Below are 210,595 nucleotides of genomic sequence, written 5' to 3'. Positions count from 1 at the left end.
GCTCTTCTTCCCTGTGTTACACATACAAGCAAACCAAAGGCTGTTGTTTGTGTATCTTTTTTTTTTCTTTTTAATAAAGTGTTCTTTAAAGGATATTTACAACAGTAGTTCTGAAGGCTCACCAATCCCTTGTTTGGACCAAGAAATACCGGTGGCAGTGTGTAATGCTTGGCTTCAATGAATGGTTTCTTTGGCAAGACGTCAGAGGCACACTGGGACTTTCCTTTGCTCCACCCTTCAGGGGCAGAAGATGAGCTCTGAGATAGGAGAATGCATAGTGGGAAATCCATTTCACCTCTCCTTTTTAAACCTCTGCCAGTTCCCACTCAAAAGGAAGAGAGCGAATGCTCCATCTCTCTGCACTGGCTATGAGGAGTGGAGTCACTGTCTGTTCTATAGCTAGCTGAGGTGTCTCCAGGTACTGGACTCATTGATGGTAGGAGAGACCCTCCCTGTTTTGGGGAGGAAGAGGCCAAGATGTGGTAGAGGCAGGTCTGAGGAAGTTCTTCCCCCTGTGGGAGCAGAGGAGAATTTGGAGGACATACTGTTTACCCGCAGGTAAGCGGCTGAAATGTGAACAAGCAAAGGGAAACAAGTCCCGTGGCTGTCAATGTAAGAGCTGTATAGGTGTGGGCCTGGGTGAAAAGTCATGGGAGGGTCGAGCTTGGAAGCTGCTGAACCGGTATGGCACAGTTTTGCCTGTTTTCTCTCATTCTTGAGTCTCCCCAGGGCTCCTGGTTTTAGAGGCAGTGAAGACAGCTGCTGGGAGGTATGTCTCTTGCCCTGGGTGTAACTGGAATGCAGATTTACGGCATGGTTGTTGCTTTAGGTAGGTTTGAGCTCAGGTTTTCTTCCTCAGGAGAATGTGCTGTTCTTGCCCAGTGCCAGTGCGCGCTCTCCATCGTCCTGGATTGCGTTCTTGCTTTATCTCCACGGTAAATACGGGGAACACCCCAGAAGTCTCTTTACTGTGGCCTTGGCCGAGATTGAGCAAGCACCCTTGTATTTGGCGGTCCCCAAAGGTATTTCAGCCTCGGGGCTTTGTATAAATCAAAAGCTGTTGCACGTGGGAGCTCATCAGGGAGGGTTCCTTTTGCTTCTAGGACACTTGGCAATAAATATTGGTGATATTTCATGCCAGACTATGCCATGCTACCTGACAGAGCTCCCTCCTCTATGGGAGATAGTGCTCCACCCCCCTTTTTTTGCCCAGACAGCTTGTTGGGCTAAGGGCCCAAGTATGGGATCTAAAATGTTTGGTTCCTCCAGGGGCTGTTTCACCAAAACTGAGGCACCATCTTCAGGTGAATGCAAGTGATGGGACTGCTCCGGGTGTTTGAGGAAGCCACACAAACTCCACTGGGAGATGATGGCTTTTGATCAGCTTTGAGCAAATAGTGGATCCACCCATCAGCAGCATGCTTTGGTGGTCTGACTGTCTCATTAAACAGCCTAATTTGCACCCCTTGCCCCGCTCCAGCCATGACTGGGTGTAGGGTCAGTGCTCTGAGCTTTCTGTGCTGCCCTAAACTGATCGGCTCCCTCATTTGGGTTCACAAAAGAGGTGCTGAGTGCTGCCAGCCTGCTATGTTTCATTGCTGCACCGTGAAGTGGCATCATTCCCACTGCGGCTTGTTTCCAGCGCCACTGGTGCTGCTTCCCTGGTGCTCCAGGAAGCTCTTGTGTAAGAGGAAGGTAGAGGGAATAACTGCAGGGCTTGCTTTGAAGCAGCCTGGCATTACATAGGCATGATTAACTCCTCTGTGTTTGCGGAGCTGGATTAGCCACCTGGCCTGCTGCAAGGAGCCCTGTACGGCATGCATGGATGCAGGTGTTTGGTGCTGGGCAGTGAGGGGGAGAGCCAGACCCCCAGGAGGAAGAAGTGCTTTCCAAATCCTGCTGAGCTCATGATTTGTACGATCACTTTAATCTGGCCTAAATCTGTGCTCCGGAAGGGCTCTGGCATCTCTCTCTTACCAGTTCTTGTGCAGGTGAGATGAGCTGGATCAGGCCAAGCTGGTGAGTGCAGCTGTGAGCACAGCTGGCTCCTGGCATGATGTGCCCCAGGTCTCCCTCCTGCACCCTCACTGCTGTGAGGGGCTGGTGCCAGCCCCGGTGGAGCCGCTGGAGCTCCTATCCCATCATCTGTGGATTTCATTGCTTGTCTCTGTCCTGCAGCTCTGGCGTCCCACCTACCCCAGCTTAGCTCCTCTGGCCCCTTATGTTAGCGCGCTCCTGTGCAGGGTAGGCAGGAGGCGAGCAGGGGCTGCTGCGCACATGCTGGTCCAAGCGCAGTTTCCTCAGTCAGTGGAACCCAACCCTCCTAATCAGAGGCCACGAGCTGGCTTGGCTGGCTTCCCTTCCCCACCCTCCCTCTGTTTGCTTTGGAGGGTTTTAACTGCAGAAGCTGTGATTTTGTGCTGGAGAAGCCGCAGAGCTGGGGGAGAGCAGAACCAGGCTCCCGTCCTCGCTGCAGTGCTCAGGCGGGCGTCCTCCAGTCCCAGCTCTGGAAGCCCCTGTCCAGGCGTGGCCGTGTAATTTTCCCTCTCCTTCCTTTCCCAGCCCTGGGAAGGGGGAGTGCCCACCACTGCCCTGCCTGTCTCCAGCTGGCCTCTGTGTCGTCCGTGCTGCCCCAGGGCACGAGGGGACATCGTGGTCTGGCCACTGCAGGGCACAGGGGAGACATCTGCGAAGCACCTCCCCGAGCCCCCCGTGGCCGAGTGCTCCCCTCTGCCGGCTGGGCCGTGGCCCAGGGGGCCAGGCCAGTCGCCCCGCGCGGGCATCCCCTGCCCAGAGCCAGCCCGGTGTCCCAGGGCTGCGGAAGGCGGAGCAGCCGGGGCTGCCCTCCGCCCCCGCTCCCCCGTGTCCTTCGTCGGGGGCTGCCAGGCCCGTGGGGCCGGGCCGGGGCGGGGAGCGGGCGGCCGAACCGGCCGGGCGAGTCGGGGCTGAGTCACGCCGAGCGGGTCCGCGCTGCCCGCCGCCGGCTCCATGGCGCTCAGCGTCGGCGTCCGGCGCCTCTCCCGGCTGCCGGGCCGCGGCGAGCGGCAGGTGCAGCTCAGCTTCCGAGGTGGGCCCCGACACGCTGGGCGGGATGGAGGGACGGGGTCTGCCTTCCCCGCGGCGGGCGGGCGGGCAGGGCCGTGCTGCCCCGCCGGCACCTCACGCCTCCCCTCTCTTTCCCAAGGCTTCACCCAGAAGACGAGGAAGATCCGCTGCGGCCCCGAGGCCGTCTTCGGGGAGGTGAGGGCAAGCCGGCGGGGCGTCCGTGGGACAGGGATGGGATGTGGCAGCGTCTCGGTTGATGCCTCGTGGGGCAGGAGGGAGTAATGGGGGGAGCAGGGGCAAGGGGTGGGCCGGGAAGCCTTCCTCCTAGCGCCCGTCTTCACCGTCACGTCCCTGAAGCCTGGCCGTACCGGGCCGGCGGGTGGTTCCCGTCGCTCGTCTCCCGTCCCGCCCGGATGCCTCTGTGCTACCTGGGGAAAGGAGAGAAGGATTGGGGGGCAGGAGGGACCTTTCCCTCTTGCCAGCCACAAGGCAGCCGGCCAGTTTGGGTGCCAGGTGAATTGCAGCCTCGGGCACAGCTTTGCGATGTGCCTGAGCCTGATGGCTCCCTGCACTGGGTGATCTCTTCTCCCCAAGTACCTCTGTACCTTCCCGTGCCCCGACTCACCCCACAACCTGCCAGCTCAGGGACCTCAGCAAGCACAAGCATCCTCCTCTTTCCAGGGCGATGATGCTCTGGCTTCTTTCGCAGCTGACCTGCGGCTCTGTGCTACTGGAGGGAGTCTCACTCCCTCCCCATCCTTCCTCCATTCTCAGCTGTAGGATCTGCCTCAGCCAGCAGGAAAGTAACTTCCCACCGCAGCAGCTTTTTGTCATGTTCATTGGTTCGGTCACCTTGCAGAAGAGATCAACCAGCCACCAAACATGGGAAAGTGTGGCTGGGAATGAATTATCATCTTTTCCTGCTCTGTTTATAGCTCTTTCGCTGGCCTCACTACGGGAAGCTCGTCATGGGAGAGATGCTGTTCATTAAGGTTTACAACTGTAGCAAGGTTTTCAGTAACAGGTAGGTCCTTTGGTTGTTGGGGTGGGGAGGTGGGGGAAGAGACATACTGGGCTTTAGATTTTCTACTGGGAGTAGAAAATGTTTATTGGAAATATGTTGGAAGGTAGATGAGTAGGATACAAGTTATAGAAGAGGAATGGAGCTGGTTGTTCTGGTGGGGGAGAAGTGCTGTATGTATTAAGTTAAATTAGGGGAATGATTTAGTTGTGCCAGCAGTAACAAAGACTACCTAAGGATCCAGATCAGACCTTCAGGAGGGACAAAGGTAAAATAGGGCCCTAAAAAATAGAGCTACAAGGGCAGGACTTGCAGCAGAGTGCGGACCTGCTCTCACCCTGTAGATCCACATGGTGACCGTGACCATGCTGCACCCACATTCAACATGCCTATCAGCTTGGGAAAAGCCCCGAGCCCATGGTAGTAACCTTTAAAAAAGGTTAAACCTTTAAAAAAGTTTTAAAAAGCCAGCAATTTAAATTTAAAGGATCAGCCAGAATTTAAAATGCTTCTAGGTGGCACAGACACAATATGTGAACTCAGCAGCTATTGCAGCAGTTGTAAAACACTTCAGGGAAACCCAAGAGTAGGGGTGACACATTGAGTAGTGGTGGTGGAGCAAACAACGAAGCAGAGGCACATCCTTCCAGGACATGTGAAAGATGAGGTTGCAGGGAAGGGTGCCAGCTCTAATAAGCAAAATGTAAGGAAAATCAAGAGGAACAACTTTCCAGAGGCAGCTAATAATACAAACCTTTTCAAAGCCATCACAAGCCTGCCAGGAGGGTGTGGAGGAAACAGATGAGTACAGCACAAGCGAGATACTTAAAGATAAAGCCAGGTAGAGCAGAAAATGTGGCTGAACTTTGTGCCACTCTTTACTGGCTGCTTTTCTTATGGGAGCTGCATCAGAGGAATTGTCTCCAACTGAATTGTCAATAGAAACACCTATAGGACAAATAGATAAAACAAACAGTAACAAATCACCAGGACCTGATGGCGCTGAGTCAAGAAGTCCAACGGGAAATGGCTGGACTGGCACTGGCAGCACCTATCCACACACCTCCGCTGCTGGGGAGCAGAGTAATGGCAAGTGACAGACATTACAGTTTAAAAGCAGTTGGTCAGTGCACTGGGATGATAAAAAATAAATAGAAAGAGAGTGTGGAAGGACAGAAGGGAAAAATTTTTTATACCACTGTATTGATCTGTGGTCTCTGGACTTCTGCATGTGCAGCCTTTCTGTGGCAGCAGCACTGAGCTGGAAAAGCTGGAGGGGGGGATGAGCAGAGATACTCCTTCCTCGGGGATAGGAGACTAGACAGGCTCTGTGTCTCAGAGAAGAGGGAGGTGAGAGGGGATATGAGAGATCAGCAGCTTGTAGCTGAAACGGAGGTGTCTGGGGAATGATACCTCCTGTCTCGGTCCCGGGCGGGCAGTGAAACACGCCAATGGTGGTTTCCAGCCAGCAGCAGGAAGATCTGCTTCACGCGGGGTTAGCTCGGCTGCCCGCAGAGCTGCCAGAGGGAGATGGAGGCCAATGTACAAACGGGCTCCAGACAGCAGTAACACAAGGTGGGGTTAGGAGTGGCTGAATGCGACCCCGCATGCATTACTGCCACTTGCAGGGAGCCAGATGACCCTTCCCCAGGGAGAAGCCCCTCTGGAGTAGGTAAATTTTGGCCAGACTTGCAGCAGACACCCTGTGGCCATGGCTGTATGTCCTATTTCTGTATTTCCTTGTGTGGAGCCTCTGCTTCCCAGTTTTGTCTGGGAAGAGTCACCCCAGCTCCGCCAGGTGCCCAAGCACAGGCTGGCTCCCCAGCTCTGCCGAAGGGGAGCGCTCCCTCACACTCGGTGGGACTGGATCTGTACAAGCCTTTAACCATCAATGGCAGCTCGGTTGCAAGCAGCTGCCTAGGCGTGACTGGGATGGAGGCACGACCTGCTGCAGTGTCAGTGGGTCTCGGGTATTTCGGCTGCCAGACTCCCTATGGAAAACGCTGCAGCCGTTTGCTGCATTCACCACAGCTCAGAGGGGCTGCGAGCAGGAGAGCGCAGATCCTGGTACTCTTTCCCCCAGGATGTAGGCACTGATGCTACGTGCAGTGTTGCTGTAGCCTCTGGTTTTGTTCCAGGCTTCTCGGTACCCTTGTCCTCAGCCTTCAGCACCTGATGACGTCCGGGAGGCTGATCCTCCGGGAGGCCCTTGTCGACAGGAACCACAGAGTGACCGGTGTAAGTCCTCCATGGGCGGCCTGGCCATCAGAATCAGGAAGGCTTTGTGGGAAACCTTGTGTGGCGCTTCCCAGGTGGATTTGGGGCTGAGTGGGAGTCCAAGGTGCTGCTTTGAGCCTGAGAGCTCAGTGGTGTTTGTGCCCTCTCTGTGCAGGGGTGCAGCCACTTCACACCCATCAAGTGGTTTTAGGAGCATCCAGAAGTGCATGGGGTCGGCTGGGGGCCCTGGAGACCTGACGAGGGCCTGGATGAGCCGCGAGAGGCTTAGTAAAAAGTCCCCAGGTCTGGGCGATGGATGTAGGAGGTGGTATTTCATCTGCTTCCAGCACCACGCATCATACGGGCGTGGGCTGCTGCAGGGTGCGAGGCAGAGAGGAGCTGACGGGGTGAGGCTGAAGGTGGCAGGGTGCCTCGGGATCCCCAGTGAGCTTTTGGGTTAAACACCAGTGCTAACTGGATGGCTTAACAATGGTCCTGGGCAGCATGAGCTGCTCTGATGCCTGCCTGCCCAACTACCCTGCGCCGTGGGTCCCACTCCCCTCCCAGGGCTCACTGGGCCCTTTGTGCTGGTGGAAAATGAATGTGACCCAAAAATGAACTGTTTCCTGCCAGCTGGGTGTGCAGGCATGGTTCAGCGAGTGCTGGACAACCAGGGCTCGGTGCCAGGGCTGTGGGCAGGGCCGGGAGGAGGAGAGGTGGAGGCAGACAGCCCTGCGATGTGCTGCGCCCCTGTTTGCCCTTCTCACGGGCAACCTGACTCACCCCCGTGGTGGCACTTGGGATGCAGCTCTGTGGCCACCAGACCACGAGCCTGAGTGGCACAGGCACAGCTTTCCCATGTTGCTGAGCTGGCCGGATCAGGGAGCAGGTCCAGGTGGAAACGGAGCATTTCCAGGATGATTTTTAGCCCGATGCAGCTCACTGTGTAAATGTTCATGCCAGCAAAGGGACAAGGACTAGACCAACCCTTTGGCAGCACTCCATGCTGGCAATAGTTTGAGGGGACTGAGCTAGGGCTCAGAGCTGCTCTGAAGCCCAACCCTTTGCCCCTGGCTGCCTCTTCCGTTGTGCTAATTCATGCTGATGAGCCACTCCAACCAAAAACCAACCGCATTCGGTTTTGCCAGGTCAGTTTTCGATTGTGTAGCCCTCCAAGAGCAGCCTGAGACCCTCTCCCTCAGCTCAGCTGGGAAGAGACACATCCCCAAGGGAAAGAGGCTGTTTCAACTGCTGCTCCTTTAGCAAAGTGGGAACAAAGCTCTTCCTGCTATTCCAAGTCCAGTTCTTCTCTGGGACCTGAGTTATTTGCACCCCTTTTTTCTTCTGCTGGTTTGAAAGGGTTTTTTTCAAAGCCTCAGCAATTCCCCCAGTTTATCTCAGGCTTCTGCATCCATGCAGCCTTGCTGCTGCCTTTCCCGGCCAGTGTACTACTTTCTTGGGCTGTATTTCTCCTCCCACAAATGCGTTTTCCAGGGACTGAGCTATGAACCGGGCTTGTACATCCCTTTCAGCCTACTGAGAAGTGACCTCCTCCATGCCTGCGATTTTGGCCTCCGCTGGGAAATTCTTGTGCATTTGTATTGGTTTGAGATCAGGCTGGTCACCTGCAGACCAAGTGTTTGCAGACCTGTGCTGGCTGTGTCGATACCCAACGTGCCCCATGCTTCTCTGGCTGTCCTTCGTCACTAACGCTAAGTTGATGTCCTTGTGATGCAGACTCTGGGTGTGCTTATGGCTTCTGTGGTGTTTTAAACCAAGCTGTCATGCCTGGGGATGCTCTGCCAGCTGTCTCGCGCCTCCCACAGGGACACCGCTCCAAACTCCCGAATGTTAGTTTGCTCTACTGCAGGGCTTTCCCCACTTTCCTTGTCAAAAGTGTCCTGAGACGGCCCTCAGGGGCCTCTCTGTGGTATATTTTAGATTTGGAAACTTGAGCCAACTTCTATTCAGTGAATCCTGGAGTTTGGGAAGCTGTAAGGGAGGGAGTTTGGTTAACTCTAGCTTGTTGATGGAGGCAGACAAGGAGTGTCTGGTATAAATAGGCTTCTTGCGGTGTTGTGACCCCCTTCCTTCCTCTTCTTTCCACCAGCATCTCACTTCCACGCTCCCCTTCCCCTTTTCCGTGACATTTCTGCAGTTGTTTTGTGGCTGCCAGGCTCTCAGGCAGTTTCGTTTTCTGTTTGTAGATCTACATTGAGTTGGATTTGCGCTACCAGCCTCCAGATGGTTCAGCTGGGACCTGGGCTGAAGAGGACTTTGTCTATCAGATGAAAGACAGGTACTGAAATCCTGGGAGGAGCAAATTTCCAGGCAGCTTGTACAGCAGCCTTTGCCAGGGGCGGCCTTTGGGATGCAATCCAGCCTCATTTACTCTCCACCTCTGGCCAGGCTGATGCATCTCTGCTCCACAGCAGCAATAAGTGAGCAGGGCTCTTGCAAAGAAAATAGCTTGTCTTCACAAAGAGCCCATGACTGCAACAACCCGCTGCACTCTGGGAGTCCTTTTGGACTCAAGAGCATTTCTGCAGCCTTCCCGGCTGACAGGAGCAAGACATGTCGTTGCAAAGTTGCAGAGACCGTGGCTTTGGACCATAGCAACCCCAGGCGCCCTGCACACAGGTGGTGCCCAAAGCCAGGGGAGATGCGGGTGTCTGGGCGGACAGGATGATAGGCAGCAGCAGGGTCACTTCTGGAGTGCCAGAGGCAAAGCAGCAGGCACGCAGGGTGGACAGTGGAAAAGCATCGCTTAGGAGGATGCTCATGTCCCTGCCAAGAGCCAAGCAGGAGCCTGGCTGTGGCACTGTTACTTAAATGCATCAGTGAACAGCCGCAACGCACTTGTTTTTCAGCAAAGCATCTGTTTTTCTTACAGTTCAGAGTTAATCATCCGCAATCCTGGATTTGAGGAGCTAGAGTAAGTAGCCCTACTTGAGCGTATCAGCTCACCCTCCTGGGTGGGGGGGAGTGCACAACCCACTCGTCAGGGCTGACGAATCGGTGTGTGATGTGGCGGGGGGTTGGCAGGGCAGCCGAGGGGCCAAGAGCGAGTGAACTGGACAGGAGGGCCGCTGCACTGGGCAGGAAGCTGGTGAAAGGCCTGGAGACTGATGAGGAAGAGGAAGAGGAGGAAGAAGATTTCTACGATGTGTCTGAGATGGAGGTCTCGGGCATTGTCTTCAGCCCTGTGAAGAGGTATCCGTGGTGTGCTCTTCTCTCTTGCTCTTGCTTGGGCCCTGGGAAAGTGTCCAGCTCATAGGGTGATTTATGGGGGAATCCTGCATCTCTTGGCATTCTGCTTCTGCAAAATGTCAGAAACCTTCAATCTCCAATGGCCCCAAACAGGGACTGTTGGGGATTTGCTTGTTCCCAGGGCAAGGAGCCATTATTTGCCAGGGTTTCCATTGCTTCCCTTGGTGGAGGCTTGCTCAGGTCTACGTAGATGAAGAGACTTGCTCACCTGGGTTGTTTTTCTTGCGCAGCCGCTCCAGACTTTACTCCGCACGGGACCTCTTTGCCACCCCAACTCCGCAGAGCTTCCAGGTACTGCAGCGTTGGGTGCACGTCCCTGCAGCTGCCTCTGGCCACGCAGCCGGTCCCTTGCTGCCTTGCTGCAGGCCTGGGCTTCTCCAGTTGCCACATACCCCGGCGAGGCCTCTAGCCTGAAGACGCCTTCTTGCTTTGTGTGGCTTCCCTGGGCAAGGTGTGAGATTCCCTGAACGAACGGCACCCATGAGTGCTGGCTCCAACATCAGCCAGCCCAGAGCAGAGTTTCTTTTTGGGCCATGTAGTTAGCAATGGATATACAGAAGGGAATCTGCCTGACAGCCACATGTGCCACTGCAAAACACTGCCTGAGCAGAGCTTCAGGGAGCACCCAGGCAGGGCTAGCGCCTGCCAGCTTCCCCAGGGCTTTGCCTGGGCCCCCAGGGACATCTGTGGGATATGGCTGGGAGTGGAGTGCTGCTGCAGGGGCTTTCTTGGAGATGCTGGGAGGCTGGTATGAAGCTGTGGCTCTGGCCGATGTTCTGACATCAGTTTATTTGAAACCACTGTGAAGTCTGGAAATGGAGTTCAGTCCCATCTTTCGCCCTGCAGATTTCAGGGCAGGTCTCCCAGCCTGGCTATGGATTTAAATCCTTTCCTGGTAAACATGGACTCATATTTGGGTTTCCTGCTTTTCAGGGCTGGGTCCTATCTGCCAAGCAGTAAGCTTTTGTAGGGGGTGGAATTTCCTACCATCCTTTTCTTGAAGCTATTATTCTTCACCTTAACAACTGCCTAGTGGCTTGTACTGAGAGCAAATGTGAGCACATTTCCATGTCTTAGATCTGTAACCAGTCGCAGCAAATGAGACACGTTCCAGTCTTTTCAATGGTGTCCATCTTGGTAGGATTCAAAGAGAAGTATTGACAGAAGATACAAAGAGCATCTTCTCCAAGATGCTCTGTAGACCCCACCATGTGGGAGCTGTGGGTTTGCATCCCCTTGGCATCAGGAAATGAGTGGGGACAGTGCTTCTGGGGGACAGTGCCGCTGGGGAGGCCGCTCTTATCAAAGATGCTGGGGATTTAACACTTCATTTCCTTGCTTGTCTGAAGGAAACAAATATCTCAAATACCATTTTGGTTTGTCCTGGCTATAGCAGATTTCAGCAGCCATGCTCTTGCCTGCCCCGAGTGTCCACCCCTGCAGTGAGAGGGCCCTGCACATTTGTGTACTGGTATTGCTGAAACAAGCTCAAGTTGGAGCTGGAAATGAGGAGAGTGCTGATGCGAGGGTTTTCTCCCACATTTTCTCAGGTTGGGATTAATATCATTGAAGCGCAGAAGCTGGTGGGGGTGAACATTAACCCTTTTGTGGTAGTCAAGGTTGGAGAGGAGAAGAGGCACACGGCGACGCAGAAGTCAACAAACTGCCCCTTCTACAATGAAGTATGTGATATGGACAGAGGCTCTGTCCTTGCCCTACTGGTGCCCAAGTGGCTGGGGCCATCCTTGCAGGGCATGCTCGGGATGCAGCTGCTCTCAGGCAAAGGTGCTTGTGGGGCCATGTTGGGAGCCCAGGGCTCAGCTGTCTTGCTCTTCTCTTTCAGTATTTTTTGTTCGAATTCCATGAGCCAAAGGACATTTTATTCCACAGACTCATAGAGATCTCAGTGAGTATGTCCTCCTCTTTATCCTTCCTCGGTAACTGGTACAGCCCAATGCTTCTGCATGAGGATGTGGGGAGTGATGGGCAAAGCAAGGGAAACGGTACCAGTACCAGGCAGGTTTTCCAGCCAGAGGCATCTGCCCCGCAGAGAGACCAAAGGACCTTCCTGCGGCCACAGTGGGGCAGAGACCCGGTCCTGCTCTGAGCCAGTGCTGGGCAGTGCTGTCTTCCCACCTCCTCCATGTCAGGTTTTCTCTGCACCCAGTGACTGAAGTGGGGCCTCTGGGGTAGTTTCTTGCCTATTGCCTTGCTGCCCCGCTGTTTTGGGGGCGATTCCGTTCTGCCTCTTACCCTGGAGCCTTATCCTACAGGTTGTGGAGGCGAATGACTGGTGTGAGGGGAGCTTAGCAGTGATTTGTGCTTGTAGAAAAGACCAGGCAGGCAGAGAGCAGTCTTCAAAAATCCCCTGGCCCAAAACGCAGGCGCTTCTCCAATACATGGGGCTTTTCTGAAGATAGCTAAACCCAGCCAGCACCTCCTTTGCCACATGATCTCCAGCACTTTCCCTGTGAAAGGCTGCACGTCTCTTCTGCTGGTGTGTGTTCAGCAAGCGCCCAGCAAGGCTCGGGTTTTGGGAGAGACACTAGCCTGGTGGGGGCATGGCTCTGCCCTGAGCCAGCAGGATATGGACATAGGACTCCCTGCGGGAAAGCAGGTCTGCCCTTGGCCCATTATAGGGGTTTGGCTTACCTGGGGCTGGAAGAAGAACCTGAATGGGTTGCTCATGAATTTGCCTTGGCCCAGGTTTGACTGAGGGCTATGGGCTGGTGGGCTTTGTGGGAACGGTTAGGCAGGAATGGGTTTGTCCCAGGGCTAACTCAGATAGGTCAATGTGCATGAGGAGCTTGCAACCGTTGCCTGAGCTGTGCGTTGGAACGGGCATCTCTTAGCAGTCCTGTCCTTCTCAGAGATGTCTGGATGTGTCACTTGGCTGTCCAAATGTCAGGGGGATTTGTGCTGTCTGCAGGTTTTTCACTCAAAGAAGATACCGTTCCTGGGAACGTGCATAGGAACGTTCAAGATGGATGTTGTGACGGTGTACAGCCAGCCAGGTATGACTGACTGCACTGCGTACCTGCTCCCTGACCCTAGGTTTGTCTGAAACTGATGTTTCCTTCGTGCTCTGCTGGGTCTCGTGAGGGCCCTGTCTTTAAAGCACTTAGTTCACATGAGGACTAGCACTTGCTTCTCCTCCCGGCTGTCTGAGGACTGGTGACACCTCCTGCACCTTCAGAGGCAGGGTCAGGGCAATCTTTGTGCAGATGTAGTTGGGTTGTGAAATGGTAACCTGGGCTCTCCCCAAGGAACTCCTTCCCTTCCCTTTCAGATCACAGGTTTTTCCAGAAGTGGGCTGTTATCAGTGACCCCACGGACACCCGGGCAGGCGTGAAAGGCTTTGTGAAGTGCAACATCTCTGTCACCGCGCGCGGGGATGTTGTGAGCTCCCTTCCCACCTCCTCCAGCAGCCGGGATGAGGACATTGAAAGGTAGGTGCAGTACAGTCTTGCATGGCCCTGGGGAAAACAGTCATGTCTCTCTTCACACTACCTTTTTTGCCCCATTTTTCCCTCTTCTGATGGGGAAAGACCCAGGGAAAGAGACTTGTGGTGGGGCAGGATCCAAACCTCTTGCCAGTCAGGGCATTTCCCAGCATCGTGTTTCCGGGGCTCCAGGAGAGAGCCAGAACATGAATTTGTTTTTCAGGAACCTGCTGCTGCCTAAGAGAGTCCCTGCAGAGAGACCCTGGGCCAGGGTCTGCATCAAGCTGTATCGTGCCGAGGGCCTGCCCAGCATGAACGCAGGCATCATGGGTGGTTTCTCCAAAATCATAGGGGAGAAAAAAGTCTTCATCGACCCATATGTGCAGGTCTCGTTCTGTGGGCAGCAGGTGAGTCTGCCACGGGGTCTGCATGGGGCCAGGCTGATCCTCCCTTGGCAGCATGCGCTGGGCTGATGCTGCAAGGAGCCTCCACAGGACACAGTAGTCCCGCTGGAGGCAGGCTGGGAGAGCCCAAGTCTTGCTGTCTTTGGCAGTGGCCTGAGTCGCGTGGTCGTGTGGTTGTGGATGCGCGGCGTCTGGATGAGAAGGCTTTTGTCTCTGCAGAGGGCTGCATGGGGGACAGGCAGAGATCTGCTGTGCAGGCAGAGATCTCATATCCCTAAACGTAGGGAGAGGGTCAAATAAACCCTGGAACAGAATCCTCTGTGGCAGGCTGGACTCAGCCTGACACCCTCGGGAGAGTTTACTGAGCTAATGGCCCTTTTCTTGCACCCAAGGCCAGGATTTCTGGTCCTGTGATATCCATTAAGATGAGAATCAGTCCCTGGGCAGCCTGGTGGGCCTGGGGGTGCTCCCAGGGGACCCTGCGACACCTCTGGGTCTGGTGGTGCTGCCCGCTTGCTTCCCGTGTTTCCCTTGGCTGTGCAGGGCACGGCCAGGGCCTTGGGACAGCCCTCCTTGATGAAGCACAGAGAGCAATTGCTGGGATGGGGGCAGGAGCAGGGACACTGCCACCTCCAGAGCCTGCCCAGCACTGTCTGCAGGCGGGACAGGAGAACATACCGTTCCCAGAGAGGTTCTGAGGCAACCCTTGCTCTGGCCGCCAGCTCCGGCTGCGTGGCTTTCACACTTTCTCCTTCCCAGGGGGAAACGTCGGTGGAGACCAACACCACCGAGCCTGAGTGGAACGAGCAGATCAGCTTCATCGAGATGTTCCCACCTCTGGCCAGGAAAATAAAAGTCCAGGTGCTGGATGATGCCAATGTTGGTGAGGTGGCCATCGCTACACACTACATTGACCTGCAGCAGATCTCAGACCCTGGCAGGAATGGTGAGGCCTGGCGTGGCTGCCCCTGGGGCAGGGCGTCCTGGGCAGCCCCATGCCATACACCCTCTGCTCGGCCATGGTGGTTTCCTGGAGGTGGGAAGCTGGAGTGGCTGAAGCATGCTCACATCCCTGTGTCCTGGGCTGTCTTCTGGGGGGAGGCCTCTCTGCAGCAGCACCCTGTGGTGTAATTAGACCCTGTCCCTGTTGCTGCAGGCTTTAACCCCACGTTTGGCCCAGCTTGGGTGAACCTGTATGGCTCCCCTCAGAACTCGGCTCTGCGGGACATCCACAAGGACCTCAACGAGGGCATGGGTGAAGGGATCTTCTACCGTGGGCGCATCCTCATGGCCATCACGGTGGAGATCTTCAGCAGCCCTAGTGTGGCAGAGAGGAAGCTTGGGGACAGGACGAAAGGTGCCCGAAGCAAACTGAAGCTGAAAAAGAAAAGTAAGAAATCCAAGGAGAAGGCCAAAGAACTGAGCCAGCTGCAGGGAGAGGAGGAGGCTGGGGGCTCTCAGGAGGCCGAGCAGCCCGAGGAGGTCACTGTGGACGTGGAAGAGCTTCATCCACTCCCCGAGGTGAGTCCTGCCATGCTGGCGTGGCTGACCCGCACCGGCCTGCGGCATGCACAGGCCTCATGGGGAAGAGGCAGTGGGATCCCTTGCTGGTGTAACAGTGTTGGAGCAAACCCAGCCTGCTCCTTTCTGGGCCATCCAGGGCTTTCTGAGCCTCTGCAAGGGCTGAGGCCACACCCACAGCCCCAAAACTGCCTCCCACAGTAAGACTGGAGCATCCCCACATGCGCTGCCTTCCTGGCACTGGGAGGACTCTCACATGGGTGTTATTCCCAGGGCACAGCTGCCTTTGAGCATGTACTTTTTCTCCCCTAGAGCCAGGGAGCTGTTGGCTGGCTCTGGGTCTCCACTTGGCCTGGGAAAGGCAGGCAAGATGCAGCTGTGTTTTTCAGTAGCCACCCCTTAGCCTACAAACCTGCTCAGTGGCTTCACACAAGCATCAGCCAAAGCCATGGCTCTGCACCACCCCCCCGGGATTTCCAAGAAAACTTGTCCCGCATCTGGCAGCCCAGCGATGATGACTTCAGCAGCATCCCACTGATGTCCCTTGGGAGGGCTGGCAGGCACCGGCTATGCCCTGGTGCTCTCCAAATTTCTGCTCAGACAGTGTTTTGGCACACGAGCCTCTTGGGCTGATTTCTTGTCTCCTTGCTCAGAACGCGTTGGGGAGGAAGGAGGAATTCCTCCTCTTTGCCGCCTTCTTTGAAGCCACCATGATGGACTCCTCTATCAGCTCCAAGCCTGTCAGCTTTGAAGTCTCTATAGGTGGGTATTCCCCAGGGCCCTGTGTCCAGAAACTATGGGAACAGTGCGAATCTCCCTCTGACAGCCCTTCGGTCCTAAGGTGCCAGCCCTGGCACAACTCGTGCCTCCGAAACAGGAACTTGATAAGGATGAGGCCAGGGAGTGCCCACAGTGCTTTAATTACCTTAAAAGTCTGGATGCTCTCCTGTGGGATTGGAGATTTGCAGTATTTGTCTGAACTGCCTGTTTGGGGGGAGTGGTTGAAGCTCTCCTCGGAAGTGGGGGTGAGAAGAGGTAGAAGGGTTTGGGAGCAAGAAAAGGAAGCAAAGGAAGGGAAGCTGGGATACTGGGGTTGGCCATGTGGTACTGAGGGACTGTTACAGCAGGTGATGGGGAAACAATGGTAGGAGAGCAGGTCCAAGCCCCCACCTGCTAAACTGGATGGGTGGAGATGCTTGATGCTGAGAAGTCTTCCTGAGTGACTGCTGCTGACCCCAGTGTAGGGGTGTAGATGGCAATTAGCAGGCACTTGGTGGAGCTGGTGGAACATGAAGGCATACACAAGGACTTCCTTGCAATTGCCCAGCTCCCTCTCAGACCTCCTGGTTGTCCATGTGCTGCTCTGATGGTTGGATGCTACTGAACTGCTAGTTCCAAAAGCAGTGCATGCCCATGTGCTTCTCATGGCAGGATGATTGCACTCTGATTTTGCAAGCTAGCAAACTTGTTTAGCAGTGATCCCGCTTATCTGTTTACTGTTTAATGCTTAACTTCAAGGAAATTATGGCAAAGCTGAAGAGGTTGTGACCAAAGTATGGAGAAAAGTGGAAAAGGGAGAAGTGAAAGAAGAAAAGCAGCCTTTGCTGGACCCTGGTTCAGATGGTGAGCTGGATGTTGAAGTCGTGGCCCCAGCTTCAGCAGCACTGAACAAGTCGGTGACAAAGAGCCAGAGACCAGAGCCCATGGAGTATGACAGGTGAGGCTTTGTCCTCCTTTCCCACCTGCCCTGGTCCTGCCCCAGCTTCCCAGGTTGGTTATTCCAGACATTATTAGAGGTCTGCTCAACAATGCGAGTGCTGTGCAGGTGTTTCTCCTCTTTGCAACCCTGCAGCTTGCCATGGCCTAGCTGGCTGCCATTGCCCATTAGCCCTACAGACCCTACGGTGTCTGCTTGATGTGTGCAAGTGGCCAAGGACAGGGTCCCAGGGAAACTGTGACCCATCAATAATAGCAGTCCCTTTTCTGGTTAACAAGCAGCATCCTAAGGTCTTGATTCCAGTGAGGAGGAAGGAGAGGAGTATTCTGGCAAAAGCTGTCCTGTGTTGGGCAGGCGAGATACATACATAAGCTCTTCTGATTATATGTTTGCTCTGGCGATGCTGCCTGGTTTGTCCCACAGGCCTGGCAATGTCTTGGTGTTTGCATTGTGAGCCCTGTGCCTGCTACTACTTAGTCCCATAGCAGCAAGAAATCTCGGCAGCATCCCACACTCCCATCAGCTTCGTTCATCTGGGCACGTGCTGCTCTCTGTGCTAGAAACCCTGTGCGCTAGTTTGGGATGGCAACGGGCAGAGCCAGCAGCTTGCGTCCATGTCTGTGGTGCAGGGCCCAAACCAGCCAGTTCTCTGCGAGGAGGACAGATGCTGCTCCCTGTGCTGGGTGCGCAAGCGCTGCGTTGTGACATGGCACATGCTTTCTGCAAACAGCAGCCGTAACCTCCTGTGCCTGCTGCCCTTAGGTCATACAGCTGCCTGCCCATGATGCGTGAGAAACCCTGCGTGTATGTGTGGAGCAACTGGGAGGATCACACCTGGAGACTCTGCATTTCCAACTGGATTGTCAAGCTGGCAGAGCGCCTGGTAGCGTGTTCAGGGTGTCTGTCTGCGGCACGGTCCTTCCTGGTGTGCTTTCCTTGTAGCACATGCAGTTGCTCTGTGAGACGTTTGCCTTAAACATCCTCAGCCCCCATGCGAGTCTGTGTCTGTCATAGGGCTCAGTCCCACCTGCCCTTTAGATGTGTGGGACAGGGCAGTGAGTGCAGAGCTGCTGCCCGTGCTGTGCCGCAGCTTGGCGGTGTCTCCTGGAGGTGCGAGTGATGCGACGTCTGTGACAAAAAGCTCCTCTGCTGCCAGTCCGGAGCTGCGTGTGCACTGGGGAGATGCTGCTGCAGGCAGACTCTCAGCCTCGGGCTGTCATCAGGGGGATGCAGTCTCTTCCCAGGGCCTTGTCTTTCCCTTTTGGGCTTAGAAATCCGAAAGCAGAGCTTGCCAGTGTGTTTCAGTGGCTGCTCAAGGACTGAGACACAAGGTGGTGTAACAACCAGTGTTAAGGTTATTCCCAGGCTCCAGAGAGTCCCTGGCAGCACAGGGACCTGCAGCACTCCCACGATCCCCATCTCTGCAGAAGGGCACAAGCCATTTGTGGCAAACGCATCTGTGCAATGTTTCACTCTGACCCCGCAGCCAGACGCAAGCTCCCTGAATGTTGTGCTTTCCCCACAGGAGCAGGGGCTGGATGACGTGGAGAAGCTCATGAGAAGGCCAAAGGCTAAAGCAGAAGAGCGGCTCAGAGAGGTGCTGGAGGAATTTGTAGCTGGATGCAGGTTAGCATGTCCCTGATTTCCTAAGGTTTCTTGTTTTCAGGTTAGGAGGTCGTATGATGTTCTGCCTGGGCTGTGGGCAGCCTGCTGTCTCGTCCTCTTGAGGCGGATGAGCGGAAGGAAACCAGGATGATCTGGGGAAAGGACCCTGTAGCTCTTCAAGCTTGGAGAGGAGACCCCAGTTCTGGGAAGCACAGGAGTCACAGACTGCAGCCTCGATGTTCCTGGACTCCTGGACTGTTTCATAAATGCTAGGACATTTCCTTCACTCTTTTCAATCACACAGAGAAGAGACTAGTGTTTCAATCACTGTGACTGCCCAGTGGGGTCCAATATGCACTTCAGTGCCCAGCCTTGTGATGGCGACAGTAGAGAGGGAGCCTCAGGTGCTGAGCAATCCCCAGTGTACCTTCTGCATCAAAAAGCTTGCAGAAGAGAGGGCATTGCAGAGAGGGGGGTTTCTGATGCATCTGGATTAGTACCAGGGATTAGGAGCTTGTGCCCCTGCTGTGTGAGCTGAGCTCTGCCTGCTGGGCGCAGGGGATGCAGAGCCTGTGCTGCTTTTCTCATTGCAGGCAATATTCACTCAGCACAGAGAGAAAAACAATGGCACATCCAAACAACCTTGACAGATGTCGGACGAAATACCTGATGCGCAACATCGTAAGCTGTGGGGCTTGGTGGTGGTGGTGGGAGCCCGTGAGATCCCTGCTGTGGGGGATGCTTCTGGAGGACCAGCTAGAATTGATGCTAAGAAGGAAACTTGGGGCTAAGACTCATGGTATCAGTCATAGGCTTTTACATCAGCATCTCCCACTTTTGCTCAGAGCAATGCAGCTTCCAGTGCAGGGAACAGAGGCAGGGACTGGCCATGGTTGCCTCCAGTTCTATGCAGGTGCTGTGCCCTGATGCTGTCCTTCCTCTCCTGTGGGGCATGTGTGGCTAAGCATATGCATGTTGCTGGAGGCCTTTTAGTGCAGGCTATTCCTGCAGGCAGTTTTGGGGAAGCTCACTGAGACCCACTGCCCCTGGAAACTCAGCTCATAGGGTGGGTACCTATCCAGCAGATCTACAATAGCCATCCATCTGCCTGTCCCCAGAGAGGACAACATGTAGGCAGTCATAATCCTGCAGACAAGGTCAGCTAGCTGAATGAGAGCACAGCTACATACCCTCCATCACAGCACAGCAGAGCATGGCTGTAGTCATAGTCCCCACCAGACTACAAAGCTTTGAAAGGCTGACCAAAATGCAATGACAGCAGCAGGAAATAAAATTTAGACATGTCTGTGTCCCAGCTCCCTTCCCTCTGCCTCCCCACACATTGTCACCTGAGCTATGGTAAAGGTACTCTGGTAAGTCTGAGACCCTCTGAAAGAGAGAACCAGCCCAAGAGATGAGTTTTCTGGCTTTGTCAGTCCACACTGGGTTTGCACCCTGAATTCCTTCTGGATTTCATTATTAGTTTCATTGCAAAGTCTCTCCTCAGATGTGTACACTATCAACTAATGGACATGAAAGCTCAGCCCTGTCTTCCAGTTTCCTACATCTTCATATTCCTATACTTCTGTGGCCCCAAGTTACTTCTCGTGCAAAGCCTCCCCCAGGCACTATCTGGGGCCCTATACCACCAGCTTCTGAAATGTTTGTTCCTTATACATCTTTCTGCCCCAAATGATGCTCATGGACTTCTGTTACTGGCTGGTATCAGCAGAGCTGATGAATTACTTGAGTCTCCAGTTGTTGGCAACCTTCCCTAAATGGCTCGCGACAAGTTCATGGAGGTTTGCTCTCAGCAGCTGGGGAATGAGCCGTGGTGAAGGTCAGGGCGCGATGGGGCAGGATGGATGCAATCAGCACACGGGTGCTTCCCTGCAGAGCCCTCGCAAGGGGTGCCAGCGTGGCACGCCTGGGTCACGGCCGGGCGTGTGACAGCCGTGCTTTCTGTTCAGATCCTGTATGCAAAGCAGGGGCTCCGCATGAGGCGGCGGCTGACTCGAGCCAATGTCAAGGAGAAGGTTAAGGAGGCAAGGAGGGTCCTGACAAAGCTACGCTTCATGGCTAAAGAGGTACAGCTGCTCCCAGGGCACCCCATTTCTGAGCAGGAGAGGGCGCTGGGCTGGCTGTTGGGGCTCTCGCTAGCCTGAGTTGGGGCTTTCCCTCTGATGTCTTTCCTTACTGTGTAAAATCCCAAGTTCCAGCTGCTGGTAGTTCCATATTTCGTGTAATGGCTCTTGTGAGGGATGAGGCTTGGCAGCTTTGCAGGGCTGTTGGTGACAGAGCAGAGGTCCAAGCAGCTCAGCGGAGGGTTGGAGGCAGAGCTGGGCCAGCTCCAGGTCACCCAGGCCTCCCAGCCCTCCCTGCCCAGCCAGCCCGCAGCGGGGCTCTGGGCAGTCTGCCTGGGAAAACAGCCTTGCCTGTGCTGCCCGCACTGCCACCAGGGCCTGACCCAGGACAGTTTCTGCAAATTAAAACTTGCATTGAAATAAGGTCTCTCATCCATAGCAGAGACTCCATTTTCAGAGTTTCACTGGCTCTGTTTTAAGTAACTCTGGAAAATCAGTGCATTCGTGTAGTGTAAACCAGAATGCAATGTTTGCTGGAGTTAGGTGGACAGGTGCTGCAGTTTGGAGAAGTGTTTCACTAAGTGAAGTCAAATCATTTTCACACCTTTAGCTATGTGAGGGTAGACTTTAGCATGACCACGATGTCACCTCTCACACCACCAGGAGGAGAAGCTGTCCTCAGGCTCCAGCCTGGCAGGCTGGCTGCAGCTGATCCCCCAGACAGAGACGAACCTCCTCCCATTTTGCTCCCTGCAATCAGGTGGGAATTTTGCTGTCTCTGTAGAGTTAGCCCTGCACATACACTTGCCACTTTTAAGTCCCTGCTGGCAGTCTTGGTTTGGATCAGTAATAAATTGCTTCAGCTGCTTGTCTACTGAAAAATTGCAAGTACAAGTACCAAGTACATGTGCAAACACTAACGGCAGGGAAACTGAGATAGGGAAAAGAACTTTAAGGTTAGAGTTTAAAAGAAGTCATTGCTTCCATCTGTGCATTTGCTTTATTGGAAGTCCTGCTCTCAACCCGAACTGCAGCTTTACACTGGGCACTCATGTTGCGGGGATGCCAGCTAATGTTGTTCCTTCCCATGGATCAGCACTCGGGCTCCTGTCAAAGGTGTGGGATAAAATGTCACTTCTCCAGTCTTGTGGGGGCTCCTTCTTCCCAACATGGCATGGGGTTGAGAGCACCCTGCTGGTGTTCGCGATGAAAAACAAGGCGGATCACAGATCCCTCCAAGAAACCTGCAGAGCCATATTGCAGGGCTGAGACTTTCAGAAGGATGTGCCCAACATCATTCCTAACCAACGTGAAGGTTAGGCCCTTCATTTGCTTCTGGATCTCGAAAGTGCCGTGCAGCCAGCAGTTCCTCCTGTGTGGAGACGAAGCTTTCACTGTGTCGGTGGAGGGAGGACAAGATATGTGCTGTTCCTCTGCTGTGACATTCCTCTCTTCCCTCCCTCCAGCCCCAGTGCACCCTCCCTGATGTCCTCGTCTGGATGCTCAGCAACAATAGGCGTGTGGCATATGCAAGAGTTCCTGCACAGAACATCCTCTACTCAGTAGTCGAAGAAGAGAAAGGCAAGGACTGTGCGAAGATCCAAACTGTCTTTATGAAGGTAGGGTTTATACCAAAACAGTGTGCTCTTGCTTGCTTCACACTGCTTCTCCCTCCTTGCTTCTAGCCCTCCTTCCTGAAATCCTAGAGTTCATAAGGAAACAAAGCTTTTGCTGCACCACTGCCTTTTGCTTCTGCCAATGTGGTGCTCTGTCTCCTGTGCTCTTCGGTCGGTCACTGGCTGATGGTGATCATCTTGGTCTGAAGAGGGCATGGCTGAGATGGGAAACCTGCTAAACCTCCTGTGCTTTCAGGTCCCTCGCTTACACACTAGTGAGATCTTTGCCAAACTGGAAATCTACATGTGGCTTGGAGTAACCAAATATGCGAAGAACTGTTTGGCGGAGCTGCCTGAGGAGTTCAAGTACCTCTCTGAGAGCGGACAGGAGATAGCCCAGCTTTCGGCGTACAGTCCTCCCAGCCGGCTCAGCAGGGATGGTGAGAGCAGATGCCACTTTTCCATGGCTTAACTGTGAGCAGGAGAGCAGAGAGGTGAGAGGTCCTGCCCCAGGGTCAGTGTCTGAAGAGTAGGACCTGATCTATTGTCTCCACGTCATCTCCAAGGCATGACTGGGACAGGCAGGTCCAGTTTGCTGTCATGAGGGTACATTTGCACGCTCACAATTGGAGCAGCAGGCAGGACAGGTGCTTCGTAGGCACTGAATGTGCTGCCAAACTGGCAATGGGCGTGAGGTCTGCCCCGCTGCTGAGGCTTGGTGGTGCTCCCCCACAGCAGATGCTCACAGCAGATCACTGCACATTTCACATGTCACGGGCTTCCCAGAGGTGTCTGGGGAGCCCACTGAGCTTGTCTTGCTTGGCCAAACCTTCTGAGATGTGCTGGCCTTCTGAGAACCACAGTGAGTGCCCCTAGAAGTGATATCCATTCCTTGCAGGATGTGCCCACTTCTACCTGGCTGGCTCTCTTCATGCACTTTTTGGCCTCATGCAGGGCTGGATTGGGGAACTGGGGCCTCTCTTCTCTTTTTCTTACCAGATTTCAGCTATTTCCAGCTCCGAGCCCATCTGTATCAGGCTCGAGGGATCCTCCCTGCAGATGATAATGGCCTTTCAGATCCATTTGCGAGAGTGGTGTTTTCAACTCATTGCCAGACCACCAGGGTGAGACCACTTAAACTCTTGCCTCTGCCTTCTTAGGGACTTGGGGAGAGAAAAATCATCACATCCTCACTGACATGTTGAAGGCCAGTGCTGTGGCAGCCCTCCTGGAAATTTTGTAACTCCAGGCACGAGGTATTTGTGTGCTCTGGGCAGTGTGACTATGTTCAGGGACCATTTGACAAAACATATATATCATTGAGCATGGTCTCAAAGGTTGATTGGCATGTGCTAGTTGGCCCCAAGTGCTGATTTCATGTTTTTACCATCTCCCCTTCTGCCAGGCACCAGCTGCGTGTGGCTGCATGGGAGAGGGGATCAGCCCACGCTTCCTCACTGTCTTTACAAAGTGCATGTGGTTTGTTTCCGCTGGCTGTGGTATGCTCAGGCCTCCTGTGTCTGTCTGCAGATGCTAGAAGAGACGCTGAGCCCCATGTGGAATGAGCTACTTCTGTTTGACCAGCTCATTATTGATGGGAAAAAAGAAGAGTTGAAAACAGAGACCCCCATCATTATAATCAACCTCTTCAGCCACAATAAATTTGTAAGTATGGGCATGCTGCCCTTCTGCTGTCGTTTTCAGGACAGGGAAGGCAGAGGAGCTCTGTGTGGGTGCTGTGAGCGGGCACTTAGGAGCCACATCTCTGTTAGGTTTCCATGACTCAGCTTGATCCTGGTCCACCAGTGGCGGTGAGTCCTGGGGGCTGTGGCTGAGGCTGAGACTTTCTGCAGACTTCTGCTGTGAGCCGGGGTGAAGCTGCTGGCTGCAGCGTGTAGGTGGCTCAGAGATGCCCTGAGCCAGGGCCTGATGAGTGGTCAGTGGTTCCGGGATCTCTCCTCTTTGGAGAAGCACTGCGCCTCTCCCAGCTGCCTGCCCCGCTTCCTCGGCAGGGTCACGTTGCAGAGGGCTCGTAGCCAGGGGCAGACAACGTAGCTCTAAGGGCTGTTTCTTCCCCTCTGTCCCCCAGGTGTCATCTTCCATCCCTCCTCAGTCCTCCCTTTTCTCTCTTCATTAGTGCTTTGAAGTCACACTTGTCTCCTGGGCCCTCTTTGTTATAGTAAGGGGAATGGCGTAACTCGCGCTGGATTCTCCTGTGTAGATCAGCAGCTTTCCTGGGTCCATTTCCTGGGTCCCAGTACAAGACAGACACTGACATACTGGAGTGCGTCCAGAGGAGGCCACCAAGATGGTTGGGGTTGGAGCGCAGGACAGAGTGAGGAGAGGTGGTGAAGAGCTGGGTATATTCAGCCTGAAGAAGATGAGGCAAAGGCAGTGTCTTATTGCTGCCTGCAGCTGCCTGGTGGGAGAGGGTAGAAAAGGTGCAGTCAGACTTCTCTTGGAGGTACCCAAGAGGATGGCAGGCAATGGACACAAGTTGGAACAAGAGAAAAATCCAACTTGATATAAGGAAGCAATTTTTCACCCAGAGGGAGTTCAAATGCTGGGCCTGGAGCTCAGAGAGCTTGTGGGAACTCCACCCTTGGAGACATTCAAACCCTGGCTGGAGGAGACTCTGAGCAACCTGGTCTAGCTTTGATGTCCTCAGGTGCATGATCCCAGACCGTTTGCCCAGTTCTGCATGGAGATGGACTGGGAGTTAAGAGGAGCTGCTGCAGGCGCATCTCATCTGCTCCTAGCTCTGGATGGAGCAGAGGAAATCAAAGCAGAGGATGGCAAGGGTGGAAGAGCAGTCTTGTGCTGTCCCAGATTGGCTGGAATTAGTGGTGGTCTTTGAGTGGTGAGATAACACAGGGATGTTTGACCCATTGCCCCCTTTCCCACAGGGCTCCCCTGAGTTCCTTGGCCAGGCCTTTGCTGTCCCGCAGGTGAAGCTGGTCGATGAGCCGTATACGAAACCTTCCCTGCAGTTCTTCGATTTCTACAAAGGCACCAAAGCAGCGGGAGAGCTCATTGCCACTTTTGAGCTGATTGAGCTGGATTACAGTGGCTATTTGGAGGTAACAGGCTTGTAGGAAGCTGCACATGGTTGCCAGCTCTCTGGGGAGAGCTGTGTGTGTGAGGAGCTGGTTGCATGGGGCCCACCAGAGGATTCCCTGTTGAAAGCCACATCTGGCTTTCAACTGAAGGGAGGCTGCAGGGACAGAGCCTGTGAGCACAGATCAAGAGGGGAGGGAGAGGGGACATGGCATGGAGTAGAAATGGCTTTCATCGCTTGGTGTGCCCTGGCTCCACCTGTTCAGCCATCAGTGCCTGAGGACGTGGAACCCAAGGAGCCCGACTACCTGGGAGACCTCTATGCTGGACGGTTCATCATCCCTGAGGGCATCCGCCCAGTGCTGAAGGAGTTTCGCATAGAGGTGCGCTACCTTCTACTGGGCTGGTTCCCACCGGGCTGCCCCAAGCAGACAGCACAACTGGTCTGTGCAGAGGGCAGGGCTTGGGGAGGGAGTTGGGTTTGGAGCTCAAATGTGCCTTTGAGGCCTCAGCAGATGCCAGAAATGGAGGTGCTTGACCTGAGGGAGAAACCATCTCAATAGTTTAATAGCCAGAGCTGTTGGGTGGCTGGGTTGGGAGAGTGGCCTCATGCCTCTCTTGGGGTCTGTGTCCTGCGGGGTGAGGCAGGTGGCAGCACCTGGTACGGTTTGCAGGCTGCGTAGCCACGCCATGCTTGGCATGTCTCAAGCAGCCCAGTGGCTTTGTGTTGTGCTTCAGATCCTGTTCTGGGGCCTGCGGGACCTGAAGCGGGTGAACTTGTTCGAGGTGAATCAGCCCCAGGTGATCATTGAATGTGCTGGCAAGAAGGTGGAGTCGGAGGTGATCGTGGCCTACAAAGAGAACCCCAACTTCACTGAGCTGGTCAAATACATGGACGTGGTGAGTGGGAAGGGAGGTCCTGCCATGCCAGGGTGCACTGTGGTGTCCTGCACCTGTGCACTGCCTGTCTGCATGGGGCAAGGTAACAGGAGGGGATCAGCCCCTGGGGTTTTGCTCTCCCATGGCCACATGGTTCAGCTGCAGATCAAAACCTTTGTGAAATTGCCCACCAAGAGCAGTCTCAGCCATTGCCTGTCACCGCAAGGCTTTGTTTTTTGGGCAGAGATGCAAAGCGCCATCAGACCTCCCTGCATGTGGTGGGGCTGCCACGGGTATCGCCCTTGCTCCTGCGAATCCTGTGCGCGGTTCTTTTGCAGGAGCTCCCAGAGCAGGTCTACCTGCACCCTCCCCTCAGCATCTTTGTGGTGGAAAAGCGGGCGTTTGGGCGCACTGTGCTGGTGGGTACCCATGTTGTGTCAGATGTGATGAAATTCTCCCCCAGAGAGCTGGAGGAGGAACCAGAAGACATGCCCAAAGGTGAGCTGCTTGGCAAGGTTCCTGTGGAGCAGCAGCCAGGTTCTGCCAGTAGTAGAGAGCCTTGGCTCTTCCACTCCCTCCTAGCTAGGCAGCAAAGTCCTCTTCCGAGACCCATAAGATGCCCAGCAAAAGCAGGGTAGGGCAGGTTAGGGTTGGGAGCAGGTTGTGATCCTGGCCTATAGCACTCAGCTCCAGACTGGTGTTTGGGAAGCAGCAGCAGCCAAGCGATGGAGTGCTGCGTAAGGGCTGGCATCCCTCTTTGGAAATGGCAAAGGACAGTTTACAGACTGTTTTCTCTAAGGTTAGCTTAACATTTGCCTCCCCACCACACTGGCAGAACTGTTTGTCTGTAGATGTGGCATCTCCTTGGGGTCTCTTTCCCAGGCGCTGTTTGCCTTACATGTATAGAAACTAGAGGAGGGAGAATGGCTCGTGAAGACGTCTTAGTCCAGCAGGACGTTTAGCTGGGGCTAGACACCAGACAGTAACTTATCCCTGTGGAAAGTTTGTGTCTAGAATCAGAGATGTTTAGCCTGGGAAGGACTATTGTATTCACCTATTTCAACCCTCTGCGCAGCGGGGCTGGAGAGCTGTCCCCAGTGAGACCTCCATCAAGCTTTAGGGACCTGGTCCACTAGGACCAAGGATTGAAAGGTTTACGCTTCTTTCACATTGTCTGTTCATTGGGTAATGGATTCACTAAATAGCTCTGTGATAGCAACAGCCAGAGCTCCTGATCTAGAAGTGTGTAAATAAATATGGGATGAAGTGGAAGAAGCAAAGGATTGATCAATCTGTGGTCATTTCCAAGTAGGGAAGGTGTATCTCATAAATCTGAATTCCTGGAAGTCAGCAACAAGCATGTTGATGATGGTGGCCAGTCTCAGCACTGCACTTGGATTTCCAATAATATTTTTGCAGGGTCTGCTATCAAAGCTTTAAAAGCAATTACACTATCGTGGGGTGACAGGGAGGGTTTTCCTGTGGAATAACGACTGGCCAAAAAGTAGAAAGCAGTGGGCAGAAATAAATGCATGGAAACATGAAGCTCTTTCTCTTCATCTCAGCTTGGAAAGTCTCATCCCAGCGTCTTCCCTCTCAGACTGTGGTAAACATTGGCCCAGCAGCTGGTGACCCAGGTCCCAGCACTCACCCCCTCAGTCTTGTGAAGGTGAGTGATGTGTTGGGCCCAGCAAATTTTGAAGTTTGGAAAGCCAAACTGAAGGTTACAAACAAAAAAGAAAGTTCGGAAGTTCAGAGTTAGGTTTCAACCACCATTTTTTGCTCTGGACCCAAACACTCCTCTCCCCTGCCTGTTCATCAGCACTGCTGGGCCCATGTGTCTGGGCTCTGGCACAGGGAGGAGAGCTGTGTTGCCTTGTGCCTTGAAAACTGCTGCTTTTGTAGCAAAGCATAAACCTGGGGCTACAAGTAGCTTTGCACCTCCTGTGCTCTGCCTGAAACCTAAGCTTCTGCCAGAGGCTCCCAGGGCACCTAGAGTAGGGTGCATGGTTGTCCTGGGTGGTCGTTTCCTCCCTCTGAACCCTTTTCTCTGTTCTTTTAAGGCTCCTTTGAAGAAAATTCCTATCAATAAGCTTGTAAAGAAGGAGGATGAATATGAAGAGGAAAAGCCAGAGCTGGAAGAACTGGATTGGTGGTCCAAGTACTACGAGTCCCTGAAGGAGCTGTATAACCAGGTAATCTTTTGTGACAGCTGCCAGCAGAGGGGAAAAGTGGCTGCACTGGCTTGAGTTTGAGGAAGATTGAGGCAGATGTTTTCAACAGCACTGAGTGTTGTAGGAGCCCTCCTGGCATGGGTCTGTGCGAAGATGTGGGCTTTTGTGTGTCAAGCATACTTAAGGTAGCCAGGTATCAAGCATCCACCAGGTGGGCTGATTTCAGCAGGCAATGGATGTTGAAACATCCCTGAGGCTAGGTCCCTAAATGGTTTTGAGAATGTGACGGGGCTTTTGTTGAGGCACTCCTGAAAATGTGACATTGCTGATTTTAACTGCAGTGGAGGGGCTTTCATGCTGCTTACTCTCTGTCCTAGCTGTCTTCCCAGGATATGCTATGGGAGCAGGTCTGCCCCAAATTTCCTTCCTTGCCCTGTGTCCCTTAAATCCCAATCAAAAAAGCCAGCAGGAAGATCTGGGGAGAAGAAAAGGTCATTAAGGCAGTCCTTGGATACCCTCCTGCAATGATGTTAATGCTAAACAGTCTCAGGCTAGGTATTACTGACTCTGCTGGCAGGAAAGCTTTGATAGTGTCCTATGCTTGGATGGAGAATCCTTTGCTGCCAGGGATGTGGGGTGACTGTTTGTGTGTGTTTCAGACACGCAGTGATGAGGAAGATGCTGAGAATGATGACCTGAATGAGGCAGGTGAGTCCTCTAGCAATACCCAGCTCTTCTGTGGGGAGCGCCAGGACTTACACCATCCCAGAGAGTGCTGGGCTTGTGGGAATATGGTCTGAGCAGGCAATGGCTTTGCAACATTCAGCAAAAACAACACAAAAGGGAGCAGAGAGACTGGAAACATTGGCAAGGCTAACAAAAGCTATTTCAAGTTGAAAGCACCAAAATTGCCTCAGAAAAGTTTGGAAAATTGTGTTGAAGTATGAGCCTTCCTGAGTGAGCAAAAACCTGCAGAAAAATCAGCTGCAAGGATCATGGGATTGTCAGGGTGAGAGCAGGAAGCAAAGGTGGGATGGAGAGAGAGGATGGTGGAGAGGCAAAACTGTCCAGGAGCTGGGCATCGCTCTGTGCACGTGGGATACTCACCTGGGGTACAGGATTCACTACGAGGTAACAGAAGGACAGTAATAATGAACAGATATCTGAGAACAGCTGTAGGCTCAGGTTTGTGGAGGTGTAAACAGTGACTCACCTAGCAATGACCTGGGGAGGTGAGACAATAAGTACAGAAATGATGTGAATCCTATTTAAGGAGAGGGCTGGAGGGTACCTGCATGCCATTAGTGCTCAAGGGATCTGGGGTCTTTGGGAAATGGGGCAAGGACACACCCTCTCTCTCCCTGGGTTGCTGTTGCCCCAAAGAAAGGTCTAGCTATGCTCTCTCCAGGCACAGCTGCCTGTGCCCAAGGTGGTAAGGATGATTTGGTTAGATATCCACCCAAAACGGCAGTCCATCAAATAAGCATCCATCCAAAAAAGAGGGTTAGCTCTCATTTGTGCCTTCTCTGACAGCATCTGCGGACTGGTCCAGCCACCTTCCTCCATTTGGTCTCTGCCCCCTTCCTTCCTAAACAGTAGCCATGCAGGCAGGCAAGTCTGTGCCAATTTTTGTCCTCCCACCCATCCAGCCATGCCTTGCTGGGAAAACTGAGATGCTGTAAGGACACGTTACAGCAATAGCTCCAGTTACCCTGACACAGGTCAAAGCCCTGGGTGAAAGTGAAAGCTGTTGCTGGGGTCATTTCATGAACAGACACTTGAGATGATGGGAGAGATCAGAGCATTTCCCAATCTCCTATTGCTATTTCTAGATGGAGGGAATTTAAATGCATCCTCCATTGACATGGAAACAGAAGATGAGGCAGTAATTGAAGCTGAACCTGCTCGACCCAAGAGGAAGCTCATCGCCACCCTTCAGGTGATTATTGGGGTGACAGGTCTGGCCTCTTTCAACCCTGGCCCTTTGTCCATGTCCTCCTCACCTCCCTGCAGTGGAGGTTAGACTGGGAGGAGAACCTGCAGGGTGCACTGGGCCCCCATCACTGCTGGGCTTTGAAACAGCTAGTGAGACATTGGAGCCAAGCTGGGATGTGTGTGCACATCTGAGGATGGACCTGGGGGGATAAGGGAGAACCATAACACCCTGCACTGACTAATACAGGGATAAGGTAGGACCAGGTTGAAGCAGGGAAAGGATGGTCTTTCTAACTCTTCTGTCCTTTAAGATGGCAGGAAAAGACCCAAAATTACTTTCTACTTATTTCAGATCTACAACTCTGAGCTGGAAAATGAGTTTGATAATTTTGAAGACTGGCTGTGTATTTTCCCCCTTCATCGTGGCAAAGCAAATGAGGATGAAGATGGAAATGAGGATGAACATTTTGTGGGCAAGTACAAGGTACTCTATCACTTGAATGACATTTTGCTGCATGTGGAAGAAAATCCTTAGGACAACCTGTATTTCAGAGCATGCCAACACCAGCAAAGCCTCGGAGAGTGCATGTGTGTGCAAGGTGATGTGAAGCCATGGTGCGGCATGGCCAGGGTACTGTTGGTGCCTGTTGAAGCAATTGTGTACTGTGGTCCTTTGTTAGTTGATAAATGCACCTGATTTAGATTTTTTAGCTCTTGCAAGGAGAAAGCATGAAGCATGAAGAACTCTTATTCTGGCTGGGGCCTCTGGGTATGTTCAGTATGCAAATAAGAATTAGTGAGCTTCACTGGTTTTAAAATTAGTAAAACTCGTTTAAAAGAGGCATCATCCTCCCACCCAGGAGCTCTTGAAGACTCTGAAATATCAACTACAGAACTTGATTTAAGAAAGTCCCGAAAAAACCTTTTGTGCCCCCTGCCTTTGGCAGTCCAAAGTGCCTGGAGATGTTCAGATTTTCTAGCATTGGCAGTGGTCTGACAGCCTGCAGCCTAACTTGCGAACAGGGACTGCCTGGGCCATGTGGATATGACAGTGCCTTTGGACACGGCTGTCCCCATGGGCACAGGGTGTCTGTGGTCTGCATGGGACAATGGCTCTGATTTTCTAGTTGGCAGGTGAAGCTGCTCTTGGTAGCTCCAATCCCATCTGATATTCTCTTTTGTATCTAGTTGTTACTTGCAATGTCTTTTCTGCAGGGCTCGTTCTATGTCTACCCCACTGAGGAAGCAGGCACGGAGCCCAAGGTCTCCCAGGGCGTTCCAAGGAACAGACCCATCAAGGTTCTTGTAAGAGTTTACATCGTTAAGGTAAGTGTCTGGTAGTGGTGGCAGTAATGCTTGGAGGTCTGTCCCTCACTATGGACCTCCTGCCATTCTCTGCTTAGTAAATATGAGCAGTGGCACTTGTGAAAAGCTCGATGCTGGCTTGAAGGCTCTTCCAGCCCAGTGGAAGTCAGCTACATCTTGTCCATGGGGAGCCTTCTATGCTTTGTAGCTTCAGGAGGTGCTAAAAATCCAGATGGGCATTTCTCGGCTCCTCTCATCTGCCTTGAGACAGTGAGCAAGTAGGTGGGTCAACTGCTGGGGACATCGGTGGCTTGTTGAGTGGGGATTTGCTTGGGAACAAGTGCCTGTTTCACTTCTGAGGGACCTGACCCAGTGAGCTTGGGTTGTTTCAGGCCTGTGCAGTGTTCCTTGTGCAGGTTGCTCTCTGCAGCTGATGTATGGCAGTACCTCTTGTGTATTCCAGGCTACGAACCTGTCTCCAGCAGACCCTAATGGCAAGGCAGACCCCTACGTGGTGGTGACTGTGGGGCAGGAGCAGAAGGACACAAAGGAGCGATACATCCCAAAGCAGCTCAATCCTGTGTTTGGAGAGTATGCAGGAAGTTTTCATCTAGCAGGTTTAATAGGAATAGTGCAAATCTGGGGCTCAGGCTGTGGCCCAGCATGTGTGGTCTTCTATTCCCTTCTGCTGGAGAATCTTGTGCTGTAACACAAAAGTCTCAGGCATGTCTCTTGCCTCCCACTGACACAGGAGCTATAAGTGTTTTGGGTTAGGGGAGCACTCCCAAGGGCTTGATTTAATGAAGTAGCAAGCCAAGCAGCAACAGAGCATTGGAGAGCTTTTTCCCTAGCTCCAGGACCTCTACCCAAGGGCATTCCTGGAAAAGTAACTCCTTTGTTTGAACATGCACAATAAAACTGCACACACTGAACTTACGGAGAACCAAACTCTACCAGAGGTCTTTGAGTTGTCAAGTACAGTTCTTAAATGTGTAGGATGATCAAAGCAGAGCATCCTCTTTGCTAATTGCACTCTCCCCGTCTGCTTCTGTCCAGAGTTGTGGAGCTGACAGTCTCCTTTCCCATGGAATCAGAACTCACCGTGGCAATATTTGACCATGATTTGGTTGGATCTGATGATCTGATTGGGGAGACCAAGATTGACTTGGAGAATCGATTCTACAGCAAGCACAGGGCCAACTGTGGAGTGGCTTCTCAGTATGACATGTAGGTACTGGTGTGACACCTTAGGGCCATGAGATGCGTTCTTCTCGCCTACCGTTTGGGTGGGTAACAGAGCACCTCCAGTTTTGCAGGTCGGAGCATGCATCCACAGTATCATTTGAGCAGGTGCCCCACAGATTCACTACAAGTTACACTGATAGCTCCATCTCCTTTAGACTCCTACCAGCTTCCTGTGATAGCTCTAATTCCTACTGCAGACTAATATATTTTGCATATAGTAGCAAAAAATTCTTTAATGCTTTTATATTGGTGTTCTGTGAGAAAAGTGCTCACTTGACATTGATGTGATTTTGACCTCTTTCAGAAAGTAGGGCGGTTTCTCTGGCAGTAGCTAATTCTGTGAGCAGCAAGACTCATGACATCTGTTTTCCTTTGGCCTCCTTCAGTATGGATTCTCTGGTGTCTTCGGCCAATTTTCTGTAAACTTCTCTTCTCCTACCCCGTTACTGGAGAATTAGCTGTAGGCGTGGAGTTGCGTCTCCAGCACTGCTAAAACCTCTCTCCCACTTAGGAGCTGCAGCTGGAATTGCTCCTGTTGCTGCTTGGAAGCTAATGGTTCTGTGGGGTGCAAGCCTGGTTTGTTCTGGGAGAGGAGAGCTTGTTAAGCTTTTAATTCATTAAGCATTTGTGTGCCTGTGGTTTTCCCAGGGAAAATCTAAGCAGGGATCTGGTGGCATAGCCTGTGCTGTAGGGAAGGCAGGGTGTTTCATAGCCTAGGAAAAAAACCTGTTGTGTCTAAGCCGAAGATGTTCTTGATGTTCTCCCTTCCATGCAGAAACAGCTACAACATGTGGCGAGATGCTTTCAAGCCCACACAGATCTTGGATAGTTTATGCAAGAAAAACTCACTCCCTGCAGCAGAGTACAGATGGGAGGAGGTCAAAGTGGACAATAAAATATTCAAGGTCCCTCCAGAGGCTTTTCCTGAAGGTACGGAGAGCTTGGACAATGACTGCTCCCTTAAACAGCTGCGTGTGCTCAGCAGTGCACGTGCTGGTGAGGGGTCTGGGAACCCACCAACCTCTCTTCCCTAAAGTGTCCAGGCTGGCTGCCCGCACTCTGTGCCCTGCATGGCCCAGCTTTCTGGGTCACCGTGGGGAGCATCCTCGGTGCTCAGTGGCCTCTTTTCAGTGGATGATGGTGTTGTACTGGGGGAAGATGTGATCCAGGCTATTAGGTCCCAAAGTGGCTTCCCAGGCAGTGGGAAGTAAACCTGCTTGCATGGCAATGATGGGTTTGATGGCTTGTGCAGCGAGAGAAGGCGTAGCTTATTCTGGTGGCTGACACTGGCACAAAGCTGTACCTCCATCTGCTTGTGACCACTATCAGCAAGATACTGGCATCCTTTTTTTTTGGTTTTTTTTTTTTTTTTTGGGGGGGGGAGCTTTTTCAGTCTCCTTTCCTGTTTTTAGCTGGCTTTGTCCTTCAGGGATGCTGTCTGTTTCTGGTGGCTTTGGATGCCTTGGGTGACTCCCCACTGCTCCTCACTACTGTTGATTTCCTCCTTGTGGGCACCTTCTGCTTCTCCTTTGCTGTTTTAGTTTCCTCCTCACTGGTGTTACAAACCCTGAGCCAGAGCCATGCAGGACCCGGCACTTGGCCTTGTTGAACCTCATACATTGGCCTCGGCCATCGATCCAACCTGTCCAGGTCCCTCTGCAGAGCCTTCCCACCCTCCAGCAGATCAACACTCCCGCCCAACTTGGTGTCGTCTGCAAACTGACTGAGGGAGCACTCGATCCCCTCGTCCAGATCATTGATGAAGATATTGAACAGGACCGGCCCCAGTACTGAGCCCTGGGGAACACCGCTGGTGACCGGCCGCCAACTGGATTTAACTCCGTTGACCACAACTCTCTGGGCTCGGCCGTCCAGCCAGTTTTTTACCCAGCGAAGAGTGGACCTGTCTAGGCCGTGAGCCGCCAGCTTCTCTAGGAGAATGCTGTGGGAGACAGTGTCAAAGGCTTTACTGAAGTCCAGGTAGACCACATCCACAGCCTTTCCCAGCCTGGAGGAAATCAGCCTGGAGGAATCCAGCCTGGAGGAAAGGGTGGAGCAGATGTGGTCTGCTTGTGGATGGCTGGGTCCTGCAAGGCAATGCTATGTAGCCTGTAGGAAGGATGATCCCTGTGCCTGACCTGCCCAGAGAGGGGAGGCGTATGTGTACGGCCAGCTTCACTTTCTGCTCATTTCAGTGCTGCTGTTCCTCAGCTTTCTGCTGGCCTTTATGGCTTATGTCACGAAGGGGAAAGAAATCCTGCTCAGGAGAGGGCAAGGAGACTCCAAAAGCTCTTTTCCCTTTTTCTCAGGTCGCTGGGTAACTGGGAAGGGAGAAACGAGCTGCTCTCCTGATGTTCCCCTGAGAGCAGCTCTGGTTCAAACGTGGCTGCAGTTGGTGCCCCATGAACCTCTGCTGTGCTCAGGGACTGCTTGGGTTGGTTTCGATCTCAGACTGATCTCCAAAAACCTAGGGGTGGGTGGGTCATTGTGTCCTCACCTGTTCGTTCCTGCTTTTCTCCCCACCAGCAGGATTTGAAATGCCATTTGGCTTCACTGTGCCAAATGAGTCAATTAATTGTGCAAACTGTTAATTAATGGAGAGCACAGCTGCGTGTCACGGCCAAGTGACAAGTGGTGCTTTCCTGGAGCACTTCTAGGGCAAAACCTCTCATGCATGGATCTGTTGGCACAACCACAGAGACATGGGGACTTAAACTGCCCCAGAGGGTCACATTCTCCGCGGTGTCCCCTGGATCCTTTTCCCAGGGCCATAGTAAATTATTTTTTGCCCTTTTCCTCTTATTTCTCTTAGCTTGTTTGTCTTCCTGCCTACAGTTTTCTTCATCACTGCAACATATTGAACTCATTCCCTTCATCCTCGCTCTCCTGCTTCTCCCCATTTTGTTTTTCTGGGGAGGTGCTTGCCCAGTCCATCATCTTCCCTTACTTGTGCCTGTGACTAATGTCCTGATGTGGCTTTTGCCACCCAGATGCCTTCATCTTCTACCTGGCTGTGTCCTGCTGCAGAGGTCTCTGTGAGGAACAAGAGAGGAGTGGCAGATGAGAACTGGTCTGTGGATGATGAACATAAGGCTTTGTACGTCCTGCAGCACTGGGAAGAGATGCCAGGATATGGGTACAAGCTGGTACCAGAGCATGTGGAGATCCGGTCCCTGTACAACCCGGAGAACCCTGGGCTTGTGCAGGTGAGATGTGTTTCCTTGCCCAGCCTAGACATTGCTCTGGGGAAGGACCTTCAGGGCAGCTGGTTCCCAGCCCCCTGGCTGGTCCCCCGTTGTCCTTTTGTCTCCTCATCATGGCCTGAATCCCATGTGTTGCCCCTTCCTGGGTGGGCGACTGGAGCTGTGTCTGCAGATGGCTGGCCCTGCTATGAAGTGAGGACTGTTGGCCTTGGGTGTCCTTTGCTCAGATCTATCATCTAACCTCTCATAGTGCTTCTGAACACCTTTCCTCAAAGGACCTCTGTCCATAGATGTTGTGGTCACAATGCTGGTAGTCCAGAGTCCTTCCTGTCTCCTCAGGCCATGTAGCACTGCTCTGATGAGGATGCTGTGTGGGTGGCAAGGGACCTGCTCTGCCTTCTGAGCCCTGCCACCATGCACCACATGGGTGGTAGTGTCTTTGCCTGTCCCTGCCTCTTCCTGTGCTTTGTCCCCTATCACTGCTGCTTTGCTCCCCTGCAAGAGCCCTGTTCTGCCCCCCTTGGCTTCTCCCTGGAGATATGACGTAACTGCTGGCTGGAGGAGAAACATTCCTCCTCAGTTTTATGCAGTGCAGTGATCTGAGCTCAGCCATTTCAATGTCTTGCACTGAACATCTCCTGTTCCCTTGGGTACTGGAGGTCTGTAACAAAGCAAGGCTCTGCAGTCACTCTGGCTTTGGTCAGCATTGGAAACGCATTTGGGAGGGGAGGGTCAGGCCCATCACTTTTTAGTTTTCTTGGTTATGCTGAAGCATTGCATCATTGTATGCTTCTTGTGAAGACAGAGGGACATGTTTGCCTCTGTTTGAAATTAATTCAGTTCAGCAGAAATGGTTTTTCTTGGGAGCAGGGTGGGGACAGAAATAAGCAATTTTCAGTAGTTTTAATTTTTCCCCTATCTAAAATCCAGTCACAAGTCACTCTGAAGTGCTGAGGATGGAGAGAGCCAAGCACTGGCTTTCTGGTGAGAGCTTTCCTTGCAGGACCAAGCCCTTACTCCCTGAAGAGCTGGAGGTCGTCTGTCTTTTGAAGTGTCTCTGCTGTCTTTTCTTGTCAGGGCTCCTTGCACATGTGGATTGACATGTTTCCAAATGACGTCCCCGCACCGCCACCTGTCAATATCAAGCCACGACTGCCTGTCAGGTATCACTCATGGGAATGGGGCTGCGGCTGGTGAGCCTGCATGGAGGGTCACTGTCCCTTGCCGTGCCTGGTGGGATGTGCCATGGAGTCCTGCACAGGCTGATGGTCTGTGCTAGCCTGGCATGCAGCCCTCCTCTCTGCTTCAGCTCTGGCCATGGCATGGTCTCTTGGGTGTATCAGCATGGGGCATAAGCGCTTCAGCTGCACAAGTGTTTGTGAAGGGTAGGGTTAATCTCTCTAAGGCTGGACATGAAGCTGATAGAAACCCAGGTCAGAGGTACTCATCTAGCTCTATTTTGGCTAGTGGACAGATGTCCTCTGGGTGCCTGGAGAAGTGAAGTTGAAGGAGGAGATCTGCTGTTTTCAATGATCTAATGGGGCTATTGAGATGGAGGGTCCAGATTCTTCTCAGAAGTGCACATAAAAGGACAAGAGATAATGGACACAAGTTGCAGCAAGGGAAACTCCCACTGGATATAGGGAAAACATTTTCCCAATGAGAGTGAAGTTATCCTGGGATAGGGATGGAGTGACCCAGAGAGGTGCTGGGATATCCATCCTTGGAGGTATTCAAAACTCATGCAGACAAGGCCCTGAGCAATCTGATCCACTATGAAGTTAGAGCAAGAGGTTGGAGCAGAAACGGCAGAGGTCCCTTTCTGCTTAAGCCTTTCTGTGCTCCTGTGGCTAAGTGGTGCTGGGTGGGTTTCCCACGCACCAGGGCTTTGCTTTGCAAAAGCTGCCTGTTTTGACTGTGGGTGTTTGTCTTGTGGGGTTGTAGTCCCCCAGGAAGGGCTTTGTGCATGGCAGCAAGACTGGTGGGCTGTGCTTGGCCAGAGGAGCCCTGGCAGGGGACCACAGTGCTAGGAGGGTTCCAGTCCTGCTGCTCTGCCGGTGTGGGCTTGACCTGCCCTCCCAGGTACTGGGGGCAAGAGCGTGTGTCTCACTCAGCCCTGTGTCCTTCCCACAGCTATGAGCTGCGTGTGATTATCTGGAACACGGACGACGTGATCCTTGATGATGTCAACCCAGTAACGGGAGAGCCTTCCAGTGACATCTATGTGAAAAGGTCTGATGGGAACCAGAGGGAGGCCAGAGCCTGGCTGTCCTGCTCCCTGTCCTGCCCCACACCCTCCCTGCCTCAGCACGAGCTGCCCCACTCCAGTCCCCTGCATGGACTTCTGTACCCCCAAAGATGTTGGTCAGGTGTTGCTCCGGTTTGGCTCTTTGACGCTTCCTTTCCTGCTACCCCGTGGGGTTCAGCCCCTCTGTCCTTCTGCTCTGCTTTTGGGCTGGCTGACGGGGTAGGAGATAATTGAGTTTTTCCTGCAGCTGGATAAAGGGTCTTGACCATGAAAAGCAGGAGACGGATGTTCACTTTAACTCCTTGACCGGGGAGGGCAATTTCAACTGGAGGTTTGTCTTCCGCTTCAACTATCTCCCGACCGAGAAGGAGATCACCTACAAGAAGAAGGACTCTGTCTTCTCCGTCGAGGAATCAGAGTTTCGGGAACCGGCTGTTCTGGTCCTCCAGGTCTGGGATTATGACAGGATTTCAGCTAATGACTTTCTAGGTATGGTGTGACCTGCTGGAAGTGGGGTGATCTGTCCCTCACCTTGCTGGAGTATTACAGCATTTCCCCTGGGCCCCAGCTCTCTGAGAAAGGACACCAGGAGCATCAGATCAAGTTCTTCAGCTCAGCAGTCACCTGGGCTGGTTTTTCCACATGTGAGCTATAGGCAGAACCTGGAGATACGCACCTCTCCTACACAGACACGTTGAGCTTGCATGCTTGTCTCAGGGCCTTGGTGTCCTTTTTCAGGGCCTGTCATGCCACAGGACTTCCAGGTTCTGCTTCATAGAATCACAGAATCACGGAATGGTTTGGGTTGGAAGGGACATTAAAGATCAACTAGTTCCAACGCCCCTGCCATGGGCAGAGACACCTTCCACTAGACCAGGTTGCTGAAAGCCCCATCCAACTTGGCCTTGAACACTTCCAGGGATGGGGCATCCACAACTTCTCTGGGCAACCTGTTCCAGTGCCTCACCACCCTCATAGTGAAGAAGAACCTCACAACCTTTCTGATAAACTTGCTCATTTTCCCTGCTCTCACTTCGATCTGCAGATCCCAAAGACTTGGCCAAAGCGCAGCTTTCCCAGGAGCTTACATCGTGGGCACAGGGACTGGCAACCTTTGTGAGACCATTTGCACTTGAGTTCCAGCATCCCATTGCTGGGGGCTTGGAGCTCCCCAGCTGCTCTTGTACTTCCCAGTAACCAGACCTGCTGAGCTGAGCATGTAGCAGGGCCTGGCGACAAAGCTGGACTGGTGATAATTCCACCCACACTATGCTAGCACAAACGCTGCTGCTTCTCTCCTGCTTCTGCTGCTATCCCCAAGTTTGTAGCACTCTGTTCAGTTGTCCCCCCCTTCTTCAAACTTTGGCCTCCCCATTAAAAAGCAGCCCCTTTGCCCTGCTGTGTCCTGGGCAGGATAAAACTCTCTTTATTCATCAACCTTCCATGGTGTATATAAAAGGCTTTACCTCCATGAGGCACTTCCGATGGCGATTGGTTCAGCTATGCTACACAGGCACTGAAGAAAGGGTTAGACAGCAATCCCAATGATTCTTGGCATGTACAATCTCAGGAACTTCTAGGCAGGAAGGGTCTGCAGTCTTTATTGCAACCTCCTGCTCCAAGCAGGGCTAGATGCAACGTAGGTCAGGTTGCTCAGGGCCTTGTCTGGGTGAGTTTTGAGTATCTCCAAGGATGGAGATCCCAGCACCCTTCTGGGCCTCTTTTCCTGGCTGCACCATTCTCATAATTCTCGAATTTTTTTACTTGCAGCAGCCTGTATCTGTAGCCTTACGTGCTTTCATCATCCACTTCTAAGAAGAGTCTAGCTCCATCTGCTCTATAGCTTCCTTTAGGCTATGAGAGATGCGGTAAAACTTCTCCCTTGACCTCTTTTCTCTGGGCTGAACATGCATGGGCCTCTCAACCCATCCTGCTATGGCACATACTCTAGCCTTGACCATCTCAGCCACTGGACTCTCTCTAGTTAGTTGACACCTTTCTTGTGTTGGGGGCCCAAAACTGGACACCATATCCAGATGCCGTCTCACCAGAGCTGAGCAGAGGAGAACACCCACATGCTGGCTATGCTTTTGCCAATACAGACCAGTATGTGGTAAGACTGATTTTTTGCAAGGGCTCAGTGCCAAAGTAGGACAGGAGCTCCTTCCAAGGAGGACAGGGGCACAAGGCCAATCAAGGAAATGAACTGAGGCTCTTTCAGATGTAAGACAGACTTGAAACCTTCAAAGAGTTTCCCAGATTTTATAATTTTTTATTGACGTTTGCAGGAATGAGAGGGGAAGAGGAGCTTGTGAGGAAAGCAGGGTGGGACATGGTAGAGGAATGAAAATAACCCACTGTACCACACACAAACCAAACTGGTCACATCAGAGATGAGACAAGATCTGTGGCTTCTGCTTCTTAGTCTCTAACTCTTCGGCTGGTCCTTTCTTATGCTGAGCTTTAACTTCTCCACCTGGAAGTGTGCAGGACTCTGCTAGATCATTTGCAGCAGCTGGGACCTACTTGTGGTGGTGGGAGTGTGGCTGAGACAGAAAGCCAAATGGTGTGTGGGGCTGACCTCAGGATTTCACCATGAGGTGTCCTCTTCTCTGTGCCTGCAGGCTCCATCGAGCTGAAGCTGCATGACATGGTGCGGGCAGCCAAGAGCTCAGAGCATTGCACCATCAAGATGGCCAAGGAGAATGCAACACCTCGCTTTTCCATCTTCCGAAACAAGCGCATGAGAGGCTGGTGGCCCTTCATCAAACTCAAAGATCAAGAAGATGAGGAGAGAGAGGAGAGGGAGGACAAGCAGAAGAAGAAGAAAAAGAAGTGGAGCAGCTCAGTCAAACCAGAGGACATGGAATTCACAGACCCCAGTGGGAACAAGTACCTCCTGACGGTAAGGCAGGGTGCTGGCCCAGGTGAGCAGAGAGCCAGTGTTTTGCCCTGTCCTGAGTGCACGTAACCTACAGAGGCAGCAGTGACCCAGCTGCCCAGGACTTTGTGCAGCGTCCTGGAGGCTTGTCCCATCTGCTGCAAATCCAGCACTTCATCTACTCAGAAGTGCTAGCTGCAGGAGGTGTCCAACTTCATGTCTTCCTCTGAGCTTCCCATAGAGCGGTGCTCATTGAGGGGAGCAAAGCAAGAGGCACATGGCTCCCCATCAAGCAGACAGGACAGCAGCAAAAGCTTGTCCTAGGGTCTCTGCCTACCCCAGACAGGCAGGTGCCAGCTGTCCTAGGGCAGACTTGCTGCTGATGGCCCTGCTAGTGGACCGTTGTTTGTCCCCATGGGTGAGTTTTGGTCAGTGCCAGTGTGGGAGGCTGCAGGCAAATCCAGATAGCTGGGGAGCGCATTACAATACAGTGCCTTGTCTGCAAAACAGTTAGTTGCTGGCCAGGACACAGTCTCCACTGGCTGTGAAGTGAGAGACTCTGTAGCTAATGCCTGGAGAGAAAAGTTAATTGCTCTGAGCATCTGTAAGTGGAACCAGCAGAAAAGTACCCAGTCCTGGCAGGGCGTGCTGTCAGCAGGCTGGTCTGCAAAGCAACATGTGTGGCTGTGGCTCAGACATGTTCCCCCTCCAGGGTAAGGTGGAAGCAGAGTTCCAGCTGCTGACTGTGGAGGAGGCTGAGAAAAGTCCCGTTGGTTTGGGCCGAAAAGAGCCTGAACCCCTCGAAAAGCCCAAGTGAGTATCATCTGTGTTATCACCTTTAATATGGATGGACAGTGCCATGTTTTCAGCAGCTGTTTGCGTGTGGACAGGGAGCATCTGCTTGTCAGGAAGCTGAGAGCAATCAATGAGGCCCTGGGCGGTGGGGTCTGCAGGACTGGCGCTGCCAGGGCTTCCCAGAGCTCCTGGGTCCAGCAGGACTTGTGGCTGCAGCATCTGGGCCAGGGCTGATCTCAGTGAGGTACTCAAAGCAGCTATGCCATAACATTGTTTGTACAAAAAGGGCAGCTCTGGTTTAACCATACTTAGCCACATGGGTGCAGAACAGCTCTGCGGACACTGTCCTGAGGCTCAGTCCTGTTGTCTCCTGTTGTCTACGGTGCTTTCACAGGCACCGTAGTTACTGCAGCCCCTAGGGTGATCCTGTCTGGAAGCAGCAGGAAGAGCTGGTGACCAACGAGGGTGGCAGGGCACCAAAGCAGAGGGACAAATGTGCTGCTCTGTGGATTGACTCTGTGCTTATCTATTCCTCCCTTCCTGTTCCAGCCGGCCAAAAACTTCTTTCAACTGGTTTGTGAATCCCATGAAGACCTTTGTGTTCTTTATCTGGAAGCGGTACAAGAAATACATCATTGTGCTGTTCATTGTCGCTGTTCTGACCATCTTCCTGGTTCTTTTGATCTACACCATGCCTGGATACATCAGCGAGAAGATCATCAATGGATAAATGCTCTCCAGCACAGGACTACTGAAAGACAGGGGTGATTATTGCAGGAATCGAGACTGGACCAGAAAGTTTAAGGAAATCCTGCAGGTGCAGAGGCAACCTTCAGAGTGAGAGACCTGCAGAAGTGGCCTCTCTTTGGGAAGTCACATTTCATGCTAAGTACCCATGAGATGCTAAGAAACCAAGTAACCAACCTACTAAATAAGGCAAACTCCTTGAAGGACAGTTACAGCTTTGGGAAAAAAATTGTTCTTTGTGGGACTGGGGTGGGAGGATGGGAAAACGGGGTCTACTGGGGCTGTCCCCACAGTCATGGCAGCTGACACCAGCTCTTGCCATTGAGAGCGATTCTGACAGAGATGGGGACATACAGAGCCATCCATGCTCTGGCTTGACAACACTTGGCACTTCCAGGCCTGTGTCTGAAGAATTCAAAACACATTGTACGTGGGGAAGGCAGGTGTGGTGTAGGGTCCTGGTGGAGGTAGGACCTGGAAGGCCTTTGAATGGGGCTCCCCAGGGAGAAGGACGACAGAGCCAAGGTAGCCATGAGCTTCCTGCCAAGAGCACAGGAACAGCTCCTGGAGTTGGAGTCGGCTCTGGATGTGGTAGCATTTCCCAGGACACAGACTTTCTGTTTGTTACTCCTTACAAGCTGCTTAACAGCTTTTCCTGCATGTGCTGGGTTGGATTCAGGCTTGCTTCAAACTTCATTTTGGCTCTTCATTTCCACAGGAATAAAAGCTCCTTGGCTGCTCTCTCTGATGCTGCTTGTGTTTTGTAGCTGCTTTCTGGAGCCGGGGGCCAGCCTGCTGCAGGCAGTCCTCACTGATGCCCCTTCGCCCTTCTTCCCCGATAGCACAGCGCTGGGACATCAGCATGGGGTCATCAGCAGGAATCTACATTGTGGTGTTGGGCTGATGTAAATTAAATGAGACTTGTTCTCAGCAGGGTCTCTGGTGCCCCGGGGTTCCTGTCTTCTGCACGGACAAGCCCTGACATGATCTAATCTCAAGTGGAGGTGCTTCACCCTGAGTTTTGACAGGACAGATTCCTTCTGAGGGGTGCAGCAGATGATGCTCAGAGGAACCGTTGCATTTCCAAAGAAATTAACTGACAGCGGGGTTTTATAGTGAAGATGGCTGCATGATTGGCTTTTGAATGGAGCCGGAATAGAGTAAGTTTTGTGGAGAAAACTAGCTGGGCAGAGCCAGGCAGGCAGGTAAGGAGCAGGTGAGGACTCTGGCTGGACTGGAAGCCAGGTGCGAGTGTGGGGCAGACATGGTGCTCCCCCAGGGGGGCTGGAGTTCAGCTGCTGGGTGGGGACCCCAGAATGGCAAAGGGGGAGCCCTCTCTCCCCCCAGGGGACCCTTAGGCTGCAGGCGGAGCGAAACAGGCTGCAAAGGGCTCAGGTCACGTAGCGCCTGCGTGGGGCTAGAGTGGAGCCTGGGGTGCGACAGTGCTGCTCCCAGTGCTGCGTCACCCCCAGCTTTCTGCAGGGCCTGACGTGTGGGACGTTGCCTTTGCAAACGGTGCCCAGTGCACCCCAGTGGTGACCAGTGCATGCCAGTACACTTGGTGCACCTCAGCGGTGACCGGTCCGTGCCAGCAAGCTCAGTGCACCCCAGCATGCCCAGTGCACATCCCCAGGCAGGTCCTTGGCTCTTGCAGCCATGCTCAGCTACATTTTCCACCACACCACCAGGCTGGGGCTCCCTGTGACTCAAAGTGTGCTGCCTCAGGCTTCCTCAAACTATTTCAGCTTATAATTGCAGGATTTGTAGCCACGCTGCTCTGTGCCTGGGTGTGCAGGTGTGTGTCAGTGTGTGCACACTGGGGGTGTGTGTGTCTGTTCAGAGTGTGAGTGTGCAAGGCGAGGGGCTCCCTCCTGCCCTTGCTGCTGGCAGCAGCATGACCCCAGCCCCTGCCCAGACCCAGCACGACCGCGGCTCCTGCCAGCAGTTCCCCTTCCTGGCGCCACCTCACCGTGGCACCATGGCGGCCCTTATTTCGGTGTGTGACTTCATGCGGCAGGTGCAGGAGGACCTCAGGTCGCCCACCACCTCTGCCTTTGCCAGCCACATGGGCCGCTGCAAGGCCACTGCCAACAGCCTGGAGGAGGTGAGTAGGGTTGGGGCGCCATAGAGGTGCACGCCGAGGGGTTGGGGGGGCCGTCCCCATCATGGTCCTGCGGAATTTGCACCCTGATTCAGGCATCACCATATCATTTGCCACCGTGAGTGGAGAGTGGTGCGAGCATCTCTGGGTGTTTGCAAAAGCAAAGCAAAGATTTGGTGAAGGCTTGTGATGAGTCGTGGAGGCCGGGTGACAGGCATCAGTCAGTGGGGACAAGAGCAAAGGGGGAGAAGTTTGTACTTAGTACCGGGCACACACTGCGCGGTAAAGAGAGTGCAGAACCATTCAACCAGACAAGTATCAAACTAAAAATTAAAGGAAGTTCTTGGGGACAGCAGGATGGTTTCCTCACTTGTCCAGAATTAAGTTGTGGGATATGGTGATGTGGTATGTTCAGAAGCCTAATGCAGGAGTGGTTCCAAAAATTCACAGAGCCAGGGGCGAGAGCTGGCTGCTGAGCACAGCATCCAATGCAAAACTTATTTGGGCCAAATGCATTTGTTTTCTGACCGATGGCAAAAGCCAGAAGACCCCAGTAGGGCATCATCAGGCACAGTGTGGGAGGGGAAGGGGTTGCTGTATGCTGCTGGCACATGAGGGAGCGAGCAGCAGAGCTTGATGCCCTGGGAAGACCATGAATGATGGCAAGATCGGCTCAGTGGAAGGTCCAGGCTTCCCATTGAGAGCATCCCACTGCCCACAAAGACTTGTCTTGGGACTTAGCTGAAAACTACGGCCAGTATAGTGTAACCATCATGCTGGCCTGTTCCTGGGCAAATCAAGGTCCTGACCCCCTGTGGGAAATATCTATGAGGTGTTGCCACTGTGGTGGGGCTCTCCATATTGTGGTCCAGAGGGCTCCGAGCCTTTTGGTGCCGTGCCTCTTCCTGGTAGGTCTGGTAGATGTGCTGGGAGCAACCAAACCGCACTACCGCCATGTCACCTCTCATTACTTTGTAGTTTCAGCAGATGAGGGTATGGTGCCCGAGACTTTATCAGGGCCTGTCTGTGGACTGTGACTGCTGCACTGCCCTGAAGTCCCCCAGCGTCTGCAGGATTGGAGCAGGTGGGGAACTGTGCTCCTGTAGATCATTTTGTCAATGGTCACTGAGGTTTTTTTCTTCTCAGTCCTCAGGCCTCGGGAGGCCAGGACTTGCTCAGGAGCCTCTGGGCATGGGGCAATTTCCTTGTGCTGCTTAATTTTCAACTGTTACTCTATCACTTGCACCCCAAGCAAAACTAAAACTTCAGTCCTTTAAAACAGAGCTGCTACATCAGGAAGCTGTGGTTAGAGAGAAACACTGCTGATTTGTTCATGTCTGCAGAGCTCCTGGCTTGGGACTCGCGTGTCAGAGTGGACATAAAACTCAGGACATGATCCCGCTGTTGTGCAGCAGCAACCCCCAGTGCCGTTTGCAGGGGATTTGCTGCAGTGAAAGCAGGGAGCGGTGGTGTGAGCCGCCCTGGCTGGGCAGCAGCGTTTGTGTAAGCCAGGAGACACGTGGAGATGATTTCATCTTTGGGTGCAGATCAGGGCTGGACTGAGTAGATGGCAAGGAGAAATTCCAACATCATGGAGTATCCCCAGTTCTCTTGCTTGGGTGTTGGTGTCAGCAGGAGCTGCCTGCCCTAGAGGAAGGTCCTCTCTGCCTGCATCAGCACTGGCCTCTGTCTTGCTTCCTCCCTGAGCCCAACACGCTCTCACCGTGCAGCTGGGTGAGGCTGACCGGGCTTTTGCCTGGGACTTAATTCCTTCTGACCTGTGCAGTAGCTCAGCTGCCACCTCTGTGCGCTTTCACTGGGAAGAAAACTCTGGTGCTGGAGAAGGGCAAGTGAGAGCCAGCAGCTGGGAGCTGAAGCTGAAACTGAAATGAAAAAAGAAATCAGTTGCAATATTTTAGCTGTGACTTAATGAACTACTGGTGTGCATGGCCAAAAGGTGAAGTGAATGCTTGGTCTCCATCCTCTTTAAACTCAGCTTGGATGTCTTTCTGGAGACCGCTGAGTCCCACACAGGGTATAGGCTTATGCAGGGTTGTCCTGTGAGTGTTAATGCCATGTCTACACAGATGATCAGACAATGATGTGAACTGCTGGTCATTCTCAATATGAGTTTTTCTGCACTCTTGAAAACTAGCGAGAAGGGAGAAGTGTGCTATGACCCCAGCACCCTGGAAATCACAGACAGGGATAAAAACAGATCTGGAAGAGCTGGAGGCACAGGGAGCTTCTGTTCCTTGGTCTCACCTCTGAAAGGCAGAAATACCGGTGCCAGTGACTTCTGCAGTGGTTCAACCAGCAGCTTTTATTGATGGTGTGGGGAACTTTGTACAGCAAAGGGTCTTAGTACATGCAAACAGCTGTCAGCAGGTGCATGCTTGTAACAGACAGCAGCACCAGTGTGGGATAAAACAGTAAACACAGCAAAAGTCTGTCCTTGAGCAAAGAGAGCCCTGACATGGTGTGTGCTGAGCCTAGCAGAAGCGTGGACAGCAGAGGGAAGGAGTGCTGAGCCGCAGGGGGAGCACATCAGCCGGTTTTCCGCCGCTGGAGGCAGGTCCTCAAAGGAGAAGTCACGCAGCTCGGCCGATTGCAGAACCAGATCCATGCCTGCAAGGCAAGTGAACGCAGGTAAAAGTACAGGCAGGGAAGGGAGCTTGGGGTTTCCTGCGCTAAGTGCCAGATATTTCCTGCCTTGTGGCCAAAGACTGTACTCGTACACACTTCGTGATCCTTGGAGGGAGTGCTGCCTCTTGCAGCTTGGCTCACTGGATGTGGGGAGCCTGGGGAGGTGGAGGTGCCTGTTGGTGATGGCCCCTGGGATGCCACGGAATAGTCTCACCCTGGTGCTGCTCTTCCAAAGCAGGGAAGCCTCCTGGCCTGAGAGCATCGGCCCAGCAGGCAGTGAACTGTCCCAAAAGTGGGGATGGGTCACTTGTGGACCGAGGTTACATCTTCAGGGAGGGGATTGTCAGGAGAAAGGAAGAGGAAGGCCACAGATGTAGAAGGTTTGAGCATCTGTGTGTGGAGAGCTGAATTTCTGGTAAAAGATGAAGTATAAACATGACTGGCATCACAAGGGACCTGGGCAGGCTTCAGGGACATTTCGGGAAGGAGGCAGCCATCCTGGTCAAGGTGGGTCCCAGCAGCAGAGGGGATTGAGGGGGAGAGAGGCTCTGGAGGCCACTAGGAGGTTGGAGATCAGGGTTTCAGTGGCAGCAGGCTCCACATTGCTCCCTCCCAGTGCCACGTACAAGGGCAGGTGGGGAAGGGAAGGTGTCGAGCCTGACTATGTGGCTAAAAATCTGTTGTAGGGTTGAGGAGATGAGAGACATCTGGAACTGGGAAAGCTGCTCTGGTGGAGCCTTTGCAAGGGAGATGGGCTTCACATAAGCCAAAAGGGCTTCACCTGAAGAAGGGTGAAGGGATGCTTAAGGTTAGTGAGATGAATCGCACATGAAATGGCTCTGAAAACTGCAGGGAGCTGTGGCCCAGGAGAGGACTGTGCCTGCCTCGTGGCAGCACTACAATAACCATGCGATTGTGAGGGGGATGTGTTAGTCCTTGAAGTCCTGGATTAGCCTAAAGTCATTTTCTGAACATGGGGATATGACTGTCTCCAACAGCTCTGCCAAAGGACAATGGTCAGATGCTTCAGGTGCCCTATCCCACCACTGCCTTTCTGACCTTGGCTCATGGGGATCTCTTTGAACCATAATACTAGATTCCCTGGATTTGCAATGCTTGGTGTGAGCATAGTCCTGCTGGTCCTAGAGGTCTTATGTTAATTGCCCTAGGAATCTCTATTTGAGGGCTTGGCTGGAAAACCTCAGTCCCAAACTGGGCTGGACAAGAAGGTACAGGTGCTAAGAGTCGTGGATGGCAGCTCTTCCCTGGGGAGCAGAGAAAACTCCTATTTTGGGGTATAAGTCCATAAGTCAAGTTCTCAACATCCCTGCTGCACTGAACTCTGGAAACATGCAGGCAGGTAAGTTTCCGGCACTATTGCTCCTTGGGTACCTAAAAGTTTATGGTGACGTCCCCGCATGCCACAGTCTTGACTGTGCTGACCCATACAGAGCCTAATTCACATCCTCCTCTACTACATGGGTTCAGCTGCGTGGCTTGGCTGATGCAGTGCACAACAGAGGACAAAGCCAGTGGTGGTACCACTCCTCTTGGTACCCACCCACCCAGCTGTTAAACAGCCTTAGCTGTAGCATGCAAGTCCACCCTAAGCTTTGTGTTCTTTGTGTTCCCAAATTGCTGTAAAACTGTTTGCTCCCACAAATCAGTGTTTATGGATCTTAAAAGCCTGTGCCCTGTCTTTGAGCTCTGGCACTGTCAGCACAATACTCAGAGCGAAGCCCTATCACTCCCTGCAGGGCTAGCCTGATGTGGGAGCTGTTGGGGTTCACATCAGTCTGGTGAATGGTCACACCTGAAACACTGTGCCCAGTCAGGAGCGATGTGGAGAAACCAGAGAGGGTCAGTGGATGGTAACAGAGAAGCAGATCTGGGCTGATTTAGCTGGGTGAAGAGGGGGTGTCTGACAGCAGCCCACAACTCATCTAAGGGCAGTTATAGGCAATGGTGTCAAGCTCTTTTGGGCAGCATCAGATGACATAACATGCAGCAATACCCACTTTGTGGCTCAGGAAGTTCAGGTTGGGCGTTAGGAAAAGTTTCTTCTGCAGAGGGTGGTGCAGCTCTGCAAGAGGTCGTAGAGAGGGGACCTCCATCCTTAGAGGGTTTCAAAGTCCCACTAAGAAAAGCACAGCCAACCTGATCTGGTATTGATAATAATCCTGCTCCCAACAAGAGATTGTGTGAGAGCCCTTCCAAGCAGTACTTGTATGAAATAACATCTGTAATCCAGTCTCTCATAGGCAGAGTTTAGATGCATCCAAACATTTCCCCTCAGCCACCTACGCCTCCTCCTCTCAGCCCAGGAATGACTCCGACAGTGATGGAAATATAATTTGTAACTAACAGTCTCTTGCCACTGATATCCATATTTTTCAATGCTGTATGTTCCTTTTACTAACATTCCAATTCTCTCTTAATGCTTGACCACTTCTTCCAGAAGAACATCAGGAAGGCTTGCAGATATTTCAGCTATACATGGTCTACTACCACTAGATCATCACCTATCTGCTCGGAGGACAGTCCAGCTTGGGGATGCTGAGGCTCATGCTAAGCCCTGTGGGTATGGAAATGCATGTATGGATGTAGTCAGTGACCGTCTCCTCTGCATTTCTAGGCCTTGGATGCTGACCGAGCTGTGCTGCAGAAGATGAGGAAAGCAGCCAAGGCGGGGCACAGCTGTGGACACGGTCAGGGCAGAACAGAGCTTCAGGAGGGGGGAGATGGCGACGGATGGATGAGGGGAGTCCTTGCTGCAGGTCGGGTTGACCGCAGCAGGGAATATGGGTCTCGGGAGTTCCTATAGCTGGGTGGTAGTTGTGGGGGCAGCAGGTGGTAACAGGAACCAGCTTGGGTGCGTGAGCAGAACCAGACATGGTGACTCCCAGGAGGGAGGCAGGGGTTGGGTGTCCATCCTTACCTTCCCCCTCTACTTGGCGGAGACCATCCATGTTCTCCCAGACCTCATCAGCCACCTTGAAGCCCACATCACTGCCCAGGAGAAGTTTTCAGCCACCTACCAGCTGGAGGGCGAGGAGCAGCTGGCCAGTGCCTTTAGCACCTTTGCTGCCTTCTCCGGGGAGCTGCTGATCGCTGTCAGGAGCCTGGTAGGCAGCTCTGTCCCCTGCATGTACATCAGAGTGGGGCCCCTGGCTTGCAAGGGGATGCTGGTGGGGGTCCCCAGGAAGAGCAGCAGGCTCTGGGCCACAGCCTGGAGGTCCAAGCTCATCCCCTTCCCCAGACGGAGGCAGGAGGCCATGGTGTGAGGTTGCAGAGCCAGTCGAGCGGCCTGCACAGCTGGGGCTGTCTGTGCAGACCTCTGAGGCTGCTCAGTAGAGGCCTCTGGATGTCTCCTGTCCACCATCCTGCTTGAAGCAGGGCTCTCACCAACACTGGGTCAGGCTGGCTGTGGCTTTTTCCAGCTTGGTAACTTCCAAGGATGGAGGCTTTCAGCTGACTGTTTTCCAAAGTGCTCTGCAGGCTCACACACAGCTCTGCTTTCTCTGCATGAGGAGCAGTGCAAGGGTGCGGTGCTAGCCCCATGACCTCTCTCTTTCTTTTCCAGTGGCAGAGTTTGTACCACAACATTAACTTTTCCCTCGAGTCATTAATAAAGGGTGACATGAAAGAGCTCAAAGGGGTAAGCAGGGGCTGAAAGAGCTGTGCCGAGATGGGGGCTGGTAAGCAAGTGACTGGAGACAGAGCAGGTACCAGCTGTGGGGTCTCATCCCTGGTTCATGTCTTGCCCTCCAGCAGGGATATGTGTTGGAAGGGCAGGTCTGCCTGCACCTCCTGTGTGCCAGATCCTGCTCCCTCCTGAGGCTGGCACCTCACACCACAGGTCAAGCTAGTGGTGCTCCTTAGCTGGGACCTCTGCCTGTTTGCAGGCACCTGGCTGAATCTAGAGGAGTCTGGTGGCATTCACTATGCAGGGAAAAATCAGGGTATTGTGCACCAAATATTGATATCTTCCCTGGCCATCAGTGCACAAACTCCCCCACAACCTCCCAGTGAGGTCCCCCCTCTGCCCCACATACACCCACCTGTGGCTCTTGCATTTATATGTGTGAGCACACATGCGTTGGTGTGAATCTGAGTGTGCATGTATGTATATCTACCAGCTTCAGGTACTTCTCAGGGACTGCAGAGTAGCAAGTACTGAAGTGACCATGCAATTTGATCTTCAGCACTGTAGAGATGTCAGAGAGCTTCGCAGCGCTCATCAGTTTAGATTTTAGGAAAAGCATCAAACTCGTATTTAATTTTTGCTTTTTTTAACTAATGGGAAGGTCATCATGATGCTTGGTAAGTCCGCACACATGTTCTTACCACTAAGTCCCTGTGGCTGTGCTCAGGCCATCAGCTCTGCATGATTGCTCCTGGGTTCCTCTGCCTGCGTGGGGGTGCCTGTGCCTGTGGGTGTTCGGGGTGAGGAGGCTGGACTGATCCCGATCGCGATGCTGGAGCAAGGTCACTGTCAAGGGATTGCTGATCATAGCCTGCATCTAACGTGGTGGAGCAGCTGCCAGTTGTGACCTGGCACCGTTCCTCTCTGGGTGGTTTTGGGCACAGAGACTCTGCGAGCAGGGTATGTACGACTTGAAACAGTAAAGCAATTATTTATCAGCTGATGCACACACAAGATAGATTGTTAGGATTTAATGAGCTTGGAGTTAATATGCTCAGCACCATGATGAGACACCTGAGGACTCATGCTGGCCAGGCAGACCAGCTCAGGAGAAGCAGGGACAGCACTGCTGCTCCCTGCAACAGATTCTTGCTATTGGTCATTGCTGTCTTCCACCAGACCTGCTGATACTCTGACAAACCCCCTGTGTTTTCTTCTTTTAGGATTTTGTGTTTTCCCATGATACTATTTTTCCTCTTGAATCCTTGAACTAGTAACGAACCTGTTTCAACAACCCGAACTCTGTAATTTTACCTTTTCAATCTTGTATGGTTCCACTCTATAGATTTTCTCCCAGCTTTTTCTCCCAACTCTGCAGTTTTCTCAGATGCTTGATGAAGGTTTTGCAGCTGGGCTGTATCGAGCTGGGCTGGGGATCCTTGAGCAAACAGCTGAACCTCTCGGAAAGTGGAGGGGAAGTTTTGGACAGGATTGCAGAAAGAGGGATGGGAACTGTGGCAGGGTTTGGGGACTTCCAAAGGACTAATTGCCAAATACTGAAACAAATTATGAGCATTTAGGCATCCATTTGGAAGCTTGTGCCATACAGGAGCATGAAAGTGGAAGGAGAGAGCAAATTCTGGAACTTCTAGTGTGAAGCAAATTGATAAAAGAATATAAAATACAACGGAAAAAATCCACTATTTGTATTGTTAAGGATGATGTCAGTAAGATTGGGAACCAAGCAAACAGGCAGAGAGGAAAAAAAACAGCTGCCCACAAGGAGTCATTGGTTAAGCTGAAGGGATCCAACAGGAATCAGAGGCTGACCTGAATCAGTTCGACATTTTCATTAGAATGAAGATAAATGCAAGATCTGTCTCGACAACGTTCTGCTTTGACATAAATAAAGAAATTTCACCTTGGGGGACAGAGAGGCATTGGGACAGGGACCCAGAGAGGCTGTGGGATTTCCATCCTTGGGGTTTTTCAACATCTGCCTGCACAAATCCTGGTCTGAATTCAGTGCTGTCCCTTCCTACAGACCTCCTGAAGTCTCCTCCAACCTGATTTACTCTGTCTTGCTTTGACACAGAGGTTTGCAGAGCAGCAAGTGTTGAGAACAGGGCAGAACATGGGTGATTTGAGTAAATGCATTTAATGGACAAATGCATTTAATGAACAAATGCAGATGAAGGCTCTGCAGAAGGACCTGGACAGGCTGGATCGATGGGCCGAGGCCAATGTATGAGGTTCAACAAGGCCAAGTGCCGGGTCCTGCACTTCGGTCACAACAACCCCAGGCAACGCCACAGGCTTGGGGAAGAGCGGCTGGAAAGCTGCCCGGAGGAAAAGGACCTGGGGGTGCTGACTGACAGCCGGCTGAACATGAGCCAGCAGTGTGCCCAGGTGGCCAAGAAGGCCAACGGCATCCTGGCCTGTATTAGGAATAGTGTGGCCAGCAGGAGCAGGGAGGTGATCGTGCCCCTGTACTTGGCATTGGTGAGGCTGCACCTCGAATACTGCATTCAGTTTTGGGCCCCTCACTACAAGAAGGACATGGAGGTGCTGGAGCGTGTCCAGAGGAGGGCAACGAAGCTGGTGAAGGGCCTGGAGCACAAGTCTGATGAGGAGCGGCTGAGGGAACTGGGGGTGTTTAGCCTGGAGAAGAGGAGGCTGAGGGGAGACCTCATTGCGCTCTACAACTACCTGAAAGGAGGTTGTAGTGAGGTGGGTGTTGGTCTCTTCTGCCAAGTAACAAGCGATAGGACAAGAGGAAATGGCCTCAAGTTGTGCCAAGGGAGGTTTAGATTGGACATTAGGAGAAATTTCTTTACTGAAAGAGTGGTCAGGCCTTGGAACAGGCTGCCCAGGGAAGTGGTGGAGTCACCATCCCTGGAAGTATTTAAAAGACGTGTAGATGAGGCCCTTAGGGACATGGTGTAGTGGGCATGGTGTGTTGGGTTGACGGTTGGACATGATGATCTTAGAGGTCTTTTCCAACCTGTATGATTCTATGATTTTATGATTCTATGATATCAAGATGGTAACCACTGGAGAGATGCTAAAGTCATGCAAAGTCAAATGAGAAGCAAATGATGGCTTTTTAGCAGCAAAACTAATTCACCTTAAATGAATACCCGGGGAAGAATCAGATTGTGCTGATGTTGCCAGGTTTGGGTGGGTTTCTGATGTCTCTCTGAGTGGTGTTTTGGTTAAACGCAACATTCTGGCTTCAGCAGGTGAGAACCTGGTTGGTACTTTCTGGCTTGTGCATGTCTGAGCAATTCCTTCTGCCCTTAAAATTGCGAGTCTGTGAAAGGTGTTATAGCTGGGTACCGCTATGTACATACCTTTGTGATGTACATATACCTGATGTATGTTTTGGAGCTTATGTGTATTTGCACGTGTGTGCAAGCATGTGCCTGTGAGTGAACCTGCACTGCTGAGCGCACTTGTCCGCTGTGCACTGAGGAGAGGCGAGGACCTTCCTGAGAAGGGACACTCCTGTGGACAGCCATGTCCTGGGTCTGCAAGGGCCTTTATGCTAGGGTGACCCAGTAGGAATGCGGTACGCTGAGGATGAGGAAGGCTCTGTCCCGGTCATGGTGCCTTTGGCTCTTCCTAGGAGTTCAAGAAGCCCTTTGAGAAGGCCTGCAAAGACTATGAGAGCAAACTGTAAGTCTTCAGGCTCCCTCACCCCTGGACTTGGAGGCTGGCTTTTGTCTGCCTTCACCGGCAAGCAGTCAGTCGGAGCCTTTCATGTATGTCTCCTCTTTCCTTGAGCGCCAAGATCGAGAAGGAGAAGCGCGAGCTGGCAAAGCAGCATGGCATGGTGTGGAGTGAGGTGAGTTGGGAGGAGATTGCCGAGGAGATGGAGGAGTGCAGGACCTTCCAGTTGAACGTGTGTGAGGTAAGGGACCAGCCTGTGCCGCGCAGAGCAGTGTTAGAGTTACTGAATCAGCATCCAAGGGATGAATTTCCCTTCCATTGGTGCACAGCAACTGTGCCACAGCCCTGCAGAGCCCAGTCTGGAGTGGGCAGACATCAGCAGTGACTCTCATGCTGGTGTTTCTCACTTGCCATCTGACCTGGGATTGTTTCAAAGCAACATTTTTGTCTGAATCCACACTGATTTTTCATTCAGGGCCATCTTCTGTCCCTGGTCAGTGAGTAATGCTTGTGTCCAGGGTCTTGCATGTCCCTTTCTGCCTTCCTGGGATGCTGAAGTCCCTGAGGCTCTGCCCTGGGCACCGGCAGCATCTGGCAGCATCCAGCAGCTCCCTCTGCTTGGCCCCTGGGGAGCAGCACCAAGGTGGGCTGCAGATCCCCAGGGACCGTTGCTCAGCAGGTCATGTCTGTTGTGCTGGTGAGACCCTGGGCATATTCCCTCAGTTGGAGAGCTGTCTGGGTTGTGGTAGGCTCAAGCCAACCTAGGCCAGGGGCTATTCAAGGAGTTTAGCCAAAGCTTGAGCCTGTATTAACCTGGCAGTAGAGATAACAACTTGGGAAAAATCCCATGAAGGCTTTGGATCCAAGCTTCTTCCCGACTGCCCATGGTGGGCACTGCTGGCACTGAGGTCCCTGCTCCCTCTCAGACAGTCCCACCATAGCCTTTCCTCTCCTTGTTGGGATAAACTCAGCCCAACTCCCCTGCAAACGGGATCTCCTGCTCCCACTGCCACACGTCACAAGCAATAGCACGAGTAAAATACTGGAAGATACAGATTTAATTCAAAATATCCAGCTCTTTGTAACCATGTTTTGGAAATAGTTATTGTTTCCGTACTGAAACTGTTCTACTTCAAATATCAGAAGCCCTTGTACTACGGAGCTGCATTGTCCTTAAACAGAGCCAGTAGGTCAGGTGGAGGTTTCGTGCTGTGCTGATATGAGTCCACACATGGCATTTGGGTTCCTGAGAGGGTGTCTTCTAGGAAACACTTCTTCTGATGGATTGAGGGTGTTTTGAATTATCCCCTCAGAATAAATACAGGGAAGTCTGAGGTTGGCCATGTTGAACATGTATTTTGGAAGGTGATTTGCTATGTTGGCCTGTGGGTCTTCTGGAAATGGCTGTTAGTAGGTTGCTGTTTTAACAGTAGTTGCAATGTCAAGAGAGCTGATGCTCGTATAGGAGTAGTCCAGAAACGGATGGAGAAATACTCAAGGTGTTTCACAGCACAACACACTGTTACACGTTGTCAGTCCACCGACTGAAAGGGACAGTGTTGGTTTTCACAGGTGAGGTTGTTATGGTGAAGGATGGGCTGGGTGAGGTGGCAGATAAGTTTGGGCTGGAAATCTGAACCTTCAGCTTACTTCTGAAGGTCCTCAAGGCAGGCTGAGATGTCAGCTGTGGGTAGGATATAGGCAGGCGGGCTCGCAGCACTGACGTCGGTAGGGTCAGGTAGAGGTGGTGCAGTTCATGGATCAAGTCTAGTGGGTGTTGAAGGAACTTCGCTCTTGAGTGATGAGGTTTGAAGGTCTATAGGAAGGCTGGCTGTTCTTCAGTGAAGGCACCATGAATGGTGAATCTTTAAGGGTGTATTAACTGAATGTTTGCCCTGCATAAGTAAAGCCCAGCAAGCCCAGAGTCCATGCCACCACAGTGGGTCCACCACTCTATTGGCCCAATCAAAGCACTGGGCCCTGCTTACCACCATCTTCTCGCCCCACAAAAGCCACATGAGCTGCTCCCATCAGGGCGTGACTGCCAGGATGGGCCACAACACACTGGGCGAGGGGGGCATCAAAATGTGCGTAAAAGGCATTTCTCTCTAAGCTACAAATTCATTCCTGTGTCCTTTTCCCTTCAGTATCTAATCAAAGTGAATGAGATTAAAACCAAGAAAGGGATTGACCTCCTGCAAAACCACATCAAGCACTGCAGCTCAGAGTTCAAGTAAGAGCGACCGGTAACCTGCCTACATGCCCTTTCTCTCCAGAAGTGCTGGTTGTAGAGAGGACCTGGGGGCAGCTTAACTTGCAGGACCTGGGTTCCTGCAGTCGGCTTGGCCTGTCCTGTAACTTGCCAAAAGTCCTCTTCTCCTGGAGGCGGTGGAGGCAAGGATCTCAACAGGGTGTGTTTCCTCTCTTTATTCTGACATTTTCATAAGCCAGTGTAAAGCAGAAATCAGAGATGCAAAGATGACAGATTGCTGAGCATTCTCCTGAATTTAACTGCCTCCAAATCTTTCTAAAATATATTTCCTAAGAAAGATTTTTTTCAACTATGAAGCAAAAGCTTTGCCTGCTGAAGGCATGATGGGTATTGAGGCAGGACCTCAGGGGAGCCTGGGGTCTGTAGGCTTCACAGCCAGTGCTAAGAGCAGGATTTCAGGACATGCCCTTATGTTAGCCTCTCCTCTCAGTTTTTTCCAGGAATGTTTAAACACAACAGCAAAACTTAAGCAGTTTACAGAGAAGCTCATCCCGGAGCTGCAGAGTGTGAGTATTCATCTGAAGCTGGGTGTGGTGAGCAGGAGCAGACTGGAGAGCAGGCATGTCTTCCCCAGTGTCGTGGTTTAACCTGGCAGGCAGCCAAATACCACGCAGCTGCTCGCTCACTCCCCCCCTCCCCCCGCCCTGCAGTGGGATGGGGAGAGAATTGGCAGGGTAAGAGCGAGAAAAACTCGTGGGTTGAGATAAAGACAGTTTAATAGAACAGAAAAGGGAAAATAATAATAATAATGATAGATTATACAAAATGAATGATGCACAATGCAATTGGTCACCACCTGTGCTAACCGATAACCAAGTAGCGATCGCTACTTCCTGGATCACACCTACCATTCATATACTGAGCATGATGTCACATGGTATGGAATACCCCGTTGGCCAGCTGTCTTGGCTGTGCTCCCTCCCAGCCTCTGCTTGGTAGCATGGAAGCTGTCCTTGACAGGGTACTTAGCAACAACTGAAAACATCAGTGTGTTATCAACATTCTTCTCATACTAAATCCAAAACACAGCACTAGGAAGAAATTTAACCCTATCCCAGCCGAAACCAGGACACCTGGGACCGCCTCTTCCTCTGCAGAAGCAGAACTGAGGACTTTTGGTGCTCTTCAGATTTATTAATCATTATTTTCTCATCCTCTGATGCGCAGTGGCCCATGGAGGGGTGAAATGCAGCCGTCACTGGGAGTGGGAAAATTACGGTGCCAGACCCCAGGACACAGAGTAGGAAGAATAAGCATAAGCATGGATACCAAGGAGGCACTAACATATTCATCTGCCAAAGCCCTAGCTGCTCTGCAGACTTCCAGATTTCTCATTTGTGCTCTTAGCTTTCCATGCCTGTTGCTGCCAACTCAAACTCTCAATGCATTTCCTCAGGGGCTTTGTTTTGCTGTAGAGGAGATCATGTAAGCCTTGTGAACTTTAGCTTTTGACTTTGGGCTCTGTCAGTCATACACAGCCTGGAGACAGAAAGGTGTTTTTCCTAGTGGCAAGGCTTTCAGAGACAGTCTGAGCACTCATATCCCAGGTGGTACGACGTCCTCCAAGTGCAGCAGAGGGTTTATGTCGGTTTCTCAGCATTTCTAGACCTCCATTCTGGTTTGCTTCGTCTTGCTCATCCTTCTCCATACCGCCTTGTAAGTCAAGATACTATGTCAGCATCACTTGTACTCATCTCCCCTGGTCCTGTAGTGCAGGTCTCCTCTGGACATCTGCTGCTTTGTTTGAATTAATCATCTGCTTTAGGGGTGTTACCCTGCTTGTTCCACAATTTGTAATCATTCCCATTAAAATTCATTATGTAAATAACAAAAAGAGAGGAGGTGCCACCCCAGAGCGGGGTAACCGAACACAGCAAGCAACATGTTATGGATCCCTCATGCAGACAAACCCGCAGGCTCCGTTTCAGGGCCACATTCCTGTGCCAAGGTCCATCAACTTTTTGATGGCTTGGAGACCTTTTAATTATTTTAATTACCGACACTACCAAGGAGAAAAACCAACCACCATGATGACCTTCAAACTGTTGGTTGTTTTTACACTGCGGAGAGCTGCAAGCAGCTGTTTTCTCAGTAAAATGCAGACTGCTTTCCTGTGGTCTTGCGTTGCAGGAGTCCCGGCACAGGGGACATGCCTGCACCCTCCCCTCAAGGAGGTTTTCACTGAAGTGCTTCTTGCGCATGCCACATACCATGGCACTGCAGGGGATGAGCAGCAACCTCCCACTGTAAGAACGGGGCTCGGTGTGTCCCACGGACGTGGGGAGGCGGTGAGGGCAGAGCGTGGCATGGGGGCACCTCCACGGGAGAAGGAGTGGGATGCTGCAGCCGAGGGGGGAGCCTCCTACTGCCATGCGAGTGGCTCACTGTGCGCCGGCGCCTTTCAGATGAAGATCAGGCAGGACAAGGAGAAGAAGCAGCTCTGCTCCCTTCAGGATCAGCTGAAAACAGCATTGCAGCTGAGGCAGAAAGAGGTAAAGTCTGATCCTTCCTGTTAGGGAACACGGGGTGGTGCCTATAGAGGGCATGGCATGGCAGCTGCTTATATAGTGCCTGCCAGCCGATGCAGAAAGCTGCGGGGTTTCTGGTGAGCTCTGGGGGAGCACAGGGTCTTGCTCTTGGTTGCCACTGGTAATGGCGGGGGTAGGGCCTTGCTGGTATTTCTCTCCTTCTGCCAGGACCCTGGGAACAAGCAGGCAGAGTACAACATGCACCAGCTGCAAGGGAACAAGCAGTATGGCATGGAGAAGTTGGGGACCCTCTTCAAGAAAAGCGACGGGTAAGCTGGGATCCACCATGCCCCTTTCAATTGTGCTTTAGTGACCTGGGGCCAGAGCAGGGCTCATCCAGACCAATCTCCTCTTCCTGGGGTGGCCACAAGGCAAAGGAACCGGACAAGCATGCATGAAGGTGTCCTAAACACTGTTCCAGCCTCCAACAACTTTCAACACAAAGCTCCAGGCAGCTTGTGTCCGTCTTTTAGCTCTGAGGTCATTCCTCTCCCATGAAGCTGCCCAATGTCCTCTCAAGCCCTGCAAGCACTGGGGGCGAGGACCCCTGCACCCACCATGGGAAACCAGAACCAGCTCCCTGTCTTTCTTTCCAGCAGAGATCCCACCGCCTTCAGTCAACACCCCACAGTCTTGTGCTGGGAGGAACACGGAAGGGTCGGTGCTTCTCCCCCTTTCCCAGGCACTCATTGCTTTCCAGAACCCCCCCTATTGCCTCTGCTCCAGGATGAGGAGCCCTGACCCCTCCACCTTTCCTGGGTGGGAGACGCTCAGGGGTGCACTGGGGATTTATATACGGTCCTGGTGATGTTTTCTGCTCTCTTCTCCCTTCCCTTCCTCCCCAGCCCTGACCCGTCCTTTGCCTTTCAGACCCCTCTGCCCTCTCAGTTCAGTACTGGGCTCAGCTCCCTGACTCTGAGAATTAGGGGAAGGAGCAGAAATGTGGGGTAAATTAGACACAGTGTGGGTCAGTGCTGCCTTGGAGATGGCATCATGGGCCAGAAGGGAGAGAGAGCCAGCAGCCATCCTGTGCCCTTTTCCCACGAGCCAGACCCTGAGCTCCTGGAAAGTACTCCACTGTCTTTGCAAAGAGGATCATCTCCCACCAGTCCGTGGGAGGATGTTTGCTGGGAATCACAGGGGTCCTGTGCTAGGAGACTTGCACACCTGGAAAGGACTGTGAAGTGTCCTAGAAAAACCTGAACCTGGACAGAAAATAATGAACTGGAGCTGAGGAGTCTCCTTCACTGCAGACTGAAGTTCAGTCTCTCTCCCCTTTCGGATGTATCTCTTCCACCTTTCCCCTGTGTTATGGTCTGCCCCAAATGGCAGGCACAAGAAAGCCAGCCTGAAAGCAGTTTGGAGGTGATGGTCTTGGATGTTTGCTGAGGGCTTCTGCAACGGGCTTTGTGCTCTGCTAGCAGGTCCTGCTGCCCCAATTGATGATCACCTCCACAGCAGCTGTGCTGCCTGTCGTATGCCATATGACGGGTCCTTCTCAGCCCAGAACAGACCAAGAGCGACAGACCCCGTCCGTGGCAGCCCAGCCGGCATGACTGATAAGAGCTGCAGCCCTGTGCTATGCCTTGCAAGGCTCTTGCGTTTGCCAGCGCTGCGCTGCATTGCACATCTGCTCCTCCACGTGCGTGTCGTCTCGGCTCACTCTCCGCTCATTTCCAGGTTGAGAAAAGTCTGGCAGAAGAGGAAATGCACCATCAGCAATGGCTACCTGACCATCTCTCACAGCATGGTAAAAACTGTTTCTTCCACTCCACTCTGCTTTGTTCCTGCCGGGGAGCTGCTGCCTGCCCCTGCAGGGTCCACACAGCCTGCCACTGCCTGGCATGCTGGTGGCTTCCTGGGGCTCGTCAGAGCCCTTGTGCCTGCTGCTTGCCCTGCTGCGCTGCCCTGGCATAGGAGGCTTTCTGTTGAGACTTAAGTCCCTGCAACCCAAGAGAGCTTTAGACAAACACAGGAGGTCCTCACATGCCTATGTGCATGAAGGGGCATGAGCCTGGGGACCTGGCTCCAAGCATGGGGTGGCTATTGGGAAAGAAAAGGTCCATGTTGCTATTTCTTGCATTGATCCTGAGAGCAGAGCCAAAGGCAAAGTGCTGGGCACAAGGCAGATCTGTGGCTCTGCCTCTAGAGCCAGGTGGTGCTGGTCACCACTGGACCACAGCCCTTTGATGCTTCCTCATTCTGCTTGTAGTTCAACCACCCACCAGTCAAGCTGAATTTACTGACCTGCCAGGTGAAGCCGAACATGGATGACAAGAAATGCTTCGATCTGGTTTCCCGCGAGTGCTGGTGCCTGCCCTGCAGTTCCTTCAGGAAGGGCCCGGAGAGGCGGCAGTGCCTTGGACTCAGAGAGCCAGCACAGGCAGGGATGAGGGGAAGCTCTGCAGCTTTGGGCCAGCTTGGGGGGGTTACCCTGGGGAAATTGTGCCAGGAGGCAGCTCTGCTCGGAAGCAGTGATGCAGATGTAGAGTGTGAGATAGACAGCACTGCCGTGGGACAGTGCAGGGTGCATGGGGACCATGCAAGTGTAGTTCCCTGGCTGCAGCTTAGCTAACACCAGCATCCCTTGTTCCTGGTAGAGGAGCAGGTGCCTTTGTCTGGGTGTACTGGGGAGGGGCTGAGTGAGATGGACATGACTGTCACCTCAGCAACCCGGGGCTGGAGATTGCTCCTGGCTCTGCTGAGCCCAGCTCAGGTATGTTGTGCCCTGCCATGAGCCTGGCAGGTGAGGTGGACGAGCGGGGTGCCTAGAGGAGACCAGCTCTGTGTGTTTCAGACAACCGCATGTACCGCTTCCTGGCAGAGGACAAGCAGGACCGTGTCGTGTAAGTACTGCCAGCGCCTTGCTGCGGACCAAAAAATGCTCCTCTGGCTGCTGATGAGAAGCCAGGTCTTTGGCTAATTGAGCAGCGTGCTGCAGCCTGTTGTTCGATGCTCTTCCCATCCTGACTCTGTCCCAGTCACTCCGGGGGGGCTGGCCAGCCACGAGCAGGACATGGAGCTTGAGGTCCCTGGCACCCAGTTTGCTGCTGGAGTCCCGTGCAGGACCTTTGTGTGTGGTGGCTGCTGTGCAGGCTGGGGCAGAGCAGGATCTCCCCCGCAGAAGTAGGATGAGCCCCGCTGCCCTCCTCACCCTGCAGCATAAATGCGGCCACATGGGAACCTGCTCCTAAGCTGCTTCCTGCCTGTGCAGCTGGGTGTCCGTCCTCAGCGACAGCAAGGAGGAGGCGCTGAACATGGCCTTCAGCAAGGCGCAGGGCGGAGGGGAGAGCAGCTGGGAGGAGCTGACCCGGGCCATCATCAAGGATGTCAGAGGCATGCCCGGGAACAGCGAGTGCTGCGACTGCTCAGCCCCAGGTGAGAGCCAAGCCCAGGCTGTGCTTCCTCCCCCTTGGACAGGCAGAGCTCTGCCCTGCCCTCTGTGGCATCCACCTCCTAGAGACTCACAGGCATCTGGGGTCTTGCCCTTCCCCTCTGTCCTGCTGTGGAGCTTGTGCTCTGGGGTGGTGGTGCGCTGGCGGGGAGGAGAGGCAGGAAACGCGCACAAGCCTGGTAGTCTTGTCTCTACAGATCCCACTTGGCTCTCCATTAACTTGGGCATCCTGATCTGCATTGAGTGCTCTGGGATTCATAAAGAGATGGGTGTGCATCTTTCCCGCATCCAGTCGCTGTCTCTGGACAAGCGGGCAACCTCTGAATTGCTGGTAGGACACTGCCAGTGTGCTCTGTCCCCAAGCCTCCCCCTGCTTCTGCTGTGGCCTTCCTGAAACTAAGTTAATTTAGTGGATTTTTCACCTGTTAAACTGACACATACCCACCTGTAATTCCCACAGTTTAGTGGTTATTGTGCCAGGAATTGTCATTTTCAAGGAGGAGAGAGGGAGTCATTTTGCTGTTGCTGGATGACCCCTCTCGCTCAGTCCCCTTTCCCCATCTGTGTCCCCTGGTGCAGGGGAGCTGTGGGGCAGGGCCAAGCTTGAACTGGGGTAGAGCAGAGTATGGGGCAGGCAGGAGGTTGGAGACCTTGCATGGGGCTGTTTTAGGACCACGATGCTCCAGGTACTCATGGGTTGGTGGGGCTGTGATGGGAGCTGCTGGCAGCTGGTGGGCATCAAGGCAGGGGATGGGACTGTTTGGCAGGGATCATTGCTTGCCTAGATCTGAGCCCAGGGGTTGGCTCTGGGGTTGGTTGCACTGCTGGAGTTGGGAGATCTCAGCAGTAGGAGTCAGGGCAGAGTCTCCAGCCATTGGGCACACACATCGTGGCACCCCCTGACATCCCCTCAATACCTGGTCAGGATCTCAGCTAGGAGCTCCCTCTCCTGCTGCCACGCATGTAGAGCTGCTGCATGTCCCATGTCACCTGTAGCTTGGCTGTTTTGCAGCTGGCAAGGAATATCAGCAACTCCGGCTTCAACGACATCATGGAAGCAAATCTCCCCAGCCTGTCCCTGAAGCCCACAGTGCACAGTGACATGTGAGTTGCTCTGCAAGAGCTGTTTTTTGTGGGAGGTAAGATGGTCTGTGGTCCTGTGTGCTCCCTGCAGTGATCAGGCATATGGCACTGCCCAATCTCCTCCCCAGACCATAACTTCTCTTTAGAAGCAATTTCATCAAGTCCAGCAGGAAAGGTTTGATAAAGGAAAGAAGAAGAGTGAGGAAGAGCCAGCAGGACAGCTCAAGGATTGGCCTTGAGGTCAGGACGGGGGTTGAGGAATTGGTGCTGGAAAGGGAAAGGCAAGAAAAGAAATAAGTGGAGCTGCCAAGCAGGACAGCCCTGACTGCACATCATAAGGGATGGGGGACAGGGACTTGCACGGTGCAGAGCAGTTCACTGTGTCCAGTGGCTGGGACCCAGGGTCGGTGGGATCAGTGTAGGCATCGAGCAAAGATCTGCTGAGGATGTGGGAACCCCCATCCTTCATCCTGGAGCGCCCCAGCCTCTAGGCTCTGCAAAGGACAGGGGAGAGCTGGGGTGGTGTGGCTGCTACCAGCAATAGCTGGGGGCTTCTCCAGGGCTTAGTGCTGTAAACCTGGGGTGCAGCAGAGCTCTTGGGGAAAACTTATAGTTGGGGAGCTTATTGTTAGAGGCCAAGGGGACTTTCAGGAGACTGGAGAGCAGGCAGACCAGGCACAATCAGGTTCGATTACAGGCGTGTGAGTCCTGACTAGGGCACTGTTTAGACAGTGTGGATCTACCCTGCAGCGAACAGGTGGATAAGGAACTGCACTTGGCAGGGAGAGAGTAGCAGAGAGCTGGGAGAGCACGAAAATACAACTGGAACAGCATGGCCAAGGTTGCCAGATCCATTTTTCCATTTGGATTTTGGGGAAACTGAAACCGTGAAATGAATAATTCACCTCTTCCTCAATGGCCTTTTCTGTTTGGATAACTCCTTCGCCCCTGGGGCACCTGCGACCACCTCAGATCCTCTGGCTGGTCACCACTTGTGGTTTAACCGCAGCTGACATCTAAGCCCCCCACAGCCACTCTCTCACTCCTCCCTGGTGGGATGAGTGAGAGAATCAGAAGGGTAAAAGTGAGAAAACTCGTGGGTTGAGATAAAGACAGTTTAATAGGTAAAGCAAAAGCCGCTCACGCAAGCAAAGCCAAACAAGGAATTCATTCACTACTTCCCATCGGCAGGCAGGTGTTCAGCCATCGCCAGGAAAGCAGGGCTCCATCACGCATAGTGGTTACTTGGGAAGACAAACACCATCACTTTGAATGTCCCCCCCTTCCTTCTTCTTTCCCCCCAGCCTTATATGCCGCACATGACATCATATGGTATGGAATATCCCTTTGGTCAGTTGGGGTCAGCTGTCCCAGCTGTGTCCCCTCCCAACTTTCTTGTGCACCCCCAGCCTACTCGCTGGTGGCGTGGGGTGAGGAGCAGAAAAGGCCTTGACTCTGTATAAGCACTGCTCAGCAATAACTAAAAGGTCCCTGTGTTATCAACACTGTTTTCAGCACAAATCCAAAACATAGCCGCATACTAGCTACTATGAAGAAAATTAACTCTATCCCTGCAAAAACCAGCACACCTCTTGACCTGTCCAGGGGGAGAGACCCAGCTTACTTGGCCCGTCCTTGTCTGGAAGCTGTTCCTGACCTGTGGATACTCTTGGCCAGTTCATGCCACGTGGTGTTTCCCAGTCCTTGAGATTTCTGCTCCTTCCCCTAATTCTCAGAGTCAGGGAGCTGAGCCCAGTACTGAACTGAGAGGGCAGAGGGGTCTGAAAGGCAAAGGACGGGTCAGGGCTGGGGAGGAAGGGAAGGGAGAAGAGAGCAGAAAACATCACCAGGACCGTATATAAATCCCCAGTGCACCCCTGAGCGTCTCCCACCCAGGAAAGGTGGAAGGGTCAGGGCTCCTCATCCTGGAGCAGAAGCAATAGAGGGGGTCTGGAAAGCAGACGGGGAGAAGCACCGACCCTTCCCTGTTCCTCCCAGTACAAGACCGTGGGGTGTTGGATGAAGGCGGTGGGATCCCTGTTGGAAGAAAGACGGGGAGCTGGTTCTGGCTTCCTGCGGTGGGTCCTCACCCCCAGCCATGGAAGTCCTCACACTTTAAATGCATGAAAGTCAAGTTCTTGTTTAATTATGTAACTGCAGGAGAGGAAGCTTTAAGAAAACCACAGTATTTTGTAAGAGTTATGAATGCTGCTGTAGAGGAGTTTGGGGAATGGGACAGAGAGCGGAAAGGTGCTAAACTGCCTGGCAGGTCTGAAGGAGAGAGAGGGAAGGTGGTTGGGGCAGCGGCAGAGGAGGGGGGTGGTCCCAGGATGCTCACTGGGTCGCTCTGTGGCCCCTAGCTCTCATTCAGCTGGTTTCTGCCAGGGCCTTCAGGAAAAATTTCATCATTTCCAAGTATGTTGAGAAGAAATATGCCAAGAGAAGCTCTGCTGCTCAGTGCTCTGGCCTCCCAGAAACTGTCAAGGACAAGGACATATTTTCTTCGCTTCAAGCATATGCAGAGAACATGGATTTGAGTGAGCCTGTGCTGGCACCTCTGCAGGTATGGCCACCCATCCCATGGGCCCATATGGCAAACAGCTTTGCCGTTGCCTCTCTAGCCTTTCCGTAAGGGTCCCTGTGCCCGGGAGGGGACAAAGTTTTCCAATGAAATTGGTGCTTTCTGTGAGCCGGCAGCAACAGGCAGACTCGAGCAGGATGAGGAACATCATGGCAGAGGGAGGTTTTCTGGCTGTGACCTCACAGCCCTCCTCGTGCTGTGTGTGTGTGGGAGCCAGAAGTCATAACCACAAGCCCAAGGCTTTCCAAAGGCCAATTTGTAACCGAGATTTACTTGTAAATTTCGGAGCGGATTTTCTCAGGACATCCAAGTCTCACTGCAAAACTGCAGCGTGGGTCCTTGCTGTAATTGCAAGAAGAGAGCACAGCCCTAACCCTCAGAGCTGCGGGCACGCTGCCGTGCCACCCCCTTTGCCGGCAAGGATGCTGGTGGGTGTCCTCCAGAGTAAAAGCAAAGGAGAAAAATGCTGCAGTGAGCAAGAAGCACCATCAGTAGGGGATGTCTTGGGACAAACCGGCAAGCAAGAAGCGGCTCCGCGGGGAGCAGCCGTTGCACACCCCAGGGCTCTGGTGAGATCATGGACTCGGCAAAGTTCAGCTGCTGGCCTGGGGAGAAAAGTCACCTTTGGTTGCCTGAGTTTCTAAATGTGAAAAGGGGCTGATTGATTCTTCTTCATGAAGCCATGAGCCATGGCTCTATGCATGTTAAATAGGTTCTCACCAGCCTTGGTGGCCATGACTCTGAAGAGACAGCCAAACCTGTTCATCTCTCAGGGATTTTAAATCTGTAAGGACAGTCCCTAAAGGACAATGCTCCTATCTGCGGTGGTTGTGCGGGCAGACACAGTCTTATCCTTGCTGTGTTTTTCTTGGTTACAGGAACTGGGGGAGACCATTCTGCACCTGGCAGTGCTGTCGTCTGATCGAACCTCTTTGCATATCGTCGATTTTCTTGTCCAGAACAGGTAAGCTCATGACACCCAGTCAGCTTGTCATGGCTAAGCCGTGCTAGTGAAAGGTGCAAGACTGATCTTCTCCAAAACGCTCCCAAAAAAGAGAAAAAGTCACCAGGACAAGCCTCCCAGCAAATGTACCTTGGGTAACTACCCCTAGATCAGAGGGGCCTTGGGTTCCCTCGTCTCCTCTGGCTTGAGGTGTGACACGTGGTGGTGACCACCACGTGTGCCAGCACCAGGCAGTGTTCGCTGTGGCTGGGGCCGGTGGCTCTTCCCGGGGGTGCTGACGTTATCCACTCTCTGCTGCAGTGGGAGCCTGGCAAAGCGGATGGCAGAGGGGAACACGCCACTTTACTGCTGCTATCACAACAAACCTGAGTCTGTCAAACTGCTGCTGAAGGCCAACGCCAACATCACCATCAGTGAGTGGCTGTGGGACCCCGCGCCCCGTGCACACACAGGGTGTCTTCTCACTTTTCTCTGGAAACACCTCCTTAGCCTTGCTAAAGTGCTCAGCAGTGCTTGTCTGTAGCTGGGGAGAAGCAGGTTGATGATGGCATTGGGTGGGGACCCTGCCCGCGGAGTGACAGCCTCAGCCCCAGGCTCTTCTCCATGTCCAGCGAGGTGCCCTGCTCTGACACTGCTCTTAGTTGGCTCTCCAGGCTCAGCGGTGTTCACAAGCTGGTTTGGGATACAAGTGGCCCTCCACGAGTGGGGTGACCACATCTCACAGGTTCCTGCTCTCGGCAGCCTGCGATAGAAGCAGTGGCTTTGCTCTCCAGCTCGGACCAGGGGATGCTCCCCTCTGCTCCCCAGGGAGGAACCAGCTTGCTCTGGGGTGCTCCTGACCCCCAGGAGCTCGTGCCTCTGCCCCACTTCACTTGTCTCCCTCCTCGGTGAGCAGCCACAGGCCTGCCTGTGACTGGCAGCTCCGTGGTGGGATGGCGCTGGGGTGGGCTCACCAAGCTGGCAGAGCCCAGCAACGCAAACACTGCCTCGGCTGCTCTTCTACACAAAGCACATGCACAGCAGGAGCCAAAACAGGCACTAAACTCATTTTCAAAGCTTACGCTGCAGTGCTGGAGAGCAGGTGGGAGGGCTGTCAAAGCGCTGGTTCAGATATGGTGTGTGCTGGTGCTCTGGAGCTCAGATCATAGGTCCAACCATTGATACTGCCTGTGAATCTCCTCTTCACAACACAGAAGTGAGCTTTAAAACTAGGATCCTGGGTGAAATGGAAGGGCACAAATGTTTCCACCATCAGGTATCAGACGAGCTGGTAGGTGCGTTGAGCCTTGCCTCCTGAGATGCTCCTGCTCCAGGCACTGTGGTGACAGCCCCTTGCAAGGCAGAGAGACTGTGGCGGGGTGGCAGGAGCTGGGCGCAGGTCCCCCAGTCGCACAGTGATTTGGCAGCCAAATTTCTCACTGCCTCGGCCATGCCGGGTGCAGCCATGTCTGATCCGTCTTTACTGACTACCACTGGTACCTCAAGCATCTTGAGTTCACAGTGCAGACCCTGCCACTGGTCTGGGGATGCTCTGTGGTCCCTCAGGATACAGACCTCTTGTTGTTCCCTTCGCTCACCCTCCCCCTTCCCCAGAGTCCCCCCAGCCCACCCCCTCCCCAGCCAGGCCTGAGCTGCAGCTCTGCAAGGAGAGGTTTTGCAGAAATAACAACATTGCAGAGTTGCAGCAACACCATCACAGATCCCACCCTCAGACCTCCCAGGAGTGGAAGGGGTTTTAGTTTAAAGTGAAACTGAAGCAAAACGGTTGTCACTTGTTCGCACTTTCACTCACACCCCTGCTTGCAAGCACTGGGACCTGGTGTCCGGGCAGTCTGCATGTCCACCAGGCATCAGGACATGCATACCGGCTCTGCCCAAAGCTCCCTGCGGTGACACAGAGGACAAGATGTGCCAACTATGGAGTCGTCCTCAGGTTTTGTAGCCTTTAGGCTCTGGCAGTGACCGAGCTCTTCTGTCCCTCTATCCTGTCCCATCTCTGTGAGTCATCAAGACTTACTTGTGCTCCTTTCTCTCCTCATCTGGATGTCTCAGCTGCTGCCCTCTTCATTTCTTACCACCATCCCTTAATGGCCTGAGCCTTTGTTTTGGTCTGGGTTTAGGCTGTTCCTTCTTTTAAGCTTATTTGCCCCTAGATGCCCCAAACGCAGCACTGCTCTTCAATTTGCTGAACACAGGGCAGGCTCGCGGTGTTCAAAGCCACCGTTTCCCCCCCACAGCTAACGAAACAGGAGAGACGGCCCTGGATGTTGCTAGGAGGATGAGATATCCCCTGTGTGAAGAGCTGGTAAGATACCATGTCTCATCACCCATCTGGTTTTGGGACACGTCCCAGTGGCAGAGAGCGGCGGGGGACCTGCACCCATGTGGATGTGTCCTGCTGGGCCACCCGCACCCCTCAGCATCTCCAGTGCCAGTGTGGGATGCAGAGGAGGATGCGAAGGGGTCCAGCGAGCGCGTGCTGACCCTGCTGGCGTGGGGTCCCTCAGGGCAGAAAGGACAGGCCAGGCAGGGGAAGCGTTGTGCCTGGGCAGGGGGACCTGGAGCTGTACTGAGGCTGCGTGGGGTGAGCGCATCTCCTCAGCGAGTCCAAGTCTTGCTTCTGCCATGTCCTGATTTATGTGTTTGGAGACCTTCGCAAACCCCCCTTGCTGCTGGGAAGCACCGCTCACTGCTTGCAGATGTTGCCCTGACAGGCGGGTGGTCAGAGATGGGGCCAGCAGCTGCTGTGGGGCAGGACAGGGCTGGCGGGTTCTCAGGGAGCTCTCTGTGTCCCAGCTGCTGCAGGCCCAGAGCAATCAGTTCAACCCCAATGTCCATGTGGAGTATGAGTGGTGGCTGGGCCAAGATGACATGTATGAGAGTGACGAAGACCTGGATGAGAAGGTGAGGTCCTGACAGGCTCTGACTTGGGGCCATGTGTGCTGCCCCTGCCCCCGCTCCCACTGCGCTGGAGCAGGCGCTCCTGTACCTGCCCAGCCATACCCGTTCCGTCTAACCTACAAATATCCCTTTCCCAGCTGGGTCCTGTGAAGAGGGGGTCTGCCCATCCCCAGAGCTCCTACCACCCCCCTGCCACTGCCCCCAGGCTGGAGGCAGCAGAGGCAGTGCCCTGGGGCAGATGGCCCCCGCCAGCCACCCACCTCTGCAGCCTGGACGTGCCGCCGGCTCCCTCCTACGCGCCTCCATTTCTGCCCCAGAGGGCAAAGCCAGGTGAGATCCTGTGGCAGGGTCCTGCAGTGGCTAGCAGGGTGAGCTGCTGCTGCAGCCTGGCTTCATCGGCAGAGGGTGGTCTGGGAGGGAGCTGGGCTTCCGATGAGGTGTGAGGGGTTGTCTGGTGCCCTAAGGCACCCTTCTGTCCTCTGCTCTTTGAGGGACCAAGGCTGGCTTGTGCTGGCTGGTCTGTCCTAGCACTGATACCTGCTTTGAAGAGCAGTGGATGCTTGCCCTTGAAGCCCCTACACTAGTGCTGTTAGGATGCACCATCCCCTCCCAAATGCTGCTGCTGTTGGGAGAGGCAGAGGAGCATATCTTTAGAGACAGGGCTGGGAAGACAAAGATGCTGGCAGAAACAGGAGCAGCATCGCAGTTCTTCTCCTTAGCAAAACTGGTTCCCACCGTCCTTGCCCAGCCTTCCCATGGCATGTCCCACCTCCAAGAGCCGCCCTACTTTCTGGGAGACACCAAGTCCTGCCTGACTTCCCCTCTGCCGGTCCCAGCTCTGCTTCCAACCTGATGTGTTTCTCAAGTCAGACCTGCAAGCAGAGAAAAGAAAATCCCTGGCCACACATTTGTGTCCATTCTCCACTGGAGCTTCGCCCCAGGAGCCCTGCTCAACGCCAGCTTGCTGCTGACCTCTGATCTGTTCCTGCTGTGTGTTCAGCTCCTCAGGGGGCATATCCACCCTTCCTTACCAGCTCCTCCATCTTTGCTGAGGACACAAGATGCAGGACGAGCCCGCCCCTGCCTCTGAGCATCAAGCACAAGCACACATCTTCAGAGCCAGTGCCTTGGGTACTGCTCAGCCCTGAGCAGACCAGCCTGGCTTCAGGTAACAAAAGGACAGGCTCAGGAGGGGCAAGGAGCCAGACCATGCTGGTGGGAAGGACATACTGGAGGTCTGCATTCCAGCACCCGCACTAGGTCAGGCTGGCTGTGGCTTTGTCTGGCCAAGCCTCATTTGTGGATCAGGCCTGCGGGGACTCTTGCTTGGACGTGGGGCTGGGAGAGCTGTAGGAGCTGCAGCACTGGACGGTGTGCCCACAGCCGAGCACGAGGTGGGCTCCCCGCACCCTGGCTGTTAGACATCGGTGCCTCCAGGGCAGGGTTATTCTGGGGTTTGCTGGGCTGTTGGAGACGCTGAATTCGGAGAAGGGAATGACCCCGTCCCCATCTTTCAGGCAGTGGATTTGTTTCCGCAAGTGCCCTGTGGCAGAAAGATGCCCCCCTCTCTGCACCCAGGCAGAATGGCAGGCTGGGGACTGAGGCAGTGGCTTGCACAACACAACCCTTTGAGAAAGGGGTGAGCGCTGCCAGGAGCAGCCCTGGGTGCTCCAGGATGGAGGTCTGGCCAGCTGGTGCCTCTAGGAAACAGCCTCATCCCAGCAGAGCTCAGCAGCATGGGGAGAGTGGGGGCACAGAGGGTGCCAAGCGCATGACCCATGGCAGCTGCATCCTTCCCCCAGTGCTGGCAGCTCTTGGGGCACCTTGGAGCTGCACAGCCCGTCTCCCACCTCACTTCTCACCCCAGCCTCCGCTCTATATCCTTCTGCTGCCTGGCCACGTCTGCTTCCCCTGCTGCCCCTCTCTACCCCATGCCCAGTCCCTCCCCTTTCCAGCTCCCAGACTGATGGGATGCGTGTTACCCATGCTGTACTGTGGAGGAGGACCATGCTGCACCGTGTTGCCTGATGGTGGTGGTTGCTGTTGTTCACCTGTGATGAAAGGTGGGAGGAGGTGACCAGCCTGATTGTGTCATAGGTGCCCTGAAAGCCATGGACGTCCTCTGCACGCCTGGCCCCAGCAAAGTGGAACAGCCTGGCCCACACCGATCCCTCCAGGAGCGATATCCATGTCCTGATCATGCCTGGGATGTCCCATCTCTTCTTCCTCAGAGGAGCAGTTTGGTAGGTGGTCAGCGGCCAGGATCAGCTCAGCTCCCACATCTGCCCGTATTTATCACTTTTGGTTTTGAACTGAGCTGGAGTAGGCCCCAGCAACTTCTCCTCCCAGCACTTCTGCTGTGAATTCGTGGCATTGACATCTCCCTGCTAGGTGCCGGGAACGCTACCAAAATCCCCATAAGGCTCCGCTGCCTTTTGAGGGAAGCCTTGTTTATGATTTCAGGTTGTTGGCAGGTCAGGGTGCAGTTTTGGACATGGACAAGGATGCAGTGTCCACACTGGCCCTGCCTCTCTGTGCTCCAGGGGACACCTTTCTCCCTGAGAACACTGTGCAGAGGCAGAGTCCTTTCATTAGGGGGACGCTGCTTTGGTTGCTTGGTCTTGGGGTTGTGCTGAGCAGCACCGCTGACTCCTCACACAGAGCTGCCCTGAGAGAACCAGACCCCAAACAGTGCAACTGCACATGCTGCAGTCCTGGGGCAGAGGAGCCGGTGCCTCTGGAAGGATGCTCCAGCAGAAGGAGGTGTCTTGTGGATCCCTGTCCCACCCAAACTCCCAGCAGGTGACCTGCCACCTCTGCCCTCCTTCTGCACAGGAAACCTCCCAGTCTCTCATACTTGCTCCTCACATCTTTGCCAGGAGCTTTGGGATCAAGACTAGAACTATTTTAGTTTGTGTCTGATGAAGCAGAGGAGGCCTGATGATGTTTTCTCCTGCTTGCAGAACAGACTGCTGCTCCACAGGGTCCGTGCTCTCTATGACTGCGATGCTGACCGGGAAGATGAGCAGACTTTCCGCACAGGCGAGATCATTGTAGTATCTGAAAAGGAGGACAGCAACTGGTGGGTGAGTGAACCTGTATGTACTGCCTGGAGCTGGGATGCGCATGATACCCTCTCCATCCCTCTCTTGCCTCTGTCCCATGACTGTCGCACCCATTGTCATCTCCTGCTCTGCATCTCTCTCTCCATCTTCCATCTTTTCCTTGGCAACAAAAGACAGCTGTTATGGGGCCAGTTCCTCATCCCCTTGAACATCCCTGGGCCATGCTCACTGCTCCTTTTCCTTCCTTTCTCCCTACAGAAAAGGCGGATTGAAGGACAGCCTCACAGGCAAGTTGTCTTCCCTGCTTCATTTGTTCATGTGCTTAATGAATAGAAGCTGCTTCAATTCAAGAAGGAAGATCTGATCAGCTGTTTAAAATGCAATTCCCCAAGCTACGATCTGCACTGAGGGCCCTAGGGAACGAGCCCCAGGTGCTGCCTCCCTCACCTCTGCTGCCCCAGCTCCCCTATCCCCCTGCAGCCCACTCCTCTCATGGGCTGCTCGCAGTGCCAGGCTGTTCCATAGGATCCCTTGGCCAGGCAAAGGGAGAGAACACAGCAATCTACCTGCTCCACTGCTGTGCTCATGCACCCACCTACAACCCCAGGCAGGAAATAGTGCTCATGTGCTCTGCAGCGCCATGCCTGGCTCCTGCCTTTCCCTGACCATGCTGCGTATCCTGTGGTGCTCCCTGCTCTGCTACTGCTAATGGAAACGATGGTAGAGCAGAGCAGCGCTGTGCCCTGCAGGGCCCCGGAGCTGCAAGTGGAGCTATGCTGGCATGCAAATCACTGGGAAAGGGGCTTCTGCTGAGGGCTGAGCATGCTGGGAGCTTGGAAATGCAAATAAGTGCTGTGGAGCCAGCACCAGTGCTGTCCCTGATTCTTCCCACCCAGGTTTCACTGTTTGTGCTCTATAAAATGTGCTCTGTGGCAGCTCAGGGCATTGCTTCTTTGGTGCCTGACCCACCAGCAATGACGAAGAGGCCCTTTGAGCCCACTGACAATAAATACTGGCTCTTCGGTGCTCTGTATTTCACAGGGTTGTTCTAGTTTGAGTTCCCAGATCCTTCTTCTTTGCCACTCTCCCTCAGGCACCAAACCTCCTCTCAGGCATCAGAGCAAAGAGAGCTGACCTCCCCTTGGATAAAATTACTCACAATTCATCTTGCATGGCTTTTCTCTTCTGGATGTGTTTTTCCAGTTGCTGAGGCACATTTCACAGCCGCCTTCTGTCCTCTCTGAGCCAAAATCCCATCCAGGTGAGCAAAAGAAACGAGCTGGTGAGGTGCTGGATGCATGAGGCTGTTGAGACCTCTGTGTTGCTGGTGTCAGTGTTGGCAAATGTTGAGCTGTCCCAACAGGACCCGTAGGGACAGGAGGGCAGTTCCACTCCAGGCAGATTCTTCCACCCTCAGAGGAACATTTTAATGATGATTTTCCTGATTTGGCCCTGGGAACGTGGCCAGGGCATCCAGCTCCAGTGGGACTGGTGGCCACCACAGTGCTGGGCTGCATGGGAGGGCCATGCCAGGATGCCAGGGTGATGGGCACTGCTGGAGGAGGGACGGCAGCCCTGACCTCACTGTGCCACTTGCTGTGAGGCTCTGTTCTCCCCCACGTCATGGTGCAACACTTCCTCTTCCTGTGGTGGTTGTTGCAGTTTGCAACGAGCACTGGTGAGGCCACCAAGCCCAGGAGCGTCACCTTCGCTTGGCCCTGCTCAGCGGCGCTTCCTCTGAGGAGGTGGGGGTCCGCAGGGACAGCTGGCTGGGGAGCAGGGGGTTGCAACACCATGAGGGCCTCTTTCCTGGCTGCGGGGCTGGGGAGCTCCTGGTGGTGTCCCTTGGGGCTGAGCGGGGACGGGGCCAGGTCTGTGGCGACTGGGTGCAGCCCGATGCAAGCGGCTGCATGGCTGTGGTGTGGTGGCTTGTGGCTGATGGCGCTGGGCTGGGGAACCCCAAGGTGTGGGGCACCTCTGGGCGCAGGGTCGGGGGGGTGTTTCACCTGCTGTGGGAGTGTGGGTGCAGGTGGAGAGGTCCTGTCCACAGAGCAGGGGCTGCACATGGGCACAGGCAGGGAGACAGGGCCACTCAACCCTTCCTGTCCAGAGCCCTGCCCTCCCCGGCGATGGGTGACTGCCAAAAGCTTAATGAAATATTCACTGCGCTGCCTGAGTCCCCTGGCTCTGGGCTTAATGGAAATGCTGGCACCTGCCATGCAGCCACCAGCCAGCTCCTCTCCCTCCATGGGCTGTGACTTAATAACCCTCGAGGCTCCACGAGCACTGGGGGACCACTGGCTCCTGGCCCAACTGGCACGTCAGATGGATGCTCTTTGCCTCCATCATGGCAAATGTTCATGGCTGCTGCAGGAGGGCAAAAGACTAAGTCAAAGGGATCTGTGACCACCGGCAGGGAGAGCATCAAGGGCCTTTGGGGACCCCCCATGCCTGCGGGGCAAAGAGCCGGCATTTTGTGGCCGCTTCCTGCTCGGGAGCACCCACATCTGCGTTTCCAGCACGCTGGTGGTGGCTTGTTTGTGCTTCCCTTCAAGAAGAAGTGGTGGTTCAGTTGCTTTTTGAAAGGGGAGCATGACCTGCTGCAGCCAGCTGGGATCATCCAACCCCCCCCCTCCCCAAATCTCTCATCTCTGTTCATTGCTTGGACCCCCAGGAGCAGCAGTTTTGCTGTCAGATGCATGTCCTGCGGGGCAGATTTGAGTGCAGCTGGTTGGATACCACGGCAAGCAGGGTATGTCCGTGCTGCAGGAGCCACAGAAAATGGTTAATGTGGAGAAAAGAAGCCGGTGCTGACCTGTGGCCCCACATCAGCATCCAGGGGACTGGGGGAAGCACAGGGTTCTCCTGTGAGGACAGGAGGGGTTTTCTCTCCTTCAGCTTTCCCAGTACAGAGGGGACCCTCCTCCTCCCCAACCTGCTGCAGTTGCTTCTGACCCTGGGATAGAGGCTGTCCCCACATCCCTGCTCATCCCTCACTCTTGCCTTGGCCCACGGGAGCCAGGTCCTGAGAGGCTGAGCCCCTCGTGAACTCCCAGAGGATGAGAAAACCCTTTTCCCTCTGACTTTAGTTTTATGTGAGCGCTTTTAGATGGAGAACAGAAATGTCACTTAAATATGGGTATTTAAGAAATGTTCATGCACACAGACGGCAGTTAGGACTTCCTGCTCCTTCCTCCTGGCGGTAATTCAGTGCCCTTGAAGCTGCAAAACCCCAGGGCCGCTGGGGCGGGAGCGCCTCGCCGGCTGCACGGCGCCTGCGTGCGCTCAGCGGCGGCCGAGAGGCCGAGCGGCTCTTCCGCCCAGTGCCTGCTCCACGGCGCCGGCGTGCGTGGGGAGGAGGCGGGAGGGCTCACTGCCGGCAGCGGAGCTGCTTCGCGGATGGGTGGCTGCCGCTCCAGAGGGGAGCTGGGGTGACGACGCTTTTCCACTTGTTCGCGGGTCAATTTGCAGACCCTAAAAGCGTTGCAGGCAGAGGGCAGCTCCTCGTACAGCACGTGCTGCCAGCCGGCCCTTCCCGGACCTAAAGTAACTGCAGCAGTGCCAGAAGCAGAGCACAGCAATAAAGCCATTGAACGGTTTGAAAAGGAAACGCATACCAGGCTATTTCAGATCCCTGCAGGGTTGGTGAGCAGCCAAGGGGTGTCCCAGGAGGCTGGGCAGGGAGGGTGGGTGGGAAGGGGTCCTGTGGTGCCACTGCCACTGGTCCCTGTGACATCTCGCTGCAGGTGGCATGAGGGATGCTGTGCCAGAGGCGCACGCAGGTGGTGCTGGCCCTGTGCCTGCTGCTGGTCCTGTGGCAATGTTTCCGAGCCCCAAAGGATGGCCTTGGCCCCTTCCCTTGGGCTCCCTCCCTCCTTGACGCCCCCGCTGCCCGCTGTACCGCCAGTGCCAACAGCTCCACATGGTTCAATGCCCGCTACAACATGGCCATGGGGCCTCTGTTGATGGGTGCAGCCCACAAGCTCTCATCTGACGTGATTCAGTGGTGGCTGGTGAGTGGGGGCATGGGCGGGAGCTTGGGGCTCTTCCTGGGCTCCCTGAATCTGTCTGCAGTGGGGCAGGGCCAAGGTCAAATTGGACAGATGTGATGGAGGATGAAGGGAGTGCAGGGGCTGCAGCTCACCACCCCCCCACACCTCTCTGGGCTGTCCTGCACCCTTTTCCTAATATCCCATTGGCTTTTACTGTGCCTTTCTCAGGGCTCTGCTGGGATGAGTGGGGCTCCATCCCCCTTTAGCGGTAATGGCGGGGCGGGGGGAGGCTGATGCTGCCTGTCTCTGCTCTTGCTCCCCCAGACCCTACAGGGTCCCCCGAGTGGCATCCAGCTCCAGGCCATAATTTGGCAGCTCTTCACTGTCCTCCCAGCCCCGACCGGCAGCACGTGGGACCCATCTCGCTGCAGGACTTGTGCGGTGGTGGGGAACTCAGGGCGGCTGAAGGGGTCCAGCCACGGGCTGCGGATCGACGCCCACGACTGGGTGCTGAGGTGAGTGTCCCAAAGGGGCTTGGCCTCTACCTGTCTCCCTGGGACCCTGGCATGCTCCAGTCCCCGGCCACCCTGTGAAATCTGCCTACATAAGCCCTGCGATGGCTGGGGGCCTGCTGGCCCTGCTCTCTGGAGTCCCCTACCCTGAGGCACACACCAGCCCTGTGTTGCCCATGTCCCCTCTTTGCTGCTGGCCAGGGTAACCTGGTGTCCCTGCCCGGTGGGACCAGCAGCCTGGGACCGGCACGGTGTGCACCTTCATTTCAGGACATGCCTTCCTGCTGTCTCCTAGGATGAACAGAGCAAAGATCACTGGCTTTGAGCTGGATGTTGGCATGAGAACAACCCATCACTTCATGTACCCAGAGAGCGCAGTGAACCTTGGGCCCGGCGTCCACCTCGTCCTTGTCCCCTTCAAGCCACTGGACCTGCAGTGGGTGGCCAGCGCCTTTTCCACTGGAGAGATCACGCAGTGCGTTGGCTTCGGGGGATGGCATCTCTTGTGCTGGAGGCCCTGGAGATGGCGCGGGGTGGTTCTGGGGACCCTGGGGCCTCACTGGGGCCCTGGCATCACAGGCCTGGTGGGACGAAGGGCCCGTGGGCAAGGGTCCTGGCATCCCTCTGCACCACAGTTTGGGGAAGTGGGCACTGACCCGTCCCTGCAGGGCTTGGGCATCCTGCAGCCCCATAACCCCCATGGGTGGGATGGTGGTTGTCCCCACTGTGGGGCCATGGGCTTGATGTGTCCCTCCCCAGAGCCAGGCCAGGGGATGCTGCTGGGCCAGCCCAAGGGACTGGGGGTGCATGGGGCTGGGTCCTGGTGGACACAGCCACCTATCTGCAAACCGGCTGCCTCCGAAGGAGAGGCCCTGGCAGCAGGAGTGCCCCATGCTCACTGCTGTCCTCTGGCTTTTGCAGCACATACGTGAAAGTGAAACAGTTCATCAAAGCTGACAGAAACAAGGTAAGGGCTCAGCGGGCTTCAGCTCCTCCTGGGCAGGCAGAGCTCCTCTGGGCAGAGACAGAGCTTGTTTTTCGGTGGGATGCAGGCAGAGCCGGTGAGCAGGAGGGCCGATGGCTGCGCTGGTGGCAGGGGCTGGCTGTCCCCTTTGCAGCACGGTGAGCAGCTGATGGCTCCTCTGCTACCCACTCAGGTGCTGATCCTGAGCCCAGCTTTCCTCAAGTACATCCATGACAACTGGACACAGCGCCACGGGCGCTACCCCTCCACCGGCTTCACAGCCCTGCTCTTCGCCTTGCACACCTGCCAGCAGGTGAGTGTGGCCAGCGGGACTGGGCACTGCTGCTGTACCATCACTGCACCGCTTGTCTGCACACTCTCAGGCTGACTGAGCGCCCGTGCAGTGGTGGGTCTTGCTGGTGTGTGCACAGGTGTCCGTGTTTGGATTCGGAGCAGACAGTGAAGGGAACTGGCACCACTACTGGGAGAAAAACCGCGGGTCCGGAGCCTTTCGCAGGACAAGGGTTCACGATGCTGATGTCGAATTCAGCCTCATTGAGAGACTGGCAGCCGAAGGCAGGATTTTATTCTACAAATGATGCATTTCCAAGAAACTGAAGCCAGGCTGTTAGTGCAGGAACTGGCAGCCCCCTGCACTACTGGCAGCTGCCTCAGCTTGCTTCTCCCTGCCAGCACTGCCACATGCCTGGGCTCACAGACCCTGCGATCCCTGGGGTCTCGGTGCTGCTTGTGCTGGTCCCACGAGCTGGGCACTGTGGGTGCCAGGAGGTGTAACGCTCCCATGGCACCAGGGACATTGCATTTGCCTGGACACAGGGTGGGCATGGCTCTGCCCATACTGGCTGGGAGAGAGGAAGGGGAGACAGTGGGGCTGGAGGTGGATGTGGAGCCCATGAGCTGCTGTGCATGTCCCGTGAAGCTGTTGGGTGACAGCGGTGGTGGTGGTGACAGCAACTGCTCAAATGTGGCTGTCCGCATGACGAAGCTGACATTTCCACCCACTGATGTCTTTTGGTAGAGGTTCATAGTTGTTCTTTGGGCAGGGGGAGAGGGGCATCTTCCTTTCCTGTCTTTTTATAACTAAGGAAATATTTTTAAAATTGTATCAAAAAAGAGTAAGAAAGGAAAAAATCAAGCACGCCAAGACAACGGAATCAAGTACAGTTGAAGTGATCTTACGTTGAATAAACTTTGAAAACATACATGAAATCTATTACTAACATTTGCTTTACTTTTTGAGCCCTTACTGCTTTGAAAAGACAGCACAATCTATCTCAACCCGACCCTGCAGAACAAGATTGCAGACCCTGGAGACTGAGCTCCCCAAAGGAGATCTTCTCCTCCACAGCCAGGTTAGCAGGATGTCTTTTCCTACTTTCAATCACAAACACGAACATCCTTGAATCGGAGTCAGCTTTTCCATGCCTATTAGTCACTTGGTCTTTCAGTGTATTAAAATCACCAGATCTCTCCTACTCATAAGCTCCCATTTTATAGCAGAAGCCTATATTACTTAACTATTAGCTTCGTTGATTTTCTACCTCTCCAGGTAGAATCTCCATTTCTGTATGTCTTCTGTTTCTCTTCCCCATTATATCCAGTTTCCCACATTGAGTACAAGTCTTACACTTACCTGTCCCTTCACCTTCCCTCTGTCTTCTCTAGGTGCTAAGCAGTGCTCTGTGCTATGCTCTCCAATGCTTTTCTAAGCTTTCTGTAACTGGCTTTCTTATCAAAGACAAGCAATTAGCTGGTAATTGTTTAACTGTGGGTTAAACTCTTGCTATATTATTTCCATTCATCTTTCCCCTCCTGATTATTCTTTCAAATTTAGTTACAGAGCTGTGTGCTCTGCTGAGCAATTGAAACTGTTCAAGTCACTTTTTGTTCCTGATAAAACATATAGATACTATGTCCCCTTCCTCGCATGGTAGTAGTACTCTATGATCCTGACCTGATGGATTTATTAAATATCCTTGTTTCAAATGTTTCATTGTTTTTTTTTTTTTCCAAGCCCATTTTTTTCAGTATTCTAGCTTGGAGATTAATTAGCCTCCTTACCTACACCTCAAATTGCTTCTCTCCATGATTGAAAAAACCACAAGTTTTTATACTCCCTGGTTTGTAAGTAAGTTCAACTAATTAAAAAAAAACCCGCACAAACAACACCTACTTTCAAATGAATTATAAAATAGCTTTCTTTCTGCATTATCTGATCCTGTGCCTGTCACACTCACTGTATACTGTTGGACCAATTGCTTGGACCAAGTTTAGAGTCAATACCAAAGCAAATCCAGAGCCGAGATTTAAAAGAGTAGTGAGTCTGTTTTAGCACAGTATTTTATTTTTCCTCATTATTTTCTCCCAATATAATTTCACATACCAAGCACTTCACTCACTTGTGTAGATCATTAAGATCATACACATCATGATGATATCTACATACTTTGCCACAATGCAGATGTGTTGTTTAATTATAATTTCAAATTCAGTACCAGGATTAGTTCAAATAATTTAATTATTCTTCCAAATGCTTTACCAAAACACACAGAGGATGGACTTCAATATATTTTATATTTCAAATTTTTTATTTCAAATATAAACAGAGGGGAAGTGAAAAACACAATCCAATTTAAAAATCAATTAAAACTCCAAACACTTTTTTTGCTGAAACATCAACTTGCATCTTTCGTACGAAGAGCAATCTGGAGCAACTGCAATGCCCCATGGGACAGTAAGTACATCCCAAGTGCTAGGTTGCACCATGTTGCCCAGGACAGCTGGAAGGAAAGCGCATGGGATTCAGCACATTTTCACAGAGGTCTGGCATACAGCATCATTACACTCAGAAACATTTTTAAGAAAAATTTTAAAATCTAGATGGTGTTGCTAGAAAGCTTATTTGATGGCAACTTCAATCCATTCCAGGTCTCATGACAATACAGTACATTATTCCTGGAGGCAAACAGAATGCAGTATCTCCAGCATCTCTTTCGGGGAAGGGGGCGGAACTGGATGAATGTGGACTGACACAAAAGGGTTTTTACAGTAGGGTCTGCACAGCCAGACAAGATGGCTAATCTTTATAGCAGCAAGGCTCAAGCAGATCCATCCACAAATTAATGCCAAACAAAGAATGATGGGACAGTAACATAAGAGCAGTCAGCGCCATCTGGTAATTCCAAACCTCTTCTCTTGTGCACTCAGAAGATCACTTGTGTTTTGAAAAACCTGTTTAGTTCTCCTTAGAGTTTTTTTTTGTGGGGTCAGGTTGTTGCTTATTTATGTTGTCTTCCCAAGTTCAATTTTCTTCTGGATGGCACGTGCTGAGTGATAGATCAAGGAGTCAATGAGTCCTGCAACTAAAAGGGAAAAACAGATGCATCAAGCCAGCCATGCCTCAAAGAGAGAACAACTCCCAAGGAAAGAAAACACAAGCCCTTGTCAGTGGAAAGGAATTCCAGTTCCTCAGAACAGACAGCTGCTGCTGCTCAGAAGAATAAGGTCCTCCTCCCATTAGGACAGACAAGATCCAGCCTGCAGGGCAGAGGTGATCATGCTTCTCCAGAAAAAGATCTCTCTTACAGAAGTAAAAATGAGACAGGCTGAGTCACATGTGTTTACTGATGAGCAAGAAGAGTTTGGAGAGGAAGCTGATGCTGAGAGCTTTATGCCATGTCATTGCCCTGACCCAGCTTGCCAAGGGCATGTTTGCCATTTCTTGCTCATTTCACAGTAACCTTAAAAGTAAGCTACTCTACCCGATGCTGCCCTTTATGGATGCCCTTTATTGGAGACTGCAATGTTTACCCTTTCGTGTCCTTGGTGGACACAAAGCAAAACAAACCAATGCCTTTAGTTCTTTCTGCAGTATTTTCCCCAAATCTCTCCAGCACTGAAGGAGCCTATTAATTCAGTGCTTTTCTGGGACCACAGAAAAGCTCAGAATAGGTCTACTGCACCACAAAACCCAGACAACCCTGCATCCAACGAGATGGCTTTTCACAGGACAGGAACCCTGAGCTCCTGTCAGGGAGGGAACACACGGTGCCAGTGAGTGAAGGTATTTTCAATGCTTCAATCTAAGGAATAAGTAAGTGATTACCTGGCCCTACACAAAGACAGACATTTCAATACTATATAAAGAGTAGCAGCTAAAACAGGAACTGAGTCTTCTGTTTATTACTGTAGAGTATGGAATTATTGGCCTTACTATCTGGTCTTTGACGCTTCAGATGACTTTTGTGGTTGGTTTTGCCCTGAAATTATCTCGACTTGTGCAATCAATTTGATGCTGTAACACAAAAACTATTGCACACAGCTGATTTGATCTGTCCTCTAGAATATAGAGTCTGAACATGGCATATGGCAGCAAACACTATGAACTTGCTGTCAAACCTGATCAGTGCTAGAGGACACTTGCATTTGTCATGAAAATAATTTTTGAAAGCCTTTCCTGAGTCAACCATAGAAATTAATATGATCAAACTTGTTACAGACAGAAATCCTGTTTAACAGTATCAGGTTATTTGAGCATTGTGACACTTCAGGTGATGGGAAAACCTTGCAGATAAAGGTATTATGTGATATAGGTATGTGATACAGGTGTTACGTGATACAGTAGCTGGCTTCTCAGGTCCACTAAGATCTGCTGACCAGATCTCCAGGCTGGCCCTTCACAGCCACGTGAGCATCTCCGACTATGTTTCAGAGCACCCTGGGGTATTAGCTGGAGTGCAAGGCTGGACCAAGGCTGGGCTCTGTCACATGCATGGAGCTGAGCAGATACTGATTAGCTATTCCAGAAGCCAGTGCTGAGAATGAAGTCCAGACATTTAAATGGCTCTGCAGGAACAGTCTGTCCTTACAGGGTCCTGTCTAGCTGTGAGGGCTACTTTTAGTCCCTGCAGAGCACTCACTGGAGTTCCTATGTCTGGGAACACAGTTTGAGACCTCTGAGATGGCTATGCCTGTGGCGACCTGGGTTCACAGATTTTAATGGCTTTGGTTCCACATGAAAGTAACTATCTGCTTACGGACCCAAGCTGGCCAAGAAAACAGAAAGACCACATTATTTGAAAACAAAATGTCCTGTAGAGCATCAAAATGAAATATTATAATAGGTCTACATCATCTACAGCATCTCGAAAGTCTACAGTGCTAATTACAGTCTGATGCCACTCCCATGGCTCTGCAGAACGTGCTATATCTCCTCCTGAAGGCTGAAATAATCTCTCCCCATCAAACAGGGATTTATTATCAGACATGCAGACTTTAGAAAGAGTAAGATGGCAAATGTTTACACTTTAGAAAGAAAAAAGATTGAAAGGTGCAATACCTGTAAATATGCCTCCAACAATGGCACAGACTCCCGTAAGAAAGTGTGTAAAGGACCTAGAATGAGGAAAAGAATTTGAACAACCAGCATGAGTTCAGATACCAATGTGTCAGATAAGTAACAATTAACTAATAAAAACTAATAATCAATAACTATCATAATGTTCATCATAGCACATAAGTATGCATTACATAAATATTAATAGCTGCCAATTAACAGATTTAACAATTAAATAACCCCTACTGGCTACAGAATGGAGTTTGTCACTGATACTTTCACTGAGAAGCATTGAGTAGCATTAGAGCAGTGCACTCTAATGAGCTCAGTGACAACCCTAGGAAGCAAGTGCTGAATTTATAAACCTAAAGGATGGACTTTTAATCCCCAAGGTTTTATCCATTCCTACCAAGACAGAATGCACAGCAGGCTGCTGTAATACAAAAACTAAATCCCTAAGCACATGTTAATACATTTTAAAGTATAGACATTGGCTGTCCCTCATCATGATCCTAAAAGATCGGACAGCTACAACCCCTTCCACTCCCCTGCAATTATATGCCTGTGATTAATGGAGTACCCGGAAGGAAGAAAGAGTTTCCATGCTGACTACAACATGCAGAAAAGCTATAACAAATGCAGAGTAAGTAACCAGATTGGATCACTGTGGGTGCTGCTGTAGGTGCTGGTAAGATGGGTATGCTATATAAATCTAGTCTTCCCATTAAAAAAGACTTTGAGGAAATTAGTCTGAACCGAGAACCATTATATCAGACTTCTGCTCGCTGCACCAATTTCCTTCTCCATCTTGATACTGGATTAAAACTCTTCAGGTAGTATCAGAAAAACCCCAATCCGTTTCAGGTGTTCACACAGAGAGGAAGGGCATCTGGGAGTGCCTCTTCCTCTCCACTGACTGGGAAGGGGCTTGGATGGCTTTCAGGCACGTGCACTGTCGTGTCTAAGTGAGGATGGAGTTTTAAGCTACGCAAAATGACAAAATCAATGAAGGGTGAAGGAAATAAATTGAAATGTCTCTTACCTGTGCTTCTCTGTCAGCTTCACCATCATGGGAGACAGTTCATATAGCACAAACACACCAGGCAGACCCTGGTCTCCTAATAGCCCGTTGGCTATTTTCTCATGTCGTGTAACTGAAAACTGGTTAGTCCTTACCACCTAGCAGGAAACAAACACAGCAAATATTGTTTTGTTAACGAGGAATAGGAAAGGCTGCTAAAACATAAGTTCAGTGAATCATATCAATGTAGGCCCGCCCACTCACTTGTGGAGGGCCTGACAGTGGTTACAAAGGGTCATAAAGAGCACCATCAGGATAAAGTCTATTTTTGCTACAGGCTATAAGTTAAAGCCCCAGCTAGCCCAAAGAATGAGTGAGGCATCAGTCCCCAGGCTGGACTGTTTTGGTCTCTGCTGGCAAGTAATGGCATAAGCCGTCCCTCTTGACCTCAAGCCCAAGTCCCTGTCATCCTCTACCAAAATACAGTCCACCTAAGCATGCTTCAGGAGACAGTGTTGATGTGAGAAAGCCATATATATTCAAGAGTGAGAAACATACATCTGGCCGCACACTTGGATCCATAGTTACCGTAAGTATAAGCATCATGGTCTGCACAGATCCCTTTCCTGATGACTAATAAAAAGCAACTCTTTTGACAGGAGAAGTCCTTTGAAAACTGAACAACAGCTCTATAGTAATGTGACATTTCATCAAGAGAAACAGAAGCCATGGTATACTGGGAGGTGGCCATAAGAATAGAGCTCCGATTAACTATCCTTTGTACTTCAAGAATTTCAAACATCCACAGAAACTGCAGAGGCATCCTGAATCTAAGCAGAATAAGCTCCAAACATGGTCTGAAGGTTCTCCCAATATCACCTCATAGCAAGTAACTTCCACCCAACTTCCAGGAAAAAACAGATGGGTCCTTTTTAAGCAGGGGATTGAAGAAAGAGTGGTCCACATAAGGATTTATCACATCAGAATGCAGTCTTGCAAACAGTTTCAATCTTTAGGGAAGATGAAGAAATACAAACTACATCTACCTTTCGAATGGATTCTGTTAGATTGCTCTGCCTACACTGCTCTAGGATAGCTTCACTTGAATGTCTGCATTGTATCTACTTTGGCTGTGTGGCTCCTCAGATTTGTGGTTCCTATGCAGCCTTGACACAACTAATAATCTGCCGGTGATTTACATTTCAGAGTGCCTAAAGGAACATGAAGGTTGTGTGGATGTGCAGTAGTATGTTGTTCTGATTGCAAAGATATGTGGTAGATGCCCAAGAGTGGCATGAGTTTGGGTGAAGAGCCTGAGATGGTAGGGGTTCCAGTGTTGTGGGGTTTGCACAGTGTTATAAAACTGCCTAGGACAAGGGAGTCAAATTCTGGCGTAGTTTCATCCACATGTAGATCAGTCCTTGCACTGAATGAGCCCCAGAACCACACTCGGGTTTCATCTTAGAGAAAACTGGTTTGGTGTTAAAGCGAAGCTGGGCATGGACCACCCATGCAGTGTAGAAGATACAGAACCCATACCTGGGAGACAGCTAGGGAGCTAAGCCATCTTGTACAGGAATGTTCACAGGTGCATGTGGCACCTGTCTCTTCCTCACAGGGTTAGATAAGTACACTGGGTAGCACTGGTAGCGAAGCCTGCACAACAGTAGTAATGTAGAGCTGCTGCCTCTGCTGCTGTTTTCTTTGCAAAAGAAACATAACAGCTTACATCATTCTGCTGCCCTAAGACTGTGGGGGCCCAAATAATGATAACTGACAGGTTTGGTTTGGTTTGTTTTTAAAAAAGACATTCTCCGTAGCTCTTGAGAACCCCTCCAGAATGATGGCAACCAAAATAAATGCTTCCAAATGAATGAAAGAAACAGTTCTTTCTGCTCCCTCAGGCTGGCTTCAGAAGAGAGCATAGGTTTGTCTCTGTTCTCAGGATCTTCGTCTCACCCTGGTATCTACTTGGTAATCTGTTTATCCTACCTGTCCCAAAAGAAGGACATATTCTGAAAGCAGGGCTGGAAATCCAGCCATGCTCTTTTGGAGGCTAAAGGAGTTTTTAAATTGGAGACAAGCTGATCTTGGGTTATTCTCCAAAGAACACTTTTAGGATCTCCTTGCTGCTTTGACTTCTCCTGAGCATGCACTATGAGGGACTCATGAGGGAACCTGATGAAAATGGCATGGTCACTTCGATCTAGGTGGGATGGAGGAGGCTGAAATCTGCTTCATCACTGCTGCAACATTACAGATAACATTACACCGTAGATATTGTTATTCTTGCTGGGCTGGTTATTTGAAGAAAGTCGAACAGATCATGTTGCTTCCACCAGAGGTCAGATACGGTCAGCATCAGAATACGAGGAGAAACTCTGAAGGCTTTCACTTGCCAAAGCAATAGGGAAAAAAGGTACTTACTTCACCATCTACTTTCATATACACCGTGGGGACCACTTTGACAAAATACTGAAACATCATGGAAGCTATAAGCAAAGACAGAGAGACACAATTAATAACGGGCGAAGAGCTGGGAAACTTAACTGACAGGTTAGGTAGACACAAATTGGTTTTGTTCAGCTTGTCAGGGAACATTTTTCTGCACAACAGCTACTGGAGGTTTTCAAGGACAGTAAAGTTAATGTCTGACATGAGTTTTCCTTTTGCCAAAGTGAATCTTGTTCCTGTTCCAAACAAAACCAAAAATACCAGCATTCTGGCCTTGACTAAATGGAAAACTTTCTACAAACCACTTATCTTGCTGTAGTTTTACCAGTACAACTTCTTGAAAATTCTTATTCTAGCACATGAAAACCTTTATATTTAACAGCATAGCCCTAAGAAAACATACTCAATTCTAAATGAGTATCCTATATCAGCTTCAATTAACCCTACAGTTTATTCCTGTAGAAACATGGTTTCTATCATATCAGGAGATGAAGATCTGCATCAGTGAAGAAAAAAACAGGAGGAGAACTCCTGCTGCTGCCTCAGACCAGCCTGTTCCTTCAGTTCTTTTAAGGATAATGGAAGGCAGGAGTCGCTTTGAAAACCTGTTTTGTATGAAATTCTCTAGAGGAGAAGATTATTCATCCATTTCTACAGAAGTAGTAATTCTCATATACAATATTTTTAGCTGGTCTGCAATAAATATACATTTGACATGCAATCTACTTCTTCCACTTCTTTTCCAGAGCATATCTTCAATTCTAGTTCCTCAAGAATTTGCCAACTGGTTCTCCGAGGCCCAGGATGGAAATCTTCTGCCTACAGAGAGAATTTTACCAGCTAGCTTCAGGCCCCCTCTCAGAGTGTTTGCTACTCCACAGAAAAACTTTGGCATCACGATCGTATCGAGCTTTTCATTTTTCTATTTTATTTTAAGCACCATCCTTTGATTTAGGTACAAGAATTAAAATCCATAGTGGAAAATTTAAAAGAACGGATTCAGGTAGAATTAACAATCCTACTACCACCTCAAGGCAAACGACTTCCTTCTCCAAGCTTTATTATATAACAGCACCCCAAGTACCTGCAAAGACAAACTTTGCAGACTTCAGTGGATCTAAAAAAATAACTAATCTCTGCAGTGGCATATAAAGTGGTACGGTCAGGATCTTTTGTGGAAAATGAAAACAAGCAGGCTTGTGTGAATAAACCAAGATTATAGTTTGAGCCGCAGTAGCACGAGGAGAGAATTGCCTTTCCTTCTCAAGCCAGCAAACTTGGGAGTTGTCTAGAAAAGATCAGCAATATTTCAATTTCACCACAGCTGTTCATCCATTACTGTTGGGTAGATCAAGGTCAGGCATACACCACGGCTCTCCAGCAACTATCAATTAGGCCTTTTTTTCTCTATCCTGCATCTTCTATTATCTCCATCTAGCTACTGGTTATGCAGTAGCTAGACAGGGCTCTCCCTAAACTACACCTGATGTAGGCATTTAATAATGATGTGCTGTACCTGCTGTTGTGAATCCATGAACACTGAAAAGAGAGATCTTTCAGAAAGGTCACAGAATCAAAACACATTGGCAGATTTGTTGCAGATGAATGGAGGCAGCTGTTCCAGAAAGAGCACAAGGTGGAGTCGTCCACGTTTTATGCAATGCTGTCAGGGTTCTTGCTAAAGACTGGGAACTTCATTCCTGTTCTCTTCTATTAATACAGACACTTAAAAAGAGGTTTCTCTCAGCTGGCTTTTACCTTGCTGTGCAGTGACGTCCGTCCCATCCAGAGGGTTCACAATGCCTGGATAATCCCTTCCAAATGAGAGATGTTTGATATAGTGCGTCATATTGATCTGAAACGGAAATGCTAATAACTCAAACAACTGCACAGCATCTGAGGGGCAAGGTAAGAGGCCTAAAGTTAATTATTTGTGTATTTTTCCGAGTGTGGCTCTGGAACAGAGACAGGTCCTCTCCTCTGTGCATCCTAACAACAAACTCCAAAGCACTTGCTCTTCTTTTTTATTCACGGGAGATTCCAAGGTGTGGAATTCCTCCTTTTCCTGCTGGAAACCCCTGGATCCCGGTGCCCTTCCCTCCCATCTACAGAGCAGGCTCTCCCACCCACTCCTCTCCCTGCCATAGGGGCACTATGCTGTCAGCTGCTTTGGTGGCATAGGTATGGATATCACCTGCTTCCCTCCCAGCACAAGGTAAACTCCAACAGATCCAGGAGCAGTTGTGAAAATGTCAACCTTACAAAACTGGGAAGCACAGATTAAGGAGCAAGGCAGTCTCAGGAAGAGGGGAACAGGCTTGCCAAGCAACACACAGATGTCCCAGAATATACTTCAGAGCCCTGTGTGAAAGCAGGTCCCAGGTTCTGCTCAGACTCATAAAGCCAAATATGGCTGGGATCACTAACACTAGGATCTCGGTGTGGCAAAGGGAGGGAAATCCAGAAGGAAAATAGACCAAGAGAACTAGAATACTATCTTGGGAACACTTACATTATCAAGTCCAAAGCTCTGCAGATCGTGAACTGTAATAGAAAAATAGTTTAACGATATAGTTCAGACTGTGATAACAAGCATATCTATTTACCTTATTCTAGCTTATAAGGGAGCTCCTCTCATTTCCTTTGCAATCTAAAATGGCAAGAAAATCACCTGGGTTTCTCTCTTGCTTGCAGTAGGGCATGTGATAGATAAAACTGCTGCAATTCCCCTCCTGACATAGACCACCCACTGCTAGAGTGAAGGAAAGTAACTTTAATTTGGGGTTAATTCAGATCAGGTATTTCAGTCCTCACCTGAAAGTGTTCTTAATCTAGGGCAAAAACAAGATCCTAAGGGCAAGCAAGGAAAACTTCACTGTTATCTCAGTCACCACCTGATACACATAACTCCTCTAACTACCGTAAAACACAGAGGCACAACAGATCTAAACTAACTGAGCAGAGCACTTGCCTTAATATCACATATAAGTGCCCTAAAGAAATCATTATCATCTTAGCAACTCTCAGCGCTCTGCCTATCAGCCTTGTTACTGCTGCCCAGAGAACGGACAGGGAAAGGAAAAATCTTTGTGGGGATGGCCTGAGCAGGGTACTTGCAAACCACTGGTGGAGCCAAGGTGACTGTCACCAGTACTAGGATTCGGGGAATTTGGCCTGCCCTCTCTCTGCCCTTCCTGCATACAGCAATATGATGATGCCAGCAGCACCACGCACCCCCAGAAGGGATCTGGCAAAGATATGGGCAATGGGAGGCAATGGATATCTTTTGGTTGGCTACTTAAATGACTTTATGCAACGCCAGAAGCATCAGTCTCAGGATGAAAATATAACTCACAACTCGATTTCAGTATTGCTCCTAGCAGGTTTATCCAAAGTCACACATGTACCTTAAAGTAGCCAGAGGCTGTGGCGCATTTGAACAGGTAAATTCACGTGCTCAGGAAGCCAGACCTCACCTTTCACCTTAGCAAAGAAAAATACACTTCAAAATTCATGGGCTATTATTTTAGGAGCTGGTGGAGTCAGATCACCAAGTGCTGCTACATCATGAACAAAGATTAGAAATGCTGTTCCCTTGAAGGGTTTCTGATATACAGCCTAGCACAAGACAGGCTACAAAGCTAAAGAACTGATTGAAACTAGCCTCTCCTTTAAAATATTTATTTAACATCAGTGTGCTGTGAACTCATTTTTTTTCAATTAACATCTTTCAATAAAACACCAGAAGTTTTAATTGTATTTATATAAAACCCTTTCTAATCCCAAAGATATATACATGCAAAACAGAGAATGTACAGTTAGAAAAGGAAATGCTAAGCCTAAACATTCTGATCTAGGCAAAGACCCTTGCATTTCACAGTTAAAACGTTCAATGCTCAGAAACTAAGGCTGCAGTCATTGGAATTAAGGTAATGGTTCTGCATTACAAAGAGCTCAGAGCTGCACTGGCTTCAGATATTCCTGTTGCTGCCTCTGACAAGTGTGCAGACCTATCACTGCCACTAGCACAGGTTTGTGTGCCTGTGCTGGCAACTGGATCAAATAACTCATTTGGCTTTAAAAAAGAAATTCCTACTAAAAATTTGGAAATAGATGTGAAATGGTGGGCAGGGAAAGGAAAGAAGGGAGAAGTGGCCTTGGGATTATGCTACGTTGTTTTTCTTAATGGTTACCAGCAACACCCTGTTTCAAGCTGCAATATTACTTGCACTTAAGTCAAGAGTTAAGTGGCTTAGCTGCCTTTTGTACAGACACCAGCAGGCTAACCTTCAGTTAATAACAAAGTTCTACAGAGATCCTGGTTCTGGTGGATCTGCATTTAAACTGGACCTACTGCCAAAGGAATAAAACAGTCTTTGTCCCCCCCAGCATCTTTCTGTTGATGGCTCACTCCTGTCCCACCCTCCTTTTGGTCATGAGTCACATCAGAGAACCTAACAGGCTGAAATGTAAGTATTGCTTTATGTGAGGCTATTCTTCCAGCCAGAGCAGTTCCAAAGTAAGGTTAATCACACAGCTGCACAAACGCCTGTGCTGGCGCAGTGCAGTGATGCGCAGGGAGGGACAGGGATGTCTGTGCTCCTAGAACCCTACCCAGGATTATGGTGTTTATCAGCTTTAATGCTTGGGTAGTCACATTCATCAGCATGTGAAGTGGGAGCTGAGGATTGGTAGGGCTGACAAATCTTACAGTAATAGCGCAGTACCAGAGAAATTCAAGGGCAGCACTTGAGAAAGACCAGTCATTAACTAACCTGTTATACTAGATTTACATCGTGCGTGACCCATTTTAACAGTTATGGCTATCCAAAACAAAATTTACCCACAGTGCTCTGCTATGCCTTCCACAGAGAAAATGCTGATTAATTAGGTTTTATAAAACTCCTCTCCAATAAATGATTTACAACTCTGCAAAAAAGCATGATGTATACGTTTGGTTTCTAAAACAGTCTTCCACCAGACCACAGGTTTATTTATCTCTGATCACTGAGGATTATGCTAAGCACATGTGTATATACTCTAGGTTGCAGATAAATGTTTAGCTAGCCATAGTTTGCTTAACCTAAACCAGGCTACTTAGAGAAGAAACAGAACAAGGAAACAGAACAGAAGATCTTAAGAGACTGTCAGCTAGGACCAGAGACTATTATTTCTGAAGAAACATAAACACATTCCTTCCTTTCCGTAACTGCAGCTAAGTGCCTAGCTAGGTAAAAGAGAGACCTGTAAAACATCTTAGGTTTGTCAAGAAGCCTGTTTGTTTTTACATAAGCTAGTTTTCTTCACGGTTTTAGTAACAGTTTTAAGAACTGCTGTCTATCTGAAGAATTCTCCCCATCTTGCATTTCTGACTTGAACAACCACAAAGCCTCCTTAGACTCCGAAATTCAGTCCTTTACCTGTAAAACAGGGTTAACAGCACTTAAGGCCACTCAGGACTCTGTCAATAAATACATTAAGGCTGCAAGAAACCCAAGACACAACTACCTAAACATGTTGCTCCAAGGTGAGCTAGAACACCAATTTTCAAACTGGGGATTAATTTTCTGGAGGAAAATATCTTACAGGAGCATAGCAACAGGAAGATGGTGAGTGGCATGAGGATGCATCGTGAAGAGGGGATCGAGGCAGGGAGCAACACAGAAAATGTTGCAGCTAAGGGAGGGAGTGAGCAAAGCTGAGAGCCTGAGCCCTCTACCAGATGTTACTGAGTCGAAACATCACATCTCAACCTGTAATCACCACGATTATCCTTAAAAAATCCAATGGCTTATAAACCCTTGGAAAACCTCCTACTGAGTATTCTGAGATTAGCAGGCTTGGTGCATGAATTCCCAGGAGAAATTCTGTTGTACAAATGAGATTAAATGAGAGAATTATTCCATCTGACTTCAAAAGGCAGAAGTCTCTCCAACGTGTCACCACGTCCCCCTCAATTACGTTATCTGCACATAGCAACTAATAATCCGCCAACATGTTATCTCCAACACTGATATATTAAAATCGTTTCAGACAAAGATTCTCAACCTTTTCCATCTGGTGACCTCATTTATCACAGAAGAATGACCTGGGATGGCTCTCCTTTTAGCTTTCAGGAAATCTTCTCAAATCCCAGCCTAGATCAACAGCTCCTCCCAAAGGAGATTTACGGGCACAGCAAATAATAGAAATCGTGTTAGTTCTGTAGTAAACAGTTTTGGGGGGCCAAGGGGGAAGGATACAGCAACACTTACTCTCAACAGCGTGCACTGCAAAAATGAGCACAGTAGGAGAGAAAAGAGAAATATTCAGATCCTTACAATGAAAAGATACAGAGATTCAGATAGAGCAGCATTTAAAACTTGTACGAAAAAGGGGAAGAGTAACAGCTTTGCCGGTGTGCTTTCTAGGCCATACAAAATGACTCCCTAGCTAGCCAAAGGACTGATATAGGGACAAGCAACCGTTTAAAGAGTAATAGAGAAACAAAAATGCAAGAATTAATCTCTAAAAGGAGAAATACAGTGGAATGTCCATATACGTTAAGTGAGCTCTAAAGCAGCATGCCAGGTAACAATGTTGGTTATATTTAGATTCTTCTTCAGTCGTAAGGTAACAGAAAGGTCATTTTAGGAGCAACCAAAGCTATCCAGAAGTGCACTCAAGGTTTACATTCACAACATATTAACATACAAAGCTGGATAACAAGTTTTTGTTCTTAATCAGTCCTGTGCTTCTTTCATCACACCTGATGCACGGAGAAGGCAGCAAACCATGAGGTTGGTTTTGTTCATTCTGTTGCAAGATCCCAACAAAGGTGAACACCTGGAAGGATGGGAGGCAGGTGAAATGTAAGTTTGGACAGCATATCTCAAAGGAGGTTAAGTAACCTCCTTTTCTGTTTGTTTCGAAAGACTGTTCACGTATATTCAATACTGTGCATGACTAACCAATAACTGTCATAGGCTTATACCTCCTCAGAGACAGGCCTCCGAATCCTTCGCACAGGAATTTCGATACACTTTGCCAAATGCTAAATCCCTGGTGGTGCTTCTACAACAGCATGTTTCTTGGTATGGAGAAGGTGTGGAAGGTACAGAGAGCCTCCACAAGGCTGCTTGACAAACATTAGGCATTCCCAACAACTGGTGCAACTTGAGCTCTGACAGATTATAGTCCAGCGACAAATGGAAATGGCACATTTGTGATATCCAAAACAGTCTTGATGTAACTTGAAAACAGCTTGTCCATCTGCCCAGATATGGGTGAGACTTTGCGTCTTTCAGCACCAAGACAACCAAACTCTGAAAGGAGTTTATCAGCCTAAAAAGAAAAGTCCTTAGCAATGCTGAGGATGAAATAAGAATCTCAGCCTCCAGCATTCAGTTTGGAGATGAAAACTGTTAATTCCCTGGCAGACACTACTTTGGGACAGAAGTTAGAATGAGCTCACACAAACACCCTCTACGGAAGGAATACTGTACAGACGATCAACCAGAGAATTTGGATCTCCTCCACTGGTGTCCTTGACTGATAGAGATTGAGTCCCACATTATTTTTTTTCAAGAATGTTGATGGGCAGAAGAGCTCAGATGAGGAACTGGTATCTGTAGAAGGCCTGTGCAATAGTAACAGCCCCACAACTAGTAGGGCTCCAGGAAAGGAACAGAGAAAGAGGCTGCAGTCTCTGCAGAAAAAAGAATGAGTGTCGCTTCCTCTTGGTTGCCAATGACAAGATGCCAAGGGACCCAAAAAAATGACAACCAGTCTTCAGTCAAAGACTGTAATGTCCTTTTGCAATTCAGCATCCAAAACACTAAAAAGTATGTAAAAATAAGAGAGGATATTAGGGGTCATCCATAGTGTCCAAGGATGCCTTCAAATAGGTCCTGGCTGTCAAACAAATCTCTAGCAGAGAAAGGAATAAACCCTCCCTTAGGTGGAACATTAATGAAGATGTACAACTGACCAGTGAATTTGTGGTCTTAGAGAGCTAACAAAGCTTCGCACATTTCTACGCAAAGCTTGGTGACTCTGAGTAGGCAGCTCCTTTTCCAAAACCATCATCGTCTCAAAGAGCAACTTACTTGGGTTTTTTTCTTCCACAATCATCACCACAAATGAGGAGGAAAACAAATGGTAATCACAAAAATAGTGCCTTCAACGATAACTTTGTTCCTCCAGTTGACCATGTAGGGTGTAAGAAGACCACAAAATTCAGACCACATACAGAACTGCTTCACCCACACAAATCATCACAGTCATTGAGAGTGTATTTTTAGGACAGAGAATGTCCTGAATGTTGTCACCAGTGTCAGCTTCTTTTCTAGGGAATTGAAGAAATCTAATGATACATTTTAAGGAATCCTGGAAAGCTCTCTGGCTGTCAATAAAGCATGATGGGCAATGTCTTCCCTAAAAAATAGTGATGATGGCACTTTAGCCACAGAATGGCCCAAAGATAACCTAAAGGATGAATGAGAAGCCCCAACTTCCCCTCGACTAGAAGAAATATGGCAAGGAAGAGGGAAGTGATATGACGATCATCTCTCTCCTGAGAAACCTATCACTAAGGACTCTCCCGCATGCTGGAAACTCACTGCCAACCACTGCAGCTGAAGCAGGAGATGGCTGCTACTATACATGCATGGACAGAAATGGCAGCAGCGCCATTACAACCTCAGGAGATTAAAAAGCTAGACCATTCAATCATTCCTCTTTTCTCTGAGACAGGAAGGAAAGAGAGGTGGTATGAACTGCTGCAAAGAAAACAGCTATGATATCCAGAATCACAAACTGGCACAGCTGGTGCTGGAGGCTGTCCTTACAGAGGCACAAGTGAAAGAGAGAACTTCACCAAAACCTGCAGCACCCTGCATAAACTGAACATAAATTCTCAGTTTAGGATTCAAAGCCTGTGGAGCAAACACCAGTGAAGCAAGCCTAATCTCAGCTAGTACCAAATGAGTAAGCAGGGCTTATGCTGCGCTGCTTGGAACAGAAGACTGCAAATAGCAATAATGTTTGACTCAGGTTTTCCCTTGATGCAGGAGAGCCAGGACTACTAGTTTCAGTGCCAAAAAGTCTGCTTGGAAGTGCTTCAGTCCTCCTCACGACCTCCTTCAGTCCTCCTCTTAACGACGTGGGATTTCTCAGTGCAACTGGACCACAGATAAGTTGAGGAAGAAGACAAGACCATTTGCAGCCAGTATGACATTCAGGAGTTGGGAGTCTTCTCTGATACTGAAGATGGAGCATCACGGTGCAGGCTTGAAGTGACCAAATTTCAATGCTTCCAATAACTTGGGATGAAAATTAGCGTCACTGCTTGCTTCAAAAGCAAATTCCCCAAGTTTCAGCTCGGATTCTCCAGGAACACAGCATGCGAAGGACAGACAGAGCACTTGTCCAAGAAGCACAAGCAGTATATTTACACGCTAGCTAAAAGGTAATTAACCATTATAGATGGCATAAAGGCATAAGATCAGCTGTGTGAATTTTCCTAGAGGGAACAATTTCGATGACCTGAGATGAGGAATGAATAGCAACACACACTAACACATCTAGTAATGATGAAAACTAAGACAAAATATGAACAAAGTCTATGCTGCAGAACTACCTCTAGTAATAAAATGCTCAGCCTCCAATGGTCAGCTGAGAAGAACACAGCATCTCCTCACTCACAAACCAGCCAAGAAGGAAAGCACAGTAGGACTTTGTCTTTTATAGATATAATAGGGGTCAAACTTTATCAATTCTTGAGTCTTTCAGTTAGGTATACTGGAAATGTGAATATGGATGGATAAAAATTGCATTAACCCAGCAGAGCCGGACCTTTCTCTTCAGTTATCTAAAGACAGAAGAACACCCTCCCTCAATTTCCAAGTTACATTTCCTTCGGGGCCTGGGAATTATGAGAAACCAAAAGGAATGCAAAGTCATATTTAATGACTGTGCCAAACATCAAAAGAAGATAAGAACGAAGATTACACACGAGCATAGAAAAACATCCACGCAAACAACAAGGGAAGTGAAATCATCTCACCTGGATTTAACATTCATGCAGGCAGAAACAAAACAAAATAAAAAGAACAAAATAACTTTTTTCTTACAAGTGGACAAACTTTTTTTTTTTTAAAATTTACACACAGTTTTACTTTTCCAGCATTTCCAGTGTTTCTAGTTCCTTCAGACACATGAATACTGCATAAAGACAGGAAGGAGAACTTGTGTTAAAACAAGTGAAATGTCAAACACTTACTTTGCAAAAAAAAGATTATCAGGAGACCTTGAGGCATAAAGATTACCATGGTATAAGGATATTTAAGAAATAAGTCTGGCGTCACATAAGATTTGGGTAATGCATTTTTCTGAGAAAGTTCGAGATGTTAGGGGCTTGATTTTTTATGAACAACCCTCAGGACATTTAGAATGCCAAACACAAGTGAAATATGGTTTGAATCTATTTCAGCAGATGTTACCCTATGATGAGATAACACTCTTGCATGTCTTAAGAGCATGAGATTCGTAGGCTACCTACTTCAAAACTTCGGTTCTTGTTAGTCAACATACATGTCTGCATTAAAACACATATACATACCATATTGTCAAACTCAGAATTGCCAAATGTGATTGTAACTAATAAAACCTGATATTCAGTAAACTCTTAAGAAGGGCAGCTTTCATAAGGCTTACCCACTCAGACAATATTTAAAAATGAAAAAAATTGAAGAGCAATTGCTGATAATTTGATTTTGGTGGCTACTCATCAGCATTCTCCTGATCAGGAAAGTAACTGAATGTAGGCTGCTGTATTTAGCTCATGTTAGCAAACTTCAACGTAATTTCAATCTTTTTTCCTAGTCCAAACAAGGACCTCTGATCTTCTCTGTCGTAATGGAAGGACTTCTGCCAAGCCAAAGACAAAGAATCAAGGTTCATGGATGTAAGAAATGGGATGAACTCCTCTGGGCAAGGCTGCTCCCTGCCTTTTACCTATATTCCTCTCACATTCAGCTGGTGCTGACAAACCTCATCTTATGTTGAGTTTTAGAATCCATAAAATTATTACAGGCAAATGATTTCTGGGGACAAAATATGAGTATGCAAGAACAAAAACACAGGCAAGGAGAGAGAACTGCATATGGAAAAGAAAGCCCAAACAAGAAATTAATAATCCCTGAAAAGTAAGACTTCTTCTGAGTCATATCTATCCTAGGGCAGCTACTCAAACAAAATAAAAGGACATGAAGATTGAATTACACACAAGTAAAGCTAATGTAACTAAACAGAAATAAAATTGCACCTTATTCAGTACTGTTTCTGGTTTGCATGTGTGTTAGCCCTGTGTCTCCTCTTAGTTCTTATTCTACTTTCTGAAAAAAACAATTTCAGTTTGATTCTACCCAGGACAGAAGTTACAATTTTGAAGATGTTAACACCAAGCACACAACAGAAGTTCAAAAGCTCGGATCAGAATTACATTTATGGTCAGATTTAGAAAGTGCTTCTGAACAGGACCCTTCGCATTGTCACAAAGACGCCTGTGCAGATTCCCTAGCTGGAGACCCCTCAGGAGGAGGAGAGAGTAACAGCGCAAGAAACTGAAAAGCTGGTGTGCTAGCTTCAGTGTTTGAATAGCACCAAAAAATAAAAGTATGGACCTAGGTGTAACCATCATTTGTACAAATGTGGTATAGTTACTCTGACATGAGGCAAGGAGAGCGGTGCAACGGAACAAACTTTCCATAGTACTGACATTCTTGTTCACCCCCTTATTCTCTACTGATCCAAATCGGTAGGCAATAGAAGGCAGGAGCAAAAATACTGTCAGTCATCACAGTTTTGTATCAAATATGTCTAGTAAAATTATTATTTTGATTGGACTGTTAATATGTTTGTTGACAATAATAGTTTGGAATATTCAGACTTCTCTTAGACATTCTAAGGGCCCAACTTAAACAGCTCTATGCAAATGCATGTAGTATGGGGAATAAACAAGAGGAGTTACAGAGGTGCGCACGCCTGCAGGGCTACGATCTTATTGGCATCATGGAGACGTGGTGGGATGGCTCCTTTGATCGGAGTGTTGGAATGGAAGGATAGAGGCTCTTTAGGAAGTACACGCAGGGGAGACAAGGAGGGGTGTTGCCCTATATGTCAGTGACCAGCTGGAGTGCATGGAGCTCCACCTGGGGATGGATGAGGAGCCGACTGAGAACTTACGGGTCAGGATTAAAGGGAGGGCAGGGACAGGTGACATTACGGTGGAGGTCTGCTACAGGCCACCCGCCCAGGAAGACCGAGTGGAGTGAGGCCCTCTATAGACAGATAGGAGCAGCCTCACGTTCACAAGCCCTGGTCGTCATGGAGGACTTCAACCACCCCGATATCTGTTGGAGGGACAAGCAGATAAGCAATCCGAGAGGTTCCTGGAATGCATCAATGATAACTTCCTTCTCCAAGTGGTAGAGGAGCCAACGAGGAGAGGTGCTATGCTGGACCTTGTTCTCACCAACAAGGAGGGGCTGGTGGGGAATGTGAAGCTCAAGGGCAGCCTTGGCTGCAGTGACCATGAAATGGTGGAGCTCAAGATCCTTAGGACAGCGAGGAGGGCGCACAGCAAGCTTATTACCCTGGACTTCAGGAGAGCAGACTTTGGCCTCTTCAGGGATCTGCTTGGTAGAGTGCCGTGGGATAAAGCCTTGGAGGGAAGAGGGGCCCAAGAAAGCTGATTAATACTCAAGGATCACCTTCTCCATGCTCAGGAGCGATGCATTCCAACAAAGAAGAAGTCAGGCAAAAACACCACGAGGCCTGCATATGGATGAACAAGGAGCTCCTGGACAAACTCAAACACAAAAAGGAAGCCTACAGAGGGTGGAAGCAAGGACAGGTAGCCTGGGAGGAATACAGAGAAATTGTCCAAGCGGCCAGGGATCAGGTTAGGAAAGCTAAAGCCCTGATAGAATGAAATCTGGCCAGGGACATCAAGAAAAGCTTCTATAGGTAACGTCGGGGATAAAAGGAAGACTAGGGAAAATGTGGGCCCTCTCCGGGATGATATGGAGAAGGCTGAGGTACTCAATGACTTTTTTGCCTCAGTCTTCACGAGCAAGTGCTCAAGCCTCACCACCCAAGCTGCAGAAGGCAAAGGCAGGGACTGGGAGAATGAAGAGCCGCCCACTGTAGGAGAAGATCAGGTTCGAGACCATCTAAGGAACCTGAAGGTGTACAAGTCCATGGGATCTGATGAGATCCATCAGATCCTCAGGGTCCTGAGGGAACTGGCAGATGAAGTTGCTAAGCCACTATCCATCATATCTGAGAAGTCGTGGCAGTCCGGTGAAGTTCTGACTGACTGGAAAAGGGGAAACATAACCCCCATTTTTAAAAAGAGAAAAAAGGAAGACCCAGGGAACTACAGGCCAGGCAGTCTCATCTCTGTGCCTGGGAAGAGCATGGAACAGATCCTCCTGGAAGCTATGGTAAGGCACATGGAGGACAGGGAGGTGATTCGAGACAGCCAGCATGGCTTCACCAAGGGCAAGCCCTGCCTGACCAACCTAGTGGCCTTCTATGATGGAGTGACTACATCAATGGACATGGGAAGGGCTACAGGTATGACCTGTCTGGACCTCTGTAAGGCCTTTGACACAGTCCCCCACAATATCCTTCTCTCTAAACTGGAGAGAGATGGATTTGATGGGTGGACTGTCAGGTGGATAAGGAATTGGTTGGACGGACGCATCCAGAGGGTAATGGTCAACAGCTCAATGTCCAGATGGAGATCGGTGACGAGTGGTGTCCTGCAGGGGTCCATACTGGGACCGGTACTGTTTAATATCTTCATCAACGACATAGAGGGATCAAGTGCACCCTCAGCAAGTTTGCCGACAACACCAAGCTGAGTGGTGCGGCTGACACGCCTGAGGGACAGGATGCCATCCAGAGGGACCTGGACAAGCTTGAGAAGTGGGCCCGTGTGAACCTCATGAGGTTCAACAAGGCCAAGTGCAAGGTCCCGCACCTGGGTTGGGGCAATTCCCAGTATCAATACAGGCTGGGGGATGAAGGGATTGAGAGCAGCCCTGCCGAGAAGGAGCTGGGGGTACTGGTGGACGAAAAGCTGGACATGAGGCAGCAATGTGCGCTCGCAGCCCAGAAAGCCAACCGTATCCTGCGCTGCATCAAAAGAAGCGTGGCCAGCAGGTTGAGGGAGGTGATTCTGCCCCTCTGCTCTGGTGAGACCCACCTGGAGTACTGTGTCCAGCTCTGGAACCCCCAGCACAAGAAAGTTATAAGACCTATTGAAGCGGGTTCAGAGGAGGGCCACGAAAATGACCAGGGGGGTGGAACACCTCTCCCATGAACAAAGGCTGAGAGAGTTGGGGTTGTTCAGCCTGGAGAAGAGAAGGCTTCGGGGAGACCTTATTGCAGCCTATCTGTACTTAAAGGGGGCTTATAAGAAAGATGGCAGCAAACTTTTTAGCAGGGCCTGTTGCAACAGGAGAAGGGGTAATGATTTTAAACTAAAAGAGGGTAGATTTAGACTAGATATAAGGAAGAAATTTTTTACAATGAGGGTGGTGAAACACTGGAACACGTTGCCCAGAGAGGCGGTAGATGCCCCATCCCTGGAAACATTCAAGGTCAGGTTGGACGGGGCTCTGAGCAACCTGGTCTAGTTGAAGATGTCCCTGCCCATGGCAGGGAGGTTGGACTAGAGGACCTTTAAAGGCCCCTTCCAATCCAAACCATTCTATGATTCTATAAACTACCACTATTATTCTGGCCACTGTGTATTTATATACATACTTGGGAAGTCCTTTACAACTTAAATTTTATTCTAAAAGTTTTGAACTGCTTTAAAATTCTCCTAACGTATTCTCCAAAATATCCCTTCTAGAGGTACTGATACTCAGGTCCTGGACTGAACACCTTACTTGACGTTGTTTTACAGCAAAGCAGCAAAGTTTTGTGGAACAAGGAAGACTGAGAGACTGCCTAGAAACATTCTCCTCCAAGTTCTTCCACACCTGTGTAGCAGCACCTCCAGAAAACACTTTTCTATTTGTTCATAATGGTTCTAAATCTCTGTAACAAAACTTCAACAACATCCTCCCCACTGAAGCAGTGCTGTTGTTATTATGGATAGCAATACAAAGATAGTCAAAGAAAACTGTCAGATCCACTTGGAAGTTAAAGGTCACAATAAGCAGGAAAAGAAAATACTTTACCATGTACATGAGACTGTTGGAAACTTTTTCCTGGAGCAAAGTGGAAATTTCCAGCTACCTGCAGGAGATAGTAATCTTTCATTAGAAGGTCTGAATCTATATAAATAAAGCAGTCGTACTGGTGCTTGGATTTTTAAATTTTTGTTCAAATGAGATATACCAAGCAACTCATTTTCATATCAGCAGATAGTGTCCTAAAAGAGATATGAATTTCCCTTCTTCCTCACAGGCAGTCATGTGGAAAGCCATAATTACATACTGATGTTGATAATAACTGTTCTATGCAGATTATTTTAGTGGACATAAAAATGGGAAGAAGAAGGAATTAAGTCTATTGGGAGGGAACTGTCGGCTCGGTACCCATGATGATACTCAAATCACAATGTCTGGCTTTGTGAGTAAAAGGTTTATTTTCCAGAAATAAAGAATGTGGTCTCCAGGAAGAATACACAAAGATGTAAAAAAAACCAGAGTTTGAATTTAAAAAAAAAAAAAAATTAGCCTGGGACTGACTTTTAGAAAGTACTTGGCTGTGTCACCTGTATGTCCAAGTGCTCCGGGTTTGGAAACCCGCCAAATGACGGGGTAGTTACACAGTTATCTGGTATATCTCATACTACATTTTCATACAACAGTTGCAAAAGCCACCTCTCTGAGCATTTTCAGCTTTAACAACCAAGTCCATCTGTCTTGCTTCCACTGTTTTTCTAAAGCAGATAACATTTCATTCTCTCCAGCACCTCTGCTGGCAAGTTATTGGTTACTGTTATTTCCAGCATCCACTGGTGGTCTCTTTTTTAAGACTAGAAGGCCAGGTGGGACAATCTAACCTCAGAGAATCTGCCTCTCCTCCTCCAGAAACTTCGGCAAAATGACTCACTAGCTAGATGGTAGGAAAAGCTAAGCTTCTCCAGCCGGCATGTTTCCTACCAGCCCACACAATGAAACAGAGAATTAGCCCCTTCCCATTGCTTCTCCTGCTGAACCCCTTTATGGGCAAAAGTACCTTGCTGAGCCCAGGGGTTGTTATATTACAGTCCTGCGAACACCTACAGCTGGAAAAGGAGAGGAACGCCCCGACTCTGCCTTTTCACAGTCATCACCATCATGCAGCAGGTTCACAGCAAAACCCGTCTCTCACCTTGTTGACCTCTAGGAAACCATACACTTGGCAGCCCTCGTTCTTCTGCTCCTGCATTTTCTGGCTAAACCCTTCCCTCTTGCACTGCTCTATGGTATCTGGATTCTTGAAGGCCCAGCCTCGCCGCCTGTATGCTTCTCTGACATCGTCACAAGAATTACAACACCTGCAAAAGCACAAGCACCATCTTACCATCTTTATCGCTATAAAGACATGCTACAGCTCAGGACTTGAATCCTTGGTGGATTTTTCTTCAACAAAGCAATAAAGCAAACATCAGGCATTGGACCTTGAAAGTTGGCCTAATGCTTCTGAAGGAGCTCAAACTTCTTGATGTACTTTTTGAGATTTTGGCATGAGAATGCAAGCTGTTTTAATGCAATGCTTGAGTCTGAAGAGGGCTTTGCCTGTCCATTTAGACAGCCAAGTCACTCCTTGGCAAAGAAATTTGCTACAAAACCAACATCAGTATCCCACAGTTCTGAGCAGTTTGGAAATTCCCTGTGTGAACAAAGCATCTGCCTGTTTCTATTCCTCCTTTCCTCTGTTTTTAGGCCAAGACTGTCAACATTGGAGGGAGGGTTAATGGCAAACTTTCTTTATTACTTTTCTACCTCTGGCTAACATCTCGGTCACCGGAAAAAACAGTTTGCTTTCTTAGTTCCATGTTTTGCTGGACCAGAGATAAAGTTGAAGGCTGGAATCATGAATCCCTCAAGATGGAAACATCTCTGGGGAAGGATGCAACTTGACAGATGGGACAAACCAAGTTACTACAGAGACAATAATAGCAAAGCATAGTCCAGAACCTGTGGACTATCACGGATCCATTCTTACAGGAATTTGCAGGTAGGAGGAATAAGAAACATCAAGTGACACCCGTTGTTTGTGTGAGCGATAAATGTCTGGTCTTTGCTCCTGTAAGGATGCAAAGCCTGCAGCAGAAGTGAGAAGGCAAAGCCATAACCAGGTTTTATTCCAAGACAGCTCACGTAATGATGAAATAATTTACACACCTCCTCCCTGGACACCAAATAACCCCAGAAAAGATTCCGTTTGCTGAGATACAATCTTTGTGCTACTGCAAAGGTAGTGCAGTTTGCACTGCCCTTAAACAGGCGTGTAGACAAACTAGACAACTTAACTCTGCACATTCTTAACAATCATGAGTGCAGCTTCTAAAGGCATACCAAAACCACAACAGTTCTCATCATTCTCTGAACATGTGCCCAGGAGGATTTCATTGCACTGACCTTCATAGACATTTTGAAAAAAATCGTGCATGCAACATAACTGTATTAATTCAAGTGCTAAGAAAATAAGAAAAAGCATAAAGGTTACCGAATGTCCTCTGACTCTGCCCCGTAACAGCTCTCGCAGCGATTGGCATCCAACGAATTTGGATCAAACACTTTTTCTTCTTCTTTCCCCAGCTCTAAGACAAAAGAGGATTCAAAGTAATGAGGCATGTCCAGAAACGCTACCTTGTACTCTTGTTTTGTTCTACACACAAGTAACCGTTCTACACATGAACACAATGATTTTGTGTTGGAAGCTGCGCATCGTGCACTCAAAGCCCACCTGAAACGGTACGCATAGAGCGTACCTGTTGATGTGTGAAGCAAGACCAAGAAGCAGAGGAGCATTTGTCATCTCAAGAACACCCTCCCTAGAAAGAACTGGCTATCTGCAAGCCTTGCTGGAGCACTGATTAGATGTTACTTGCATAAAGGCTTTGTTAAAACATTGTCTAAAGTAGACACAATCAGTAAATTGCGACTGATACAGGATCTGTTACGCAAACAAAATTTTAAATAGCAGTCAACCACAGTTGACACAACCAGTGCATAACGCATAATCCTGTCCCAAAACATGCAGGGAACATGGTTATATATTGCTGTGAAACAAGATCAGAGTGGGAGTCTCCCGAGTGGAAGATTGACACCCAGTCCTCCAGGACGACAATGCTGACAAGGCACACACGTTAACCACTGCTCACTAAAAATCTCCAAGGAATTTCTACCTTCTTCGTGACTTAACAATTCTGCCAATGTCTGTGCCACGCACGTGTTGAACGCGCAGCTGCAGTACGGCTGGGGCACAAACTCATGGAGGTTTATGTTCTTATGTGCAGAAGGCTGAAGAGGGACTTGTAAGAGAGGAGATGAGAGCTGGTGACAGCTGAAACCTGCCAGAGGGCAGATGCCTACAGAAAACTCAAACAGGACTTTTGTTTTGTCAGGAACCAAAACAAGTAAATTTTGGGATTAGGAATAAGTGAGCCAAGGAATTTTGTGTCTAAAATTTTCAAAACCGTTGGCTCTTATAGTAAGAGGACCCCTTAAAATCAGGCTGTTTCAACTCGCAAATCCCGAAGGACAGGACCAAGTCTCCTGGGTTACAAAAGCCCTCAAGGGTTCACTATCTAGGCGCTGCTGCACTACCCTCTATCAGCCTTGAAAACGTGGCTCCTTGGATAACTAATGCTGGGGAAGGTGATAAGGTACATAGTCAGACACTGCTGAGGGGATAAAACGTTATCAGGGCCTTGTTCGGTGAGATTGGGAGGTATAACAGGCGGACAGAAGTGAGTATTAAAGACGTCTGTATTTTGTATTAGCCACAGAAAAAAGAGATTTTAATTAGAAAGTATGAAATATGCATGAAAATCAATCATTAACCTTATTTCTTTAATCAAATACTTTATGGTAGTTATGATCGAGCAAATAAAAACTTACCCATTATTAAACAACTGTGCGAGACTTTCCTTCTAAAGCTTACAACATTCAAAGTAGTTGAAAGTGCACTTAAGAATTCATTGTTTAAGAAGTGGCATGGCTTTTCATCTTGTAATTACACTGAAAGATAGTGTCAGGAAGAATATGGCTTAATAACTGCTACGCTTCGTGAAAGCCGTGATTCCCACCATTTGAACAAGAACACCTGTACCCTACATACAGCAACCAGTAACAGCTTTTTAAGTGTAATCAGTAGCTGCCTGTTGAGTTGCCTCGGAGACAGCATCCAGAGGTAATGCACACAGTTTTAGATACTATAAAGAAACTGCAGTACATAAAACTCTATATGCAGAGTTTCTTGCTGTTTACATGGTCCTCAACTTGCATGCAGATATGATACATGAAATTGGAAAACTCTGTCCACATTAAAAGGAAGAAAACGATTAAGAACCACCAATAAAGAACTCAATCATTTATTGTCATTCAATGGAAATGAGTAAGACAACACCCAAGCACAGAATGCAACCTATCTTAGAAATCATTAAGCTATTAACTATTTTAATATAACTATGATTAGGAAAAGCCTCCAGATACTACTCCGTAAAATTTGGGTATGCTTTACTAAATTTAAGGTCAATACTGCTATAGTTGCCTTTTAAATAACTGACTGAATGTCAGTGTTACTAATAGAAACTGATAATCATAGAGTTTAATGAAGATGGGTGGATACTTCTGATCCAACTTGCAACACAGGTGATGGAAACTGAACTAGCTGTGTGCTTTTTCCAGACAGCAGAAGAAATTGCTTGTTGTATGCAATGCATCTGATCTCTTTTAAAATGCCTCTTTGAGGTGAGACTGTTTGCTCCCTGTAAGTTTATCTTCCTCTCTATTGGTTATATAAGGAGTCAGAGCAACCGGTTCAGACAGAGTAATCCTGATGGAGATTGGCAATACAAGTAAGGCAGGAGGCCTACATCTGTTAACAGAGAATTAGATACAGAAAAGCTGTTTTTGTCCCCAGACATTAAATTTGTAATGCCACAGCTTCTGAATACAGAAAGGCTGCTAAGTGACACAATAGTGAGAACACTATCACGACATTCCTGTGACAGCGGGAGAAACTCTCGTACCTACTGATTGTTCAGCTCTTCACTTAGTTTAACCTTTCAACTTCAAGAACAGAGAAGTTAAATCTAAGCGATACAAATCAACAAATTTAGTTCATGCTGATACATAGAACTACACCATCTCCCAGAAAAGGTAATAAGGAGCTCATGTTTTGGAAAGGAAAAGTCAGGACAATATTACTGTTAGATTGCAAAGCTTTGCCAGAATCGTTTCTGGTTTGTATCGAAGTACAACGATGAGTCATAACATATAAAAAAAAAATGTATAGGTGAGGTTTATGTAGCCAAGGACCACTTACTACAACTTGTAACCAATAAATTGACTAAAATATATTTATCAGGTATGCATTAACACACACAAAGTAAACATAGTAAAGTGCAAGTTTAGGCTTAAGGGTCAAGTCACTGGAGCCTTCCCTGGAGAGAGGCTCTTTCCTCTAACTAGGTCGTCCCATTTGTCAGCCCGCTGTGATTTGATGATACAACCAAAGTCAAGTTTTACCAGAACAGCTGCTTGATTTCTAGTCGTAAGAGACCATTAACTCAGCAGCTTTACTCGTGAAATGCATCCATAGGTCCTTGTCGTAATATCAGAGGGACTAGGCAAAGATTTGCTTCGCAAAAGTGGCGAGTATAATAGGAGTTTGTCTGATCTGCCAGTTTAATAGATTTGTGTGCTATAAACTCTTCAAAAGTTTATGGTGTTTCAATGCTCTTCAGTTGTCACTTGTTCCCGTGAATCTCAAAACAGGCATACAGTGATGGGAAGACTACCACAGCATCTATCCAAGACAGGCAGAACAGCATCTTACCATGTCTCTCAGCCTCTGGAGTCACACGATTGCCAGCTTTATCCAAACGTTGTTTAAACAGATTGTGCTCTACATCCAACTGCTGCTCTCCTGCTACGTCCATGGCATCGATGCTCAAATCTGAAACCAGCGAGCATAACTATTATTAGGAAAAGCCTCCAGATACTACTCCATAAAAAAACCCAAATCCAAACACCTCAAAGCCCATAACCATTTTCAGGAGTTCAGGAGCTAAGTTTAAAATTGGTTGAAAGCTGCCTCCTGCCTCTACCCCCCTTCACCCTTCCCCCTTCAACATCAGCACATTTCCTTGTGATCCCTTTTCACAAAGAAGATTGAGAAGGTCTGTGGTCTCAGCCTGGTATCGAAGCACCACGACGCACTTGCTGGCTACATGCTCTCATATAAGACTGACAGCTTCTCTGCACAAAACAACAGAGGTTTCCAGCCTCTCTGGCCTTCCCACGCCCTTTTAAATCTCAGGAAGGCAAAACCAATAATATCTTGGGTGGTCAGAAGGAAGTCAGACTCACTACATGTAGAGCCCAATGCATTACTCAGAGGAATTACTACAGCAGAACAAGAGGCAGGGAAGATTAGTGGACAGTCGGATAACATGCACAGCAGTAATACCCAGTAAGAGTTGCAAAATTTTCCATCACTTCATCCTGCAACTTTGTTTTGAATTTAGTTAAAAGGTAATCAGATTATTAACGCTCATTGTGATTTTAAAAATTTTGGAGAAAAGTTATCATGTGGCATTACACTCAGAATTTAAGTACAAAAATAATGGAAAAGTTGTGCCTTGTCAAGTAACTTCCAAAGGAGACTCTAAAGCTTTTCAACAACAATAAAGTCAAATCTTGAGTGCCAAGTAAACTCTGTGCCAGCTTTTTCAATATTACTGAGCTCTCTGACAAAGTACACCACCACACAGAAATGTAAGTGGGTTTACACCTTAGCCTCATTTATAATCTAGAAAAATAAGACTGCCTGACTGGAAGCACTGGTTCAAGCGCCCAGCGGGCCTGGCTGGAATCACCGCGTAACCACAAGGGATCACCAGTTCCTCCCTGTCCGTGGCCCAAGCAGCGGTGCAGCGCTCAGAAGCACCAGGCACACTGAGCCTGTTGGGCCCTCGGCAAGTATGAAAATTATCCCCAATATTCAGAAGTCTGACTCACAAGCACAAGGCATATGTGGAAAAATAACATCTAGATTGATCTTCAGTTTGTCTCCCCTCGATTTGTCAACGTACAATTCCGGATGAACCTAGGAACAAAGGAAAAACAAAGAGTCCTGTTTCACTTGGAAGCCAGTCAAAAGGCCTCTTTCCCTCCCCCGCTCTGGCTCAGGAGCTGATTTTTAAGACGTGGGATTTGCGAGACCCCTGAGCTGCTGCCTCCCATCCCTTCCACAGTAGCCAAGCGCTCGCTATTTGTAACACTTTTAAAAAAGGTAACAATTTGGGAATCTCAGAATTCGGGGCGGGGAAAGCGCTCGCTTTCTTTCCTTTGTATTGCCTGCTTCTAGAAGGCGCAGATGGCGAGAGGAGATTTGGAGACGCTCTCCTGCGACAGCCTCACGGGAGGCCACAAGCCAACCCCTGCGCCAAGCGGCTTTCGGGGGAGGGCAGCCCGCTCCCGCCGCCAAGGCGACCGGCTGGGGGAGAGAAAAACCCCCAGGCAGACCTGCGGCGGGTGAAGCTGCTGCCTGGGCAGCCCGGAGGCGGCGGCGGCGCCTCGGCGGGGGGGCGGGGGCACGGCAGGCCGCCCCGGGCCGCAGGGCCGCCTCTCCGCCGGGGCACCGCGGGCAGGAGGCAGCACCGGGGAGCCAGGCCCGCCCCGCCGCTACTCACCTCCTTGGTGAGGTAGTACTGCAGCTCCGAGAAGAAAAGCAGCACCATGATGAGCCCGCTGACAACCGTCACTGCCGGGGAGACCAGAACCACCGTCAGCCCCGCCGGCCGCGGCCGCCCGCCTCGCCTCAGCCCCGCCTCAGCCCGCCCGCCACCGCCCCGAGACGCTGCCTCCCGCCGCCGAGCACCTGCCCGCAAGGCCCCCCCGGCCGGCCGCCGCCCCAAGGCGAGGCCCGGGCCCGGCCGCCGGCCGCCCTCACCCTGCCCGCTCACCCAGCGCGCCCCCGCACGTCTTGACCCGAAAGTCTTCCAGGGTCTTGGGGAAGGCATCGAACCGCTTCAGCCGCCACAGCGACTCCATGGCGCCGCGCGGCCCGGAACCAAAGCCGCCTTCCGGGGCGGGGCCGGCCCGAAGCCGGCCGAGGGGGCTGCCGGGCAGGGGCTGGGGCTCACGGTCTCCTGCGGGGCGGGACGGTCCTCGCTGCCGCCTCGCCCCCTTCGGACCCTCCCTGCCGACGGCCCCCGGGCCGCTGAAGGACACCCGAGAGACGCTGACTGTGCCCACATGGCTTGGCTGGAAGGGGCTCGGTACCACGGCGAAGCTGCGGGGGAGAGCACTTCTCGCTCGGTTTGGCATCGTCCCCGGCCCATCCATTGCCTCCGACTTTGAAAGGTCGGGAGTTTGTTACTAATGCCCTTGGAGAACACGAGCCGTCCCTCAGGCTGGCTGTCGCAGCAGCAAAGCTGAAAGCAAATCACCTCGGGAGAGTACCAGCGCTTTTTGTGCTGAAGGATGGAAGGGAGGAAACCCCGCTCTCCTGGCCACCTTCGATCCCTGCCGTGTACTCTTCACCCCTTCATTTGGATAACACCTCCATTTCCCTCCCTCGGTACAGGGAATGGCTATGAACTCAAGAGTTAAATCAGACAACAGCTCGTAACAGCTTACTTGTGCATGTAAAAAACGAGTATAATCTTTTCCTAAGCCACATATTTACCTACCACTTGCTTTTTCTGACTGAAAAAGCGCAGTCCTGCAAAATTTCTTTTATTAAAAAAATTTTAAAAATCACTGTCACTAGGAGATGCTTCCAAATGCAAACATAACAAATGCACCCCCGTTTCCCACAGCAAAACATAACACATTTTGGGAAGGGCACAGGACAGGAACCTTGTGATGCTGCAGCTGTTCCTCTACAGGTTCAGAGGCTGACCCAGCTTCCGAGTCTCTGCTTCCAGAATAGCCAGCTCTGGCAGGGGAATGCGCAGTGCTGAATTAGAAGCCCATAGTGCACACGGAAAGACGTCAAAGGGAGTTCACAGCAAACAATATGCATAGACTAGGGAACACCACGACTGAAGAGAGGGACAGATCTGACCTTCTCTCTGAATTAATATGGGCACCTTTGTGAAACTGGACTTGGAAGCCTGAAAAACCCTCCCATGCTTTGGTGGGTAACTGTCCTGCTTTCGGCTGGGATAGAGTTAATTTTCTTCCTAGTAGATGGTATAGTGCTGTGTTTTGGATTTAGCATGAGAATAATGTGATAACACACTGATGTTTTAGTTGTTGCTAAGCAATGTTTATACTGAGTCAAGGACTTTTCCGCTTCCCATACTCCGCCAGCGAGGAGATGCATGAGAAGCTGGGAGGGAGTATAGCCAGGAAAGCTGACCCAAACTGGCCAAAGGGATATTCCATACCATATGACATCATACTCAGTATTTAAGCTGGGGGGAATTGGCCGGGGGACAGCGATCGCTGGCTGGGTGTCAGTCGGTGGGTGGTGACTGGTTGCATCACTTGTTTTTTTCCTGAGTTTTGTTCCTCTCTCTCTCTCTTGTTTTACTTTTCATTACTATTATTATTATTATTATTATTGTTGTTATTGTTATTATTATTATTATTTACTATTATTATTTTATTTCAAATATTAAACTGTTCTTATCTCAACCCATGAATTCTTATATTTGCTCTTCTGATTCTCTCCCCCATCACACCGGGGTGAGGGGGAGGGTGGGCTGTGTGGTGCTTAGTTGCCAACTGGGGTTAAAGCACGACAGTAAACCAAAGGTATGAATGGGAGAAGTGGCCATCTGCTGCTAAGAGCATCTCCCAGGAAGTGGGAGATCAAGTTCCAGTTCTGCTGTTCCCCAGACGCAGAGGAGTGCCCTAACTAGCCAGCTGAGGACTATTCTTTGAGCAGAGCACCTTCATTCTCCTGCTGAACTGCTGAAGTAGGTCCACAGTGCAGGCAGACACAACAGTCACAAGGGGAAGGGGGTTCAATTAGTTATCTGTAGCAACACAACTTCAGCCACTGAGGCTTCCTGGTGAAAACATCCTTAAGATATAACTTGATGGCTTCAGCAGTATTCTCGGCTCACTTGCCAGAGCTAAGCATCATGTACTTCACTCACATAAATCTTACACGCATTTTGCCCTGAACACCTGTGAAGATTCGCATCCTCAGGGAGACCAGGGTATACCAGACCCACAGAAGTACATGGAAGAGAAGTCTGGCGACTGCTGCTACTGCCAATACCACTGTCCAAGGATGCAATAGGGTTCAGTAGCTGGCATGCACATCCTTACACTGATAAAACAAATGGCCATACAGTGCTAAGGTCTCTGACTCAGTCCGATATTGGGATCATGATAAGCACAGAATAGCAATATGATACTAATGATTGCCTGAAGGCTACAAGCTCTGGCACTGCCTCAGAACCCTGGAGGTGAGGCAAGAAGAGTAACAGTACCTCCACTGGCCAAAGCAATGGGTTTGCTAGATGTTTGACTATACCAAGGGGTGGAGTGTGACTGTTCACTCAAGTGAGTGTCATTAAGTCAAAGCGAGAGCACCAGGTAGGCAGCACAGGTGTGCAGAAAGAGCTACAGGGCCATGTTGCAGCCATTATCGCCTGCAGCTGGCTGTCTCCTGCAGCCATCATCTTTGGCAGTACTGTCAGAATCTGCTGACTTTTGGAAATGGTATAGACCAAACTTCCAAGCTGGAAGGTATAAAACATCAACTTACCCAAAAAGCCTTTGAAGTGGACCCAACAGCAGCTGGACCTCTGAGGCTTTTGTGCTTCCCAGAGTGATACAGGGGACGCCTGCACCGTGATGGAGGAGGAAGCATGACCACTCTCACCGTCGGCTGGGGAATTAATTCTTTTTTGTTTGCTCGTAAGTGCATGAATTAAGAGTTACAGGTTGTAAGTTATGAAACCTCATGACTGGAGTGGTAAGTAAATTCACGTAATAGACTAGGCTGGGCAAAGGGGACTGAGCCCTGTTTGTTGTGTGTGTTTGTTATATTTCTTCATGAGCCCATGAAATAAAGCTTAATTCACAAAGTACGTTGTCCTAGGTTTAAAGTTTTCTCACCCCCGGTGTCCCCATACCCGCGATCCGACACGGGTGTCAGGCACCGGTTCCTCCCGCCCCTCCTCTCCCAAACTCTACAGGGAGCGCTTTTTGCCCCCAGCGTTCTCCGGGGCCGTTCACCGTCTCTGAGCAGAACTCGTTGGAGCAAGCCGCTGCCGCGCGGCCTCTCCCCCGCGGCAAAACCGCAGCCCGGCGCGGCACCGTCAGCGAGGAGCGAGAAGGGAACGGCTGCCACAGAGCGGCCCCGAGCGAACCCGGCTCTCCCGCCCCGGAGCCCCGCGGGTGGCGGGCCCGGCTGGCGAGCGGGGGCATGGCGGCGCGGACCCAAGCGGTGCTGGTGCGGAAGCTGCAGGCGAAGGTGAGGAGCGGGGGCGCCGGCCCGGGGGGAGCTGCCCGGGGCCGCGCTGAGAGGGGCCAACGCGCGGCCCCAGCGGGGCCCTCCCCGGGGCCCTCCCCGGCGCTGCCGCGGGCGGGACGGCGCCGAGCCCGGCCCGGCCCGGCCCGCCCAGGCGCGCTGGGCGCCGGGCGCTGCCGCTGTGGCCCTGCCGCGCCTCTCGCTGGGTCGTTTCCGTACTTGGAGAAAGATGCCTGGCTTGCGAACCCTTTCTCCGGCCCCGCTAGCAGGGGGCTGTCCCGCGGCAGGGGTCGAGTCGGCGGGGCCGCTTTTGGGCGTCCCCGGGCAGAGGCGGGCAGCTCTGGCCGGGTTCGCGCGGGGCGCAGGAGCGGCGGCAACGAGGAGGGTGCTAGAGCCGGGCGGGGGGTCGGGGCAGGCCGCGCCCTGCCCGGCCCGGTGCCCGACGGTGGGCACGGCGCTGCTGTGAGGTCCTCCTGCTTTTCTGGCCTGTTGTCCTGGTTCCGGCTGGGACAGAGTTAACTTTCTTCCCAGTAGCTTGGGGGGTGTGCTGTGTTTTGGGTTTAGTGTGAAAGGAGCGTTGATGGCCCCTTGATGCTTTGGCTGTTGCTGGGCGGTGCTTGCACCGGGAGGAGCACAGCCGGGGTGGTGGACCCAGCTGGCCAATGGGGTGTTCTATACCATGTGACGTTATGCTCCGTATAAAAACCAGGTGGGGGGGCGGGGGGAGGGCTCGGCCCCCCCCCCCCCCCCCCCCCCCCCCCGTTCGTGACACGCGGTCGGCGAGCAGTTGCATTGTGCATTGCCTGCTTTGTTTATTCTGTTATTGTTGTTGTTGTTCTCATTGTTACTATTACTGTTCTACTTTGTTTTATTTCAATTATTAAACTGTTTTTATCTCAACCCGGGAGCTTTCCTACTTGTGCCCTCCCGATTGTCTCCCCCATCCCACCGGAGGGGGGGGGGGGGTGAGCGAGCAGCTGCATGGGGTTTATTTGCTGGCTGGGGTTAAACCACGACACCGGTGCTCGCCTTCTGCAGCTGAACAGAAATCTGTGTTCTGCAGCAGGACTGTGGTCAGAACTAGCTTTACTTGCTAAATAGAAAAGCTAATGCAGGAGAAGCCAAGTCTGTCATAAGCTGCATTCGCTCATCTTCATCCTAGGTATCCATCTAGGTACTGCAGTACCGAACTTGATGTCGAGAGTTGGAGCAGCAGCCGGAAGCAGGAGGGGTGAGTGTGCAGGTTGCTATCTAAAGACAGTGTACGTAGCATTCGTTAATGCAGACAAAAAGCTCCCCAAAGCAATGACAGAGGAAAACAAGATTTTGCTACCTGAGGATTTAAAGAAGCACTGTAAAGTTTGCCCGTCAGTGTTTCGTCCAGTTGCCATTCTTAGAGCAGCCAGTAGTCCCAGAAATGCCAGTCCAGAAAACCCTATCAAGAAGGATTTTAATTTTGTGAGAGAGTGCTTTATTGCTGGAGTAACATTTGTCCTAGGTCTCAGGAGAGGGCTGTACTGCCTGTTAAATTATATGGCTGTCTCTGAAAAAGAATTGGTTGAAACATAGCATTTTGGAAGGCAAGAATGCTGGCATTCAACATACAGACCTGGCTCTGTGCTTTTCTTTCTGCTTCATGGCTAAAGTAAATCTAGGAAACGAAGGGTAGGAGAATATTCCCAGGCTTCAAGTGGAAGTGAGCACTTGCGGTCATGAGCTGAGGCTACCCAGCTGGGAGAGTGCAACATTGGGAGACTGAGGAGAGCTACTCACATGGAGTAAGACTCTTCCCCTCCCTTCCTTCGTGTGGTCACGACACTGTTATGTCTGGAAGGAGCCACGAGCTCCTGAGATACCAAACAAATGGAGGGGAAAGCGATGGATGCTAACAGTAGTGAAGGGAACCAAGAATTTGACTAAACATTTCCTTTCTTCTTAAGGGATCCCTTCCAGGCAGATGGGAAGCCACAGAAGACCCCAGCCTGGAGAAAGCATTGCTTCAGTTGGAAGAGGAGCATCAAAGGAAGACGTGTTACCTCATCCTTAGTATCCTGGACGCTCATGGAAGTGAGGGAAAACCTGTTAGTGCTACCTGGTCTCCCCAAGGGAAGAAGTTGGGCAAGCTGTTTTGAAAGGAGAAAGGTCCACAATCTGTTCTGTGGTGCAGTAATAGTGGTGTGTGCTGAATGGCTCTGTTTTGAGCTGGGGGTTGTTCTGGGTGACCTCCAAAGGTCTCTTTACAGCCTAAATTATTCTATGATTCAGTAGGTGAGCTACTCAGCAGAGCCCCATTTTAGGTTGAGAATCAAGCCCTGACATCCTGAACATTTCACAGCGCAGGAGTTTTCCTGTTTGGTTTTATCTGAGTAGCATATCCTGTGCTTGTGTCGGAGTCTTCCAGTAGAGTACTTGGCACCACAGGCATCTTCTGCCATATTTCTTTCTCTGCTTTTCTTTTTTCCTCTGCCCAAGAGGTAATTGTGTGTGGTGTAGAAGGCATCTGTGTGCTGTGTTACTTATGTTGCAAGCTAAGGTGGGAGTAGCGCAACTCCTGTTTTCGTCCAGAAACTGAGTTTCAGGAGGGCAGAAGTTCTTGAAATTTTGTTCATTAAATGTTTCCTGGGTGAAATATTCGTCTGTGGCCCCAAAGTCATTAACCTGCAGTGCTTGACCTTTCAGTTTTCAGTTGAAAGTTTCGTATAAAGCTATTTCCCCTACGTATATGGTGCTGTCTTTGTGGTGTGCAGTTTACTGGATCAACAAGGTGGGGGTCTTTGCTACAGGTCTTACACAGTGTATAGGACAAAGACAGGGAGAAGCTTAACAAGAAGGTGAGGGCAGCAGTGGGTTCAACATTGCAAGGGAAAAGGACGTGGAAACTTAGAAGTGTGGAGGAAGAGGATATCAGGACAATGATAGAGAAAGGTGATGCATCCAGTGATCAGACAGCACGAAGGGGAGGCAAGACGTTAACTGTGGGCATCATCAAAGATGAAGAGGAAGGGACAACTGAAATTGTAGATGGAAATTGAAGGCTCAAAGCAAGGAGAAGCAAATGAATTTGCCATTACAGAGAGATCTTACTGAATCTTAGAAAGCACTTTTACTACCTCTCAGTTTGACAACAAAGTCAGTGTTGAAGAAGTTGGAAAATCACGGGGATGCTGCTTGTGGATAGCAATTGTTCACTGACCTCTTATTGCTGTTTCTCCTTTTCCAAGGTGTGAGAATCTGGCAGCAGTGAACGCTGTCCTGCGGGAGCACCTAGATAAAGCGAATGAGGTTAATTTAGCCCTGAGAGAAGGTGTTGAAAAACTGATGGTGGATTGGATGAGGGCCCAGGAGGAGCTGGAATTGAAGGAGGGTGAATGGCACAATGAACGTGAGGTAAGGATAGGCTACGGGAATGTCAGACGTGATGCCAGAGTGGAACGAGAATGCATTTTACTTCTGGCATAGAGGACTTGCTGTGTGAAAGTTGTGGCTACATTGAGGATGTATTGGTGTTGACTAGCAGAAGACAGGGGTGTGAGATGGAGGAGTGTCAGCAAATTGTGGTGATAGCAGATACCCACCTGCTGTGACCATACTGCTTGGTCTTAAAGGCCAATGCTTTCTGTTGCTGGGCACTGTAGGGCAGTCACATGAACGCTTGTCTTTTCAAGAGTTCCTAAATATCTCTCTACAGCAGTGGAGACCAGAGAGGTCTGTGTGTTTTCAGATTCGGAGTAGGCAACAGAAGATCAAGACAGGCCTCCCTTACCAACAGCCTGTTGTAAGCAAATCTGACCCTGGTCTTGGAGGGGCTTGTTTTTGTCTTCCTCCACCAAGACTGTTAGACACCTCTGCAAGGCGAGATGATGAATCGTGATCAGTTTGCTTTGCTGATATCACTCCTGCAGGAGAAGCGTGGATGTTCCCTTCTTTGAAGTCAGGTGGCAGGTCACTGAGGATGTTTCTGTGGTGCTTCTTCAGTCCTTGATGCCCCTGTTGGAATTGTTATTAAAGGAGACCTGGTGGTGATGGTTGTACTCTCTCCTATCTGAAAGACTTGTACAGTGACAGCAAAGACTGAATTGGCATTTCTTTTTGGTTTTGCATGTTTAGCTTTATGACAGCTATTTAAGGGATGAACATAACCATCTCCTCAGCCTATGGTGTCAGGTGGTAAACTTCCGCTGTCATTTCCTGCAAATGAAGACTGCCACTGACCGGTGAGTAGAGGTTAAGGCTAGATCTCTTGCAGAAAAAATGTAGCTTCCCTTCACACCTGCTTTTTGAGCCTTGATGTTACTTTAGTTGCGGCTAAGGATATGATTTTTCCTTTGGTAGTCTGAAGCAATGCCATTAAGCGTGCTTTAGGCTATTTTCAGAATCATTTTGTTTGATGCTGGTTTTCAGATAAAACTGAGGGGCTCGGACTATAAGCAATGCAGAGGCCCTGAACAGATGAACTTGACTGTGTTGATCTTTGGGCATATTAACACAGACACAGGCATATGTGGACACGTTGGAAGAGACTCACCAAAGCTATGCACGCGGCATGTAGAGCAGTCCCTTTTACAGAGTGATTAAAATCTGCCTTAAATCTCACTGGCTTTCTTTTCCCACTGCTCCTGATGGAAAGATCATTCATGAATATATGGGTGGTTTTTTTTCTTATTTCCAGCTTACATTTATTCTGGTCCATTTGCATCCACTTATTCCTGTACCAACATTGGTGAAAGAATAGCTTCTCTATGCTGTTACTGCATTTATCAAATTTATTTTGCTTAGTTTGATACCTCCTTTTTATGATTGTTTTCTTGTTCTTGGGCTCTCTGAGGTTCCTTTCTCACAGTTGCCTTCTATGCAAACAAAAATAGGTAGCCGTAATAGTACCTTCTTCTGGTGTGTTATGGTTTAACCCGGCAGGCAGCCGGACACCACACAGCCGCTTGCTCACTCCCCCACCTCCCACAGTGGGATCGGGGAGAGAATCAGAAAAGAAAAGTAAAATTCGTGGATTGAGATAAAGACAATTTAATAGAACAGAAAAGGAAGGGAATAATAATAGTAATAATAATTAATAATGATGATGGAATATACAAAATGAGTGATGCACAATGCAATTGCTCACCACCCAATGACCGATACCCAAAACATGATCGCTACTTCCTGGATCACACCCCCGATTTATATATTGAGCATGATGTCATATGGTATGGAATACCCCATTGGCCAGTTGGGTTAGCTGTCCTGGCTATGCTCCCTCCCAGCTTCTTGTGCACCTGGCAGAGCAGGGAAGCTGAAAAGTCCTTGACTAGTCGACTACTTAGCAACAACTAAAAACGTCAATGTGTCATAAACATTCTTCTCATGCTAAATCCAAAACACAGCACTAGGAAAAAAATTTAACTCTATCCCAGCCAAAACCAGGACATGGTATCAGCACGCAGTTTCAAACCCTGGGTTACTGTCAGCCATGTACCTTATTTGATTATAAGGTTTCCTTAATGTGTAGAGTATGCCTGACCTACTAGTTAATTCTTGAAGCCTTCTGGCTGTTCTATACATTTCTTCTTGTCTCTGAGGAGAAAATAGACTCATTCCTCAACCATCAAACAGACCTATTGCTCAACTATCAAGATGTGTCCTGATCCCAAAATGTCAGATGAATGATTTGTCCCCAACGAAGATGCCATCTTTCCTGCCAGGTTTTACTGTTGTGCAATTATGTGCTTCAAAGTGAGTCAGCTGGTAAAGATGGTGGTGTGAACATTATCTCTTTCTTTATTATTCTTCAGAGATTTGTAAGAGCTGAAGGCAGAGCAAATGAGGCTTTCTGGATCTATACTTGTAAACTGCTCCCCCCTAAACTCTGGGATACAGCTCTGGGAGTCCGTCACTCTGGGTAGACCTGTCCTAAAGGATCAGGCACAGCAGCAAGTGGAACAGGAAATAAGCTGGAAGACTTGGGAAGTGATGTGCTTACAGGTCAAGGGGGACCTGGAGAAAGAAGGAGCTTCAGGACAGGTAAATGTGTTTTAAACTTTGCTATTACCAACGATATCTTTTGTGGTTGTTTCTTGGATTCGTAGATTGGCTGTGTTCATGTTTAAAACACACCCATTCTGCACAGCCTTGTTTCTGTCCCTAGTCAAACTATTGCCTTCAACAGAACGGATAGAAAAAAACATCTGACTGACAGAAGCTCTTCTGAGTAGGACAAGACTGGAAAAGAGATTGCATATTTCAATGTTTTTGCTACTAACTGATTCTTGGTGAGAAATTGAGACCAGCGTAAAGAGAGCTCTGTCTCTTGTACAGCCCTTTTGCTACCCAGGGCTGTGCTAAAGGGAGTTGGGAGGAATTTGCACAGGACTGTCATATAGACCTCTGTACTGATGTTTCCTTGCAAGACTGAGTGCAGAAGGCCTTTGGGGCAAGAAGTGCTATTTTGCCACATCACTCTCATTAACCTGAATCATCCTGTGGTCCTATGATTATTGGATTGGAAATTCATACACATCTCCCCAAACAGATTGCAAGCTCTTTCATTAATTCACTGCTGAAAGGCAAAAGTAATTGTGGGAATAGTAATCTGGACTTTAAAAGTCTGTCTTACCTAAGGAAGAACTTTGGAAAGCCTTATATCCAACGTATGAAAGAGGAGAGAGAGAACTAGCAGGCAGGAAGTTGTTAGCTACCTGAAAGGAGGTTGTAGTGAGGTGGGTGTCGGTCTCTTCTCCCAAGTAACAAGCGATAGGACGAGAGCAAATGGCCTCAAGTTGCGCCAGGGGAGGTTTAGATTGGATATCGTGAAATATTTCTTCACCGCAAGGGTTCTCAAGCATTGGAACAGGCTGCCCAGGGAAGTGGTTGAGTCACCATCCCTGGAGGTATTTAAAAGAAGTGTAGATGTGGTGCTTAGGGACATGGTTTAGTGGTGGACTTGGCAGTGTTAGGGTAACGGTTGGACTCGATGCTCTTAAAGGTCTTTTCTAGCCTAAAGGATTCTATGATTCTATACTCTTGGTTTCGGAAATGAGACTGTTTTTACATTAAAAACTTGTTTGTCTTTCCCCTTCTCATAGACTGAAGGACTTAGCTGCACTTGAAGGAAAACGTTCATTGTTACAGAGTGAGTTGGTAGTCGCAAGAGAGACACTGGAGGAATCGCACCTTCAGAGGGATCTGCTGAAGCAAGAGAAACATGAGCTTACAAGGGCACTGGAAAAGGTATGGTCACCTTATTCCTAGGCAGCACTTAGGGGAGAGGGAGTTGTGATAGCAGGACCACCACAGACGCTGTTTCTGGCAGTAGAAGACAGGGAGACAGTTCTCCTTCCTGCAAAATGGTGATCAGATCACATAGGCTCTTTGGTGTAGTTAGGTCCCACGTGCTTATCGGGAACACTGAACTGGGAGTATGTCAGAGACACAGAAGGGGATCTGGAGTTGCTGCTTAAAGTCAGGGATTTTCCTGTCTTTGTTTTCATGTTGTTCTTTTGTCTCTTCAGGCAGAGCAGTCAGTAGCAGAGTTGGCAGGGGCTCCGAATAAGCGGAGTGCTGAAGTAGCTGATCTACATGTTGCAACAGTGAAGATGAGCAGTATTAACGAAGCCCTTGTGTTGGATAAAGTGCAACTGAAGAAACTTGTGTTGCAGGTGAGCAGAGTTGCCAAAGATCTTGCGAGGTGTTCGTCTCCAGCTGCTGCTTCTTTTCAGATCTCTTGCCTTCAGACAGTGTGACTGTCTGAATATGGAAATGTTCCTTTTTCTGTCCAAGCCAAACCTTCTACATAGTAAATCTTACTGTCTTTTATTTCCTCTGTGTTTCTGTGATTGTAGCTGGAGCAAGAGAATGATGTTCTGTCAGCTAAAGTGGACAAGATGGAGAGAGCAAAGATCTCTGACCAGGAGAAGCTGAACTTGTGTGAAAGAACAAATGAAGAGCTCTGCACAGAGAAAGGCCACCTGGAGCAGCTGCTGAAGAAAGCAGAGGAGCAACAGGAAGGGCTGCAGGTAGAGCTGAGGATACTGGTAGAGGAGAAGGCAGAAACCCAAGAGAAACTCGATGAGGTGAGACCAAAAACCTGGTGCTTTCTGGGTGGGCTTTTGGCTACTTAGCTCAGTGAAGCTGCATCTGTTGGATTCTGCAGTGTTTTTGTCAAGGAGACACTTGGTAGTCCTGGAGGTCAGAAGGCTTTGTTTACTTCTTTTTGGAAATGTGTTGATGGCTTGCAGAGATGTTCTGCAATTCTCTGAGTTGTTCTCTGCTTCTACAGATTGCTTTAATCCACCTGTCTGTGTTGGCCTCTTTTTTGGCTTTTGCTAAGCTGCAGAGAGATGATTTGTCTTGCCCATGGATCTGAATAAGGCTACTACTCTCACATGTGGCAAAAGAAGCAAAGAGCGTAGCTCTTCACCCTTTTTCTGAGGCAAAAAAAACCAGGGGTGCATGTTTCTATTTATACTTTTTGTTGTGAAGTCTGCAACTTTCAAAACTGCATTTGTTCGAGCCTAGAGAGCGGGACAAAGCTGCAAGTCAATGTCTTCTGTCTTGTACTGCTAAGAATGGGAATGACATCTTGAAATTGTTGAAATTGTATTTTAAGACATACATGCAGCTTTGAATTGCCTGACCTTCTTTAGGCTTTGAGGAAGAAGATGAGAAATAGGTGGTCACGCAAGACGGTTTACTCTGGACTAACTGATTTTGGTACAGTCGAAAAAGAGCTTGCAAGAATCATATCACTGGAGGAGACTAGGGAGTCTGCCATCATTTAAGCGTCAGTTTCATCATGTACAATCTTGGGTATTATGGGATAACTTTGAGAGGAACATTGTTTGTTTCTGATGGTCTGTTCTCTGTTAGACAGTCTTAGTTTTGGAGTAGGTGGTATGTTTGGCAAATACCCAGCAGAGGTGTTATACTGAAGAAAAAAGCTAAAAAATCATGGTTAATCTTCAAGCTTGAATACCAGCAAGGTATGTCAGGCAACTTCTTTGTATAAGACAAGTAAACAGTGTTGTTGACATGAAGTACTGTACAAATAGAGTCTAACATCTCTTTGGCCACATCAGCCAGACTTTCATATGACAGTGCTTACCACAAGGGCTGTTCCCTGCCAAGTGTCACCTCATTGCATCCAACTGCTTTACACACTGAAGTAGGTGACACTTCGATATTTTTTTTTTCTTCTAAAAGGAGAAACCACATGTATTTTCACTTTCTTCAGCGAGCAAAGTTGCTTTTGCTCAAACTTTCCTGAAAATTTCCAGCACTGGAATAGATTCTGATAGAATTCTAGTTTGCAAGGTGGCAGTTCTGGAAAATGCAGTACTTTTGCATGAAAACATGTAGTCTGGGGTACATACGTTTGTCCTGAAGGAGCTGTCTGGCCCCAGGCAACCCAGTAGAGCCTTACACATCACTTCCAAGTTAACAGTCCCAGTGCCTTTTGGCAGCCCAGGGTACTAGTGCAGTATACAGCAGGTGCCCTTAAACTTTCAGCCCACAGTACAGGATCTCTTTCTCCTCTAGCTGATTCAGAAGTGACATTGGCTGGCTCTGCACAGAAAGGACTCTAACTGTATTTTGTCCCACTTTCAGGTTTACCGCCAGCAAGAGTTCAGCTAGCAGTGGTCTAGAGCAGTTGCGCCAGGGGTCCTCTTGCCAAGGGCATACACTGGCCAAGGTGTCCAAAGAGAAGGAATTCCTGGTGCATGAGAAGGCTGCCCTAGAGGTGCGACTGGCAGCCATGGAGCGGGACAGACAAGGTCTTTCAGAACAGCTGGCAGAGGCGAGGTAAAGGCAGGGAGGAGACCCTAGGCAGGACATTATTTAACATCTGCAATTATAAAGGTGGTAATCATTACACGAGGATTTATTGCATCCTGTGTGCTTTTCAGATGCTTTCGTTGTCCATGGACAGAAAATGGACGAATCTCGAGCAAAAAAAACCCAACAGTATACCATGATTTGAATGTTATTTTTCTGACAGCTAAAGCTAGCAAAGCTCTCGTGAGCCTTGGGCTCATGTTTATGCCCCCTTGCACATTCCTGTGAAGTCCAAAGCAAGCCAATATAATTCCTCAGTATTGGTACCTTGGCTGTGCATTGAGTAATAATTAAACCATGCAGATGTTTAGTGAAGCCTGAAGTTTCTCTCTGGTTTTGGTTCCTTGTTCTGTGCATTTGAACATAGATCTTTCCTTACCAAGTAGTTTGGATCTTCGGAATTTAAGGCTATTACATGCAGATATTGTGAGTAGGACACTGCCATTTAGGGTGAAGCTAGAGGCTCATGCTGAAAATCTTGAAAATCCTTCTGTTTCTAAGCTAACTCTTGTTCCCTATGGTGAGGACCTAGAGTTGCTTACACCAGCAGCAGGGAAAACTCTTCTGAATTCTCGCCAGTCTTCAGGAATTCTTGCCCATCATTGATGTCTGGGTTCTGTACTCCTTACCGCATGCTGTTTAGAGACACATGTCATGGAGAAGTTATACAGGGAAGGAGCAAGACTCTGTCCTGCTGTATCGGGTTTCTAAGATCAAATGCGACAAGTTCTGCTTTTCCAAAAAAATCCCAAAAAACAACCCAAGGTATAGAGATGTTTGACCTCCTCTTAGGTGTTTCTTAGAAGACTCCTGAACTTGCAGAGCTGTACAAATGATGTTTTATAGATTGTTTGTCATACTGCTTGACTTTTACGCTTTACCACTCCAGAATGTGTTGTTAGCAAGGTTGCTAACACCATTTTCACTCAGTCTGTTTCTTGAGAGCTGCTGCTTCTTCTGAGCTCCAGCTTCTCTTATTTGATCCAGCTGAATTATGTTTTGTCAATTATTGGGCTGTAGCAACTATTCTTGCCAGATGTTGTACTGCTGAGTGCAGTGGGGAAGAGGGGAGAGGTGAGCAACGGGCCAATGGCCTCTCTCAGCCTGGGAGCCTCCTTTTCCTGGAGGAGCCCGTGCAGCCCGAGTGATTAAAGAGGGCGGTAGCTGGGAGCCTTGTGGAGGGTGTCCTGAGGAGGTGTGCGGCTCCAGGGCCGCAGAGCCACCGGGGAGCTCCCCCAGGCAGAGAATAAAGAGTTTGTTCCCGAGGCCTTGCTTGTGCCTACACTTATTCACGCCAGGCCGTACTGTGCCTGGGCATTTTCCCTGCAATGTTTTCCCTCGTCTTCCTCCCTCCTACAGCCTGGGTCAGGCTAAGACCCAGTTTTACAGGGAGTCTTAAGTAGGGAAGAGAAAAGTAGCCAACGTTTTTGCCCTGTTTAGAAGGCTTGGCGGCCGGGCTGTTGGAGGGGCTGGTCCAGCTCTGTAAAGCTATACTCACGCCTTATGCGAGTCCCATATGTAGGTGCTGTTGAAGGCTGCGCCTTGTTCTGTGCATTTATTCTCTCGTCCCCTCAAGACCTCATGATGGTCTGAACAGCAGCTAAAGGAGGGTCATGACCGGGAGTTCGGTGCAGCTTTCTCCTGAGAGTGGTGGATCCATGCGTCTTTAGCTGCAACTTTAAGAGCAGAATAAGTACATAACAGCACTTGCACAGGACCCTCGCGCTTGGCTTGTGATGCATCCTTAGTCTTACAGACCTTTATCGTCACATAATCTCCCGGGTCGATACGGATGCAAGAGTTTCCTAAAGGGAAAGCTTGTGTAATTACCGCTTCAGACCGTTTCTTTTTAAAACTATCTTGTAGATATCAGACATATTGGGTAACTGCTTCATCCTCTGCCAAAAGGCTTGTGTGTGCTGGAGCAAAGGATCCTGGAATTCAGTCTGGTCTTCCGAATAAGATCTCAAAAGGAGTTCATTTATGGCGTGGGTTTGGGCATTGCCTTAATTCCCACAGTGCTAATGGTAAAGCTTCTGTCCATTTTAATTGAGTTTCTCTACAAATTTTTGCCAGTGTAATATTTAAGTGCAGTTCATTCTCTCTCCCTGAGCTGAGGATTGGGGGTGGTAAGGTGCATGCAGTCTTGGTCGAATGCTGAAAGCTTTATACAGGTTTTCTAATATTTCAGCTGTCAAACGTGATCCTTTATCCGCGTCTATTTCTTCAGCCACTCCGAAACACGGTATGAGATCTTTCCGTAAAGCTTTAACAACCACTTGAGCAGTTGCTTTTCGAGTAGGGAATGCCTCTACCCAACGGGGTAATTGATCCATTATAGGTGTTTTAGTCAGTCTTTTGGAGGCATATCTGCAAAGTCAATTTGTAGTTTCTGGGACGGCATCCAGGCCCAAGGGTGGGGCCTTTTGATTTTTTCCTCTGTCTTGGACTTTGCATTATATTCTGCACATATCAAACATCCTTCTGTGACCTGTAATATTGCCAGGGTCAATCCAGGTGCCACCCGTGGTGGAGAGACTAGATTTCCTAGATAAAGTGCTCCTCCACGTGTCCGATGGTGAAGTTCTCTGACCGACGGTATCAACATAGTCCTGGGGAGAAAAGGTTTTCCTTCTAATGTCCGGGTTCCATTTACTCGTTTTGCTCGTCAATGTGTCCATTTTTCAGTTTGTTCTGTGAGGAAAGGTTCATGTTCCTTTTTTAAGTCTACTTCAGATACGGTCATTAGCATTTCTTCCTGTATTTTTGGTTGGACCGTAAGGGTTGTAAGGCTGCAGCCTTAGCCGCACCGTCGGCAAGATTGTTTCCTTCAGTCAGAGCAGAAGTATCTCGCTGGAGGGCTTCATGGTATAACAGTGCTACCTGTTTTGTTTTTTCTAGAGCGTGTAGAAGATCCAAAATTTGTTCTCGTTGTGCTATTTTATGTCTCGCTGACGTTAGAAACCCTCTTTCTTTCCAGATCCGTCCGGTTGCAAACGCTACACCCAGAGCAGATTTGGAGTCTATGTAGATGTTAGCGGTTTGATTTAACTCGCCACACTGTTCTAAGGTCATATTTGTTTCGGTTAGTAGTATCAATTCATAACGATGCACACGTTGAGGGGTAAATAAGGAATGACCCCTCTGAGTTAACACAGCTTTCGCTGCATGGTGCACCTTTACCGTTAGGGGGTGCATCCTGTGAATCCTGGTTTTCCCAATGTGCAGAGCACAATGGCAGTCTTCGTGTTGAGGTCCTTTTTTCAGGGCTCTTTCTCCTTAGACCAAGAAGCTCGGCACGAGTACTTGTTCTCGCTGCTCCTGGGATAGACAGTGGCGTCTCCACCTGGAGACCGCTCTGCCACATGTCGTTTGGGTCTGGTCTGTCTGGAGCAGGGAGACGGCCATACTGTGGAGGCCCAGAATCGTGCACGTGAGCAGGTCCAAGCAGCCTGTTCCAGGGCTCAGCAAAAGGGGAGCCGTGGGAGCAATCCGCTCTCTAACGGGAACTCGCTACCCTGCTGTGGCGCAAAGCTGGGAAAAAGAGGTACAAGGAGGAGGAAGGGGCAGCAGGTCAGCACCGAGTCGAGGCCCCTTGCTCAAAGTGGGGTCAGCGAGAGCGGGTGGCCCACGTGCATGTCCAGACGGGCCTCCAGGCGGGCCCCGGGGCGGCCTAGCAGCAGCCGGGCAGTGGCGTGGCAACACGGAGATGCAGCAGTGCAGTGGCGCAGCAACGTGACGATGCAACAATGTGGTGGCGCAGCAACGTGACGATGCAACAATGTGGTGGCGCAGCAACGCGATGACGCAACAATGTGCGATTGCTCTATGAAGCCGCTCGCTGGGAGACCGGCTGTGGTGGCCGCTGCTGGGCGCCTCTGGAGCGAGAGGTGCCAGCGCAGGGTCGCAGCTCCAGGACAGCTCTTGGAAGGAGCCATGGAGCCCCGTCTCACTGCTGGCGTCCGAAATGCGGAGGCGCTGCTGAGCGCAGTGGGGAAGAGGGGAGAGGTGAGCAACGGGCCGATGGAGAGGGCTCAGCCCGGGAGCCTGGGACTGCAGGGCTGCTCTGGGGCCTCGGGATGTGCCCGGGGAGCTGGGAGGGACCCAAAGGTGGTTGGGCCGGGGAGAGTTTGCAGGGAGTCCTGCCCCTCCGCCCAGCCTGGCTCACGGCTAAGCAGGTGGGAGGGGTTGCTGCGAAAGGACGCGGACGTGGGTTGAGGCAGGGATGGGAGTTGTGGGGACGGGGGTGAGGAAGAGAGAGCAACTTTTGACTGCGCCACTCTTGGCGCTCCTCTTGGTTGGAGTCTTCCGAGGGACTTTCTAGCAAGTGCCCCGTGCAGGAGGCTTATGCAGATAGTGCCTGAGTGCTCATGAGTGTCTCCCTCTTTCTAGCTGGGGAACAGGAGACAGCCACTGGCAGAAGGAGGTACTGGGCTGCTGGACCTCCCACTTGGGGTGAAGATCCCTCTGCTGCCGGGCTCCAAGCCTGTCTTCTGCAGGACAAAGCTGGGGGAAAAGGTAAAGGAAGTGGAAAGGGGTAGAAAAGCTCTCCTCTCTTACGGGGTCCCCGTCATTCAAAGAAGTCCTTGTGGCCACCTGCTCTACAGTGGGGGCTGCAGCCCTTCAATCTGGCAGCGCTGGGGAGTAGAGGGAACCTCCTGGCTCCCTGGCACGGAGACAAAAAGGAGGACTTGTCCGGTTTCTCTTGAGGGAGAGTCCAGCCTTCTCCTGCTTGCCTTGTTGGCGTATTTGGAAAAGCTCGGGCTTCTCTGCTTGGGGAATGCACGCAGTGTCCTCCTTCTACTCCAGCTTGCCGTGCGTTTTTGCCAAGGCAGAGACCTCCTGGAGGCAGAGTTAGATGACACACCCCTTAGGCCTGCCTAACCCTGAGGAGACTGTTTTCAGTGCATTATCCATTTGCTGCGTTTGAACTGTCGGGCTTGAACTTTTCACTCTGAAGGTTCATTTCTGTTGTTTTCTGCAAGGTCTGCAGTTCTTCCCCGTGGCCTAAGATGCCTACTTTGCTGGTGGGGTTTGTCTTCTCTCCCCCAGCCCAGCCCATCACAGCCTAGCCCAGTCCAGCCTGGCCCTGCAGTCCGGCTGTGGTGTTCTCTGTGCCTTCAGAAGGATGGAGAAGAGTGTTGCTCTTCAAACTACCTTTACCTTTTCCCAAGTACCGCTTGGCACCTCTTTGCTGCTCTCTCCTGCCTCCTTCATACTCTGGAAAATCTCTCTTACAGCTTCACCAGCCCTCTGGTTATTTCAATCTGGGAGATCCGTACTGCCGCCTACTGAGCACAGAATACAACAGCCTGCACGACCCGCATCTGCAGGCCTACCACAAACGCAAGGACAACCTGCAGAGGCTGAAGAGGGAGGGTTACATCACCAGTGACGGCAAAGTAGGTTTGGACGTCGGGCTGATAAAACCAGCCCTCATCACGCGGGGTTCCCAGAGCGCTTGCTGTAAGCCGCCTGTTGCTGGCGGAGGGCACAGGGCTGTGGGGCTGGTTTCCCTGGGAGCAGAAGCAGCGCCAGCGTCCCTCTGGCACTTCCCACTCCAGCTCCTCTCGGGCTGCCCGGCGCTGCCCGAGTGTTGAGGAGGCAGCCGGTGCGAGGCCTGGCGCCGGGGCGAGGAGCACCGCTCAGCACTGTCTGGGGGGGAGTCAGGGGCCCGCTGGGTTTGGGCTGTTTTGTGGAAGGCAGTCTATGTAGCTGGCTTGACAGTTCTTGGGGGATTTCTCCCCTCGTCTCTCCATAGGTGGTTTGCACCCTGAAGGAGCTGAATGAGTACAGGCAGTATCTGACCACGCTCAAGGTGGAGGCAGAGAAAATGTTCATGCGAGAGGAGGTGGGCAAAGCGGAGCGTTCGTGGACACCTGTCAGCGGCAGGGTGCCGAGGGCTGGGGCTTTACTTGCGGCATCTTGGGGAGGGGAGGCGGTCAGTGCAGAAGAGGCGAGGGCTGTGCTGCTGGGCCAGGCGTTGTGGCAGGGAAAGGACTATTGGGCTGCGAGCTGAGCTAGCGCAGGGTGCATGGGTGGGCACGGGCAGGAAAGTCTGCGTGCTTGCAGGTGAGTCCCAAGGGAAGCATTTCTCTGCTGCTCCAGTCGCGTGGCTGAAGCAGGGCGCTGTCCTGGGCCCGCGGGACGCCTCAGCACGCAGGGGCGTGAGCGCTTGTCCAGGCAGCAGCAAGCCACAACCTGGTGTCACCTTTCAGAAAAAGCTTTGGCGTGACCTGGCCAAATTAGAGGATGCCTCCGAACTGCCGGGAGGGAGTGACATTTCTCGCCTGCGAGAGTGGCTGCTGCAGGAGCAAACAAAGAGTTTGCCAGTGGGAGAGAGGAAGAGGCGGCAGAGGTAAGAAAAGGCCAAGTAACGCTTGCTCTTGAAGGGGACCCGTGGTGCCCAAGAGAAGTCCTGGAGCCTCATGTTCCAGTAAACAAACAAAGCCTAGCCGTGGAAGGAGCCGGAGCTGTCTGCGAACACGTTGGCACGGTCTGTGTTTGGAGCCTTGGACAGGCAGCTGGAAGCTGCTGTGGGGACGACTGGAGCAAAGCAGCCCGGAGCAGGATGATGGGAGTGGCTGAGCGGAAAATGGCCTGGGCAAGATGGACAGAGCAGCTCCCTCTCAGCTGCCTTCGTTTCTCTTGACAGGCATCTCACTGTGATCAAGAAGCGGATTAAAAGACTGGAGGCTCTTGACAAAGAGCAACGCCTCCTCCAGCAGGCCGAGTGCCAACAGCAGCAGCAGCTGGAAAAGAGGAGACAGCCAGGCACCCAGAGCAGCTCCAAAAAGTCCGCTCTCGAAGGGGGGCCGGTGAGTAGGAGCCGGGTGGATGCTGGGGGCCGCCTCTGCTGTGCGGTAGTGTGTTGGTACTCAGGCCTCGGGAGAGGGTGCTGCCACAGACAACAGCTGCTCGGGGCTTGCGAGCGGTGCTTGGTTGCTGAGGAGGTGGTGCCTGGCTGGTGTGCGACGTGTCCTCGTTTGAGGGTGTCTGTCAGAGACCAAGAAACGAGCGCTTTCCTTCCTGCGTCTCTCGGACACGAGGCACTAGCCCTTTCTGACGCAGAAGTGTGCCTGGGCACTCTCAGCGGCCACTTCCACGCACAGACTCGCACATTTAGCACGAAAGTGTGAGCTGCTCTAAATGGCCGCACGGTCCATGGTGCTGGTTTTGCGTCTGGTTGAAAAACTCTGGTTTTCATCCAACGACTTCTGCATCCAAAGATGCAGCGTCCCTGAACCTGACAGTGCCGGTGCTTGGCCATTCGTGGGTTGGTTTTCTCTTCAAGGAGGTCTTCAATTAGGTTAGCGGAGAGCCGGCTGTTGCCTGACTCTCATTAGCGGGGGGGCCCGTTAAACGTTGCCCGGCTCCATCCCCTGCAACAGCCTCTCGGGAAGCGTTTCCGGATAGTGTGGGGTGGCACCTATGCCAGGGCGAAGGGTTGAGCTCCTTCTGCCGTGGCAGTCAGGCTGTCAAGCTGCAAAAGAGCAAATGACGGGAGAGGACAATTTCAGGCTGCTGCCTGGCTCTGTTCTTGACTTGCAACTTCTCCCCCGCTTTGCACGAGACTGGCAGCCCACGGTGGACTTTCAGACTGCCTCCTGTCCCAAGGACATTTCCTTGGGCTGGCAGACGACAGCCAGGTGCCGCAAGAAAAAGGATCGTTTCCTCTTCTGCTCTCAAAACAACCATTCTTGGTATTTTGCCTCGAAGAGGGGCAAACGGGCCACCCTGATACAGGGCAGCAGTGCCCCGAGAGCGGCTGGGACCCGTGGCAGAGGAGACTGGAGCGAAGAGCCCGCTCCAGTACCTTCCACGGCTTTCCCTCCGCTATTCAACTCTGCCCAGTGCCTCCCGCGGCGGGAGCCAACGAGCCCGTTGGAGGTACCAGCCTCTGCGGGGGCCCGCTGTGCCCTGGGGCCTGTCCTCCGGCCACGATCAGTGCTACCCAGGCAGCCGCTAGCTTCCAGTTCGGGGCCCGTGGCACCTGGTTCACCGTGCTGAGGTCCAGGGGGGCTACAGTGCCCTTTGCTCTAAGCAAAACAGCACCTGCTTGGTTCTGAGAAGTGCCCACAACCCTTGGCTCCGGGCCACGGGAGACCAGAAACCTCTGCCTGCCAGGTGGCCTACAGAGGAACCAGAGTTTTTCAAGCTTGACTTGCTAGGGACTCGTCTGGGCAGGGGTCTTGTGAGGAGGAAGAGGAAAGCAAACCGAGGTGAAGGAACACATTCACTCATCAGCTGCTCCTCCTTTTAGTCTCCAACGTGTGCCAGAGAAGAAGCGCCTAACAGCATACAACCTACGCTGCTGCGGGCTACGCTGGCAGAAGACGAGGAGCTTAAAGAGATGGCTGAGACCGTGGTCCAGGAAGTGCTGGAGCGGGTGAAGGCGCTGGATCCGTCCGTCCGTGTCTTAAGGAGGGCTCCCCGTGAGGTCAGCGGAAGGTTGTTTGCCAGTGCCAGAGGGGCAGAGCCTTTGGACCCTTCTCCTGCGAATCGCCGGGACAAAATTAGACTGGTGGCTCGAGAGATTGTGGCGACCGTGTTGGAGAGCTTTGGGGAGCATTTGGTATCCGGCACGTCCGATGCAGCTGAGCCGGGGCTGGCGGCCAGGCAGAAGCTGTCAGAGCTCGTTGCCGGAAGAGCCACCCGAGCGGGCAAATCCGGAGAAGAGAGGTGGAGGGAGGCGGAACTAGCAACTTCTGACAGAGCATCTTCACAGTCTTCTATTGACAAAACGACCAAAGAGGCTGTTGAAAGCGTTTGCTCCACCTTGTCATCCTTTGTAGCTTCTCAGTTTGAGCAGGACTTTTGCTGTCAGTTTTCTGAGATCCTGAAGCTTCAGGGCGTGACAGAAGGACAAGGACCACCCAGAGCATTGGAATGGCAGATCCCAGAAGCAAGCAGGAGAGCAAAGTTGCCCGTGTTGCAACCATTGCAAAACGCTGCTTACGTCTCACGAGTGAGTCGCCAGATTGCCAAGGAGAGCATCCAAGAAGCCGTCTCCAGAATTCAGCAGCTGGAGGCAGAATTGATCGGCTATGCCAAGACCATTGTCCTTGAAGTTCTGGAAACCGTGAGGAAGAAGTTGGAGGAAGACGGGAAGTCCAAGCAAAAATCAGAGAAGCTTCAACCACCTCTCAGCCTCCCTGCAATAGTCACGCCTTCAGAGGAAGCAGGAGAATTCAAAGAGGAGCGCTCACGTACTCTCCTCCCATCTGTCCTCCGAGGTGCCGAGCAACATGCTCGCCGGCCAACAGAAGGCCTTCAGAAGTCCCGGGACGACACCTCCGGAGGCACAGCAAGGTCTTCTGTGCCTGCATGGGAAACTCTGCGTATACTCAGGCCAGGGAGCACCGCAGGCACCCTCCCCTCCACGGGCCCGCGGTTTCCAAGGCAGCCCATGCCTCCAGTGGGTCCGAAGCCTCCCAGCCAGGCAGGAGCTCGGCACAGACCAGAGCGTTTAAAGCTTTTCCTGGAGGAGCCCGTGCAGCCCGAGTGATTAAAGAGGGCGGTAGCTGGGAGCCTTGTGGAGGGTGTCCTGAGGAGGTGTGCGGCTCCAGGGCCGCAGAGCCACCGGGGAGCTCCCCCAGGCAGAGAATAAAGAGTTTGTTCCCGAGGCCTTGCTTGTGCCTACGCTTATTCACGCCAGGCCGTACTGTGCCTGGGCATTTTCCCTGCAATGTTTTCCCTCGTCTTCCTCCCTCCTACAGCCTGGGTCAGGCTAAGACCCAGTTTTACAGGGAGTCTTAAGTAGGGAAGAGAAAAGTAGCCAACGTTTTTGCCCTGTTTAGAAGGCTTGGCGGCCGGGCTGTTGGAGGGGCTGGTCCAGCTCTGTAAAGCTATACTCACGCCTTATGCGAGTCCCATATGTAGGTGCTGTTGAAGGCTGCGCCTTGTTCTGTGCATTTATTCTCTCGTCCCCTCAAGACCTCGTGATGGGCCTTTGGGTTCCCACCCGCGGTGGGCCTTTCGCTGTCCCGCCAAGGGGCCGTCCTTCAGCTTTTCATCTTTCCCAGAGGACTCCTCCTCCTGGCTCCTCAAGGCATCTCTCTTTGCCTTTCCATGTCCCCTAGGGACCGTTTCAGGGCCTTTCGGGGCAACCGAGGGACCACCTTCTGGTGCCTCCCAAGGCCCTCCATTTCTCTTTTTGAGCTTCCTAGGGCCCTCGGTTAGCCCTTTGGTGCAGCCCGCAGCTTTAGATGTGCCGTTTGGTGCGGCCCAGAGCCCTCCGTGTGCCTTTCGGTGCCCAGCCCGAGCCCTTTGCGTGCCGCTGGGTACCCACCACGGCCCTCTGTGTGCCACTGGGTGCTACCCAGAGCCCTCCCTCTGCCTTTCTCGATGCCCCGGGAACCCCTTTTATCCCCTTTTCCCCTCAAGACTGGCTGGAGTGGCCTCCCACCCTGTCCCCTACAAGTGAAAGCTGGGGGAGGAACGGGGCACAAATGGCGGTTTGGGCGTGGGGTGGCCAAGTCAGTGCAGTTTCTCGAGTTGAGGCTGCTTTGCCCGTGACAGGGCAATGGTCTAAAAATGGTCTACCAAAGCCAGTGCAGCAGCAGCAGCAGCAGCCTGCGGGCAGCCCAGCTCCAGCCCTGCCCTCTGAGGGCCAAAGCTGGGAAAAAGGGGTACAAGGAGGAAGAAGGGGCAGCAGGTCAGCACCGAGTCGAGGCCCCTTGCTCAAAGCAGGGTCAGCGAGAGCGGGTGGCCCACGTGCGTCTCCAGGCGGGCCTCCAGGCGGGCCCGTCTTAAGTAACGTTCCCTCCTTTTGCTTTGCGCATACCTGCACACTTTAAATTGGAGCAGAATAGCATTTGTATCCACAAATTTGAGCAAATCGGGTTGGGCACGCTTGAGCAAAACAGAAGACTGTGATCTCTACAATAAGTAAAGCTCCTAATAATCGTTAATACCAAACTGATAAATGGTTTCAGTATTGGGGTGATAGAAGGAAATAGATTTGACAACCAGTTCCACGATTCTATTCCTTTTGAGTCCTGTCTTACGTTTTGTACTAAAGCTTTTAAGTTTTTCAGTTGGGCTTCTATTGGTTTATTGTTATCTGTGAGACTGAAACAACAAAGTCCTTCCAAATCTTCACACCCATGGTTGGCCCTAAGTAACAAGTAATCTATAGCTGCTCTATTTTGTAGGATTGCTTCCCTGTTCAAATGTTGTTCCTCTTGTAGTAATGCAATCAAAGTGGAGGTGGCATTCAGAGTTTTTGCTAGCGTACAGGCCACCTCTGTCAGTTGGAGGTCGGCACCTAGTGCTAGTGCAGGGACTCCCACTAACGACAGGCTCAATGCTACTGCGTCCGCTTTGCTCAACAGATTTACATTTGAGTCACAATCTGGTGGTAGAGCCGGAGATAGGCTCCTTCTCCTTCTTTTTGTGTTATATTTGGCTGAGGCATTTCTTTTTAGCGGGGAGACTGTGAGTCTTCCAAGTGTGCACGGGCCCCTGGCTGCATTTTTGGGTATGTAATTATAGGTAGGCCTGCAGGGTGAATCATTTAAGGCAGTCTTTGGTAATAACAGCCACCAGCTGAAACTCGGAGTTAGGTGTTGGAGTGGAATGCCTCCGATCATGCTGAACAGCAGCTAAAGGAGGGTCATGACCGGGAGTTCGGTGCAGCTTTCTCCTGAGAGTGGTGGATCCATGCGTCTTTAGCTGCGTTCTCTGGGGCCATTCACCGTCTCTGAGCAGAACTCGCTGGAGCAAGCCTCTGCCGCGCGGCCTCTCCCCCGGATCCTGGAATTCAGTCTGGTCTTCCGAATAAGATCTCAAAAGGAGTTCATTTATGGCGTGGGTTTGGGCATTGCCTTAATTCCCACAGTGCTAATGGTAAAGCTTCTGTCCCTTTTAATTGAGTTTCTCTACAAATTTTTGCCAGTGTAATATTTAAGTGCAGTTCATTCTCTCTCCCTGAGCTGAGGATTGGGGGTGGTAAGGTGCATGCAGTCTTGGTCGAATGCTGAAAGCTTTATACAGGTTTTCTAATATTTCAGCTGTCAAACGTGATCCTTTATCCGCGTCTATTTCTTCAGCCACTCCGAAACACGGTATGAGATCTTTCCGTAAAGCTTTAACAACCACTTGAGCAGTTGCTTTTCGAGTAGGGAATGCCTCTACCCAACGGGGTAATTGATCCATTATAGGTGTTTTAGTCAGTCTTTTGGAGGCATATCTGCAAAGTCAATTTGTAGTTTCTGGGACGGCATCCAGGCCCAAGGGTGGGGCCTTTTGATTTTTTCCTCTGTCTTGGACTTTGCATTATATTCTGCACATATCAAACATCCTTCTGTGACCTGTAATATTGCCAGGGTCAATCCAGGTGCCACCCGTGATGGAGAGACTAGATTTCCTAGATAAGGTGCTCCTCCACGCGTCCGATGGTGAAGTTCTCTGACCGACGGTATCAACATAGTCCTGGGGAGAAAAGGTTTTCCTTCTAATGTCCGGGTTCCATTTACTCGTTTTGCTCGTCAATGTGTCCATTTTTCAGTTTCTTCTGTGAGGAAAGGTTCATGTTCCTTTTTTAAGTCTACTTCAGATACGGTCATTAGCATTTCTTCCTGTATTTTTGGTTGGACCGTAAGGGTTGTAAGGCTGCAGCCTTAGCCGCACCGTCGGCAAGATTGTTTCCTTCAGTCAGAGCAGAAGTATCTCGCTGGAGGGCTTCATGGTATAACAGTGCTACCTGTTTTGTTTTTTCTAGAGCGTGTAGAAGATCCAAAATTTGTTCTCGTTGTGCTATTTTATGTCTCGCTGACGTTAGAAACCCTCTTTCTTTCCAGATCCGTCCGGTTGCAAACGCTACACCCAGAGCAGATTTGGAGTCTATGTAGATGTTAGCGGTTTGATTTAACTCGCCACACTGTTCTAAGGTCATATTTGTTTCGGTTAGTAGTATCAATTCATAACGATGCACACGTTGAGGGGTAAATAAGGAATGACCCCTCTGAGTTAACACAGCTTTCGCTGCATGGTGCACCTTTACCGTTAGGGGGTGCATCCTGTGAATCCTGGTTTTCCCAATGTGCAGAGCACAATGGCAGTCTTCGTGTTGAGGTCCTTTTTTCAGGGCTCTTTCTCCTTAGACCAAGAAGCTCGGCACGAGTACTTGTTCTCGCTGCTCCTGGGATAGACAGTGGCGTCTCCACCTGGAGACCGCTCTGCCACATGTCGTTTGGGTCTGGTCTGTCTGGAGCAGGGAGACGGCCATACTGTGGAGGCCCAGAATCGTGCACGTGAGCAGGTCCAAGCAGCCTGTTCCAGGGCTCAGCAAAAGGGGAGCCGTGGGAGCAATCCGCTCTCTAACGGGAACTCGCTACCCTGCTGTGGCGCAAAGCTGGGAAAAAGAGGTACAAGGAGGAGGAAGGGGCAGCAGGTCAGCACCGAGTCGAGGCCCCTTGCTCAAAGTGGGGTCAGCGAGAGCGGGTGGCCCACGTGCATGTCCAGACGGGCCTCCAGGCGGGCCCCGGGGCGGCCTAGCAGCAGCCGGGCAGTGGCGTGGCAACACGGAGATGCAGCAGTGCAGTGGCGCAGCAACGTGACGATGCAACAATGTGGTGGCGCAGCAACGTGACGATGCAACAATGTGGTGGCGCAGCAACGCGATGACGCAACAATGTGCGATTGCTCTATAAAGCCGCTCGCTGGGAGACTGGCTGTGGTGGCCGCTGCTGGGCGCCTCTGGAGCGAGAGGTGCCAGCGCAGGGTCGCAGCTCCAGGAGAGCTCTTGGAAGGAGCCATGGAGCACCGTCTCACTGCTGGCGTCCGAAATGCGGAGGCGCTGCTGAGCGCAGTGGGGAAGAGGGGAGAGGTGAGCAACGGGCCGATGGAGAGGGCTCAGCCCGGGAGCCTGGGACTGCAGGGCTGCTCTGGGGCCTCGGGATGTGCCCGGGGAGCTGGGAGGGACCCAAAGGTGGTTGGGCCGGGGAGAGTTTGCAGGGAGTCCTGCCGCTCCGCCCAGCCTGGCTCACGGCTAAGCAGGTGGGAGGGGTTGCTGCGAAAGGACGCGGACGTGGGTTGAGGCAGGGATGGGAGTTGTGGGGACGGGGGTGAGGAAGAGAGAGCAACTTTTGACTGCGCCACTCTTGGCGCTCCTCTTGGTTGGAGTCTTCCGAGGGACTTTCTAGCAAGTGCCCCGTGCAGGAGGCTTATGCAGATAGTGCCTGAGTGCCCATGAGTGTCTCCCTCTTTCTAGCTGGGGAACAGGAGACAGCCACTGGCAGAAGGAGGTACTGGGCTGCTGGACCTCCCACTTGGGGTGAAGATCCCTCTGCTGCCGGGCTCCAAGCCTGTCTTCTGCAGGACAAAGCTGGGGGAAAAGGTAAAGGAAGTGGAAAGGGGTAGAAAAGCTCTCCTCTCTTACGGGGTCCCCGTCATTCAAAGAAGTCCTTGTGGCCACCTGCTCTACAGTGGGGGCTGCAGCTCTTCAATCTGGCAGCGCTGGGGAGTAGAGGGAACCTCCTGGCTCCCTGGCACGGAGACAAAAAGGAGGACTTGTCCGGTTTCTCTTGAGGGAGAGTCCAACCTTCTCCTGCTTGCCTTGTTGGCGTATTTGGAAAAGCTCGGGCTTCTCTGCTTGGGGAATGCACGCAGTGTCCTCCTTCTACTCCAGCTTGCCGTGCGTTTTTGCCAAGGCAGAGACCTCCTGGAGGCAGAGTTAGATGACACACCCCTTAGGCCTGCCTAACCCTGAGGAGACTGTTTTCAGTGCATTATCCATTTGCTGCGTTTGAACTGTCGGGCTTGAACTTTTCACTCTGAAGGTTCATTTCTGTTGTTTTCTGCAAGGTCTGCAGTTCTTCCCCGTGGCCTAAGATGCCTACTTTGCTGGTGGGGTTTGTCTTCTCTCCCCCAGCCCAGCCCATCACAGCCTAGCCCAGTCCAGCCTGGCCCTGCAGTCCGGCTGTGGTGTTCTCTGTGCCTTCAGAAGGATGGAGAAGAGTGTTGCTCTTCAAACTACCTTTACCTTTTCCCAAGTACCGCTTGGCACCTCTTTGCTGCTCTCTCCTGCCTCCTTCATACTCTGGAAAATCTCTCTTACAGCTTCACCAGCCCTCTGGTTATTTCAATCTGGGAGATCCGTACTGCCGCCTACTGAGCACAGAATACAACAGCCTGCACGACCCGCATCTGCAGGCCTACCACAAACGCAAGGACAACCTGCAGAGGCTGAAGAGGGAGGGTTACATCACCAGTGACGGCAAAGTAGGTTTGGACGTCGGGCTGATAAAACCAGCCCTCATCACGCGGGGTTCCCAGAGCGCTTGCTGTAAGCCGCCTGTTGCTGGCGGAGGGCACAGGGCTGTGGGGCTGGTTTCCCTGGGAGCAGAAGCAGCGCCAGCGTCCCTCTGGCACTTCCCACTCCAGCTCCTCTCGGGCTGCCCCGCGCTGCCCGAGTGTTGAGGAGGCAGCCGGTGCGAGGCCTGGCGCCGGGGCGAGGAGCACCGCTCAGCACTGTCTGGGGGGAGTCAGGGGCCCGCTGGGTTTGGGCTGTTTTGTGGAAGGCAGTCTATGTAGCTGGCTTGACAGTTCTTGGGGGATTTCTCCCCTCGTCTCTCCATAGGTGGTTTGCACCCTGAAGGAGCTGAATGAGTACAGGCAGTATCTGACCACGCTCAAGGTGGAGGCAGAGAAAATGTTCATGCGAGAGGAGGTGGGCAAAGCGGAGCGTTCGTGGACACCTGTCAGCGGCAGGGTGCCGAGGGCTGGGGCTTTACTTGCGGCATCTTGGGGAGGGGAGGCAGTCAGTGCAGAAGAGGCGAGGGCTGTGCTGCTGGGCCAGGCGTTGTGGCAGGGAAAGGACTATTGGGCTGCGAGCTGAGCTAGCGCAGGGTGCATGGGTGGGCACGGGCAGGAAAGTCACCTGCAAGCACGCAGAGTCCCAAGGGAAGCATTTCTCTGCTGCTCCAGTCGCGTGGCTGAAGCAGGGCGCTGTCCTGGGCCCGCGGGACGCCTCAGCATGCAGGGGCGTGAGCGCTTGTCCAGGCAGCAGCAAGCCACAACCTGGTGTCACCTTTCAGAAAAAGCTTTGGCGTGACCTGGCCAAATTAGAGGATGCCTCCGAACTGCCGGGAGGGAGTGACATTTCTCGCCTGCGAGAGTGGCTGCTGCAGGAGCAAACAAAGAGTTTGCCAGTGGGAGAGAGGAAGAGGCGGCAGAGGTAAGAAAAGGCCAAGTAACGCTTGCTCTTGAAGGGGACCCGTGGTGCCCAAGAGAAGTCCTGGAGCCTCATGTTCCAGTAAACAAACAAAGCCTAGCCGTGGAAGGAGCCGGAGCTGTCTGCGAACACGTTGGCACGGTCTGTGTTTGGAGCCTTGGACAGGCAGCTGGAAGCTGCTGTGGGGACGACTGGAGCAAAGCAGCCCGGAGCAGGATGATGGGAGTGGCTGAGCGGAAAATGGCCTGGGCAAGATGGACAGAGCAGCTCCCTCTCAGCTGCCTTCGTTTCTCTTGACAGGCATCTCACTGTGATCAAGAAGCGGATTAAAAGACTGGAGGCTCTTGACAAAGAGCAACGCCTCCTCCAGCAGGCCGAGTGCCAACAGCAGCAGCAGCTGGAAAAGAGGAGACAGCCAGGCACCCAGAGCAGCTCCAAAAAGTCCGCTCTCGAAGGGGGGCCGGTGAGTAGGAGCCGGGTGGATGCTGGGGGCCGCCTCTGCTGTGCGGTAGTGTGTTGGTACTCAGGCCTCGGGAGAGGGTGCTGCCACAGACAACAGCTGCTCGGGGCTTGCGAGCGGTGCTTGGTTGCTGAGGAGGTGGTGCCTGGCTGGTGTGCGACGTGTCCTCGTTTGAGGGTGTCTGTCAGAGACCAAGAAACGAGCGCTTTCCTTCCTGCGTCTCTCGGACACGAGGCACTAGCCCTTTCTGACGCAGAAGTGTGCCTGGGCACTCTCAGCGGCCACTTCCACGCACAGACTCACACATTTAGCACGAAAGTGTGAGCTGCTCTAAATGGCCGCACGGTCCATGGTGCTGGTTTTGCGTCTGGTTGAAAAACTCTGGTTTTCATCCAACGACTTCTGCATTCAAAGATGCAGCGTCCCTGAACCTGACAGTGCCGGTGCTTGGCCATTCGTGGGTTGGTTTTCTCTTCAAGGAGGTCTTCAATTAGGTTAGCGGAGAGCCGGCTGTTGCCTGACTCTCATTAGCGGGGGGGCCCGTTAAACGTTGCCCGGCTCCATCCCCTGCAACAGCCTCTTTGGAAGCGTTTCCGGATAGCGTGGGGTGGCACCTATGCCAGGGCGAAGGCTTGAGCTCCTTCTGCCGTGGCAGTCAGGCTGTCAAGCTGCAAAAGAGCAAATGACGGGAGAGGACAATTTCAGGCTGCTGCCTGGCTCTGTTCTTGACTCGCAACTTCTCCCCCGCTTTGCACGAGACTGGCAGCCCACGGTGGACTTTCAGACTGCCTCCTGTCCCAAGGACATTTCCTTGGGCTGGCAGACGACAGCCAGGTGCCGCAAGAAAAAGGATCGTTTCCTCTTCTGCTCTCAAAACAACCATTCTTGGTATTTTGCCTCGAAGAGGGGCAAACGGGCCACCCTGATACAGGGCAGCAGTGCCCCGAGAGCGGCTGGGACCCGTGGCAGAGGAGACTGGAGCGAAGAGCCCGCTCCAGTACCTTCCACGGCTTTCCCTCCGCTATTCAACTCTGCCCAGCGCCTCCCGCGGCGGGAGCCAACGAGCCCGTTGGAGGTACCAGCCTCTGCGGGGGCCCGCTGTGCCCTGGGGCCTGTCCTCCGGCCACGATCAGTGCTACCCAGGCAGCCGCTAGCTTCCAGTTCGGGGCCCGTGGCACCTGGTTCACCGTGCTGAGGTCCAGGGGGGCTACAGTGCCCTTTGCTCTAAGCAAAACAGCACCTGCTTGGTTCTGAGAAGTGCCCACAACCCTTGGCTCCGGGCCACGGGAGACCAGAAACCTCTGCCTGCCAGGTGGCCTACAGAGGAACCAGAGTTTTTCAAGCTTGACTTGCTAGGGACTCGTCTGGGCAGGGGTCTTGTGAGGAGGAAGAGGAAAGCAAACCGAGGTGAAGGAACACATTCACTCATCAGCTGCTCCTCCTTTTAGTCTCCAACGTGTGCCAGAGAAGAAGCGCCTAACAGCATACAACCTACGCTGCTGCGGGCTACGCTGGCAGAAGACGAGGAGCTTAAAGAGATGGCTGAGACCGTGGTCCAGGAAGTGCTGGAGCGGGTGAAGGCGCTGGATCTGTCCGTCCGTGTCTTAAGGAGGGCTCCCCGTGAGGTCAGCGGAAGGTTGTTTGCCAGTGCCAGAGGGGCAGAGCCTTTGGACCCTTCTCCTGCGAATCGCCGGGACAAAATTAGACTGGTGGCTCGAGAGATTGTGGCGACCGTGTTGGAGAGCTTTGGGGAGCATTTGGTATCCGGCACGTCTGATGCAGCTGAGCCGGGGCTGGCGGCCAGGCAGAAGCTGTCAGAGCTCGTTGCCGGAAGAGCCACCCGAGCGGGCAAATCCGGAGAAGAGAGGTGGAGGGAGGCGGAACTAGCAACTTCTGACAGAGCATCTTCACAGTCTTCTATTGACAAAACGACCAAAGAGGCTGTTGAAAGCGTTTGCTCCACCTTGTCATCCTTTGTAGCTTCTCAGTTTGAGCAGGACTTTTGCTGTCAGTTTTCTGAGATCCTGAAGCTTCAGGGCGTGACAGAAGGACAAGGACCACCCAGAGCATTGGAATGGCAGATCCCAGAAGCAAGCAGGAGAGCAAAGTTGCCCGTGTTGCAACCATTGCAAAACGCTGCTTACGTCTCACGAGTGAGTCGCCAGATTGCCAAGGAGAGCATCCAAGAAGCCGTCTCCAGAATTCAGCAGCTGGAGGCAGAATTGATTGGCTATGCCAAGACCATTGTCCTTGAAGTTCTGGAAACCGTGAGGAAGAAGTTGGAGGAAGACGGGAAGTCCAAGCAAAAATCAGAGAAGCTTCAACCACCTCTCAGCCTCCCTGCAATAGTCACGCCTTCAGAGGAAGCAGGAGAATTCAAAGAGGAGCGCTCACGTACTCTCCTCCCATCTGTCCTCCGAGGTGCCGAGCAACATGCTCGCCGGCCAACAGAAGGCCTTCAGAAGTCCCGGGACGACACCTCCGGAGGCACAGCAAGGTCTTCTGTGCCTGCATGGGAAACTCTGCGTATACTCAGGCCAGGGAGCACCGCAGGCACCCTCCCCTCCACGGGCCCGCGGTTTCCAAGGCAGCCCATGCCTCCAGTGGGTCCGAAGCCTCCCAGCCAGGCAGGAGCTCGGCACAGACCAGAGCGTTTAAAGCTTTTCCTGGAGGAGCCCGTGCAGCCCAAGTGATTAAAGAGGGCGGTAGCTGGGAGCCTTGTGGAGGGTGTCCTGAGGAGGTGTGCGGCTCCAGGGCCGCAGAGCCACCGGGGAGCTCCCCCAGGCAGAGAATAAAGAGTTTGTTCCCGAGGCCTTGCTTGTGCCTACACTTATTCACGCCAGGCCGTACTGTGCCTGGGCATTTTCCCTGCAATGTTTTCCCTCGTCTTCCTCCCTCCTACAGCCTGGGTCAGGCTAAGACCCAGTTTTACAGGGAGTCTTAAGTAGGGAAGAGAAAAGTAGCCAACGTTTTTGCCCTGTTTAGAAGGCTTGGCGGCCGGGCTGTTGGAGGGGCTGGTCCAGCTCTGTAAAGCTATACTCACGCCTTATGCGAGTCCCATATGTAGGTGCTGTTGAAGGCTGCGCCTTGTTCTGTGCATTTATTCTCTCGTCCCCTCAAGACCTCGTGATGGGCCTTTGGGTTCCCACCCGCGGTGGGCCTTTCGCTGTCCCGCCAAGGGGCCGTCCTTCAGCTTTTCATCTTTCCCAGAGGACTCCTCCTCCTGGCTCCTCAAGGCATCTCTCTTTGCCTTTCCATGTCCCCTAGGGACCGTTTCAGGGCCTTTCGGGGCAACCGAGGGACCACCTTCTGGTGCCTCCCAAGGCCCTCCATTTCTCTTTTTGAGCTTCCTAGGGCCCTCGGTTAGCCCTTTGGTGTAGCCCGCAGCTTTAGATGTGCCGTTTGGTGCGGCCCAGAGCCCTCCGTGTGCCTTTCGGTGCCCAGCCCGAGCCCTTTGCGTGCCGCTTGGTACCCACCACGGCCCTCTGTGTGCCACTGGGTGCTACCCAGAGCCCTCCCTCTGCCTTTCTCGATGCCCCGGGAACCCCTTTTATCCCCTTTTCCCCTCAAGACTGGCTGGAGTGGCCTCCCACCCTGTCCCCTACAAGTGAAAGCTGGGGGAGGAACGGGGCACAAATGGCGGTTTGGGCGTGGGGTGGCCAAGTCAGTGCAGTTTCTCGAGTTGAGGCTGCTTTGCCCGTGACAGGGCAATGGTCTAAAAATGGTCTACCAAAGCCAGTACAGCAGCAGCAGCAGCAGCCTGCGGGCAGCCCAGCTCCAGCCCTGCCCTCTGAGGGCCAAAGCTGGGAAAAAGGGGTACAAGGAGGAAGAAGGGGCAGCAGGTCAGCACCGAGTCGAGGCCCCTTGCTCAAAGCAGGGTCAGCGAGAGCGGGTGGCCCACGTGCGTCTCCAGGCGGGCCTCCAGGCGGGCCCGTCTTAAGTAACGTTCCCTCCTTTTGCTTTGCGCATACCTGCACACTTTAAATTGGAGCAGAATAGCATTTGTATCCACAAATTTGAGCAAATCGGGTTGGGCACGCTTGAGCAAAACAGAAGACTGTGATCTCTACAATAAGTAAAGCTCCTAATAATCGTTAATACCAAACTGATAAATGGTTTCAGTATTGGGGTGATAGAAGGAAATAGATTTGACAACCAGTTCCACGATTCTATTCCTTTTGAGTCCTGTCTTACGTTTTGTACTAAAGCTTTTAAGTTTTTCAGTTGGGCTTCTATTGGTTTATTGTTATCTGTGAGACTGAAACAACAAAGTCCTTCCAAATCTTCACACCCATGGTTGGCCCTAAGTAACAAGTAATCTATAGCTGCTCTATTTTGTAGGATTGCTTCCCTGTTCAAATGTTGTTCCTCTTGTAGTAATGCAATCAAAGTGGAGGTGGCATTCAGAGTTTTTGCTAGCGTACAGGCCACCTCTGTCAGTTGGAGGTCGGCACCTAGTGCTAGTGCAGGGACTCCCACTAACGACAGGCTCAATGCTACTGCGTCCGCTTTGCTCAACAGATTTACATTTGAGTCACAATCTGGTGGTAGAGCCGGAGATAGGCTCCTTCTCCTTCTTTTTGTGTTATATTTGGCTGAGGCATTTCTTTTTAGCGGGGAGACTGTGAGTCTTCCAAGTGTGCACGGGCCCCTGGCTGCATTTTTGGGTATGTAATTATAGGTAGGCCTGCAGGGTGAATCATTTAAGGCAGTCTTTGGTAATAACAGCCACCAGCTGAAACTCGGAGTTAGGTGTTGGAGTGGAATGCCTCCGATCATGCTGAACAGCAGCTAAAGGAGGGTCATGACCGGGAGTTCGGTGCAGCTTTCTCCTGAGAGTGGTGGATCCATGCGTCTTTAGCTGCGTTCTCTGGGGCCATTCACCGTCTCTGAGCAGAACTCGCTGGAGCAAGCCTCTGCCGCGCGGCCTCTCCCCCGGATCCTGGAATTCAGTCTGGTCTTCCGAATAAGATCTCAAAGGGAGTTCATTTATGGCGTGGGTTTGGGCATTGCCTTAATTCCCACAGTGCTAATGGTAAAGCTTCTGTCCATTTTAATTGAGTTTCTCTACAAATTTTTGCCAGTGTAATATTTAAGTGCAGTTCATTCTCTCTCCCTGAGCTGAGGATTGGGGGTGGTAAGGTGCATGCAGTCTTGGTCGAATGCTGAAAGCTTTATACAGGTTTTCTAATATTTCAGCTGTCAAACGTGATCCTTTATCCGCGTCTATTTCTTCAGCCACTCCGAAACACGGTATGAGATCTTTCCGTAAAGCTTTAACAACCACTTGAGCAGTTGCTTTTCGAGTAGGGAATGCCTCTACCCAACGGGGTAATTGATCCATTATAGGTGTTTTAGTCAGTCTTTTGGAGGCATATCTGCAAAGTCAATTTGTAGTTTCTGGGACGGCATCCAGGCCCAAGGGTGGGGCCTTTTGATTTTTTCCTCTGTCTTGGACTTTGCATTATATTCTGCACATATCAAACATCCTTCTGTGACCTGTAATATTGGTCAATCCAGGTGCCACCCGTGATGGAGAGACTTGATTTCCTAGATAAGGTGCTCCTCCACGCGTCCGATGGTGAAGTTCTCTGACCGACGGTATCAACATAGTCCTGGGGAGAAAAGGTTTTCCTTCTAATGTCCGGGTTCCATTTACTCGTTTTGCTCGTCAATGTGTCCATTTTTCAGTTTCTTCTGTGAGGAAAGGTTCATGTTCCTTTTTTAAGTCTACTTCAGATACGGTCATTAGCATTTCTTCCTGTATTTTTGGTTGGACCGTAAGGGTTGTAAGGCTGCAGCCTTAGCCGCACCGTCGGCAAGATTGTTTCCTTCAGTCAGAGCAGAAGTATCTCGCTGGAGGGCTTCATGGTATAACAGTGCTACCTGTTTTGTTTTTTCTAGAGCGTGTAGAAGATCCAAAATTTGTTCTCGTTGTGCTATTTTATGTCTCGCTGACGTTAGAAACCCTCTTTCTTTCCAGATCCGTCCGGTTGCAAACGCTACACCCAGAGCAGATTTGGAGTCTATGTAGATGTTAGCGGTTTGATTTAACTCGCCACACTGTTCTAAGGTCATATTTGTTTCGGTTAGTAGTATCAATTCATAACGATGCACACGTTGAGGGGTAAATAAGGAATGACCCCTCTGAGTTAACACAGCTTTCGCTGCATGGTGCACCTTTACCGTTAGGGGGTGCATCCTGTGAATCCTGGTTTTCCCAATGTGCAGAGCACAATGGCAGTCTTCGTGTTGAGGTCCTTTTTTCAGGGCTCTTTCTCCTTAGACCAAGAAGCTCGGCATGAGTACTTGTTCTCGCTGCTCCTGGGATAGACAGTGGCGTCTCCACCTGGAGACCGCTCTGCCACATGTCATTTGGGTCTGGTCTGTCTGGAGCAGGGAGACGGCCATACTGTGGAGGCCCAGAATCGTGCACGTGAGCAGGTCCAAGCAGCCTGTTCCAGGGCTCAGCAAAAGGGGAGCCGTGGGAGCAATCCGCTCTCTAACGGGAACTCGCTACCCTGCTGTGGCGCAAAGCTGGGAAAAAGAGGTACAAGGAGGAGGAAGGGGCAGCAGGTCAGCACCGAGTCGAGGCCCCTTGCTCAAAGTGGGGTCAGCGAGAGCGGGTGGCCCACGTGCATGTCCAGACGGGCCTCCAGGCGGGCCCCGGGGCGGCCTAGCAGCAGCCGGGCAGTGGCGTGGCAACACGGAGATGCAGCAGTGCAGTGGCGCAGCAACGTGACGATGCAACAATGTGGTGGCGCAGCAACGTGACGATGCAACAATGTGGTGGCGCAGCAACACGATGACGCAACAATGTGCGATTGCTCTATAAAGCCGCTCGCTGGGAGACCGGCTGTGGTGGCCGCTGCTGGGCGCCTCTGGAGCGAGAGGTGCCAGCGCAGGGTCGCAGCTCCAGGAGAGCTCTTGGAAGGAGCCATGGAGCACCGTCTCACTGCTGGCGTCCGAAATGCGGAGGCGCTGCTGAGCGCAGTGGGGAAGAGGGGAGAGGTGAGCAACGGGCCGATGGAGAGGGCTCAGCCCGGGAGCCTGGGACTGCAGGGCTGCTCTGGGGCCTCGGGATGTGCCCGGGGAGCTGGGAGGGACCCAAAGGTGGTTGGGCCGGGGAGAGTTTGCAGGGAGTCCTGCCTCTCCGCCCAGCCTGGCTCACGGCTAAGCAGGTGGGAGGGGTTGCTGCGAAAGGACGCGGACGTGGGTTGAGGAAGGGATGGGAGTTGTGGGGACGGGGGTGAGGAAGAGAGAGCAACTTTTGACTGCGCCACTCTTGGCGCTCCTCTTGGTTGGAGTCTTCCGAGGGACTTTCTAGCAAGTGCCCCGTGCAGGAGGCTTATGCAGATAGTGCCTGAGTGCCCATGAGTGTCTCCCTCTTTCTAGCTGGGGAACAGGAGACAGCCACTGGCAGAAGGAGGTACTGGGCTGCTGGACCTCCCACTTGGGGTGAAGATCCCTCTGCTGCCGGGCTCCAAGCCTGTCTTCTGCAGGACAAAGCTGGGGGGAAAAGGTAAAGGAAGTGGAAAGGGGTAGAAAAGCTCTCCTCTCTTACGGGGTCCCCGTCATTCAAAGAAGTCCTTGTGGCCACCTGCTCTACAGTGGGGGCTGCAGCCCTTCAATCTGGCAGCGCTGGGGAGTAGAGGGAACCTCCTGGCTCCCTGGCACGGAGACAAAAAGGAGGACTTGTCCGGTTTCTCTTGAGGGAGAGTCCAGCCTTCTCCTGCTTGCCTTGTTGGCGTATTTGGAAAAGCTCGGGCTTCTCTGCTTGGGGAATGCACGCAGTGTCCTCCTTCTACTCCAGCTTGCCGTGCGTTTTTGCCAAGGCAGAGACCTCCTGGAGGCAGAGTTAGATGACACACCCCTTAGGCCTGCCTAACCCTGAGGAGACTGTTTTCAGTGCATTATCCATTTGCTGCGTTTGAACTGTTGGGCTTGAACTTTTCACTCTGAAGGTTCATTTCTGTTGTTTTCTGCAAGGTCTGCAGTTCTTCCCCGTGGCCTAAGATGCCTACTTTGCTGGTGGGGTTTGTCTTCTCTCCCCCAGCCCAGCCCATCACAGCCTAGCCCAGTCTAGCCTGGCCCTGCAGTCCGGCTGTGGTGTTCTCTGTGCCTTCAGAAGGATGGAGAAGAGTGTTGCTCTTCAAACTACCTTTACCTTTTCCCAAGTACCGCTTGGCACCTCTTTGCTGCTCTCTCCTGCCTCCTTCATACTCTGGAAAATCTCTCTTACAGCTTCACCAGCCCTCTGGTTATTTCAATCTGGGAGATCCGTACTGCCGCCTACTGAGCACAGAATACAACAGCCTGCACGACCCGCATCTGCAGGCCTACCACAAACGCAAGGACAACCTGCAGAGGCTGAAGAGGGAGGGTTACATCACCAGTGACGGCAAAGTAGGTTTGGACGTCGGGCTGATAAAACCAGCCCTCATCACGCGGGGTTCCCAGAGCGCTTGCTGTAAGCCGCCTGTTGCTGGCGGAGGGCACAGGGCTGTGGGGCTGGTTTCCCTGGGAGCAGAAGCAGCGCCAGCGTCCCTCTGGCACTTCCCACTCCAGCTCCTCTCGGGCTGCCCCGCGCTGCCCGAGTGTTGAGGAGGCAGCCGGTGCGAGGCCTGGCGCCGGGGCGAGGAGCACCGCTCAGCACTGTCTGGGGGGGAGTCAGGGGCCCGCTGGGTTTGGGCTGTTTTGTGGAAGGCAGTCTATGTAGCTGGCTTGACAGTTCTTGGGGGATTTCTCCCCTCGTCTCTCCATAGGTGGTTTGCACCCTGAAGGAGCTGAATGAGTACAGGCAGTATCTGACCACGCTCAAGGTGGAGGCAGAGAAAATGTTCATGCGAGAGGAGGTGGGCAAAGCGGAGCGTTCGTGGACACCTGTCAGCGGCAGGGTGCCGAGGGCTGGGGCTTTACTTGCGGCATCTTGGGGAGGGGAGGCGGTCAGTGCAGAAGAGGCGAGGGCTGTGCTGCTGGGCCAGGCGTTGTGGCAGGGAAAGGACTATTGGGCTGCGAGCTGAGCTAGCGCAGGGTGCATGGGTGGGCACGGGCAGGAAAGTCACCTGCAAGCACGCAGAGTCCCAAGGGAAGCATTTCTCTGCTGCTCCAGTCGCGTGGCTGAAGCAGGGCGCTGTCCTGGGCCCGCGGGACGCCTCAGCATGCAGGGGCGTGAGCGCTTGTCCAGGCAGCAGCAAGCCACAACCTGGTGTCACCTTTCAGAAAAAGCTTTGGCGTGACCTGGCCAAATTAGAGGATGCCTCCGAACTGCCGGGAGGGAGTGACATTTCTCGCCTGCGAGAGTGGCTGCTGCAGGAGCAAACAAAGAGTTTGCCAGTGGGAGAGAGGAAGAGGCGGCAGAGGTAAGAAAAGGCCAAGTAACGCTTGCTCTTGAAGGGGACCCGTGGTGCCCAAGAGAAGTCCTGGAGCCTCATGTTCCAGTAAACAAACAAAGCCTAGCCGTGGAAGGAGCCGGAGCTGTCTGCGAACACGTTGGCACGGTCTGTGTTTGGAGCCTTGGACAGGCAGCTGGAAGCTGCTGTGGGGACGACTGGAGCAAAGCAGCCCGGAGCAGGATGATGGGAGTGGCTGAGCGGAAAATGGCCTGGGCAAGATGGACAGAGCAGCTCCCTCTCAGCTGCCTTCGTTTCTCTTGACAGGCATCTCACTGTGATCAAGAAGCGGATTAAAAGACTGGAGGCTCTTGACAAAGAGCAACGCCTCCTCCAGCAGGCCGAGTGCCAACAGCAGCAGCAGCTGGAAAAGAGGAGACAGCCAGGCACCCAGAGCAGCTCCAAAAAGTCCGCTCTCGAAGGGGGGCCGGTGAGTAGGAGCCGGGTGGATGCTGGGGGCCGCCTCTGCTGTGCGGTAGTGTGTTGGTACTCAGGCCTCGGGAGAGGGTGCTGCCACAGACAACAGCTGCTCGGGGCTTGCGAGCGGTGCTTGGTTGCTGAGGAGGTGGTGCCTGGCTGGTGTGCGACGTGTCCTCGTTTGAGGGTGTCTGTCAGAGACCAAGAAACGAGCGCTTTCCTTCCTGCGTCTCTCGGACACGAGGCACTAGCCCTTTCTGACGCAGAAGTGTGCCTGGGCACTCTCAGCGGCCACTTCCACGCACAGACTCACACATTTAGCACGAAAGTGTGAGCTGCTCTAAATGGCCGCACGGTCCATGGTGCTGGTTTTGCGTCTGGTTGAAAAACTCTGGTTTTCATCCAACGACTTCTGCATTCAAAGATGCAGCGTCCCTGAACCTGACAGTGCCGGTGCTTGGCCATTCGTGGGTTGGTTTTCTCTTCAAGGAGGTCTTCAATTAGGTTAGCGGAGAGCCGGCTGTTGCCTGACTCTCATTAGCGGGGGGGCCCGTTAAACGTTGCCCGGCTCCATCCCCTGCAACAGCCTCTTTGGAAGCGTTTCCGGATAGCGTGGGGTGGCACCTATGCCAGGGCGAAGGCTTGAGCTCCTTCTGCCGTGGCAGTCAGGCTGTCAAGCTGCAAAAGAGCAAATGACGGGAGAGGACAATTTCAGGCTGCTGCCTGGCTCTGTTCTTGACTCGCAACTTCTCCCCCGCTTTGCACGAGACTGGCAGCCCACGGTGGACTTTCAGACTGCCTCCTGTCCCAAGGACATTTCCTTGGGCTGGCAGACGACAGCCAGGTGCCGCAAGAAAAAGGATCGTTTCCTCTTCTGCTCTCAAAACAACCATTCTTGGTATTTTGCCTCGAAGAGGGGCAAACGGGCCACCCTGATACAGGGCAGCAGTGCCCCGAGAGCGGCTGGGACCCGTGGCAGAGGAGACTGGAGCGAAGAGCCCGCTCCAGTACCTTCCACGGCTTTCCCTCCGCTATTCAACTCTGCCCAGCGCCTCCCGCGGCGGGAGCCAACGAGCCCGTTGGAGGTACCAGCCTCTGCGGGGGCCCGCTGTGCCCTGGGGCCTGTCCTCCGGCCACGATCAGTGCTACCCAGGCAGCCGCTAGCTTCCAGTTCGGGGCCCGTGGCACCTGGTTCACCGTGCTGAGGTCCAGGGGGGCTACAGTGCCCTTTGCTCTAAGCACCTGCTTGGTTCTGAGAAGTGCCCACAACCCTTGGCTCCGGGCCACGGGAGACCAGAAACCTCTGCCTGCCAGGTGGCCTACAGAGGAACCAGAGTTTTTCAAGCTTGACTTGCTAGGGACTCGTCTGGGCAGGGGTCTTGTGAGGAGGAAGAGGAAAGCAAACCGAGGTGAAGGAACACATTCACTCATCAGCTGCTCCTCCTTTTAGTCTCCAACGTGTGCCAGAGAAGAAGCGCCTAACAGCATACAACCTACGCTGCTGCGGGCTACGCTGGCAGAAGACGAGGAGCTTAAAGAGATGGCTGAGACCGTGGTCCAGGAAGTGCTGGAGCGGGTGAAGGCGCTGGATCTGTCCGTCCGTGTCTTAAGGAGGGCTCCCCGTGAGGTCAGCGGAAGGTTGTTTGCCAGTGCCAGAGGGGCAGAGCCTTTGGACCCTTCTCCTGCGAATCGCCGGGACAAAATTAGACTGGTGGCTCGAGAGATTGTGGCGACCGTGTTGGAGAGCTTTGGGGAGCATTTGGTATCCGGCACGTCTGATGCAGCTGAGCCGGGGCTGGCGGCCAGGCAGAAGCTGTCAGAGCTCGTTGCCGGAAGAGCCACCCGAGCGGGCAAATCCGGAGAAGAGAGGTGGAGGGAGGCGGAACTAGCAACTTCTGACAGAGCATCTTCACAGTCTTCTATTGACAAAACGACCAAAGAGGCTGTTGAAAGCGTTTGCTCCACCTTGTCATCCTTTGTAGCTTCTCAGTTTGAGCAGGACTTTTGCTGTCAGTTTTCTGAGATCCTGAAGCTTCAGGGCGTGACAGAAGGACAAGGACCACCCAGAGCATTGGAATGGCAGATCCCAGAAGCAAGCAGGAGAGCAAAGTTGCCCGTGTTGCAACCATTGCAAAACGCTGCTTACGTCTCACGAGTGAGTCGCCAGATTGCCAAGGAGAGCATCCAAGAAGCCGTCTCCAGAATTCAGCAGCTGGAGGCAGAATTGATTGGCTATGCCAAGACCATTGTCCTTGAAGTTCTGGAAACCGTGAGGAAGAAGTTGGAGGAAGACGGGAAGTCCAAGCAAAAATCAGAGAAGCTTCAACCACCTCTCAGCCTCCCTGCAATAGTCACGCCTTCAGAGGAAGCAGGAGAATTCAAAGAGGAGCGCTCACGTACTCTCCTCCCATCTGTCCTCCGAGGTGCCGAGCAACATGCTCGCCGGCCAACAGAAGGCCTTCAGAAGTCCCGGGACGACACCTCCGGAGGCACAGCAAGGTCTTCTGTGCCTGCATGGGAAACTCTGCGTATACTCAGGCCAGGGAGCACCGCAGGCACCCTCCCCTCCACGGGCCCGCGGTTTCCAAGGCAGCCCATGCCTCCAGTGGGTCCGAAGCCTCCCAGCCAGGCAGGAGCTCGGCACAGACCAGAGCGTTTAAAGCTTTTCCTGGAGGAGCCCGTGCAGCCCGAGTGATTAAAGAGGGCGGTAGCTGGGAGCCTTGTGGAGGGTGTCCTGAGGAGGTGTGCGGCTCCAGGGCCGCAGAGCCACCGGGGAGCTCCCCCAGGCAGAGAATAAAGAGTTTGTTCCCGAGGCCTTGCTTGTGCCTACACTTATTCACGCCAGGCCGTACTGTGCCTGGGCATTTTCCCTGCAATGTTTTCCCTCGTCTTCCTCCCTCCTACAGCCTGGGTCAGGCTAAGACCCAGTTTTACAGGGAGTCTTAAGTAGGGAAGAGAAAAGTAGCCAACGTTTTTGCCCTGTTTAGAAGGCTTGGCGGCCGGGCTGTTGGAGGGGCTGGTCCAGCTCTGTAAAGCTATACTCACGCCTTATGCGAGTCCCATATGTAGGTGCTGTTGAAGGCTGCGCCTTGTTCTGTGCATTTATTCTCTCGTCCCCTCAAGACCTCGTGATGGGCCTTTGGGTTCCCACCCGCGGTGGGCCTTTCGCTGTCCTGCCAAGGGGCCGTCCTTCAGCTTTTCATCTTTCCCAGAGGACTCCTCCTCCTGGCTCCTCAAGGCATCTCTCTTTGCCTTTCCATGTCCCCTAGGGACCGTTTCAGGGCCTTTCGGGGCAACCGAGGGACCACCTTCTGGTGCCTCCCAAGGCCCTCCATTTCTCTTTTTGAGCTTCCTAGGGCCCTCGGTTAGCCCTTTGGTGTAGCCCGCAGCTTTAGATGTGCCGTTTGGTGCGGCCCAGAGCCCTCCGTGTGCCTTTCGGTGCCCAGCCCGAGCCCTTTGCGTGCCGCTTGGTACCCACCACGGCCCTCTGTGTGCCACTGGGTGCTACCCAGAGCCCTCCCTCTGCCTTTCTCGATGCCCCGGGAACCCCTTTTATCCCCTTTTCCCCTCAAGACTGGCTGGAGTGGCCTCCCACCCTGTCCCCTACAAGTGAAAGCTGGGGGAGGAACGGGGCACAAATGGCGGTTTGGGCGTGGGGTGGCCAAGTCAGTGCAGTTTCTCGAGTTGAGGCTGCTTTGCCCGTGACAGGGCAATGGTCTAAAAATGGTCTACCAAAGCCAGTACAGCAGCAGCAGCAGCAGCCTGCGGGCAGCCCAGCTCCAGCCCTGCCCTCTGAGGGCCAAAGCTGGGAAAAAGGGGTACAAGGAGGAAGAAGGGGCAGCAGGTCAGCACCGAGTCGAGGCCCCTTGCTCAAAGCAGGGTCAGCGAGAGCGGGTGGCCCACGTGCGTCTCCAGGCGGGCCTCCAGGCGGGCCCGTCTTAAGTAACGTTCCCTCCTTTTGCTTTGCGCATACCTGCACACTTTAAATTGGAGCAGAATAGCATTTGTATCCACAAATTTGAGCAAATCGGGTTGGGCACGCTTGAGCAAAACAGAAGACTGTGATCTCTACAATAAGTAAAGCTCCTAATAATCGTTAATACCAAACTGATAAATGGTTTCAGTATTGGGGTGATAGAAGGAAATAGATTTGACAACCAGTTCCACGATTCTATTCCTTTTGAGTCCTGTCTTACGTTTTGTACTAAAGCTTTTAAGTTTTTCAGTTGGGCTTCTATTGGTTTATTGTTATCTGTGAGACTGAAACAACAAAGTCCTTCCAAATCTTCACACCCATGGTTGGCCCTAAGTAACAAGTAATCTATAGCTGCTCTATTTTGTAGGATTGCTTCCCTGTTCAAATGTTGTTCCTCTTGTAGTAATGCAATCAAAGTGGAGGTGGCATTCAGAGTTTTTGCTAGCGTACAGGCCACCTCTGTCAGTTGGAGGTCGGCACCTAGTGCTAGTGCAGGGACTCCCACTAACGACAGGCTCAATGCTACTGCGTCCGCTTTGCTCAACAGATTTACATTTGAGTCACAATCTGGTGGTAGAGCCGGAGATAGGCTCCTTCTCCTTCTTTTTGTGTTATATTTGGCTGAGGCATTTCTTTTTAGCGGGGAGACTGTGAGTCTTCCAAGTGTGCACGGGCCCCTGGCTGCATTTTTGGGTATGTAATTATAGGTAGGCCTGCAGGGTGAATCATTTAAGGCAGTCTTTGGTAATAACAGCCACCAGCTGAAACTCGGAGTTAGGTGTTGGAGTGGAATGCCTCCGATCATGCTGAACAGCAGCTAAAGGAGGGTCATGACCGGGAGTTCGGTGCAGCTTTCTCCTGAGAGTGGTGGATCCATGCGTCTTTAGCTGCGTTCTCTGGGGCCATTCACCGTCTCTGAGCAGAACTCGCTGGAGCAAGCCTCTGCCGCGCGGCCTCTCCCCCGGATCCTGGAATTCAGTCTGGTCTTCCGAATAAGATCTCAAAGGGAGTTCATTTATGGCGTGGGTTTGGGCATTGCCTTAATTCCCACAGTGCTAATGGTAAAGCTTCTGTCCATTTTAATTGAGTTTCTCTACAAATTTTTGCCAGTGTAATATTTAAGTGCAGTTCATTCTCTCTCCCTGAGCTGAGGATTGGGGGTGGTAAGGTGCATGCAGTCTTGGTCGAATGCTGAAAGCTTTATACAGGTTTTCTAATATTTCAGCTGTCAAACGTGATCCTTTATCCGCGTCTATTTCTTCAGCCACTCCGAAACACGGTATGAGATCTTTCCGTAAAGCTTTAACAACCACTTGAGCAGTTGCTTTTCGAGTAGGGAATGCCTCTACCCAACGGGGTAATTGATCCATTATAGGTGTTTTAGTCAGTCTTTTGGAGGCATATCTGCAAAGTCAATTTGTAGTTTCTGGGACGGCATCCAGGCCCAAGGGTGGGGCCTTTTGATTTTTTCCTCTGTCTTGGACTTTGCATTATATTCTGCACATATCAAACATCCTTCTGTGACCTGTAATATTGGTCAATCCAGGTGCCACCCGTGATGGAGAGACTTGATTTCCTAGATAAGGTGCTCCTCCACGCGTCCGATGGTGAAGTTCTCTGACCGACGGTATCAACATAGTCCTGGGGAGAAAAGGTTTTCCTTCTAATGTCCGGGTTCCATTTACTCGTTTTGCTCGTCAATGTGTCCATTTTTCAGTTTCTTCTGTGAGGAAAGGTTCATGTTCCTTTTTTAAGTCTACTTCAGATACGGTCATTAGCATTTCTTCCTGTATTTTTGGTTGGACCGTAAGGGTTGTAAGGCTGCAGCCTTAGCCGCACCGTCGGCAAGATTGTTTCCTTCAGTCAGAGCAGAAGTATCTCGCTGGAGGGCTTCATGGTATAACAGTGCTACCTGTTTTGTTTTTTCTAGAGCGTGTAGAAGATCCAAAATTTGTTCTCGTTGTGCTATTTTATGTCTCGCTGACGTTAGAAACCCTCTTTCTTTCCAGATCCGTCCGGTTGCAAACGCTACACCCAGAGCAGATTTGGAGTCTATGTAGATGTTAGCGGTTTGATTTAACTCGCCACACTGTTCTAAGGTCATATTTGTTTCGGTTAGTAGTATCAATTCATAACGATGCACACGTTGAGGGGTAAATAAGGAATGACCCCTCTGAGTTAACACAGCTTTCGCTGCATGGTGCACCTTTACCGTTAGGGGGTGCATCCTGTGAATCCTGGTTTTCCCAATGTGCAGAGCACAATGGCAGTCTTCGTGTTGAGGTCCTTTTTTCAGGGCTCTTTCTCCTTAGACCAAGAAGCTCGGCATGAGTACTTGTTCTCGCTGCTCCTGGGATAGACAGTGGCGTCTCCACCTGGAGACCGCTCTGCCACATGTCATTTGGGTCTGGTCTGTCTGGAGCAGGGAGACGGCCATACTGTGGAGGCCCAGAATCGTGCACGTGAGCAGGTCCAAGCAGCCTGTTCCAGGGCTCAGCAAAAGGGGAGCCGTGGGAGCAATCCGCTCTCTAACGGGAACTCGCTACCCTGCTGTGGCGCAAAGCTGGGAAAAAGAGGTACAAGGAGGAGGAAGGGGCAGCAGGTCAGCACCGAGTCGAGGCCCCTTGCTCAAAGTGGGGTCAGCGAGAGCGGGTGGCCCACGTGCATGTCCAGACGGGCCTCCAGGCGGGCCCCGGGGCGGCCTAGCAGCAGCCGGGCAGTGGCGTGGCAACACGGAGATGCAGCAGTGCAGTGGCGCAGCAACGTGACGATGCAACAATGTGGTGGCGCAGCAACGTGACGATGCAACAATGTGGTGGCGCAGCAACACGATGACGCAACAATGTGCGATTGCTCTATAAAGCCGCTCGCTGGGAGACCGGCTGTGGTGGCCGCTGCTGGGCGCCTCTGGAGCGAGAGGTGCCAGCGCAGGGTCGCAGCTCCAGGAGAGCTCTTGGAAGGAGCCATGGAGCACCGTCTCACTGCTGGCGTCCGAAATGCGGAGGCGCTGCTGAGCGCAGTGGGGAAGAGGGGAGAGGTGAGCAACGGGCCGATGGAGAGGGCTCAGCCCGGGAGCCTGGGACTGCAGGGCTGCTCTGGGGCCTCGGGATGTGCCCGGGGAGCTGGGAGGGACCCAAAGGTGGTTGGGCCGGGGAGAGTTTGCAGGGAGTCCTGCCTCTCCGCCCAGCCTGGCTCACGGCTAAGCAGGTGGGAGGGGTTGCTGCGAAAGGACGCGGACGTGGGTTGAGGAAGGGATGGGAGTTGTGGGGACGGGGGTGAGGAAGAGAGAGCAACTTTTGACTGCGCCACTCTTGGCGCTCCTCTTGGTTGGAGTCTTCCGAGGGACTTTCTAGCAAGTGCCCCGTGCAGGAGGCTTATGCAGATAGTGCCTGAGTGCCCATGAGTGTCTCCCTCTTTCTAGCTGGGGAACAGGAGACAGCCACTGGCAGAAGGAGGTACTGGGCTGCTGGACCTCCCACTTGGGGTGAAGATCCCTCTGCTGCCGGGCTCCAAGCCTGTCTTCTGCAGGACAAAGCTGGGGGGAAAAGGTAAAGGAAGTGGAAAGGGGTAGAAAAGCTCTCCTCTCTTACGGGGTCCCCGTCATTCAAAGAAGTCCTTGTGGCCACCTGCTCTACAGTGGGGGCTGCAGCCCTTCAATCTGGCAGCGCTGGGGAGTAGAGGGAACCTCCTGGCTCCCTGGCACGGAGACAAAAAGGAGGACTTGTCCGGTTTCTCTTGAGGGAGAGTCCAGCCTTCTCCTGCTTGCCTTGTTGGCGTATTTGGAAAAGCTCGGGCTTCTCTGCTTGGGGAATGCACGCAGTGTCCTCCTTCTACTCCAGCTTGCCGTGCGTTTTTGCCAAGGCAGAGACCTCCTGGAGGCAGAGTTAGATGACACACCCCTTAGGCCTGCCTAACCCTGAGGAGACTGTTTTCAGTGCATTATCCATTTGCTGCGTTTGAACTGTTGGGCTTGAACTTTTCACTCTGAAGGTTCATTTCTGTTGTTTTCTGCAAGGTCTGCAGTTCTTCCCCGTGGCCTAAGATGCCTACTTTGCTGGTGGGGTTTGTCTTCTCTCCCCCAGCCCAGCCCATCACAGCCTAGCCCAGTCTAGCCTGGCCCTGCAGTCCGGCTGTGGTGTTCTCTGTGCCTTCAGAAGGATGGAGAAGAGTGTTGCTCTTCAAACTACCTTTACCTTTTCCCAAGTACCGCTTGGCACCTCTTTGCTGCTCTCTCCTGCCTCCTTCATACTCTGGAAAATCTCTCTTACAGCTTCACCAGCCCTCTGGTTATTTCAATCTGGGAGATCCGTACTGCCGCCTACTGAGCACAGAATACAACAGCCTGCACGACCCGCATCTGCAGGCCTACCACAAACGCAAGGACAACCTGCAGAGGCTGAAGAGGGAGGGTTACATCACCAGTGACGGCAAAGTAGGTTTGGACGTCGGGCTGATAAAACCAGCCCTCATCACGCGGGGTTCCCAGAGCGCTTGCTGTAAGCCGCCTGTTGCTGGCGGAGGGCACAGGGCTGTGGGGCTGGTTTCCCTGGGAGCAGAAGCAGCGCCAGCGTCCCTCTGGCACTTCCCACTCCAGCTCCTCTCGGGCTGCCCCGCGCTGCCCGAGTGTTGAGGAGGCAGCCGGTGCGAGGCCTGGCGCCGGGGCGAGGAGCACCGCTCAGCACTGTCTGGGGGGGAGTCAGGGGCCCGCTGGGTTTGGGCTGTTTTGTGGAAGGCAGTCTATGTAGCTGGCTTGACAGTTCTTGGGGGATTTCTCCCCTCGTCTCTCCATAGGTGGTTTGCACCCTGAAGGAGCTGAATGAGTACAGGCAGTATCTGACCACGCTCAAGGTGGAGGCAGAGAAAATGTTCATGCGAGAGGAGGTGGGCAAAGCGGAGCGTTCGTGGACACCTGTCAGCGGCAGGGTGCCGAGGGCTGGGGCTTTACTTGCGGCATCTTGGGGAGGGGAGGCGGTCAGTGCAGAAGAGGCGAGGGCTGTGCTGCTGGGCCAGGCGTTGTGGCAGGGAAAGGACTATTGGGCTGCGAGCTGAGCTAGCGCAGGGTGCATGGGTGGGCACGGGCAGGAAAGTCACCTGCAAGCACGCAGAGTCCCAAGGGAAGCATTTCTCTGCTGCTCCAGTCGCGTGGCTGAAGCAGGGCGCTGTCCTGGGCCCGCGGGACGCCTCAGCATGCAGGGGCGTGAGCGCTTGTCCAGGCAGCAGCAAGCCACAACCTGGTGTCACCTTTCAGAAAAAGCTTTGGCGTGACCTGGCCAAATTAGAGGATGCCTCCGAACTGCCGGGAGGGAGTGACATTTCTCGCCTGCGAGAGTGGCTGCTGCAGGAGCAAACAAAGAGTTTGCCAGTGGGAGAGAGGAAGAGGCGGCAGAGGTAAGAAAAGGCCAAGTAACGCTTGCTCTTGAAGGGGACCCGTGGTGCCCAAGAGAAGTCCTGGAGCCTCATGTTCCAGTAAACAAACAAAGCCTAGCCGTGGAAGGAGCCGGAGCTGTCTGCGAACACGTTGGCACGGTCTGTGTTTGGAGCCTTGGACAGGCAGCTGGAAGCTGCTGTGGGGACGACTGGAGCAAAGCAGCCCGGAGCAGGATGATGGGAGTGGCTGAGCGGAAAATGGCCTGGGCAAGATGGACAGAGCAGCTCCCTCTCAGCTGCCTTCGTTTCTCTTGACAGGCATCTCACTGTGATCAAGAAGCGGATTAAAAGACTGGAGGCTCTTGACAAAGAGCAACGCCTCCTCCAGCAGGCCGAGTGCCAACAGCAGCAGCAGCTGGAAAAGAGGAGACAGCCAGGCACCCAGAGCAGCTCCAAAAAGTCCGCTCTCGAAGGGGGGCCGGTGAGTAGGAGCCGGGTGGATGCTGGGGGCCGCCTCTGCTGTGCGGTAGTGTGTTGGTACTCAGGCCTCGGGAGAGGGTGCTGCCACAGACAACAGCTGCTCGGGGCTTGCGAGCGGTGCTTGGTTGCTGAGGAGGTGGTGCCTGGCTGGTGTGCGACGTGTCCTCGTTTGAGGGTGTCTGTCAGAGACCAAGAAACGAGCGCTTTCCTTCCTGCGTCTCTCGGACACGAGGCACTAGCCCTTTCTGACGCAGAAGTGTGCCTGGGCACTCTCAGCGGCCACTTCCACGCACAGACTCACACATTTAGCACGAAAGTGTGAGCTGCTCTAAATGGCCGCACGGTCCATGGTGCTGGTTTTGCGTCTGGTTGAAAAACTCTGGTTTTCATCCAACGACTTCTGCATTCAAAGATGCAGCGTCCCTGAACCTGACAGTGCCGGTGCTTGGCCATTCGTGGGTTGGTTTTCTCTTCAAGGAGGTCTTCAATTAGGTTAGCGGAGAGCCGGCTGTTGCCTGACTCTCATTAGCGGGGGGGCCCGTTAAACGTTGCCCGGCTCCATCCCCTGCAACAGCCTCTTTGGAAGCGTTTCCGGATAGCGTGGGGTGGCACCTATGCCAGGGCGAAGGCTTGAGCTCCTTCTGCCGTGGCAGTCAGGCTGTCAAGCTGCAAAAGAGCAAATGACGGGAGAGGACAATTTCAGGCTGCTGCCTGGCTCTGTTCTTGACTCGCAACTTCTCCCCCGCTTTGCACGAGACTGGCAGCCCACGGTGGACTTTCAGACTGCCTCCTGTCCCAAGGACATTTCCTTGGGCTGGCAGACGACAGCCAGGTGCCGCAAGAAAAAGGATCGTTTCCTCTTCTGCTCTCAAAACAACCATTCTTGGTATTTTGCCTCGAAGAGGGGCAAACGGGCCACCCTGATACAGGGCAGCAGTGCCCCGAGAGCGGCTGGGACCCGTGGCAGAGGAGACTGGAGCGAAGAGCCCGCTCCAGTACCTTCCACGGCTTTCCCTCCGCTATTCAACTCTGCCCAGCGCCTCCCGCGGCGGGAGCCAACGAGCCCGTTGGAGGTACCAGCCTCTGCGGGGGCCCGCTGTGCCCTGGGGCCTGTCCTCCGGCCACGATCAGTGCTACCCAGGCAGCCGCTAGCTTCCAGTTCGGGGCCCGTGGCACCTGGTTCACCGTGCTGAGGTCCAGGGGGGCTACAGTGCCCTTTGCTCTAAGCAAAACAGCACCTGCTTGGTTCTGAGAAGTGCCCACAACCCTTGGCTCCGGGCCACGGGAGACCAGAAACCTCTGCCTGCCAGGTGGCCTACAGAGGAACCAGAGTTTTTCAAGCTTGACTTGCTAGGGACTCGTCTGGGCAGGGGTCTTGTGAGGAGGAAGAGGAAAGCAAACCGAGGTGAAGGAACACATTCACTCATCAGCTGCTCCTCCTTTTAGTCTCCAACGTGTGCCAGAGAAGAAGCGCCTAACAGCATACAACCTACGCTGCTGCGGGCTACGCTGGCAGAAGACGAGGAGCTTAAAGAGATGGCTGAGACCGTGGTCCAGGAAGTGCTGGAGCGGGTGAAGGCGCTGGATCCGTCCGTCCGTGTCTTAAGGAGGGCTCCCCGTGAGGTCAGCGGAAGGTTGTTTGCCAGTGCCAGAGGGGCAGAGCCTTTGGACCCTTCTCCTGCGAATCGCCGGGACAAAATTAGACTGGTGGCTCGAGAGATTGTGGCGACCGTGTTGGAGAGCTTTGGGGAGCATTTGGTATCCGGCACGTCCGATGCAGCTGAGCCGGGGCTGGCGGCCAGGCAGAAGCTGTCAGAGCTCGTTGCTGGAAGAGCCACCCGAGCGGGCAAATCCGGAGAAGAGAGGTGGAGGGAGGCGGAACTAGCAACTTCTGACAGAGCATCTTCACAGTCTTCTATTGACAAAACGACCAAAGAGGCTGTTGAAAGCATTTGCTCCACCTTGTCATCCTTTGTAGCTTCTCAGTTTGAGCAGGACTTTTGCTGTCAGTTTTCTGAGATCCTGAAGCTTCAGGGCGTGACAGAAGGACAAGGACCACCCAGAGCATTGGAATGGCAGATCCCAGAAGCAAGCAGGAGAGCAAAGTTGCCCGTGTTGCAACCATTGCAAAACGCTGCTTACGTCTCACGAGTGAGTCGCCAGATTGCCAAGGAGAGCATCCAAGAAGCCGTCTCCAGAATTCAGCAGCTGGAGGCAGAATTGATCGGCTATGCCAAGACCATTGTCCTTGAAGTTCTGGAAACCGTGAGGAAGAAGTTGGAGGAAGACAGGAAGTCCAAGCAAAAATCAGAGAAGCTTCAACCACCTCTCAGCCTCCCTGCAATAGTCACGCCTTCAGAGGAAGCAGGAGAATTCAAAGAGGAGCGCTCACGTACTCTCCTCCCATCTGTCCTCCGAGGTGCCGAGCAACATGCTCGCCGGCCAACAGAAGGCCTTCAGAAGTCCCGGGACGACACCTCCGGAGGCACAGCAAGGTCTTCTGTGCCTGCATGGGAAACTCTGCGTATACTCAGGCCAGGGAGCACCGCAGGCACCCTCCCCTCCACGGGCCCGCGGTTTCCAAGGCAGCCCATGCCTCCAGTGGGTCCGAAGCCTCCCAGCCAGGCAGGAGCTCGGCACAGACCAGAGCGTTTAAAGCTTTTCCTGGAGGAGCCCGTGCAGCCCGAGTGATTAAAGAGGGCGGTAGCTGGGAGCCTTGTGGAGGGTGTCCTGAGGAGGTGTGCGGCTCCAGGGCCGCAGAGCCACCGGGGAGCTCCCCCAGGCAGAGAATAAAGAGTTTGTTCCCGAGGCCTTGCTTGTGCCTACACTTATTCACGCCAGGCCGTACTGTGCCTGGGCATTTTCCCTGCAATGTTTTCCCTCGTCTTCCTCCCTCCTACAGCCTGGGTCAGGCTAAGACCCAGTTTTACAGGGAGTCTTAAGTAGGGAAGAGAAAAGTAGCCAACGTTTTTGCCCTGTTTAGAAGGCTTGGCGGCCGGGCTGTTGGAGGGGCTGGTCCAGCTCTGTAAAGCTATACTCACGCCTTATGCGAGTCCCATATGTAGGTGCTGTTGAAGGCTGCGCCTTGTTCTGTGCATTTATTCTCTCGTCCCCTCAAGACCTCGTGATGGGCCTTTGGGTTCCCACCCGCGGTGGGCCTTTCGCTGTCCCGCCAAGGGGCCGTCCTTCAGCTTTTCATCTTTCCCAGAGGACTCCTCCTCCTGGCTCCTCAAGGCATCTCTCTTTGCCTTTCCATGTCCCCTAGGGACCGTTTCAGGGCCTTTCGGGGCAACCGAGGGACCACCTTCTGGTGCCTCCCAAGGCCCTCCATTTCTCTTTTTGAGCTTCCTAGGGCCCTCGGTTAGCCCTTTGGTGTAGCCCGCAGCTTTAGATGTGCCGTTTGGTGTGGCCCAGAGCCCTCCGTGTGCCTTTCGGTGCCCAGCCCGAGCCCTTTGCGTGCCGCTGGGTACCCACCACGGCCCTCTGTGTGCCACTGGGTGCTACCCAGAGCCCTCCCTCTGCCTTTCTCGATGCCCCGGGAACCCCTTTTATCCCCTTTTCCCCTCAAGACTGGCTGGAGTGGCCTCCCACCCTGTCCCCTACAAGTGAAAGCTGGGGGAGGAACGGGGCACAAATGGCGGTTTGGGCGTGGGGTGGCCAAGTCAGTGCAGTTTCTCGAGTTGAGGCTGCTTTGCCCGTGACAGGGCAATGGTCTAAAAATGGTCTACCAAAGCCAGTGCAGCAGCAGCAGCAGCAGCCTGCGGGCAGCCCAGCTCCAGCCCTGCCCTCTGAGGGCCAAAGCTGGGAAAAAGGGGTACAAGGAGGAAGAAGGGGCAGCAGGTCAGCACCGAGTCGAGGCCCCTTGCTCAAAGCAGGGTCAGCGAGAGCGGGTGGCCCACGTGCGTCTCCAGGCGGGCCTCCAGGCGGGCCCGTCTTAAGTAACGTTCCCTCCTTTTGCTTTGCGCATACCTGCACACTTTAAATTGGAGCAGAATAGCATTTGTATCCACAAATTTGAGCAAATCGGGTTGGGCACGCTTGAGCAAAACAGAAGACTGTGATCTCTACAATAAGTAAAGCTCCTAATAATCGTTAATACCAAACTGATAAATGGTTTCAGTATTGGGGTGATAGAAGGAAATAGATTTGACAACCAGTTCCACGATTCTATTCCTTTTGAGTCCTGTCTTACGTTTTGTACTAAAGCTTTTAAGTTTTTCAGTTGGGCTTCTATTGGTTTATTGTTATCTGTGAGACTGAAACAACAAAGTCCTTCCAAATCTTCACACCCATAGTTGGCCCTAAGTAACAAGTAATCTATAGCTGCTCTATTTTGTAGGATTGCTTCCCTGTTCAAATGTTGTTCCTCTTGTAGTAATGCAATCAAAGTGGAGGTGGCATTCAGAGTTTTTGCTAGCGTACAGGCCACCTCTGTCAGTTGGAGGTCGGCACCTAGTGCTAGTGCAGGGACTCCCACTAACGACAGGCTCAATGCTACTGCGTCCGCTTTGCTCAACAGATTTACATTTGAGTCACAATCTGGTGGTAGAGCCGGAGATAGGCTCCTTCTCCTTCTTTTTGTGTTATATTTGGCTGAGGCATTTCTTTTTAGCGGGGAGACTGTGAGTCTTCCAAGTGTGCACGGGCCCCTGGCTGCATTTTTGGGTATGTAATTATAGGTAGGCCTGCAGGGTGAATCATTTAAGGCAGTCTTTGGTAATAACAGCCACCAGCTGAAACTCGGAGTTAGGTGTTGGAGTGGAATGCCTCCGATCATGCTGAACAGCAGCTAAAGGAGGGTCATGACCGGGAGTTCGGTGCAGCTTTCTCCTGAGAGTGGTGGATCCATGCGTCTTTAGCTGCGTTCTCTGGGGCCGTTCACCGTCTCTGAGCAGAACTCGCTGGAGCAAGCCGCTGCCGCGCGGCCTCTCCCCCGCGGCAAAACCGCAGCCCGGCGCGGCACCGTCAGCGAGGAGCGAGAAGGGAACGGCTGCCACAGAGCGGCCCCGAGCGAACCCGGCTCTCCCGCCCCGGAGCCCCGCGGGTGGCGGGCCCGGCTGGCGAGCGGGGGCATGGCGGCGCGGACCCAAGCGGTGCTGGTGCGGAAGCTGCAGGCGAAGGTGAGGAGCGGGGGCGCCGGCCCGGGGGGAGCTGCCCGGGGCCGCGCTGAGAGGGGCCAACGCGCGGCCCCAGCGGGGCCCTCCCCGGGGCCCTCCCCGGCGCTGCCGCGGGCGGGACGGCGCCGAGCCCGGCCCGGCCCGGCCCGCCCAGGCGCGCTGGGCGCCGGGCGCTGCCGCTGTGGCCCTGCCGCGCCTCTCGCTGGGTCGTTTCCGTACTTGGAGAAAGATGCCTGGCTTGCGAACCCTTTCTCCGGCCCCGCTAGCAGGGGGCTGTCCCGCGGCAGGGGTCGAGTCGGCGGGGCCGCTTTTGGGCGTCCCCGGGCAGAGGCGGGCAGCTCTGGCCGGGTTCGCGCGGGGCGCAGGAGCGGCGGCAACGAGGAGGGTGCCAGAGCCGGGCGGGGGGTCGGGGCAGGCCGCGCCCTGCCCGGCCCGGTGCCCGACGGTGGGCACGGCGCTGCTGTGAGGTCCTCCTGCTTTTCTGGCCTGTTGTCCTGGTTCCGGCTGGGACAGAGTTAACTTTCTTCCCAGTAGCTTGGGGGGTGTGCTGTGTTTTGGGTTTAGTGTGAAAGGAGCGTTGATGGCCCCTTGATGCTTTGGCTGTTGCTGGGCGGTGCTTGCACCGGGAGGAGCACAGCCGGGGTGGTGGACCCAGCTGGCCAATGGGGTGTTCTATACCATGTGACGTTATGCTCCGTATAAAAACCAGGTGGGGGGGCGGGGGGAGGGCTCGGCCCCCGCCCCCCCCCCCCCCCCGTTCGTGACACGCGGTCGGCGAGCAGTTGCATTGTGCATTGCCTGCTTTGTTTATTCTGTTATTGTTGTTGTTGTTCTCATTGTTACTCTTACTGTTCTACTTTGTTTTATTTCAATTATTAAACTGTTTTTATCTCAACCCGGGAGCTTTCCTACTTGTGCCCTCCCGATTATCTCCCCCATCCCACCGGAGGGGGGGGGGGGGTGAGCGAGCAGCTGCATGGGGTTTATTTGCTGGCTGGGGTTAAACCACGACACCGGTGCTCGCCTTCTGCAGCTGAACAGAAATCTGTGTTCTGCAGCAGGACTGTGGTCAGAACTAGCTTTACTTGCTAAATAGAAAAGCTAATGCAGGAGAAGCCAAGTCTGTCATAAGCTGCATTCGCTCATCTTCATCCTAGGTATCCATCTAGGTACTGCAGTACCGAACTTGATGTCGAGAGTTGGAGCAGCAGCCGGAAGCAGGAGGGGTGAGTGTGCAGGTTGCTATCTAAAGACAGTGTACGTAGCATTCGTTAATGCAGACAAAAAGCTCCCCAAAGCAATGACAGAGGAAAACAAGATTTTGCTACCTGAGGATTTAAAGAAGCACTGTAAAGTTTGCCCGTCAGTGTTTCGTCCAGTTGCCATTCTTAGAGCAGCCAGTAGTCCCAGAAATGCCAGTCCAGAAAACCCTATCAAGAAGGATTTTAATTTTGTGAAAGAGTGCTTTATTGCTGGAGTAACATTTGTCCTAGGTCTCAGGAGAGGGCTGTACTGCCTGTTAAATTATATGGCTGTCTCTGAAAAAGAATTGGTTGAAACATAGCATTTTGGAAGGCAAGAATGCTGGCATTCAACATACAGACCTGGCTCTGTGCTTTTCTTTCTGCTTCATGGCTAAAGTAAATCTAGGAAACGAAGGGTAGGAGAATATTCCCAGGCTTCAAGTGGAAGTGAGCACTTGCGGTCATGAGCTGAGGCTACCCAGCTGGGAGAGTGCAACATTGGGAGACTGAGGAGAGCTACTCACATGGAGTAAGACTCTTCCCCTCCCTTCCTTCGTGTGGTCACGACACTGTTATGTCTGGAAGGAGCCACGAGCTCCTGAGATACCAAACAAATGGAGGGGAAAGCGATGGATGCTAACAGTAGTGAAGGGAACCAAGAATTTGACTAAACATTTCCTTTCTTCTTAAGGGATCCCTTCCAGGCAGATGGGAAGCCACAGAAGACCCCAGCCTGGAGAAAGCATTGCTTCAGTTGGAAGAGGAGCATCAAAGGAAGACGTGTTACCTCATCCTTAGTATCCTGGACGCTCATGGAAGTGAGGGAAAACCTGTTAGTGCTACCTGGTCTCCCCAAGGGAAGAAGTTGGGCAAGCTGTTTTGAAAGGAGAAAGGTCCACAATCTGTTCTGTGGTGCAGTAATAGTGGTGTGTGCTGAATGGCTCTGTTTTGAGCTGGGGGTTGTTCTGGGTGACCTCCAAAGGTCTCTTTACAGCCTAAATTATTCTATGATTCAGTAGGTGAGCTACTCAGCAGAGCCCCATTTTAGGTTGAGAATCAAGCCCTGACATCCTGAACATTTCACAGCGCAGGAGTTTTCCTGTTTGGTTTTATCTGAGTAGCATATCCTGTGCTTGTGTCGGAGTCTTCCAGTAGAGTACTTGGCACCACAGGCATCTTCTGCCATATTTCTTTCTCTGCTTTTCTTTTTTCCTCTGCCCAAGAGGTAATTGTGTGTGGTGTAGAAGGCATCTGTGTGCTGTGTTACTTATGTTGCAAGCTAAGGTGGGAGTAGCGCAACTCCTGTTTTCGTCCAGAAACTGAGTTTCAGGAGGGCAGAAGTTCTTGAAATTTTGTTCATTAAATGTTTCCTGGGTGAAATATTCGTCTGTGGCCCCAAAGTCATTAACCTGCAGTGCTTGACCTTTCAGTTTTCAGTTGAAAGTTTCGTATAAAGCTATTTCCCCTACGTATATGGTGCTGTCTTTGTGGTGTGCAGTTTACTGGATCGACAAGGTGGGGGTCTTTGCTACAGGTCTTACACAGTGTATAGGACAAAGACAGGGAGAAGCTTAACAAGAAGGTGAGGGCAGCAGTGGGTTCAACATTGCAAGGGAAAAGGACGTGGAAACTTAGAAGTGTGGAGGAAGAGGATATCAGGACAATGATAGAGAAAGGTGATGCATCCAGTGATCAGACAGCACGAAGGGGAGGCAAGACGTTAACTGTGGGCATCATCAAAGATGAAGAGGAAGGGACAACTGAAATTGTAGATGGAAATTGAAGGCTCAAAGCAAGGAGAAGCAAATGAATTTGCCATTACAGAGAGATCTTACTGAATCTTAGAAAGCACTTTTACTACCTCTCAGTTTGACAACAAAGTCAGTGTTGAAGAAGTTGGAAAATCACGGGGATGCTGCTTGTGGATAGCAATTGTTCACTGACCTCTTATTGCTGTTTCTCCTTTTCCAAGGTGTGAGAATCTGGCAGCAGTGAACGCTGTCCTGCGGGAGCACCTAGATAAAGCGAATGAGGTTAATTTAGCCCTGAGAGAAGGTGTTGAAAAACTGATGGTGGATTGGATGAGGGCCCAGGAGGAGCTGGAATTGAAGGAGGGTGAATGGCACAATGAACGTGAGGTAAGGATAGGCTACGGGAATGTCAGACGTGATGCCAGAGTGGAACGAGAATGCATTTTATTTCTGGCATAGAGGACTTGCTGTGTGAAAGTTGTGGCTACATTGAGGATGTATTGGTGTTGACTAGCAGAAGACAGGGGTGTGAGATGGAGGAGTGTCAGCAAATTGTGGTGATAGCAGATACCCACCTGCTGTGACCATACTGCTTGGTCTTAAAGGCCAATGCTTTCTGTTGCTGGGCACTGTAGGGCAGTCACATGAACGCTTGTCTTTTCAAGAGTTCCTAAATATCTCTCTACAGCAGTGGAGACCAGAGAGGTCTGTGTGTTTTCAGATTCGGAGTAGGCAACAGAAGATCAAGACAGGCCTCCCTTACCAACAGCCTGTTGTAAGCAAATCTGACCCTGGTCTTGGAGGGGCTTGTTTTTGTCTTCCTCCACCAAGACTGTTAGACACCTCTGCAAGGCGAGATGATGAATCGTGATCAGTTTGCTTTGCTGATATCACTCCTGCAGGAGAAGCGTGGATGTTCCCTTCTTTGAAGTCAGGTGGCAGGTCACTGAGGATGTTTCTGTGGTGCTTCTTCAGTCCTTGATGCCCCTGTTGGAATTGTTATTAAAGGAGACCTGGTGGTGATGGTTGTACTCTCTCCTATCTGAAAGACTTGTACAGTGACAGCAAAGACTGAATTGGCATTTCTTTTTGGTTTTGCATGTTTAGCTTTATGACAGCTATTTAAGGGATGAACATAACCATCTCCTCAGCCTATGGTGTCAGGTAGTAAACTTCCGCTGTCATTTCCTGCAAATGAAGACTGCCACTGACCGGTGAGTAGAGGTTAAGGCTAGATCTCTTGCAGAAAAAATGTAGCTTCCCTTCACACCTGCTTTTTGAGCCTTGATGTTACTTTAGTTGCGGCTAAGGATATGATTTTTCCTTTGGTAGTCTGAAGCAATGCCATTAAGCGTGCTTTAGGCTATTTTCAGAATCATTTTGTTTGATGCTGGTTTTCAGATAAAACTGAGGGGCTCGGACTATAAGCAATGCAGAGGCCCTGAACAGATGAACTTGACTGTGTTGATCTTTGGGCATATTAACACAGACACAGGCATATGTGGACACGTTGGAAGAGACTCACCAAAGCTATGCACGCGGCATGTAGAGCAGTCCCTTTTACAGAGTGATTAAAATCTGCCTTAAATCTCACTGGCTTTCTTTTCCCACTGCTCCTGATGGAAAGATCATTCATGAATATATGGGTGGTTTTTTTTCTTATTTCCAGCTTACATTTATTCTGGTCCATTTGCATCCACTTATTCCTGTACCAACATTGGTGAAAGAATAGCTTCTCTATGCTGTTACTGCATTTATCAAATTTATTTTGCTTAGTTTGATACCTCCTTTTTATGATTGTTTTCTTGTTCTTGGGCTCTCTGAGGTTCCTTTCTCACAGTTGCCTTCTATGCAAACAAAAATAGGTAGCCGTAATAGTACCTTCTTCTGGTGTGTTATGGTTTAACCCGGCAGGCAGCCGGACACCACACAGCCGCTTGCTCACTCCCCCACCTCCCACAGTGGGATCGGGGAGAGAATCAGAAAAGAAAAGTAAAATTCGTGGATTGAGATAAAGACAATTTAATAGAACAGAAAAGGAAGGGAATAATAATAGTAATAATAATTAATAATGATGATGGAATATACAAAATGAGTGATGCACAATGCAATTGCTCACCACCCAATGACCGATACCCAAAACATGATCGCTACTTCCTGGATCACACCCCCGATTTATATATTGAGCATGATGTCATATGGTATGGAATACCCCATTGGCCAGTTGGGTTAGCTGTCCTGGCTATGCTCCCTCCCAGCTTCTTGTGCACCTGGCAGAGCAGGGAAGCTGAAAAGTCCTTGACTAGTCGACTACTTAGCAACAACTAAAAACGTCAATGTGTCATAAACATTCTTCTCATGCTAAATCCAAAACACAGCACTAGGAAAAAAATTTAACTCTATCCCAGCCAAAACCAGGACATGGTATCAGCACGCAGTTTCAAACCCTGGGTTACTGTCAGCCATGTACCTTATTTGATTATAAGGTTTCCTTAATGTGTAGAGTATGCCTGACCTACTAGTTAATTCTTGAAGCCTTCTGGCTGTTCTATACATTTCTTCTTGTCTCTGAGGAGAAAATAGACTCATTCCTCAACCATCAAATAGACCTATTGCTCAACTATCAAGATGTGTCCTGATCCCAAAATGTCAGATGAATGATTTGTCCCCAACGAAGATGCCATCTTTCCTGCCAGGTTTTACTGTTGTGCAATTATGTGCTTCAAAGTGAGTCAGCTGGTAAAGATGGTGGTGTGAACATTATCTCTTTCTTTATTATTCTTCAGAGATTTGTAAGAGCTGAAGGCAGAGCAAATGAGGCTTTCTGGATCTATACTTGTAAACTGCTCCCCCCTAAACTCTGGGATACAGCTCTGGGAGTCCGTCACTCTGGGTAGACCTGTCCTAAAGGATCAGGCACAGCAGCAAGTGGAACAGGAAATAAGCTGGAAGACTTGGGAAGTGATGTGCTTACAGGTCAAGGGGGACCTGGAGAAAGAAGGAGCTTCAGGACAGGTAAATGTGTTTTAAACTTTGCTATTACCAACGATATCTTTTGTGGTTGTTTCTTGGATTCGTAGATTGGCTGTGTTCATGTTTAAAACACACCCATTCTGCACAGCCTTGTTTCTGTCCCTAGTCAAACTATTGCCTTCAACAGAACGGATAGAAAAAAACATCTGACTGACAGAAGCTCTTCTGAGTAGGACAAGACTGGAAAAGAGATTGCATATTTCAATGTTTTTGCTACTAACTGATTCTTGGTGAGAAATTGAGACCAGCGTAAAGAGAGCTCTGTCTCTTGTACAGCCCTTTTGCTACCCAGGGCTGTGCTAAAGGGAGTTGGGAGGAATTTGCACAGGACTGTCATATAGACCTCTGTACTGATGTTTCCTTGCAAGACTGAGTGCAGAAGGCCTTTGGGGCAAGAAGTGCTATTTTGCCACATCACTCTCATTAACCTGAATCATCCTGTGGTCCTATGATTATTGGATTGGAAATTCATACACATCTCCCCAAACAGATTGCAAGCTCTTTCATTAATTCACTGCTGAAAGGCAAAAGTAATTGTGGGAATAGTAATCTGGACTTTAAAAGTCTGTCTTACCTAAGGAAGAACTTTGGAAAGCCTTATATCCAACGTATGAAAGAGGAGAGAGAGAACTAGCAGGCAGGAAGTTGTTAGCTACCTGAAAGGAGGTTGTAGTGAGGTGGGTGTCGGTCTCTTCTCCCAAGTAACAAGCGATAGGACGAGAGCAAATGGCCTCAAGTTGCGCCAGGGGAGGTTTAGATTGGATATCGTGAAATATTTCTTCACCGCAAGGGTTCTCAAGCATTGGAACAGGCTGCCCAGGGAAGTGGTTGAGTCACCATCCCTGGAGGTATTTAAAAGAAGTGTAGATGTGGTGCTTAGGGACATGGTTTAGTGGTGGACTTGGCAGTGTTAGGGTAACGGTTGGACTCGATGCTCTTAAAGGTCTTTTCTAGCCTAAAGGATTCTATGATTCTATACTCTTGGTTTCGGAAATGAGACTGTTTTTACATTAAAAACTTGTTTGTCTTTCCCCTTCTCATAGACTGAAGGACTTAGCTGCACTTGAAGGAAAACGTTCATTGTTACAGAGTGAGTTGGTAGTCGCAAGAGAGACACTGGAGGAATCGCACCTTCAGAGGGATCTGCTGAAGCAAGAGAAACATGAGCTTACAAGGGCACTGGAAAAGGTATGGTCACCTTATTCCTAGGCAGCACTTAGGGGAGAGGGAGTTGTGATAGCAGGACCACCACAGACGCTGTTTCTGGCAGTAGAAGACAGGGAGACAGTTCTCCTTCCTGCAAAATGGTGATCAGATCACATAGGCTCTTTGGTGTAGTTAGGTCCCACGTGCTTATCGGGAACACTGAACTGGGAGTATGTCAGAGACACAGAAGGGGATCTGGAGTTGCTGCTTAAAGTCAGGGATTTTCCTGTCTTTGTTTTCATGTTGTTCTTTTGTCTCTTCAGGCAGAGCAGTCAGTAGCAGAGTTGGCAGGGGCTCCGAATAAGCGGAGTGCTGAAGTAGCTGATCTACATGTTGCAACAGTGAAGATGAGCAGTATTAACGAAGCCCTTGTGTTGGATAAAGTGCAACTGAAGAAACTTGTGTTGCAGGTGAGCAGAGTTGCCAAAGATCTTGCGAGGTGTTCGTCTCCAGCTGCTGCTTCTTTTCAGATCTCTTGCCTTCAGACAGTGTGACTGTCTGAATATGGAAATGTTCCTTTTTCTGTCCAAGCCAAACCTTCTACATAGTAAATCTTACTGTCTTTTATTTCCTCTGTGTTTCTGTGATTGTAGCTGGAGCAAGAGAATGATGTTCTGTCAGCTAAAGTGGACAAGATGGAGAGAGCAAAGATCTCTGACCAGGAGAAGCTGAACTTGTGTGAAAGAACAAATGAAGAGCTCTGCACAGAGAAAGGCCACCTGGAGCAGCTGCTGAAGAAAGCAGAGGAGCAACAGGAAGGGCTGCAGGTAGAGCTGAGGATACTGGTAGAGGAGAAGGCAGAAACCCAAGAGAAACTCGATGAGGTGAGACCAAAAACCTGGTGCTTTCTGGGTGGGCTTTTGGCTACTTAGCTCAGTGAAGCTGCATCTGTTGGATTCTGCAGTGTTTTTGTCAAGGAGACACTTGGTAGTCCTGGAGGTCAGAAGGCTTTGTTTACTTCTTTTTGGAAATGTGTTGATGGCTTGCAGAGATGTTCTGCAATTCTCTGAGTTGTTCTCTGCTTCTACAGATTGCTTTAATCCACCTGTCTGTGTTGGCCTCTTTTTTGGCTTTTGCTAAGCTGCAGAGAGATGATTTGTCTTGCCCATGGATCTGAATAAGGCTACTACTCTCACATGTGGCAAAAGAAGCAAAGAGCGTAGCTCTTCACCCTTTTTCTGAGGCAAAAAAAACCAGGGGTGCATGTTTCTATTTATACTTTTTGTTGTGAAGTCTGCAACTTTCAAAACTGCATTTGTTCGAGCCTAGAGAGCGGGACAAAGCTGCAAGTCAATGTCTTCTGTCTTGTACTGCTAAGAATGGGAATGACATCTTGAAATTGTTGAAATTGTATTTTAAGACATACATGCAGCTTTGAATTGCCTGACCTTCTTTAGGCTTTGAGGAAGAAGATGAGAAATAGGTGGTCACGCAAGACGGTTTACTCTGGACTAACTGATTTTGGTACAGTCGAAAAAGAGCTTGCAAGAATCATATCACTGGAGGAGACTAGGGAGTCTGCCATCATTTAAGCGTCAGTTTCATCATGTACAATCTTGGGTATTATGGGATAACTTTGAGAGGAACATTGTTTGTTTCTGATGGTCTGTTCTCTGTTAGACAGTCTTAGTTTTGGAGTAGGTGGTATGTTTGGCAAATACCCAGCAGAGGTGTTATACTGAAGAAAAAAGCTAAAAAATCATGGTTAATCTTCAAGCTTGAATACCAGCAAGGTATGTCAGGCAACTTCTTTGTATAAGACAAGTAAACAGTGTTGTTGACATGAAGTACTGTACAAATAGAGTCTAACATCTCTTTGGCCACATCAGCCAGACTTTCATATGACAGTGCTTACCACAAGGGCTGTTCCCTGCCAAGTGTCACCTCATTGCATCCAACTGCTTTACACACTGAAGTAGGTGACACTTCGATATTTTTTTTTTTCTTCTAAAAGGAGAAACCACATGTATTTTCACTTTCTTCAGCGAGCAAAGTTGCTTTTGCTCAAACTTTCCTGAAAATTTCCAGCACTGGAATAGATTCTGATAGAATTCTAGTTTGCAAGGTGGCAGTTCTGGAAAATGCAGTACTTTTGCATGAAAACATGTAGTCTGGGGTACATACGTTTGTCCTGAAGGAGCTGTCTGGCCCCAGGCAACCCAGTAGAGCCTTACACATCACTTCCAAGTTAACAGTCCCAGTGCCTTTTGGCAGCCCAGGGTACTAGTGCAGTATACAGCAGGTGCCCTTAAACTTTCAGCCCACAGTACAGGATCTCTTTCTCCTCTAGCTGATTCAGAAGTGACATTGGCTGGCTCTGCACAGAAAGGACTCTAACTGTATTTTGTCCCACTTTCAGGTTTACCGCCAGCAAGAGTTCAGCTAGCAGTGGTCTAGAGCAGTTGCGCCAGGGGTCCTCTTGCCAAGGGCATACACTGGCCAAGGTGTCCAAAGAGAAGGAATTCCTGGTGCATGAGAAGGCTGCCCTAGAGGTGCGACTGGCAGCCATGGAGCGGGACAGACAAGGTCTTTCAGAACAGCTGGCAGAGGCGAGGTAAAGGCAGGGAGGAGACCCTAGGCAGGACATTATTTAACATCTGCAATTATAAAGGTGGTAATCATTACACGAGGATTTATTGCATCCTGTGTGCTTTTCAGATGCTTTCGTTGTCCATGGACAGAAAATGGACGAATCTCGAGCAAAAAAAACCCAACAGTATACCATGATTTGAATGTTATTTTTCTGACAGCTAAAGCTAGCAAAGCTCTCGTGAGCCTTGGGCTCATGTTTATGCCCCCTTGCACATTCCTGTGAAGTCCAAAGCAAGCCAATATAATTCCTCAGTATTGGTACCTTGGCTGTGCATTGAGTAATAATTAAACCATGCAGATGTTTAGTGAAGCCTGAAGTTTCTCTCTGGTTTTGGTTCCTTGTTCTGTGCATTTGAACATAGATCTTTCCTTACCAAGTAGTTTGGATCTTCGGAATTTAAGGCTATTACATGCAGATATTGTGAGTAGGACACTGCCATTTAGGGTGAAGCTAGAGGCTCATGCTGAAAATCTTGAAAATCCTTCTGTTTCTAAGCTAACTCTTGTTCCCTATGGTGAGGACCTAGAGTTGCTTACACCAGCAGCAGGGAAAACTCTTCTGAATTCTCGCCAGTCTTCAGGAATTCTTGCCCATCATTGATGTCTGGGTTCTGTACTCCTTACCGCATGCTGTTTAGAGACACATGTCATGGAGAAGTTATACAGGGAAGGAGCAAGACTCTGTCCTGCTGTATCGGGTTTCTAAGATCAAATGCGACAAGTTCTGCTTTTCCAAAAAAATCCCAAAAAACAACCCAAGGTATAGAGATGTTTGACCTCCTCTTAGGTGTTTCTTAGAAGACTCCTGAACTTGCAGAGCTGTACAAATGATGTTTTATAGATTGTTTGTCATACTGCTTGACTTTTACGCTTTACCACTCCAGAATGTGTTGTTAGCAAGGTTGCTAACACCATTTTCACTCAGTCTGTTTCTTGAGAGCTGCTGCTTCTTCTGAGCTCCAGCTTCTCTTATTTGATCCAGCTGAATTATGTTTTGTCAATTATTGGGCTGTAGCAACTATTCTTGCCAGATGTTGTACTGCTGAGTGCAGTGGGGAAGAGGGGAGAGGTGAGCAACGGGCCAATGGCCTCTCTCAGCCTGGGAGCCTCCTTTTCCTGGAGGAGCCCGTGCAGCCCGAGTGATTAAAGAGGGCGGTAGCTGGGAGCCTTGTGGAGGGTGTCCTGAGGAGGTGTGCGGCTCCAGGGCCGCAGAGCCACCGGGGAGCTCCCCCAGGCAGAGAATAAAGAGTTTGTTCCCGAGGCCTTGCTTGTGCCTACACTTATTCACGCCAGGCCGTACTGTGCCTGGGCATTTTCCCTGCAATGTTTTCCCTCGTCTTCCTCCCTCCTACAGCCTGGGTCAGGCTAAGACCCAGTTTTACAGGGAGTCTTAAGTAGGGAAGAAAAAAGTAGCCAACGTTTTTGCCCTGTTTAGAAGGCTTGGCGGCCGGGCTGTTGGAGGGGCTGGTCCAGCCCTGTAAAGCTATACTCACGCCTTATGCGAGTCCCATATGTAGGTGCTGTTGAAGGCTGCGCCTTGTTCTGTGCATTTATTCTCTCGTCCCCTCAAGACCTCATGATGGTCTGAACAGCAGCTAAAGGAGGGTCATGACCGGGAGTTCGGTGCAGCTTTCTCCTGAGAGTGGTGGATCCATGCGTCTTTAGCTGCAACTTTAAGAGCAGAATAAGTACATAACAGCACTTGCACAGGACCCTCGCGCTTGGCTTGTGATGCATCCTTAGTCTTACAGACCTTTATCGTCACATAATCTCCCGGGTCGATACGGATGCAAGAGTTTCCTAAAGGGAAAGCTTGTGTAATTACCGCTTCAGACCGTTTCTTTTTAAAACTATCTTGTAGATATCAGACATATTGGGTAACTGCTTCATCCTCTGCCAAAAGGCTTGTGTGTGCTGGAGCAAAGGATCCTGGAATTCAGTCTGGTCTTCCGAATAAGATCTCAAAAGGAGTTCATTTATGGCGTGGGTTTGGGCATTGCCTTAATTCCCACAGTGCTAATGGTAAAGCTTCTGTCCATTTTAATTGAGTTTCTCTACAAATTTTTGCCAGTGTAATATTTAAGTGCAGTTCATTCTCTCTCCCTGAGCTGAGGATTGGGGGTGGTAAGGTGCATGCAGTCTTGGTCGAATGCTGAAAGCTTTATACAGGTTTTCTAATATTTCAGCTGTCAAACGTGATCCTTTATCCGCGTCTATTTCTTCAGCCACTCCGAAACACGGTATGAGATCTTTCCGTAAAGCTTTAACAACCACTTGAGCAGTTGCTTTTCGAGTAGGGAATGCCTCTACCCAACGGGGTAATTGATCCATTATAGGTGTTTTAGTCAGTCTTTTGGAGGCATATCTGCAAAGTCAATTTGTAGTTTCTGGGACGGCATCCAGGCCCAAGGGTGGGGCCTTTTGATTTTTTCCTCTGTCTTGGACTTTGCATTATATTCTGCACATATCAAACATCCTTCTGTGACCTGTAATATTGCCAGGGTCAATCCAGGTGCCACCCGTGGTGGAGAGACTTGATTTCCTAGATGAGGTGCTCCTCCACGCGTCCGATGGTGAAGTTCTCTGACCGACGGTATCAACATAGTCCTGGGGAGAAAAGGTTTTCCTTCTAATGTCCGGGTTCCATTTACTCGTTTTGCTCGTCAATGTGTCCATTTTTCAGTTTCTTCTGTGAGGAAAGGTTCATGTTCCTTTTTTAAGTCTACTTCAGATACGGTCATTAGCATTTCTTCCTGTATTTTTGGTTGGACCGTAAGGGTTGTAAGGCTGCAGCCTTAGCCGCACCGTCGGCAAGATTGTTTCCTTCAGTCAGAGCAGAAGTATCTCGCTGGAGGGCTTCATGGTATAACAGTGCTACCTGTTTTGTTTTTTCTAGAGCGTGTAGAAGATCCAAAATTTGTTCTCGTTGTGCTATTTTATGTCTCGCTGACGTTAGAAACCCTCTTTCTTTCCAGATCCGTCCGGTTGCAAACGCTACACCCAGAGCAGATTTGGAGTCTATGTAGATGTTAGCGGTTTGATTTAACTCGCCACACTGTTCTAAGGTCATATTTGTTTCGGTTAGTAGTATCAATTCATAACGATGCACACGTTGAGGGGTAAATAAGGAATGACCCCTCTGAGTTAACACAGCTTTCGCTGCATGGTGCACCTTTACCGTTAGGGGGTGCATCCTGTGAATCCTGGTTTTCCCAATGTGCAGAGCACAATGGCAGTCTTCGTGTTGAGGTCCTTTTTTCAGGGCTCTTTCTCCTTAGACCAAGAAGCTCGGCACGAGTACTTGTTCTCGCTGCTCCTGGGATAGACAGTGGCGTCTCCACCTGGAGACCGCTCTGCCACATGTCGTTTGGGTCTGGTCTGTCTGGAGCAGGGAGACGGCCATACTGTGGAGGCCCAGAATCGTGCACGTGAGCAGGTCCAAGCAGCCTGTTCCAGGGCTCAGCAAAAGGGGAGCCGTGGGAGCAATCCGCTCTCTAACGGGAACTCGCTACCCTGCTGTGGCGCAAAGCTGGGAAAAAGAGGTACAAGGAGGAGGAAGGGGCAGCAGGTCAGCACCGAGTCGAGGCCCCTTGCTCAAAGTGGGGTCAGCGAGAGCGGGTGGCCCACGTGCATGTCCAGACGGGCCTCCAGGCGGGCCCCGGGGCGGCCTAGCAGCAGCCGGGCAGTGGCGTGGCAACACGGAGATGCAGCAGTGCAGTGGCGCAGCAACGTGGCGATGCAACAATGTGGTGGCGCAGCAACGTGACGATGCAACAATGTGGTGGCGCAGCAACGCGATGACGCAACAATGTGCGATTGCTCTATAAAGCCGCTCGCTGGGAGACCGGCTGTGGTGGCCGCTGCTGGGCGCCTCTGGAGCGAGAGGTGCCAGCGCAGGGTCGCAGCTCCAGGACAGCTCTTGGAAGGAGCCATGGAGCCCCGTCTCACTGCTGGCGTCCGAAATGCGGAGGCGCTGCTGAGCGCAGTGGGGAAGAGGGGAGAGGTGAGCAACAGGCCGATGGAGAGGGCTCAGCCCGGGAGCCTGGGACTGCAGGGCTGCTCTGGGGCCTCGGGATGTGCCCGGGGAGCTGGGAGGGACCCAAAGGTGGTTGGGCCGGGGAGAGTTTGCAGGGAGTCCTGCCTCTCCGCCCAGCCTGGCTCACGGCTAAGCAGGTGGGAGGGGTTGCTGCGAAAGGACGCGGACGTGGGTTGAGGAAGGGATGGGAGTTGTGGGGACGGGGGTGAGGAAGAGAGAGCAACTTTTGACTGCGCCACTCTTGGCGCTCCTCTTGGTTGGAGTCTTCCGAGGGACTTTCTAGCAAGTGCCCCGTGCAGGAGGCTTATGCAGATAGTGCCTGAGTGCCCATGAGTGTCTCCCTCTTTCTAGCTGGGGAACAGGAGACAGCCACTGGCAGAAGGAGGTACTGGGCTGCTGGACCTCCCACTTGGGGTGAAGATCCCTCTGCTGCCGGGCTCCAAGCCTGTCTTCTGCAGGACAAAGCTGGGGGAAAAGGTAAAGGAAGTGGAAAGGGGTAGAAAAGCTCTCCTCTCTTACGGGGTCCCCGTCATTCAAAGAAGTCCTTGTGGCCACCTGCTCTACAGTGGGGGCTGCAGCCCTTCAATCTGGCAGCGCTGGGGAGTAGAGGGAACCTCCTGGCTCCCTGGCACGGAGACAAAAAGGAGGACTTGTCCGGTTTCTCTTGAGGGAGAGTCCAGCCTTCTCCTGCTTGCCTTGTTGGCGTATTTGGAAAAGCTCGGGCTTCTCTGCTTGGGGAATGCACGCAGTGTCCTCCTTCTACTCCAGCTTGCCGTGCGTTTTTGCCAAGGCAGAGACCTCCTGGAGGCAGAGTTAGATGACACACCCCTTAGGCCTGCCTAACCCTGAGGAGACTGTTTTCAGTGCATTATCCATTTGCTGCGTTTGAACTGTCGGGCTTGAACTTTTCACTCTGAAGGTTCATTTCTGTTGTTTTCTGCAAGGTCTGCAGTTCTTCCCCGTGGCCTAAGATGCCTACTTTGCTGGTGGGGTTTGTCTTCTCTCCCCCAGCCCAGCCCATCACAGCCTAGCCCAGTCCAGCCTGGCCCTGCAGTCCGGCTGTGGTGTTCTCTGTGCCTTCAGAAGGATGGAGAAGAGTGTTGCTCTTCAAACTACCTTTACCTTTTCCCAAGTACCGCTTGGCACCTCTTTGCTGCTCTCTCCTGCCTCCTTCATACTCTGGAAAATCTCTCTTACAGCTTCACCAGCCCTCTGGTTATTTCAATCTGGGAGATCCGTACTGCCGCCTACTGAGCACAGAATACAACAGCCTGCACGACCCGCATCTGCAGGCCTACCACAAACGCAAGGACAACCTGCAGAGGCTGAAGAGGGAGGGTTACATCACCAGTGACGGCAAAGTAGGTTTGGACGTCGGGCTGATAAAACCAGCCCTCATCACGCGGGGTTCCCAGAGCGCTTGCTGTAAGCCGCCTGTTGCTGGCGGAGGGCACAGGGCTGTGGGGCTGGTTTCCCTGGGAGCAGAAGCAGCGCCAGCGTCCCTCTGGCACTTCCCACTCCAGTTCCTCTCGGGCTGCCCCGCGCTGCCCGAGTGTTGAGGAGGCAGCCGGTGCGAGGCCTGGCGCCGGGGCGAGGAGCACCGCTCAGCACTGTCTGGGGGGGAGTCAGGGGCCCGCTGGGTTTGGGCTGTTTTGTGGAAGGCAGTCTATGTAGCTGGCTTGACAGTTCTTGGGGGATTTCTCCCCTCGTCTCTCCATAGGTGGTTTGCACCCTGAAGGAGCTGAATGAGTACAGGCAGTATCTGACCACGCTCAAGGTGGAGGCAGAGAAAATGTTCATGCGAGAGGAGGTGGGCAAAGCGGAGCGTTCGTGGACACCTGTCAGCGGCAGGGTGCCGAGGGCTGGGGCTTTACTTGCGGCATCTTGGGGAGGGGAGGCGGTCAGTGCAGAAGAGGCGAGGGCTGTGCTGCTGGGCCAGGCGTTGTGGCAGGGAAAGGACTATTGGGCTGCGAGCTGAGCTAGCGCAGGGTGCATGGGTGGGCACGGGCAGGAAAGTCACCTGCAAGCATGCAGAGTCCCAAGGGAAGCATTTCTCTGCTGCTCCAGTCGCGTGGCTGAAGCAGGGCGCTGTCCTGGGCCCGCGGGACGCCTCAGCACGCAGGGGCGTGAGCGCTTGTCCAGGCAGCAGCAAGCCACAACCTGGTGTCACCTTTCAGAAAAAGCTTTGGCGTGACCTGGCCAAATTAGAGGATGCCTCCGAACTGCCGGGAGGGAGTGACATTTCTCGCCTGCGAGAGTGGCTGCTGCAGGAGCAAACAAAGAGTTTGCCAGTGGGAGAGAGGAAGAGGCGGCAGAGGTAAGAAAAGGCCAAGTAACGCTTGCTCTTGAAGGGGACCCGTGGCGCCCAAGAGAAGTCCTGGAGCCTCATGTTCCAGTAAACAAACAAAGCCTAGCCATGGAAGGAGCCGGTGCTGTCTGCGAACACGTTGGCACGGTCTGTGTTTGGAGCCTTGGACAGGCAGCTGGAAGCTGCTGTGGGGACGACTGGAGCAAAGCAGCCCGGAGCAGGATGATGGGAGTGGCTGAGCGGAAAATGGCCTGGGCAAGATGGACAGAGCAGCTCCCTCTCAGCTGCCTTCGTTTCTCTTGACAGGCATCTCACTGTGATCAAGAAGCGGATTAAAAGACTGGAGGCTCTTGACAAAGAGCAACGCCTCCTCCAGCAGGCCGAGTGCCAACAGCAGCAGCAGCTGGAAAAGAGGAGACAGCCAGGCACCCAGAGCAGCTCCAAAAAGTCCGCTCTCGAAGGGGGGCCGGTGAGTAGGAGCCGGGTGGATGCTGGGGGCCGCCTCTGCTGTGCGGTAGTGTGTTGGTACTCAGGCCTCGGGAGAGGGTGCTGCCACAGACAACAGCTGCTCGGGGCTTGCGAGCGGTGCTTGGTTGCTGAGGAGGTGGTGCCTGGCTGGTGTGCGACGTGTCCTCGTTTGAGGGTGTCTGTCAGAGACCAAGAAACGAGCGCTTTCCTTCCTGCGTCTCTCGGACACGAGGCACTAGCCCTTTCTGACGCAGAAGTGTGCCTGGGCACTCTCAGTGGCCACTTCCACGCACAGACTCGCACATTTAGCACGAAAGTGTGAGCTGCTCTAAATGGCCGCACGGTCCATGGTGCTGGTTTTGCGTCTGGTTGAAAAACTCTGGTTTTCATCCAACGACTTCTGCATCCAAAGATGCAGCGTCCCTGAACCTGACAGTGCCGGTGCTTGGCCATTCGTGGGTTGGTTTTCTCTTCAAGGAGGTCTTCAATTAGGTTAGCGGAGAGCCGGCTGTTGCCTGACTCTCATTAGCGGGGGGGCCCGTTAAACGTTGCCCGGCTCCATCCCCTGCAACAGCCTCTCGGGAAGCGTTTCCGGATAGTGTGGGGTGGCACCTATGCCAGGGCGAAGGGTTGAGCTCCTTCTGCCGTGGCAGTCAGGCTGTCAAGCTGCAAAAGAGCAAATGACGGGAGAGGACAATTTCAGGCTGCTGCCTGGCTCTGTTCTTGACTCGCAACTTCTCCCCCGCTTTGCACGAGACTGGCAGCCCACGGTGGACTTTCAGACTGCCTCCTGTCCCAAGGACATTTCCTTGGGCTGGCAGACGACAGCCAGGTGCCGCAAGAAAAAGGATCGTTTCCTCTTCTGCTCTCAAAACAACCATTCTTGGTATTTTGCCTCGAAGAGGGGCAAACGGGCCACCCTGATACAGGGCAGCAGTGCCCCGAGAGCGGCTGGGACCCGTGGCAGAGGAGACTGGAGCGAAGAGCCCGCTCCAGTACCTTCCACGGCTTTCCCTCCGCTATTCAACTCTGCCCAGTGCCTCCCGCGGCGGGAGCCAACGAGCCCGTTGGAGGTACCAGCCTCTGCGGGGGCCCGCTGTGCCCTGGGGCCTGTCCTCCGGCCACGATCAGTGCTACCCAGGCAGCCGCTAGCTTCCAGTTCGGGGCCCGTGGCACCTGGTTCACCGTGCTGAGGTCCAGGGGGGCTACAGTGCCCTTTGCTCTAAGCAAAACAGCACCTGCTTGGTTCTGAGAAGTGCCCACAACCCTTGGCTCCGGGCCACGGGAGACCAGAAACCTCTGCCTGCCAGGTGGCCTACAGAGGAACCAGAGTTTTTCAAGCTTGACTTGCTAGGGACTCGTCTGGGCAGGGGTCTTGTGAGGAGGAAGAGGAAAGCAAACCGAGGTGAAGGAACACGTTCACTCATCAGCTGCTCCTCCTTTTAGTCTCCAACGTGTGCCAGAGAAGAAGCGCCTAACAGCATACAACCTACGCTGCTGCGGGCTACGCTGGCAGAAGACGAGGAGCTTAAAGAGATGGCTGAGACCGTGGTCCAGGAAGTGCTGGAGCGGGTGAAGGCGCTGGATCCGTCCGTCCGTGTCTTAAGGAGGGCTCCCCGTGAGGTCAGCGGAAGGTTGTTTGCCAGTGCCAGAGGGGCAGAGCCTTTGGACCCTTCTCCTGCGAATCGCCGGGACAAAATTAGACTGGTGGCTCGAGAGATTGTGGCGACCGTGTTGGAGAGCTTTGGGGAGCATTTGGTATCCGGCACGTCCGATGCAGCTGAGCCGGGGCTGGCGGCCAGGCAGAAGCTGTCAGAGCTCGTTGCCGGAAGAGCCACCCGAGCGGGCAAATCCGGAGAAGAGAGGTGGAGGGAGGCGGAACTAGCAACTTCTGACAGAGCATCTTCACAGTCTTCTATTGACAAAACGACCAAAGAGGCTGTTGAAAGCGTTTGCTCCACCTTGTCATCCTTTGTAGCTTCTCAGTTTGAGCAGGACTTTTGCTGTCAGTTTTCTGAGATCCTGAAGCTTCAGGGCGTGACAGAAGGACAAGGACCACCCAGAGCATTGGAATGGCAGATCCCAGAAGCAAGCAGGAGAGCAAAGTTGCCCGTGTTGCAACCATTGCAAAACGCTGCTTACGTCTCACGAGTGAGTCGCCAGATTGCCAAGGAGAGCATCCAAGAAGCCGTCTCCAGAATTCAGCAGCTGGAGGCAGAATTGATCGGCTATGCCAAGACCATTGTCCTTGAAGTTCTGGAAACCGTGAGGAAGAAGTTGGAGGAAGACAGGAAGTCCAAGCAAAAATCAGAGAAGCTTCAACCACCTCTCAGCCTCCCTGCAATAGTCACGCCTTCAGAGGAAGCAGGAGAATTCAAAGAGGAGCGCTCACGTACTCTCCTCCCATCTGTCCTCCGAGGCACCGAGCAACATGCTCGCCGGCCAACAGAAGGCCTTCAGAAGTCCCGGGACGACACCTCCGGAGGCACAGCAAGGTCTTCTGTGCCTGCATGGGAAACTCTGCGTATACTCAGGCCAGGGAGCACCGCAGGCACCCTCCCCTCCACGGGCCCGCGGTTTCCAAGGCAGCCCATGCCTCCAGTGGGTCCGAAGCCTCCCAGCCAGGCAGGAGCTCGGCACAGACCAGAGCGTTTAAAGCTTTTCCTGGAGGAGCCCGTGCAGCCCGAGTGATTAAAGAGGGCGGTAGCTGGGAGCCTTGTGGAGGGTGTCCTGAGGAGGTGTGCGGCTCCAGGGCCGCAGAGCCACCGGGGAGCTCCCCCAGGCAGAGAATAAAGAGTTTGTTCCCGAGGCCTTGCTTGTGCCTACACTTATTCACGCCAGGCCGTACTGTGCCTGGGCATTTTCCCTGCAATGTTTTCCCTCGTCTTCCTCCCTCCTACAGCCTGGGTCAGGCTAAGACCCAGTTTTACAGGGAGTCTTAAGTAGGGAAGAGAAAAGTAGCCAACGTTTTTGCCCTGTTTAGAAGGCTTGGCGGCCGGGCTGTTGGAGGGGCTGGTCCAGCTCTGTAAAGCTATACTCACGCCTTATGCGAGTCCCATATGTAGGTGCTGTTGAAGGCTGCGCCTTGTTCTGTGCATTTATTCTCTCGTCCCCTCAAGACCTCGTGATGGGCCTTTGGGTTCCCACCCGCGGTGGGCCTTTCGCTGTCCCGCCAAGGGGCCGTCCTTCAGCTTTTCATCTTTCCCAGAGGACTCCTCCTCCTGGCTCCTCAAGGCATCTCTCTTTGCCTTTCCATGTCCCCTAGGGACCGTTTCAGGGCCTTTCGGGGCAACCGAGGGACCACCTTCTGGTGCCTCCCAAGGCCCTCCATTTCTCTTTTTGAGCTTCCTAGGGCCCTCGGTTAGCCCTTTGGTGCAGCCCGCAGCTTTAGATGTGCCGTTTGGTGCGGCCCAGAGCCCTCCGTGTGCCTTTCGGTGCCCAGCCCGAGCCCTTTGCGTGCCGCTGGGTACCCACCACGGCCCTCTGTGTGCCACTGGGTGCTACCCAGAGCCCTCCCTCTGCCTTTCTCGATGCCCCGGGAACCCCTTTTATCCCCTTTTCCCCTCAAGACTGGCTGGAGTGGCCTCCCACCCTGTCCCCTACAAGTGAAAGCTGGGGGAGGAACGGGGCACAAATGGCGGTTTGGGCGTGGGGTGGCCAAGTCAGTGCAGTTTCTCGAGTTGAGGCTGCTTTGCCCGTGACAGGGCAATGGTCTAAAAATGGTCTACCAAAGCCAGTGCAGCAGCAGCAGCAGCAGCAGCCTGCGGGCAGCCCAGCTCCAGCCCTGCCCTCTGAGGGCCAAAGCTGGGAAAAAGGGGTACAAGGAGGAAGAAGGGGCAGCAGGTCAGCACCGAGTCGAGGCCCCTTGCTCAAAGCAGGGTCAGCGAGAGCGGGTGGCCCACGTGCGTCTCCAGGCGGGCCTCCAGGCGGGCCCGTCTTAAGTAACGTTCCCTCCTTTTGCTTTGCGCATACCTGCACACTTTAAATTGGAGCAGAATAGCATTTGTATCCACAAATTTGAGCAAATCGGGTTGGGCACGCTTGAGCAAAACAGAAGACTGTGATCTCTACAATAAGTAAAGCTCCTAATAATCGTTAATACCAAACTGATAAATGGTTTCAGTATTGGGGTGATAGAAGGAAATAGATTTGACAACCAGTTCCACGATTCTATTCCTTTTGAGTCCTGTCTTACGTTTTGTACTAAAGCTTTTAAGTTTTTCAGTTGGGCTTCTATTGGTTTATTGTTATCTGTGAGACTGAAACAACAAAGTCCTTCCAAATCTTCACACCCATGGTTGGCCCTAAGTAACAAGTAATCTATAGCTGCTCTATTTTGTAGGATTGCTTCCCTGTTCAAATGTTGTTCCTCTTGTAGTAATGCAATCAAAGTGGAGGTGGCATTCAGAGTTTTTGCTAGCGTACAGGCCACCTCTGTCAGTTGGAGGTCGGCACCTAGTGCTAGTGCAGGGACTCCCACTAACGACAGGCTCAATGCTACTGCGTCCGCTTTGCTCAACAGATTTACATTTGAGTCACAATCTGGTGGTAGAGCCGGAGATAGGCTCCTTCTCCTTCTTTTTGTGTTATATTTGGCTGAGGCATTTCTTTTTAGCGGGGAGACTGTGAGTCTTCCAAGTGTGCACGGGCCCCTGGCTGCATTTTTGGGTATGTAATTATAGGTAGGCCTGCAGGGTGAATCATTTAAGGCAGTCTTTGGTAATAACAGCCACCAGCTGAAACTCGGAGTTAGGTGTTGGAGTGGAATGCCTCCGATCATGCTGAACAGCAGCTAAAGGAGGGTCATGACCGGGAGTTCGGTGCAGCTTTCTCCTGAGAGTGGTGGATCCATGCGTCTTTAGCTGCGTTCTCTGGGGCCGTTCACCGTCTCTGAGCAGAACTCGCTGGAGCAAGCCGCTGCCGCGCGGCCTCTCCCCCGCGGCAAAACCGCAGCCCGGCGCGGCACCGTCAGCGAGGAGCGAGAAGGGAACGGCTGCCACAGAGCGGCCCCGAGCGAACCCGGCTCTCCCGCCCCGGAGCCCCGCGGGTGGCGGGCCCGGCTGGCGAGCGGGGGCATGGCGGCGCGGACCCAAGCGGTGCTGGTGCGGAAGCTGCAGGCGAAGGTGAGGAGCGGGGGCGCCGGCCCGGGGGGAGCTGCCCGGGGCCGCGCTGAGAGGGGCCAACGCGCGGCCCCAGCGGGGCCCTCCCCGGGGCCCTCCCCGGCGCTGCCGCGGGCGGGACGGCGCCGAGCCCGGCCCGGCCCGGCCCGCCCAGGCGCGCTGGGCGCCGGGCGCTGCCGCTGTGGCCCTGCCGCGCCTCTCGCTGGGTCGTTTCCGTACTTGGAGAAAGATGCCTGGCTTGCGAACCCTTTCTCCGGCCCCGCTAGCAGGGGGCTGTCCCGCGGCAGGGGTCGAGTCGGCGGGGCCGCTTTTGGGCGTCCCCGGGCAGAGGCGGGCAGCTCTGGCCGGGTTCGCGCGGGGCGCAGGAGCGGCGGCAACGAGGAGGGTGCCAGAGCCGGGCGGGGGGTCGGGGCAGGCCGCGCCCTGCCCGGCCCGGTGCCCGACGGTGGGCACGGCGCTGCTGTGAGGTCCTCCTGCTTTTCTGGCCTGTTGTCCTGGTTCCGGCTGGGACAGAGTTAACTTTCTTCCCAGTAGCTTGGGGGGTGTGCTGTGTTTTGGGTTTAGTGTGAAAGGAGCGTTGATGGCCCATTGATGCTTTGGCTGTTGCTGGGCGGTGCTTGCACCGGGAGGAGCACAGCCGGGGTGGTGGACCCAGCTGGCCAATGGGGTGTTCTATACCATGTGACGTTATGCTCCGTATAAAAACCAGGTGGGGGGGCGGGGGGAGGGCTCGGCCCCCCCCCCCCCCCCCCCCCCGTTCGTGACACGCGGTCGGCGAGCAGTTGCATTGTGCATTGCCTGCTTTGTTTATTCTGTTATTGTTGTTGTTGTTCTCATTGTTACTATTACTGTTCTACTTTGTTTTATTTCAATTATTAAACTGTTTTTATCTCAACCCGGGAGCTTTCCTACTTGTGCCCTCCCGATTGTCTCCCCCATCCCACCGGGGGGGGGGGGGGGGGGGGTGAGCGAGCAGCTGCATGGGGTTTATTTGCTGGCTGGGGTTAAACCACGACACCGGTGCTCGCCTTCTGCAGCTGAACAGAAATCTGTGTTCTGCAGCAGGACTGTGGTCAGAACTAGCTTTACTTGCTAAATAGAAAAGCTAATGCAGGAGAAGCCAAGTCTGTCATAAGCTGCATTCGCTCATCTTCATCCTAGGTATCCATCTAGGTACTGCAGTACCGAACTTGATGTCGAGAGTTGGAGCAGCAGCCGGAAGCAGGAGGGGTGAGTGTGCAGGTTGCTATCTAAAGACAGTGTACGTAGCATTCGTTAATGCAGACAAAAAGCTCCCCAAAGCAATGACAGAGGAAAACAAGATTTTGCTACCTGAGGATTTAAAGAAGCACTGTAAAGTTTGCCCGTCAGTGTTTCGTCCAGTTGCCATTCTTAGAGCAGCCAGTAGTCCCAGAAATGCCAGTCCAGAAAACCCTATCAAGAAGGATTTTAATTTTGTGAAAGAGTGCTTTATTGCTGGAGTAACATTTGTCCTAGGTCTCAGGAGAGGGCTGTACTGCCTGTTAAATTATATGGCTGTCTCTGAAAAAGAATTGGTTGAAACATAGCATTTTGGAAGGCAAGAATGCTGGCATTCAACATACAGACCTGGCTCTGTGCTTTTCTTTCTGCTTCATGGCTAAAGTAAATCTAGGAAACGAAGGGTAGGAGAATATTCCCAGGCTTCAAGTGGAAGTGAGCACTTGCGGTCATGAGCTGAGGCTACCCAGCTGGGAGAGTGCAACATTGGGAGACTGAGGAGAGCTACTCACATGGAGTAAGACTCTTCCCCTCCCTTCCTTCGTGTGGTCACGACACTGTTATGTCTGGAAGGAGCCACGAGCTCCTGAGATACCAAACAAATGGAGGGGAAAGCGATGGATGCTAACAGTAGTGAAGGGAACCAAGAATTTGACTAAACATTTCCTTTCTTCTTAAGGGATCCCTTCCAGGCAGATGGGAAGCCACAGAAGACCCCAGCCTGGAGAAAGCATTGCTTCAGTTGGAAGAGGAGCATCAAAGGAAGACGTGTTACCTCATCCTTAGTATCCTGGACGCTCATGGAAGTGAGGGAAAACCTGTTAGTGCTACCTGGTCTCCCCAAGGGAAGAAGTTGGGCAAGCTGTTTTGAAAGGAGAAAGGTCCACAATCTGTTCTGTGGTGCAGTAATAGTGGTGTGTGCTGAATGGCTCTGTTTTGAGCTGGGGGTTGTTCTGGGTGACCTCCAAAGGTCTCTTTACAGCCTAAATTATTCTATGATTCAGTAGGTGAGCTACTCAGCAGAGCCCCATTTTAGGTTGAGAATCAAGCCCTGACATCCTGAACATTTCACAGCGCAGGAGTTTTCCTGTTTGGTTTTATCTGAGTAGCATATCCTGTGCTTGTGTCGGAGTCTTCCAGTAGAGTACTTGGCACCACAGGCATCTTCTGCCATATTTCTTTCTCTGCTTTTCTTTTTTCCTCTGCCCAAGAGGTAATTGTGTGTGGTGTAGAAGGCATCTGTGTGCTGTGTTACTTATGTTGCAAGCTAAGGTGGGAGTAGCGCAACTCCTGTTTTCGTCCAGAAACTGAGTTTCAGGAGGGCAGAAGTTCTTGAAATTTTGTTCATTAAATGTTTCCTGGGTGAAATATTCGTCTGTGGCCCCAAAGTCATTAACCTGCAGTGCTTGACCTTTCAGTTTTCAGTTGAAAGTTTCGTATAAAGCTATTTCCCCTACGTATATGGTGCTGTCTTTGTGGTGTGCAGTTTACTGGATCGACAAGGTGGGGGTCTTTGCTACAGGTCTTACACAGTGTATAGGACAAAGACAGGGAGAAGCTTAACAAGAAGGTGAGGGCAGCAGTGGGTTCAACATTGCAAGGGAAAAGGACGTGGAAACTTAGAAGTGTGGAGGAAGAGGATATCAGGACAATGATAGAGAAAGGTGATGCATCCAGTGATCAGACAGCACGAAGGGGAGGCAAGACGTTAACTGTGGGCATCATCAAAGATGAAGAGGAAGGGACAACTGAAATTGTAGATGGAAATTGAAGGCTCAAAGCAAGGAGAAGCAAATGAATTTGCCATTACAGAGAGATCTTACTGAATCTTAGAAAGCACTTTTACTACCTCTCAGTTTGACAACAAAGTCAGTGTTGAAGAAGTTGGAAAATCACGGGGATGCTGCTTGTGGATAGCAATTGTTCACTGACCTCTTATTGCTGTTTCTCCTTTTCCAAGGTGTGAGAATCTGGCAGCAGTGAACGCTGTCCTGCGGGAGCACCTAGATAAAGCGAATGAGGTTAATTTAGCCCTGAGAGAAGGTGTTGAAAAACTGATGGTGGATTGGATGAGGGCCCAGGAGGAGCTGGAATTGAAGGAGGGTGAATGGCACAATGAACGTGAGGTAAGGATAGGCTACGGGAATGTCAGACGTGATGCCAGAGTGGAACGAGAATGCATTTTATTTCTGGCATAGAGGACTTGCTGTGTGAAAGTTGTGGCTACATTGAGGATGTATTGGTGTTGACTAGCAGAAGACAGGGGTGTGAGATGGAGGAGTGTCAGCAAATTGTGGTGATAGCAGATACCCACCTGCTGTGACCATACTGCTTGGTCTTAAAGGCCAATGCTTTCTGTTGCTGGGCACTGTAGGGCAGTCACATGAACGCTTGTCTTTTCAAGAGTTCCTAAATATCTCTCTACAGCAGTGGAGACCAGAGAGGTCTGTGTGTTTTCAGATTCGGAGTAGGCAACAGAAGATCAAGACAGGCCTCCCTTACCAACAGCCTGTTGTAAGCAAATCTGACCCTGGTCTTGGAGGGGCTTGTTTTTGTCTTCCTCCACCAAGACTGTTAGACACCTCTGCAAGGCGAGATGATGAATCGTGATCAGTTTGCTTTGCTGATATCACTCCTGCAGGAGAAGCGTGGATGTTCCCTTCTTTGAAGTCAGGTGGCAGGTCACTGAGGATGTTTCTGTGGTGCTTCTTCAGTCCTTGATGCCCCTGTTGGAATTGTTATTAAAGGAGACCTGGTGGTGATGGTTGTACTCTCTCCTATCTGAAAGACTTGTACAGTGACAGCAAAGACTGAATTGGCATTTCTTTTTGGTTTTGCATGTTTAGCTTTATGACAGCTATTTAAGGGATGAACATAACCATCTCCTCAGCCTATGGTGTCAGGTGGTAAACTTCCGCTGTCATTTCCTGCAAATGAAGACTGCCACTGACCGGTGAGTAGAGGTTAAGGCTAGATCTCTTGCAGAAAAAATGTAGCTTCCCTTCACACCTGCTTTTTGAGCCTTGATGTTACTTTAGTTGCGGCTAAGGATATGATTTTTCCTTTGGTAGTCTGAAGCAATGCCATTAAGCGTGCTTTAGGCTATTTTCAGAATCATTTTGTTTGATGCTGGTTTTCAGATAAAACTGAGGGGCTCGGACTATAAGCAATGCAGAGGCCCTGAACAGATGAACTTGACTGTGTTGATCTTTGGGCATATTAACACAGACACAGGCATATGTGGACACGTTGGAAGAGACTCACCAAAGCTATGCACGCGGCATGTAGAGCAGTCCCTTTTACAGAGTGATTAAAATCTGCCTTAAATCTCACTGGCTTTCTTTTCCCACTGCTCCTGATGGAAAGATCATTCATGAATATATGGGTGGTTTTTTTTCTTATTTCCAGCTTACATTTATTCTGGTCCATTTGCATCCACTTATTCCTGTACCAACATTGGTGAAAGAATAGCTTCTCTATGCTGTTACTGCATTTATCAAATTTATTTTGCTTAGTTTGATACCTCCTTTTTATGATTGTTTTCTTGTTCTTGGGCTCTCTGAGGTTCCTTTCTCACAGTTGCCTTCTATGCAAACAAAAATAGGTAGCCGTAATAGTACCTTCTTCTGGTGTGTTGTGGTTTAACCCGGCAGGCAGCCGGACACCACACAGCTGCTTGCTCACTCCCCCACCTCCCACAGTGGGATCGGTGAGAGAATCAGAAAAGAAAAGTAAAATTCGTGGATTGAGATAAAGACAATTTAATAGAACAGAAAAGGAAGGGAATAATAATAGTAATAATAATTAATAATGATGATGGAATATACAAAATGAGTGATGCACAATGCAATTGCTCACCACCCAATGACCGATACCCAAAACATGATCGCTACTTCCTGGATCACACCCCCGATTTATATATTGAGCATGATGTCATATGGTATGGAATACCCCATTGGCCAGTTGGGTTAGCTGTCCTGGCTATGCTCCCTCCCAGCTTCTTGTGCACCTGGCAGAGCAGGGAAGCTGAAAAGTCCTTGACTAGTCGACTACTTAGCAACAACTAAAAACGTCAATGTGTCATAAACATTCTTCTCATGCTAAATCCAAAACACAGCACTAGGAAAAAAATTTAACTCTATCCCAGCCAAAACCAGGACATGGTATCAGCACGCAGTTTCAAACCCTGGGTTACTGTCAGCCATGTACCTTATTTGATTATAAGGTTTCCTTAATGTGTAGAGTATGCCTGACCTACTAGTTAATTCTTGAAGCCTTCTGGCTGTTCTATACATTTCTTCTTGTCTCTGAGGAGAAAATAGACTCATTCCTCAACCATCAAATAGACCTATTGCTCAACTATCAAGATGTGTCCTGATCCCAAAATGTCAGATGAATGATTTGTCCCCAACGAAGATGCCATCTTTCCTGCCAGGTTTTACTGTTGTGCAATTATGTGCTTCAAAGTGAGTCAGCTGGTAAAGATGGTGGTGTGAACATTATCTCTTTCTTTATTATTCTTCAGAGATTTGTAAGAGCTGAAGGCAGAGCAAATGAGGCTTTCTGGATCTATACTTGTAAACTGCTCCCCCCTAAACTCTGGGATACAGCTCTGGGAGTCCGTCACTCTGGGTAGACCTGTCCTAAAGGATCAGGCACAGCAGCAAGTGGAACAGGAAATAAGCTGGAAGACTTGGGAAGTGATGTGCTTACAGGTCAAGGGGGACCTGGAGAAAGAAGGAGCTTCAGGACAGGTAAATGTGTTTTAAACTTTGCTATTACCAACGATATCTTTTGTGGTTGTTTCTTGGATTCGTAGATTGGCTGTGTTCATGTTTAAAACACACCCATTCTGCACAGCCTTGTTTCTGTCCCTAGTCAAACTATTGCCTTCAACAGAACGGATAGAAAAAAACATCTGACTGACAGAAGCTCTTCTGAGTAGGACAAGACTGGAAAAGAGATTGCATATTTCAATGTTTTTGCTACTAACTGATTCTTGGTGAGAAATTGAGACCAGCGTAAAGAGAGCTCTGTCTCTTGTACAGCCCTTTTGCTACCCAGGGCTGTGCTAAAGGGAGTTGGGAGGAATTTGCACAGGACTGTCATATAGACCTCTGTACTGATGTTTCCTTGCAAGACTGAGTGCAGAAGGCCTTTGGGGCAAGAAGTGCTATTTTGCCACATCACTCTCATTAACCTGAATCATCCTGTGGTCCTATGATTATTGGATTGGAAATTCATACACATCTCCCCAAACAGATTGCAAGCTCTTTCATTAATTCACTGCTGAAAGGCAAAAGTAATTGTGGGAATAGTAATCTGGACTTTAAAAGTCTGTCTTACCTAAGGAAGAACTTTGGAAAGCCTTATATCCAACGTATGAAAGAGGAGAGAGAGAACTAGCAGGCAGGAAGTTGTTAGCTACCTGAAAGGAGGTTGTAGTGAGGTGGGTGTCGGTCTCTTCTCCCAAGTAACAAGCGATAGGACGAGAGCAAATGGCCTCAAGTTGCGCCAGGGGAGGTTTAGATTGGATATCGTGAAATATTTCTTCACCGCAAGGGTTCTCAAGCATTGGAACAGGCTGCCCAGGGAAGTGGTTGAGTCACCATCCCTGGAGGTATTTAAAAGAAGTGTAGATGTGGTGCTTAGGGACATGGTTTAGTGGTGGACTTGGCAGTGTTAGGGTAACGGTTGGACTCGATGCTCTTAAAGGTCTTTTCTAGCCTAAAGGATTCTATGATTCTATACTCTTGGTTTCGGAAATGAGACTGTTTTTACATTAAAAACTTGTTTGTCTTTCCCCTTCTCATAGACTGAAGGACTTAGCTGCACTTGAAGGAAAACGTTCATTGTTACAGAGTGAGTTGGTAGTCGCAAGAGAGACACTGGAGGAATCGCACCTTCAGAGGGATCTGCTGAAGCAAGAGAAACATGAGCTTACAAGGGCACTGGAAAAGGTATGGTCACCTTATTCCTAGGCAGCACTTAGGGGAGAGGGAGTTGTGATAGCAGGACCACCACAGACGCTGTTTCTGGCAGTAGAAGACAGGGAGACAGTTCTCCTTCCTGCAAAATGGTGATCAGATCACATAGGCTCTTTGGTGTAGTTAGGTCCCACGTGCTTATCGGGAACACTGAACTGGGAGTATGTCAGAGACACAGAAGGGGATCTGGAGTTGCTGCTTAAAGTCAGGGATTTTCCTGTCTTTGTTTTCATGTTGTTCTTTTGTCTCTTCAGGCAGAGCAGTCAGTAGCAGAGTTGGCAGGGGCTCCGAATAAGCGGAGTGCTGAAGTAGCTGATCTACATGTTGCAACAGTGAAGATGAGCAGTATTAACGAAGCCCTTGTGTTGGATAAAGTGCAACTGAAGAAACTTGTGTTGCAGGTGAGCAGAGTTGCCAAAGATCTTGCGAGGTGTTCGTCTCCAGCTGCTGCTTCTTTTCAGATCTCTTGCCTTCAGACAGTGTGACTGTCTGAATATGGAAATGTTCCTTTTTCTGTCCAAGCCAAACCTTCTACATAGTAAATCTTACTGTCTTTTATTTCCTCTGTGTTTCTGTGATTGTAGCTGGAGCAAGAGAATGATGTTCTGTCAGCTAAAGTGGACAAGATGGAGAGAGCAAAGATCTCTGACCAGGAGAAGCTGAACTTGTGTGAAAGAACAAATGAAGAGCTCTGCACAGAGAAAGGCCACCTGGAGCAGCTGCTGAAGAAAGCAGAGGAGCAACAGGAAGGGCTGCAGGTAGAGCTGAGGATACTGGTAGAGGAGAAGGCAGAAACCCAAGAGAAACTCGATGAGGTGAGACCAAAAACCTGGTGCTTTCTGGGTGGGCTTTTGGCTACTTAGCTCAGTGAAGCTGCATCTGTTGGATTCTGCAGTGTTTTTGTCAAGGAGACACTTGGTAGTCCTGGAGGTCAGAAGGCTTTGTTTACTTCTTTTTGGAAATGTGTTGATGGCTTGCAGAGATGTTCTGCAATTCTCTGAGTTGTTCTCTGCTTCTACAGATTGCTTTAATCCACCTGTCTGTGTTGGCCTCTTTTTTGGCTTTTGCTAAGCTGCAGAGAGATGATTTGTCTTGCCCATGGATCTGAATAAGGCTACTACTCTCACATGTGGCAAAAGAAGCAAAGAGCGTAGCTCTTCACCCTTTTTCTGAGGCAAAAAAAACCAGGGGTGCATGTTTCTATTTATACTTTTTGTTGTGAAGTCTGCAACTTTCAAAACTGCATTTGTTCGAGCCTAGAGAGCGGGACAAAGCTGCAAGTCAATGTCTTCTGTCTTGTACTGCTAAGAATGGGAATGACATCTTGAAATTGTTGAAATTGTATTTTAAGACATACATGCAGCTTTGAATTGCCTGACCTTCTTTAGGCTTTGAGGAAGAAGATGAGAAATAGGTGGTCACGCAAGACGGTTTACTCTGGACTAACTGATTTTGGTACAGTCGAAAAAGAGCTTGCAAGAATCATATCACTGGAGGAGACTAGGGAGTCTGCCATCATTTAAGCGTCAGTTTCATCATGTACAATCTTGGGTATTATGGGATAACTTTGAGAGGAACATTGTTTGTTTCTGATGGTCTGTTCTCTGTTAGACAGTCTTAGTTTTGGAGTAGGTGGTATGTTTGGCAAATACCCAGCAGAGGTGTTATACTGAAGAAAAAAGCTAAAAAATCATGGTTAATCTTCAAGCTTGAATACCAGCAAGGTATGTTAGGCAACTTCTTTGTATAAGACAAGTAAACAGTGTTGTTGACATGAAGTACTGTACAAATAGAGTCTAACATCTCTTTGGCCACATCAGCCAGACTTTCATATGACAGTGCTTACCACAAGGGCTGTTCCCTGCCAAGTGTCACCTCATTGCATCCAACTGCTTTACACACTGAAGTAGGTGACACTTCGATATTTTTTTTTTTCTTCTAAAAGGAGAAACCACATGTATTTTCACTTTCTTCAGCGAGCAAAGTTGCTTTTGCTCAAACTTTCCTGAAAATTTCCAGCACTGGAATAGATTCTGATAGAATTCTAGTTTGCAAGGTGGCAGTTCTGGAAAATGCAGTACTTTTGCATGAAAACATGTAGTCTGGGGTACATACGTTTGTCCTGAAGGAGCTGTCTGGCCCCAGGCAACCCAGTAGAGCCTTACACATCACTTCCAAGTTAACAGTCCCAGTGCCTTTTGGCAGCCCAGGGTACTAGTGCAGTATACAGCAGGTGCCCTTAAACTTTCAGCCCACAGTACAGGATCTCTTTCTCCTCTAGCTGATTCAGAAGTGACATTGGCTGGCTCTGCACAGAAAGGACTCTAACTGTATTTTGTCCCACTTTCAGGTTTACCGCCAGCAAGAGTTCAGCTAGCAGTGGTCTAGAGCAGTTGCGCCAGGGGTCCTCTTGCCAAGGGCATACACTGGCCAAGGTGTCCAAAGAGAAGGAATTCCTGGTGCATGAGAAGGCTGCCCTAGAGGTGCGACTGGCAGCCATGGAGCGGGACAGACAAGGTCTTTCAGAACAGCTGGCAGAGGCGAGGTAAAGGCAGGGAGGAGACCCTAGGCAGGACATTATTTAACATCTGCAATTATAAAGGTGGTAATCATTACACGAGGATTTATTGCATCCTGTGTGCTTTTCAGATGCTTTCGTTGTCCATGGACAGAAAATGGACGAATCTCGAGCAAAAAAAACCCAACAGTATACCATGATTTGAATGTTATTTTTCTGACAGCTAAAGCTAGCAAAGCTCTCGTGAGCCTTGGGCTCATGTTTATGCCCCCTTGCACATTCCTGTGAAGTCCAAAGCAAGCCAATATAATTCCTCAGTATTGGTACCTTGGCTGTGCATTGAGTAATAATTAAACCATGCAGATGTTTAGTGAAGCCTGAAGTTTCTCTCTGGTTTTGGTTCCTTGTTCTGTGCATTTGAACATAGATCTTTCCTTACCAAGTAGTTTGGATCTTCGGAATTTAAGGCTATTACATGCAGATATTGTGAGTAGGACACTGCCATTTAGGGTGAAGCTAGAGGCTCATGCTGAAAATCTTGAAAATCCTTCTGTTTCTAAGCTAACTCTTGTTCCCTATGGTGAGGACCTAGAGTTGCTTACACCAGCAGCAGGGAAAACTCTTCTGAATTCTCGCCAGTCTTCAGGAATTCTTGCCCATCATTGATGTCTGGGTTCTGTACTCCTTACCGCATGCTGTTTAGAGACACATGTCATGGAGAAGTTATACAGGGAAGGAGCAAGACTCTGTCCTGCTGTATCGGGTTTCTAAGATCAAATGCGACAAGTTCTGCTTTTCCAAAAAAATCCCAAAAAACAACCCAAGGTATAGAGATGTTTGACCTCCTCTTAGGTGTTTCTTAGAAGACTCCTGAACTTGCAGAGCTGTACAAATGATGTTTTATAGATTGTTTGTCATACTGCTTGACTTTTACGCTTTACCACTCCAGAATGTGTTGTTAGCAAGGTTGCTAACACCATTTTCACTCAGTCTGTTTCTTGAGAGCTGCTGCTTCTTCTGAGCTCCAGCTTCTCTTATTTGATCCAGCTGAATTATGTTTTGTCAATTATTGGGCTGTAGCAACTATTCTTGCCAGATGTTGTACTGCTGAGTGCAGTGGGGAAGAGGGGAGAGGTGAGCAACGGGCCAATGGCCTCTCTCAGCCTGGGAGCCTCCTTTTCCTGGAGGAGCCCGTGCAGCCCGAGTGATTAAAGAGGGCGGTAGCTGGGAGCCTTGTGGAGGGTGTCCTGAGGAGGTGTGCGGCTCCAGGGCCGCAGAGCCACCGGGGAGCTCCCCCAGGCAGAGAATAAAGAGTTTGTTCCCGAGGCCTTGCTTGTGCCTACACTTATTCACGCCAGGCCGTACTGTGCCTGGGCATTTTCCCTGCAATGTTTTCCCTCGTCTTCCTCCCTCCTACAGCCTGGGTCAGGCTAAGACCCAGTTTTACAGGGAGTCTTAAGTAGGGAAGAGAAAAGTAGCCAACGTTTTTGCCCTGTTTAGAAGGCTTGGCGGCCGGGCTGTTGGAGGGGCTGGTCCAGCTCTGTAAAGCTATACTCACGCCTTATGCGAGTCCCATATGTAGGTGCTGTTGAAGGCTGCGCCTTGTTCTGTGCATTTATTCTCTCGTCCCCTCAAGACCTCATGATGGTCTGAACAGCAGCTAAAGGAGGGTCATGACCGGGAGTTCGGTGCAGCTTTCTCCTGAGAGTGGTGGATCCATGCGTCTTTAGCTGCAACTTTAAGAGCAGAATAAGTACATAACAGCACTTGCACAGGACCCTCGCGCTTGGCTTGTGATGCATCCTTAGTCTTACAGACCTTTATCGTCACATAATCTCCCGGGTTGATACGGATGCAAGAGTTTCCTAAAGGGAAAGCTTGTGTAATTACCGCTTCAGACCGTTTCTTTTTAAAACTATCTTGTAGATATCAGACATATTGGGTAACTGCTTCATCCTCTGCCAAAAGGCTTGTGTGTGCTGGAGCAAAGGATCCTGGAATTCAGTCTGGTCTTCCGAATAAGATCTCAAAAGGAGTTCATTTATGGCGTGGGTTTGGGCATTGCCTTAATTCCCACAGTGCTAATGGTAAAGCTTCTGTCCATTTTAATTGAGTTTCTCTACAAATTTTTGCCAGTGTAATATTTAAGTGCAGTTCATTCTCTCTCCCTGAGCTGAGGATTGGGGGTGGTAAGGTGCATGCAGTCTTGGTCGAATGCTGAAAGCTTTATACAGGTTTTCTAATATTTCAGCTGTCAAACGTGATCCTTTATCCGCGTCTATTTCTTCAGCCACTCCGAAACACGGTATGAGATCTTTCCGTAAAGCTTTAACAACCACTTGAGCAGTTGCTTTTCGAGTAGGGAATGCCTCTACCCAACGGGGTAATTGATCCATTATAGGTGTTTTAGTCAGTCTTTTGGAGGCATATCTGCAAAGTCAATTTGTAGTTTCTGGGACGGCATCCAGGCCCAAGGGTGGGGCCTTTTGATTTTTTCCTCTGTCTTGGACTTTGCATTATATTCTGCACATATCAAACATCCTTCTGTGACCTGTAATATTGCCAGGGTCAATCCAGGTGCCACCCGTGGTGGAGAGACTAGATTTCCTAGATAAAGTGCTCCTCCACGTGTCCGATGGTGAAGTTCTCTGACCGACGGTATCAACATAGTCCTGGGGAGAAAAGGTTTTCCTTCTAATGTCCGGGTTCCATTTACTCGTTTTGCTCGTCAATGTGTCCATTTTTCAGTTTCTTCTGTGAGGAAAGGTTCATGTTCCTTTTTTAAGTCTACTTCAGATACGGTCATTAGCATTTCTTCCTGTATTTTTGGTTGGACCGTAAGGGTTGTAAGGCTGCAGCCTTAGCCGCACCGTCGGCAAGATTGTTTCCTTCAGTCAGAGCAGAAGTATCTCGCTGGAGGGCTTCATGGTATAACAGTGCTACCTGTTTTGTTTTTTCTAGAGCGTGTAGAAGATCCAAAATTTGTTCTCGTTGTGCTATTTTATGTCTCGCTGACGTTAGAAACCCTCTTTCTTTCCAGATCCGTCCGGTTGCAAACGCTACACCCAGAGCAGATTTGGAGTCTATGTAGATGTTAGCGGTTTGATTTAACTCGCCACACTGTTCTAAGGTCATATTTGTTTCGGTTAGTAGTATCAATTCATAACGATGCACACGTTGAGGGGTAAATAAGGAATGACCCCTCTGAGTTAACACAGCTTTCGCTGCATGGTGCACCTTTACCGTTAGGGGGTGCATCCTGTGAATCCTGGTTTTCCCAATGTGCAGAGCACAATGGCAGTCTTCGTGTTGAGGTCCTTTTTTCAGGGCTCTTTCTCCTTAGACCAAGAAGCTCGGCACGAGTACTTGTTCTCGCTGCTCCTGGGATAGACAGTGGCGTCTCCACCTGGAGACCGCTCTGCCACATGTCGTTTGGGTCTGGTCTGTCTGGAGCAGGGAGACGGCCATACTGTGGAGGCCCAGAATCGTGCACGTGAGCAGGTCCAAGCAGCCTGTTCCAGGGCTCAGCAAAAGGGGAGCCGTGGGAGCAATCCGCTCTCTAACGGGAACTCGCTACCCTGCTGTGGCGCAAAGCTGGGAAAAAGAGGTACAAGGAGGAGGAAGGGGCAGCAGGTCAGCACCGAGTCGAGGCCCCTTGCTCAAAGTGGGGTCAGCGAGAGCGGGTGGCCCACGTGCATGTCCAGACGGGCCTCCAGGCGGGCCCCGGGGCGGCCTAGCAGCAGCCGGGCAGTGGCGTGGCAACACGGAGATGCAGCAGTGCAGTGGCGCAGCAACGTGACGATGCAACAATGTGGTGGCGCAGCAACGTGACGATGCAACAATGTGGTGGCGCAGCAACGTGACGATGCAACAATGTGGTGGCGCAGCAACGCGATGACGCAACAATGTGCGATTGCTCTATAAAGCCGCTCGCTGGGAGACCGGCTGTGGTGGCCGCTGCTGGGCGCCTCTGGAGCGAGAGGTGCCAGCGCAGGGTCGCAGCTCCAGGACAGCTCTTGGAAGGAGCCATGGAGCCCCGTCTCACTGCTGGCGTCCGAAATGCGGAGGCGCTGCTGAGCGCAGTGGGGAAGAGGGGAGAGGTGAGCAACGGGCCGATGGAGAGGGCTCAGCCCGGGAGCCTGGGACTGCAGGGCTGCTCTGGGGCCTCGGGATGTGCCCGGGGAGCTGGGAGGGACCCAAAGGTGGTTGGGCCGGGGAGAGTTTGCAGGGAGTCCTGCCTCTCCGCCCAGCCTGGCTCACGGCTAAGCAGGTGGGAGGGGTTGCTGCGAAAGGACGCGGACGTGGGTTGAGGAAGGGATGGGAGTTGTGGGGACGGGGGTGAGGAAGAGAGAGCAACTTTTGACTGCGCCACTCTTGGCGCTCCTCTTGGTTGGAGTCTTCCGAGGGACTTTCTAGCAAGTGCCCCGTGCAGGAGGCTTATGCAGATAGTGCCTGAGTGCCCATGAGTGTCTCCCTCTTTCTAGCTGGGGAACAGGAGACAGCCACTGGCAGAAGGAGGTACTGGGCTGCTGGACCTCCCACTTGGGGTGAAGATCCCTCTGCTGCCGGGCTCCAAGCCTGTCTTCTGCAGGACAAAGCTGGGGGAAAAGGTAAAGGAAGTGGAAAGGGGTAGAAAAGCTCTCCTCTCTTACGGGGTCCCCGTCATTCAAAGAAGTCCTTGTGGCCACCTGCTCTACAGTGGGGGCTGCAGCCCTTCAATCTGGCAGCGCTGGGGAGTAGAGGGAACCTCCTGGCTCCCTGGCACGGAGACAAAAAGGAGGACTTGTCCGGTTTCTCTTGAGGGAGAGTCCAGCCTTCTCCTGCTTGCCTTGTTGGCGTATTTGGAAAAGCTCGGGCTTCTCTGCTTGGGGAATGCACGCAGTGTCCTCCTTCTACTCCAGCTTGCCGTGCGTTTTTGCCAAGGCAGAGACCTCCTGGAGGCAGAGTTAGATGACACACCCCTTAGGCCTGCCTAACCCTGAGGAGACTGTTTTCAGTGCATTATCCATTTGCTGCGTTTGAACTGTCGGGCTTGAACTTTTCACTCTGAAGGTTCATTTCTGTTGTTTTCTGCAAGGTCTGCAGTTCTTCCCCGTGGCCTAAGATGCCTACTTTGCTGGTGGGGTTTGTCTTCTCTCCCCCAGCCCAGCCCATCACAGCCTAGCCCAGTCCAGCCTGGCCCTGCAGTCCGGCTGTGGTGTTCTCTGTGCCTTCAGAAGGATGGAGAAGAGTGTTGCTCTTCAAACTACCTTTACCTTTTCCCAAGTACCGCTTGGCACCTCTTTGCTGCTCTCTCCTGCCTCCTTCATACTCTGGAAAATCTCTCTTACAGCTTCACCAGCCCTCTGGTTATTTCAATCTGGGAGATCCGTACTGCCGCCTACTGAGCACAGAATACAACAGCCTGCACGACCCGCATCTGCAGGCCTACCACAAACGCAAGGACAACCTGCAGAGGCTGAAGAGGGAGGGTTACATCACCAGTGACGGCAAAGTAGGTTTGGACGTCGGGCTGATAAAACCAGCCCTCATCACGCGGGGTTCCCAGAGCGCTTGCTGTAAGCCGCCTGTTGCTGGCGGAGGGCACAGGGCTGTGGGGCTGGTTTCCCTGGGAGCAGAAGCAGCGCCAGCGTCCCTCTGGCACTTCCCACTCCAGCTCCTCTCGGGCTGCCCCGCGCTGCCCGAGTGTTGAGGAGGCAGCCGGTGCGAGGCCTGGCGCCGGGGCGAGGAGCACCGCTCAGCACTGTCTGGGGGGGAGTCAGGGGCCCGCTGGGTTTGGGCTGTTTTGTGGAAGGCAGTCTATGTAGCTGGCTTGACAGTTCTTGGGGGATTTCTCCCCTCGTCTCTCCATAGGTGGTTTGCACCCTGAAGGAGCTGAATGAGTACAGGCAGTATCTGACCACGCTCAAGGTGGAGGCAGAGAAAATGTTCATGCGAGAGGAGGTGGGCAAAGCGGAGCGTTCGTGGACACCTGTCAGCGGCAGGGTGCCGAGGGCTGGGGCTTTACTTGCGGCATCTTGGGGAGGGGAGGCGGTCAGTGCAGAAGAGGCGAGGGCTGTGCTGCTGGGCCAGGCGTTGTGGCAGGGAAAGGACTATTGGGCTGCGAGCTGAGCTAGCGCAGGGTGCATGGGTGGGCACGGGCAGGAAAGTCACCTGCAAGCATGCAGAGTCCCAAGGGAAGCATTTCTCTGCTGCTCCAGTCGCGTGGCTGAAGCAGGGCGCTGTCCTGGGCCCGCGGGACGCCTCAGCATGCAGGGGCGTGAGCGCTTGTCCAGGCAGCAGCAAGCCACAACCTGGTGTCACCTTTCAGAAAAAGCTTTGGCGTGACCTGGCCAAATTAGAGGATGCCTCCGAACTGCCGGGAGGGAGTGACATTTCTCGCCTGCGAGAGTGGCTGCTGCAGGAGCAAACAAAGAGTTTGCCAGTGGGAGAGAGGAAGAGGCGGCAGAGGTAAGAAAAGGCCAAGTAACGCTTGCTCTTGAAGGGGACCCGTGGTGCCCAAGAGAAGTCCTGGAGCCTCATGTTCCAGTAAACAAACAAAGCCTAGCCGTGGAAGGAGCCGGAGCTGTCTGCGAACACGTTGGCACGGTCTGTGTTTGGAGCCTTGGACAGGCAGCTGGAAGCTGCTGTGGGGACGACTGGAGCAAAGCAGCCCGGAGCAGGATGATGGGAGTGGCTGAGCGGAAAATGGCCTGGGCAAGATGGACAGAGCAGCTCCCTCTCAGCTGCCTTCGTTTCTCTTGACAGGCATCTCACTGTGATCAAGAAGCGGATTAAAAGACTGGAGGCTCTTGACAAAGAGCAACGCCTCCTCCAGCAGGCCGAGTGCCAACAGCAGCAGCAGCTGGAAAAGAGGAGACAGCCAGGCACCCAGAGCAGCTCCAAAAAGTCCGCTCTCGAAGGGGGGCCGGTGAGTAGGAGCCGGGTGGATGCTGGGGGCCGCCTCTGCTGTGCGGTAGTGTGTTGGTACTCAGGCCTCGGGAGAGGGTGCTGCCACAGACAACAGCTGCTCGGGGCTTGCGAGCGGTGCTTGGTTGCTGAGGAGGTGGTGCCTGGCTGGTGTGCGACGTGTCCTCGTTTGAGGGTGTCTGTCAGAGACCAAGAAACGAGCGCTTTCCTTCCTGCGTCTCTCGGACACGAGGCACTAGCCCTTTCTGACGCAGAAGTGTGCCTGGGCACTCTCAGCGGCCACTTCCACGCACAGACTCGCACATTTAGCACGAAAGTGTGAGCTGCTCTAAATGGCCGCACGGTCCATGGTGCTGGTTTTGCGTCTGGTTGAAAAACTCTGGTTTTCATCCAACGACTTCTGCATTCAAAGATGCAGCGTCCCTGAACCTGACAGTGCCGGTGCTTGGCCATTCGTGGGTTGGTTTTCTCTTCAAGGAGGTCTTCAATTAGGTTAGCGGAGAGCCGGCTGTTGCCTGACTCTCATTAGCGGGGGGGCCCGTTAAACGTTGCCCGGCTCCATCCCCTGCAACAGCCTCTTGGGAAGCGTTTCCGGATAGTGTGGGGTGGCACCTATGCCAGGGCGAAGGGTTGAGCTCCTTCTGCCGTGGCAGTCAGGCTGTCAAGCTGCAAAAGAGCAAATGACGGGAGAGGACAATTTCAGGCTGCTGCCTGGCTCTGTTCTTGACTCGCAACTTCTCCCCCGCTTTGCACGAGACTGGCAGCCCACGGTGGACTTTCAGACTGCCTCCTGTCCCAAGGACATTTCCTTGGGCTGGCAGACGACAGCCAGGTGCCGCAAGAAAAAGGATCGTTTCCTCTTCTGCTCTCAAAACAACCATTCTTGGTATTTTGCCTCGAAGAGGGGCAAACGGGCCACCCTGATACAGGGCAGCAGTGCCCCGAGAGCGGCTGGGACCCGTGGCAGAGGAGACTGGAGCGAAGAGCCCGCTCCAGTACCTTCCACGGCTTTCCCTCCGCTATTCAACTCTGCCCAGCGCCTCCCGCGGCGGGAGCCAACGAGCCCGTTGGAGGTACCAGCCTCTGCGGGGGCCCGCTGTGCCCTGGGGCCTGTCCTCTGGCCACGATCAGTGCTACCCAGGCAGCCGCTAGCTTCCAGTTCGGGGCCCGTGGCACCTGGTTCACCGTGCTGAGGTCCAGGGGGGCTACAGTGCCCTTTGCTCTAAGCACCTGCTTGGTTCTGAGAAGTGCCCACAATCCTTGGCTCCAGGCCACGGGAGACCAGAAACCTCTGCCTGCCAGGTGGCCTACAGAGGAACCAGAGTTTTTCAAGCTTGACTTGCTAGGGACTCGTCTGGGCAGGGGTCTTGTGAGGAGGAAGAGGAAAGCAAACCGAGGTGAAGGAACACATTCACTCATCAGCTGCTCCTCCTTTTAGTCTCCAACGTGTGCCAGAGAAGAAGCGCCTAACAGCATACAACCTACGCTGCTGCGGGCTACGCTGGCAGAAGACGAGGAGCTTAAAGAGATGGCTGAGACCGTGGTCCAGGAAGTGCTGGAGCGGGTGAAGGCGCTGGATCCGTCCGTCCGTGTCTTAAGGAGGGCTCCCCGTGAGGTCAGCGGAAGGTTGTTTGCCAGTGCCAGAGGGGCAGAGCCTTTGGACCCTTCTCCTGCGAATCGCCGGGACAAAATTAGACTGGTGGCTCGAGAGATTGTGGCGACCGTGTTGGAGAGCTTTGGGGAGCATTTGGTATCCGGCACGTCTGATGCAGCTGAGCCGGGGCTGGCGGCCAGGCAGAAGCTGTCAGAGCTCGTTGCCGGAAGAGCCACCCGAGCGGGCAAATCCGGAGAAGAGAGGTGGAGGGAGGCGGAACTAGCAACTTCTGACAGAGCATCTTCACAGTGTTCTATTGACAAAACGACCAAAGAGGCTGTTGAAAGCGTTTGCTCCACCTTGTCATCCTTTGTAGCTTCTCAGTTTGAGCAGGACTTTTGCTGTCAGTTTTCTGAGATCCTGAAGCTTCAGGGCGTGACAGAAGGACAAGGACCACCCAGAGCATTGGAATGGCAGATCCCAGAAGCAAGCAGGAGAGCAAAGTTGCCCGTGTTGCAACCATTGCAAAACGCTGCTTACGTCTCACGAGTGAGTCGCCAGATTGCCAAGGAGAGCATCCAAGAAGCCGTCTCCAGAATTCAGCAGCTGGAGGCAGAATTGATCGGCTATGCCAAGACCATTGTCCTTGAAGTTCTGGAAACCGTGAGGAAGAAGTTGGAGGAAGACGGGAAGTCCAAGCAAAAATCAGAGAAGCTTCAACCACCTCTCAGCCTCCCTGCAATAGTCACGCCTTCAGAGGAAGCAGGAGAATTCAAAGAGGAGCGCTCACGTACTCTCCTCCCATCTGTCCTCCGAGGTGCCGAGCAACATGCTCGCCGGCCAACAGAAGGCCTTCAGAAGTCCCGGGACGACACCTCCGGAGGCACAGCAAGGTCTTCTGTGCCTGCATGGGAAACTCTGCGTATACTCAGGCCAGGGAGCACCGCAGGCACCCTCCCCTCCACGGGCCCGCGGTTTCCAAGGCAGCCCATGCCTCCAGTGGGTCCGAAGCCTCCCAGCCAGGCAGGAGCTCGGCACAGACCAGAGCGTTTAAAGCTTTTCCTGGAGGAGCCCGTGCAGCCCGAGTGATTAAAGAGGGCGGTAGCTGGGAGCCTTGTGGAGGGTGTCCTGAGGAGGTGTGCGGCTCCAGGGCCGCAGAGCCACCGGGGAGCTCCCCCAGGCAGAGAATAAAGAGTTTGTTCCCGAGGCCTTGCTTGTGCCTACGCTTATTCACGCCAGGCCGTACTGTGCCTGGGCATTTTCCCTGCAATGTTTTCCCTCGTCTTCCTCCCTCCTACAGCCTGGGTCAGGCTAAGACCCAGTTTTACAGGGAGTCTTAAGTAGGGAAGAGAAAAGTAGCCAACGTTTTTGCCCTGTTTAGAAGGCTTGGCGGCCGGGCTGTTGGAGGGGCTGGTCCAGCTCTGTAAAGCTATACTCACGCCTTATGCGAGTCCCATATGTAGGTGCTGTTGAAGGCTGCGCCTTGTTCTGTGCATTTATTCTCTCGTCCCCTCAAGACCTCGTGATGGGCCTTTGGGTTCCCACCCGCGGTGGGCCTTTCGCTGTCCCGCCAAGGGGCCGTCCTTCAGCTTTTCATCTTTCCCAGAGGACTCCTCCTCCTGGCTCCTCAAGGCATCTCTCTTTGCCTTTCCATGTCCCCTAGGGACCGTTTCAGGGCCTTTCGGGGCAACCGAGGGACCACCTTCTGGTGCCTCCCAAGGCCCTCCATTTCTCTTTTTGAGCTTCCTAGGGCCCTCGGTTAGCCCTTTGGTGTAGCCCGCAGCTTTAGATGTGCCGTTTGGTGCGGCCCAGAGCCCTCCGTGTGCCTTTCGGTGCCCAGCCCGAGCCCTTTGCGTGCCGCTGGGTACCCACCACGGCCCTCTGTGTGCCACTGGGTGCTACCCAGAGCCCTCCCTCTGCCTTTCTCGATGCCCCGGGAACCCCTTTTATCCCCTTTTCCCCTCAAGACTGGCTGGAGTGGCCTCCCACCCTGTCCCCTACAAGTGAAAGCTGGGGGAGGAACGGGGCACAAATGGCGGTTTGGGCGTGGGGTGGCCAAGTCAGTGCAGTTTCTCGAGTTGAGGCTGCTTTGCCCGTGACAGGGCAATGGTCTAAAAATGGTCTACCAAAGCCAGTGCAGCAGCAGCAGCAGCAGCCTGCGGGCAGCCCAGCTCCAGCCCTGCCCTCTGAGGGCCAAAGCTGGGAAAAAGGGGTACAAGGAGGAAGAAGGGGCAGCAGGTCAGCACCGAGTCGAGGCCCCTTGCTCAAAGCAGGGTCAGCGAGAGCGGGTGGCCCACGTGCGTCTCCAGGCGGGCCCGTCTTAAGTAACGTTCCCTCCTTTTGCTTTGCGCATACCTGCACACTTTAAATTGGAGCAGAATAGCATTTGTATCCACAAATTTGAGCAAATCGGGTTGGGCACGCTTGAGCAAAACAGAAGACTGTGATCTCTACAATAAGTAAAGCTCCTAATAATCGTTAATACCAAACTGATAAATGGTTTCAGTATTGGGGTGATAGAAGGAAATAGATTTGACAACCAGTTCCACGATTCTATTCCTTTTGAGTCCTGTCTTACGTTTTGTACTAAAGCTTTTAAGTTTTTCAGTTGGGCTTCTATTGGTTTATTGTTATCTGTGAGACTGAAACAACAAAGTCCTTCCAAATCTTCACACCCATGGTTGGCCCTAAGTAACAAGTAATCTATAGCTGCTCTATTTTGTAGGATTGCTTCCCTGTTCAAATGTTGTTCCTCTTGTAGTAATGCAATCAAAGTGGAGGTGGCATTCAGAGTTTTTGCTAGCGTACAGGCCACCTCTGTCAGTTGGAGGTCGGCACCTAGTGCTAGTGCAGGGACTCCCACTAACGACAGGCTCAATGCTACTGCGTCCGCTTTGCTCAACAGATTTACATTTGAGTCACAATCTGGTGGTAGAGCCGGAGATAGGCTCCTTCTCCTTCTTTTTGTGTTATATTTGGCTGAGGCATTTCTTTTTAGCGGGGAGACTGTGAGTCTTCCAAGTGTGCACGGGCCCCTGGCTGCATTTTTGGGTATGTAATTATAGGTAGGCCTGCAGGGTGAATCATTTAAGGCAGTCTTTGGTAATAACAGCCACCAGCTGAAACTCGGAGTTAGGTGTTGGAGTGGAATGCCTCCGATCATGCTGAACAGCAGCTAAAGGAGGGTCATGACCGGGAGTTCGGTGCAGCTTTCTCCTGAGAGTGGTGGATCCATGCGTCTTTAGCTGCGTTCTCTGGGGCCGTTCACCGTCTCTGAGCAGAACTCGCTGGAGCAAGCCGCTGCCGCGCGGCCTCTCCCCCGCGGCAAAACCGCAGCCCGGCGCGGCACCGTCAGCGAGGAGCGAGAAGGGAACGGCTGCCACAGAGCGGCCCCGAGCGAACCCGGCTCTCCCGCCCCGGAGCCCCGCGGGTGGCGGGCCCGGCTGGCGAGCGGCGGCATGGCGGCGCGGACCCAAGCGGTGCTGGTGCGGAAGCTGCAGGCGAAGGTGAGGAGCGGGGGCGCCGGCCCGGGGGGAGCTGCCCGGGGCCGCGCTGAGAGGGGCCAACGCGCGGCCCCAGCGGGGCCCTCCCCGGGGCCCTCCCCGGCGCTGCCGCGGGCGGGACGGCGCCGAGCCCGGCCCGGCCCGGCCCGCCCAGGCGCGCTGGGCGCCGGGCGCTGCCGCTGTGGCCCTGCCGCGCCTCTCGCTGGGTCGTTTCCGTACTTGGAGAAAGATGCCTGGCTTGCGAACCCTTTCTCCGGCCCCGCTAGCAGGGGGCTGTCCCGCGGCAGGGGTCGAGTCGGCGGGGCCGCTTTTGGGCGTCCCCGGGCAGAGGCGGGCAGCTCTGGCCGGGTTCGCGCGGGGCGCAGGAGCGGCGGCAACGAGGAGGGTGCCAGAGCCGGGCGGGGGGTCGGGGCAGGCCGCGCCCTGCCCGGCCCGGTGCCCGACGGTGGGCACGGCGCTGCTGTGAGGTCCTCCTGCTTTTCTGGCCTGTTGTCCTGGTTCCGGCTGGGACAGAGTTAACTTTCTTCCCAGTAGCTTGGGGGGTGTGCTGTGTTTTGGGTTTAGTGTGAAAGGAGCGTTGATGGCCCATTGATGCTTTGGCTGTTGCTGGGCGGTGCTTGCACCGGGAGGAGCACAGCCGGGGTGGTGGACCCAGCTGGCCAATGGGGTGTTCTATACCATGTGACGTTATGCTCCGTATAAAAACCAGGTGGGGGGGCGGGGGGAGGGCTCGGCCCCCCCCCCCCCCCCCCCCGTTCGTGACACGCGGTCGGCGAGCAGTTGCATTGTGCATTGCCTGCTTTGTTTATTCTGTTATTGTTGTTGTTGTTCTCATTGTTACTATTACTGTTCTACTTTGTTTTATTTCAATTATTAAACTGTTTTTATCTCAACCCGGGAGCTTTCCTACTTGTGCCCTCCCGATTATCTCCCCCATCCCACCGGAGGGGGGGGGGGGGGTGAGCGAGCAGCTGCATGGGGTTTATTTGCTGGCTGGGGTTAAACCACGACACCGGTGCTCGCCTTCTGCAGCTGAACAGAAATCTGTGTTCTGCAGCAGGACTGTGGTCAGAACTAGCTTTACTTGCTAAATAGAAAAGCTAATGCAGGAGAAGCCAAGTCTGTCATAAGCTGCATTCGCTCATCTTCATCCTAGGTATCCATCTAGGTACTGCAGTACCGAACTTGATGTCGAGAGTTGGAGCAGCAGCCGGAAGCAGGAGGGGTGAGTGTGCAGGTTGCTATCGAAAGACAGTGTACGTAGCATTCGTTAATGCAGACAAAAAGCTCCCCAAAGCAATGACAGAGGAAAACAAGATTTTGCTACCTGAGGATTTAAAGAAGCACTGTAAAGTTTGCCCGTCAGTGTTTCGTCCAGTTGCCATTCTTAGAGCAGCCAGTAGTCCCAGAAATGCCAGTCCAGAAAACCCTATCAAGAAGGATTTTAATTTTGTGAAAGAGTGCTTTATTGCTGGAGTAACATTTGTCCTAGGTCTCAGGAGAGGGCTGTACTGCCTGTTAAATTATATGGCTGTCTCTGAAAAAGAATTGGTTGAAACATAGCATTTTGGAAGGCAAGAATGCTGGCATTCAACATACAGACCTGGCTCTGTGCTTTTCTTTCTGC

The 210,595-nt window shown here is 51.7% G+C and overlaps 12 protein-coding genes across 15 annotated transcripts; 11 read left to right on the top strand and 1 right to left on the bottom strand.

Annotated features, from left to right (window-relative positions):
• Positions 1 to 2,988: 2,988 nt before the first annotated feature.
• Positions 2,989 to 43,160, top strand: LOC142089911 (fer-1-like protein 4). The gene is made up of 45 exons (XM_075167054.1): positions 2,989 to 3,067; positions 3,185 to 3,240; positions 3,981 to 4,069; positions 6,205 to 6,304; positions 8,491 to 8,582; positions 9,177 to 9,218; positions 9,329 to 9,496; positions 9,784 to 9,844; positions 11,104 to 11,235; positions 11,397 to 11,459; positions 12,483 to 12,567; positions 12,843 to 13,002; positions 13,220 to 13,403; positions 14,160 to 14,346; positions 14,557 to 14,921; positions 15,575 to 15,683; positions 16,440 to 16,638; positions 17,401 to 17,521; positions 18,164 to 18,264; positions 18,837 to 18,924; positions 20,214 to 20,330; positions 21,794 to 21,946; positions 22,200 to 22,383; positions 22,943 to 23,067; positions 23,474 to 23,608; positions 24,850 to 25,023; positions 25,267 to 25,383; positions 25,739 to 25,900; positions 26,218 to 26,377; positions 27,445 to 27,548; positions 27,943 to 28,074; positions 28,713 to 28,761; positions 29,886 to 29,992; positions 30,341 to 30,472; positions 31,204 to 31,314; positions 31,757 to 31,884; positions 32,350 to 32,520; positions 33,314 to 33,468; positions 35,566 to 35,744; positions 36,819 to 36,904; positions 37,875 to 37,973; positions 38,237 to 38,478; positions 40,614 to 40,894; positions 41,583 to 41,683; positions 42,215 to 43,160. The coding sequence occupies exons 1-45, from the start codon at positions 2,989 to 2,991 to the stop codon at positions 42,393 to 42,395; spliced, it is 6,066 nt and encodes a 2,021-aa protein (XP_075023155.1). The 3' UTR covers positions 42,396 to 43,160.
• A 1,230-nt stretch (positions 43,161 to 44,390) lies between these two features.
• Positions 44,391 to 73,598, top strand: LOC142089555 (arf-GAP with SH3 domain, ANK repeat and PH domain-containing protein 1-like). The gene is made up of 26 exons (XM_075166150.1): positions 44,391 to 44,516; positions 49,795 to 49,867; positions 50,139 to 50,284; positions 50,743 to 50,817; positions 54,434 to 54,483; positions 54,592 to 54,718; positions 56,625 to 56,710; positions 57,180 to 57,255; positions 59,155 to 59,241; positions 59,446 to 59,546; positions 60,958 to 61,027; positions 61,490 to 61,577; positions 62,075 to 62,123; positions 62,492 to 62,655; positions 62,869 to 63,002; positions 63,684 to 63,775; positions 66,140 to 66,317; positions 67,214 to 67,299; positions 67,600 to 67,712; positions 69,537 to 69,604; positions 70,096 to 70,203; positions 70,338 to 70,530; positions 71,201 to 71,368; positions 72,298 to 72,443; positions 73,164 to 73,286; positions 73,524 to 73,598. The coding sequence occupies exons 1-26, from the start codon at positions 44,391 to 44,393 to the stop codon at positions 73,596 to 73,598; spliced, it is 2,802 nt and encodes a 933-aa protein (XP_075022251.1).
• Positions 73,599 to 74,923: 1,325 nt separating this feature from the next.
• On the top strand, positions 74,924 to 80,380 carry LOC142089558 (CMP-N-acetylneuraminate-beta-galactosamide-alpha-2,3-sialyltransferase 2-like). The gene is made up of 8 exons (XM_075166155.1): positions 74,924 to 75,010; positions 75,940 to 76,910; positions 77,012 to 77,278; positions 77,582 to 77,772; positions 78,065 to 78,244; positions 78,691 to 78,736; positions 78,927 to 79,046; positions 79,165 to 80,380. Exons 3-8 carry the CDS (start codon positions 77,024 to 77,026, stop codon positions 79,330 to 79,332), a joined length of 960 nt encoding a protein of 319 aa, XP_075022256.1. The 5' UTR covers positions 74,924 to 75,010; positions 75,940 to 76,910; positions 77,012 to 77,023; the 3' UTR covers positions 79,333 to 80,380.
• Positions 80,381 to 81,321: 941 nt separating this feature from the next.
• Positions 81,322 to 110,882, bottom strand: ERGIC3 (ERGIC and golgi 3). 4 transcript variants are annotated; one of them, XM_075166151.1, is made up of 13 exons: positions 110,756 to 110,882; positions 110,483 to 110,553; positions 109,809 to 109,896; positions 108,625 to 108,744; positions 105,286 to 105,379; positions 103,945 to 104,110; positions 102,804 to 102,861; positions 90,077 to 90,108; positions 89,323 to 89,419; positions 87,538 to 87,602; positions 85,132 to 85,268; positions 84,093 to 84,148; positions 81,322 to 82,116 (listed from the first exon to the last, which is right to left on the bottom strand). In XM_075166151.1, exons 1-13 carry the CDS (start codon positions 110,841 to 110,843, stop codon positions 82,037 to 82,039), a joined length of 1,152 nt encoding a protein of 383 aa, XP_075022252.1. In that variant the 5' UTR covers positions 110,844 to 110,882; the 3' UTR covers positions 81,322 to 82,036. The 4 variants fall into 4 exon arrangements, with proteins under 4 accessions (XP_075022252.1, XP_075022253.1, XP_075022254.1 ...); XM_075166152.1 differs by lacking the exon at positions 110,483 to 110,553 and having other exon boundaries at positions 110,756 to 110,880; XM_075166153.1 differs by lacking the exons at positions 89,323 to 89,419; positions 90,077 to 90,108.
• A 3,321-nt stretch (positions 110,883 to 114,203) lies between these two features.
• LOC142089554 (centrosome-associated protein CEP250-like) lies at positions 114,204 to 120,216 on the top strand. Its single transcript, XM_075166149.1, has 6 exons — positions 114,204 to 114,231; positions 115,391 to 115,459; positions 116,169 to 116,309; positions 117,450 to 117,615; positions 118,336 to 118,442; positions 120,015 to 120,216. Exons 3-6 carry the CDS (start codon positions 116,290 to 116,292, stop codon positions 120,022 to 120,024), a joined length of 303 nt encoding a protein of 100 aa, XP_075022250.1. The 5' UTR covers positions 114,204 to 114,231; positions 115,391 to 115,459; positions 116,169 to 116,289; the 3' UTR covers positions 120,025 to 120,216.
• Positions 120,217 to 120,229: 13 nt separating this feature from the next.
• Positions 120,230 to 130,694, top strand: LOC142089553 (fibrous sheath-interacting protein 2-like). The gene is made up of 8 exons (XM_075166148.1): positions 120,230 to 120,243; positions 121,305 to 121,449; positions 121,731 to 121,877; positions 122,061 to 122,291; positions 128,446 to 128,571; positions 129,294 to 129,455; positions 129,815 to 129,904; positions 130,272 to 130,694. Exons 3-8 carry the CDS (start codon positions 121,815 to 121,817, stop codon positions 130,413 to 130,415), a joined length of 816 nt encoding a protein of 271 aa, XP_075022249.1. The 5' UTR covers positions 120,230 to 120,243; positions 121,305 to 121,449; positions 121,731 to 121,814; the 3' UTR covers positions 130,416 to 130,694.
• A 6,995-nt stretch (positions 130,695 to 137,689) lies between these two features.
• Positions 137,690 to 150,335, top strand: LOC142089910 (uncharacterized). The gene is made up of 7 exons (XM_075167053.1): positions 137,690 to 137,884; positions 139,117 to 139,278; positions 139,637 to 139,746; positions 140,531 to 140,693; positions 148,935 to 149,096; positions 149,456 to 149,545; positions 149,913 to 150,335. Exons 1-7 carry the CDS (start codon positions 137,690 to 137,692, stop codon positions 150,054 to 150,056), a joined length of 1,026 nt encoding a protein of 341 aa, XP_075023154.1. The 3' UTR covers positions 150,057 to 150,335.
• Positions 150,123 to 160,146, top strand: LOC142089909 (fibrous sheath-interacting protein 2-like). The gene is made up of 5 exons (XM_075167052.1): positions 150,123 to 150,130; positions 150,350 to 150,512; positions 158,746 to 158,907; positions 159,267 to 159,356; positions 159,724 to 160,146. The coding sequence occupies exons 1-5, from the start codon at positions 150,123 to 150,125 to the stop codon at positions 159,865 to 159,867; spliced, it is 567 nt and encodes a 188-aa protein (XP_075023153.1). The 3' UTR covers positions 159,868 to 160,146.
• Positions 160,147 to 165,414: 5,268 nt separating this feature from the next.
• Positions 165,415 to 171,422, top strand: LOC142089552 (centrosome-associated protein CEP250-like). The gene is made up of 5 exons (XM_075166147.1): positions 165,415 to 165,442; positions 166,597 to 166,665; positions 167,375 to 167,515; positions 168,656 to 168,821; positions 171,221 to 171,422. Exons 3-5 carry the CDS (start codon positions 167,496 to 167,498, stop codon positions 171,329 to 171,331), a joined length of 297 nt encoding a protein of 98 aa, XP_075022248.1. The 5' UTR covers positions 165,415 to 165,442; positions 166,597 to 166,665; positions 167,375 to 167,495; the 3' UTR covers positions 171,332 to 171,422.
• Positions 171,423 to 171,435: 13 nt separating this feature from the next.
• On the top strand, positions 171,436 to 182,994 carry LOC142089551 (fibrous sheath-interacting protein 2-like). The gene is made up of 8 exons (XM_075166145.1): positions 171,436 to 171,449; positions 172,511 to 172,655; positions 172,937 to 173,083; positions 173,267 to 173,497; positions 179,653 to 179,778; positions 180,501 to 180,662; positions 181,022 to 181,111; positions 181,916 to 182,994. Exons 3-8 carry the CDS (start codon positions 173,021 to 173,023, stop codon positions 181,943 to 181,945), a joined length of 702 nt encoding a protein of 233 aa, XP_075022246.1. The 5' UTR covers positions 171,436 to 171,449; positions 172,511 to 172,655; positions 172,937 to 173,020; the 3' UTR covers positions 181,946 to 182,994.
• Positions 182,995 to 187,172: 4,178 nt separating this feature from the next.
• Positions 187,173 to 193,184, top strand: LOC142089550 (centrosome-associated protein CEP250-like). Its single transcript, XM_075166144.1, has 6 exons — positions 187,173 to 187,200; positions 188,359 to 188,427; positions 189,137 to 189,277; positions 190,418 to 190,583; positions 191,304 to 191,410; positions 192,983 to 193,184. The coding sequence occupies exons 3-6, from the start codon at positions 189,258 to 189,260 to the stop codon at positions 192,990 to 192,992; spliced, it is 303 nt and encodes a 100-aa protein (XP_075022245.1). The 5' UTR covers positions 187,173 to 187,200; positions 188,359 to 188,427; positions 189,137 to 189,257; the 3' UTR covers positions 192,993 to 193,184.
• Positions 193,185 to 193,197: 13 nt separating this feature from the next.
• LOC142089549 (fibrous sheath-interacting protein 2-like) lies at positions 193,198 to 204,128 on the top strand. Its single transcript, XM_075166143.1, has 8 exons — positions 193,198 to 193,211; positions 194,273 to 194,417; positions 194,699 to 194,845; positions 195,029 to 195,259; positions 201,447 to 201,572; positions 202,295 to 202,456; positions 202,816 to 202,905; positions 203,710 to 204,128. The coding sequence occupies exons 3-8, from the start codon at positions 194,783 to 194,785 to the stop codon at positions 203,737 to 203,739; spliced, it is 702 nt and encodes a 233-aa protein (XP_075022244.1). The 5' UTR covers positions 193,198 to 193,211; positions 194,273 to 194,417; positions 194,699 to 194,782; the 3' UTR covers positions 203,740 to 204,128.
• Positions 204,129 to 210,595: the final 6,467 nt, after the last annotated feature.

The sequence above is a fragment of the Calonectris borealis genome, chromosome 17, assembly GCF_964195595.1.
Source record: "Calonectris borealis chromosome 17, bCalBor7.hap1.2, whole genome shotgun sequence".
Taxonomy (NCBI): Eukaryota; Metazoa; Chordata; class Aves; order Procellariiformes; family Procellariidae; genus Calonectris; species Calonectris borealis.
This window is presented reverse-complemented; position numbering and strand designations above follow the sequence as displayed.

Bases quoted from the DNA above. Each gene is read 5' to 3' on its own strand.
- LOC142089911 (XM_075167054.1), top strand. From the start codon at position 2,989: ATGGCGCTCAGCGTCGGCGTCCGGCGCCTCTCCCGGCTGCCGGGCCGC. The intron at 25,901-26,217 runs GTGAGTGGGAAG...GTTCTTTTGCAG, and splicing joins TGGTCAAATACATGGACGTG to GAGCTCCCAGAGCAGGTCTA. The intron at 32,521-33,313 runs GTAGGTACTGGT...CCTTCCATGCAG, and splicing joins GTGGCTTCTCAGTATGACAT to AAACAGCTACAACATGTGGC.
- LOC142089555 (XM_075166150.1), top strand. From the start codon at position 44,391: ATGGCGGCCCTTATTTCGGTGTGTGACTTCATGCGGCAGGTGCAGGAG. The intron at 50,818-54,433 runs GTAAGCAGGGGC...GGCTCTTCCTAG, and splicing joins ACATGAAAGAGCTCAAAGGG to GAGTTCAAGAAGCCCTTTGA. The intron at 71,369-72,297 runs GTAACAAAAGGA...ATTGTGTCATAG, and splicing joins GCAGACCAGCCTGGCTTCAG to GTGCCCTGAAAGCCATGGAC.
- LOC142089558 (XM_075166155.1), top strand. From the start codon at position 77,024: ATGCTGTGCCAGAGGCGCACGCAGGTGGTGCTGGCCCTGTGCCTGCTG. The intron at 78,245-78,690 runs GTGCGTTGGCTT...TGGCTTTTGCAG, and splicing joins TCCACTGGAGAGATCACGCA to CACATACGTGAAAGTGAAAC. The intron at 78,737-78,926 runs GTAAGGGCTCAG...CTACCCACTCAG, and splicing joins TCAAAGCTGACAGAAACAAG to GTGCTGATCCTGAGCCCAGC.
- ERGIC3 (XM_075166151.1), bottom strand. From the start codon at position 110,843: ATGGAGTCGCTGTGGCGGCTGAAGCGGTTCGATGCCTTCCCCAAGACC. The intron at 110,554-110,755 runs GTGAGCGGGCAG...TCTCCCCGGCAG, and splicing joins GACGTGCGGGGGCGCGCTGG to TGACGGTTGTCAGCGGGCTC. The intron at 89,420-90,076 runs GTAAGTGTTCCC...TTTCCGTTTCAG, and splicing joins AGAGCTTTGGACTTGATAAT to ATCAATATGACGCACTATAT.
- LOC142089554 (XM_075166149.1), top strand. From the start codon at position 116,290: ATGGAAGTGAGGGAAAACCT. The intron at 116,310-117,449 runs GTTAGTGCTACC...TCCTTTTCCAAG, and splicing joins ATGGAAGTGAGGGAAAACCT to GTGTGAGAATCTGGCAGCAG. The intron at 117,616-118,335 runs GTAAGGATAGGC...TTGCATGTTTAG, and splicing joins AATGGCACAATGAACGTGAG to CTTTATGACAGCTATTTAAG.
- LOC142089553 (XM_075166148.1), top strand. From the start codon at position 121,815: ATGAGCAGTATTAACGAAGCCCTTGTGTTGGATAAAGTGCAACTGAAG. The intron at 122,292-128,445 runs GTGAGACCAAAA...CCCTCTTTCTAG, and splicing joins CCCAAGAGAAACTCGATGAG to CTGGGGAACAGGAGACAGCC. The intron at 128,572-129,293 runs GTAAAGGAAGTG...TCTCTCTTACAG, and splicing joins GGACAAAGCTGGGGGAAAAG to CTTCACCAGCCCTCTGGTTA.
- LOC142089910 (XM_075167053.1), top strand. From the start codon at position 137,690: ATGTGCGATTGCTCTATAAAGCCGCTCGCTGGGAGACTGGCTGTGGTG. The intron at 149,097-149,455 runs GTAGGTTTGGAC...GTCTCTCCATAG, and splicing joins ACATCACCAGTGACGGCAAA to GTGGTTTGCACCCTGAAGGA. The intron at 149,546-149,912 runs GTGGGCAAAGCG...GTCACCTTTCAG, and splicing joins AAATGTTCATGCGAGAGGAG to AAAAAGCTTTGGCGTGACCT.
- LOC142089909 (XM_075167052.1), top strand. The intron at 150,513-158,745 runs GTGAGTAGGAGC...TCTCTCTTACAG, and splicing joins CCGCTCTCGAAGGGGGGCCG to CTTCACCAGCCCTCTGGTTA. The intron at 159,357-159,723 runs GTGGGCAAAGCG...GTCACCTTTCAG, and splicing joins AAATGTTCATGCGAGAGGAG to AAAAAGCTTTGGCGTGACCT.
- LOC142089552 (XM_075166147.1), top strand. From the start codon at position 167,496: ATGGAAGTGAGGGAAAACCT. The intron at 167,516-168,655 runs GTTAGTGCTACC...TCCTTTTCCAAG, and splicing joins ATGGAAGTGAGGGAAAACCT to GTGTGAGAATCTGGCAGCAG. The intron at 168,822-171,220 runs GTAAGGATAGGC...ATTATTCTTCAG, and splicing joins AATGGCACAATGAACGTGAG to AGATTTGTAAGAGCTGAAGG.
- LOC142089551 (XM_075166145.1), top strand. From the start codon at position 173,021: ATGAGCAGTATTAACGAAGCCCTTGTGTTGGATAAAGTGCAACTGAAG. The intron at 173,084-173,266 runs GTGAGCAGAGTT...CTGTGATTGTAG, and splicing joins TGAAGAAACTTGTGTTGCAG to CTGGAGCAAGAGAATGATGT. The intron at 173,498-179,652 runs GTGAGACCAAAA...CCCTCTTTCTAG, and splicing joins CCCAAGAGAAACTCGATGAG to CTGGGGAACAGGAGACAGCC.
- LOC142089550 (XM_075166144.1), top strand. From the start codon at position 189,258: ATGGAAGTGAGGGAAAACCT. The intron at 189,278-190,417 runs GTTAGTGCTACC...TCCTTTTCCAAG, and splicing joins ATGGAAGTGAGGGAAAACCT to GTGTGAGAATCTGGCAGCAG. The intron at 190,584-191,303 runs GTAAGGATAGGC...TTGCATGTTTAG, and splicing joins AATGGCACAATGAACGTGAG to CTTTATGACAGCTATTTAAG.
- LOC142089549 (XM_075166143.1), top strand. From the start codon at position 194,783: ATGAGCAGTATTAACGAAGCCCTTGTGTTGGATAAAGTGCAACTGAAG. The intron at 195,260-201,446 runs GTGAGACCAAAA...CCCTCTTTCTAG, and splicing joins CCCAAGAGAAACTCGATGAG to CTGGGGAACAGGAGACAGCC. The intron at 202,457-202,815 runs GTAGGTTTGGAC...GTCTCTCCATAG, and splicing joins ACATCACCAGTGACGGCAAA to GTGGTTTGCACCCTGAAGGA.